Source organism: Schistocerca americana, chromosome 4 (assembly GCF_021461395.2).
Source record: "Schistocerca americana isolate TAMUIC-IGC-003095 chromosome 4, iqSchAmer2.1, whole genome shotgun sequence".
NCBI classification, from domain to species: Eukaryota; Metazoa; Arthropoda; class Insecta; order Orthoptera; family Acrididae; genus Schistocerca; species Schistocerca americana.
In genome coordinates, this window is record NC_060122.1 from 220,057,206 (window position 1) to 220,345,563 (window position 288,358).

Sequence of the window (288,358 nt, forward strand, 5' to 3'; positions counted from 1 at the left end):
TATCACCAGAAGACTAGATATTATTAATTCACTTAATCATAAATTTCAGGTGTGAAAGTCGATTTTATGTGAAAGTAGATTTTCAACTAGCATAGCAGTGAAAGCAAAAGGAAGGAAGTCAATAAATTTGGAGCATTACTTGCGCTGATACTGGCTATCAACTGGAAATAAAAAAAGGTGGAAAAACCAGCATCAGACATCTCATTGGCTCATTAGTTCTTGGCTACTTTAAAAATCAGCACAAAATTTGAATTTTTATTGTCTTTTAGAAAAAAGAAATGTTAATAGACCTTTCCCCTCATTACTTTTACCACTAGAGTTTACAAAGGTGCTAACTTTATTGGGTGTATTGGCTTATATTTGATGTCATTGAAGCATAATAGTCTCAGAAAAATCTACATCTACATCTAAGTGATTACTCTGCAATTCACAATAAAGTGCCTGGCAGAGGGTTCAATGAACAACCTTCAAGCTGTCTGTCTACCGTTCCACTCTCGAACGGCAGGCGGGAAAAACGAGCCTTAAATTTTTCTGTGCGAGCTCTGATTTCTCTTGTTTTGTCGTGATGATCATTTCTCCCTATGTAAATGGGTGCCAACAGAATGTTTTCGCAATCGGAAGAAAAAAACTGGTGATTGAAATTTCATGAGAAGATCCCGTGGCCTTTGTTTCAATGATTGACACTCCAATTTACATATCATGCCTGTGACACTATCTTCCCTATCTCGCGATAATATAAAGCTAGCTGCCCTTCTTTGTACTTTTTCGATGTCATCCGTCAGTCCCACCTGATGCGGATTCCACACCGCACAGCAATACTCCAGAATAGGGCGGACAAGCGTGGTGTAAGCAGTCTCTTTGGTAGACCTGTTGCATCTTCAAAGTGTTCTGCCAATGAATCGCAGTCTTTAATTTGCTGTACCCACAATATTATCTATGTGACCGTTCCAATTTACGTTATTTGTAATTGTAATCCCTAAGAATTTAGTTGAATTTACAGCCTTCGGCTTTGTGTGACTTATCGCATAATCGAAATTTAGCTGATTTCTTTTAGTACTCATGTGAATAATTTCACACTTCCTTATTCAGGGTCAATTGCCACTTTTCGCACCATACAATATCTCATCTAAATCATTTTTCAAGTCGTTTGGATCATCTGATGACTTTACAAGACGGTAAATGACAGCATCATCTGCTAACAATCTAAGACGGCTACTCAGATTGTCTACTATGTCGTTAATATAGATCACGAACAATAGAGGGCGTATAACACTTCCTTGGGGAACGCCGGATATTACTTCTGTTTTACTCGATGACTTTCCGTCTATTACTACGAACTGCGACCTTCCTGATAGGAAATCACGAATCCAGTCGCACAACTGGGGCGTTACCCCGTAGGCACGCAGTTTGGCTAGAAGACGCTTGTGAGGAACGGTGTCGAAAGCCGTCTGTAAATCTAAAAATATGGAATCAATTTGACATCCCCTGTCGATAGCACTTATTACTTCATGAGTATAAAGAGCTAGTTGTGTTTCACAAGAACAATATTTCCTGAAACCGTGCTGTCTATGTGTCAATAAATCGTTTTCTTCGAGGTACTTCATAATGGCCGAATACAGTATATTTTCCAAAACCCTACTGCAAATCGAAGTTAGTGATACAGGCCCGTAATTCAGCGGATTAATCCTATTTCCCTTTTTGGGTATTGGTGTGACTTGAGCAATTTTCCAGTCTTTAGGTACAGATCTTTCTGTGGGCGAGTGGTTGTATATAATTACCATAGACTTACTAAATAAAAATTAGACCGCGCATTGGCGCTAGTGTCGCGTTCCCACTTTGAACGTGACAGAAGCCGCCATTTGCAGGGAAACAGTGTGTAAACACGGTTCGTTCGTGTGCTGCTTTTAATTGTAACAGTAAGAATGGAAGCAAAGACGAAGACGGAAACAATGTTACATTTCAGAGGTCAGTCATTTCTGGTGGTTTGTTACTTTCTATTACTTGCATATAGTATTTTCATGGAGAAATAATACATCATGAGCGTTTGTTTTTGTTTAGGTTTCCCCTTAAAAATGATTTTCTAAATCTGAAATGGATAGTTACTACTCGGAGAGAGAACTTCCAACCGACAGCAAATCATTTGCTGTGCTCTCTTCATTTTGAAGAGAATTGTTACATGGAAAATTATGTAAATAGACGTCAACTGAAGGACGATGCAATACCGACAGTATTAGGATTTCCAACTCATTTGAAAAAGGTATAGTGTCTTGAAAATCGTGCAATATAGGCATAGGTTAAATATTGTGGAAATACTGTCAGTGTGTATAATTCTGAGCGTTCCTTTTCCAGGTTACCAAGGCAAGGGAACCGCCAAAGTCAAGAAATGTTGAGACAGCAGAAAACGTGTGTGTAGATGTGCACGTTTCTGGTTACACTGGGGACCACAATCATTCATTTCCATCAAGTCCAAGTAAGCTGAAGGAAAAGTTCGAAAAAATTGAAGAAAGGAAGGAAGCAAAAATTGTGCAATATAAGACTAAGTTAAATACAGTGAACAAAAAGTGCAAAACACATACGCAGAAGATTTGCAAATTAGCAAATATTTTAGAAGAACTAAAAGCTAAAAACTTAGTAAACGATAAAGTAATCTCGCTTATTAACGCTACTCACAGTGACATGTTATTGGAGATCCTAGATGGAAGCAAAAACAGATCACAGCAATATTCGGATAGGTTGAAAGCTTTTGCTATAACTTTAAATTTTTATTCACCTGCTGCTTACAGGTATGTTCACAGTACATTTGATTTATCCCTACCACATGCAAGTACTTTACGGAGATGGTACAATTGTGTTGAAGGTTTGGCGTTATAAAGGCAAGAGTTGCAAAATCGTCTTGTGAAGTGTTTTGTGCGTTAATGTTTGGTGAAATGTCAATGAAAAAGTGTGTTAAGTGGGATGGAAGTGAATTTGTAGGCTATGTTAATTTTGGGTGTGTGCCAACAACATCAGGACTACAGAGTGTTGAATGTAAAGAAGCATTAGTTCTTATGGCAGTAGGTGTCAACGATCATTGGAAGACCCCTATAGGATACTTCCTAACTGATGGTGTTTCTGCCTGGGAGAAGAAAACAATTATTGAAATGGGCATTAAAATGTTGTATGATGTAAATGTCAGTGTGTTAGCTGTTACTTGTGATGGACTTTCCACTAATATTGCAATGGCAAAGGAGTTAAGGGCAAATATTGCTGTTGAAGATATGAAACCCTATTTTTCTCATCCTGTTACAGGTAATACTGTATATATAATTTTAGATCCTTTCCATATGATAAAGTTAGTTAGAAATATGTTTGGTACATATAAGAATTTAGTTGATGGAAGTGGAAGGAAAGTCTCCTGGCACTATATAGAAAAGCTGCATTATACACAAGAAAGGGAGGGGCTTACTCTGGCTAATAAACTGAAATTATTGCACCTGAACTTTGGACAACAAAAAATGAAAGTGAAGTTAGCTGTCCAGGTATTAAGTGCTTCAGTTAGTTCTGCACTGCAATATTTGTGCTGCGATTTAAAATTAGAGGAATTTCAGGGATCTGAAGTAACAGCAGACTTTTATCTTATTTTTGATCAAATATTTGATATGTTCAATTCAAAACATCCTTTGGCTAAGGGATACAACGCACCAATGCGGGAGAGTAATAAGTCTGTTTGGGAGCCTTTCCTTGAGACAGTAGCTGGTTATTTGACATCCCTTAAAGATACAAATGGGAAGCTATTATGTAAAGGTAATAGGAAGACAGCTATACTTGGGATATTAGCACTGTGTGGAACTATTAAAGGCTTGTATAATGATGTAATCATGACAAAAAAGATGAACTACTTGCTGATGTACAAGTTTAGCCAGGATCATCTGGAAATGTATTTTTCTTCAGTTAGATCTAGGTTAGGATGGAATAACAATTCATCCTACCTGCAGTTCAGAGCAGCATATAGGATCTTCCTCCTTTCAAATGAGGTCAGACCTAAGGCAACTGCTAACTGTCAGGTTCAAGATGATACATGTCTTTTACCTTGGACTGGGAAAAATAAGCGTGTTTTGTATGACCCAGTTGAGTTTTGCAACAGCAGTAGGTATGACTGTACTGATGAAAGAAATGTGAAGTCTGTCTCTGACCATGATTAGGTGATACTGCCAAATAACATATTAATAGAGTACACTAGTAATGTTGTTGTGTATATTGCAGGTTTTGTTGTGAAACATATGGTAAAGAAATTGAATTGCAGTTCTTGGGTGCATAGTTTATTTAGTGTAGAAGCAGTTCAGTTCTCTGATTTATTAAGGAGGAAAAACAATGGTGGCTTGATTATGCCATCAGCAGGAGTAATTGTGGTTTGCAGAGAAGCTGAGAAAATAATACAGCTACAGGTTGCAAAATCAACTAATGTAATTCAGAAAAGCAATACACTCATTGAAATAATGTCACATGTTGTGCCAATAGTAATGCAGCAGGACTTATTTCCTGAACTGAAGGACCACCTGATGGAAAATTTTTTCCCAGAGAATCATTTGTACATTATTGTAAAATCAATTGTAAGGCAGTATGTTACTGTTCGTTGTCACCATATTACAAACACATGCAACGCAAAATTGCACAAAAAAGTTATTAGACAGACACTGACAAAATCAATTGTATTTCAAAATCAGTGATGGGTGAAATTTGACGTTTTTTAATTAAAAATCTAACTGTTTAAAATTGAAAATAGCGTTGTTGTATCATTTCAACTCTTGCCTTTTACCACATGTGTATGAATAATCCAGACAGTTGAAAATGTCTTTCTTATGTATGTGTACAAAATTTAATCCTGTGTACTTAATTATGCCAATTAATGTCTGTAGTGTGGTGGTCCTTCCTCACACCTCTTACCTCCTTCTACTGAACATTACATCTGTAGTATTACATGGGGTGTGGAATGAAGTTAGAGATGTACATGTCAGTCTAAGACAGTGAAAAGTCATTACATCATTGTACTCAAGTGCTAATTCTATAACCAAAACAATAAATTTAAGATTTACTGAATAGATTTCAAGGAGTAGCCACATAGATATTTCTTTGATTGTTTTGACCTCCATTACATGACATTTAACGTGCTCTGGTAAGTTACTGAAAACATGGATAGCTGACTCTTCTTAATACGTTTAAGTCTTTGCAGCGGCTCTTTTTGGTCCTAGTATTTTATTTCCATGCTTTCACCATTTATTTAAAGTGAGAAATGTTTATAATGATAAGGGGTATTAACGGATAGTTGTCAAAATACCAATGATAGGTTGTTACAGGATGTTCTTGAAGTGACGCTACATCTTGGTTGTGATAAACCAATACGTGATGCCTCTGAGTTATAGGTTAAATTGGAACGTAGCAATTTGTTTGCAAAGCCAATTAATGCAAATGTAAATGTAGGTGACAGCAGAGAGTTCTATAGCCTAACCTGATGTCTAAATTTACACCTTATACTGTATCTAATAAACTTTCTGCTACAAAAATTGCAAGCTACATAGGGAAAAAGTTCCAGATTAGATTACAGACAAAGGTATTTCGTTGCATGTCAAGGACTTATATTATATTTGCATATAAATTACTAAAAACACTAACAGGGTTAATGTACTAAGTTGAACTGAATGAAGAACTAGGCACATGATAGGTATTTAGATTTTTAATCAAATAATATTAAGTATGAACCAGAGGTAGGTTGAATAATTGCGTTTAGATACTTAACATGTGTTGTCAGGTGGTGATTATACTTCGTAAATGGTCAAATATTGGATCAAATGTTGCAAACTCAACCACTTTCAGAGGTGCTATCAGTGTTAAAAACTAATGTGCGAATGAAATTCCTACGGTATTTAAAGTGATATTGGTTATTACAATTATTCATACCAAAATTCAGGTCCGGACAATACTGTGCTAAACAAAAGTAAGCGTGCAAAATGTACACAGTAGTCGGCAAAAAGCAAACAGGACCTGACAGGAAAATTACGTGAATTAAATAATAATCGTACTATTTGCTACTTTAAAAGTTTCATGTAATTAGCCGACGGCTGTGGCCGAGCGGTTCTAGAGGCTTCAGTCTGGAACCGCACGACCGCTACGGTCGCAGGTTCGAATCCTGCCTCGAGCGTGGATGTGTGTGATGTCCTTAGGTTAGTTAGGTTTAAGTAGTTCTAAGTTCTAGGGGACTGATGACCTCAGATGTTAAGTTCCATAGTGCTCAGAGCCATTTGAACCATTTTTTTCTCATGTAATTATCTAATGCAAATAACTCGATGTAAACTCGCTCCACCTTGTCAGGAAAGAGGCTTACATTCTTAAATTTCGCGTCTCTATGCAGACGTATTTCGGAAATTAGGAAACTTCATTCATTTAAGTATACTATTAAAATAGACTCGAATACTCAGTATTTTTTGAACAAAAATTTGTTTAATTTGTGCTTAAATTTGATCTTATTGCGTCTCATATACTTCAAATCACAATCCCAGTACTAGGATTCATCCCTGCAAATGGCGGCGGTCAGCTGCTTCAATTGGGGGACAGTTGCCCCGCTTCTCCACTACGGCGTGGCAGCGGCTTGATAATTGCTAAATATGGATCTATTTTATCAGCATACTCTGAGAGGAACCTGACTGTTATACAATCTGAACCGGAGGCCTTGCCTTTATTTAGTGACTTAAGCTGCTTCGTTACGCCGAGGATATCTACTTCTACGTTTCTCATCTTGGCAGTAATTCTTGACTGGAATTCAAGAATATTTACTTCGTCTTCTTTGTTGAAGGAGTTTTAATAACTCTGCTTTAGTGGCACTGTCGTCAGTGACTTCATCGTTGTTAGGCGCGTAGTGAAGGTACTGATTGCGTCTTGCCACTGGTGTGCTTTATGTGCGACCAGAATCTCTTTGGATTTTCTGCCAGATTCCAAGACAGATTTTCGTTGTGGAAATTAAGAACATCCCGCATTGAAGTATAATCCATATTTCGAACTTCTGTAACGCTTTAGCAATCTTGGGAATTTTGCTTTATTTTAAATTTGACATGCTGTTTTCGCTGCTTCTGCAACAACGATCTGATCCGTTTTGTGTACCATGGGGGATCAGTACCATCACTTATTAATTTACGTGGTATATATCTCTCAGTTGCTGTCGATATTATCTCTTTGGAAAAAAAATGGTTCAAATGGCTCTGAGCACTATGGGACTCAACTGCTGTGGTCATCAGTCCCCTAGAACTTAGAACTACTTAAACCTAACTAACCTAAGGACATCACACACATCCATGCCCGAGGCAGGATTCGAACCTGCGACCGTAGCAGTCGCACGGTTCCGGACTGCGCGCCTAGAACCGCGAGACCACCGCGGCCGGCTATCTCTTTGAAAACATTCCACAAATTTTCTGCACTTACATGATCAGATCGGAAGGAGTGAAGACTGTCTCTTAAAAAGGAGTTAAGAGGAATTTTATCAGTTTTTTTAAATAGATAGATTCTTTTTGATGGTTTAGGTGTTACGGTATTCAGCCTAGCAGCGAATGCCTTGTGGTCGCTAATCCCTGTATTCGTCACAATACTCACTATTTGTCCAGGATTGTTTGTTGCTAAGAGGTCAAGTATGCTCTCACAACCATTTACTCTTCGAGTGGGCTCATGAACTAATTGTTCAAAATAATTTTCTGTGAAAGCATTCAGTATAATTTCGAGGGTAGATTGAAGTCACCACCGACTATAAATGTATGAGCGAGGTACTTATTTGAAATGAGACTCAAGTTTTCTTTGAACTGTTCAGCAACTATATCTTCTTAGTCAGGCGGTCGGTAGAACGATTCAATTAATAGTTTAGTCCGATTGTCAGGTATAACCTCTACCAATACTATTTCACACGAACTATCTGCTTCAATTTCGCTACAAGGCAAACTACCTCTGGCAGCAATAAATACTCCACCACCAACTGTATTTAATCTATCCTTTCTGAAGACTGTTAGATCGTTTAAAAAAATTTCGGCTGAACTTATTTCCGGCTTTAGACAGTTCTCTGTACCTACAAATATTTGAGCTTCAGTGATTTCTATTAGGGCTTGGAGCTCTGATTCTTTCCCATCACAGCTACGACAATTTACAACTACAATACCAATTGTTTCTATAACTACTTTACTGCATTTTACCTGCCCACTTACAGACCGACGCCCCTTCTGTGGTTCCCTGAGACCCTCTAACCTAAAAAACCGCCCAGCCCCTTCCACACAGCCCTCGATACCCGTGAAGCTGCCTCCTGTGTGTAGTGGACTACTCACCATTAAGCGCAACCCGGAAACCCACCACCCGATGGCGCAGCCTACACAATCACAGAACCGCCTGAGCTTCTGATTCAGACCCTCCACTCGGCTCTGCACAGTCGGTTCTATCGACGATGCTGCAGATGGTGAGTTCCACCTTAATGTCGGAAGCAAGACTGGTAGTGTTTACCGTTTCCGCTAGCCACCCGAAACCAGACAGAATCTGCTCCGATCCAAAGTGACTCTTGTCATTGGTACTGCCATGAGCCACCACCTGCAGTTGGCTGCACCCCACACTCTTCATGGTATCTGGAAGCATTCTTTCCACATCCAGAATGACACGCCTCCCCCCCCCCCCCCCCCCAGAATGCACACGGAGTGCACACTGGCTTCCATCCCTCCTTGGCAGCCATGTTCCTAAGAGGCCCCATTACGTGCCTAAAGTTGGAGCTCCCAACTACCAGAAAACCCACCCTCTTTGAATGTCCAGAACTTGCAGACTGAGAAGCTTCCTCTGGAACAGGGTGGATGACTGCATCCGGCTCAGTGACGTCGTCAGCCACAGATAACGCCCAAAACATGTTCGTCAAACGAACCGGGGAGGCCCTATGATCGGCCCCTCGGAAAGTTTTTCGCTGCCTGCCAGACCTCAGCGTAGGCAGTACCCGAGGTGGTCACAGCAGTGGACCGATTTGAGGACATGTGGGACGTGCTCAGTGTCCCTCACATCCCCACATTCGATGCCCCACAGTGACGCCCCTTGGCAGCAGCCTCAAGTTGTGTGGCGGAAGTCAAAGCAGCCTGGAGCTGTGAGCGGAGGGTCGCCAACTCAGCTGACATATGTACACAACAATCACAGTTCCTGTCCATTACTGCAATTATCAGCAGCAGGAAATCGAAGTACTCTCTCACTGTTGGTCTAACCGACACTGAGTTGTTCTAACCAAACAAACAAAAGCCTGTACGATACCAGGGTCGATAGCAATGGCGGTACTGTACATTGCACCGTTATCGAAATAAAAGGCTGTGCCTAGTAAGCACTCGAACACGCATGAAATTATAAAAATAAAATAGTAACTACCACGATAACTGAAAATAAGTCGCTCCTGTTTGAAGCTTGTAAAAATATGTAACAAGCGAACTGTGTACTCGCCTTATTAGTAGCAGGAACTAGCGGTGCGCTCTCGCTGACGGCCTAACTGACACTGAGCACTTATAACCATCCAAACAGAAGCCTGTACGATACAAGGGTCGATACAGTGGTCGATAGCAACGGCGGTACTGTGGACTACACTGTTATTCAAATAAAAGGTTGTGTCTAATAAGCACTCAAACACGCAAGAAATTACAAAAATAAATTAGTAACTTACCCGATAACTGAAAATAAGTCGCTCCTGTTTGTTGCTCGTAAAAAAAAGGAACAAGCGAATGGTGTACTCGTCTTATTAGCAGCAGGCACTAGCGGTGCTCTCTCGCTGACAGTCTAACTGGCACTGAGCTGTTGTAACCAACCAAACAATGGCGGCCTCATCAAGTATGACCCAGCCACTCTCTCATTAATGGTAGGAAATCCATACACATACTCAATATTCCACCAGCTTCATCAAGTGCAGAATGGTAATAACACTGGCATAAGTTAAACAAACCATAGAAGCTGGTGGTGTTTCAAGTTTGTAACCACCCTCAGTCAATTGTGATGACTTGGCAGATGAAGACAGTGAGGTCAATTGAAATATTTTAAATACCTTGTGCGAAATTTTAGCTCCAGTTGCTTTGAACTCTGGGTCTTATGTAGTGTGTCAAATCTGTTTAGTGCCTCAACAAATAAAGCATGTGTCCCTTTTAATGTAGGCTGTCAGTACGAGTTTCAGGAGCATTATCATTATAAGTTGCATTTTTTATATTTCCACACTTACATATCTGATCTATAGATTTTTTTAAATATCATTTTTCAAAAGGGTATATCTTTCACATGTGTGTGTTATTTTTTATAATTAAGTTTAGGATTCTAGTTTTCATTTATCTTTCATGCATGCTTAATGTGCTCTCCACTACATGCATGGCCAACATTCAGACAATAGTCAATCTAACATGTGATATTATCTGGTATTAATTCTAACATGTGCTATTCTCAGGTGTCTGCTCAGGTCCCATGTTAATTTCACCATGATATTGCAAGAAACACATTTGTTGCCATATTCTGGTGGTCTGTGATGACTGCTGCTCCACTCATGTCTGCTTCCTACATATGTTTGCCATTACTCCCATTACACCACCCCCTCCCCCATTATCACTCCACTGCCATCACTGCCTGTGCATCTGCTGCATTGGGGAGTAGGGGGTGGCAAAGTCCAGTTGCTCACTCCCACCACCAAACCAACACCACCCACCATGGAAGATGCACAGACAAATGACAGGAGTGGAGCAATGGAGGCTTAATAGCCATATTATGTAGGATGCAGACCCAAGTAGAGCAGCAATAATCAAGGATCACCTGAACATGGCAACAAGTCTGTCTGCCATAATATCATGGAGAACTTAGTATGTGACACAGGCAGACATCCAAGAATTGTGCAATAGTCATACTTGTTCCACAGTTTTGCAAGCACATCTGCAGTTTCTCCATTCACTGCTAGTACCCTGCAATGGTTTAGTTCACTCAAAGAGATGGTCATTCACAAAATCTCACAAAAAGCGACATGGGATCAGATGATCTTTTGCAATGCACATTGGGTAAGAACTAGCTGCATGAGAGTGAGTCCTACTAGCAACCATACAAACTGGCAACATACAACTGCCTCCAAGCCAAACTTTTAGTATTGATCCATAAGCTAGAATTTACCCCGAAATCTATTTTATTTCCTGTAGAAAGTCGGTCCTGTGAAGTCAGATGACTGTTTCTGAAACACACTGTGTTATCTGAGTTTTAAGTAGTTGACAAAAACGTTACTGACTTTTAGGAAAGCGGACTGTTGTGTAGTTCTGTAGATAAGGTCACAGTTCATGAAAGCAGAAAACATTTATCAGCTGATGCAGTGCAACCAGGATAATCAAATATAGTAGAATTCCTCATTATGATCATTATCTATTTCTTTTTTACATTTTGCTGCAGTTTTCAGCAAGTAATCAAAATTGCATCACCCTTAGAAATTAAGTTTGCATTTTATCCTGAAAGTGATGTTCTTCTCTGTCTACAAGGTAAGCACTGATCAGAGCAATCATCAGTTTTTCTGTGGCAAACATTCAAGAGATTTTTATGCATTTATCTAAGAACATATTTTAAAAATCCTTGAAACATTGAGTGTGGTGAATGTGTTCAATTTCTAGTGCCTAACAAAAATGAAAATTAAAATGACAGTAGTATAAAGGCAGTATCTCTGTTCATAAATAGTATAAAATGTTTTTGTAAAACATCTGGAGCAAATTAAAAATGTGTGAATACATATAGATAGATATCTCAATGGCAAAACATGTGTTGTCCACTCAGAAGTACTGATTTTAAATAAATGAAAGTACATATATAAAAAATGAGATCATTTTATTTAAATAAATTAATACCCAAACTGCTACAACACAGTTTTCAGGTCTGACAAGGATACATAACATTTCACTGCTGGCAAGGGCATTCATCAAAAGGTAGAACATATACACTGTTTACAGTTTAGCAACATGATAACAATACAAACAAATAGTTTTTTCTGTATATATTACAATAAATAGGAGAGTGGGCTGACAATAACACAGTGTGGAGAGATTGACAGCTAGGCTATCTCAGGCTCATTTTTGAAGTTAAGGGGCTACAATGTCAACAGCAGCACATGAAAAGTAATAAGTTTTTTATGTTTCTTCCTTGTAATTTGAATAATAACCTTTTCCAGTACTTCAGGGAGTTTCTGCTATTGAGAGTAGACATTGTGTTGCTAATACTGTTTAGATTTGCTGTACATTTTCTTTTGGGTTTCTTGGTTCATAGTGAGACATTGTCTTACAGAGAGCATATTAACCACCTACAAAAGGTAATGTTGACAGTGATATATAGCTAACTATATAGTTAGTGGTTACATTAAAAAGTCTTCTTTTTACATTTATTGGTGTAAGTGTAAAGACACAGTCCAATATGTCTTACATTTCTGAAGCCTTTTTGAGATTTGTGCATCAATAATAGCACTAATCTTTATTAATTACTTTTGCATATATTTTACAATAGAAAATCAGGTGTGTTATTCTCTTTAATTTTTACACAGTGACTTATAACTTTTCTTATAGTGAATATATTAAGGCTCCGTTCCATTCTTTTGGTACTTATCCACTCTGCCTACGTATTCATAATGTTCAGAAGCCTCTCTAACAGACTGTAGTAAATAGAGTCCTCGAACTTACAAGTGAGTGTAAATATCTAGAGCATCAACATGAGTATAAGGAAATCAAATGATGCTGAAATCAAGGATACAATATTTAGGCATTTCTGTGGTACAATGCTATAAACATTTAATCATGATGTTCAAAATGCATCTTTTCTCAGTTTATATGGAGTTATAGATCTGTTGCTGTTAACCAAATAAGGTGAACTGAATCATCTGAAATGAGGTTTCTCTGCTATGTAGGGGGATAGTCATTACCATAAAATGGATGGAGTACTCACATTAGACAGAAATTAAATGTGGAGTCATTTTCAGACGCTATAAAAAATAGGCAATGAAATGAGGGTATCACGTTCAGCTCATGGAAGACAGTAGACTCACTAAATTCGCTTTGCAATACAATCCCAGAGGAAAACAAAATATTAGCCATCCTTTAGAAAGTTTGCGCGAACAATTTTGAGGCAGAACAGGCTAATAAGTCCATCCTTTGACGTACATGAAACTATATAGGTGCTGAAACTTCCTGGCAGATTAAAACTGGACCTAGACTCGAGCTTTGGACCTTTTCCTTCCACGTGCTAGTTCTCTATGGGTGCTTTTCGTAGAATCTGTTTGGTTGTGGGACCTGGAAGCAGAATCTCTAGTGCTTTGTAACGATGGGGTACGAATATGGGTCACAGTTACGGCAGAGAGTCTCAAGTATTCAGAAAGAGATGTAAGCATCGCCCTTGTCGCATGTATAACTATTTCCTCAATATTCATTTTGCAAAGTACAGCACGAAAAAATGAAATACACCATTCACTAATCATTGGTCGCTGCTACTGGTCGAGTTCTGGTGCATATAATATTCTTTGACTGCTAAGGTTGACGTGTCAGCCAACAAAAACACTAGTGAACTGAGACTCCATAAAGTACTTCCCTGATTCAGAAGTAGGGAGTGGCTGTACGTAGGGATGTCAGAAAGTAACTTACACATGCCATCCTGCTCTAAGACCAATGCACTTGTACGAGGTGAGTTTAAAGTTTTAACTGTCACCTTGAAAAATTAAAATTACTTTATTAATTTTTTGTTTGCTTGTAGATACATGTGTGCAGTCCTGGTACACATCAAAAACCCCACGTCACAGAAGGGCAGCGTGACGCCAGAAGACGTAAAACTTAACGATACAGCCCACTGCTAACGTGGACTATAATGTCAGAAGAGAGTACATGTTCCCAGTTTCCTGCAGACGCAGTTCTACTGAGGTGTGGATAACAGGTCCATCACAGTGTGCGATTTGAATGGTGCGGCAACAAGAATCATACTCCAAAGATAAACTATGTGAACAAAATGTTTAAATTGCATATAGATTCAGAATGAAATTCTGGCGATATATGGACAAAATGCATTGTTGTGTCCAGCAGTAGTGAAATGGTGCCAACAACTTGACCAAGGCTGCACAGATGTGAGTGGTGGTGATTGGGAAGTCCAGATCTTGCACCATGTGATTTCCGTTTTGTCATACTTGTATCGTTGAGGAACTGAACGAGATTGATAGTCATTTACAGAGACTTGGTGACCATGACATATATATATATATATATATATATATATATATATATATATATATATATATATATGTGTGTGTGTGTGTGTGTGTGTGTGTGTGTGTGTGTGTGTGTGTGTGTGTGTGTATGTGTCATTTTGAAGTATAATGCACCATTCAGTAATAATTACTTGCCATAATAGTGTGTAATTCACTTTCCAGAGTCCACTCATATTAAGAAAAAGTGCTCGTATAATACTTGTACGAGGTGAGTTTAAAGTTTTAACTGTCACCTTGAAAAATTAAATTACTTTATTAATTTTTGTTTGCTTGTAGATACATGTCTGCAGTCCTGGTACACATCAAAAACCCCGCGTCACAGAAGGGCAGCGTGACGCCAGAAGACGTAAAACTTAATGATACAGCCCACTGCTAACGTGGACTATAATGGTGTACGATTTTCCAGTGACTGTGTTGTCAGAAGTACAATACTATATTCCTTCGGACATGCATGCGTGTCTGAAGGAACACGCACTGTGACGATTACAGCCGTTATGAAATACATGAAATATATCTGCAGTTGCGAATGTGGACAACCATCAGCTGTGTAATGGAATGACGATAATCAAAATATGTGTCGAATCCGGATTTCTTTCAACTGAAATGTGTCCCCTGTACTGGAATAAACATAATGGATGTTCTAGTGCAGGCTGTATATACACGACTGACGACATGAGAAAGTTTGAGACCGGTCGTGAATCGTATTCGGATAGCCTTATGGTAAGGTGGCCACTCGGGATAAGTGAGAAATACGGGTTCGAGTCCCCGTCCAGCACAAATTTCCATTGTTGTCATTCCATTATAAAGCTGATGGTTGTCCATATTCGCAACTGCGAACACATTTCATTTACAATGGTATAGTTCGTTATAGGCAGCAGGGGAAATGTTTCAGCTATGTCAGGCCAATCCTGGTGGAACTAGTCAATGCATTCTTCTCAGGCATGCTATTCTGACGCTAGGATTTCAGTCCGTACAACGACATGGACACGTACCTACAAATAAATAAATCAAATGTTTCATGTTTTTTTATGTTTCCGATGTGGTGATAAAAGCTTTATGACTGTAAAAGCTTTATGACTGTGGTAGTATGGACGTTAACTGTACGATGTTGTGCGACAAAGGAGCGTATACGACGGCTGCATACAGATGGAATGAATTCATTGGTATACTTCCATAACTAGACGGCTGTTGGCAACGAAACGACGAAGTGATCCAGCGAGGCCGGTACTGACCAGCAGTCGTGTCAGTAACGCTTCAGTATGTCGACGACACGGTCGTTGAGGAGCCTGCGCTGGTCCCTCGCGATGAGGAAGTCGATGTGGGTGAAGTTGTCGTAAGGCACGCGGAACATCCCGATGCGCCGCGGCAGCAGCTCGTAGAAGCGCTGCACCTCCTGCAGACAAGCACACAGGAGTGAGCATTTTACACTACCAACAAAGACCTGATCACTTAACGTCCAGAGACACACCAAGAAACGTCTACTGTACCGCTCACTGAATTCTTCTCACGTTTGTGGGCATGAACATCCATAGAAGTTTATCCTAGAAGGAGTAATTCTAAAACTGACATCTTTTACATTGCTCATCCGATGAACTCGAAGACATCATGTGTCAAGAACTATAGGGTGTTTATAAAGTCACGAATTATTTTCCAACTAACCACATTTTTATGGACTACAAACAACATGAACATACATTGATACACTACTGGCCATAAAAATTGCTACACCACGAAGATGACCTGCTACAGACGTGAAATTTAACCGACACGAAGAAGATGCTGTGATATGCAAAGGATTAGCTTTTCAGAGCATTCACACAAGGTTGGCACCTACAATGTGCTGACATGAGGAGAGCTTCCAACCGATTTCTCATACACAAACAGCAGTTGACCGGCGTTGCCTGGTGAAACATTGTTGTGACGCCTCGTGTAAGGAGGAGAAATGCGTACCATCACGTTCCCGACTTTGATAAACGTCGGTTTGTAGCCTATCGCGAATGCAATTTATCGTATCGCGACATTGCTGCTGGCGTTGGTCGAGATCCAATGACTGTTAGTAGAATGTGGAATCGGTGGGTTCAGGAGGGTAATACGGAACGCCGTACTGGATCCCAACGGCCTCGTATCACTAGCAGTCGAGATGACAGGCATCTTATCCGCATGGCTGTAACGGATCGTGCAGCCACGTCTCGATCCCTGAGTGAACGGATGGGGATGTTTGCAGAACAACAACCATCTACACGAACAGTTCGACGTTTGCAGCAGCGTGGACTATCAGCTCGGAGACCATGGCTGTGGTTACCCTTGACGCTGCATCACAGACAGGAGCGCCTGCGATGGTGCACTCGCCATGGTTACCCTTGACGCTGCATCACAGACAGGACCGCCTGCGATGGTGTACTCAACGACGAACCTGGGTGCACGAATGGCAAAACGTCATTTTTTCGGATGAATCCAGCTTCTGTTTACAGATCCTGATGGTCGCATCCGTGTTTGGCGACATCGCGGCGAACGCAAATTGGAAGCGTATATTCGTCATCGCCATACTGGCGTATCACCTGGCGTGATGGTATGGGGTGCCATTGGTTACACGTCTCGGTCACCTCTTGTTCACATTGACGGCACTTTGAACAGTGGACGTTACATTTCAGATGTGTTACGACCCGTGGCTCTACCCTTCATTCGATCTCTGCGAAACCCTACATTTCAGCAGGATAATGCTCGACCGCATGTTGCAGATCCTGTACGGGCCTTTCTGGATACAGAAAATGTTCGACTGCTGTACTGGTCAGCACATTTTCCACATCTCTCACCAATTGTAAACGTCTGGTCAATGGTCGCCGAGCAACTGGCTCATCACAATACGCCAGTCACTACTCTTGATGAACTGTGGTATCGTGTTAAAGCTGCATGGGCAACTGCGCCTGTACACGCCATCCAAGCTCTGTGTGACTCAATGCCCAGGCGTATCAAGGCCGTTATTACGGCCAGAGGTGGTTGTTCTGGGTACTGATTTCTCAGAATCTACGCACCCAAATTGTCTGAAAATGTAATCACATGTCAGCTCTAGTATAATATATTTGTCCAATGAATACCCGTTTATCATCTGCATTTCTTCTTGATGTAGTAATTTTAATGGCCAGTAGTGTATATTTTAAATACATATTTAGTGCATTTGAGTGAGATGACCCTGCAAGTTCCATCGCTCCTGTATATCTGGAAACATCCTTGCTAACATAGCTGGCGTTATTTGTTTCACAGATGCAAAATGTGATTTTCCAATTGTTGAAGATTATTGATTTTACGTTTACATCAATACTCCGCAAGCTAATTGACAGTGGGTGGCGGATGGTACTTCTGGTACATACATGTTTCGAGTAGCCATTCGCCCGTATGACGGTGTGTTGGGACTTTACTGTTGACCTAGCGTAATAAATAAACGTGGTTCAGCCGACCACGCATCACGTTTCCGTTGATCTACGGTCCAGTCTTGGTGCTTCAGAGCCCACTGCAATCGTAATTGTCGATGTTTAAGTCAGCACGGAAGATTTAGGGTCGCCGATTGTGAAGCCATATGTTCAACAATGTGCACTGGACGGTGTGCTCCGATGCTTATAACAGTTTCCACAACGTAACTTTGTCTCTAAACGTGGCAGAAAAACCAAAGAGATTCTGGTCGTATGTGAAGTATGTTAGCGGCAAGAAAATATCAATGCCTTCTCTACGCGATAGCTCTGGAGATACTATCGAAGACAGTGCTGCCAAAGCAGAGTTACTAAACACAGCCTTCCGAAATGCCTTCACAAAAGAAGACGAAGTAAACATTCCAGAATTCGAATTGAGAACAGCTGCCAACATGAGTAACGTAGAACGTCGAAGTAAATATCCTTGGAGTAGTGAAACAACTTAAATCACTTAATAAAAGCAAGTCATCTGGTCCAGACTGTATACCAGTTAGGTTCCTTTCGGAGTATGCTGATGCATTAGCTCCATCTTTAACAATCATATACAACCGTTCGCTCGACGAACCCAAAGACTGGAAAATTGCAGAGGTCACACCAATATTCAAGAAAGATAGCAGGAGTAATCCACTAAATTACAGGCCCATATCGTTAACGTCGATATGCAGCAGGATTTTAGAACATATGTTGTGATCGAACATTATGTATTATCTCGAAGAAAACTGTCTATTGACACACAGTAAACATGGGTTTCGAAAACATCGTTCCTTTGAAACACAACTAGCTCTTTATTCACATGAAGTATTGAGCGCTATTGACACGGGATTTCAGGTCGATTTCGTATTTCTGGATTTCAGGAAGGCTTTTGACACTGTACCACACAAGCGGCTTGTAGTGAAATTGAGTGCTTATGGAATATCGTCTCAGTTGTGTGACCGGATTTGTGATTTCCTGTCAGAGAGGTCACAGTTCGTAGTAATTGACGGAAAGTCATCGACTAAAACAGAAGTGATTTCTGGCGTTCCTCAAGGTAGTTTCATAGGCCCTTTGCTGATACTTATCTATATAAACGATTTGGAAGACAATCTGAGCAGCCGTGTTAGGTTGTTTGCAGATGACGCTGTCGTTTATCGACTAATAAAGTCATCAGAAGCTCAAAACAAATTTCAAAACGATTCAGAAAAGATATGTGCATGGTGCGAAAATTGGCCATTGACATGCACATGCATATGAGGAATTCGTTAAACTTCGGTTGCACGATAAATCAGTCTAATTTAAAAGACGTAAATTCAGCTACATACCTAGGTATTACAATTACGAACGACTTAAACTGGAAGGAACACATAGAAAATGCTTGGGGAAGGCTAACCAAAGAGTGCGTTTTATTCGCTGGACACTTAGGTAATGTAACAGATCTACTAAGGAGAGTGCCTACACTACGCTTGCTCGTCCTCTTTTAGAATACTGCTGCGCGGTGTGGGATCCTTACCAGATAGGACTGACGGAGTATATCGAAAAAGTTCAAAGAAAGGCAGCACGTTTTGTATTATCGCGAAATATGGGAGAGAGTGTCACAGAAATGATACAGGATTTGGGCTGGACATCATTAAAAGAAAGGCGTTTCTCGTTGCGACGGAATCTTCTCACGAAATTCCAATCACCAACTTTCTCCTCCGAATGCGAAAATATTTTGTTGACACCGACCTACATAGGGAGAAACGATCACCACGATAAAATAAGGGAAATCAGAGCTCTTACGGAAAGATATAGGCGTTCGTTCTTTCCGAGCGCTATACGCGATTGGAATAATAGATAATCTGCCAGGCATTTAAATGTGATTTGCAGAGAATCCATGTAGATGTAGATGTAGAGGTAGAAACACTTGTGCCTATTCCAGCATTGCAAGATTTCCTGCATCTCGCCGCCTATCCTCATTTACAGAGTGGGAAAGCCAACAACCTCAACGTTGCGTTATGACGGGCGGACGTCCAACAACTTGTGGCCAACTCGTGGTTTCACCCTCCTTCGACCATTTTCCGCTCACGCAAATAGTTGGCCAGCTTCACCTTTTCCGAGATGATTGCTGCAAGACGTTTGGCCATAAAATTTGACCTTTGTCAAAGTCGTGTTTGTCAGTGGATTTTCCCGTCTGAGATCCGTATCATCAGCAGAATAATTCCCCATTCATCTCTGCTCTGTTCCAATCTTTTCTTACCATGCCACGTGTTCGCTATACTACCTGGCGGCTTTCAGTGTTGTGGTAGTATTTTGGCTCATCGGTGTATTTCGGAAGTAAATTAATTTGATTTCTAAAAGATAAAGATGTTTCATTAACGTATGCTAAGTACATCTTTACGTTATTCTTATGGAAGTGATTTCCACCATTTTTGAGTTAATGATCTGATATTGCATCCTCATACGATTAAACCAAAGGCATCCAACAAGAAAAGGTAGAGGACATTCACAAAAAATACTTCGATTCATGTATCACTGAAAGTGAGTTAGATCGACAAAGATACAAAATAAAATCCGATAATTAATACTCTTGGAAGTGAAGAAAAGAGAAATAAACTTTAAAAGGCCATCTATACAGCTTAGATGCAATCTACAATTCATTGTTTGCATTGTTTGTTTCCAAAACTTCACATCGGATCACGCTAACGGATTTATTGGATTAATTTCATGCCTTCTATTTCTTAATTTTAAGTGGTACAACTAAAGTTGAATAAAATGTTATATAAAAGCTGTATTCTTGGGTTGTTTGCGTGAAGTGTGCAAGAAACCTTCCAAGACCACTTTCAAATTAGTCGTTGCTACTGTTTTTAGTAGCCTAGAGCTGAATAAAGATGGTTTTTGTCTCTCCAATCATTTTGAGAAGTTATTGTGCAACCCTCCCAAATAGGTTTAAAAATTCGTAACAGTGTGACTATATGTTCCGCTGTCTTGCACTTCAAAGAATTCCGGATTATACTAGCCCCTGGAGTGGACCATGAAATTTTACACTTCTCTTTTCTAGAGGAGGGACTACTTTTTTCCTTTCTCACTTTTTGATCCATAAATGAAACACAGATGAGTACAACTACAGCATTAACACTTGAGCGCTTAATGCACCAAATGTTATGTTGTTACTAAACCATCGTAAATTTTACTACTTCATATTTTATTCGAAGGAAGTCATAACGTCTGATTTATGCGCTAGTTAATGACAACTATAATGTCCCCAGTGGTGCGTCACATAAAAAATAAGTACAAAATTTCCGGTTTCACACCCTAAACAAACAATGCCCAGCTGGAGAGAACTTCGAATTAGTACCAGTGAGCCGTGTGCGGCTCGCTTTCATGCCGTTTGTTCTTTGGCATTTTGCCACATCGAGTGGCGTCTTGTTTCTTCCTTACTTACTGGCATAACGAAGTTGCTGGTTTCCCTCCTTGAGTGGCAGTAGCAGCGTTTATCGATACTAGTACTGTCGTCCTATCTGAGTGGTGGTGGTTTGTGTGGTGGTCAGTCAATTGGGATGGAGCAGCGAGGAAGTCTGCGCGCCGCGAAGCCAGGTTGGGACTGCTGGCAGCGTGCACGCGCTCTCGGATCATGAGGCGCTAGCTGCGAGAGCGACGAAGTTCGTTGCCCACCAAACCTGGATGCTGAAGCTGAGTGATCAGTTAACGTGTTCTGAAACCTCAACTGTTGTGACATCTCTGCATCATTTGCGTGTAGTTGCTCCCTAGGCTTTTTGGGCTAGCAGCAACGTATGATGTTTTGGAGTTGGTGAAATCTTGCTGTCGTCTTCCTATAATGCGATTAATTGTTAAATTGACTGTTACTTGCCAGTGAAGTGCACCAGCGGTATTTTCTGCCCTGTGGCCGTTAACGCCCCAGTTACATGCCCTGGTTGTTAGCATAGTTTTCCGGCAGTGTGCCTTTCCTCATCGTGTTGATGCTATCCGGCACAGCGTGTAGTTCGACAGCCTTTTAAGTTCTTTGGTTCATATTTTGCTTAGAGTGGTTATTGTTACCTTTGCTGTTTTTAGACGCCAATTTCTGAAAACGTAATGCTGTTCGTATCCCCGTTTGTGTGCCGTTGGTCGGACAGAAGGGAATTAGTTAAACTGTTGGTCGGTCCTTGGGCCGTCCCTAGTTTGGGTTGCCATCCGATTACTTAACTTCAGCTCTTGTCTGCCTGTCTCACCTCACCTTACCTTTGCGGTACCTTCTCAGGCCGAACCTTGGAACACTTCTGAGCACCACTTGATCTGTTGGATTTACATTGTGATTTTCATTTTAGTTTGAAGTATTGTGCGAGGTCTTCGGCTGTGTATTAATTCAGTTCCTTTTAAATTTTACGTAAAGGCCTTCAGTGATGTTAAATTAAAATTTTGAAGACTGAATTTATTCTTAAAAAAATTTCTTTAAAATTTTTTTCTATCTGAAATTATTTGTAATCCAGGCCCTAAGCTGTTGGTTGTTCGCTGTGTTATGTGTGGCTTCAGCCGAGGATTTACGTGAACTTCTTTTAATAAGGCCTTCAGCTGTTTGTATTCTTTAAAGGAAAACTTTTAACAAGAAGGAAGGGATTCATTTTAAATTGTTTGTCTGACTTGTTGTTCACGCCTTCTGCCGTTGTTTCAAATTTGTTTGTGGCCTTCAGCCGTGCAATAAGTTAATATTTCTTTAATTAGGCTTTTGGCTGTTGTGTTGTAAGTTAAAAAGAAATTTCTTGGTTAGAAAAATTGTTTATTAATGTATTTCAATTATAGTTGCCCTTCAGACGTGTGGGCCGGCCGTGGTGGCCAAGCGGTTCTAGGTGCTACAGTCTGGAACCGCGCTACCGCTACGGTCGCAGGTTCGAATCCTGCCTCGGGCATGGATGTGTGTGATGTCCTTAGGTTAGTTAGGTTTAAGTAGTTCTAAGTTCTAGGGGACTGATGACAGAAGTTAAGTCCCATAGTGCTCAGAGCCATCAGACGTGTGGTGTAGCCCTTCAGCCACTAATTGTTTTCAGTTGCATGTTTTTTTTTTAATTTTTACCTTCTATTTTTAATTGCTTTTGATTTCTAAGCCAGTCCTTCAGCCATTCTTGTCTTTGGTGTCGTTTTGGGCCGTCAGCCCAGAAAACATCTCAAGTTTTCTTTAACTAGGCCTTCAGCTGTATTGACTAGTTGTGATCTATTAAAGCAATGTGTAAATAAGTGGTTCTTGGTAAAATAAAGTTGTGTGTTTGATTGTGCAGCTCACAGTAAGTGTTTACGGCCCCATCCACAATAGTAACGTTATCCTGTGCGCTCTTTTAGTACCTATCAACCAGATTTCAACCAGCTGGGGTTTTGTAATCTTGTGTTAAATGGCAATGTGCTTCAGGGTCTACAAAAACCGATCTGCCGTGTGAGTTGCTGTTGTCTCTAAAGTGTGCAGCAGGGAGAAGTTCGGTGTGCAGACTGACCTTGACGGTGAGAGCGTAGTCGTTGTCGGCGTAAAAGACGGCTACGGGCATGGAGTCGTAGTGGCGTAGGTCGAAGCGGGGCGGCGTGCTCTGGTTGTAGAAGCGCACGTTGGCCTCTGGCCCGTGGTCGAACGCGCGGAATTCGTCTGCAAAGCGAAAGGCTGACTGCAGCTTCTGCATAAACCAGAGCCGAAGCACATAGAAGGGGGGCACAAGTAGGTGAAGGGAGTGGAACAGGGTTGTATTCAGCCTGTACATTGAGCAAACATTAAAGGAAATCAACAAATTAATGTGCAAGTAGAAGCTTCGGAATAAAATAGATAGGAAGTGCTGGGAAGTTAAGGCGAAATGGCTGCAAGAAAAATGTGAAGAAATCGAGAAAGAAGTAATTGTCGGAAGGCCTGCTAAGCACATAGAAAAGTAAAAACGACCTTCTGTGAAACGAAAAGCAAGGATGGTAACGTTAAGACTGCAATGTAAACTCCGCTGTTAAATGCAGAGGAGAGAGCGGGTAGCTGGGAAGAGAAAAAATTAGACCTCTGTGAGGGAAAGACTTGTCTGACGAAATGGTTCAAATGGCTCTGAGCACTATGGGACTTTTCTGAGATCATCAGTCCCCTAGAACTTAGAACTACTTAAACCTAAATAACCTAAGGACATCACACACATCCGTGTCCGAGGCAGGATTCGAACCTGCGACCGTAGCAGCAGCGCGGTTCCTGACTGAACCGCCTAGAACCGCTCGTCCACAGCGGCCGGCGCTCACATCATGCCGGTAACTGCCAAACGACGCCTCCTTATGCCGGAAGTCTTCGGCCTCCATTGCTGATGATTTCTTTCAGAATTTAAGAGATGGCGTGGTTTGAACCCCGTACGAGGACGTTTTGATTACTAATCAGAGTTTCTACCCCTAAACTACAGCTACCTTCGAGTGTCTTACAAACACAGAGATACAGACTAACTCTCTCCCTATACTGCCCTGCTGCAGAGAGACCCTACCTTCTCATGTGCCCCAGTTATAAAGGATGAAGTTTGGAGGAGGTGCCTGATCCTCCTTTGCCCATAGGGGTGGAAAGGAAAGATGGTTCAAATGGCTCTGAGCACTATGGGACTTAACTTCTGAGGTCATCCGTCCCCTAGAACTTACAGCTACTTAAACCTAACTAACCTAAGGACATCACACACATCCATGCCCGAGGCAGGATTCGAATCTGCGACCGTAGTGGTCGCATGGTTCCAGCCTGAAGCGTCTAGAACATACCTGATGGCGTGACAGAGAAGAAACAGCAGTCGGTATAAAAGAACTAGGGGATCCAGTAATAGAATCAGAATTTAAAAGAGCGTTGGAAGACTTACTATCAAATAAGGCAGAAGGGATAGGTAACATTCCATCGCAATTTCTAAAATCACCCGGGGAAATGGCAAGGCTGACACGTGCGAGAATTTTTGCACAATCAGTTTAAGAGCTCGTGCATCCAAGACACCGACAAGAATAATATAGAGAAGACCTGAAAGGAAAAATGAGGTTATGTTAGATGATGATCAGTTTGGGTTTAGGAAAGATAAAGGCACCAGAGAGGCAGTACTGACATTGCTGTTGATAATGGAAGCAATACTTAAGAAAAATGAAGAAACATTCACGAACCAGGTGTTTTATCTTCAGGCCGCGGCTGGCAGTGATTGAAGAAACTCTGACGACAAAACGGTATGTCACGTACATCGCAGGTCCTCATGCGTTGCCCCTCATGTGAAAGTATCGTGGTGCCGTATTTCAACAGGACAGTGCTCATTCACACATGGCACGCGTCTCTATGTATTGTCTGAATGATGATGGGGTATTCCCGTGGCCAGCAAGACTCCCACTTTTGTCGCCGACGGAACATGCGTGGGCCACTTCGGACGTCAACTCCGTATCAGTGCCAGTGTGCATAACATCGATGATTAGTGGCAATATTTGAGGGCCAGCTTCTCTAAGGAGAGGATACAGTGGGGCAGAGGGACTGCAACGTAATAGCAATTAGTGGTCCCATACTGCCAAGTTCTTTGAAAATCGGATTCGATTTCGTTATCAATGGAATAATGTCACATACCCTCTCAATCCGTTTCATTTCATTTTCTCCTCCCATTCAGGGTGCTTGGCGTTTTTGTCAGACATTGTAGTTTCACCATGAAACTGTTTACATTTTTAGTGTAAATAAACGATTCTATGGGGAGTGACAGGCAATACAATTTCCAGGGGAAGTAGTAAATTCCGTCAATTTAGACAGTCAGAATTGATACAGTTGGGCACCATCCTCCTAGGGAACAGCGCAATTAGGACTTGGCTTCGATGCCTACAACTAACTCTGTGGAGATAGGTTAGTATGCGAACTGGTTCTAACAAAGATCGACGATGACACCCAGTGGTAGATGTCGGAAAGCCTATTAATCAACAAAAGAGCGCACCTGGAAAACGTATGCTGAAACACAGCAATAAAAAGTTGCCACCACAATCTACAAGCCCACTCAGACTGATAATAGGACTGAGAATCAGGTTCTTTTACTGTTTTGTAGCTTCTACTTTAAGTTGTAGTACAGAGAATATTGAATATTGTAGTTAGTTACATGTTCCATAGATTACTCGAGTGTTTCTTTTATGGAAATAATTGATAAGTGCCACACACAAATCACAGGACTAACACGAGGTCAAATTCGTGATGTCTTTTCACAAATGATGCGGTTATCTCAAACGAAGTAGTGTCTGAAAAATGCCGCACAAATATTCAGTTTGAGCTTGATAAGATTTCAAAGTGATGTGAGGATTGCGAATTTACTGTAAATGTTCAGAAATGTAAAACTTCACACATCAAAAACGAAAACATGTAGTTCAAAAATGGTTCAAATGGCTCTGAGCATTACGGGACTTAACTGCTGAGGTCATCAGTCCCCTAGAACTTAGAACTACTTAAACCTAACTAACCTAAGGACATCACACACATCCATGCCCGAGGCAGGATTCGAACCTGCGACCGTAGCGCTCTTGCGGTTCCAGGCTGTAGCGCCTAAAACTGCTCGGCCACCTCGGCCGGCGTACGTGATTAGTTTTAACATTAATGAACATATTTTTTTAGTCCTAGCCATGCAACTGCACTTCAAAACTAGGATGTTTCATACCTAGTACCAGTCTGTAAATGAAAATTCGTCCATGAAATAGAAGGACTGTCGAGAAGAAATGATTTTAGGCTAGATTTAAAACTTGCTTCGCTATCTCTCACATATTTTATGGCATTGGACAAAGGTAGTAACGGTCATTTTTTTCTCTAATATTGTAGGCATGGACCTCACTATTTTTCTCAAATTGTGATGGATTATTTATGATGAATTTCATTACCGAATGTTGGTGCTGTGATGGTGCAGTTAAAACGCCTAATTCCTTGAAGAGATACCTGCATGAAGATGGTGGATGAACACCACATATTGCCGGCCGAAGTGGCCGAGCGGTTCTATGCGCTACAGTCTGGAACCGCGCGACCGCTACGGTCGCAGGTTCGAATCCTGCCTCGGGCGTGAATGTGTGTGATGTCCTTAGGTTAGTTAGGTTTAAGTAGTTCTAAGTTCTAGGGGACTGATGACCTCAGCAGTTAAGCCCATAATGCTCAGAGTGATTTGAACCATCTTTTTTTGAACACCACATATTACTCTCACTGCTCACTTTTGTGTAAACAATACTTTCCTCGTAAGTGATAAGGTACCCAACAAAATTATTCCATAAGTGAAAAATCTGAGGAGGGTAGATTCGTTTGTTTCCAAGACTAGTAATTATACGAAGAGAAAAGTAGCTGATCTAATTGTTTCATCAGCTCAAAAATATTTGTCTTTCATTTCAAGTTTTCATCAATATGTACACACAAACGGTAGGAGCGTTGTACCCAGTTTATTGATTCCTGCTCATATGCTACATCAACTGTTGGCATAACTATCTGGGTTGTCCAGAACTGAATCTAGTGTGTGTTCTCAAAATTAAGGGATAGTCGTTTTTCAGGGAGCTACTTAATAGTTCTTTAAAAACATAGTTAACTGTCTGTTCTGTTGCTTTTTCTCCAAAGGGATTTATTGTAACACTAGTATTATCTGCAAAAAGTACCAGTTCCGTGTGACGAATGTTAAGTGGAGGGTCGCTCAGACATATACACTGATGAGCCAAAACATTACGACCACCTACTTGAAAGCTTGTTTGTCCGTCTTTGGAGCGAAATACATCACTGGCTTTGCGTATCGGGGATCTGAGTGTATGTTTCTAGGTTTGTGGATGTATGTGGCATTAAATGTCTAAGCATAGGTCATGTAATTCGCGTAAGTAACGGGTTGCTGATTTGGGTACGCAGTGATGGCACCCGATAGCGACCCAGATGGGTTCCATACGATTTACATCAGGCGAATTTCGTCGCCGAGACATCAACCTGAGTTCACTGTAATGCGCCTCAAACCACTACAGCACGGTTCTGGCTCCGAGACACGGGCAGTTATACTGCTGAAAGATGGCATAACCGTCGGGGAAGCCATCAGGCATAAATGGATGCAGGTGATTCGCAGCTGTCAGCGTGTCTTCGACTATAATCACAGATCCCACGGAAGTGCAAGAGAATGTCTACTACAGCGTAATAGTGCTTCCACTAGCCTACGTCACTGGCGCGCTGCACGTTTCGAGCCGCCGTTCACCTCTATGACGGCGGTTTGTGCAGACAACCATACATGCAGTGTAGCAAAAATGTGATTCACCTGAAGAGCCAATACGTTTCCATTGATCGACGGCGCATCCCGATGGTCCCGTGCCCACAGCAATCGTAATTGACGATGTCGTTGGGGCCGGCCGAAGTGGCCGTGCGGTTAAAGGCGCTGCAGTCTGGCACCGCAAGACCGCTAAGGTCGCAGGTTCGAATCCTGCCTCGGGCATGGATGTTTGTGATGTCCTTAGGTTAGTTAGGTTTAACTAGTTCTAAGTTCTGGGGGACTAATGACCTCAGCAGTTGAGTCCCATAGTGCTCAGAGCCATTTGAACCATTTGATGTCGTTGGGCCAACATAGTGGTGATCTGCTGTGGAGCTCATGTTCAACAATGTTCAATGAACGGTGTCCTACGAAACACTTGTGCGTGCACCAGCATTGTGCTCTTTCGGGAGAGATGCCACAGATCACTATCTATCCTACTATACAGAGCAGACAAGCCTCCGAACCCCACGTTCTGTGAAGAATCGTGGACGTCCAACCATTTAGCACCTAGTGATAGTTTCACTGCCCTACCTCTTTACGAAGATGCTCACGACAGTAGCACGTGAACATTCGACCAGCTTCTCTGTTTTCAAGATACTCATTCACAGGCTCTGCATAATAATAATCTGGCATTTGTTAATGTCGCTTATCTCGAGGAATTTCCCCATTTGCAGCCATATCTTCGCTATGGTGATCCCCTGTATGCGTCTGCTCCACTTACATCGTTCTGTTACGGCATCCGACGTCGTGGTAGGCAATGGTCAATGTAGTGGTTCATCAGTGTATGTGAATAGCAGTGAGCCCAAAATTCAGTTCCCTTCGTGATTTCTCTCTAGATATAAAAAATTTTCTCCTCTTTCATGGCTTTCCAAGAAAAAACAAATTATTCTTTACAGTTCATACTTCTGCTTCCCTTTACGAACTGAAGATTTCTCGTTAAATAAAATGTCGTGTGACTAGGGTCTCCCGTTAGGTAGACCGTTCGCCGGGTGCAAGTCTTTCGATTTCATGCCACTTCGGCAACTTGCGCGTCGATGGGGGTGAAATGATGATGATTAGGACAGCACAACACCCAGTCCCTGAGCGGAGAAAATTTCCGATCCAGTCGGAATCGAACCCGGGCTCTCAGGTTTGACATTCTGTCAAGCTGACCACTCAGCTACCGGGGGCGGACATTTCTTGGTGAAGAGGATGCAGAATGTTGTAATTGAATGGGAAGCTGACAGATGTAGGAGTAACTTCAGGCCTGTCCCAGCGAAGTGTTACGGGATCCTTGATGTTTGTGTTACATATTAATAACTCGACGGACATTATCAGTAGTAATCTCATGCTTTCTGCAGATCACATAGCTATTTGCAATAAGGCAGTGTGTGAAAATAGCTGCACGAGGACAAAGTTAAATTTTGATGAGATTTCCAAATGGTGCAAATATTGACAGATATCTTTAAACGATCAGAAATTTAAAAAATGTGCAGTTAACAGAAAGCAAAATCGTAGTATCCTATAATCAAAATCTCAACGTATCGCAATTGGAACCAGTGGATTCATACTACCACTTGGGTGTAACAATTTGTAGGAATATGAAATGAAACCATTCAACAGATTCCATCATAGTAAATCGGATGGCAAACTTCGGTTCTTTGACATATTGGGAAAATGTATCCAAAGGAGATTACTTACAAAACTCTATTACGAGCCACCCTAGAGTATTGGAAATTTGTGACAAGTTCCTACGAGACCAAACTGCTGAGGTCATCGGTCCCTAGGCTTACACACTACTTAATCTAACTTAAACTAACTTACTCTAAGGACAAGACACACATACTCATGCCCGAGGGAGGACTCGAACCTCCGACTGTGGAAGCCGCGCGAACCGTGGCAAGGCGCCCTAGACCGCACGGCCCCTCGAGCATTGCTAAACTATGTGCGAGCCATACCAACTAGCTCCAACACAGTATGTGGAACGTGTACAAAGAAAGGCAGCGCGAATGCTCACATGTTTGAATCGTGGAAAGTGCCACGGAATGCTCAAAAATCTAAACTGGCAGACACTTGGAAATGAACACCAAGTACGCAGCAAGAGGTACCTTTAAAGTTCCAGAAATCATATTAAGTGAGGAATCTATAAACATACTACATTTTTCGCTTGCATAGGTAACGTTGGCTACCGCATACACAAAGATGTTCAAGCACTCAGTCTTCCTGAGAGCCATACACGAATGGTACTGGATGGAACTCTGATACACGCTACATTGAGAAGTACGCTCCCCTATGCACTTCCAAGTGGTTTGAAATTTTTTTTATGTAAATGCCGGTGTAAAGTATGAATCCACCGAAAAAGTCAGTAAGCAACTGTTTCTGTTTGATAACATGTATCTTGAATAAGTGGTGCAACATTTTATGTGCTGAAGATGATCGGTAACAACACGAAATCACTTCATGATTGTGTTGGCGCATTTCTTTTTTCTTGGGGGGGGGGGGGGGGCGTTGGTGAGGGGTGTGACAGCTATTGTATGAACTCTGCTTAGCAAGTACATAACTCACCGGCCTTGTGATTCTGCACGAAGTGGATGACAGTACGTGTCGACGTGCCCGACAAGATGTGCGTCAGTATGGACGGCAGTCGATCCTATAGGAACAGAGAAATTGTTAGGTAAAGCATAATACGAACTTCTTAACTATTCAACCATGTAACCCATTTAGTTTCCTTTTGAATACATTTCAGTCTTACACGTTGTACATGAACTGCAATTTGCCACAATTCTCTTCTACAAAACAGGGACAAACGCTTTTTAGCAATTAAATATAGCGCACTGTCCATGAAATAAGTAACACAAATATATCTGGAATAGCTTCAATGTGAAATGCTTTACAATACATTAAAATTTATGTTTTGTTATTCCAGAAACAACTGCACTTTTGTGATGACTGTACAGAATCAAGATATTAATATATGGAACGTACAGCATTCATAACAACTCACAATTGCGATATTATATTGGATGTCAAGAATAGCCCAAACTGAAACCAAATGTAACTTATTTCTGTCTTCACTCCAGTTAGTGAGAAGACTCTTTCTACGTTAGCATTGTGAACAGGACGGGAGAAGTAAACTTGGACTGTTTTAAGCAAGTCGGATCAGTGCTCCTTTGACACAAAGCTTTTAAATAAAGGTACTCACTTTTTGTAATCGATAATTATTAATCGTAGTTTGAACAGATCTGGCGGGCCTTTAAATTGTGTTTCCTTGAGTTCTATATAAAGGGATTGCTTTTTAAAATACTAGGACGTTTACCTAGCCGGACGAGATATTATTTAAACCATTTAAAAGTCAGGCAGAAATCCGGATTTCCGGGACGTATGGCCACCTTAATTGCAATAATTTAGCCTGTGTTGTAGAAACATCACTACCTACAGAAGCGATGTGGTATTTATATAAGAAAGGAGACAGAACATCCGAAAAAATTACAGAGGAATCTCACTTATTCCGGTAATTTATAAAATTATTGATAAAGCTTTGAAGAACCGACTTGAGCCGCAAGTGGACACTCAGACTGGTGAGTGTCAGATGGCGTTCAGAAAAGGGAGATCTTGTATTGAACAAATGTGGCACATTGAAACAATACTACACGTCAGACGATGCCGGAACAATTTAGTCACGTTTGTGGATTTCAAAAATGCTTACGATACTGCTGAGAGATAAAAGCTGTTCAATAGCCTAGAAGAATTAGAAGTTCCAAACAAAGACCAATGTCAACATCAAGGAAACCTTATCTGGAGGTACCTAAACAGTGAAATTCATTGGAGAAATCTCAGACTCATTCGAAATTCACACGTGAGTCTGATAGGGAGACGGCTTATCGCCTTGTTCAACATGGTACTGGAAAAATTTGAGAACAGAGAAAACTTGTCAAATGTATTCAGATAGGAAAAGCGAAAGGGGAAAGTCACGGTGAAATGCTTGACCTCTGCATATACCTGGCTATATTAATGAAGAACAAAGATGAAATCAAACTAGCAGTAGATAAACTACATAAGAATCTCCTGCAAATCTCCTGTAAAACCGTACTCCAAATTTCCTACCACCAAATCAGCCGGAAATCTCCGACTGAAAACACAGTCTGGAAAAACGTGACAGGTCACTCACTTCAGGTACTTAGGAGAAACGATCTAAGCCACGCGACTGAATAACATCCCCAAGACAAAAATAGCAGTCAAACCGCCAAAGGCGTATAAACTGATAGGATTCGCTACAACAAAAACCAACATCTTGTAATACTAAAGTACGAGACTGCAGCACAGCTGTTTTAAAACAGACTTCGCATGCAGGAGAAAGCACAGTAACTAGAGTGATGACAAAAATCCATGACACAGAGAAACAAAAATGCAAAATTCTTAGAAAAATCTACGGTGCTGTCCTCCGAGATTTAACTTAAGAATTCTGTGGACACAACATCACATAAGAATTTAGGAAAAGTCGCCTACAGTTTTACGGAGACCTAAGTAGGATGGATGAAAACGGACTTGCTAACAAGCTTTTGAACAACGTTAATGCAAGAAAATTAAAGACCAGTTGGATAAAGAAACACAACAAGACCTGCAACAACTGAAAATTTCGGAAGAAGAATCTGAGGACAGAAAACAGTTCAGAAGCAAAACAAAAAACGAGGAAGTAGAAAAAGGCTCAGCGAAAGAAACAGAAGACGAAAGGAAGGAAAAACGCGGTGAATTAATGAAGAGGTTTTGAGAAGAAAGAAAAAGAAATCAAGCTGTAATTGCTTCAAGTTCACATGCTCTCCTAAAGGGGAATAACCAAGATGTATGGGATACAGAAAATCAAATTGTGTCTTAGATCTTTCTATTGTTTTCTGGATTTGTCTACATATGATGTCAATTGATATATCTGCTAAATCTCCACGAAAGAGGGGGAATTCTGTAATCATACGATTCAAGGAACGCTGAATGTTTCTAAATAGTACAACGAGTAGTTATTGGTTCGCAGTCGTCTGAGATAGTTAGTAGGACGTGTAGCGTTGAAAATAGAGGAACTATGTTTCGAGTTGCTTTGAATACTTGAGCTGGAAGTTTAGACAGCTACGCACATGAGACTGGAACCGAAAACATCGTCTCTGGATAACCGAGAACGCGTATTAGTTGCTCCGTATAGCAACACTTTCCAAATGCGTAAAAATGCAAGATAATGTCTGAACAAAGAGAAATATCCAGATGTAATCCGATTATAACGTTAGTGCTAAGCTTCTACGGATTATCATGTCGTATAACCATCTGCGGGTAGTATTGGCAAAAGATGCGATACGTGAACTGGTAAAACAAATTTGTAGGTGAGGCTAAGGCTAATGGGAAACATAAATTTCTTCGAAAAGTTTTTGAAAACGATTCAGTTTTCAAACATGGCGTATTATCGCACAAATTGCTGATGTGACAAAGTGTTGATTAGCTATCCTGCGTTTGGAATCCTTATCACGAAGATATGATAGCATCAATCGAACGAATTCAGAGACGCTTTGCTAGAGTCACAGCAGGACAGTAGATCTTAGATGGAGGTGTAATGGAGAATTGCTCAACTAATTTAAATTGGAAATTATACAAGAAAACTGACGGTTTTCTAACTCTCTAGAGCAAATTTAAACAGACTGTGTAGCACCTGCATTGGCTCCATCGTATTCCTCGCTTTTGAGCTACGAGGATAACATGGAATACAGGCGCACGACGAGGAGTGTCGGCAGTCTGTTGCCGCTCACTATACACGCGAATGGAACAGGACAGTCATGTTAATGTTGGCGTGAAATGGCTAGCAAAATACGTATGTGGAGGTATATGTAAGCTCAGAACAGATAGTAAGAACAATTCGTTTTTAGGATTATATTTTTGAACATGGCCTCGCATGCACTACTGAAACGTGCACATGAAACAACGTTTCTGTACTTCGTCGAGCTTATAAGAAACACGAATTGTTCACTTAACAATAATAACAAGAAAGTCTTTGCTTCGATTATGGCGAAGAACATTCTGTTGACTACTAAATATCAACAATAACTATATTGATTCTTTTATGTTTGTGCATGTAAACTGTACGTGCATCAAAAGTAATTACTTTGGTTGCATAAAAGCGAAGAAGTTATGCGATCAACAAAGCTCTATTACATATAAGTGCAATTTACATTTTGTAAGGATATAAAATACACAACGGACTAACACTGAACAATGTGCGGTGCTAATTATGTACAGAAAAAACAAACAAAAAACAACGAGAAGTTGTTGGCACCCAGTTTCGCTCTCACACAGCGTTTATATTTCTTTCCCTAGCGATGCTACCTGTTCTAACGAATTTGTTTTGGTAGGGCGTAACTCTACTCATGATATATGCCTGAAAACCCCCAGAAATTTTGTCAGTGTAGTTCACGTCCATACTGAGTTACTTACTATTTGTGTGTGTAACTAAAGTGATAAACGAAGATGTGCCAAATAACATCTTCAGAAGCAGCGAAACAATGTTGTGCTTATTAGCGGAAAGTGAATACCATCACTTATAGAGAACTTAGATACTGAGGGCGGCGGTCACCTGATCCAGTTGCGGCAGGTCGTATCCCATGATGTAGGAGAAGAGAGCGACGCAATAGCTGTGCGTGGTGGCACGTGGCGAACAAAAAGACTCGAACAGGCGGGCCATGCTACGAGTGCGGGGCAGCAGTTCGAACTTGTTCACGCGCTCCATCGCCATCTGGAACAGACACGACACAGGATAGCACACTCGCTAATAGTACTCCAATTTCAAATGGACGAGCGAAATTTTGAGAAAAGGAAAAGTGAAGGAAGGAATGAAGTTCAGGGTTTAACGTCCCGCCAACAACGATGTCGTTACGTTCGGAATTCAGGCTTACATATGGAGGACTATATCGGCTGTGTCCTTCAGCAAACAGTCTTTAATCGGTTAATAGTGTACTTTCAGGTGTTTTGCCGAGATATGGTTCCCATTGAACCCCAAGGAGCACACCTTTAATCAATCACGAAGAGAACACCAGAGAGATCACAATCTTCAATTCATTAATGCAGGCCATGGAAAACCAAAATCTGGGTGGAAGACGGAGCTTCGAAGTCCACTACGCCCGTAAGGCAAGGAGTGGCTCACCAAAGTGTGATAGGGCCACTATAATTCTCTATACATATAAACTACCTGACGGATAGGATGAACAGCAACTTTTGAGTGTTAGCTGGTGACGCTGTAGTGTGAGAATAAGTGTCGTCGTTGAGAGACTGTAGGAGGATACATGATTTCTCTTTGCAATAAAGAATAGCAGCTTGCTCCAAATGTAGGAAAATGTAAGTTGATTCGGTTTGTTGGGAAAAACAGTCGTGCAGTGTTCCAATATAGGATAAGTGGCATGCTGCTTGAATATCTTGGCGCAACGTTGCAAAGCGATATGAAATGGGACGAGCACGTAAGGTCCGTTGTAGGGAAGGCGAATGCTCTACTTCAGTTTAATGGGAGAATTTTAGGAAGGTGGACACCGTCTGTCAAGGTTACCGCGTGCAGGACGCCTGTGCGATGCATTATGGAGTCCTGCTTGAGAGTTTGTGATCCCCACCAAGCCGGATTAAAGGAAACCATCGAAGAAATTCAGAGGTATGCTACTACATTTATTATTGGTAGATTCGATCAAAACACAAATAATACAGTCTTGACTGTTTCATTAAGTGATAATTTGCAGTAGATCGCTGTTTCATTTACAACCAAGTTATCTAAAATAATTATTGAGGAAACGCTCCGGAAACTAAAATGGGAATCCTTCCACAGAAGAAGGGAATCTTTTCGCGAAACACTATAGAGAAAATTTACAAAACCGGCATTTGGGTGTGACCGTACAATGATTTTGTTGCCGCTAACTAAATTAGGACTCATAAAGAGACTTTTTCAATTTTTTAAAATTTTTGAATCAACATTCTTCTGACTGGTTTGCAGTGGTCCAGCACGAGTTGCTCTCTTGTGCCAGACTCTTCATCTCAGAGTAGCACTTGCGCCATTTGGCCTCAATTATTTGCTGGATGTATTCCAATCTCTACCTGTAAAGTTCTAACCCTCAACAGTTCCCTCTAGTACCATACATGTTAATGCTTAATGTCTTAACAGATGTCCTATTACCCGGTCACTTCTTCTTGTCACTGTTTTCCACATATTCTTTCTCGCTGCACCTCATCATTCCTTACCTCGTCAGTCCACCTAAGTTTCAAGACTCGTCTGTAACACCACACCTCAAATGCGTCGATTTTCTCTTGTTCCGGTTGTCACAAAGTCCATGTTTCTCTACCACAAATGCTATGTTCGAAACCTACATTCTCAGAAATTTGTTCCTCAAATAAATTAAGGTCTATGTTTGATAACAGTAGACCTTTCTTGGCCACAATTGTCCCTTTTGCCGGTATTCATCTGCTTTTTATGCCCTCCTTACTCCACTCATCATAGATTGTATTGCTACCTAGGTAGCAGAACTAGTTAACTTTGTCTACTTCGTGATCCCTAATTCTGATGTTAAGTTTTTCGCCGTACTTATTTCTGCTAATTTTCATTACTTTTGTCTCTCTTAGCTTTCCTCACAATTCGATTCCTGTACTCACTAGACACTTCATTCTATTCAAGAGATCATGTAGTTCATTTTCACTTTCATTGAGGATAGTAATGTTATCAGTAAATATCATCATTGATGTCCTTTTACCTCCAATTGTAATCCCACTCTTGAACCTTTATTTCATTTCTCTTCACCGCTTCTTCGACGTACTGATTGAACAGTAGGGTCGAAAGACTACATTCCGGCCTTATACCCATTTTAAACACAGCACTTCATCCTTGTCTTTCAGTGCTGTTGCTCCCTATTCGTTCTTATACATATTGTATACTATCTGCCTTTACCTAAAGCTTACCCCATATTTCTCAGAATTTCGAGCATCTTGCACCGTTTGACATTTTCGAACGCTTCTTCCAGGTAGGCAAATCCTATGTACGTGTCCTGATTTTTCTTCAGTCTTGCTTCAATTATCAATCACAACTTCAGTACTGCCTTTCTAGTGCCTTTACCTTTCCTCAAGCCAAACTGATCGTCACCTAACACATCCTCAGTTTTCTTTCCCATTCTTCTGTGTATTATTCTTGTCAGCAACATGGATTCATGAGCTGTTAAACTGATTGTGCGATGATTCTCGCACTTGTCAGCTCTTCCAATCTTGAGAATTGTGTGAAAGATGTTTCTGCGTAAGTCTGATGGTATATCGCCAGAATCATAAATTCGACACACCTGCGTCAGTAATCGCGTTGTTACCACTCCCCCAACGATTTTAGAAATTTCGTTGGAATGTTATCTGCCCCTTTTGTCTTCTTTGATTTTAAGTCTTCCAAAGCTCTTCTAAATCCTGATTCTAATACTGAATCCCCTATCCCTCCACTGTCGACTCCCGTTTCTTCTTGCAACACGTTATCAGACATGTCCTCCGCCTCATAAAGGTCTTCAATGTAGTGTTTCCACCTGTCTGCTTTCTCTTTTGTATTTAACAGAGGAATTCTCATTTAACTCGTAATGTTACCGGCGTTATTTTTAATTTCATCAAAGGGTGTTTTGACTTTTCTGTATGCTGAGTCAGTCCTTCCGACAATCTTTTGTTTTTCGATTTCTTCACTTTTTTCAAGTAGCCATTTCGCCTTAGCTTCCCTGCACTTTCTGTTTATTTCATTTCTAAGTGACTTGTATTTCTGTATTTCTGAATTTCCCTGAGCTTTTATGTCCTTTCGCCGATCAACGGAAATATTACTTATGTTACCCATGGTTTACTCGCAGTTACCATCCTGGTACATACGTTTTTCTTCCCAACTTCTGTGATTGCCCTATCTTGAGATATCCATTCCTCTTCAACGCTATTTATTGATTATCACAGAATCTACAGCCTCAGAGAACTTCAAGTCTATCCCTTCATTCCTTAATACTTCCATATTCCACTTATTTTACATTGATTCTTCCTGACTAATCTCTTAAACTTCAGCCTACTCTTCATCATTGCTAAATTGTGATCTAATTCCGTATCTGCTCCTAGGTACGCCTTCCATTATGTGAGTTCGAACTCTCTGCTTGATCATGATGTAACCTAACTGAAATCTTTCTATATCTCCCGGCCTTTTCCAGGAATACCACCTAATCTAATGATTTTCTAGCATAATATTCGCTATTACCATCTAAAATTTATTGCAGAACTCAATTAGTCTTTCTCCTCTCTCATTCGTACCACCAGGTCCATATTTTCCCGTAACCCTATCTTCTGCTCCTTCCTGTACAACTGATCTCACCCCAATGACTATTACATATTAATTTATCTTTACATACTGAATTACTTGTTCAATATCCTCATTTTCTCTTCATCTTCTGCTTGCGACGTTGTCACTTATACATGAACTATTATTGTCAGTGATGGTTTGCTGTCGATTTTAATAAGAACCACTTCATCACTGAACTGTTAAGAGCAGCTCACTCTCTGCCCCAGCTGCCAATTCATAAGGAATTCCATTCCTGTTAAACCATTTTCACTGCTGTTGTTATTGCCCTGTATTCATCTGACCAAAAATCCTTTTTTTTCCATTTCACTTCTCTGACGCGCACTGTATGTAGATTGAGCCTTAGCATTTCTCTTTTCCGATTTTTTTAGGTTCGCTACCACGTTCAAATTGCTGTCATTGTACATCCCCATTTGTAGAACGTCATCTTTTCGTTTCTTATCCTGTCTTTTTCTCATGGTCGCCTCCATCTTAGCAGTCTCCTCCCAAAGGTCCAAATGGGAGTAGTATTTTAATGATAGTTCTGGACCAAAGAGGATATTGGATTAAAAATTCCAGGATGCAAACCAAGATTCTAATTTCGCAGAATCCACCAAACAAATACCATCTGCCTATACTGAAAAAACCAAATCGAATTTTCTCATTAAAAAATTTACAAATCTAATAAATTTAATTCTTTATAAATAAGAACCAAGAAACCTCATCTGCATATACTGAAAAAAATTCTAATTTTTTCATTTAAAAATTTACAAATCTGATACACTTTATTCTTTATAAATAAGAACCATCACACAAAATATGTGTAAGAAAATCACTTCACTTTACATTCAGCTACCCATTTTTGGCTACTTTTTATTTTTTCTATTTTTTTACTGTTTTTCTTCTAGCTGCTTTTACACAGATCTAGTAAATTTTTTCCTCTATAAATGGAAGCTGAAATCAAAATATGTGCTACAAACAAAAAAATATTCTGCAAGAGATTTTTATGGAAATAAAGTAAAACCAAGCAACAAGAGATTTGGTTTATGCTTACTTACAATACTAATCTTTTTATAAATATCTGCGATATTCTATACACAAAAAGAGAACATCAACTAGATGAATTTAAGCCAATTAAAGAACCATTTTTCGGTAGTATTATGATTGCAAAGATGACAGATTTTATAGATTGTAAAAAAGGAAGCATGTGGTGGCTTTAATAGTATTAAATGTCTAGATTTTCCAAATTTAATTTGGCAATACATAGTTATGCAAAAATTCCATAGTTATTAGATGCCAATATGCAAACAAATTATTAATAAGGACATAAGAATTATAAAACAAAAATATAAAGACCCTGTTGCTATTCCTTACAAAACAGAACTAACAGATGTTAAATTAAATACACTTTTAAGAGAATTACCAGAAATTATCGAAGAGCTTAGAAACGAACACTATTATTTATTGGATTGGTTATTAACTTTCAAAAAGAAAGAGAATATAAAAAGAATGTAATTCAATAGTAAACAATGTCATTCTGTTGGAAAAGACTGTTTAACTTGGATTAATTGTAATTCTAGAGTAAAAATACACACTAAATTTATTTGCCAATTATCGAGTCCTGGAGTTAACAAACAACTTACCAGTTATCGAGTCCTGGAGTTTACAAACAACTTGGTAACCATATTATAAATTTCTTAAATTGTCCAGACAGTAGGTTAAAGGAAACATTTGTTTCAAAAATAGGGAAAGAAAATGGAATTACAAGGCTAGAAGCAACAATCTATAACCATATTTACCCATATTTCCAAAAAGAACAAGAATTCGATCCATTAACAGATTGCCATTTAGAACTAATAACAAATAACTGCAAATATTTCGAGAAAGCTCCTTTTTATTCTCATTCAGTATCTAAAATGTGGTAAAAATTAACAGACACACTTCAAAATAGTTGTGGTCTTATTTACAATAAACTCTTGCAATATGTCTGTTGGAGTAGTAAAAATATGAAAAACTTAACAGTAATGCAAATAAAAACTGGAACAGATAACGAAAAAGAAAGAAAAATATTAGCTAAATTTGTTTGATCTGCTTTTGGTTTTAACTAGTTACCTATTACCTGTATAAAAAACTCTTCCAAAATTTCTGGTAATTCTATTAAATGTGCAGTTAATTTAATATCTCCTAATTCTGTTTTGTAAGAATTAGCAACAGCTTTTTATATTTTTGTTTTATAATTTGTATGTCCTTATTAATAATTTGTTTAGTACCTTTAATTGTTTGTGTATTGGAATCTAATAAATATGGAATTTTTGCTTTAACTACAGGTCTTCCCAAATTAAATTTAGAAAATCGAGATATTTAAATACTGTTAAAACCACCATGTATTTCCTTTTTTACAAGAAATTTTCCATTTTAAATCCCCCTTTACAATCCATAAAATCTGTTATCTTTATAATAATATCATCATCGCAAAATGGTTCTGTAATAGTCTTAAATTCTTTTGATTTATGATCTCCATTTGTGTAGATAATATTTCCAATATTTGTAACTAAATTATTATTATTCAAATTTTCTGTAAGTAACTGTAAGGCAAATCTCACATTGGTTTGTTTTACTTTATTTGCAACAGTTCTCTTACAGAATATTTTGTTTGTTTGTAGCACACAATTTAATTTCAGCTTCCATTTATAGAGGAAAAAATTTACTAGATCAATGTAAAAGTAGCTAGAATTTAAAAAGGAAAAAAGTAGAAAAAATAAAAAGTACCCGAAACTGGGTAGCTGAAAGTAAAGTGAAGTGATTTTCTTACCTATATGAGATTTAATGGATCTTATTGATAAAGAGTAAAATTTATTGGATTTGTAAATTTTTAAATTAGAAAATGAGAATTTGTTTTTTCAGTATAGGCAGATGAGGTTTGATGGATCCTACTTAAAAAGAATATAATTTATTGAGTTTGTAAATTTTCTAATGAGAAAATTCTAGTTTCGTTTTTTCAGTTTAGGCAGATGAGGTTTGGTTGGTGGATACTGTGAAATTAAAATCTTGGTTTGCATTCTGGAATTTTTAATCCAATATGCCCCTTGATCCAGAACTCTCGTCAATATACTACGAATGGGCGACTAGTTGTGAATTCTTTGGTAATAGGGAGATCATCATAACACTTTTTCAATTACAAGCCACATGTTCTGTGGACACACATCATGAGTCTTTAATGCAGCGGTTGACCATTGCTGATTCCTTAGCCTTTTAGGAGCAAGGTCATTGGGAGAATGAGGGTGATTTCTAATGCCAGAAGTCTTGCCTGCTGTTTCTGATTTTCTGTATCCGAAATGTAAGCACTGGCGGGTTTCTAACCTGGGACTGTGGATGTTTTGATTACTAGTCAAAGATGGGTAGCGTCATTTTTCTCGCCATTTGGCCTGCACAGACATCCCAGGACACCCCTTCAAGCTCATCGTTGAATACTTCACTCAGTTTTTGTACTACAGAGGGCTGCCAGCCTTCTGACCAAATACGCTGAGCCACCATACTAGCAGTGTAGGTCACAGGTGATCCACAAAAAATTAATATTGGGTTAATTGACTCTTCTTTGGCTCTTAATAGAATGTTCATACATTATGAATGAAAAAACGCATGGCTCTCATGTGATGATCAACAATATTTATTAAGAATTTTCTGCACCGTTGTCCATGGAAAATTGTGATCGATAAAACTATAGTAAAATTATTTCAATAAAAACGGTCCTGATCACATGTAACTTGTTTATTTGGTGATTGGTTTCGTTTTCTATTTAAGACCACCATCAGATCCTTTTTTTCTCTGTGAAAAAGAGTAATAAACATTATTGTAGGTCAAAGGACTTGAATACAGTACTAAGATTAAAATAATATTAATGTGCGACTGATATGCCCTTGGCGACAGCAGAAGACTACTACTGCCGACACCAAGGGTATATCAGTTACACATTAATATTATTGTAGTCTGGGTAATGTATTCAAGTACTTTGACCTCTAAGAATGTTTTACTCTTTTTTACCAAGAAAACTGGTCCGATGATGGTCTTATAAAACTGGATTTCATGGAATAATTTTATTACAGTATTTGTTATTTTAAAAACAGGTTTTCGTTTCGGCTTTTATACCACCATCAGGTCAAAGATAAATATGTGTGGCTGTAAGAGTTTTCTACTATTGAAGATTTTAAACTAGGTGAATGTAAGTAGTATTAGTTTTCAGAGATAATAGCTGCTAATATTTTATTTAGTGCTGAACTAGAGAAATTGTTTCACATGGTGACTAAAAGGTGTGTTAATTACAGACTTTGATGAGTCTTTGGTATGCTGTAGAGGGACGTGTCCTGAGTACCTGGCTAGTGGCTTTTCATGTGGAGCCCCATGGTTTCCGAGAAAATCTGTGTTGAAGTTTTATGTTTACCTCCTCTATCCGTAACGTTGGTTACATTTTGGCCGAGGGAGAGCAATGCAGAGGCTAAGGTTCATTGCTAACGTGCTGGCAATATGGATTCAAACTCGGCCCGTGTACTTTTTTCAATTTCATGCTACAGAATATATTAAATAATGTATATCACGCAAAATTATTCCAAAATAGTAATTTTCATATTAGTAATTCCATTAATAAATCAATGATTACAGAACACTTCTTCAAATCTCTATGTCATTTGTGGTTAGTAGTTAAAATTCAAAATATTTGGACAGTTTCAGAATGTTCCCAATGACGGAAGAAGTATTAGCAACTGCTGAAGAATTCCAGATGCTGGCAAAAGACTCATCCATAATTTTTCTCGACTATATAATTAATTCCGATCAAAGCAGCCGCCAATACTAAACGCTGGACAATAGATCCCTTGTGGAACGAGAAGTAGAAACCTATTTGAATGCGATTAATCATTCCTTCACAGCACATAGTACTAGAACTGCGTCAGGCAAGATAGTCCCCTAAGTTTTCTTGTGCATGCAAGAACCGTTCGGGATATTTCACAGGATTGTTCAAAGAGTGTCGATGAATTGAGTCATAAATTAAGAAAATGTAATTATGATGTGCACGAAGTCAGGAAAATTCACAAAAGTGCTGCAAGAATAGGTTTAAAAATTTGTCATTCTTCTGTACATGGGACAATGTCTTTACATTATTCATTCATGGGAAGATCAGACTGATCACATACTTTACGATCTACTCTTTGTAGGCAAAAGACAAGAATCCACCTGCACCATAAAAATTATCCCATCCAATAGTACTCCGCGTTGCCAACCTTGTGATGTTTATTTTTACAGGGAGGTTACAACTTTCAAAAATTAAATTCAAAAGGCTCCCGATATGTTAAAGACTGATAGAGAAATCACTTTAAGGGAAGATTCTGTAAAAATACAATCTTTATTCCTGCATGGATTTAGTGCACCTGCTTTTACAGAACTGATCAGATATACATGATTGGAATCGAAGCTGATCAAAGAAAGAATAAGCTTCTTGAATTTAAACGAACTGTCTTTTCCGGTATCGCTTCGAAAAAATCCGTGTGTCTGCAATGCACTAGTTATCATTAAATGCGCTTGGTGCTCCGCAGACTTGTGTTTCCGTGGTTTCTGCGACAAATACCATACGGAATTCTGTTGTAGCACAGCAAGCGATGAAAGTGTTTGCGAGTAAGACGATTCTGTAATCTACGTAACACACAGAATACACATTTGACAGGAGTGTGCTATAATGACTGATTTATTTTTTAGTTAAGTTACTAAAGCGTAAATGACTATTTCTGATTAATTTTGCACAGCGTATACTTTTATATGGTATTCTGTTTGGCTAAATTGGAAAAAGAGTACATGAGCGGAATTTGAATCCATTTCTCAAGTAAACTAGGACAGGTCGCTCTGCAAAGTCCTAACACTCACCTGACACTCATCCGTGTTTAAGAGGTCTGACGGTAGTCTTCTTGTCAATAAAAATCGATGTAAACCCATTTGTTTAAATAAAATAGTTGACGCATTTGTACTCTCAGAATGGTTGTAGTTTGTCACATAATTTATTATTTAAAGTATCACGTAGTTTATCTAAGTTAAACAGAATTATATCGCATTTTACTGAAATAATTTCTTCCATTTTAGTCCTAAATCAAACATTAACGAATGTAATGTTCGAAAACCAATTGAGATACTCTTTAAATGTACCTAGATCAAAATCATTGATTCGACAAAAATTCGAAGCCACGTGTCTTTTTCTTTGTACCTGACAATGGAGTAACAGTTTGTAAAATAATGAATATTGCATAATATTACAACATCATCATCAATGAACTGTGGATGAAGCCCGACCAACGGGGAATTACATGTACTGAGCGATAATAACACTGCACTGAGAATGGCTAGCATCTAGCAGAAATCTAGATCTGCACAATAAAATCTAAAAAGGACGACTGATGGCTGCAATCTACACTCCTGGAAATGGAAAAAAGAACACATTGACACCGGTGTGTCAGACCCACCATACTTGCTCCGGACACTGTGAGACGGCTGTACAAGCAATGATCACACGCACGGCACAGCGGACACACCAGGAACCGCGGTGTTGGCCGTCGAATGGCGCTAGCTGCGCAGCATTTGTGCACCGCCGCCGTCAGTGTCAGCCAGTTTGCCGTGGCATACGGAGCTCCATCGCAGTCTTTAACACTGGTAGCATGCCGCGACAGCGTGGACGTGAACCGTATGTGCAGTTGACGGACTTTGAGCGAGGGTGTATAGTGGGCATGCGGGAGGTCGGGTGGACGTACCGCCGAATTGCTCAACACGTGGGGCGTGAGGTCTCCACAGTACATCGATGTTGTCGCCAGTGGTCGGCGGAAGGTGCACGTGCCCGTCGACCTGGGACCGGACCGCAGCGACGCACGGATGCACGCCAAGACCGTAGGATCCTACGCAGTGCCGTAGGGGACCGCACCGCCACTTCCCAGCAAATTAGGGACACTGTTGCTCCTGGGGTATCGGCGAGGACCATTCGCAACCGTCTCCATGAAGCTGGGCTACGGTCCCGCACACCGTTAGGCCGTCTTCCGCTCACGCCCCAACATCGTGCAGCCCGCCTCCAGTGGTGTCGCGACAGGCGTGAATGGAGGGACGAATGGAGGCGTGTCGTCTTCAGCGATGAGAGTCGCTTCTGCCTTGGTGCCAATGATGGTCGTATGCGTGTTTGGCGCCGTGCAGGTGAGCGCCACAATCAGGACTGCATACGACCGAGGCACACAGGGCCAACACCCGGCATCATGGTGTGGGGAGCGATCTCCTACACTGGCCGTACACCACTGGTGATCGTCGAGGGGACACTGAATAGTGCGCGGTACATCCAAACCGTCATCGAACCCATCGTTCTACAATTCCTAGACCGGCAAGGGAACTTGCTGTTCCAACAGGACAATGCACGTCCGCATGTATCCCGTGCCACCCAACGTGCTCTAGAAGGTGTAAGTCAACTACCCTGGCCAGCAAGATCTCCGGATCTGTCCCCCATTGAGCATGTTTGGGACTGGATGAAGCGTCGTCTCACGCAGTCTGCACGTCCAGCACGAACGCTGGTCCAACTGAGGCGCCAGGTGGAAATGGCATGGCAAGCCGTTCCACAGGACTACATCCAGCATCTCTACGATCGTCTCCATGGGAGAATAGCAGCCTCCATTGCTGCGAAAGGTGGATATACACTGTACTAGTGCCGACATTGTGCATGCTCTGTTGCCTGTGTCTATGTGCCTGTGGTTCTGTCAGTGTGATCATGTGATGTGTCTGACCCCAGGAATGTGTCAATAAAGTTTCCCCTTCCTGGGACAATGAATTCACGGTGTTCTTATTTCAATTTCCAGGAGTGTATAATTTACAAATATTACAACTATATCATGTGGTTTTTCATTCATAAAAACTTATATAATTGAACACTGTTTTACTGAAGATAAGCTAAGATTGCTGTAATACACTACTGGCCATTAAAATTGCTACACCACGAAGATGACGTGCTACAGACGCGAAATTTAACCGAGAGCAAGAAGATGCTGTGATATGCAAATGATTAGCTTTTCAGAGAATTCACACAATGTTGGCGCCGCTGGCGACACCTACAACGTTCTGACATGAGGAAAGTTTCCAACCCATTCCTCATACACAAACATCAGTTGACCGGCGTTGCATGGTGAAACGTTGTTGTGATGCCTCGTATAAGGAGGAGAAATGCGTACCATCACGTTTCCGACTTTCATAAAGGTCGGCTTGTAGCCTACCGCGATTGCGGTTTATCGTATGGCGACATTGCTGCTAGCGTTGGTCGAGATCCAATGACTGTTACCAGAATATGGAATCGGTGGGTTCAAGAGCGTAACACGGAACGACTTGCTGGATCCCAACGGCCTCGTATCACTAACAGTCGAGATGACAGGTATCTTATCCGCATGGCTGTAACGGATCGTCTCGATGAGGACGTTTGCAAGGTAACAACCATTTGCACAAACAGTTCGACGACGTTTGCACCAGCATGAACTATCAGCTCAGAGACCATGGCTGCAGTTACCCTTGACGCTGCATCACAGACAGGAGCGCCTAAAATGGTGTACTCAACGACGAACCTGAGTGCATGAATGGCAAACTATTTTTTTCGGATGAATCCAGGTTCTGTTTACAGCATCATGATGGTCGCATTCGTGTTTGGTGACATCGCGGTGAACGCACATTGGAAGTGTGTATTCGTCATCGCCATACTGGTGTATCACCCGGCGTGATGGTATGGGGTGCCATTAGTTACTCGTCTCGGTCACCTCTTGTTCGCATTGACGGCGCTTTGAACAGTGGACGTTAAATTTAAGATGTGTTACGATCCATGGCTCCACTCTTCATTCGATCCCTGAGAAACCCTACCTTTCAGAAGGATAATGGACGACTGCATGTTACAGGTGCTGTACAGGTCTTTCTGGATACAGAAAATGTTCGGCTGCTGCCATGGCCAGCACATTCTCCAGATCTCCCACCAATTGAAAACGTTTGGTCAATGGTGGCCGGGCAACTGGCTCGTCTCAATACGCGTCACTACTCTTGATGAACTGTGGTATCGTGTTGCAGCTGCATGGGCAGAGATGGTTGCTCTGGTTACTGATTTCTCAAGATCTATGCACCCAAAATGCGTGAAAATGTAATCATATGTCAGTTCTAGTATAATATATTTGTCCAATGATTACTCGTTTATCATCTGCATTTCGTCTTGGTGTAGCAGTTTTAATGGACAGTAGTGTATAAGAACCAAAATACTTTCTAATACGCCAGTAGGTTCTCTCCCATAATGATTCTGTCAGAACGGAAAGCTACTTGATTTTGCCTCTGTACGTCAGGACAGCCTCAATCCATGTACAGAGAGAGGAATAAATTGTCGTGTTTGTTTGAGATTGCATCCAATATTTCTGAAACCCGAACTTGTTGATACACTGTGGTAGACGCTACTGCTCAGCGGAGATGGCAGGCTGCAGCTGCGACTCACCGCCACCTCCGGAAAGTACTCCAGCAGCAGGCGGCCGAAGGGTCGGCGCGGCGGAGCCAGGAAGACGGCGGGCGCCAGGCAGACCGCGGCGCGCACCGCCGCTGGGGAGTCCCCGCGGGCGAGACCGTGGCCCGGCGGGGAAGCCCCGCGGCTGTGGCCAGGGCCTGGCGGGGAAGCCCCGCGCGGGCCCGACATGAGCACGGAGAGCGCCGCCGCGCCCATCGAGTGCGCCACCACTAGCGGCGCGCTGGACCAGTGCGACAGGCGGCGCGCCGCGGCCAGCATAGCGGGCAGGTCGTGCTCGCCCATCTCCTGCCAGCTGCCAGCACAGGTGGCGGCACTTCAGCATTAAGATATCGTGGGTTCTTGTTTAGCGAGAACAGGCTGAAATCACTCAGGGGCAATCGAAAATAGAACTCTGCTTGGCTTAAGTGGGTTTATATCACTTCAGAAATTGTTCATCTAATGTTGCCATAGCTGGTTCCAAGTAAGTTGTTTTTCCTTTATTGGATTTCGATTCCCCCCAAAGGGGGCGGGCTGGCAGCAGCTTAGTACGCCGCTCTTCAGCCTACAGAATTGTTAAAACATAAGAAGATAAGAAACAATAAAAACAGGCAATAAAACGGTGACATAAAATGTAAAACGGCGGAAAATTGTGGGAAGTTAAAACGTAGAACTAATGGTGGGCGATGATAATAAAATACACAGGAAGCACACAGGGAAAATGGAGACAGACAATGAAAAAAAACGGCGACAGTCTAGATTTTGTTCATAAGAGATATAAAAAAATCACACACTGCGACAGCTTGATGTCCGTTCGCAACACTTCAGAAAAGACGCACAATACTTAACAAGCACTAGGAACTCTGCACTAAAAGGTTGACACGAAGATGATATACCACAGGCAAGGGTAGATGGGAGGGGGGACCTGGACAGATGAGGGGAAAGAAAAAGGGGGGAGGAGAGGAAAAACGAAAAGTGGGGGGGGGGGGGGGATGACGAAGGAAGAGGACTCAGAAGGCGGGAGCAGGGCAGATGTAAGAGGGACCGGGAAAGGCAAAGGAACGAAAATGATGCAAAGGGACTCGGGGTTGAGAAGGGAGGCAGAGAGAGGGTAGGTGGGGAAAAAGCAGCATGGAGGGGGGAAGGGAGGAGGGGAAGAGGGAGCCCAGGAAAAGGACAAAGGAAAGGGGGGGGGTGAGGATCAGAGTTGATAGGAGGGATAAATGGAGGGAGAGAGGGCATCATCTGGGAGGGGGAGTTGATGGAAGCCACCTTGCGAAAGGAGACGAAGGATGTGGAGATGGAGGGCAGGGGGGACACAACAGTGAAGGCGTGGCAGATGGTGGGGGTTGGAGAGGAGAGGAGCAACCAGGGGATGAGGGGCATCAAGGCAGTGGGAGATGTAGAGCATGTGGATATGTTCGAGGAGTAGGAGCAGATGGGGGAAAGGAATCAGGTCGTAGAGGATCCGCGTGGGGGACGGGAGGCGTATACGGAAGGCGAGGTGGAGTGCATGGCGCTCCAAGTAAGTCCTCGAACTTGTTTTTTTTTTTCTTAGTAGACACGATGATGTATGGTCTTGAAAATCGTCAGGAGGTGATTATGGTACACACGTATGTAGGGCATCTTCTTTCAAGTCTTGTCCGAAAGAGCAGGCACCACATATACAGGGTGAACATTAATGACTGACAAACTGCAAGGGCGGATTCCTGACTAGAAATGGAGGAAAAAGGTCCTGTAAACGTCCAGAAACGCATCATTGCCACGGTAGATGGCACTGACGAATGAAAGTTCCTCTGACCACGTGGCGTGTAAGTAGCCAACAGGTGACGATTATGAAGACTGATGATGCCAATTCCGGTAAAGGTTGCTTTGTTGGTAAAGACGTCTGATATCAGAAATCTCATAAATGTGATAGTCTGGTGCAAAAACCTTCCCATTGATAGAAACCCGCTGCTGACAGTCATTGCACTTGTTGCAGGTGATAGAGTTACTAGCGGTTGTCATGCAGGATGCACATAATCGTACTTTGGCTTACACCACGTTGGCAGGCCACTTGCCTGGAGCTTCTACTAGGGGTCATCTCAGTATCCTGTAGAACGCGGCCCTCCAGATCTGGTGTACGCACAGTCTGCCGCCTCCCTGGACGTTCATCTTTCTGAAAGGACCTATGATCACAAAAACGCCCTGAAGGGATTCGAAGTGTTATGTGATGTGGTTTGTATCTGTAAGGGTACTTGTTTTGGTGTAACTGTGCTGTCTCTCGACCGTACGCAAACACAATCTCCGCTTTTTCCCGACATGAATATCGGAATATTCTGCTAGTTACAGTACGCTGCGTCAATCACACAGCGTGCAACACAAGGAAAATGTGGCACGTGGTTGAGGAACTTTCATTCGTCAGCGCCATCTACCGTAACAACGATGCATTTCCGGACCCATGTTCACAGGACCTTTCTTCCTTCATTTGCAGTTTGTCTGTTTTATTGGTGTCCACCTTGTATATATAATTAAGACGAGACTGCCTATGATCTCTCAGTGCAGATGTACACCAGGCTCCAGTTCTTACCGAAATAGGTAGGAAGCGTGCTAGTTAGGTCGGCGGAGTTACAACAACCACTGTGTCCTGATGGCTGATGGTAGTCGGAGCAACTCCCTACTCAGCAGGAGACCCATATTCGAATCCCAGTCCAGCACAAACGTTCAAGTTTGTCCATTGATTTCAATCAATTCCCACTTACAGCCAACGTCTGTAATGCCTTAGTGTCTTGAGTATGGTAAATCTGAAGGTTACTTGGGAACACTAGGTACTTCATGAAGTCCTAGGATATGCTCTTACCTTCCTCCAATCTTTGGACTGCTTTACAGAGCTAGTTTTAGGAAGCCTAATTTAAGGTCTGGAGCACAGCATTTTATGGTAGTAAAACATGGGCTGTGGGAAAACCAGAATAGAAGAGAATCGAAGCACTTGAGATATTGTGCTACCGAATAATGTTGAAAATCAGATACACTGATAGAGTAAGGAATGAGAAAGTTCTGCGCAGAATCGGAGAGGAAAGGAATGTGTGGGAAAAACGGACAAGGAGAAGGCACAGGATGGTAGGACATCTGTTAAGACATCAGTGATTAACTTCCATGATACTACAGGGAGCTGTAGAGGGCAAAAACAGTAGAGGAAAACAGGGATTGGAATACATACAGCAGATAATTGAGGACGTAGGCTGCAAGTGCTACTCTGCGATGAAGAGGTTGCCACAGGAGAGGAACGTGGTGGGCCGTATCAAATCAGTCAGACGCCTGATGAAAAAAAAAAAAAAAAAAAAAAAAAAAAAAAAAAAGCAGCATGTGCTCCGACCCACGGCGCAAATCGGCGTGTTTCACATTAACCAACACTGGCAGATGAAAGAGGTGATGAGTGGCAGATAAAAGTCCTAGTGCCGGAGTGGCCGAGCGGTTCTATGTGCTACAGTCTGGAACCGCGCGACCGCTACAGTCGTAGGTTCGAATCCTGCCTCGGGCATGGATGTGTGTGATGTCCTTAGGTTAGTTAGGTTTAAGTGGTTCTGGGTTCTGGGGACTGATGACCTCAGCAGTTAAGTCCCATAGTGCTCAGAGCCATTTTTTGAAAAGTCCTAGTATTTACTTACGAACTGATCTCAGTATTTTCGGCTCCTCAGTCTGGCCCCTAACTTTTGAGCCATAATTTGGAGATCATCACTAATTTATGGGGATCATTGGGATAAAGACGACATAGTCCTTGCGAATTCCTGTTGGGGAAATTTAGGGGACCTTTATTCGATGAAGACAGTGTATTATGGTGCCATCAACAAGTACATTTATGTGACAAAAGCCTTGGGATACATCCCAATATCCTGCCGTGTTTCCTTTTGCTTGGAATAGTGCAACAGCTCGACGTGGCATGGATTCAACAAGTTGTTTGAAGGCTCCTTTACAAATATTGACCCATGCTGCCTCTATAGCCATACAAAACTGATAAAGTGTTAGTGGTGCAAGATTTTGTGCAAAAACTGACCTCTGGATTATGTCCCAATAATGTTCAGTGGGATTCATGTCGGTCAGTCTGGGTGGCCAGACCATTCACTCAAACTTCCCAGAATCTTCTTCAAACCAGCCGTAAACAATTGTTGCCCAGTAACATTACATCGATGTTCGGGAACATGAAATCCATGAATGGGTTCAAATGGTCTCGAAGTAGATGAACATAGCCATTTTCAGTCAAAGACCGGTTCAATAGGACCAGAGGACACAGTCCATTCCATAGAAACCTAGGCTACACCATTATGAAGCCACTGCCGGCTTGCACAGTTCCTTGTTGACAATTTGGGTCTACAGGTTCGTAGAGTCTGATCCACACTGGAATCTTACCGCCATCTCTTACCAACTGAAATCGGGACTCATCTGACCAGGCCACGGATTTCCGGTCGTCTAATGTTCAACTGATGTTGTCAAGAACCCAGTTGAGGTTTCACAGGCGATGTAGTGCTTTTAGCAAAGGCACTGGCGTCTGCCATTCACTGCCATTGCCCATTAACTCCAAATTTCGGTGCACTGTGCTAACGGATACGTCTCACATTGATTTCTGCGGTTATTTCACGCAGTTTTGGTTGTCTGTTGGCACTGACAACTCTACACAAACTCCGCTGCCCTCGGTCGTTAAGTGAAGGCCGTCGGCCACTGCATTGTCTGTGGTGAGAGGTAAAGGCTGAAATTTGGTATCCTCGGAGAGGTAAAGACCGAAATTTGGTATTCTCGGCGCACTCTTGATACTATGGATCTCGAATTTTTAAATTTCTTAACGAATTCCGAAATGGAATGCGTCTAGCTCCAACCATTATTCCGCGTTCAAAGTCTCTCAATTCCTGTTATGCCGCCATAACCTTTCCACATGTATCACCTGGTTGCTCTTCCAATGCACTGTTTATACCTTGAGCACGCGATACTACCGGCATCTGTACATTTGCATATCGCTACCCCATGACACTTAACAACAAATTTGAAGTGAAATTGTGTAAATTGCATTCTTTTGAGTTAGTTATGTTTATCTCAGTATAAAATCATATAAAATCATCATCTTCATAAATATTTAGCTTTATTTTTTTTTTAATATTTAGCCCCACTTTTTTGCATAAATAACTCAGTAACTAAATACGCATTCTGTTCCAAGATTCAGCATAACAAATTTTGAGGGATTAATTACTTGAATTATGCTATGTGCTATGCACTGAAAATTTTCAGTGCCATTCTGGAAGTACAAAAGTAAAATATTAAGAAAAAATGAAATAATATTACACGAATGAAAATACTTTGTAAGTCTACTATGTACCACAACTATGTAAAGCACAAAAGAAATATATAAATTAACTGGTCACAAATGTTCATAAAAGATTAAAAATGTTAAATGTCCATATGTATAATATATACAATTACATATTTTGTTCAGAGATAAATTCAGAAGATGACCTTATCCGCTTGGCTTGACGTTTATACACATACTCGGGAACATCCCTTATGACAGTCCAGCAGTAATCTGCTGAAATAGTAGGGCTCCACTTTCCGGCACACCTCTTCTCAAATGTGGCAATATCTTGATGAAATCGTTCCACATGTTCATCACTTACTGCACCACAATCTTTGGGGAAGAAGTCAAGAGGACTATGTAAGACATGCATTTTGAATGACATGTTGCAGCCAAGTTTTTCATAAGACGACAACATGTTATCTAGTCTCCTTGTAAATTATTGTTCGTTTGTTCCCTAAGAAATGTAAACAGACTGTCTTAAAACATTCCCATGCATGCTTCTCATCACCTTGTATGATTACATCAAAAGTATGGTCTCCAAAATGCTCTCGAATCTGTGGGCCTACAACGATGCCCTCCTTTACTTTGGCATCACTTAAGTAACGGAATTTTTGCCTTAAGTACTTAAAATTTGTCACCGTCTTTGTTCATTCGCTTAACAAAGTCTTTCATGACACCCAATTTGACGTGCACGGGCAAGAGCAGAATCTTTTTGGGATCTACTAGAGGTTTAATCTTAAAGTTCTTTATACCTGGTTGAAGAGATTTTCTGGTGGGCCACTCAGGTTTAATATAATGAGATGCACGAGCTAGGCTATCCCATTCACAGAGAAAGCAGCAATATTTAGTATACCCTAACTGCATACCTAATAGCTTTCAAGTCACCACAAATCTGCCATTGAGAGTCATTACACTTGATGCCTTCCAGTAAAATTTTCATGTTTTTGTTTGACTCTTTCATATGCACACTGTGCCCAATTTGAATAGAAGGAAACTCTTTACCAATACGTAAAAGCACTGCTCTTAAGCTCAATTTCGACGAATCTATAAAGAATCTCCACTCATCAGGGTTGTAATTAATTCTGAAAGCCTTTATTAGACCATTTATGTCTACATGTGGCTCAAGACTACCTTGCATGTAAAAAAAGGAGTGAAGCGCTGCTCTCTTCTGCGGTAGAATGAAACATTTACATTGCGTTCCAGAAAATTGCGTTGCTGCAATCTTGATGTTGAAATCTCAGCCTTAGCTTTAGAGAGATCCAAATCTCTAGTGAGATCACTTAATTCATTTTGAGACAATTTTTGTGGATCATCAGTTGATGATATATTTGGAATAATCTCTGGATCTTTTGATGTAAATGGTTCAGGACATTCAGAATGCCCATAAGAAGTAATCTCGTACTTTGTCGGTGGTTCACGTATTGGCAATCCTTCCCCATGTAGAACTGGACGTTGGCAGATGGAACGTTAGGATGGATCACTATCCGCTTTTTTTCCTTAGATATTCTCTTCTTGATGGGAGGAACCATACAGAAGTAGCAGTCACCGACATGGTTAGTTGATTCACACCAGATCATGGGCACTGGAAAGGACACTGAACGTTCTTTCCCAAGCATCCAATTCATGACGTTGCTGGCACAAATGTTGCAGATTATATGTGTAGCCCAGGGTTTATCCTGATCATCTATTTTGCACCCAAAATAACAACTGTAAGCCTTTTTAATCAATGAAGTTATCTGCTGTTTTTGTGAAGCAAATGTCACTTCTCCACACACATAGCAAAATGTGTCAGCACTGTTAACACAAAGTCGTGGCATTTTTGTTCACTTCAATAGCAGTCAACTTGAACAAGTGGTAGTTAATCTGGAAACAAATGTGCAAAAATTATTACATGCATTAATAAAGTCACTGATGTTGATGAGGAGGGAGACAAAAAGATCACTAAAATTTGTATCAAAATGTTTATATCCAAAATATTGCACACAAGTAAGACCAGGGACAATGATGCAATCCATTGTTACTAGTTATTATGACGTTGACAAATCATGATAATATTTTATTTTAAAGTTAACATAAAAATCCGTAGATAATTATCTCCAGTAATAAAACAGTGTAAAATGAGAACTAGAGCTAATGTTGAATTATCTTTGTGATATTCGCGATCAGCGCATTAGAACTGATAGGAATTGGCTACTTTCATTCGATTTACATTTTCATTATTGCACATTGTGATATTTGTCACCTCATTGTGTATCTCACGTTGCGGTGATGAGAAAGAGATAAGAGAAAATAGGGCTCCTATAGAGTCATGCAACTTTCACTCATTCAGTACAGGAACGTGATAGCACAGAAAAACGGTGCCACAGATACGACATACCCTCCACCACACACTACCTGGCAGAGTATATAAGAGGGTGTGCAAAGTGATGCCACCGAATTTTTTTATCCTCGTCTCAACACCAGTTATTACATGTCGTATGTCTTTGGAGCTTACGGGCGCTCAACGCCGGGACTACCAGCGCCATGTATATTATTCAGTCGATATCCCCGCTTCACTGGCGCAAGCTGCAGCCCCCTGCCGTGGAGAGTGCCGTGGCGCGCACAGCCACACAAACGCAAAGGTCGGCTACCGCGGCAGAGTTACGCGGCACCTGCAACTTAGTGCCGGCGCATTCCGCCAGCCGGCGCTAGAGGCATTCCCGCCAAACATTCAATCAGCCGCGAACTAAGCACGCTCACGAGCCTTTCTCCGGCGTGGATGGTCTCACTATGATATCACCATCCACCAGTCAGGAATCGCCAACAACCTCCAATCATCATTCCGGAATCAGCGGAGGAAGACTGGAGCCGCCGTGTTAAATAGCCGGAAGAAAGGGAAACAGGAGTCTTTCGACCCGCCGCGGATTGCCGCCCGGAAGATACTTCGACGCAGCCGGAACGTCCAGGTGCCACGTCTTCGCTACGCCGGCGATCGACCCCGGACTCTGCGCCCGTCTACTTCCTCGGCATCCGCCGGAAAGCGTCGAGAGCAAACCCGACAAAGGAACGAAAGTTCAGTTCAGTTGCTAATATTTCAATTCAATAAGGTGCCATATTCTTTGGATTGTTATAAAATTTTGGTAGGAGAAGAAGCCTTTTGTTTTCGAAGAAAGCTTATCTTTTTGTAAAATTAAGCAGTGGCCTTGCTCCACCAAATAAAACTTTTTGTTCGCACATGGGTGTCAATCTGTGGATATAACAGAGAGCTCCGAATTGCAGCATGCAACAAAGTGTTGTGTAACGTAACTGTATCGAAAATTGAGAGAGACGGCTCAGAAAACTGAAAGCTGGAATTCGAAGAGTTCGTGTCTACATACAGATCAACCACCCTCTCCTTCAGGATGACAATGCCAGACCACTCACGAGGGCTGCCACATCTGCAACAACCTGACGCCTTCGGTTTAATCTTCGTTGATCCTTTGTGGATCGTGGGACGACAGCTGGCATGATCTTCTTGATGCAATAATTTACCAACAGCCGTATGTATTGCAGAAATTTATTTTATTTTATGAACTTCTCTGTGCTACCAGTTTCGGCAATACCTTGATGCCATCTTCAGGCCGCACTCGTCGTAGTCGTAAAATCGCTATACACGGAAGAAGCCATACAACTGGTCCGTGAATCAATCGTCCTGCAACAGCTCTTGGTGGCCAGGCGACACAGACTGGTAGCACATAGAAGTTCATAAAATAAAATAAATTTCTACAATACATAAGGCTGTTGGTAAATTATTGCATCAAGACCTTCGGTTTACTGTCATCGATCATCCGATACAGTTTCTGCTCGGCCCCATTGGACTCTCATCTGTTTCCAAAACTTACAAAACATCTTCAAGGACTTCAGTTTGATAGTGATGAAGCGGTGCAAGGAGAGATGAGGTTGTGGCCCCGTCAATAAAGTCAAACATTATACATCGACGGTGTCAGCAACTGGACTCCCGTTGAGAGAAATGTATTTGTCAAATGGTTCAAATGGCTCTGAGCACTATGGGACTTAACATCTATGGTCATCAGTCCCCCAGAACTTAGAACTATTTAAACCTTACTAACCTAAGGACAGCACACAACACCCAGCCATCACGAGGCAGAGAAAATCCCTGACCCCGCCGGGAATCGAACCCGGTAATGTATTTGTCGCCAGGGTGATTATGTTGAGAAATAAATATGTAGACATGAAGAATAAATATGTAGAATGTTAATAAAGTTTGTTTTATTTAGAAAGGTTTAAGAATTTTCGTATAAAAAATTCAGCGTCACTACTTTTCAGCACGCCCTCGTTTATCTAAGCACGGAGTTTAAAGTACTTCATCAGGATCTCTGGGAGCATATGGCGTATAGATTAACTCCGGAATATGTCAGTATATGAAAATATCCTGGTAGTAAAGCGGTCGTGAATCGGGCCATATGTCATAAGATTTGTGCAGTCATCTGGTATGGTAAATGATAGTGTTCATTTTCCAGTTACTTCTTAGAAGTAAAACCCAGTTCTGCACAGACAACAACCAGATCTGGCTGTGTCCTCGGCGACATGTCTTCTAAGACACGCCACTATAGGATTAAGGTGACAGCGAAAATGACGGCAGAAGCCACAGTACAGTATATAACACAGGGACGCTAACATTGGGCACTCATGGGAATGTTGTCGCCACACAGTGACAATCCAGAAATTCGCAAATAATCCGGCAGTAGAGAATGTACGACACTGTGAACTTTTCCCCAAGTAGACTGAATAATCGGATTCCAGAACGAGGTCGTAGTTTACATGATACAGACATTTACACTACTGGCCATTAAAATTGCTACACCAACATGAAATGCAGATGATAAACGGGTATTCATTGGACAAATATATTATACTACAACGGACATGTGATTACATTTTCATGCCGGCCGAAGTGGCCGCGCGGTTCTGGCGCTGCAGTCTGGAACCGCGAGACCGCTACGGTCGCAGGTTCGAATCCTGCCTCTGGCATGGATGTGTGTGAAGTCCTTAGGTTAGTTAGGTTTAAGTACTTCTAAGTTCTAGGGGACTAATGACCTCAGCAGTTAGGTCCCATAGTGCTCAGAGCCATTTGAACCATTTTTTACATTTTCATGCAGTTTGGGTGCATAGATTCTGAGAAATCAGTACCCAGAACCACCTCTGGCCGTAATAATGGCCTTCATACGCCTGGGCATTGAGTCAAACAGAGCTTGAATGGCGTGTACTGGGACAGCTGCCCATGCAGCTTCAACACGATACCACAGTTCATCAAGAGTAGTAACTGAGGTATTGTGACGAGCCAGTTGTTCCGCCATCATTGACCAGACGTTTTCGGTTGGTGAGAGATCTGGAGAATGTGCTGACCAGGGCAGAAGTCGAACATTTTCTGTATCCAGAAAGGCCCGTACAGGACCTGCAACATGCGGTCGTGCATTATCCTGCTGAAATGTAGAGTTTCGCATGGATCGAATGGAGAGTAGAGCCACGGGTCGTAATACATCTGAAATGTAACGTCCACTGTTGAAAGTGCCGTTAATGCGAACAAGAGGTGACCGAGACGTGTAACCAATGGCACCCCATACCATCACGCTGGGTGGTACGTCAGTATGGCGATGACGAATACACGCTTCCGATGTGCGTTCACTGCGATGTCGCCAAGCACGGTTGAGACCATCATGATGCTGTAAACAGAACCTGCATTCACCCGAAAAAATGACGTTTTGCCACTCGTGCACCCGGGTTCGTCGTTCACCATCGTAGGCGCTCCTGTCTGTGATACAGCGTCAAGGGTAACCGCACCCATGGTCTCCGAGCTGATAGTCCATGCTGGTGCAAACATTGTCGAACTGTTCGTGCAGATGGTTGTTGTCTTGCAAACGTCCCCATGTGTTGACTCAGGGATCGAGACGTGGCAGCACGATCCGCTACAGCCATGCGGATAAGATGCCTTTCATCTCGACTGCTAGTGGTACGAAGCCGTTGGGATCCAGCACCGCGTTCCGTACTACCCTCCTGAACCCACCGATTCCATATTCTAACAGTCACTGGATCTCGACCACCTCGAGCAGCAACGTCGCGATACGATAAACCGCAATCGTGATAGGCTACAATCCGACCTTTATCAAAGTTGGAAACGTGATGGTACGCATTTCTCCTCCTTACACGAGGCATCACAACAACGTTTGACGAGGCAACGCCAGTCAACTGCTGTTTGTGTATGAGAAATCGGTTGGAAACTTTCCTCATGTCAGCACGTTGTAGGTGTCGCCACCGGCGCCAGTCTTGTGTGAATGCTCTGAAAAGTTAATCATTTGCATATCACAGCATCTTCTACCTGTCAGTTAAATTTCGCGTCTGTAGCAAGTCATCTTCGTGGTGTAGCAATTTTAATGGCCAGTAGTGCAGTTACAAAAAATACTTGTATAAGCCGACATGTCTCCTGCTAGCATACATTTCCAGTGTGTTGTGACACGATGTTTCTACACAGAGAAGTAGTCCACGTTCAAGGACTGCTTATTCGAACTCTCAAGCTTTCGTAAGGGAACACTTCCTGGAACTTCCAGCGTCTAAGTCCAACATTGACAGGCTGATACAGTCTGAGTAGTCCCATGCCATGTCCGGAGCTACGACGCAGACTTGCGAGCAGACGTCGTCAAGTTCCTCGGCGGTGACTCTCGCTGTAAGTACCGCCGCTGCCTCACCGACAACCTCCGCATGGACCGGCGGGGCTGGTTAAAATATCAGTCGTAATTGACTGTCGCCAGTCGCGATGAAGAGCTGCTCGCTAATTGGCTCCTCCGGCGAGATGATATCATCTGACGTTTGGCTGGCGCTTGAGAAGGGCTGGGTGAAAGGAGTTTCCCTCGCCTGGAATGCCCTCTGGACACGGCCGTCGATGACTGCCTTGCTGAATGGCCGCGCCTGCGAGCTAGGCTGCCGGTGGCACAGTAACGTACGGATGGATGTAGGCCGGCAGGCGTCGGGGAACGTGACGCCATGTAGTACCGTACCTATCCAAGCCGTATTTAGCACCTGACGCAGAAGCTACACAACTGAGTCTTAGAGCCTCGAAAAAGGTACAAAAATGGTTGACAGACACCGCTGTTTTCCTATCGCCATCTAATTGCTGGCTTGTATTAGCGATATCAACTACTCTGACCATTTTAAGAGGAATGAGATGATTCTCATCAGTGATATTTTCTGGCAAAGATTATAAATCACATCGTCTGGCAGTCTGTGCACCACGCTTTGATCCGCTATTATCTTTTCAGGTAACACAGTACTTTTGTGATGACAGTCAAACAATGTCATCATCCGTAAACTTATTGTAATTTACTTTATTTATTTTTTTTATTCATGGGTACACTATGGCATCACACTCTGTTACAAACTGCAAGGTTCCAAATTTTCGGTAAGTTACCTTCCTACATATCCATCCATACATATTATAAAGTCAACCGCGGCGTTTTTTTCTGTTTGATATGGGAAGGCTAACCTCCCGCATTCCCACTGTACGCCCTCGCTCAAAGTCCGTCAACTGCACATACGGTTCACGTCCACGCTGTCGCGGCATGCTACCAGTGTTAAAGACTGCGATGGAGCTCCGTATGCCACGGCAAACTGGCTGACACTGACGGCGGCGGTGCACAAATGCTGCGCAGCTAGCGCCATTCGACGGCCAACACCGCGGTTCCTGGTGTGTCCGCTGTGCCGTGCGTGTGATCATTGCTTGTACAGCCCTCTCGCAGTGTCCGGAGCAAGTATGGTGGGTCTGACACACCGGTGTCTATGTGTTCTTTTTTCCATTTCCAGGAGTGTATAAGTAAACCTGCGGTTACGCAAAACAGTACTATCATTCAACACGTTGAAAAAAGAAACACGGAGATCAATTTATGTATTATCATAATGAATGCCTCAGTAAAGGACGTCACATACGCTCTCTATGCGATGGTGTTCGACTTTTTGGCAACTAAGCACTGAAACATAATTTCACCATTGCTTATCAGACAAGGTGAGGAGGATTGTAATAGTTATTAGATTTTGGATGCGTGGCTGCATGGTAATTAGCACTCTTCCTTTACTAATCAGCGTAGTTTAACTGGAGAACCGAGTCTGTAAAAAATGCGGCATTGTCTAGAAGACGGGTTTCCAGACTTCGTCTCTGCACACCTCTGCACAATTTTAGAAATTTTGGGTGCCATTATAGCTTGTCATTTTTTTAACGGACCCGAAAAGAGGATGTGATGCTTTACTTCCTTTAAAATTCCAAAACTAGCCAAGTTTGAGGCTTTTGTCAATTTAGCATGAGTGCTAGTAAAATTTGCCATGTATTTCCAATCCGTTTTACGAAATGCAGATTTCCTTGGAAAAAAGTCAGTAGGCAGTAGGTTTATCAACTAAGTCAGAGTGCTTAGAACTTGGATGGCCTTTTAATAAGGCTTCATGCTTTGATTTCAAAGTGTTTCTAGGAGTACAACGCATTGGGGAATTGAGTTATCACTGGTTTCTTTACTGGCCTTTACTTAAAGTCATACTGTAAGGACCTTCCATCATACTCGCGGTTTTCTGTTTGTTTCGGTTTTTTAACTGCATCTTTGAAGGTAGAAGGAGTTCCCGTTCTAAACAGTAGCTTCACGATTAACTTAAAACAGAATCACTTATAAGTCATACAATCAAGTTGAACTTCGCATCAGAGTTATATTAATCAAGAATCAGGTCGTTGTAACACGCACACTTCGGTTCGAGACCCATCTTTTCTTCATTTCACGATGCCATTTAACGTAATGCCTAACAAAACAGCAGAAATGACAACAAACCATTCACTGCGTGACGAATTTTGCAGCGCTACACATTGGTACACCGCATACATAAGCAGCAGCTTCAAAGAGGCAGGAAAACTTTCGAATAATCATCGTCAAGACCCGACCAAAATATCGCCAACGATAAAACAATATTAATAATTCCCCGTGAAGGCAGAGGAGTGCTAAGCGAACATTCTGGGGTAAATCGATTTTCTTTAACAATACATATACTGAGCAATTCGAGCGAGTGTAAACGTCAGATGCAGACTTCTACTGGGAACCCCTGCTCTGCAAGATATGGGACACAGCCTACATAGAATAGCGCCGAATTGACTACTAGCCAGGCGCAATATACTTAAGGTTATAGACTCCAGAAAGGGCGCCTAGGAGAAGGATTATGTTACGCATCCGCCTTACGTCACACAAGTAGTTCTCAGATGGACAACCTGGATATAAGCAGACATACAGATACACTCAACGAGTGTCTCAGGACTCATCTACAGCTGCCACCAAGAAGAACCAACCTGGACATGATGTTAGCCTTCGTTCACTGGTTTTGGAGCTATAGTAACGTTCAACGACAGATCAGTACAAGTGAAGAGTGAACTATATTGCCACGCATAAGCTTTACGTTACTCTTAAGCATTGTGAAACATCTATATATAAACTGTTGTCATCTAGTGGCCATCTATTTTTGCCATAGTTTTTGGCTAATCTTGTTTGCTCCTGTGACACATATGTATAGCTTATGTCCGAAGAGCATTCGGTAAGTAATGCGAAACACTTTACTCAAAACAGACTGATTTTATTGAGAGTTCCAACACGCTACACTACTCCCAACTCTTTTGCTACAACATCCAATTTTTAACATAATATGCGTTCAATACGACGCCTTGCGCCTCGTTACTGTGAGGGCTGTGTGCCCACATGGTCGACGTCGGTGCCAGCGTCTTGCAGTACCAATAGCCACCTCACCATCCACGTACTGCTTCCCAAGGAGTGCGTCCTTCATTGGTCCAAACATATGGAAGTCGGAATGTGCGAGGTCGGGGATTAGGGCGGATGAGGAAGAACAGTTCAATGAAGGTTTGTGAGCACCTCACGAGAGCGCAAACTTGTTTGAGGCCTTGCGCTGTCCCGAAGAAGATCGTACGCATACTTGCGGCGACGAACACGCTGAACTCGTTTCTTTAATTTCCTGAGAGTAGCATAACGCACTTCAGATTTGATCGTTGCACCACGGAGCACATCAGCAGAATAAACCCTTCAGAGCTCCAGAAGACTGCCGCCATGATCTTGCCGGCTGAGGCTGTGCCGTTGAACTTTTTCTTCGGAGGAGAGTTGGTGTGGCGCAAGTTCTTAAGTTGCCGTTCGGTTTCCGGTTCGAAGTGATGAACCAATGTTTCATCTTCCGAGACGACGTTCGACAAAAAATTGTGCTGATCAGCCCTGTAACGTGGAAGCAATTCTGCACAGGTGGTCCTTCGTTGCTATTTATGGTATCTACATCTACATCTATACTCCGCAAGCCACCTGACGGTGTGTGGCGGAGGGTATCTTGAGTACCTCTATCGGTTCTCCCTTCTATTCCAATCTCGTATTGTTCGTGGAAAGAAGGATTGTCGGTAGGCCTCTGTGTGGGCTCTAATCTCTCTGATTTTATCCTCATGGTCTCTTCGCGAGATATACGTAGGAGGGAGCAATATACTGATTGACTCTTCGGTGAAGGTATGTTCTCGAAACATCGACAAAAGCCCGTACGGAGCTACTGAGCGTCTCTCCTGCAGAGTCTTCCACTGGAGTTTATCTATCATCTCCGTAACACTTTTGCGATAACTAAATGATCCTGTAACGAAGCGTGCTGCTCTCCGTTGGATCTTCTCTATCTCTTCTATCAACCCTACCTGGTACGTTTAATGTTTCTAAAATTTAGAGAACCTCTCTCACACCGGCCTGATTTAGCTTCACTGATCAGGATAGTAAAAACATGCGTATATTAAGGGAATTTTCATTGACAAAGCAGACTTATCACATTCACACAGTTCAATACTGTTCTGTCCTGATTAAATTAAGCTTAACTTAAATTCCATAAGGCAGTGAAGCAATTTCGAAGTCTCGGTGCGACCAAAATTGTCAGTCGATCTCCTGGAAACATTTGTAATAATTATTAACTTTCGGTGATCGCATGGGGAAGACCGGAGATCTGCTGGTAAGACCGTGTTAGCCTATTTATTTGAAGTAACTGGATATCTTGAACATTCAAAACGGCAGGTTCGTCCAGTGTAAATCAGACGTTCCCCACTGATCCCGTGCAACACAGCGTAGTAAGAAGACAATATATACCTCCTTCTTTTACGACTAATCGGCAAGAAGTTTTTATTCTTTTCATAAGAGAAAACATAGATAGCAGAGAAGCTATTCCATGGAGTAAATGGACGCTCCAGGGAATAATTGGGCTTGAAACTACACTCCTGGAAACGGAAAAAAGAACACATTGACACCGGTGTGTCAGCCCCACCATACTTGCTCCGGACACTGCGAGAGGGCTGTACAAGCAATGATCACACGCACGGCACAGCGGACACACCAGGAACCGCGGTGTTGGCCGTCGAATGGCGCTAGCTGCGCAGCATTTGTGCACCGCCGCCGTCAGTGTCAGCCAGTTTGCCGTGGCATACGGAGCTCCATCGCAGTCTTTAACACTGGTAGCATGCCGCGACAGCGTGGACGTGAACCGTATGTGCAGTTGACGGACTTTGAGCGAGGGCGTATAGTGGGCATGCGGGAGGCCGGGTGGACGTACCGCCGAATTGCTCAACACGTGGGGCGTGAGGTCTCCACAGTACATCGATGTTGTCGCCAGTGGTCGGCGGAAGGTGCACGTGCCCGTCGACCTGGGACCGGACCGCAGCGACGCACGGATGCACGCCAAGACCGTAGGATCCTACGCAGTGCCGTAGGGGACCGCACCGCCACTTCCCAGCAAATTAGGGACACTGTTGCTCCTGGGGTATCGGCGAGGACCATTCGCAACCGTCTCCATGAAGCTGGGCTACGGTCCCGCACACCGTTAGGCCGTCTTCCGCTCACGCCCCAACATCGTGCAGCCCGCCTCCAGTGGTGTCGCGACAGGCGTGAATGGAGGGACGAATGGAGACGTGTCGTCTTCAGCGATGAGAGTCGCTTCTGCCTTGGTGCCAATGATGGTCGTATGCGTGTTTGGCGCCGTGCAGGTGAGCGCCACAATCAGGACTGCATACGACCGAGGCACACAGGGAAAACACCCGGCATCATGGTGTGGGGAGCGATCTCCTACACTGGCCGCACACCACTGGTGATCGTCGAGGGGACACTGAATAGTGCACGGTACATCCAAACCGTTATCGAACCCATCGTTCTACCATTCCTAGACCGGCAAGGGAACTTGCTGTTCCAACAGGACAATGCACGTCCGCATGTATCCCGTGCCACCCAACGTGCTCTAGAAGGTGTAAGTCAACTACCCTGGCCAGCAAGATCTCCGGATCTGTCCCCCATTGAGCATGTTTGGGACTGGATGAAGCGTCGTCTCACGCGGTCTGCACGTCCAGCACGAACGCTGGTCCAACTGAGGCGCCAGGTGGAAATGGCATGGCAAGCCGTTCCACAGGACTACATCCAGCATCTCTACGATCGTCTCCATGGGAGAATAGCAGCCTGCATTGCTGCGAAAGGTGGATATACACTGTACTAGTGCCGACATTGTGCATGCTCTGTTGCCTGTGTCTATGTGCCTGTGGTTCTGTCAGTGTGATCATGTGATGTATCTGACCCCAGGAATGTGTCAATAAAGTTTCCCCTTCCTGGTACAATGAATTCACGGTGTTCTTATTTCAATTTCCAGGAGTGTACTTTGCATTGATAATCGGTAAGATAAGAAGAGATATTTCGAGATATGTACTGAGTTATATAATTTCTAAAATTTCTGAAAATATCGTGGAGAGACCGCTGCAAGAGACATTACATCCGGATCCCACACCGCTGAGCAGTATTCAAGCAGCGGGCGAACAAGCGTACTGTAACCTACTTCCTTTGTTTTCGGATTGCATTTCCTTAGGATTCTTCCAATGAATCTCAGTCTGGCATCTGCTTTACCGACGATTAATTTTATATGGTCATTCCATTTTATATCACTCCTAATGCATACTCCCAGATAATTTATGGCATTAACTGCTTCCAGTTGCAGACCTGCTATATTGTAGCTAAATGATAAGGGCTCTTACTTTCTATGTATTCGCAGCACATTACACTTGTCTACATTGTGATTCAATTGCCATTCCCTGCACCATGCGTCTATTCGCTGCAGATCTTCCTGCATTTCAGTACAATTTTCCATTGTTACAACCTCTCGATATACCACAGCATCATCCGCAAAAAGCCTCAGTGAACTTCCGATGTCATCCACAAGGTCATTTAGGTATATTGTGAATAGCAAGGGTCCTACGACACTCCCCTGCGGCACACCTGAAATCACTCTTACTTCGGATAGAGAATGACATGCTGCGTTCTGTTATCTAGGAACTCTTCAATCCAATCACACAATTGGTCTGATAGTCCATATGCTCTTACTTTGTTCATTAAACGACTGTGGGGAACTGTATCGAATGCCTTGCGGAAGTCAAGAAACGCGGCATCTACCTATGGCCCTCTGAGTCTCGTGGACGAATAGCGCGAGCTGGGTTTCACACGACCGTCTTTTTCGAAACCCATGCTGATTCCTACAGAGTAGATTTCTAGTCTCCAGAAAAGTCATTATACTCGAACATAATACGTGTTCCAAAATTCTACAACTAATCGACGTTAGAGATACAGGTCTATAGTTCTGCACATCTGTTCGACGTCCCTCCTTGAAAACGGGGACGACCTGCGCCCTTTTCCAATCCTTTGGAACGCTATGCTGTTCTAGAGACCTACGGTACACCGCTGCAAGAAGGGGGGCAACTTCCTTCGCGTACTCTGTGTAAAATCGAACTGGTATCCCATCAGGTCCAGCGGCCTTTCCTCTTTTGAGCGATTGTAATTGTTTCTCTATCCCTCTGTCGTCTATTTCGATATCTACCATTTTGTGATCTGTGCGACAATCTAGAGAAGGAACTACAGTGCAGTCTTCCTCTGTGAAACAGCTTTGGAAAAAGACATTTAGTATTTCGGCCTTTAGTCTGTCATCCTCTCTTTCAGTACCATTTTGGTCACAGAGTGTTTGGACATTTTGTTTTGATCCACCTACCGCTTTGACACAAAACCAAAAGTTCTTAGGATTTTCTGCCAAATCACTACATAGAGCCGGCCGCGGTGGTCTCGCGGTTCTAGGCGCGCAGTCCGGAACCGTGCGACTGCTACGGTCGCGGGTTCGAATCCTGCCTCGGGCATGGGTGTGTGTGATGTCCTTAGGTTAGTTAGGTTTAAGTAGTTCTAAGTTCTAGGGGACTGATGACCATAGCAGTTGAGTCCCATAGTGCTCAGAGCCATTTTGAGCCAGTACATAGAACTTTACTTTCGAATTCATTGAACGCCTCTCGCATAGCCCTCTTCACACTACTTTTCGCTTCGCGTAATTTTTGTTTGTCTGCAAGGCTTTGGCTATGTTTGCTGTGAAGTTCCCTTTGCTTCCGCAGTAGTCTTCTAACTCGGTTGTTGTACCACGGTCGTTCTTTTCCATCTCTTACGACCTTGCTTGGCACGTCCTCATCTAACGCATATTGTACGATGGTTTTCAACTTTGTCCACTGATCCTCAACACTATCTGTGCTTGAGACAAAACTTTTGTGTTGAGCCTTCAGGTACTCTGAAATCTGCTTTTTGTCACTTTTGCTAAACAGAAAAATCTTCCTACCTTTTTTAATATTTCTATTTACGGCTGAAATCATCGAAGCAGTAACGCTTTATGATCGCTGATTCCCTGTTCTGCGTTAACTGTTTCAAATAGTTCGGGTCTGTTTGTCACCAGAAGGTCTAATATGTTATCGCCACGAGTCGGTTCTCTGTTTAACTGCTCAAGGTAGTTTTCAGATAAATCACTTAAAAAAAATTTCACTGGATTCTTTGTCCCTGCCACCCGTTACGAACGTTTGAGTCTCCCAGTCTATAACTGGCAAATTAAAATCTCTACCCAGAACTATAACATGGTGGGGAAATCTACTCGAAATATTATCCAAATTATCCTTCAGGTGGTCAGCCACAACAGCTGCTGAGCCAGGGGGCCTATAGAGACATCCAATTACCATTTCTGAGCCTGCTTTAACCGTGATCTTCACCCAAATTATTTCACATTTCGGATCTGCGTCAATTTCCTTCGATACTATTGCACTTCTTATCGCTCTAAACACGCCTCCCCCTTAACTGTCCAGCCTGTCTCTGCGGTATACATTCCAATCTGAGTTTAGGATTTCATTACTGTTTACGTCTGGTTTCAGCCAACTTTCTGTCCCTAGTACTATATGGGCATTGTGACCGTTTATTAATGAGAGCAGTTCTGGGGCCTTTCTATAGATGCTCCTGCCGTTTACTATTAGCACATTTATATTGTTATTCCCTGTTGCATTTTGCCTACTCCTACCTTGCCGCGTCTCAGGAGGCGTCTTGTCGGGCCTAGGGAGGGAATCCTCTAACCTAAAAAAACCACATGTGCACTCCACACGTACTCCGCTACCCTTATAACCGCTTCCTGCGTGTAGTGCACGCCTGACCTATTCAGGGGGACCCTACAATTCTCCGCCCGATAGCGGAGGTCGAGAAATTTGCACCCCAGATCTCCGCAGAATCGTCTGAGCCTCTGGTTTAAGCCTTCTACTCGGCTCCAAACCAGAGAACCGCGATCGGTTCTTGGAAAGATAGTACAAATAGTTAGCTCAGATTCCACTCCGCGAGCGAGGCTTTCCGCCTTCACCAACTCCGCCAACCACCTGTACGAACTGAGGATGACCTCTGAACCCAGACGGCAGGAGTCATTGGTGCCGACATGAGCAATAGTTTGCAGTCGGGTGCACCCAGTGTTCTCCATCGCCGCAGGCAGGGCCTCCTCCACATCTCGGATGAGACCCCCCGGCAAGCAGACAGAGTGAACACTGGCCTTCTTCCCCGACCATTCCGCTATTTCCCTAACGTTGGAGCTCCCAATAACTAATAAACCCTTCCCCCCATGTGCCTGCTCGGACCTTGCTGAAGGAGCAACCACATGTCCACTCGCACGCAGAGCGGGCGATGCCACACGGCCAGCCTCCTTATTGACCCTCCGCCTCGTGCGCCGCGAACGCCGCTGAACCCGCCACTCCCCTTGGGGAGAGGGTGGCCCAACCACGTCCGGTACCCGCGAAGATGTCTCGACAGCAGGGACAGTGGGTGGAGCATGTAACACCTGGGGTGTACCATGCGACGCACCAGACTCGCCACTGCCGCTACACTCCGAGGCAGCAGCCTGTAGACGGCTGACCGCGGCCATCAACACGTTCAGCTGTTCGCGAACAGTGGCCAGCTCCTCCTGCGTCCGTACACAGCAGTCACACATCCTATCCATCCCAAGAAATCAATTTACTGTAGAGAGTTAATCAACTTTTAACTAGACTGCTAATTCACTACAGGCGGCTGATTGTTGACTAAACTGTGGTTACTAGACACTTCTTGTAGAAAACAATGAAAATAGCACTACCTGTCTCTGGACTGTATTGAAAACAAACACTAGCACTACTGGCACTATGGCTGACTAAAGGAACTCTCACTGACTGTATTAAAAACAAACACGAAATCTATGGAACACTATTACTAGCACTCGACTATTAAAGCTTCCTAAAAGCAAAAACACACGGAAGAAGACGTGACAAGTAAGAAAAATACAGTTAATACTTAAATTAACGTAGCTCGCTGCACAGCAGAAGTGACGCAGACGGCAGTTACGACGACGCGTGTTAGTCGGCGAGGAACCCAGCGTGGCCGGCTGCTGTGCTCGGGCGGTTCTAGGCGCTTCAGTTCGGAACCGCGCTGCTGCTACGGTCGCAGGTTCGAATCCTGCCTCGAGCATGGATGTTTGTGATGTCCTTACGTTAGTTAGGCTTAAGTAGATCTAAGTCTAGGGGACTGATGACCTCAGATGTTAAGTCCCATAGTGCTCAGAGCCATTTGATCTATTTTGAACCCAGTAGGCACACACATTTGAATACTGCATCTGGTGGACGAGTGTATCAGCACTACCAGTTGAGCAGAGAGGTGTCTGATTGTGACCCGTCGATCACCTCCAACGAGAGTGTCCGCACGTTCCAACATTGCAGGAGTCAGAGCTGTGTGCGACCGGCCGGCACGCGGGAAGTCGGACAGGTTTGCGCGACCTTGTTGCGATGTAGACAGACGCCTCGCCCAACGACTCAGCGTACTTTTGTTCACTGCCAAGCCTCCGTAGACGTTCTGCAAGCGCCTATGAATAGCTGCAACCCTCTGGTTTTCCGCCGAAAGAAACGCAATGCCAATTCTTTGCTTGGAATCCACCTACATTACAAATGCCACTGTGAGGGTTATCTATAAGACCGCGACCTATATGGGCTTCATGAAGATTGTAAGCGTATTGTCATGTCGCTGGCGTAGTTGTGGAGTATCTTTGCGGGCAGCCGCGTCTGTAGTGAGTCGAGTGCGGGACACGGTACTGTTATGTTGTGTAGTGTGTAGCCCTGCATGTGAGAGGCTGTTTTTAGTATTCAGGCTGAAGTGTTGCTACAAGTGCTCTTACACTAAAGTGATGAAATACGGAGTGATTCAGAGGAAAGTGCGTCAAGAAGTAATGAAAAAATGAGCATTGCTGTCGATAACGTATTTGTGTATCCTCTCGTTGCGTGTCGCACAGTATCGATCATCCGCGCCGTTTTCGGTCTGCCAGAATGAAATGATGTGAATCAGTAGAAATTAGTTACCATAAAAGTGTGCAGTCAAGTGGCAATGTCTTGTAGCGAGCGTGAGGACGTGCGTTCGATCATCGCGTTTCCGCATTATCAACAGCCAACTGCGCACGCTCGTACAATTGAGAACTGAGAACTGAAAAATTAACTTTACAAACAGTGTTATATCATTACTAGTGACAAGGAGGACTATTACCAGGTATCCGTATCTGTGACGAGCATAAGAACTTTCGTTCGATCATTCGGCTTCCGCATCATCAACAATCACCCGCGTCGTGTCGGTTACGTGTACGCTCGTCTAAATGATATTTTGTGGACTGTTAATCACCCATTAATTGGGATAACACTTCTGAATTGGAATGTAAACAGTGCAACCTGCGATTTTCCTTTAATCGTCTCAGAACATAGTTGTTCATACCAGACGTCGAACAGTGTTGTGTTTTAACGTTGAGTGGCTCCCCTTATTCGCTTGCATATTTCGATAAATAATTTCAGGCAAGCCAGCAGCAGTGTGGAGCAGAACAGTACGACCGCCGCGGGGTTATCAGTTACGTGGTGTGGACAGGGCGCACCGTCAAGAAAAGCAACGGTCACGAAACGAGAAGTCAGTTTAAAAGGTACCACCCCACCCATTCGTACTCCCGGGCGTGTTACAAGATGTAGTGGCTGAAGCGGAAATATTCCATTATTTCCCACATCAAATTCCGCATTCTGTCAACCGAAATTAAGAGAGATAAAAAATGTGTTGTTGTAGTTACTGAATGACCCTCGTAGGCAACAACAAAGCCATAACAGCAACCACTTTGGTGATAGGCGTTTCTCTTCCTGATACATTTATATGTTTGACGCTAAGGGCGTTGGATGAATAAAGCAAAAAACAATGAAACAATAAATGTGAGTTTGATGCGCTTATGGCCAGAACCCTTCGTAATAGGAACAGCAACAGCAACCATCACCACAACTACCTTGTCCAGCGCAAAAATTCGTGATTTCTGTATTACTTCAACACTCACTGCCTGACTGGTACTGACTTGAAGTTGTTTTCCACCACCATAAGTATCTGTTATGTTCGTATTCGAGACAGTGATCGTTACCTGAACCTCCAGAAGGCAGGATCGTTGGGAGACAGCGATTCGTGTCTTCTTGAATAGAAGTTCCCTCTGAAGTTTGCCATGAAGACGTCGAAGCCTTCGTCCGCCAGGAGGTAACCTGTGAAGCATAAACGACGGTATTTTATATTATATAACTAGCCAGTGGAATAAAAATTAAAATTACAGTACTGTGTTTGAATTATTCACTTTTTCGTATAATTGCAAGTACTTCTCCTACCTCCTCATTTTGACTCCTCACAGAAATACTTTTCCAATTGTATTTTGTAATGGTCTCAACATACTTTTGTTTTCCTATGAATTCTTGAAGACTGTAGGTGTAATAGACAACGAACCATTTGCAATAAATGGTGTTTTCAAATATTCTTTACCATGTTTCCGACGAATTTAAACTCGTCTTCCTCAGAAGGACAACAAACTTCACATTAGCAATTGGTCAGTAAAGCTTTTTCCACATGACAGGTGTCGGCAACGGTCTGTACGTCCATGCGTAAACGTTAAGACCCTAAAATCAAGGGCTTATCACATCAATAAAACCATGTTTTAAAATAACAGACCACGTTAATAGCTACGTGCCGACTAAGAGAGAGTGGAGAGCGTCGATACCAGGGAAACCTCAGTTTAACCTTTACATGTGGACATATAGACCGTTGCCGACACATGTCATGTGGAGATAGCTTCACTGATTGATTCTTTATCTCAAGTTTGTTATTCTTCTGGAGAAGACGGATTTAAATCCGTCGAAACGATGGTAAAGGCTATTTGAAAACCACCAATTATTGCAACTGGTTGATTGTCTACTACACCTGCTGCTCTGCAACCGTTGCCGTAGTGCACACATGTTTAAAATCTTGAAGACTTCCTAACGTTGTAGTCTGTGACTTTAGACGAGCCTTACATTTTACAGAAATTTGTGACGATATGAGTTCATCGCTTGCAATTTTTCTATGTTTGTAGTGAATCCTGCTCTCTTTTATTATCTGAAACAAATTCCAGTACTAACAGTGATTGTAAATGCGGATTACCATGCCTTGCATTACGTTTTACCCTGTGTTATAGCTTTATATCAGAGATGTGAAGCACCTGCTGCTGCTGATGTTTGGTGTTTTATAGCGGTAAACGACGTGCTCATCAGCGCCCTTGCTTGCAATAAAAGCAGATGAGGGTGGTGAAAAACTACGTAAATATAACAATAAAATTTAAATCCAAGTGGTATCCTCACACAAGTATTGATAAGACAACCCTTATAGGTACCAGGCAAAAGAAAGCTACAGCTTCAGTTTTTTTCAGCACCTTGCTCCTAGTTTACAGACATCACATATTTTACTGTACTAACATTCCTGAGAGGCTGGATATTTCGGAGGTGTGGTTTAGCCACAGCCTAGAGAATGGTTTCCAGAATGAATTTTTCTCCCAGCTGTGGAGTGTGCACTGTTTTGAAACTTCCTTATAGATTACCAGTGTATGCCGGAGCGGGACACAGGTAGTATATCGTGCCTGGATAACTCAGTATGTAAGAGCATTGCCATTGAAAGGCAATGTTCTGGGTTTAAGCTGCACGAAATTTCAAGAGGTACTGGATATAATAGGAAGAGAATAATTTTATACAACATGACTAAAGGAACGGATAGATGGATAGGTAAGATTCAGAGACATAAACGAATGCTAAATTCATTAATTCAGGCAAGTACAGGAGATAAAAATTGTCCAGGGAAACCAAGACTAGAATTCAGTGAGCAAGTTCTAATGGGTGTATGTCGCAATAGTTGCATAGAGATGAGGATACTGGTAACAATTAGTCAGCATGGTGGACGAAGAATGACATGTAATTCGAAGACTACACTGTGTCCGTCTTTCGAATGGACAGCAGTGGAGACTTTCAACATCACAGTTGGCATTTCATGTCGCCGGGCACAAGGTAACAGATGACGCTGAAAAAGCAGACGGTGTTACATGCTTGAACTGCTAATACGATGCTTGCGATGATCTCAGCGACGAGGGAAGAAATGTAGTGGGGATCCTGTGCGGTCAGTGTGCGTCGTCTCCCGTACTACACAGACGAAACATGCCATTCTGAGGCACACTTTCCCTGCTGTCGAAATGCGGGCCAAGGCACGATGCGGCGACTAGCGTATTTTCACGGAAACGACACTTTTCTTCCACTGTACTTCATACACAATTTTCCTCGCATAATATGGACGCTCCTAATAAATTATAACCGTTTAAGATGCAAAAGAGAATTTTTCAACATACGGTAGTACAACTGTGTGCTTAAAAATTCGATCGTTTAAATGTTCAGATGTTGTTCATGTTCTTGTTGTCGGCTTTAGAACAAGGCCACCTGACCACTGACGTGCATCCGATGACAGTTAACGCACTACAGTTGATCAAGTGACAAGGAAGCAATTACGTTTTCTTAACGAATAGCAATCCATCTTTGTGTCATTTGGAAGCTATAGAAAATGAGAGAGAAGTAAAATTATGCTCACTTGAAAGAGACTGGGAATGTGTTTGATGTCAACCTCAAAATTGGTACAAATTTATTTCACGATGCAAGTAATTTCAGTACAATTTTTCTTATGACGCAAAATGGAAGAATGCACAGAATGAATTCAGCAGGGCCACAAGCTATGCAGGGAAATAAGGGCCTTTGTTCTGGTGCAGCGAAAATGGGAGCGATTTTTATTATTCTCGTCACATTAGGTTAGAAAAATATCTACACAATTACGAAAAAAAAATCATTAACAGACATTGGAGAGAACTTTCACGCTCCACATCGTGATGCACGAACTACATCTTTCCTGGCTCAATCTACGGATATGTAACCCAGAAATAACTCCCGATTTACTACAGCAGAATGCTTCTCAAGTGTTGACGGCACCATTCTCCCTGCCAGAACAGTGCCCTGCTTAAGTTGCTGTGCCTTTTGTCAGATTCTGCACAGTGAAAGCAGAGTAACGATGTGCTCCTCAGATTGATATCGAAGGGCATTCTGTCATGTTCGTTCGTGACCAAGTGGAGAGCGCTTAAAACAAGAGAAACATCGCCTGAAATTAAGATATAACTCAAAAGCTCTAAGGTAACGCTTTTTGAATCTCTTCTTAAGAGGACCATGGAAAATTTGATTGCAATCTGTTTTACATTTTTTCTTTTTTTTAATAAATGTATGCAGATATTTTCTCCAAACAAGAAAAATTATAATGAAAACGAGTTGAAATTCATGTACAGTTTTGTAATACTTTTCATTTTGTAAGTAGGCTGTTTAGGTGTAAGTAGGCTGTTTAGGTTTTTATATTGGTAACGCCACGTAGCGCTCTGTATGAAAATCACTGGCTGTGCTGTGTGCAGTCTGTGGCTGGTTGGCATTGTCGTAATACTCGCTATAGTCGTGTTGGGCAGTTGGATGTGAACAGCGCGTAGCGTTGCGCAGTTGGAGGTGAGCCGCCAGCAGTGGTGGATGTAGGGAGTGAGATGGCGGAGTTTTGAGAGCGAATGATCTGTACGTGTGTCCATCAGAGACAGTAAATTTGTAAGACTGGATGTCATGAACTGATATATATATATATTATGACTTTTGAACACTATTAAGGTAAATACATTGTTTGTTCTCTATCAAAATCTTTCATTTGTTAACTATGCCTATTAGTAGTTAGTGACTTCAGTAGTTAGAATCTTTTATTTAGCTGGCAGTAGTGGCGCTCGCTGTATTGCAGTAGTTCGAGTGAGGTAAGTGATTCATGAAAGGTATAGGTTACTGTTAGTCAGGGCATTCTTTTGTAGGGATTATTGCAAGTCAGATTGCGTTGCGCTAAAAATATTGTGTGTCAGTTTATTGATGATCAGAATAAGTAAAGAGAGAAATGTCCGAGTGCGTTCAGTTTTGCTCAGCTTTTTGAAAATCAAATAACGTAATGGGTTTATCAGCACAATCATTCATAAATTTTTCTAAGGGTAGGTTTCAGTTTATACTAGGAGATTAGTAGGTATCGCTAAGGAAACAAAATGCCTGTTCCATACAAGCGACCGAATTCCTTAGGAAGGCAGTCATGACGTAAGCAATGGATGAGGCGGAGTACACATTTCATCCAAGGAAAGACTTAATATTCCGTGACAGTTTAATTTTGTGGCATCTGACTAAGGATAAATTAATAGTGCCTTTTGCTTTAGGTGCTGTCACATAGAAAATTATAGTATTTGACTAGCGTATGTAAAGGCTCTGATATTAAATTTGACCCTCTCTTTAACCAGATGTTGAATGGGTAAAGTCTGTAACTGAATTTTTTGTTGTTTTATTTGCATAAATATTGTAAGTAATTTTATCTTGTAACTATAAGTACTCAGAAATTATTTAATGAAATAAGATTTTATTTTCGTAATAAGAGGCGCACTTTGCTCATTAAACTGTTCCAATAAAGCTTAAGTATCTGATATGTTTGTTAATACTGAGTTTTCTGTGTAGCTGTAATTCTGTGGAAAGTGCGTGAAACTTTTGTTACCAAGCAAGAGGAATTAATTGCGACTACGATTTTGTTGTTATCTAGAAAGGAATTTTGAATATATTACTGTTCTACAAACAATGGAATTATATTTTAGGAGAATAGTTTTCGAATCTCCCATTTGCAAAGTGTTTCAGTTTTTAACCAACTGTTCTCTGCGCTCATGTGCAGAATTTAACTGTCGTAACTGGAAGTTGTGTAGTTGAAAAATGAAAGTATATTTTCCTGAGAAATCGATCTGAAAGCACTCGTGCAACGAGTGTCGCATAACCACATTGCACAAACATGGCTATGATCCAACAGTTTCCAATTACAAGATATAGTTTTTTTATTGTTACAATGACAGCGTAATATCCTTCCACAGTTTCATACAAATGTACCTGTTTGGTGTTTCTTGCCACAATAGGAAATTCGCACGCTTTCCTGATATGTGATTATTAATAGAAATGCCCGGTGACGACGGAGGGCAGGTCATTTGAATTTAATCGTACATTCCACGTCTGTGGCAGAAGAATTGTCTCGACTAAACCACCATTCTTCTCTAAATTGTGGCGGCTGGAGAGGAATAAACAAAAAATAAATAAAAATAGAAGCCACCTGCAATCAGACAAGGCATAAGGGATTTATAACACTCTTTCGGAATACCTCAAACCACTGGAAGAAGTGCCTAATTAGAGAGCAGAACCTATGAAAGTGGAGAAAGGCCACCGGACTTTAGGATGACTATTAATCACTCAAAAAACTAAAATCAAGACACTCCCATAGGAGCTCTCGACTTGGAAAAAGCGTTCGATAACTTAAAAAACCTTAAGACGTATGAAATCGTCAGAAAAATAGATTAAGTTATGGGGAAATATGGCTATTGTACAGTATGTACAGATTCAAGAGGGACCGATAAGAATGAAGAACAGAGAGAGAAATGCTAAGACAGAAGAGGCGTACGGAAAGCATGAAGACTTCCTCTTCTATTAAAAAATGCATATCGAACAAAAACTGAAGGAATTAAAAGAAACGTTAAGAATAGGGATAATAATTACAAATGAAAAGATATAAGCGATAAATTTCGCTAATGAGATTGCTGTACTCAGAGAAAATGAGGAAAAATTTCAAGACAAATTGACGAGCACAGAATTTTGTTTTGAGAACAGCCAGAGAAAGAGGAATATCTTGAGGAGTAGCTGAAATAAGATTAGCGATAAACATAACATCATAATTAATATCAAAAATTAATAATTACTTAGCAGACGAAATGAAGGATTGAGGAGAAAGAGGTTTGCACAGGATAGACACGACAAACACATTCACGCAAAATTGACGAAGCGAGGTGTACGCAAGCAGCAGACTAGCATAGACAACAGATCTGCGGTTGTATCAGAAATTGACCTGCGCTTAAAAAGAGTTCATGTCTGAGAAGAATCGAAATGTTTCAGGTGCAGCGTGGTTTGGACGTTTCTCCATTGTCATCGTTTTCCTTTCAGGTATTTGGCCTCTTGACGTGTTACGGTTTCGTCGAGAAGTTCTCCTGCCGTCTTTTCATTGGTCGACCCAGCGATCTTACACTTTCAGGGTGTTAGTGTAGCATGGGATTGGGGATTCTCCTTGATCTCATTCGTTATGGACCTTTTCTGCAGTTGTTTTGACAGCTTTGAATATGATGTGTGATAGGTTTCATTTGAAGTTCTTTTAACACATCTCCATTCCTTTTGTGATTACATTTGTCATAACCAGCTGTTCGTCTCAAGAATTTCCTTTCACAGGTTGATAGTCGTATCGCATCTGTTGCCTTTATTGTCCAGGACAATTCCATAGCAAAGCACTGGTGTTTTTCTGTACCAGGGAAGGTTTCGTTACATTATTAATGACTCCCACTGTTTTTGCATACCTAGCAGATTTTTCATCTAGTTCTGTTTCTTCCAGAAAGGATAGTTTATAGTTCAAATATGTGAATGTGACAACTCTTTGCCGCGAGGGATTAGCCGAGCGGGCTAGGGCGCTGCAGTCATGGACTGTGCGGCTGATCCGGGCGGAGGTTCGAGTCCTCCCTCGGGCATGGGTGTGTGTGTTTGTCCTTAGGATAATTTAGGTTAAGTAGTGTGTAAGCTTAGGGACCTTAGCGTAAGTCCTATAAGTCCCATAAGATTTCACACACATTTGAACATTTCTTTAACAACTCTTTCTAGAATTTTATTTTTCAAACAGTTCTTGCTTTGTACTGGGTAATTTCCGCAGACAGCCATAATTTTAGTCCTTTCGGTGTTAGTTTACATGCGGTATTTGTCAGAATAGTCTGTAAATCGTGTACAGAAAGCTGAAAGTCATCCTCTGAAGATGCTACGAGAACTAAATCATCTGCAAAAAGTAAAATATCTAGCTTTGTGTTTCCATTGATTTGAATGAAGTCATGTGGCATTTGTCTCCACTCTCGGATGATTTTATTCATGTAATTAATAGACAAGAGTGGTGAAAGGGTGCATCCTTGTCGTACTCCTTCATGTATTCTGCCTCGCTTTGGAAAGTTGACTGATAAGACACGAAATAGGCGTTTGTCGGCAGGAGCGGTAAGGAAAACTACGAATGGAAAACGCTATGGAGCAGTAGTGATAGGATGATGGGACATGAGTGAAGACATTGGGTAACAGCTTCCGCGATACTCCAGGGAGCCGTAGAGTGCAAATCTGGAAGAAGAAATTATTATGTATGCGACATAGGACATACTGGGTGTAACTATATTCCCTACACAGACTTTGAGGATTTGTAGTGGGGGCCAAGACAATTTAGTTTAACATTGGAACTCATGTCAGGAAATGTACATCTTCCCGCTACATGCAAATACCACAACAAAGGTTGCTCTCCGACGCCCATTCTTCGTCTGGGTCCACTCAGGGCTTGATATTATGACCACCAAAATTATCCAAGATATTGTACCTCCTTTTATAATCACCAGTCTTTGGTTCTCCAGCATCCGCCGCAGCAATAACCCGCGACTGTAGATCTTTCGCGGAAGCCACAGGCCTCTCGTAAACGCAGGATTTCATGTGAATCCAAAGGTAATAGTCTAGCTGAGGATATGTGCAGGTCAAACAATCGGGGCACCACGACCTGTCTACTGTTGCCAAAATCGTCCAGATTAAAACTGTGTGCCCGACCGAGACTCGAACTCGGAACCTTTGCCTTTCGCGGACAAGTGCTCTACCACCCGAGCTACCGAAGCACGACTCACGCCTGGTACTCACAGCTTTACTTCTGCCAGTATCTCGTCTCCTACCTTCCAAACTTTACAGAAGCTCTCCTAAGAAACTTGCAGAACTAGCACTCCTGAAAGAAAGGGCACACAGTATTAATCTGCCAGGAAGTTTCATATCAGCGCACACTCCGCTGCAGAGTGAAAATCTCATTCTGGAAACATCCCCCAGGCTGTGGCTAAGCCATGTCTCCGCAATATCCTTTCTTTCAGGAGTGCTAGTTCTGCAAGCTTCGCAGGAGAGCTTCTGTAAAGTTTGGAAGGTAGGAGACGAGATACTGGCAGAAGTAAAGCTGTGAGTACCACGCGTGAGTCGTGCTTCGGTAGCTCGGATGGTAGAGCACTTTTCCGCGAAAGGCAAAGGTTCCGAGTTCGAGTCTCGGTCGGGCACACAGTTTTAATCTGCCAGGAAGTTTCATATCAGCACACACTCCGCTGCAGAGTAAAATCTCATTCTGGAGTGCGAAGGTGTCTGGCGGTGTGGAAAACGCTCCGCATACAACTAACGAGCAGTAGTCCCACTGCACTGAGCTCCGGCGTACAAGTCCTCAACGTCTGTAAAGGGAATTTAGTTACTCCCTGTATGTCGTATGTCGGATACAAATTGCACTCTACGGCTCCCTGGAGTATCACGGAAGCTGTTCCCCCATGAAGGATGGCGTTGTGTGTGTGTGTGTGTGTGTGTGTGTGTGTGTGAGTGTGTGTGTGTGTGTGTGTGTGTGACGTGAGATGCAGAGACTGTCAGTCGCGGTGTGGCGGCAGTGACTGACCGAGCGCTTCGCCGCGTCCTGCGAGGATCCAGTTGTCGGAGGCGCCCAGAATGCCGTGCACTAGCAGCACGGGCCCGCGGCGCGCGCCGGCCGACGCCCTGGGCGGCAGGCGATGCAGCGCCAGCAGGTAGCCGTCCCTTGTGCGCACCGCGTGCTCCTCGCAGTGGTAGCCCGCCGTGGCCGCCAGCTCGCACTGCCAACACACCGCCGCGCCTCACTCCTCTGCCACACAACATCTGTGTTTATACATATGGTTTATTCCTTTATTGCACCGCATCACGGTAGCAAAGTCACGTCTTTACAATGCATGTAATTACATCACCAGATCTGTTTTAATCCACTAGACATGTTTTGCGAAAGCCTTTGACTGTGAAAACAATAGGTTTATTGTCGCGTCCCGGCACAGCCTCACTATACCACAATGAAATAAGTGCGACCTTGTAAGGTGTCAGGCAAGTCCAACACCTTCCATGAAAACCCTGACATGATAGCAAATCCGGCAGTATGTCACATAGCTCCGAATAAATCCTGACATTAAATTAACCAAAGTAATAGGATCAACGAGTGAGCTAATGGAATACCACAGACTAACACAAGAACGCCTAAATGCATGTCATACCTTCCCACCGTGGAACAGACGCAGTTCCGACGGGAGAAACGAGAACAGAAGCCGAGAGCAGAGTCATGTAGGCTAGAAGGCCCTGCGATAAGGGACGGACACCCACGTCGCCAGCCGACCGCCAAGACCACCCCCCAGCCATATTAACAGATAGAGCCCTCCAGAAGAACAGTATAGATCTTACGATAACACTAAAAGGGCCACACCAGCTGCAAGTTTTAGCGTGAGACTTTTTCGCGTTTCTGTTACGTAGCAAACAAAAACATTGCCCCACCAAGAAAAGTATAACGTTTCTCATTGGCTAGACAGAATTTTTGTAGGCGGAGCTTAAGGTTAACATTGAGACCCTGATTAGTCGGTTAAAAACACAGCCAGATAGCTTTTCTAAAACCGACTTCAGTAAATTGTAGTAAGGAGAAGTTAGAGAGAGTTGCTTCCGAGACGACGAGGTGTGTGGAGCTGCGCCGCCCGCCGCCCCCTGACGCTGAATAACCACCGACAAGGTAATGAACGTACGCGTTGTCACATAAGCGCTTAAAGCTTCACTCAGAACTGCAGAAGTCTCATCTGTTACATCCCCTTCTTACGTAATACTAGTGTCGATAGTCAATTAAATCTCATGGTATTCACATTTGCTACTTGAAGTTAACATCTGAAACGCGATGATTTTTCTGTTATATAATTATTGAACAGCCATATCAGCCACTGTAATTTACGACAAGTTAAATAAGCAATTCAAGATAATTGAGGGTCACTGTAGACCATTTTGATAGTTTTCTCTTTTATGGAACTTAACTTAAATCTAGATTATAGATGTGATATGGCATAGGTCATCCTTCGATCCATTGTACAACTTGGAAACACATTCAGGGAATATTCGTTCACATTTTTGTTGAACGTAGTTGGTTTTTATCATCCTGTATTAAAATATTTCCTTTCATCAGTAGTGCAATTTATAAGCAATGTTTTGTGAGTAGAATAAAATTTCCAATGGTAAACTTAATTGCTTTTCGACGTTATTTTACCAGCTAACTAAAAATAGGAAAGTCTTGAACCCCTTCCACTAAATTTAGTTAGTATTAAGATTATTTTACAGGGAGTGCAGTGGAACTGACGCTGAAAGCATTAAGTATTTGATTATATCATCGCTAGTCTCACTGAACTCTTCTGAACTCTACATGTCATGTGTGGTCTGGCGTCTCCTTACCAGCAACAGGCCCCAGGTTCAAACTAGTCAACTCCCTAAAAAACACGCTCAGAGCGTCGTTGCGCGAAAGTGGTAGGGAGGCACGACTTAGAACAGACTCCACGCAGAATGTTAGAACCTGCGTAGCGCAATCGGGACGTTAACAACAATGGGATAGTTATAAATTGCTGTCAACCTTTATATCGGAGCTGAGAGGGAGAGAATCTCCTTGGTTTGAAGCAAATAAGTTTCCAGAAAATAGGTTACAGAATTCAAAAATGGCTCTGAGCACTATGGGACTCAACTGCTGAGGTCATTAGTCCCCTAGAACTTAGAACTAGTTAAACCTAACTAACCTAAGGACATCACAAACATCCATGCCCGAGGCAGGATTCGAACCTGCGACCGTAGCGGTCTTGCGGTTCCAGACTGCAGCGCCTTTAACCGCACGGCCACTTCGGCCGGCCAGGTTACAGAATTGCAATAGGCAGAAAAGATTGGTTAGCTTCTATCAAGTTTAGTCTCACATATACTTACGTGAGGTGTTGGACCATAAACCCCTTAGTAAGATTCAGTCCATTTATTCGGACTTGCTACTTCAAAGCTAATTGCCGGTACATATACTGGGTGATCAAAAAGTCAGTATAAATTTGAAAACTTAATAAATCACGGAATAATGTAGATAGAGAGGTAAAAATTGACACACATGCTTGGAATGACGTGAGGTTTTATATGAACCAAAAGAAAGTACCGCAAAACGCGTGAAATATCTCTTAAGCGCGTCGTTCGGTTGATGATCGTGTGCTCAGCCGCCACTTTCGTCGTGCTTCGCCTCCCAGGTCCCCAGACCTCAGTCCGTGCGATTATTGGCTTTGGGGTTTCCTGAAGTCGCAAGTGTATCGTGATCGACCGACATCTCTAGGGATGCTGAAAGACAACATCCGACGCCAATGCTTCACCATAACTCCGGACATGCTTTACAGTGCTTTTCACAACATTATTCCTCGACTACAGCATTTGTTGAGGAATGATGGTGGGCATATTGAGCATTTCCTGTAAAGAACATCATCTTTGCTTTGTCTTACTTTGTTATGCTAAATGTTGCTATTCTGATCAGATGAAGCGCCATCTGTCGGACATTTTTTGAACTTTTGTATTTTTTTTTTTTTTTTTTTTTGTTCTAATAAAGCCCCATGTCATTCCAAGCATGTGTGTCAATTCGTACCTCTCTATCTACATTATTCCGTGATTTATTCAGTGCCGGCCGAAGTGGCCGTGCAGTTCTAGGCGCTGCAGTCTGGAACCGCGAGACCGCTACGGTCGCAGGTTCGAATCCTGCCTCGGGCATGGATGTGTGTGATGTCCTTAGGTTAGTTAGATTTAAGTAGTTCTAAGTTCTAGGGGACTAATGACCTCAGAAGTTGAGTCCCATAGTGCTCAGAGCCATTTGAACCATTTTGATTTATTCAGTTTTCAAATTTATACTGACTTTTTGAACACCCAGTAAGGAACAAGTACAAAGCAATCACTTGTTCTTGGTTAGCACTGAAATCTCTCTAAGTAATTGAGACAAAGACTGACAGCCTCTGTTCAACACTATTCCAATGAAACTCTAAAAATCCTACTTGACCTGCAGTTCCTGAGTGTCCACCAGAGTCTATCACCGCCTTCTCGTAGTTGAAGTCTTTATCATCTGTATCGGCTGCTATGGGCCTACTCGGCCCCGCTGGCGTCTCGCTGCAGAATCTCCAAACTACTGGCACTCGCTCTGAGTCTGCATCTGAATCTCTGCTTCTAGCTATTCCGCTGCCTGGCCTTTTATTTCATTTCTCATGTAGTTGGGTGCACACGAGTTAATTTGTTTCACACGACCCTTTCATTTCTAAGTGATCGGATTGCACAAGAATGCTTATGGTTCCACAAGACACTCTCGTTTCTAACTGGTCGGCTTGCGCAAGAATACCTTCAGTTCCACATGACACTTTCTTTTGTAGCCGCACACAACTTAATTTGGTTCCACACGAGTCTTTTCCGCGCGTGACCGACACTCTCTCTTGTTGTATTATCGCCCTGGTGTTTGCGTCTTCCATTGCGTAAGTTTGATTCATGCTGCTTCCTCTGGCAGGATGTCAAACACTAAGTTATTTGATCACCATGCCCCACTTGGCAGCCTCCGCCGTTTATCTTGTCCCTACGTCCTGGTGCACTATTTCTTAATGTCGGCTGGCTGTTTGCATATGGACCTCTTACTATGGTCACAAAAGCAAGAATAAAAATTAAAATTTCCTACAGTCACAACATTATTTATAAATAACTTTTCTGCTACTAGTCAAGATTCTCTTTCATTTATAAACAGCCGGAAATAAAATTTAGTACCCTTGGAAAGGCGACGTTGATTTTAATCCGATGACGGCATATGTCAGCTGTCGACGTTCCAAAGTCGTCCGTCGACAGTGGCATAGATACCAGAGCGTCACGTGTGTCTACCCTTTAATAGCTAATGCTCAGAGCTAGGAAGCTTAGTGTGGTGCAGTTGTGCAACGATGCTGGTATCAGTGGTCACGTGAACATTCTCACAACCGTAGACGAGATTCAGGACAGACATGGAGCAGAGAAACCCAGCCCAGACGTGTGAACACGAACTGTTGCGAGCAGGTGCTTCGCAGTGACACCACGGGCACCCGATCCTCTAGCCCGTCTTCCACTAACGCCACAACATCGACGTCCATGGATCGACTGCTGCCGTCAGCAGCAGTCGGCCGAGAAACAAGAAGCTGCAGGGAAGGAACCGATTTTGTGGCATTTCACGAGTTCCTCACCAGGAGCGAATTGTATAGTTTCATCTGTGTGCTTTAGTAATTTAGTTTCCTGAGTTTCTGCGTGTTAATTTAATATCTGATAGACACACTTCATGCATATTCGTTTGCTTCGGAAAGTAAACAGATTTTGCGACACATTACAAGTTCCTACTCAGCAGCAAATTATTTAGCCGCACCTGTGTGGTTTGGTAGTTCAGATTTTGAACTTCTGCGTATTAATCTAATTTATTGAACACAATTCTCGCATTTTCCTCCGTGTCTACAGCATAGTTCCGTAGTGCGTGTCGATCGTCCTTGTTTGTCTGTGTAGTGCTGTTTTCCACCAGCTTTAGTATGGATGAGGACTGTGCTGGCTGTGTGATGATGCGAGCCGAATTGATCACACTTCGCTCTCAGCTCCAGGCTGTGATAGCTTCGGTTACACAGCTTTAAGCTGCAGTGGATGAGCATCACTGTTGGGGACCGGCCATGCAGATCCAATGGACGTCCAGCATGTCTCAGTCAGCCGATTGGCCTGCACCAGTGACCAGTCCAGTTACTGCTCGCACTGAGGTTAACCACGCACCTGTGGTCCAGTGGAAGGTCGCCTTGTGGCGTGCCAGTCGGCGAAAGACTTCCCAGGGGGCCACACGTAAGCCACCCGTTAGTCTGACAAACAGGTTCCAGGTGCTGTCTGTGGCTGACACTGTCTCTCAACCAGATGCAGTCGCTTGTCCTGTCTCAGAGAGAACCTCTCAGCCAGCAAAATCCAGGCAATCACAGAGGGTGGGGTAAGTTGGAAGCTCCATTATTAGACATGTTATGGGGCCCCTTAGGGACATAGCTGCTAGGAAGGGGAAGATGGCCAATGTTTGTGTGCATGCTGGGTGGAGTCATTCCAGACGTGGAAAGGGTCCTTCCAGATGCCATGTAGATTCAAATGGTTCAAATGGCTCTGAGCACTATGGGACTTAACATCTGTGGTCATCAATCCCCTAGAACTTAGAACTACTTAAACCTAACTAACCTAAGGACATCACACACATCCATGTCCGAGGCAGGATTCGAACCTGCGACCGTAGCGGTCACGCGGTTCCAGACTGAAGCGCCTAGAACCGCACGGCCACAACGGCCGGCTGCCATGTAGAGAACAGCGTGCTGCCAACTACAAGTGGTGGCTCACGTCGGTTCCAATAATGTTTGTCGCTTTAGATCGAAAGAGATTATCTCTGGTTTCAAGCGGCTAACAGAAGTGGTAAAAGCTGCCAGTCTTGCTTGCGAGATGAAAGCAGAGCTCACCATTTGAAGCAGGACCGATTGTGGGCGTTTGGTACAGAGCCGAGTGGACGGTCAGAATGAGAGTCTCAGACGGTTCTGAGACCGTGTAGGCTGCAAATTCCTCGACCAGCGCCATAAGGTGGGGAGTTCACTAAATGCAGGAGGCGGCTACACGGGAATTGGGGGCTGTGTGGCGTGAAATGGGCGGGTTTTTAGGTTAGAGGGTCTCGGGGAAATACAAAAAGGCCTTCAGTCTCAAACGGTGCAGATCGAACATAGGAAGAACGTAGACACAGAAACCATAGATATAACAATTGTAAATTTTTCGTAGCTGTCTTGGAAGAGTACCAGAGCCCCAAGTGCTAATAGAAATCACTAATACTCAAATCGTTATAGGCACTGAAAGCTGGCTACAGCCGGAGATACGTTCAGTCGAAGCTTTTGCGAAGAACCTAACTGTGTTCCGAAAAGATAGGCTAAACAAAGTTGGCGGCGACGTGTTTGTTGCTGTTAGAAGTAGCTTATCTTGTAGCGAAATTGAAGAAGATAATTCCTGTGTGTTAGTGAAGGCAGAGGTAATTCTTGGCAATCGGAATAAAATAATAATTTGATCGTTTTACCGACAGATGATATAATTTCTGAAAGGTTTAAATAAAACTTGAGTTTAATTTCAAACACGTACCCGGCTCATACTAGACACACCAAAAAAAGTTTTCTATCAACCCGGTCCCCAAAATCCGAAAATAGACATTGACTGTGGATATTGTATCACAGACACAGTCCCTTTGACTGTTCAGAGGTGTCACTAAACCCACCCAAAGATGTAAACAACCATGTATGAGCAGCCGATCACTTCCAGTCATTCCACCAGGAATGAGGCACACGGCTCGTGTTGTCTGTAGTTCATCCATGCCTACACGGTCAATACCACGTTCTATCGCGTCCACATCGTTACTTTGTGCCAGGAAGCGCTCTCAGCAATGGAAGTGTCCAGGCGTCTTGGAGTGAACCAAATCGGTGTTGTTCGGATATGGAGGAGATACAGAGAGACAGAAATGGCTCTGAGCACTATGGGACTTAACATCTATGGTCATCAGTCCCCTAGAACTTAGAACTACTTAAACCTAACTAACCTAAGGACAGCACACAACACCCAGCCATCACGAGGCAGAGAAAATCCCCGACCCCGCCGGGAATCGAACCCGGGAACCCGGGCGTGGGAAGCGAGAACGCTACCGCACGACCACGAGATGCGGGCACAGAGAGACAGGAACTGTCAATGACATGCCTCCTTCAAACTGTCCAAGAGCTACTACTGCAATGGATGACCGCTACGTACGGATTATGGGTCGGAGGAACCCTGGCAGCAACACCACTATGTTGAATAATGCTTTTCGTGCAGCCACAGGATGTCGTGTTATGACTCAAACTTGCACAATAGGCTGCATGATGAGCAACTTCACTCCCGACGCCCATGGCGAGGTCAATCTTTGCAATCACGACACCATGCAGCGCGGTAGAATGGGCCCAACAACATGCCAAATGAACCGCTAAGGACTGGCATAACGCCGGCCGCGGTGGTCTAGCGGTTCTAGGCGCTCAGTCCGGAGTCGCGCGACTGCTACGGTCGCAGGTTCGAATTCTGCCTCGGGCATGCATGTGTGTGATGTCCTTAGGTTAGTTAGGTTTACGTAGTTCTACGTTCTAGGGGACTTATGACCTCAGCAGTTGAGTCCCATAGTGCTCAGAGCCATTTGAACCATTTTTGACTGGCATAACGTTCTCTTCACCGATGAGTGTCGCATATGCCTTTAACCAGAGAATCGTCAGAGACGTGCTTGGAGGCAACCCGGTCAGGCTGAACGCCTTAGACACACTATCCAGCGAGTGTGGCAAGGTGGAGGTTCCCTGCTGTTTTGGGGTGGCGTTATGTGGGGCCGACGTACGCCGCTGGTGGTCATGGAAGGCGCCGTAACGGCTGTATGATACGTGAATGCCATCCTCCGACCAATGGTGCAACCATATCGGCAGCATATTGATGAGGCATTCGTCTTCATGGACGACAATTCGCGACCCCATCGTGGACATCTTGTAAATTACTTCCTTCAGGATAATGACATCGCTCGACTAGAGTGGACAGCACGTTCTCTAGACATGAATCCTATCTAACATGCCTGAGATAGATTTAAAAGGGCTGTTTATGTACGTCGTGAGCCACCAACCACTCTGAGGGGTCTACCCCAAATCGCCGTTGAGGAGTGGGACAATGTGGACCGACAGTGCCTTGATGAACTTGTGGATAGTATGCCACGACAAATATAGGCAAGCATCAATTCAAAAGGACATGCTACTGGGTATTAGATGTATGGTGGTGCAACAGGCAATGTGTGGTTTTCATGAGCAGTAAAAGGGGCGGAAATGATGTTTATATTGATCTCTATTCCAATTTTCTGTTCATGTGCCAGAACTCTCGGAACGTTTTTGATGCATGTTTTATAGTTGGTGGTGACTTTAATTTACCTTCGAAGTGTTGGCGAAAATACATGTTTAAACCCGGAGCCGGCCGCGGTGGTCTCGCGGTTCTAGGCGCGCAGTCCGGAACCGCGCGACTGCTACGGTCGCAGGTTCGAATCCTGCCTCGGGCATGGATGTGTGTGATGTCCTTAGGTTAGTTAGGTTTAAGTATTTCTAAGTTCTAGGGGACTGATGACCACAGCTGTTAAGTCCCATAGTGCTCAGAGCCATTTGAACCATTTTTTAAACCCGGAAGTGCGCATCAAACATCATCCGACATTATGCTAAACGCATTCTCTGAAAATTATTTCGAGTGGTTAGTTCATAAGCTCACGTGGATAGTACATGTTTGTGAAAAAACACTTGACCTCTTAGCAAAAAATAATCCTGAGCTAGTAACAAGCATCAAAACGGATACATGGATTAGCGAACACAGTGTTGCCGCAGCGAGACTGAATATTCAAGCCCCCAAATCCTACAAAACTAAACGAAAAATATACGTATTAAAAAAAGCAAAAAAAAAAAACACTTGACGCCTTCTTGAGAGACAATCTCCACTCATTCCAAATTAACAATGTAAGTGTAGACCAGATGTGGCTTGAATCCAAAGAAATAGTATTGACAGCAATTAAGAGATTTATATCAAATAAATTAACAAACAACGGAGCTGGTCCCTCTTGGTATACAAAACGGGTCAGAACACTGTTGCAGAAACAACGAAAAAAGCATATCACCGGTTTGTTTTTTTTTTTTTTTTTTTTTTTTTTTTTTTTTTTTTTTTTTTTTTGCAGAAGGTAGAAATTTAGCGTGGACATCAAAGCGAGATGGTTATAATAGTTTCCACAAAGAAGCTTTATCTCGAAACCTGGCACAAAATCCAAAGAGATTCTGGTCGTCTGTAAACTATCCTAGCGGCAAGACACACTCAGTGCCATCTCTATGCGATTAGAATAGAAATACTATCGACGACAGTGATGCGAAAGCAGAGTTACTAAACACAGCCTTTCGAAATTTCTTTACATATACAACTGCTCGCTCGACGAAAGATCCGTACCCAAAGACTACAAAGTTGCACAGATCACACCAATGTACAAAAAAGGTAGTAGGAATAATCCACTAAGTTACAGGCCCATATTGTGTTCGAACAGTACGAATTACATCAAAGAGAACGGTCTATTGTCACAAAGTCAACATGGGTTTAGAAACATCGTTCCTTTGAAACTCAACTAGCTCTTTACACACATGAAATATTGTGTGCTATTGTCAAGGGAGTTCGTATTGATTCCGTATTTCTAGATTTCCAAAAGACCTTTTGACAGTGTACGACACAAGCAAAAATGGTTTAAATGTCTCTAAGCACTATGGGACTTAACATCTGAGGTCATCAGCCCTCTAGACGTAGAACTACTTAAATCTAACTAACCTTAGGACATCACACACATCCATGCCCGAGGCAGGATTCAAACCTGCGACCTGTGCAGCCGCGTGGTTCCGGACTGAAGCGCCTAGAACCGCTCGGCCACACGGCCGGCTACGACACAAGCGGCTTGTAGTGAAATTCCGTGCTTACGGAATATCGTTCTGTGAGTGGATTCGTGATTTCCTGTCAGAGAGGTCACAGTTCGTAGTAACTGGTGGAAAGTCATCGAGTAAAACAGAAGTGATTTCTGGCGTTCCCCAAGGTAGTGTTATAATCCCTCTGCTGTCCCTTATCCACATAAACAATTTAGGAGACAATCTAAGCAGCCATTTTAGTTTGATTTGCAGATGATCCCGTCATTTATCATGTAGTAAACTCATCAGAAGATCAAAACAAATTGCAAAACGATTTCGAAAAGATATCCGAATGGTGCGAAATTTGGCAGTTGGTCCTAAATAATGAAAAGTGTAAGGTCATCCACATGAGAGCTAAAACGAATCCGTTAAACTTCGGTTACACAATAAATTAGGCTAATTTAGAAGCCGTAAATTCAACTTAACATCTATAAATTACAATGATGAACAATCTAAATAGGAAAGAACACATAGAGAATGCTTTAGGGAAGGCAAACAAAGAGACTGCGTTTTATTGACGGAATACTTAGAAGATGCAACAGATGTACCAGACTACTTGGAGTACTGCTGCGCGGTCTACGATCCTTACCAGATAAGATTAACGGGGGAGAAAGTTCGACGAAGAGCAGCACGTTTTCTATTATCGTGAAATAGGGGAGACACTGTCACGGACGTGATACAGTATTTGGGATTGACACCATAAAACAGAAGCGTTTATCGTTGCGGCGAAATCTTCTCACGAAATCACAATCAGCAGCTTTCTCCTCCGGTGCCAAAATATTTTGTTCACGCCGACCTGCATAGGGAGAAATGGTCATCATAATAAAATAAGGGTAATCAGAGTACGCACGGAAGGATATATGTGTCCGTTTCCTCCGCTCGATGTTCGAGAGTGGAGTAACAGATAATTATTGCGAATTTGGTTCGATGAGGCCTCTGCCAGGCACTTAAGTGTGATTTGCAGAGTACTCATGTAGATTTAGATGTAGATGAAATGCGCGCCGTGGTTTTCAGCGATGAAAGCAGATTCTTCCCGTATGTAAGTGATGGTCGTTTGCACGTACAACGTTGATCTAGTGAGCACTGTCTCGTAGAGTGCCTTCGTCCAAGACACACTGGCCGCACCCCAGTCCTTACGATCGGGGATGCGATAAGCCAAAACTCTCTTTCACCTTTGGTGTTTCTGGAGGAGACGGAAACCAGCTTTCGGGACACGCAGAATGTTGTTAGACCCGTTCTTTTGCCGTTCTTGCAACAGGAGGGTGATGTGTTTTTCCAACAGGTTAACGCTCGCCCAACTCAACATGCTCTACAAGACGTGCAGCAACTTCCCTCGCCAGCACGATCTCCGTGATTGTCTCCAATGGAGCAAGTGTGAGGTATGGCGACAGGAGAAGTGACTCGTGCTACTCGTCAACAAACAACGCTTACAGAACTCTGTGACACTCTCTCCCCTGTTTCACGATAAACAAAACGAGCTGCTCTTCTTCGACCTTTTTCGATGTCCTAATGCGGATCACACACCGCACAGCAATATACCAGTAGAGGACGGACAAGCGTAGTGTAAGCAGTCTCTTTAGTTCACCTGGTAAATTTTCTAAGTGTTCTGCCAATAAGTCTCAGTCTTTGGTTCTCTATCCCCACTACATTATCGATGAGATCGCACCATTTTAAGTTATTCGTAATTGTAATCCCTAAGTATGTAGTTGAGTTTACAGCCTTTAGACTTGTGTGATTTATCGTGTAACAGAATTTTAGCGGATTCCTTATAGTACTCATGGGGATGACTTCACAGTTTTCATTATTTAGAGTAAATTGCCATTTTTTTTGCACCATGCAGATGTCTTGTCTAATTTTACAATTCGTATTGCATCATCTGATGACTCTACAAGACCATGAATAGCAGCATCGTCTGGATACAGTCCCCTAAATCATTATGTAGATCAGGAACAGCAAAGTGCATATAATGCTTCCTTGGGGAACGCCAGATATTACTTCTGTTTTACTTGATGACTTTCCGTCAGTTACCACGAACAGCGACCTTCCTGATAGGAAATCATGAATCTAGCCACACAACTGAGTCAATACTCCACAGGCATGCAATTTGATTAGAAGTCGCTTGTGAGGATCAATGTCAAAAGCCTTCTGGAAATCTAAAAATATGGGATCAATTTAACGTTGCCTGTCTATAGCACGATTATGTGGTGAAAATAAAGAGCTGAATCCATGTTGGCTACTTATCAATAAATATTTTCCTTCGAGGTGATTCATAATGTTCGACCGCAGTATATGTTCCAAAATCCTACTGTTAATCGATATTAGTGATACGAGTCTGTAGTTCAGCGTATTACTCCAATTTCCTTTCTTCGGTATTGGTATGACCTGTGCAACTTTCCAGTTTTTGTGTACGGGTGAACGATTGCATATGATTGCTAAGTGTGCAGCTGCTGCAAAACAATCAATCATGTAAAGAGGTTCAGTCAAACTGCCTGAACACCTGTTTTAAATTTATCCGACTTTAACAAAACGTACTGTGTGTACAGTTGTTGCCATTCGTTCTCAGAGTCATAGACATCTCATTCACACAGCTCGTTTACTAATGGCTGAAAATATTTATCTCCATGAGTCAAAACAGAAAACATAACTAGTACTCAGCGTTGGTCCCATCGTTCTTTAACGTTTGTCGGCGAATGACTTGCTTTTCATTAAGGAATATTTTATTGTAGTTGCATTGCTCCAAATTATAATGCAGCGGTAAACAGAGCGAAAATATACAGAATAAGGCGACAGCCAAGTCTTCAACTCAACCTAGTGAGACATAGTCCCAACTACGAAGTGTGTGAAACTGAGTTTCTTGTTTAGTTTAGGTGTTCCTCGATTTTATCTTGTCCACTCGCTGGTTCCCAACGAACATAGCACGAAATATTTAATTTGTTATGCGGTCATGAAAGTCTGTCTGGAACTGCGTAACAAGAGTCTTTGTGAGATGAGAATCTAAAATGTTTGATAGAGCTGTTCCCCTATTATGTAGGCTGTGTCAATGATTAGTATGCTCATCAGCGCGAATTTTGAGCAGTTCTTTCAACTCGCTGACAGCTCGTTTATGTAGGTAGAAACAAGAGTAGACTCGATATCAAACCTTATAGGACTGTCCATTTTATACCTCCCTATTCTTTGTTTTGTTACAGTAATCCAGTTAATAATTGAGACCTTCTGTTATGAAGGTAGGTTTGAACCACTCAAGAAGGTTGCTGTTAAAAGCATAACATCAATCCAAGTAGGGTATGTATCCGCTCATAGCGTGCAGTGGTGCCATTAGAGGCTGAAAGAAAATCTGCCCCAGAGAAAAAAAAAGCAATCTGTCTTCAGGCCACAAGTGGCCCATAGTGAAAATCCGAAGGTCGTATCATCCTCGGCTGAGGTTCTGGGTAGGAAGGGCGTGTGGTCAGCACACCACTCTCCGATCGTTGAGATGGTTTCCTAGGACCGGAGCCGCTATTATTCGATCGAGTAGCTCCTCAGTTGGCATTACGAAAAAATGGCAACAGCGCATGGTGGCTGGATGGTCACCCATCCAAGTGCCGGCCACGGCCAACAGCGCTTATCTTCGGTGATCTGATGGGAACCGGTGTATCTACTGCGACAAGGCCGCTGCCACCCAGAGAAGGGATTTAGCAATTTACTGCTATACTTAGCACTTGCGTATGCTGTTTTTATGCGTGCGTAATCTGTATTGCGAATAATTGGCAACGCAACATTAAATATTTTGTGAATTATGTACCGAGCGAAATTGCTCGGTGGGTGAGACACTGAATTCACATTTGGGAGGAGTACGGCTCAAATCCCCGCCAGGCCATCTCGATTTAGGTTTTCCTTGACATCCAAAAATCGTTTAAGACGAATACTGGGATGGTTCCTTTTGAAGGGCACAGTCTATTTCCTTCCCCAATTCGAGCTTGTGCTAATAACCTAGTCTTCAATGGGGCGTTAAAACCTAATCTTCTTGCATCCGTTCCGAGCACTGTCACCAATTGGACGCAGACGAGGAGCTGTTGAGTAAGTTTGCTACTAACAGACTTTGTGGTAGATTATACACTATCGGACATTAAAATTGCTACACCACGTAGGTGACGTGCTACAGACGCGAAATATAACCGACAGGCAGAAGATGCTGTGATATGCGAATGATTAGCTTTTCAGAGCATTCACACAAGTTTGGCGCCGGCGGCGGCACCTACAACGTGCTGACATGAGGAAATTTTCCAACCGATTTCTCAAACAGCAGTTGACCGACGTTGCCTGGTGAAACGTTATTGTGATGCATCGTGTAAGGAGGAGAAATACGTACCGTCACGTTTCCGACTTTGATAAAGGTCGGATTGTAGCCTATCGCTATTGCGGTTTATGGTATCGCGACATTACTGCTCGCTTTGGTCGAGATCCAATGACTGTTAGCAGAGTATGGAATCGGTGGGTTCAGGAGGGTAATACGGAACGCCATGCTGGAGCCCAACGGTCTCGTATCACTAGCAGTCGAGATGACAGGTTTCTTATCCGCATGGCTGTAACGGATCGTGTAGCAACATCTCGATCCCTGAGTCAATAGATGGGGACGCTAGCAAGACAACAACCATCTGCACGAACAGTTCGACGACGTTTGCAGCAGGATGGACTATCAACTCGGAGACCGTGGCTGTGGTTACCCTTGAAGCTCCGTCACAGACAGGAGCCGCTGCGATGGTGTACTCAACGACGATCCTGGGCGCACGAATGGCAAAACGTCAGTTTTTCGGATGAATCCAGGTTCTGTTACAGCATGATGAAGGTCGCATTTGTGTTTGGCGGCATCGCGGTGAACGCACATTGGAAGCGCGCATTCGTCATCGTCGTACTGGTGTATCACCCGGCGTGATGGTATGGGGTGCCACTGGTTACACGTCTCGGTCACCTCTTGTTCGCACTGACGGCACTTTGAACAGTGGACGTTACATTTCAGATGTGTTACGTCCCGTGGCTCTACCCTTCATTCGATCCCTGCGAAAACCTACATTTCAGCAGGATAATGCACGACCGCATGTTGCAGGTCCTGTACGGGCCTTTCTGGATACAGAAAATGTTCGACTGCTGCCCTGGCCAGCACATTATCCAGATCTCTCACCAATTGAAAACGTCTAGTCAATGGTGGCCGGGCAACTGGCTCGTCACAATACGCCAGTCACTACTCTTGATGAACTGTAGTATCGTGTTGAAGCTGCATGGGCAGCTGTACCTGTACACGCCATCCAAGCTCTGTCTGACTCAATGCCCAGGCGTATCAAGGCCGTTATTACGGCCAGATGTGGTTGCTCTGGGTACTGATTTCTTAGGATCTATGTACCTAAATTGCGTGAAAATGTAATCACATGTCAGTTCTAGTATAATATATTTGTCCAATGAATACCCGTTTATCAGCTGCATTTCTTCTTGGTGTAGCAGTTTTAATGGGCAGTAGTGTATTTTACAGCGAAGTACAGCTTTGCGGCTGTTCCGTGGCTCTCGCTACCACTGGCCGCCCGCTTGCAGCGTCCGCTGGAGCCTACGCAAGAGGAGCCCCCAGGTAAATTGGCAGCTGCGGTAAGAGTCTGGTGGAGGTCGCCGTCCGGCTGTAAGAGACACGAGGCGAGCGAGCCGGAGTAACAGGTGCAGTACCGGCGCTGCGGTCAAGGCCGGCCGCTTTGCTGAACATTCCGGCGGGCTGCTTTCTGCAAACCTCGGAGAAAACGACAAGGGCAGGCGGAGAAAACATTATGAGTTATGGAATGGTAAGAAAGTGGGTGAGAGCATTTAAAGATGACCGCACAAATGTGCTTGATGAACAACGGAGTGGGCGTCCTGCGGTCGTTAATGAAAGTTTGGTGCAGGAAGTGGACAGTAAGGTGAGAGAAAACAGACGCTTTACGATTTCCTCCTTGCGGGATGGCTTTCCTAATGTTTCTCGTAGTGTTTTCATGGCATTGTGACCGAGCACTTGAATTACCGAAAATTGAGCGCGCGTTGGGTATCGAATATGTTGACGGATGTGCACAAAACCTAACGTTTAGACCAGATTAGTCTGACATAAACAACTAAGAATTCAGGGGGAGGGGGTGAGCAGATCACTCTCTGCCCATAATTTTACGTACTGTATCTTCTATAATCAGGTATTAAATATCGTTAGAAGCTAACTTCGAGTTAAAATCTTTGGTTAGTGTTTTTATACGTCATCATTACATTTTCTGATACTTTGCAGCAAATCGTATGAAAAGATGCGTTTCGGAGAGATCTTTAATGCGGGTCTGGATGTACCAAGTTCTTTCACTTTCATCCTATGGCCGTGTTCCAAGTTTTTACCTATTAAATTGCACACTGAATTCATATTGCGCTTGTTTCACACTCGCGGTATGTCGCAGATATTCACCAGTAAGTAAAACTCACTAAAATCTTGCAAAATATACTCCGAAAAAGAAACTTGCTAATATCACACGGTATCAACAAATGCAGTCAGCATCAGCAAGCAAGGAAAGTAAAGTAACGGGACAAATTTCGCGCGCTTTGTCCTCTAACCACTTACGAAACTCTCGCTAGATGGCAGTACTGGTATGTTACTGTAGTGTAGTGCACTCTGGCGGGATATTTGCAAACTTATTCTAAATGTGGATAAAATAGCCAATGGCAGAAACAAAACAACTATGTAAAATATTATCAAAACAATAATACTAAACGTCGATTAATGACGCATCGAAGCGTAGTAGACAATGGGCAGAGACAGAGATTGGATAGCGAAGTTTCGGCCACTCTACATGTGGTGTCACCGCCAGACACCACACTTGCTAGGTGGTAGCCTTTAAATCGGCCGCGGTCCATTAGTATACGACGGACCCGCGTGTCGCCACCGTCAGTGATAGCAGACCGAGAGCCACCACACGGCAGGTCTAGAGAGACGTCCTGGCACTCGCCCCAGTTGTACAGCCGACTTTGCTAGGAAAGGTTCACTGAGAATTACGCTCTCAATTGCCGAGACGATAGTTAGCATAGCCTTCAGCTAAGTCAATTGCTACGACCTAGCAAGGCGCCGTCACCAAATTATATTGAGATGATAATACTGTATCAACAAAACCAATGTTCACCAATTGTGGATTAAAGTTAAGTATTCCAGCAGCTACGTACTTTTCTTTATAGCATTCATTACGTATCCTGTTTCAGACCTCACGCCAGCCTGCGTGAGTTTAAGCGCGTGCCTTTCGGTTACCCGTCACTGTGGACTGGCTGTCTTGTCAGTCCACTACACTACATTCCTTTATTACATAGATAGTGGAACCTGAAAAATGTGTGGTGGTTGGTATGACACCCTTAGGCTGCAAGCTCTGAGCCTTCGGGCCGCCCATAAGGAGCAGTACTATGTAGAAGCCACGCCCCCAAACCGCTACTACATGCAGCTTACGGACGTTCCAAGGTGCAGCCTAAAAAGTACTAACCGTTCGAAAAACATCTATCGATACAAACAGCTCCAAAAACGTTGACCGTCGTAATTTTAATCGGAATGGGAAATATGCAAAATTCGTCCTGATAATTTAAATTATGTAATACGTTCTTGCGAAATTTACTTTAACATACATTTTGGGGCGGCTCCGCCTCAGAGTCTTTAATTACGAGCCGCGCCTGGTTTAGACAGTGCATTGGCTTTCCTTGACCGGTACCACAACGACGGTGATGATTTCTTAAGCCAAATTGTTACGGGCGATGAAACATGGGTGGCCTATGTCACACCAGAATCAAAGCAACAGAACATGGAAGTTGAGCAAGGGCATCGTTTTGCTGGAAGACAATGCCCGTCCGCATGTGGAGAATCAGACCAAAGATCTCATCACATCTTTTCGATGGGAAACTTTTAGATCATCCTCCGTACAGCCCCAATCTTGCGCCAAGTGACTACTATTTGTTTCTGCACTTATAGAAACACCTGGCCGGTCAGCGTCCTCGAGACGATGACGCAGTCAAAACAGTGGTGATGCAGTGTTTAACAAGTCAAGCGGCAGACTTCTATGAGGAGGGTATTCAAAAACTGGTACAACGTTTGATAAGCGCCTCAATATTGACGGAAATTATGTAGAAAAGTATATTAAGGTAAAGGCTTTCATGTAAAAATAAAATTATTGAGATATCTTAGACGTCTTTTTTTAGTTTCAAAACGGTACTTAATTAAAAAACACGCCTCGTATTCTAGGCGCATCTGTCTCCTGAAAAACCGGTATCAACACATGGCTGTCGCACTCGAAGAGCCATCTGGCAAAATATTCATTTAGCCATGATCTGCACAATTTTGGTTCTTATCAGTAGTCAACCAGTATGATGGGGGGGGGGGGGGGCATTTCTTTTATTTTTATCCATCTAAGATGCTGGCAAGAACAGTATAATAAGGAATGTAAAAGAAAGTTGAGGATATCTTAGGAGACGATCAGTTTGGCTTTAGCAAAGGTGATCAAATGTATCCGGACACTCCCAAAAACATGCGTTTTTCATATTGGTGCTTCGTGCTGCCACCTGCTGTCAGGTACTCCACATCAGCGGCCTCAGTATTCATTAGACATCGTGAGAAAGGAGAATGGGGTACTCCACGAAACTCGCGGACTTCGAAAGTGGTCAGGTGATTGGGTGTCACTTGTGTCATACATCTGTACGCGAGATTTCCACACTCCTAAACATCCTTAGGTTCACTGTTGCCGATGTGATAGTGAAGTGGAAACGTCAAGGGACTCGTACAGCACAAAAGCGTACAGCCCGACCTCGTCTGTTGACTGACAGAGACCGCCGACAGTTGAAGAGGGCCGTAATGCGTAATAGGCAGACATCTACCCAGACCATCACACAGGAATTCCAAACTGCATCAGGATCCACTGCAAGTACTACGACAGTTAGGCGGGAGGTGAGAAAACTTGGATTCCATGATCGAGCGGCTACTCATAAACAACACATCACGGCCGTAAATGCCAAATGACGCCTCGCTTGATGTAAGGAACAGTGGAAAAACATAGTATGGAGTGACGAATCACGGTACACAATGTGGTGATCCGATGGCAGGGTGTGGGTATGGCGAATGCCCGGTGAACGTCATCTGCCAACGTGTGTAGTGCCAATAGTAAAATTCAGAGGCTACAGTGTTTTTGTGTAGTCGCGTTTTTCATGGAGGAGGCTTGCACCCCTTGTTGTTTCGTGTGGTACTATCACAGCATAGGCCTACACTGATGTTTTAAGCATCTTCTTGCTTCCCGCTGTTGAAGAGCAATTCGAGGACACTTGATTGTATCTTTCAACACGATCGAGCACCTGTTCATAATGCACGGCCTGTGGCGGAGTGGTTACACTACAATAACATCTCTGTAACGGACTGGCCTGCACAGTGTCCTCATCTGAAACCTATAGAACACCTTTGGAATGTTTTGTAACGCCGATTTCATGCCAGGCCTCACCGAACGACATCGATACCTCTCCTCAGTACAGCACTACGTGAAGAATGGTCTCCCATTCCCAAGAAACCTTCCAGCATCTGATTGAACGTATGCCTGCGAGAGTGGAAGCTGTCATCAAGGCTAAGGGTGGGCCAACATCATACTGAATTCCAGCATTACCGATGGGTGGCGCCACGAAGTCAAAAAAATGGCTCTGAGCACTATGGGACTTAACATCTATGGTCATCAGTCCCCTAGAACTCAGAACTACGTAAACCTAACTAACCTAAGGACATCACACAACACCCAGCCATCACGAGGCAGAGAAAATCCCTGACCCCGCCAGGAATCGAACCCGGGCGCGGGAAGCGAGAACGCTACCGCACGACCACGAGCTGCGGGCAGTTTAAGTCATTTTCAGCCGGGTGTCCTGATACTTTTGATCACATAGTGTAGTTTTGACGTTGTGCCTGATAATGTGAGCAAGACTGAAATAAAATCGAGACTCCTTTATAACAGAGAAACCTAGCACAGATGGTCACAGTACTGAAGTCGGCATGGCTCCACATCCCTGTTGGTACCTTTCAGAACCTCAGTGACTCTCTTGCAGTACGTCTCGAGAAAGTCAGATTGCGTTGCGCTAAAAATATTGTGTGTCAGTTTAGTGTTGATCAGAATAAGTAAAGAGAGTGATGTCTGAGTACGTTCAGTTTTGCTCAGCTGTTTGAAAATCAAATAACGTAGAGGTTTATCAGCACAGTAATTCAGTAATTTTTCTAAGGGGACGTTTCATATGTCGACCCTTAGCCGAGGATACCTCTCTGGAATCTTCTGATTTTTTCTTGTAGTTGTGTAATTAGTGTAGCTATTGCATATTGCTAGCGCGTAATTGTAGAGAGAATCTTCTTTGTAGTTGTAGTTTTTCATTGTTGTACAGTAAAACAGTTGTGGCATGCATGTAGATTTGCACCAGGTATTTCGCAGCTGCACTAGCAATTAACGAGATATTATTTTCAGTGCATGTTAATGTGTGTTTTTTTTTTATTTTGCTCTTCAAATTGTGCTTTTCTGTATTATCGTGTGAAATAGTGCGACAATAATGGAGTGTGAAAAACGTAACACTAGGCTACAAAGTAAATTGAGAAATGGCAGTGAAGACGAAAGCAGTGTGTTAGCGCCACCGAGTAATGAATTAACTAATGTTCAAAGTAGTAATTTGGTAATTGTGCATAGGGAAATGGAGCGAGCTGCAAGTATTGGTGTAGACAGTGCAACAATTAGTGAACAAGGAAGCATTATCGATCGATCGGTCGGCAACAGCTCGCCTCAGGAATCCGAAATGACAGGACACAATCTTGCAAATACTGTAGATTCAAGTTTTGCGTCCTCACCGTTTTCTCAAATAAGTCAAGATACATTTTCTGCTTTTCAAAACGCGAATATTGCCGGTTCAAATGCACTGCCGAATAGCACTGAGGAACATGTTTCAGACACCAGTGCATTGTTATTACAGTTAATGCAATAAATGGGACAAAGGCTACAAAAGTTAGACACAACGCTTGAACAAAATCAGAAACAAATGGGACAAAATCTTCAGAAGTTAGACACAATGGAACAACACCAGGGACAAACACAGCAACAGCTTCAAAAGTTAGACACCACGCTTGAACAAACACGTGAAGGTTTAACTGCTGAGTTACTTAAAATCGAATCGAAACGTCAAAAAATCAGTAATGACGTAAAAACACAAATTTGTGAGCATTTCCAACCTATTTTTTCGCGTCATGAAAATGTATTACAGAATCACGAAGCAGCCATAAAGGAACTGCAAACTATTGTTCATGAAAATCACAACACCTTGCAAGCTAAAATTGACTCAGTTGCATCTACCGATTTAGTTACGCAACTTGCAAAAACTCAGGAAAACTTATAGGACACAGTAGATACGATTTCGACACAAATGGACACTCTGAAACTTCGTTCAGAAAAACACACTGAAGAAATAAGTTCACTATCGGATCAGTTCACTAACTTATCTACAAAGGTGGATGATGATCTGAATGACACAAGACCTGTAGCCGTCACTGACACAGAAGAGTATGAACAAACTAAGAAATTCAAACAAAAATCTTCGTTACTCGAACTACTGCAATACAGCGAGCGTCAGTACTGCCAGATAAATAAAAGATTCTAACTACTGAAGGCATAGTTATCAAATGAAAGATTTTGATAAAGAACAAACTATGTATTTACCTTAATAGTGTTCAAAAGTCATATATATATATATATATATATATATATATATATATATATATATATATATCAGTTTATGGCATCCAGTCTTATAAATCAGGATCTGTAAGAAGAAATGGAGGGTGACACTTGCCAACCACTCGTGCTCGCGAAACGTCAGAAAAATCACCAGTCGAACGTCGGCCGAAGAACACAAGACAGAAGCCAACAGGCAGTTTGTCAACAAGTGGCCAAGGAAGCCTTAACAATTTTGTTTTTCTCCCGTAATGTTCAATCTGCACATCGAAGAAAGAATGACGGTAAGAAATGGTAGGCTCAAGAGCGCGGTATAGATTGAGAGTAAATCGAAGAAAGACAAAAGTAACAAGGAGTAGCAGAAATCAGATTATCTAAAGTGGGAACCGCGAAGTAGACGAAAGAGTTCTACTACCTAGGAAATAAAATAACCCATTACGGGCGAAGGAAGGACCTAACAAGCAGATTAGCACTGGCAAAGAAAGCGTTCCTGGCCTAAGGACGTCGGCCTTAATCTGAGGAATAAATTTCTGGGAATGTTTATTTGGAGCACATCGCTATATGGTAGTGACTCAAGGACAATGGGAGCCCGGAACAGAAGAGAATCGAAGCCTTTGAAAAGTGGTGTTACAGAAGATTTTTTTTTAAAACAAACGTGGAGCCCCTCGACGCCCACACAGGCATGATGGTCAACACAGTAGGTCTACTGCCATCTCTGCATAAGGGTTAGTATTCACTAAAGTGAGGTGTCGCAGGATATGGGTACTGCGATGTTTGCGTACGTCCGGTTAAGGTTAACCATTAATACGCGCTCATCTGGAGATAGATTGGGTCGAAATGGAACGAAGGGTAGCGGTTTGAAAGGTAGAGGAAAAAAATACCAAGGCAAGAGCCAAGGGAAAAAAACCTCTGCGATAGTTAGGTCGGGTGGTAAGAGCAGTAGCTGTTGTCTTGCTGCCTGCGATAGGTCGTTCAGGGATAGGCTTTGTTGGAAGCGTAGAGAAGAATGTTGAAAATTAGGTGGACTTATAAGGAATGAGAAAGTTCTGTACAGAATAGGCGAGAAAGGGTGTATATGGAAAACACTGACAAGAAGAAGGGATAGATTGATGAGAATGTGATAAGATCTGAGCGTAACTTCCATGGTACTAGAGGGAGCTATAGAGCATGCATCCTACAGGGGAAAAAGAAGACTGGGACACATTCAGCAAATAATTGAGGACGTAGGGTGAAGTGCTACTCTGAGATGAATTAGTGGCGGACGTAATTGAATCAGGAGACTGATGACTCTAACAATAAGATTAAAAAGCTATGGACTGTTTTACGGTCACATTCATGTAACATCTGGTATTGCCACATCGTTCAAAATGCATCTAATGTTTACATGTTATTCAGTATTCCACTACATTTAGTAAAATAAGGTTGTATAATCCTAAAACATAATTGGGGTTAAAGTCGAAGAATGAACTACAGACAATAGGCTTGGTGTTGTTAAGGTTTATGCTTGGTTTCAGTCGTGAGAATCAAATCCCAAAATTTGCCGACTTGTTTAATTTCTATGTTGTGAACTACCCCCTTCCGAATTATAAGAGCATGTTCCAGAACTTTCTCTTATAGACGTTCTTCACCAGCACGAATACCTGTCCTGAGACGTCGTGTAAGAAAGTGCTATATGATTTTTTCCACTATCATCGATGAGACCAACCTGTGAACCATTAACGAGGTTTCTATCCCAAGCACCAAAGGTATAAATCAGTAATTCAGATTTTAGAAATATTTGATTAGAATGAACATGGTCACGCTCACGCTATAATACATTCTGTTTAACATGACAGGCTGTTTACATTGGAAACTGTCCGAAAGATAATTAAACTGGTAAATAATCCCCAATATACGAAGGGAGGAAGCTGAAATTTTGTTTCTGTCTCAAAATTTTGTTGACAGCCAACGAGCACCTTTATTAAATTTCATAAAGCGATTATTAGTGAATCAGTCAACAGTTGCAGTAGGTAAATTTGGCGATTAGTTTCAAAACTTACAGGTTTGCAAAAAACTGCAAAACAATTTAGAAATGACATCTGTATGGTACTAAACTTGGCAATTGACCCAAAATAATGAAAAGTTTGAGGTCATTCAAATGAGTGCTAAATGGAATCCGCTAAACTACAGTTACACGATAAATCAATCAAATCTAAAGGCCGTAAATTCTACTAAATACCTAGGAACTACAATTACGAACAACTTAAACTGGAAAGAACACATAGACAATGTTGGGAAGACCAACCAAAACTGCGATTTATTGGCAAAATACTTAGAAGATGCAACAGATCTACTAAAGAGACTGCCCACACTACGCTTGTCCATCCTTTTTTTGGAGAAGTGCTGCCCGGTGTGGGACCTTGCCAGATAGGATTAACGGAGTACATTTAGAAAGTTCACAGAAGAGATTTACGTATTTTTTTAAAAAATCACGTACATGATACAAGATTTGAGGTAGACACCACTGAAACAAAAGCGTTGCTCCGGGATCCTCCCACGAAATTTCAATCACAAACTTTCTCTTCCGCATGCGAAAATATTTTTTTGACTCCGACCTACATAGGGAGAAACGATCATCATTATAAAATAAGTGAAATAAGAGCTCGTACAGAAATATATACGAGCGTTTTGAGACAGGAACTTCGTATGTGTACTCCTGTCTATAATTCTGTTGAAAAAATCTAACTCATAATTCCGCAGCTTTAAACATTAACAGCTCTTGCGTTCATCGTACGAATATTTACGCCCTTAGTTGGCTCAGCGTGTATAGTTCACGGTTGTCACGTACTGCCATATACAAGGCTGCCTAAATACAGATTTCGAAACAAAGCAATTACCGCAATCTGCCGTAACTAACAGGCTAGCCCTCCCGCGACATTAACTGGACGAGATAGGCCAGATTCGCTAGAGCAGGCTGCTGCTGCGGCCGCCCACATGCGGAGCTCCGTGTTTCAGAATGCAGCTGCGGGTACCAGCTTGGCCCGCTTCTTCGGGTCAATGCCGGACGTTGGCGCGTAACTTATCCTGTAACTGGACGTCAACGCTCGCAGCTCGCATGTAAACGTCTGCTGGCCGATATTACAAAACAAAGAAAAGAGGATAGAAACAGAAACAGTACTATTGCATTCCGAAGCAACCACTGCTAGACACATTCTACATTTGGTGACTTTTATAAGGCCGCTGGAAACTGTTAGGTAAGAACTTCGTTCTGAAACAATCGAATCACAGGTCTCGGGTCGTCCGTTGAACTTTATGCAGACGCATGTGTATTGCCGTTATGATAGGCGCCGCGTGGATTCGCACATCACTATTTGCAATACATACACTACTGGCCATTAAAATTGCTCCACCAAGAACAACTGCAGATGATAAACGGGTATCCATTGGACAAATACACTCCTGGAAATGGAAAAAAGAACACATTGACACCGGTGTGTCAGACCCACCATACTTGCTCCGGACACTGCGAGAGGGCTGTACAAGCAATGATCACACGCACGGCACAGCGGACACACCAGGAACCGCAGTGTTGGCCGTCGAATGGCGCTAGCTGCGCAGCATTTGTGCACCGCCGCCGTCAGTGTCAGCCAGTTTGCCGTGGCATACGGAGCTCCATCGCAGTCTTTAACACTGGTAGCATGCCACGACAGCGTGGACGTGAACCGTATGTGCAGTTGACGGACTTTGAGCGAGGGCGTATAGTGGGCATGCGGGAGGCCGGGTGGACGTACCGCCGAATTGCTCAACACGTGGGGCGTGAGGTCTCCACAGTACATCGATGTTGTCGCCAGTGGTCGGCGGAAGGTGCGCGTGCCCGTCGACCTGGGACCGGACCGCAGCGACGCACGGATGCACGCCAAGACCGTAGGATCCTACGCAGTGCCGTAGGGGACCGCACCGCCACTTCCCAGCAAATTAGGGACACTGTTGCTCCTGGGGTATCGGCGAGGACCATTCGCAACCGTCTCCATGAAGCTGGGCTACGGTCCCGCACACCGTTAGGCCGTCTTCCGCTCACGCCCCAACATCGTGCAGCCCGCCTCCAGTGGTGTCGCGACAGGCGTGAATGGAGGGACGAATGGAGACGTGTCGTCTTCAGCGATGAGAGTCGCTTCTGCCTTGGTGCCAATGATGGTCGTATGCGTGTTTGGCGCCGTGCAGGTGAGCGCCACAATCAGGACTGCATATGACCGAGGCACACAGGGCCAACACCCGGCATCATGGTGTGGGGAGCGATCTCCTACACTGGCCGTACACCACTGGTGATCGTCGAGGGGACACTGAATAGTGCACGGTACATCCAAACCGTCATCGAACCCATCGTTATACCATTCCTAGACCGGCAAGGGAACTTGCTGTTCCAACAGGACAATGCATGTATCCCGTGCCACCCAACGTGCTCTAGAAGGTGTAAGTCAACTACCCTGACCAGCAAGATCTCCGGATCTGTCCCCCATTGAGCATGTTTGGGACTGGATGAAGCGTCGTCTCACGCGGTCTGCACGTCCAGCACGAACGCTGGTCCAACTGAGGCGCCAGGTGGAAATGGCATGGCAAGCCGTTCCACAGGACTACATCCAGCATCTCTACGATCGTCTCCATGGGGAATAGCAGCCTGCATTGCTGCGAAAGGTGGATATACACTGTACTAGTGCCGACATTGTGCATGCTCTGTTGCCTGTGTCTATGTGCCTGTGGTTCTGTCAGTGTGATCATGTGATGTATCTGACCCCAGGAATGTGTCAATAAAGCTTCCCCTTCCTGGGACAATGAATTCACGGTGTTCTTATTTCAATTTCCAGGAGTGTATATTACACCAGAACTGACATTATATTTTCACGCAATTTGGGTGCATAGATCCTGAGAAATCAGTACCCGCCAGGGTAGCCGAGAGCACTAATGAGCTGCTTCCTGGACTCGGGTTGCCGCGCCGGCCCCGGATCGAATCCACCCAGCAGATTAACGACGAGGGTCGGTGTGAAGGCCAGCCTGGATGCGGTTTTTAGGCGGTTTTCCACGTCCTGCTGGTCCCCGCCCCGCTGGTTCCGCCTCAGTTACATGCGTCGCAGACATTTGAAACACGTTCGCACTATTTCACGATTTACGCTAGATGCAGACAGCTGGGGTACACTGAGTCCATCCCTGGGGGTACGGGGTAGCGGCAGAAAGAGCATCCGTCCACCCCTTAACATTAACCTTGCAAAACCCGTTCTAATCACGCCGACACTGCGATCGCTGCGGGACGATGGCGTAAGCAAAAGACAAAAAGAAAAGAAAGATCCTGAGAAATCAGTACCCAGAACAACCACATCTAGTCGTAATAACGGCCTTGATACGCCTGGGCATTGAGTCAAACAGAGCTTGGATGGCGTGTACAGGTACAGCTCCCCATGCAGCTTCAACACGATACCACAGTTCATCAAGAGTAGTGACTGGCGTATTGTGACAAGCCAGTTGCTCGGCCACCATTGACTAGACGTTTTCAATTGGTGAGAGATCTGGATAATGTGCTGGCCAGGGCAGCAGTCGAACATTTTCTGTATCCAGAAAGGCCCGTACAGGACCTGCAACATGCGGTCGTGCATTATCCTGCTGAAATGTAGGGTTTCGCAGGGATCGAATGGTGGGTAGAGCCACGGGTCGTAACACATCTGAAATGTAACGTCCACTGTTCAAAATACCGTCAATGCGAACAAGAAATGACCGAGACGTAACCATTAGCACCCCATACCATCACACCGGGTGATACGCCAGTATGGCGATGACGGATACACGCTTCAAATGTGCGTTCACCGCGATGTCGCCAAACACGGATACGACAATCATGATGCTGTAAACAAAACCTGGATTCATCCGAAAAAATTACGTTTTGCCATTTGTGCACCCAGGTACGTCGTTGAGTACACCATCGCAGGCGCTCCTGTCTGTGATGCAGCGTCAAGGGTAACCGCAGCCGTGGTCTTCGAGTTGATAGTCCATGCTGCTGCAAACGTCGTCGAAATGTTCGTGCAGATGATCGTTGTCTTGCAAATGTCCTCATCTGTTGACTCAGGGATCGAGACGTGGCTGCACGATCCGTTACAGCCATGCGGATAAGATGCCTGTCAACTCGACTGCTAGTGATACGAGGCCGTTGGGATCCAGCACGGCGCTCCGTATTATCCTCCTAAACTCACTGATTCCATATTCTGCTAACAGTCATTGGATCTCGACCAACGCGAGGAGCAATGTCGTGATACGATAAACCGCAGTCGCGATAGGCTACAATCAGACCTATATCTAAGTCGGAAACGTGATGGTACGCATTTCTCCCCCTTACACGAGGCATCACAACAACGTTTCACCAGACAACGTCGGTCAACTACTGTTTGTGTATGAGAAATCGGTTGGAAACTTTCCTCATGTCAGCACGTTGTAGGTGTCGCCACCGGCGCCAAGCTTGTGTGAATGCTCTGAAAAGCTAATCATTTGCATATCACAGCATCTCCTTCCTGTCGGTTAAATTTCGCGTCACGTACTATAGCAGTTATAAAGTGCTAACTAAAAAATAAAGAAAAACAACCGGATTAGACGAATTCTTGAGAAAAATTAGAAGCCGTGGGTGGTACTCTCGTAAGCTAAATAAACTAACATCGAGGAAGGGGGCAGGTAGAAAACAGATTTAAAATAACAATGGGCATAATAACACTACAGACAGGAACAATGTTCCAGCAAAGTTCAAGCTGTAAAATAAACATTGACGTAGCTTAAAATATAATACAAGTTGTCCATAAAAGGACGTAGGGCAATAGAGATAGAGGTATACATAACCGCAGGCTCTTAAGTAGAGTAAAAGAGGTTATTGCGTTACGTAATTGACAGGTTGCAAAACGACACTTGAACGTTGTTTAATACTGAACGCGTGATTAGATACATCGTACGAACATAATTAGTATAACAGCTATAAAAGTAGTCTTACAAAACAGCTGGATAACATTGGATTCATGAGAATATTGTAAACGGTGGATGTACAATGTTCAGTACTCTTTGCCTACAAGACATGCGTCAAACTATGTCTCACCAATCAGCGACAGATGCTCCTCTTACAAAATGTTTGTAATTTTTGCCATAGACAATGTTCTTACTGCTACCCAAATCCTCAGACCTCAATTACATACGGTACGAATATCTATTAAATGAGCATTCAGATGTTCAGAAGAGAATTTTTCTCAGCAGTGTTCACTATCTCAAACGATCCGAGACTTTCGTGAGACGTAATACTTGCCTGCAATCGCTTTGCAGATTTTGAATGATATTGCATTGTCAGTACAGTCAGGCCTCGTTCAAAAGTGCCGTGCATTTTGTACAAGCGTCTCTTGGGAATCTTAGCAATTTGAATTCGATATCTACAATCCAAGTGATGTAAGACTCTGAAGAAACAAACCAATTTTGAATGCCACAGGTCAGCTGTCATTACTTTTCTTATTTGTTATTTGCTACGGGGAAGTAAGGGACTGCCACATATATTTTCCAGGTTTTGTGCAGCGCTTGATCATACTGCAGAGTCTTTTAATACTGCCTGCTGCGCCGATGCTGCGAAATGGCTGTCTACACTGCAAAACACAGCTAAGGAGTCACTTTTTCGAAACTGTAATTATCTCCCGTTACGACGCGTAAGTTCGAAATTTAGCTGAAAGGTGACTGCAGCCGTCCGCCGTAGTAATGCCATAGCGTGGCGCCCAGCGACATCAGCCTCTGGCACGGCGGCGCTTCAGACAACAAGGTGTCGACACATACGACAAAAAGGCCAGAGCTCAGTTCATGTGAGTTGTAAGGTGGATTAATGAGGACAAGTTGACACCAAATTTCGTTACAATTCTACCCAACGCCACCGTGGAAGTGTCACTCGATGGGAAGGTCGGCTCACCCCTTGTTACCATCATTTCATAACTTCTTTTCATACCTCTGTGATGGAGATCAGAACCATATCGCCCAACGTTGAAATCACTCGGTCGTCTTATGGGTGGCCGTGAAAAGCATCTCAAACCTACCGCTGCTCAGGACCTGCATGAAAAAGCCTTATGGGGTGACACAAAATGCATCAATGAAATAACCACTTCTCTTGAGACGTTCGGTCCCACACATTTTAGGCTTGAAAACGACAGAACAATGTTGTCGGTAGCTTTTCTGCATCTACATCCATACTCCGCAAGCCACTTGACGGTGTGTGGCGGAGGGTACTTTGAGTACCTCTATCGGTTCTCCCTTCTATTCCATTCTCGTATTGTTCGTCGAAAGAAAGATTGTCGGTATGCCTCTGTGTGGTATCTAATCTCTCTGATTTTATCCTCATGGTCTCTTCGCGAGATATACGTAGGAGGGAGCAATGTACTGCTTGACTCCTCGGTGAAGGTATGTTCTCGAATCTTCCACTAAAGCCCGTATCGAGCTACTGAGCGTCTCTCCTGCAGAGTCTTCCACTGGAGTTTATCTATCATCTCCGTAACGCTTTCCCGATTACTAAATCATACTGTAACGAAGCGTGCTGCTCTCCGTTGGATCTTCTCTATCTCTTCTATCAACCCTATCTGGTACGGATCCCACACTGCTGAGCAGTATTCAAGCAGTGGGCGAACAAGTGTACTGTAACCTACTTCCTTTGTTTTCGGATTGCATTTCCTTAGGATTCTTCCAATGAAACTCAGTGTGGCATCTGCTTTACTGACGATCAACTTTATATCATCATTCCATTTTAAATCACACCTAATGCATACTCCCAGATAATTTATGGAATTAACTGCTTCCAGTTGCTGACCTGCTATATTGTAGCTAAATGATGAAGCATCTTTCTTTCTATGTATTCGCAGCACATTACACTTGTCTACATTGAGATTCAATTGCCATTCCCTGCGCCATGCTTTAATTCGCTGCAGATCCTCCTGCATTTCAGTACAATTTTCCATTGCTACAACCTCTCGATATACCACAGCATCATCCGCAAAAAGCCTCAGTGAACTTCCGATGTCATCCACAAGGTCATTTATGTATATTGTGAATAGCAAGGGTCCTACGACACTCCCCTGCGGCACACCTGAAATCACTCTTACTTCGGAAGACTTCTCTCCATTGAGAATGACATGCTGCGTTCTGTTATCTAGGAACTCTTCAATCCAATCACACAATTGGTCTGATAGTTTGTTCATTAAACGACTGTGGGGAACTGTATCGAACGCCTTGCGGAAGTCAAGAAACATGGATTCTACTTGGGAACCGGTGTCTGGGGCCCTCTGAGTCTCGTGGACAAATAGCGCGATCTGGGCTCCACACGATCGTCTTTTTCGTAGCCCGTGCTGATTCCTACAGAGAAGATTTCTAGTCTCCAGAAAAGTCATTATGCTCGAGCATAATACGTGTTCCAAAATTCTACAACTGATCGACATTAGAGATATAGGTCTATTGTTCTTCACATCTGTTCGACGTCCCTTCTTGAAAACGGGGATGACCTGTGCCCTTTTCCAATCCTTTGGAACTTTACGCTCTTCTAGAGACCTACAGTACACCGCTGCAAGAAGGGGGGCAAGTTCCTTCGCGTACTCTCTGGAAAATCAAACTGGTATACCATCAGGTCTAGCGGCCTTTCCTCTTTTGAACGATTTTAATTGTTTCTCTATTCTTCTGTCGTCTACTTCGATATCTACCATTTTGTGATCTGTGCGACAATCTAGAGAAGGAACTACAGTGCAGTCTTCCTCTGTGAAACAGCTTTGGAAAAAGACATTTAGTATTTCGGCCTTTAGTCTGTCATCCTCTGTTTCAGTACCATTTTGGTCACAGAGTGTCTGGACATTTTGTTTGAACGCTTCTGACAACCCTGACTTTACAACCATTCTCTAAGGAAATCGTGAGCCAGTAACTCCAATGAACTTGTTCATACACATTTGGAGTGCAGTGCAACCGCAATTTTCGCTTTGGTGTACAGAATAGAACCACCAGAGACCGGTCAAAACCATTCCACAAAATCTGAACTCAGTCTGAAGCTGCAACAGATGCTTATGCTTTTTCAGCCTCCAGTGATCAAGGGCATTGACACACATGTGAATAAAATGGCAAATGGTCCCTGTAAGACCGCCCAGTTCGGCAACACCCTTGGCGCCATCTGCCCACCTTTGTTGAACTCTTTAAAAATGTGCCTGTGCAAAGACAACTGTGACAGAGTACAATGCCCCTGGAGGCAGGCAACCCTTTCACACCCGTGTGATTCTACATGCTTGCTGTAGGTGCTCATGACACATAATGGGTTGTCTCTGAGTAGGTACATTTTTAAAGTGCTCAACAAAGGTGGGCAGGTAGCTCAGAGGGTGTTAACAAACAGGGTACTCTCAGAGGGGCAGTTTGCCATTTAATTCACATATCTGTCATTGTCGCACCATCTCATTATCACGCTACATCTGGACGCGAAACTGGAGAGCTGAAAAAGTATAAGCATTCAGATCACGTTCAAATTTTGTCCTGTAGTCTTGAGCGGTTCCTAGCGGTTCCACCCTGTACACTAGAGCAAAAATTGTAGCCGCATCACACTCCAAAGCGGTCAGATCACTTTCAAAGGGTATGCAGGTCGTGATGTTTGTAGAGAATGGTTGAATCATCCGAGGAGGGTGGGGGAATGTGTCAGCGAGGAAGAGTGTCAAGAATGTCGTCTGTTGCGTGAACTGTGTGGGAAACAACGCCAGAAGGAAAGGGGTAGTTTTACTGAAGACCTTTACGCCGTGCTCTAAGGCCTTTCCGTGTTGATTCTGAGTGTCAGTGGGTCTGAAATGTGTTCCTCGGGCACCTATAAGTAAACACGTGATTTCAACGCTAGGCATCGCGGTCCTGACTTGCATCGCGGGGGCTTCAAAAGAAAGAGTCTAATGAGGGTAAGAATTGGTACAAGGACCTTCACATAGCGTGACACGTCCACCGTGGCGTTGGGTAGAATTGTGGCGAGATCTGATACTAATACAATTTCAATATCTCGTTTATACCTCGCATTATCTTCTGAGTTCTGGCCATTGTTTCGTATCTGTGGACACATTACTGTCTGAAGCATTGCAGAGAGCAAGGGTGACGTCGCAGGGCACTACGCTTTTTCACAATTACAGAGGAAGTTTATAGGCATCTTTGAGCCAAAATTCAGACTTCTACCTCGCAATGTCATAGAAATAAGGGGTTTCGCAAAAGTGACCCTTTAGCTGTATTTCACAGTATAGTAAGCCAGTGTAAAAGGGTGCCCAAAATCATCGAATTTGAATAAGTAATTCATTATTGTTCATTATTTCTACCATTTTCAATCACTTTCTCTTTCTAATTGGCAGACCCGTAATAATACATTCTCTTCAAAAGTATTACTTGAGGGCATTTTATATACAAGTGTCCACCATATTAAGGAATAAAGGTTACAGGAAAAGGTAGTGAGACTAAAATATTATTCGAATTTAAGCAGTTTCCACGACATAACTTTGTAGTTTTGGTGTTGTTTTCAGGATGCACGAATGCTCAACGGTGAGGTTATTAGCGCCTCGTCAGAGGTAATCGTCGTCATGCGTGACTTGCTTTGTGGCTACTTTAAAGTCGGTACAATGGTTCGAAAATCCGTGTAACGCAGAGAAAATGATTCAGACCGTCACATCCACAATATGTGCAAAATAAATCTGCCCGGTAAATATTTACATTAAGACTGACGCTCTTAAGGAACACTGCAACAGATGCTTAAACAGCTACCATTAACACTGTTGCGCAAACTGAAAACACGTGTAGCAGCTCTGCCTGAGGGATAGAAGCAACACCATTTCCAGAGTCCTCTTTTTTCGCTCTTACAGTGTGTGAGGATTTTTTCAGTACACCTGACCCTTTAAGTTGCCCCATAGGTAAAAATCGCAAGGAGAGAGATCAGGCAGTCGGTGTGGCCACAGTGTTGCGCTCTCTCGCTGCTTGTGCTTTGCTCACTGGAAACCTCATGCATTCGTGACAAGACTGCCATGGAAGTGTATTCTATAGAAGTCCGCAGGCTTTCGTGGCCGTTGTCACTAAAGTTAAAATCTTCTGGGTTGTCAGGCCGCGTCATATTTCCTTCTAAAATAATCGACGTTTCGAGCCCTCTGCTGGGTTCTTCTTCAGGGTGTTTCGGTGTCCACTGTTGCTAGGACACTAAATAAGATCCCAGCAGAGGGATCGAAACGTCGATTGCTTCAGAAGGAAATGTGATGCGGCCTAATAACCCAGAAGATTTTAACTGAAGTGTATGCTGTTACCCCACCATGCTGAAAATATCCACACAGTTGTTTGTCTTCTGTGAGATGATCCACATGCGTATTAAACGGTTTATGGACACGTTGCTATTGTTGTTGTTGTCGTCGTCGTCTTCTTCTTCAGTTGGAAGAGTCGTTTTGTACAGCTCTCCATGCTAGACTTTCCTGAGCAGACCTCTTCATCTCTGCGTAACCACTCACATCCATTTCGAACTGCTTGCTGTTTCAACTCTTTATACCCACTCTATACCCCACTCCTTCGTTTACCAAACTGACGATTCCTTTATGTCTCATGGTGTGCCCTATCAGCTGATCCCGTCTGTTACTTGAGTTGAGCCATTCATTTCATTTTTCCTCCGCAGTTCGATTAAATACCTCCTTATCTATTATATTATTTGCTGTTCCCGTCTTTCTCATACAACGCCACATTACAAAATCTTGTACTCGCTTCTTGTCTGATCTCTTATCATCCACGTTTCACTTTTGCACAAGACTACTCTCCAGACAAATAACTTACCTTCAGAAAAGACTTCCTGAACCTTCGATGTATATTAGAAGTTAACAAATTTCTCTTTTTCAGATATGCATTTATTGCTATTGCCAGTCTGCATTTTGCATCTTCCCTGATTCGACCATCATCAGTTATTCTGCTGCCCAAACAGCAAAACTCGTGTACTATTTTTAATGTCTAATTTCCTAATCTAATTCCCTCGGTAATGCCGATTTAACTCGACTACATTCCATTACCCTTGTTCTACTTTTGTTTATATTCATCTCATCTCATAACCTTCTTTCAAGACACAGCTGCTGTTCCATTTGGCTTGTGGTCTCTGACAGAATTACAATTCATCTGTCAATCGCTAAGTTTTTATTTCTTCTACCTGAACTTTAATTCTTGTTTCGTATTTTTCCTCGCTTTCCATCAAAGCTTGATCAGTGTAAAGAGTGACAAAATCAAATGATCGGTTGGCACTGATAGCCGGGAGTCCCCACTTGACGAAGTCCTTCCAGTTGACGCTACATTGGGCGATTTCCGTGCCGATGATAATGAAACCACAACACATCACTCAGTCCCAAAGCGTAGAAAATCTCTGACCTGGTCGGGAATCGACCCGGGCCCGCTGCATGGCAATCAGACTCACTGTCTACTCAGCTAAGGGGGCTGACTACAGAGTGATTAACAAATGAAATAGGCTGCAGTTCTGTCGCATTCCATTCTCAACTATCCCTTCCGTTTCGTTTCCATCGACTCTTTACAACTGCATTCTGATTTCTGTACAAGTTGTAAATAACATTTTGCTCCCTGTATTTTATCTCTATTACCTTCAAAATTTGAAGCCCAGTAGACATTATACAAAAGCTTTTTCTAGCTCTAGAAATATGACTAGCAGAAAGGAAAGAAAATGAATCCGCTTGAAGAGCTAGAAATTTATATCCACAGCTCTAACCCACCAGACCTTGTACTGAACGAACAAGTGGAACTTGGAAACAAACCCTATCTTCACATATTTCATGAAATATTCAAAAACAGAAAATAATTATCCTCTGATATAATAACAAAGTAAAATTCTATGGGGATTCGATGTAGCAGTCATACAACAGTCCAAGGGTCATTATCATAATTTGTAATAGTCATACTGTAAACACAAACTGTAACTGGCATTCTATAATGTGTAGTAGCTTTCAAAAATTTCATATGTGTAACATTATTGTACCTCCTAGATCTAAGTTCTCTGACAACAGTGTGGCTCAAAACAGTTCTAGCTGTCATTTTTTAAATTTGTAATAGCTTTGAGTAATTTCATATATATAACAACATTGTACTTCCTAGATCTAAGTTTTCCGTCAAAAATGTGAATCAAAAAAATTTCATAATGTGTGTCAAGAAACGTCGCAGTCTACAATAGCTTTTTAAATTTCTATATATGCAACACCTTTGCACTTCCTGTGGCTAAGTTCTTTGACCAGAACCTACAAGTTTCTGTGTGAGCAACATCTTTACATCTGCTGCATCTAAGTTCTTTGACCACAGCCCACAGGTTTGTATGTAAACATAGTGTATTTCACGAGTGCACATCATAATAGTGTAATATGGAGCTATACTTGGTAAAACTGATATATGGACGTGAAAATGACCATAAGTGTGTAACTAAGTGGCAAAACTATCACCACAGCATAACTGTAATAATGGTGCTTCATCTTTATGTAAGTACAGATATATATTCGTCAAATCCTGCCTTACCACTTACAATTGTCCCACTTGTATCTGTGTAGCCACCAGCAAATAATTTTTTTGTATTTATACAGTGATCTCCAACAGTACAAACATGTACATGAATGTATAAACACCTGAAGATGGGTGCAAGCCCGAAACCGGTTGTGTGACGAATAAAAAACCTTTTATTGTGACTGGTAGCGGGTATTTTTCTACAACCCCATAAAGGAACAGTCACGGAGATCGACAGCATCCACTATGGATAAAATTCTTTATTTGTTTTGTTACTCACCGTTTATGTCCTCTTTATTTTGTAGTGAATCCTAACCTTCGGTTGGTAGGTAATCGAGTTTCTTCCGTCTCCATCTTTACACCATCTAGCGGTATATTTCCATACTTCCTGGCCAGCCGCGGTGGCCAAGCGGTTCTAGGCGCTTCAGTCCGGAACCGCGCGACTGCAGGTTCGAATCCTGCCTCGCCATTGATGTGTGTGATATCCTTAGGTTAGTTAGGTTTAATTATTTCTAAGTTCTAGGGGACTGATGACCTCAGATGTTAAGTCCCATAGTGCTCAGAGCCACTTGAACCAATTTCCATACTTCCTCTTGGACGCTTCTGAAGGGCCAGTTTCAATAACACTACGTCAGCTGGGCTGTTTGGTGGCCTGGCCTTCCTACTTCAGGTGCATCACGTCTCCTTCATGTGATTTTTGCAGTCATCAGTTGAGTTTTCATCACTGACGAATCTTCATATTTTCCTGTCCAAACGCAGGTTTATGCCGTATAGGTTTCTTCCGGGATGTTATATGAATTCCTTTTTGCTCCATACCCACTGCCCCGGTGCTCATGTACACTGCCTGCACTTACTACCCATTGGAATATCGAGTGCTTCATTTGGTAACTATTCAATTTAAGCGGTTCTGACAATTTTAACGCCATCAGAACGTTGGAAGACCGCGTATCTTTAACGACCGCAATGTTAAGTTAGTTATGTTTTCCTTCCCCTATCTTTCTGGTTTACCTTACATTTATACCATCATTATACTTCATAATCCTGATTTTATTTTCTATAGACGTTTACATCTGTGGATGGGATTAAATCACCGCAAAACCCTGTAATACAGGAAGTGTTAACAGCTAATGCGATACCATAGCTTTTTTAGAAAATTTTAATAGCTTTTTAATAAAAATTTTAAAATGTTCCTACCAACCATATTTAGGTTTTCTATGATTTCCTTAAATCGCTCCAGGCAAATGCCGGGATGGTTCCTTTGAAAGGTCAGGGCGAATTTCCTTCCCATCCTTTCCATCCTTCCTTTCCATCCGTAACAAAACAATCTGAATTTGTCCCTGTCTGTAACAGCCTCATTATCAAGAGGACGTTCAACTCTAATTTTCATTAGTTTCAAGCGAGTTGGTGGCATAAAGAGAAGCAAGTCCCAACCGTTAATACTTGGAAGGGAGTTCCAGGTGCGGCTGTATGCCTTACAACAAAGGGGAACATCCTCGAATCCTTGGTCTAAACTGGGTGAGCCAACTACTCAAAATGTAGCCGGTACAAGTGAAAATATTTTTATAGGTGGCACCTTAACATACACATAAAAAAGTTTTTCATCACCTCGGTTCCGAGATTTCTGGAACCTGTACAGAAAATAAAAATAGAGATCAACATAAACATCGTTACCGCTCTTATTATTGCTCATGAAAACCACACATTGCATGTTCTGCCACCATACAGCGAGACCTTCTGAGGTGGTAGTGCAGATTGCTGTACACACCGGTACCTCTAATGCCCAGTAGCACGTCCTCTTTCATTGATACTTGCCTGTATTCGTCGTGGGATACTATCCACAAGTTCATCAAGGCACTGTTGGTCCAGATTTCTTCCTCAACGGCGATTCTATATGTGGTGTCATGTAGTCCATAGACAGCACTTTTTAATCTATCCCAGGCATGTTCGACAGGGCTCATGTCTGGAGAACATGATGGCCAGTCAGTTGAGCGATGTCGTTATCCTGAAAGAAGTCATGCACAAGATGTGAACGATGGGGCGAATGGCTCGCCAATATGCTGCCGATATGGTTGCACTATCGGTCAGAGGATGGCATTCACGTATCGTTCAGCCGTAACGGCGCCTTCTGTGACCACCAGCGGCGTACGTCGGCCCCACATAATGCCACCCCAAAAACATCAGGGAACCTCCACCGCCGGCCGGAGTGGCCGTGCGGTTCTAGGCGCTACAGTCTGGAGCCGAGCGACTGATATGGTCGCAGGTTCGAATCCTGTCTCGGACATGGATGTGTGTGATGTCCATAGGTTAGTTAGGTTTAATTAGTTCTAAGTTCTAGGCGACCGATGACCTCAGAAGTCAAGTCGCATAGTGCTCAGAGCCATTTGAACGATTTTTTGAACCTCCACCTTGCTGCACTTGCTGGACGGTGTATCTAAGGCGTTCAGCCTGACCGGGTTACCTCCAAACACGTTTCCGACGATTGTCTGGTTGAAGGCATACGCAACATTCATCGTTGAAGAGAACGTGATGCCAATCCTGAGCGGTTCATTTGGCATGTTGTTGGGCCCATCTGTACCGCACTGCATGGTGTCGTCGTTGCAAAGATGGACCTCCCATGGCCGTCGGTTGTGAAGTTGCGCATTATGGAGCCTACTGCGCACAGTTTGAGTCATAGCATGAAAAGCATTATTCAACATGGTTGCTGTCAGGGTTCCTCCGAGTCATAATCCGTAGGTAGCGGTTATCCGCTGCAGTAGTAGCCCTTAGACGGCCTGAGCGAGGCATGTCATCGGCAGTTCCTGTCTCTCTGTACCTCCTCCATGTCCAAACAACATCGCTTTGGTTCACTCCGAGACGCCTGGACACTTCTCTTGTTGAGAGCCCTTCCTGGCACAAAGTAACAATGCGGACGCGATCGAAGCGCGGTATTTATCGGCTAGGCGTGGTTGAACTGCAGTGCAGACAACACGAGCCGTGTACCCCCTTCCTGGTGGAATGACTAGAAGTGATCGGCTGTCGGACCCTGTCAATCTAATAGGCTCTGCCCACGCATGTTTGTTTACGAGACGACGACGCCTCTTGGCTGACAACCCGTGAAGACTTCATATATGAAATTCGCCGAGATAGCCTGCACTCACAAATAATCTTTGGGCGGGTTTAGTGACATATCTGATCAGTCAAAGGGACTGTGTCTGTGATACAATATCCACAGTCAACGTCTGTCTTCAGGGGTTCTGGGAACCGGGGTAATGCAACTTTTTTTTTGTGTGTGTAACTGGGAGTGGTTACCATACAGGAAAGTTCTGTCCCATAGTGTACCATCCCGACATCTTTAACTGTCTGCCAAATATAATGTATCTCAACGTAGTGGTAATGTCGCTTGGCTCATATCCTCGCGCGTGTTTTTCGACTTGAAGCAACTTCAACGCCTTGCGCATTAGTGTCACTGCCTGTTTACACTCAGTTTCACAGCTGGGCTCACTCCCGACTGGAAAACGTTTGAAACTTTCTTACACAGAAAAATTTGAATTGGCCACTTGATATCGAAATGAGCATAATAATTTACAACAGTATACCTTTTTTGTTCATCTCACTAGAAGCACGTAGCTTTTACTCTTAAATAGTCATTGCATTACCAACGATTTTATATATTCTTCTTTCACTGCTTAATTTTAAACACGAGCTACTTAATGCATGCAACAGGGCGTAAAGATTAAAAATCCCACTAATGAGTACGGCACAAAGAGTGACGCCATGATAAATATCACGGATAGTTTATATGCTTTTACTTAATTCATCTTCTGACGACGACAAAACAGGCGACGTACACACATATAAAATCCAGTGTTATGCATCCTTGTACCAAACACGAACGTCACAAGAATAAATGAATACAGATCGTATCCCGTAAACAATCCGCATTCATTTATTTCCCGATTTGGGATGTAATTAGGAAGATGTTGTGCGACTTAGTTATTTGGAAACATGGTAAAACCTTTTACATCCTTCGTGGACGTTAAGTAGGTACCTGTTTGCTGGTACCCGTTTAATGAATAAAAGAATCAAGTTGGAACATTTGTGAAAGAAAAGGACATGGAGACGTTCTAGGGTCCCGGTGTTAATATCTGGTATTAAAGATTATTATTCGGACCTGAAAAAAGTAATAGAATGACTGACGCACATGATCGGGATGAATGCAGCTATCACGATAGAGATGCTCGTTTGGTGGAACTCACTTGTATTACCAGAAGGGGGTATGGAACATTAGTTTTGTTTGCATCTCCGTCTACGTGCGATCAGTCTCAAGTACAACACTTAACAAACACAAGGAAAATGCTGAACTTACTGGAGGTATTTGCAATTAACAAGCAGCTGAGATACAATTCTCACTGACGTTACGAGGTCAAACACAACTCTCCTCTTTTCTGATAAACATGACCAAAGTCTCGAAAGATCTCTCCACAATTTGCACACAATCTCGGTATCCTCATCCAATGTCTGTCTGCCTCTCTGTTTATATTTATATGTTTTTTCGTGAAAGTTCGGTTTTCAACGACATGCTATAGCCGACACATGGCTAATTTTTATTGACTTTTTAAACATCACTTATGCGGCAGTAAATAATTGCGACGTATTGATCAACCTCTGTACGCTTCACATTATTGCATTATAGGACTTTTGTACAGAACATCATAACTGAGACACACTTTCCGGCGACTGTGGTAACGTTTTCTGTGCTCACTTTTCACGCTTATGCTGTGAAGTAACTCTCGTACAAGCTGTGGCACTAACGATGCTTGCGATCGAAAAAGAAGTCTGAGCACACATTCAGTATAGCGCCGATACTCGCAAATTCGACATATGGATTTCATCAATGCATTATGATGAGTTTAATAGTTGTAGTCGATCCCAGGTCTCGGGTTCCAGAGCTCAAATAGTGGAGCTACTCATAGAGGTCCAGTAAGAGCTGTAATTATCGTATGGCAGTGCAACATGGTAGACATTCAAATGCGACAATGCGGAACCGATCTAAGCAGGAAAAAAAATAGTTCCAATTTTGGCCACCAGGTGCAAATCTGACGCTGTGAATGCAGGAAACACGAATGGAAATGTTTCCATATGAAATGGATTAGGGATGGGCAGAAAAGGTCAAACAAGTGAGAAAAGCATAATATTGATTATATTATTAACCGGCGTTTACACAATTTGTTCAATATGAGAGCTGGAGACGTCGAAGAGATGCTGCATAGAGCCAGATTTGGACCTCGCGGCCAAAATTGTAACTAATGTTTTTCCAGCGGTAATCGGTTCCTCGATAACACATTAGCACATCAACCAAGTTTCGCCGCTATACAATTATTATAGCTCACAGTGGACCTCACTTTAAATACAACCACCCGGTATGTGTAACGTAAATACTGCTAAACAAAAACGTTTTCCTAGCTCAAAATTTGTTTTGTCAACATTTGATAGAGGTCGTTTATGACTGGCATCAGACCCTGTACCCAAGCTGCTTCTGGATATAATTCACAAAAAATAGAGAGTACGGAACATTTTTTTTAACAGGAAGGATATTTACGTTTTACTACTACTTGACGAATCGCATGAAGCACGTGATGATCCACACATTGCAGAAATGAAATCTGTCGAAACACCAGCAGTTTCCGATAAGCAGTATAACATCCCAAATATAGAGCCCCTAATTACATCCCTTTTGACAGAAAAAGATATAAAAATTAGTTATCCTCACCCAGGTAGCTACTGGAAACAAAATATTGACACTATTAAAAGTTTGACCAACAGAAATACTAGGGAACTAACAACATCTATTCCACGGAAAAAAACTAAATGAAAGACTATCAGATGATGAATTAATCTACGAAGCATGAAATTCTAAATAAGGAATTCAAAATATATGCTTTACGAAGCTTAAAACCCACACGAGATAAAGTGATCAGAGATAACATTTATCCAAGAAAAGGCTTGTAGCCGCATCGAGCTGTAATTTCGCTGCGACTACAATGAAAAACTTCAATGTAGATGTTAATTCGCTCTCTTGTAGACGTCGCGATAGAAACATGCTTATTGACCGATATTAGATTGTTTCAGACCGATCTGGAATTTTAAAGTTTTTCAAGTATCGTCTTGACGTATTAGTCAAAGTTCTGAAGAAAGGTGATAGAACATTTACCGCTTAGCCAGACAACGGAACAGATATTATACGCAAGGGAAAAGTAACTCGTGTGATACTTAATCAATTCTGGGACTTAGTCGTCGTGATCTGTGATCGTCACGAACATTGAAGGACACAACCATGTACCAGACGCCGACATAAACTCTGCACATAGACTTGAGTAGGAAACATATACAAGCAATCATGAAGAAATCACAGGTGCGCCGTGTTGTCGGAAGCTGTAGTCAATGTCAGAATTGCTGATGTAAATAGTAGCTTCAGTTCCTTGAATGACAGATCGGTGTGCTTTCCACTGCAGTGGTTGTTGTTGTGGTCTTCAGTCCTGAGACTGGTTTGATTCAGCTCTCCATGATACTCTATCCTGTGCAAGCTTCTTCATCTCCCAGTACCTACTGCAGCCTACATCCTTCTGAACCTGCTTACTGTATTGATCTCTTGGTCTCCCTCGACGATTTTTACCCTCCACGCTGCCCTCCAGTACTAAATTGGTGATACCTTGATGCCTCAGAACATGTCCTACCAACTGATCCCTTCTTCTAGTCAAGTTGTGCCACAAATTCCTCTTCTCCCCAATTATATTCAATAACTCCTCATTAGTTATGTGATCTACCCATCTAATCTTCAGCATTCTTCTGTAGCACCACATTTCGAAAGCTTCTATTCTCTTCTTGTCTAAACTATTTGTCGTCCATGTTTCACTTCCATACATGGCTACACTCCATACAAATACTTTCAGAAACGACTTCCTGACACTTAAATCTATACTCGATGTTAACAAATTTCTCTTCTTCAGAAACGCTTTCCTTGCCATTGTCAATCTACATTTTATATCCTCTCTACTTCGACCATCATCACTTATTTTGCTCCCGAAATAGCAAAACTCATCTACTACTTTAAGTGTCTCATTTCCTAATTTAATTCCCTCGGCATCACCCGACTTAATTCGACTACATTCCATTACCCTCGTTTTGCTTTTGTTGATGTTCATCTTATATCCTCCTTTCAAGACACTATCCATTCCGTTCAACTGCTCTTCCAAGTCCTTTGCCGTCCCTGACAGAATTACAATGTCATCGGTGAACCTCAAAGTTTTTATTACTTCTCCATGGATTTTAATACCTACTCCGAACTTTTCTTTTGTTTCCTTTACTGCTTGCTCAATATACAGATTGAATAGCATCGGGGAGAGGCTACAACCTTGTCTCACTCCCTTCCCAACCACTGCTTCCCTTTCATGCCCCTCGACTCTTATAACTGCAGTGGTTAGATAATTCAAAAGTTCAATAAACTCAGTTATAACTTTAATACTTCGTGTCGTCTACATCATTTAATTGAACTTTATTATGTAACTGTGAATAATTATTTTCTTGGTAGATCGCCGAAGCTAAAGGTGACTGAGTGACATTATTAACAGGGAAGAGTAATTGAACATTGTATTGCGACGGTTTCTGTACGTTATTTAGAGAATGCATTATCTCTGGATTTACGACGTAGGGGTTGTTGAATTAGCAACGTAGCGACTCATGAACGACACTATAATCACAAATCAACATCCTCGCAAGACTATAATGTGGCATCGGCTTGAATGGAGAAACTTATAATTCGAGATATATTATCTACGTTTGAACATTCATTTGCAAACCGGGAATAAAAACTACTGTTATCAAATGGTTCAAATGGTTCTGAGCACTATGGGACTTAACTTCTGAGGTCATCAGTCCCCTAGAACTTAGAACTACTTAAACCTAACTAACCTAAGAACATCACACACATCCATGCCCGATGCAGGATTCGAACCTGCGACCGCAGCGGCCGCGCGGCTCCAGACTGTAGCGCCTAGAACAGCTCGGCCACTCTGGCCGGCTACTGTTATCAAGTTACGCGTAAGTTTATAAGCCCGTCACGAACACACGAAGGATATTTGGTTTATTGTTTCAAATAAAGGGAGTTGTTGCGGTACCGAGTGGTACAGTCCCTGTGTGTAGCACTAAATAATGCAGACATCCTTCAAACACCATTGCTTCAATTGTAAGCGAGGGTCGCTTATACATTTCGGTCTGCTGCTTCATCGATACGCGGATATCTCTGAAAGAGAGTTAGTATATGAAACTAACCAAACAAAGCGAGGAGTTTGTTTTAACAGTTAGAGATCGGAGTTGTCATGATCGACGGACGCCGACCTGTGTCAACCAAACTTGAACATCCAGCTAGAACCGCCTCCTCAACATGGGTCAAGAATCACTCCTCACCTCCATTGGTCTAATGCTGAAGGGCACAGAGATACCCTTGAATAGATTAACACCGGCATTAGAAGCAAGAAGCATTGGGGAAGGTAGCTTTGGGACAGAATGGAGAGGATGAAAAGTCGACACCGGCACACAGACTACTCGTCTCGAATAGCACCAACGGGGCCGAAGCGTTTAACGTCTGCATCCCACGGCCGGATCATCGTTAATAGTGTCATATGCGGTGTGAGGGGATTTTATATGGGATCAAACTGTGTCCTTGATGTGTCTGGCACCAGTGAACGGTGCAGGTGGCTACTGTCCGGCAATTTGCATCCGTATATTGGCCTACAGCACCACGAAAACAACCCGTACCTTCAGCAACACCTTACACTGTCCAACCGCTCATGAACTGTACGACAGTTATCTGATGAATACTCCAGGGACACGAGAGTACTTGTGATATGGTTTCATTACGTCATGGAGTCCATACCTCGATGTATCGTTGCTGTTATCAGGCCTAAAGGGGGTGCTCATGGTACTCCATTAGTATCCCTAAATCAGTTTCACCTTAGCCTCAAGTGTTTTACAAAGAAAGGTGGTCTATTACGATCACAACTGACGTTCTAGTAGGTTGACAAAGTTGGTTCAAAAACTGGTTCAAATGGCTCTGAGCACTATGGGATTTAACATCTATGGTAATCAGTCCCCTAGAACTTAGAACTACTTAAACCTAACTAACCTAAGGACATCACACAACACCCAGCCATCACGAGGCAGATAAAATCCCTGATCCCGCCGGGAATCGAACCCGGGAACTGGCAAAGTTGTTGTAAGGCACGTGAAGAAGAACCAAATACAAATATGCTGGCGGAAAAAGTCGCAACCCCAAAAAGCAGTTGTGCTACATAAACGAAAGTTGGTAGGCTTGTTTCTACTTCTGAAAGATTATGGTTCAAATGGCTCTGAGCACTACGGGACTTAACTTCTGAGGTCATCAGTCCCCTAGAACTTAGAACTACTTAAACCTAACTAACCTAAGGACATCACACACATCCATGCCCGAGGCAGGATTCGAACCTGCGACCGTAGCGGTCACGCGGTTCCAGACTGTAGCGCCTAGAACCGCTCTGCCACCCCGGCCGGCATGAAAGATTATGTCGGTTCCAATTTCGCGTCAGCCACACAAGAGTAACGCTAGTAGCGCCTCTATGAGAATGCAAATCAGGTTTGGTTTAAACACGCGCAGTAACGGTCGTGAGTGTTATTTGACTTTGAAATTGGGCTAGGAGAGTTGATGTTAGTCATGAATGCCCTTAGGCGACAAAGGTGCCATTATCAACACCTAACTGAGTTTGAACGACGTCGTGTGACAGAGCTACGAGAAGCTGGATGTTCCTTCTGCGATACTGCAGAAAGACTTGGCAGAAATTGAGACACTGTACATGACTGCTGGCAGCGGTGGTCACGAGAATGTACGGGTGCAAGAAGACCGTGTTCAGGACTTTCACGTGGGATTATCGAGAGGGACGACCAACGTGTTCAGCCGACGGCTCTGGCGCATCGTACTGCATTAGCAGAAGCTATAAGATCAGCAGTTGTCACCACAGTGACACAACGAACTGTTACAAATCGGTTACATCAAGGACAGCTCCGAGCCAGACGTGCTGTAGCGCTCATTCCACTGACCGCAAACCAACGCCAATTTCGACTTTAGTGGTGTCAAGCGACAGGTCGCTGGAGGGCATGGTTGAGGCCTGTTGTATTTTCTGAGTAAGGCTGGTTCTGCCTCTGTACCAGTGATGCCCATGTACTGGCTAGAAGGAGGCTAGCTGAGGGCCTGCAATAGAACTGTCTGCGTGCTAGACACGCTGGATCTACACCTGGGGTTATGGTCTGGGGTATGATTTCGTATGACAGCAGGAGCACTCTCGTGGTTATCCCAAGCACCCTGACTGTGAATTTGTGCGTTAATCTAGAGATTCGACCTTCCATTCATGAACAGCATTATAGGTGGTGCTTTCCAATAGGACAACGCTCACCCACATACCGCTCTTCTAACCCAAAACACTCTGTTGAGGATCGACGTGTTGCCTTGGCCTGCTCGATCACCAGATTTGTGTCCGATCGAGCGCTTATGGGACGTCGTCGGCCGACAACACCAGCGTTATCCACAAACTGCATTAACCGTCTTTGTATTAACCAACCAAGAGCAATAGGCAAGGCACTCCATCCGGCACCTGTGCACATCCGGCACATGCACGGTTGCGCGGTTGCATTCAATGTTCTGGCCGTTACACCGGTTATTAACGTACCAGCATTACATATTTGGAATGGCTTATATCGCGATAACATTAACCTGTGACTTCGCAATGTTAATCGCTTAAATATGTTACCTAAACAAATGTATGCACGAAATTTCATTGCTCTGCATTAATTACATTTTGGTGCGGCGATTTTTTTTTCCGTCAGTATACTTGCAGGGAGTGCCGAATAACTCAGCCTCACGGCCGCACGCCTAGGTCGAGGCTCTCGGAGACCTTCACGGGCAAGGCCGATGGCAACAAAAAATTCGAATTCACGTAAGACCTTGGCGAGTAAGGAGAGGAAGGTGGAGTCACGTGCTGCATTTGGAAGAGATCAAGTTAAATGTGCCCGTCTCCGACAGACGACCAAGTGAACAAGTTAAACGTGTCGCCATCCGAAGGACACTCGTACAAGGGAATGAAACGCTGTCAAACTGGTTAGCATTGGTATAACGGTGTTCAAACACCAGAGATTGCGGCTAACTCCAGGTTTGTTGGAGAAATTAATTCTGAAAGCTTTTCTCGACTTTATAACGATTCTGAAGGTGCGTTTAGATGTGCCATATTTTACTGCAATATTTGACTGCAATATTGCAGCAATGTGGCTGCAATATACGGCAATTACACAGCAACCATTTAAATATAAAACATCTATTGTATGAACTGTCAAAAGATTACAATAAATACTCACAGTATCATACGAAAATATTACGCCATACTGTATGGCTCTGAGCACGATGGGACTTAACTTCTGAGGTCATCGGTCCCCTAGAACTTAGAACTACTTAAACCTAACTAACCTAAGGACATCACACACATCCATGCCCGAGGCAGGATTCGAACCTGCGACCGTAGCGGTCACGCGGTTCCAGACTGAAGCGCCCAGAACCACACGGCCACACCGTCCGGCTGCATACAGCAATCAATTTTACGTAGGTTGTTCTGGTTATACAAGATGAAGAGGCTTGCATAGAATAGGCTAGCATGGACATCACTGCGGTTTTCGGGCTGAAGACCACAGCAAGCAATAAATGAAACTGAGTAAGTGGATTTTACGGGTGTATGGGAATTGGGGAGAGATGGCTGGAGTGTTAGGTTACGTTTTTGCGATAAGAGGAGAGTTACATTTTATCTATAGTGTTAGCTATTTATTAGTTTCACTTCATTCCTATACGTTCTGCTGCTTCCAGTTCTTTACTGAGTGTTGTATATGAGGTTAATCAAGTGGCTGTGGACAGCCCACAACACGTGGTCAGCAAATACATCACGCACTTCGTGTCCTACTTATGTGTACATATTTTGCATACGTTTTCGATAACATGTTTTGCAATTTCTCCCACATTGTGCGCCATTTTTCACTTGGAGTAGCTCATCATAACTGTAATTACGTGCCCGTGAAATTCATGATAGAAGCCGGTGTAGTGCTCGTGTCTGCGCCGTTTCAATAGATTTTTTTTTATCAAATAAATGTTTTTGATAATGATGTAGATATAAGTTGGTGGCGTACTACGGAAAGGGCCTTTACAATTCGCCTGCGATGCTCTTGAAATGCAATGGAACGAGAAGACGGTTTTAGTGCGGCCCGGGTTTCTCCGGTGAAACATTTTCCACGATCTGTTATTTAAATCGCACACTTCTTCAGACGTCATATGTCGGACAACAGCAGATCGTTGCCTTCCGAAGCCTTTCGCAACGGGGCTATTAAGTATGTCCCGCTCTTCTGTAAACGAGCCTCTAGTCTCAAAAGCGCGTGCGTTACTCGAACAGTTGAGAACGGACATTCGACTGTTTTATCGCACATATTAGTTGTTGAAACCTCATGCCTGTCCACTTTATGCAATAGCAAAGCGTCACAAAGCATCGTACATTCTTCTAGCAATAGTTGTTTCTTTTGTCAACTTATGTAACATCAAAACGCAGAAAGATCATTCGCGCCTTTAATTTAGCTCTGAAAACTGTATATTAAACGTATAATGTTCACAAGTTAACCTGCTTACTAGATCAGGAGTACATTCATACTGGTTTCAGGTTATGTGACGCAGTGGCTGTGGGAAGACTTAAAATGTATTGCTTCCAGAATGTTACATGCTGTATACAAGGGGATATATAGAACAATTAAATATGTATTCTATGAATAAATGTTCGTCAACTACGTGTATTACGAATCTTTTTTACTGTCATATATGTTTAGGAGTGAAAGCTCGATTTTCTGAGTTTTTAAGTTTCAGCTGAAGATTTTCGTTAGTACCTGGTGAAAGGCTCACACACGAGGAACGTTATGTAGTTAAATAATAGAAATGGTTCCTGGTGAACAATAAACTAGAACACTATCCGTAGGTTATAAAAATGTTCAAATGTGTGTGAAATCTTATGGGACTTAACTGCTAAGGTCATCAGTCCCTAAGCTTACACACTACGTAACCTAAATTATCCGAAGGACGAACACGCATACCCATGCCCGAGGGAGGACTCGAATCTCCGCCGGGATCAGCCGCACAGAGTTACAAATAGCTAGATTTTGCAATAATCTGCTTCCTCTTAGACTATGCCAAGACTCATCCATGTCACTAGAACTTCACAGTTCGCCACACGTAGGCGAACGTCACAGTTCGCCACATGTAGGCCAAAGAGACAGGAACATTGCGCTGAAATTTAGTAAATACATTTAATCTTCAGCAACGGATTAAAATATACGTAGTAGCCAGTTTGCTTGTAACTAGACACACTGCTGACATTTTAAAAAACCTACACAAGGATATTACATAACACTACACTGAGCTGACGAAAGTCACGGGACAGCGATATGCACATGGCGGTAGTACCCCGCAAACAAGGTATAAAAGGACAGTGAAATGCCGAACCTGTCATTTGTTCTCAGGTGATTCAAGTGACGGAAATTAACAGACTTCCAACGCGAAATTGTAGTTGGAGCTAGACGCATGGGACATTCCATTTCGTAAATCGTTAGGGAATTCAATATTCCGAGATCCACAGTGCCAAGAGTGTTCTGAGAATACCAAATTTCAAGCATAACCTCTCACCATGGACAACGCAGTGGCCGACGGGCTTCGCTTAGCGACCGCGAGCGGCGGAGTTTGCGTGGAGTTGTCAGTGCTAACAGACAAGCAACACTGCGTGAAAGAACCGCATAAGTCGATGAGGGACGTACGATGAACGTATCCGTTAGGACCTTGGGACTAAATTTGGCATTAATGGACTATGGCAGCAGAGGACTGACACGAGTGCCTTTGCTAACAGCATGACATTGCATGTAGCGCCTCTCCTGGGCCAGTGACCATATCGGTTGGATTCTAGACGACTGGAAAACCTTGGTGTGGTCAGATAAATGCTGATTTCAGTTGGTAAGAGCTGCTGATAGGGTTCGATTGAGGTACAGATCCCAAGAAGCCAAGGACCCAAATTGGCTATATTTAGCTGCTTGGAGACCATTTGTAGCCGCTCATGGACATCGTATACCCGAACAACGATGAAATTTTTATGGATGAAAATGCGCCATATCACCCGGCAAAAACGTTCTCGATTGGTTTGAAGAACATTGTGGACAATTCGAGTGAATGATTTGGTTATCCAGATGGCCCGACATGAACCCCACGGAACATTTATGGGACACGATCTAGAGAACAACTCGCGCACAAAATCCTGCACCGGCAACAATTTCGCAAGTATGCGCGACCATAGAGGCACATGACTCAATATTACTGCAGGGGACTTTCAACGATCGAAATGGTTCTAAGCACTATGGGACTTAACATCTGAGGTCATCAGTCCTCTAGACTTAGAGCTACTTAAACCTAACCAACCTAAGGACATCACACACATCCATGTCTGAGGCAGGATTCGAAACTGCGACAGTAGCAGCAGCGCGGTTCCGGACTGAAGCGCCTAGAACCGCTCGGCCACAGCGGCCGGCACTTTCAACGACTTGTTGAGTCCATGCCACGTAGAGTTGTTGCACTACGTCGGGAAAAAGGAGGTCCGACACGATATTAGGAGTATCCCATGACATTTGTCACCTCAGTGGAAATCCACCAGATCGGTCATTCAGGAACATCTAGAATTTTTTTCACAAAATTGTTCAATCACATCACATGCAGAATTAATAAAGAGAAAACTGTAGCTCTCAACAGTTCTAAGAATTTTTGGCTTAAAGAATTCTACCTACAGAAGGCTCTTCTTTCATACTTTTCTTAACTTACTTCCAAAAATCAAATTGCCATTTTTTGTAAACACTTTCATAAGAAACCTTCATTACGTCGTTTCTCTATGATTACTCATAGCTATAAGAAAATTTTGATAGCTTGTTCAGGAATCGTGTATCCAGAGTTAGCTATATCTTTATACAACTACTTTGAGTTAAATGTCTGAGACCTTAAAAAAACTGTGTGTCCAATGTTTTCATATATCTCACTATTGTCGCGAAAATGTCAAATAACATAATGAAATTTAATGGTGGTCTATCAGTGAAGCAGATTGTCACCAAATCCCGGTATTTTACAGCGTTGTAGTTTGACTTCCACTTGGACTCACGTGTTCTTGCTATTTATTTAACAATATAACCTCCCTCATGTATCAGTCATAACATGCCATGACGAAAAACTCGTAATGAAACTAGAATATTTATATAACTGACACAATCAGTTTTAGAACGTGTATTGGCCCGAGAGCTAAATTTGACAAGAACTACATAGAAAGTATTGTATCTTAATCGATCTTTTTGGGTAGCATATGTCACTGGTGCAAGCTACATATATATTTCTAAATCATTAATATGAATGTGAAAGTCACAGTTTCAATTTAACAATGTGAAAGTGTATCAATTTTATAATTGATTCCAGGGTATTCAACAAGTTGTTCAGAAGTAGTATTTTTATTACTAATAATACAGCAATAATGTTACGTTGACACTGAAAATTAAAACACTGAAGTAGGAAAAAACTAATTAAAAGTAGGAAGAAAATCGTGAGTGCAACAAAATACCAAACTACTGCTTCTCAAAGTGGAGAAACGGAAATAAACTTCAAAAAGACCACGGTATTTGCTTTCGAGACAATGCTCAATCTGTTATTTAGTCTTATAACAAACAGTCAGTGCTAAAATTATACAACAGTACTGTTGTGTGGGTGAACAATTTCAGCAACAAAAACTGACATGCGTCAACAAGTAAATCAGTGAATACGAAATATCATCAAAGTGAAGAAAAAATATTTAAATCTGTCGGTATAATGATGTACCAAAGAAAAGTATACTTTAGAACATAATTCCTATACACGCTCAATTTCCTCATTATATCTTCGCAGAAAGCTTCTAGGCAACATAATAAAAGCTAATACATTAACCAGAAAAAAGGCAAGTCACTATCCGTACCAAAAACTCCATTCGTTTCAACTAGTTTACCATTTTAAGCTCCGATTTCCGTTATATTAGCGTACAGTACGACTATAAGTAAATCACAACGGGAAACATTCCGAGGTTTAATATAATGCCTAGACCCCAGAAGGGGCAACTGCTCCTTCTTGCCAGCCTTGCGGACGTCTATGTCATTGTCGATATCGAGTACTGTGTTTATGTTTCTCCTCATACGCTACCAGTATTACTGTCAATATGATGACGTGCTGCCAGCATTTTGATGATGAAAAGTTCACTGAAGATCTTCCCTGCACCGAGACTATTTTGAGCCTTTGGATGGAAAACAGGAATAACTTTTACCGAAATCACCTCGGATTGTTACTTCTCTACTCTCCAATAATCTCTAGGCGGAGACAAGAGTACGTGCTGTTGCACAGCTTTGAAATATGGAAAGGTCTTTTCGCACAGTTCTTTCCTAAGCGTTACGCGTTTCAAAATGTCATTATCAGACTGAAGGTATAGAATAAAGCGTACAAGGAGATTAACGAATCCAGTATGCACGTAATAACATAATTATGTAACTTAGTAATCCATACAGAGAATTTTAAGTATAACATTGAACGTACATTTAAATCAAACTTTAGTAAAAAAAAAAAAAACCTCATCAAAGTGAGAACATGGGCTGAATATAATACAGACCTCATCTCATAAAGGCGTATTTGAAAGTGGCGTTATCTATTCGAACAGAAGCGGTGTCAAACTGACTGCAGCTATTGAGGTACCTAAGAAGTAAACAAAGGCTGGTAGGTGGCACTGTCATTGGCCACAGAAATGAAGAATAACTTTACAAAGAACTATACATTGCGATGAACTATACAACACCGTTAACAACTTGACAAAGAAACAATTATGCTACTTTTATGGAAGAGAAACTCAAATATTGACAGTAGGTGAAATTCACATAGCATGAAATATGCGTCGTTAGGTGGCATCGTGAACAACGTTACAGAGTTAGTCGTCGGTCAATTATCAAAACTGGTTGTTTCAATGTAAAGAAACAAAATGTAAGCTGTGAAAGGGAAAGGTTACAGTCATGATAAAATAAAATTTTATTCAAATATCACCGAATGTACTCATATTACAAAAGTAGAACACGTAATAAAAGACATGCAACATAATCATTTAGGTGATCCTAGATTAGTGGCAACAACTTGGAATAAAAGGAAACCGTTACTACAATTGAAAGGATTTTTGTTTTTTAAAAGAACTTCTACATCTACATCTACAAGAATACTCTGAAAACAACATTTTAGTGCCTGGCAGAGGGTTCACCGAACCACCTTCACAATAAGTCTCTGTTATTCCAATCTCGTACAGCGCTCGGAAAAAACGAACACGTATATCTTTCCATGCGAGCTCTGATTTCCCTTATTTTATTATGGTGGTCATTTCTCATGATATAGTATCCATTCTTCATGGTACAGTATTGGATTGTAACAACAGGCCAGCTTTTATCACTTTACAACCTTCATTAACATAAATGCTGCAAGAGTATGACCAACAGTAGTCATACTACAATAGTCAAACATACAATGGATTACATGCAAAATAACTTTTTAAGTAAGCCTAAATAAGTGGTAACAATTTGAAGTGAAATAATAGACAACGAAAGTATCAAATATATGTATATGAGATGAAATCCGTATTATATTCAGCCTATGTGCTCAGTTTCGTGAGCTTTTTACTAATTTTTGATACAAATGCAGGTGCGATATTAACTGAAAATTCTGGGTATGGATTACTAAGATGGCTACTTCCGTTATTTTGTACATATCGTTAACTTCACTATACACTTTATTCCACAGCTTCTGTCTGGTGATGATGATGATGTTTGGTTTGTGGGGCGCAGAACTGCGCCATCATCAGCGCCCGTGCAATGTCCCAATTTTTACATAGTCCAACTTTTTCACAACCCAATCTAGCCACTGTCACGAATGATGATGATGAAATGATGAGGACAACACAAACACCCAGTTCCTGGGCAGAGAAAATCCCCAACCCTGCCGGGAATCGAACCCGGGACCCTGTGACCCCGAGGCAGTAAAGCTAGCCACTACACCACGAGCTGCGGACCTTCCGTCCGGTGATGGAATTTTTAAACGCGTGAATTTCTAAAGAATTGTGCAGTTAAGATCTTTCCATATTTCAAAGTTGTGCCAAATCTGAATGGTCGTCTTTAGATTAGATTAGGTTAATTATTCATTCCATAGACCCATAAAAGAGGGAATCCTCCTGGGTGTGGATCATGTCAGATAAATACATTACAAAAATGTAATTAGAAAAACTTGAGTTTCATTAATTTTAGTGATCATCAGTCAATATGTACATGAATTAAATTTAAACTTCTAATATTTACAGGTTTAATACTTACATCTGCTTTCATTAAATCCATCATTCAGACATTTGCTAGTTTCTTGGCTATTACAACCAAGTATTGTCAAAAATTAAAGTAAATTAGTCATTTCGGTGATCCTCAGTTAAGAACAGTCAGATTATGTACAATATTTAAAATTAAACTTCCACTATTTACAGACTTAAGACCTACATCTGCTTTCCATACATCCATCATTCACCCAGCAGGTAGTTACTTGGCTGTTACAACCAAGTATTGTCAAAAATTGAAGTATAATAAATTTTCATTAAAATGGTCTACTGCACTTGTTGAGAAACTCACGGATGGAGTAGAAGGAGTTGGCCACCAAAAATTCTTTTAAATTATGTTTAAATTGTGCCTTGTCTGAAACTAAACTCTTAATGGTTGCTGGTAACTTATTGAAAATATGCGTTGCTGAATACTGGACTTCTTTCTGGGCAAGGGTAAGTGATTTTAAATCTTTATGTATAGTGTTCTTATTCCTAGTATTGATACTGTGTACTAAGGAGTTAGTTGGAAAAAGAGATATATTATTTACAACAAACTTCATTAAGGAATAAATATACTGAGAAGCTCTTGATAATATGCCCAATTCTTTGAATAGGTTTCGACATGATGTTCTTGGACTTACACTACGCATTTCTCTGATTATACACTTCTGTACTCTAAAAAATTTTTCTCTGTTTGTGCAGTTATCCGAAAATATGATATCATACAACATAATGGAGTGAAAATAAGCGAAATATGCCCGTTTTTTTATACTTATATCTCCTATATCTGATATCATTCGCATTGCAAACACAGACTTGTTTAGGCGCTTTAGCAGTTCGTTAGTATGTTGCTCCCAACTGAATTTATTATCAAGTTGTAATCCCAAGAATTTTACACTCTCAACTTCTCCTATTTCCATGTCATCATATTTTATACACACACCATAAGGAAAGCCCTTGGAAGTTCTGAACTGTATATAGTGGGTCTTTCCAAAGTTTAATGACAGTGAATCGGCTATGAACCACTTATTAATCTCAGTAAAATTTTGATTAGCTGCCCTTTCTAAATTTGTATTTGATTTACTATTTATTGCAATGTTTGTATCATCTGCAAATAAGACAAACTTGGCATCTGGTAATGCGACAGATGACAGGTCATTAATATACACAAGAAACAGTGGTGGACCTAGTATGGAACCTTGGGGAACACCTCATGTAATTTCTTCCCAGTCAGATGATGTATGATAGCCTACTGCTGAAGTGTTACGTAATGACACCCTTTGTTTTCTCTTAGTAAGAGATGACTGAAACCACTTTGCAGCACTACCAGTGACGCCATAATATTTTAATTTACGTAAAACAATGCTGTGATTCACACAGCCAAACACCTTTGACAAGTCACAGAATATGCCACTTGCCTCTAATTTGTTGTCCAATGAATTAAGGACATTTTCCCTGTAAGTGTAAATAGCTTTCTCAATAACAGAACCCTTAAGGAACCCAAACTGTGACTTTGACAGTATGTTATTTCCACTAAGGTGCTTAAGTAGGCGCTTTCCCTACAATGGATGTATTTCCCCATCAAGTAATGGAGTACGGAGTGTGGTGTGGCTCACCGTAGTCCTGAAGATGTCAGCGTCGTACGAGAAGACGTAGGCGCCAGCAGTCGCCGCCATCATGACCAACGACAACGCCGCGCCGGCGGTCGCACTGCGCGGGCTTTCCATTGCTACTCGCGCCGCGCCTTCCGGCGGCCCACACATATAGCGAGCTGTCTCGTGGTCCAGTAGCGACCTAGTGGGGGGGAGGGGGGGGGGAGGGCTGAAGGCCGTACGCAGCCGTGGCCCAGTACCTCGGCCCGCAAGGTCGCGAGCGACGACCCCGTCTGCTGGGAGGGCGTGGCGCCCCAACAGCGCCACCCGCTCCAGTTATGACACAGCACGTCGTTTATCCCTGGAGCTTGCTGCTGCTGGGGGAAGAGGAGCGGTTTAGCCGACCTCACACTGGACAAGTTAGCTGACGTCGACGTGGAGCTGTACGAGTTTTGTGACCTCACTGCCTGTCATTTCATACTGAGGAGCCATAGCCTAGCATAGAACACAAAATAAGGGCTGCAATATTTCGTCTTCGTGCTACAAAAGGAGGAACCAATACGAGGGTTGTCATATTATTGGATTTTAGTTACTTTGCATGTGAGATATTTGTCATTAAAGAAAAGAGCAGCCAACGAGCTGTAGTTCGTAAAGGTGCTAACCATCACAGCGCGAGAGTAAAGAGATGAAATATTTTTGTTTAATGTGCGCATATACCAAAACGCGCGTCCAGCGTACAAATACTCTAAATAAACACTTTGACCCGCTGGGCGCAGATATTTAAAATCATTGCCGCAGCGCTTGATAACAAGAAGCTGCGAAACAGAAGAAACAACAACCTATCTTTTGTTAAGAAATATTCTAGAGACTTCATTATCCCTTGTACTTTTGGTCGCCGACATGTTAAGACGTACTACATAGCATTGCTACATGTTGTATTTTTATTTTGTGTAAAAACTATGTGAAACGACGAACAAACATTTCTGTAACTCGCGTGTGGATACAATGCACTTACGCACACGCCAGGACATTTAATTTTAAGAAGGAACGGACTGACAAAGCAGAGATTATTGGACTGCGCCATTACAAAAGAAATATCAGATGTAAGTCATACATTTATTGTGTGTTTGTCAATGTGTAGAAGTTTAAAGCCAATTTATTCAAAATATTTTACGATGCAGTAATTTTCTTCTTATTCTTTTCTTTCACTAACCAAAAATGTTGTTCAAATTGTATATCAGCTTTGCTACAGGTTCGCAATTGATCGCGATGTCTCGATTGTATTTGGGAGACCACTAATGTGTTCACTTCCGATCTGTTAATCTTTCTCTTACGAAATTCCACTAATTTGCTTTCATTTCCATTTTTATATTCAAATAGGTCCCTTAGATATTTTCATCGAAGATTCTGATTGCGTGAAAGCAATCCGCCTCAAAAGGTCAATTATTCGCGTAATCAATCCGTACGTCTCCTGAACACAATCGAGAACCGACGCCTCGGTGATCAATTAATAATCTCTCTCTCTCTCTTTTAAAATCGTACTAAAAAACGGCTACACAGGATAGCCGTAAGTACGCAATCTAGCGTTAGGTTGCATTTTGTCAGTAAATATTACCAATCAACAGTTACAGCATCACTATTATTAATAAGCAAGTTCCTAACGCCACGGGATCAAAGAGAAATTCGGAGACTTCGTACTCGATTTTATCATTTTCAGCTAAATCCCATGTTTTCTGAGTTTTGTATTATAAATTAAGTTCTATGAATACATGCTGCTTCAAAGCACCAGCACATTGAGGTTTTTTGGAAAACCTGTCGTTATTGGTACAATCTTTTGTAACAAAGTGACAGGAAACGTCATGTTGCTGGTTAAAGAATTGTCGTATTTACTTATTTTAATATTATAATTTCTGTATTATGAAAGAGTGCCGTTTCAAGGCAACGGCACATTGAAAATTCATCAATTCATCAAAGACACCTTATTCTTGATTGGATTTATCGTAATTAAATATCACTTTATAATATATCACCGGTTAAAATTTTCAGATCATAATATAAAATACAATGTCATTTATTCTCAAATTTTGAGTAGCGTAATGATTAGATGAGATCAGTTACCAAGCTGTTTACATCTTGTTGCATCCAATTTCTTTTTTTTCTTTTTTATTTACCTCTCTCTCTCTATCTATCTATCTCTATCTCTCTCTCACACAGAAGCGAGTTTGTCCGCTTTTGAAACTTTCATAAGCAGATGTCCTTACTGACTGGCCATGGAATTTTCCTTTCTGTCTTAAAACACGTTCATACTGAAGTTCTTGTTTACATATACTACAGACATAAGTACTTGACTAGCATGTTGACGATGGAGGAAAATCGTGTTTTAATAGGGCTAATGTAGGAAATTTATGTGTTTCTATGTTCCTATACAACCTGCATGGCTTGTGAGCCAGTTACAGCCAATATCTGCCGCTGGAGAGCTAATGGCTGCAGTTCCAAATCACGTGTGTGTGTGACATGGTCGCTAGGTTCAGTTGAATTTGTCGTCCACGTACACATCAATGTCAGCTGCCTTGTCTTGTGTGAGGACAGCTTTACACTGGACTAATTTCATGCTACGACTTTCCTGCTCACTCTGAGGAGTCATAATTCAATACTACTGAACCATGCAGTGCCTTGATATGAACTTGGAAGTGTGGTATAATCTTTTTGTCTGTGTAGCTAAGTAACCACCTTCTTCTCATCCCACCAGGGGTCATGTGCCCTATCCACCCCGCCGACCTAACGATGTTCTGATGTTCTGAATGAGTTCTCTCTCAGTCGTTACCACTGATAACTGAAGGTTGGCCACCCAAGGTGAAGGACTGTTAGTCATGTGGCACCCAGATGCCATGAGCATTTGCATAAACTGACTTTGACTTTGAGCAGGTGTATGATTCCTCATTCTATCAAATCACATGCCCAAGTAGCTCTACATATATAGTTTAATGTTTACATAAGACAGAGGAAGATTGTTTGAACACTCATAAACAGGAAACAGTTGTCTCATTAAAGAGCCTTAGATCAGGAACAAATAGTGAAACATGAAATCAGGTAGAATGCAAATCTCAGCCGAGAAAGAATGCAGCAATGTATATAGCTCGGTTTTAAGTTCTGCTGCCTAAGACCAGTTCTATAAAAGAACATAAATAAAACTGAAACAACACTGTCCAGAGGGGTTGAACTAAAACAGCAAATAATAAAACTGAACTTACATAAATCCTGATTGCCAAATATATAAATTACAAACAGGATTCAAAGCCAAGATATAGGAACGAATCAACAAACCTGGAATTACTGTGGTATAAACAATTTTAGCGACATAAGTTGCCTAAGTTGAAGCCAGTAAAGTCTTTAAATAAAATCAAGGTTAACTCAAATCTAAAAACATACACACACGTAGTTTAAAGGAAACTATGGCACAATGGATGGCTCTGAATAACTGTTCACAGAGTCTACACACTGTGGTGCACATCAAATAAATCCTTCAAGTGCCGATAACTACAGCTCACTACTCCCACTTTGCCCATGAATTCTTTAGCCACAAATATAAAAAAAATGGCACAAATGGCTTTAAATACTATGGGACTTAACATCTGAAGTCATCAGTCCCCTAGGCATAGCACTACTGAAACCTAACTAACCTAAGGACATGCCCGAGTCAGGATTCAAACCTGCGACTGCAGCAGCAGCGCGATTCCAGGCTGAAGCGCCTAGAACCGCTTGGCCACAAAGGGCCGGCCCACAAATATCAGACGAAGCCACCAAGACCATTTTCCACCAAATCCGAGCCTATTGTGATCTGGTTTGTTTACAGGTATTAACTGATATGTTAGTCAAATGTTTATTCAGGCTTCATGTATAATTCTGGAACTGTCATTAATTAAAATGTTTTCTGTCTGTTCTAGAAGCACATCAATTCATAATGTGCTTTATCGAGTTTGCTAACCTTTCCCCGACAGCTGTGACAAAGTATGCATTCAACACAATATTGAACACATCTCCCCATCCCCCTCTCTGTATCCACCTTTTCCTCCCTCTGTCTGTCCACCTCAACTGCCTGCTCCCCAATCTCTCTGCCATCACTTTACACAATCCACCTGCCTCAGGCATGTCCCCCTCCTCCCCTCTCTCTGTCCATTTCCTCCTCCCCTTACTCTTCTTTTTCATCCCCTCCTCTATCCATCTAAATCAGTCCACAGCCATGTCCATTGGCATGTGTAGCCCCTGATGCACAATTCAATACAGCAAGCCACTGCTACTCCCACAATATGTCTGTCATGCAGGGCAGACTACCTTCAAGAGGGTTGAAAACCATTTATTTGCCCTTCATGTACAGGCTGCCATGCAAAACAGGTCGATAAAGGAGGCCAATACTACTCCAACAAAACACCCCTGTTATGCAGAGCAGCCTACATGTCATGGTCTGGAAAACCGTTTTTGCCCCTGACATGTAGGCCGCACCGCAAAGTACATTGACTTGGCAAGCCAATACCGTTTCTACACAACACACTTGTTGTGCATGGGAAAAACCCGTTTTCGCCCATATCTCTGCTCATATTGGAGTTGGGATGTTATAAACTCCAAATTGCTGATACTCGTGAAGCCTGGTGTTTCTGTGACAAATTTTGTTGAAATCGATTCGGTGGTTTATGAAGAGATCCCAGACATAAACACATACACTGCTTAACATTAAGATTAAAAAAAGAACAATGTGACATAGGTGACACTGAGACAAATAAGTTAATATAATACACATGTGGCAGCAAACGTTGGGAGGTAGTCCACAGGTGGGCCACAAATGTTGAACATGTGATGTCATCAGATGACATATCTCACTGCAGGTGCAGCTGTTGGGCTTGTTGATTCTATCCTCACTGGTAGGGGACAGTTCTACACATTGCTCCCCTGATCTTGTATTACTACTACCACGAGAACTACCGTATCACATGGGATAATACAAGAATGAAAAATAAGTACCCTAGGCTAAACAACTACTACACATGCAGCGAGGTAAGACATCTGATGAAAAGAAATGTTCAGCATTTGTCGTCCTCTTTTGAGGTATTTCTCGGTGTTTGCAGCTCCATGTGTATTATATTAAACTCCGCTGCAGAGTGAAAATCTCATTCGGGAAACATCCCCCAGGCTGTGGCTAAGCTATGTCTCCGCTATATCCTTTCTTTCAGGAGTGCTAGTCCTGCAAGGTTCGGAGGAGAGCTTCTGTAAAGTTTGGAAGGTAGGAGACGAGGTACTGGCGGAAGTAAAGGTGTGAGGAGGGGGCGTGAGTCATGCTTGGGTAGCTCAATTGGTAGAGCCCCCGAAAGGCAAAGGTCTGAAGTTCGAGTCTCGGTCCGGCACACAGTTATAATCTGCCAGGAATTTTCACATCGTCCAATGTTCATCTTTTCAGTGCTGCATTCGGCCATGACTTCATTTTTTTGGATGGAAATTGACAGGAGCTCTTGGAACGAGAAGATATTCGACGAATGAGCTAACCTGCATGTTTCTACGATTTACAAAATCCCATCGAGCACGTGTGGCGTGCTTTGGGGAGACGATTGTACCTCTTCCTCATGCATCACTGACCATCCCACAGTTATCAACCGTGCTGATGGAGGAACGGCACACACTACCACAAGAACTCTTTATCACGCATGTGGTCAGCACGGGAGCGTGTGGCACGACATGCAATGCCGTCCGTTGTGATCACACACCCTATTAAGACCATGTTCCACTTTTTATAATGTCCAGGGGACCACCATGAATCGCGCTGACATTAGTATAATTATTGTTTTTGACTAAGTCATTTCTGTTCGTCTCATAGCATACACCTTTCAGTTACCTTAACTTTTCCCGGCGAATCGAATGTTCAAATAACTTACGGGTTTGCTGCCGGGTGACGTCGTCGAACACCGCCGATATTTCGACGGAAGCACACCCTGCCATTCTCAAGGCACTGACTCCCTAGCGCATCCCAGGCATGCTCTACGGGAGTAAAACTCTTGAGAATGGCAGGGTGTGCTTCCGTCGAAATATCGGCGGTGTTCGACGACGTCACCCGGCAGCAAACCAGTAAGTTATTCGAACATCCTTTCAGTTACTTTCTGTACCACACTGTACCAGTTTCATAGAGCTGTGCTATTTGGCAGTGGCAAGTCATGCGAAAATTACTTTCGTCCGTAAGGTTTGCACACCAATGTATGTTAATGTGTACATATCACTTCAGTTGACAATTACTAATTCCCTTAAATTTTGCGTTTATTGCGCAGTGCGTAGAGTTACCATCTAAACTGTAGTTTAAAATTAGGGCAATAAACCGCTATTACACCGTGTTGTGTCTAATTCACGGTATAATCCTACAAAATGTCAACAGATGTTCGTGCAATCGTGTTCTGCACAGAAGATGGCATTCCGGTCAATGGACAACCACGTCAACGATCAAACGGGGTAATGTTGATCAGGTAGAAACACATCCTGAAAACCAGGGCGGGGCTGACCACGTGTGATATCAAAAGAGAGACCCGTTATTTGGCCGTAAGGGCACGATGGTACCGCCTTAGTACTGGCATCTGAGAAGGAAACGTCTAGAGAGGAGTCGTTAACACGCTACCTGGACGGTCGAACAATGGGACAATGTTCGTTTCGCAGATGAGTCCAGATTTGGGCTGGAGAGTGATCCTCGAGGCATTCGCGTCGGGATGGAACGTGGAACACGATTTCGGATTTCCAACATTGTGGAAAGAGACCTATACCGAGGAGGATCCCTAATGGTGTTGGCAGGTATTATGTTGACCACTTGAACATCTCTCCATGAAACTGTACGGGTGAATCGGCAAGATTTAACTGCTGTCAAGTATCATGGAGATAACTTCGTGCTGATTGATGATAATGCTCGACCTCATAGAGCATGCGTGATTGATGTTTTCTTGGAAACGGAAGATGTTGCACCCACGGAGTGGCATGCTCGCTCTCCCGATTTTACTCCTGTAGAGCGTGCCTGGAATGCGTTAGGGAGTCAGTTTTCATCATGTCAGCATCCACCAACCACTTTCCAAGACTTGCGAGCAGCTCTACACGAAGAGTGGGCGTTATTGACTCAACATGAAACTAATGACATCACTCCACTCACAGCATTTTTCCGTCGATGTCAGGTCTGTATTGCTGCCAAAGGTACTAACACACCATGCTGAGCACATAAACAGCTGTCGGAATGTGTGCACAAATCCGTTAAGTTGGAAAAAACAAAGAACATTTTCGTTCATGGTTATGCATGATGCAGTTGTTTACGTTCTGTGTTCTTTACAAAGGGCGTTCAAAAAGTTTTGCACAGATGTCTCTCTCTCTCTCTCTCTCTCTCTCTCTCTCTATATATATATATATATATATATATATATATATATATATATATATATATATATATATATGTGTGTGTGTGTGTGTGTGTGTGTGTTTGTGTGTGTGTTGCAGGAGAAGAATGAAATTTTTTGTGAACATACTTGGAACATCTAGCTATAAGTTGGTATATAATAGTATTTTCTTTTGAAACTTCCTGGCAGATTAAAACTGTGTGCCCGACCGAGACTCGAACTCGGGACCTTTGTCTTTCACGGGCAAGTGCTCACCAAATGAGCTACCGAAGCACGACTCACGCCCGGTACTCACAGCTTTACTTCTGCCAGTACCTCGTCTCCTACCTTCCAAACTTTACAGAAGGTCTCCTGCGAACCTTGCAGAACTAGCACTCCTGAAAGAAAGGATATTGCGCAGACATGGCTTAGCCACAGCCTGGGGGATGTTTCCAGAATGAGATTTTCACTCTGCAGCGGAGTGTGCGCTGATATGAAACTTCCTGGCAGATTAAAACTGTGTGCCCGACCGAGACTCGAACTCGGGACCTTTGCCTTTCGCGGGCAAGTGCTCACCAAGTGGTTGAGCACTTGCCCACGAAAGGCAAAGGTCCCGAGTTCGAGTCCCGGTCGGGCACACAGTTTTAATCTGCCAGGAAGTTTCATATCAGCGCACACTCCGCTGCAGAGTGAAAATCTCATTCTATTTTCTTTTATTTAGAGGTGAGGCATAATGGACCGTGAAGTAGATGTCAGGTTGCGACAACGGTCGCTGATGGAGTTCCTCTTCAAGATCGGCGATGACTCTGCCACATCGATTCACAGGAAGTTGCTCCCTGTTTATGGGAAGGGCACAGTGGATCGCAGCAGTATCCAGCGGTAGTTGCAAAGGTTTAAAGAAGGTGATTTCTCTCTACTGAACAATCCACGATGCGGTAGACCATCGACGACAGTGAGTGATGTGAATAAGGAGAGCATTGATCAAATCATCCAAAATGACAGTTGTGTGACGACACGATAGCTAGCTGAAATGACTCGTTTCCCATTAGGTAGTGTGGTATCACTGGTACAGTCTCCATGGTATAGAAAAATCTGTGCACGTTGGGCGCCTAGATTATCAACAATAGAAATGAAAACGATGAGGAAGAACGTGTGCGAGGGTCTCACGAAGATCTTTACTGAAGAGTGGAAACAGTGTTTTGACGGCGTCATTACCGAGGATGAAAAGTGGTTGTTTATGTCCGAACCTGAGAGCAAAACCCAATCCATGGTGTGGTTCAAATGGTTCTAATGGCTTTGAGCACTATGGGACTTAACATCTGAGGTCATCAGTCCCCTAGAACTTAGAACTACTTAAACCTAACTAACCTAAGGACATCACACACATCCATGCCCGAGGCAGGATTCGAACCTGCGACCGTAGCAGTCGCGCGGTTCCGAACTGAAGCGCCTAGAACCGCTTGGCCACCGCGGCCGGCCTCCATGGTGTGGCGTCACCCGGTCTCCCTCCAAGACTTTCACGAACAGCGGGCCAAAAGGTGATGGGCTCCTTATTCTGGGATCAGTGTGGTGTCATTTTCATTAACTTTTTGGAACCTGGCTCCACAATTAACCGGGACCGTTACTGTTTGTCATTGGACAAGCTGCGACGTGCCATCAAGAGCCACAGACCACAGCTTCAGAGTCAGCTAATCAGATACACCATGACAATGCCAAACCCCATACAGCCCTTATGACGCAGTAGAAAATCAGGAAAATGGTTTCGAAAATCGTTCCCCATCCTCCCTAGAGTCCGGACTTGGCTTCGTCTGATTTTTACCTCTTTGGTCGTCTGAAGCCCACATGCGCGGTAAAATTTTTGATAGAAAGACCTGCTTTTTGTGTCAAGCGATGGCGTAAAAGTCAGTCCTCAGATTTTTACCAATGTGCGTTTACATCAAGGAAAGAACGTTGGGCCAGATGCATCACAGCTGATGGAGGTTACATTGAGTAGGCTCAATGTATAGCTAAATGTTCCAAGTATGTTCACAAAAATTTCATTCTCCCCCTGCAAAGAATAAAAAAATAGAGACGACTATGCAAAACTTTTTGTACGCCCTTTGTACACTGTTTCTACTTTACTATCACCTGTTTACACCGTTTTGATCCAAAATAAACGCAAAATTTCCGTTTGTTGTTTTAATTTCGAACACCAGTGTACATATAACAGTGTCATTTACTCTGCAAGGTGAAGCAGGTGTTAATATGCTGCAGAAAAGTATTAAATACATTGATATACTATGTAGCTGTAGTTAGTGCATTTCTGGAAGAATACATTTACTGTATGTCACCACTGCGCACCAAACGTGTTTGTCAGATTTCAACATCATAATGTTTTGTAAAGTTCACAAATTACAATTTATTTCGCGCAGACTCCCGTGTGGAGGATGTAGGAATAAACATTCTGGCTTTGAGAAGAACTGAAAGAACTGAAAGCAAGTAAATCGCCAGGTCCAGATGGATCCAAATTCGGTTTTATAGAGAATACTCTTCGGCATTGGCCCATTACTTAGTTTGCCTCTATCGTGACTCTCTCTCTCAGCTATTGAGAAGAAAGCGCACACGACTCCCGTATGTAAGGAGGGTAAAAGAACGGACCTGAAATATACGGAAAAATATCCTTAACATCAGTCTGCTACAGAATTCTTAAGGATTCGTAAATTCTCGGGAATTTTAAAATTGTTTCTTTCATAATTTTTTGGTGGAATTTTCCCGTTTGTAATTAATATACTATTTTTTTTTTAATAAAAACGAAACGTAACTACACCTGGACTATCCTGCATTTGTATCCAAGCGAAGAGCTACCAGTCAGCCACTAAGTATCGTACGCCCCTGGAAAGAGTGCGCAAGAAATATCGAAATGGTAAACAAAAAAAATCTGATTTGCAGGGTGGACAGAACAGTCAAAATGTGCCGCAGCAGTCTCGGAGTCGATGTGGAGTGTTGTCAGCTGTGATTCAAGTGGACGGATTTGACATTAATTGTTAACTATCGTTGTGAGCGAAACGACCGTGACACTTTTTTCCAATGGAAATGTGAAACTGTGTCAGGTGCGCATGATATTTTGCATGCGGGTGATGCGCTGTCAGTTATGGAGCGTGTACATTCACACTGGAAGTAAGACAGCTCTAGAAACAGCATGTCTACACAGTGATTATAAAGGCACATTTGCATGCCGTGCGTGAGTTTCCTCGGAAACGCGAAATCTTAATTAAATAATTAATCTGTGACAAATAAATAAAGCCTATGGCACAGAACTGCAGCGCAGTGTCGCTGATAAAACAAAAACACAATTACGATACTCTTATGTTTGATTAAGAAGAAGGAGGTCGAGGAGAATAGCTGAGGAGCTGAGGCTGGAAGCACGTGAATTTTATTAACTGGCGCACCGCCATATTTTATGTTATATAAGAACACTGCGAGTTGCAATCTTACTAGGCACTCGATTCTGTAAGGAATTTATATTTATGAAAGTAAGTAGAATTATTTAACTGTAGGCTTATTCGTTGAATATATCTGATTTAACTAACTGTGTAAACTTTCTATGTCTAGTAGACAGTCACCTCTGTACGACGTATTGACATGGCTGGCAAATTATTCTAATATTGAGATTTAGATTTGAGTCCGCACCTACCGCAGCAGTCTTTGGATACGATTTAAATACGAAGTCCGATTATTTGAGTCTATTTCACGGTCAACTACGAATAACATTACATTTACGAAAAAGCTATTGTCAAGCGTCTGATACCGAATAATTAAACGTCCACGTTCCAGATAAGCAAATATTAATTACATCCAATCACTATCATACATAATTAATAATGTAATATTTTATTTTATTTCATTTATTTTATATTGGCGACTGCGTGTCGGACTTGTTATTTTGTCATTTGTTACACTGTTCTCTTTGTTTCACGTGAAAAATCAACTTTCTGGACCTGGACTTGAATATATGAGAAATAACAAAAGTCTGAAGATATTTTCCAATTCTAAAATTTTGCGGGAAGACGCAATGAAGCTTCCAGCAAAATAAGGTAAGACGCAACATTTGTGCATTGGCAGGCTTGACCAGACGCATAATTCAGTGTATTAGCTCTTCAGTAGATTCTGTAGTATTTCTTTCGCGTGTAGCAGTTTTCAGTGATAAATTTCATTCTCAGTACTTTTCCTTAAACAATAACTTCTGCAACAATACCAATACACGAGTGTACAATATGGCCGACTTCTGTACGATACGTCGTAACATGGACAGCAGCCATTAACAATAATCCCATATTCAGTTTACATTTTTAAATTAACAAACAGCCATTGTTGCTACGAGCGATTCATGCTCAACTGCATTTTATTTTAAAACCAGTGTCAAACATTATTTTCTTGAAACATATATCACGTGTGGCATGGTCATAACTAGAAAACAATACGCAAAGATGGAACAGCAAAGACATACTAGTCAGACGCAATCCGACTCGGACGAGAGACAAATGTTAGAAAATGACTTTACGACAGCAACCGGTAGTGACGATTCATCAAATATTGACGTAAGTGTTAACGGAAATTTTGACAATAGGCCGTCCACCACAAAAATTTCAAAGTCTCAGTCAGAGCCCATGTTAATACATGACGTCACGTCTAATGACGCGGCGGGGGCAGAGACCTTGCAAACAGTAAACATTGCCAACATGTTACAAATGCTAATGAAACAAAACGCAGAAAATATGGCAACCTTAAGGATGCAGAACGCGGAAAACATGGCAACCTTAAGGATGCAGAACGCGGAAAACATGGCAACCTTAAAGACACAAAATGAACAGTTAAAGACACAAAATGACGAAATTAAATCTGATCTCATAGCAATCAAGGCAAGTAATGAGACTTCATGTAAACGTGTGGAACTTATAGACGCCACACTGACCAAACAGATGACTGAACTCAGTACGAATTTTCCAAGCTTAATACGATACAAGAAAAGACTACAAATGACGTAGCACTTTTACAGACACAATTAAAAAACCTTAATGTCACGTGTGAAGCTCTTACTGAACAAATTCAAACATATCCTTCAGTACACGACAACCTTGAAAAACGAATTACAGACGTGCAGAATAAATTTGACGATGTTGAACACCTGACTGACATCTTACAATCTGATGCCACAGCTCATTTTCAAAATATTAATAAAGAATTTCATGATTGGGTAGAGAACAAAGACAAACATTTTGATAGATGCATACGTGAAAATTTACCAACAATTAAGCACGACTCCGTAGCGGAATACATCACTAATAACAAACAGGTGATTAGTGACGCAGTACAATCCGTCACTGCACCCATGAGACAATTCACCGATCAACCACAGTCTGAATGTAACGAAAATATCAGTCAAAATGTACAGTTCAGGAACCAATATACATTCGAGTATGACGCACACATACCGCACACGACAAACACACAAGAACAAAACACACCACGACTACAACACATACCACGACGTGCAACCACAAACACAAGCTATAATCATGGTAAACCACAGCAACATTATCGTAATTACTCGCCAGCTGAACATTGCAGTAATTACAGTGGAACAAATCCATATCATAATGCAAAGGAAGAAGAGAGCTTAATAAAACACAGGCAATTTCAGGCTTTTATCCCAGAAAAACGAACCATTCATCCGGTGATTTTTCTTAAATCTTTTAGTAACGCATTTCCACGCACTTGGAGTGACCGGAAAGAGATTTCATATATTGTCGGTTACATCCAAGGCGATGCAGCTGTTCAAATGGTTCAAATGGCTCTGAGCACTATGGGACTCAACTGCTGAGGTTATTAGTCCCCTAGAACTTAGAACTAGTTAAACCTAACTAACCTAAGGACATCACAAACATCCATGCCCGAGGCAGGATTCGAACCTGCGACCGTAGCGGTCTTGCGGTTCCAGACTGCAGCGCCTTTAACCGCACGGCCACTTCGGCCGGCCGATGCAGCTTTCTGGGCGTACAGTCAAGCTGACGTATGTACCACGTACAGTGAGTTTGAGCGTGCCTTTCTGAACAAATTATGGTCGCAATCCGTCCAGGAGCTACTCAGAAGACAAATTTTAGAACTTGAAACTTTTAACAGTAAAAATGGTAACTTACGCATATATTTTGAAAAATACTTGAACATGGGACATTTTTTGGACGAACCAGTCGCAACACGTGATATACTCCGTGCGTTGAAGGCCAAATTGCCTTTCAACATTAAAGAAAAACTCTTACATATTCCGGATGACGATCCAGATTATTTTTTAACAGCTTTAGATTCGGTTGACATGTTACTAGAAGATCAGCGCTTCGCGCGGCAAAACAGCAGCCACAATGTTTATACTGTGGTATCCAAAACATGCAGGCTTGCCAACTCAATTCTGGCGCGCCCACAGTTGGATACGCGGTACGGCAAAAACAGCAAACTCACATGCCGTCCCAATACGGAAATCAAAATCAATACGCGTATTCAAATACAAACAACAGTTACAACAGTAATAACACTCCAAGCGGCAATCCATACAAAAGGCACCGCGGTAATAACAACAACGGTACAACGGATACAAATGTAACAACAAAAACACAAACAGAAATAGAAATAATAATAACTACGAGCCAAGACAGCATCAATGCTGGACTCGTAGCGATCAATACTTTCATTCAAACACTGCTTTACCACAGCAGCCACCAGGACAAAATTGGAGCATACCTTACGTCCGACAGGTAAGTTATAATACGCAACAGCAACAACAACCGCAAAAGTTTGGAGATCACAACAGGCAATATCCGAATGTGAATATAATAGAAATGACACCTGATACACAACCTCAATCTGTGTCAGTACCTAATACAAATGCTAGTCCAACAAACTAGAAACAGTCACTTCTATGCCCCGGGTCGTGGCTGAAGAATTCTTGGGGGGCGACTTCAATGTTAATCAGTTATTTGACACCACAATTGAACAACAAAATATTGATATGCCTAATAATTCTAAACAAAAACTACCAGTTTTATTTATAAGATAGAACCACAATGACAATATATCAGATGAACTTTTGCAAGACAGTACACAATGTCGTTCAAACACAAATGAAATTGTTTTAGCACCTACTACTGGTGTAGTAGGTGGGATTCCAATTACTATTATCTTAGATACAGGTGCAGCTGTGAGCGTTTTGTCTTTTAATTTCTATAGAAAGATGTGTGAATTGGAGCCTGAGCCTGAGTTTCCCTCCCAAAACTGTAAAATAACTACTGCTCTAGGTAATAAGTCATGTAGGGTTACGAAGCAAGTTTTTGTAAACATTAAAATAGGTAATGGAACCGTACAATGGCCATTCCTGGTTGTACAAAACCTTGTGACAAATTGCATATTAGGAATAGATATTATGAGCGAGAAGGACTGCATTATAGACTTCTCCAATGGTAAATGTATTTTAAATGATAAAGGCAGTGTAATTATTATTGATTTGGACAGGAGAACTCCAAAGCATGACAAACACTGTACAGGATACAAGGTTCAGTTAGTACTTGACAATGACATTCAAGACATGCAAACACACTCATCTGACACTGAGCTAATGGACTTGAAAACATTGCTTGATCATAAGGTAAATGAAGCTACAGCTCGCAGTGTACATGAACGTATAAAACTACAGGAAGTGTTATCCAAATATTTACAAGTTTTTACCAAACGATTAGGTGTTATCAACACGTATGTGTACAAGATTGAAGTTAAGCCTCACAAGATCTTCTACCACAAAACATATAACGTACCTTTATCTCAACGACCTGCTGTGTGGCAAGAAGTAAAATTACAACATAGATAATAAGTAGTATAGAAGTTTTCATTTCAGCGGTTCCAGTGACGCAGTTGAAGACAGAAGAACTTTTCTTTCAACGCCGCGGCACCACCGAGAAGACTGAATATTAAAGTAAAATTTATGATTACGTAGCAGTGAATGATATATTAATTTTTCACGGAACATTTGTGACTGTAGGTACCACTGACTTGGTATGACACCTGACGAACCGACAGACGTCATCTGTGAAGCGATCTTTTACTTCGAGAAATAGATTAGACGCACATCTCTCAGCAAGATAAGCATCTACCAGTAGCCAAGGCCACACAGACACTATACATACACGCACAAAACGCGAGGAATCGAACAGTTTTCCGTCTCTTATTATTTTGAATATTTATTGAGTAGTGAAAACGCCTGGTCTTGCCTACTGATGTAATGAATGTTGTGTCTAACCTATCTTAATTTCAGATGACATCACAAAAAACATCGATAAAATCCCAGCAAAACCGTTAAAGAGAACGTAAATATCTGCAATTCATGTAATCAAATGTGACATAATGTAATAATTTATAGCTATGTAATGATGATGTAAACATGTTTATGTGTAACAGTATTATGTTTATGCTAAGAAAATATGTGACGTGTATATGTATGATTACTTATGCTTCTTTTTTAAAAAAAAAATATGTATAATGTAACTGTTACTATGTGAAAATTTGAACCATAACGAGTGTCAAAACGTGAAAAACTTAAAAAAAAAGAATTGCATAGTGAACGACTGTTCACGGACATTAACGTACATTACTAAGTCTGCAACTAGGCAGAAACCTATGTGAAAGAAACTGTTAATGACATTCATCATGCATCGTACCTTTGTAAACGCGATGAACGATTTCTTTGATAAGTAACTATGAACATTTAGGTGAGCTATATTTAGCAAAAAACTGAAAATGTGAAGTGCGTAATTTGTGCATCGTCTAGTGACATTACTACAGTATCTAACTTCAAGATGTTAACTGGATTAAATGGTCACAACGTGCCTGTCCAGAGAACAACACGACGAGTGGAAGAATTTTGGTTGGAACTTCAGGGAATGGAATGTTCTCGAAATGTGACGGACACACTTACCTGGACTGTCCAAGGATCGACGCCAGCTATGTGCCGTCCGAGGTTCTGCAACCAAGCTTCCACGGAATATCGAAAACGAACTGCATATGGACCAATTATTAGACGGGTCACGTCTGATCTGTAATAAACAATGCCTTTTGTCACAACGAACTGCATCACAACGACTATAATGGAAATAGGAAATGGACATGCTTATGTATCAATCAAGTTGTTATACAGCGACGTTACTGTGATCAAAAAACTTTACCACGACGACACTAACCTGTGAAAAATTATTGTGCAGCAGATGAATATAATCTGTAATAACGACACGATGTGTATAGGTCAACGCACCTGAAACAAAAAGACATTTTTCTTTGAAGCATTTCATTGCAATATTATGTAACTAAGAACATTCAACAATCTTAAGTTGTATTGTATTATAACAAATATTGTAATTTTAAAACTAAGTTACCTGTCATAAAATGTAATCTTCATATGTAACCTTGGTGGAATATTTTCTTTGTGCAACGACTAAGAAATGCGCGTGCACACGAACAATATGAACTGCAATACTGTGCCGCGTGATCTAAATTTACGATATAACGGCAGTGCCGGAGTCACACAGACGCTTCTGCACATGCGCGCACTCTATTTTGCCAACATAAGAACTTTTACGGCGCACGCGCGTCATTCAAATTTTGTATATAATATACAGTATAATGTAAGTCATGTAAATAGTTGTAGATAACTTAGATTTTCTTGTGCCTTTAGGTGAATTGCTCGCCTGCAGGTGTGTCCTTTCGCCTCGCAATTCAGGGGGCAATATAAAGGCACATTTGCATGCCGTGCGTGAGTTTCCTCGGAAACGCGAAATCTTAATTAAATAATTAATCTGTGACAAATAAATAAAGCCTATGGCACAGAACTGCAGCGCAGTGTCGCTGATAAAACAAAAACACAGTTACGATACTCTTATGTTTGATTAAGAAGAAGGAGGTCGAGGAGAATAGCTGAGGAGCTGAGGCTGGAAGCACGTGAATTTTATTAACTGGCGCACCGCCATATTTTATGTTATATAAGAACACTGCGAGTTGCAATCTTACTAGGCACTCGATTCTGTAAGGAATTTATATTTATGAAAGTAAGTAGAATTATTTAACTGTAGGCTTATTCGTTGAATATATCTGATTTAACTAACTGTGTAAACTTTCTATGTCTAGTAGACAGTCACCTCTGTACGACGTATTGACATGGCTGGCAAATTATTCTAATATTGAGATTTAGATTTGAGTCCGCACCTACCGCAGCAGTCTTTGGATACGATTTAAATACGAAGTCCGATTATTTGAGTCTTATTTCACGGTCAACTACGAATAACATTACATTTACGAAAAAGCCATTTTCAAGCGTCTGACACCGAATAATTAAACGTCCACGTTCCAGATAAGCAAATATTAATTACATCCAATCACTATCATACATAATTAATAATGTAATATTTTATTTTATTTTATTTATTTTATATGATGAACCAGTTACGACCAACAGATTGATAGCGTGCAGCTCCAGCTCTGTGTGACACAGATTTGACAAGTACACTACTGGCCACTAAAATTGCTACACCAAGAAGAAATGCAGACGATAAACGGGTATTCATTGGACAAATATAATACTAGAAATCACATGGGATTACATTTTCACGCAATTTGGGTGCATAGATCCTGAGAAATCACTACCCAGAACAACCACCTCTGGCCGTAATAACGGCCTTGATACGCCTGGGCATTGAGTCAAATAGAGCTTGGATGGCGTGTACAGGTACAGCTGCCCATGCAGCTTCAACACGATACCAAAGGTCATCAAGACTAGTGACTGGTGTATTGTGACGAGCCAGTTGCACGGCCACTATTGACCAGACGTTTTCAATTGGTGAGAGGTCTGGAGAATGTGCTGGCCAGGGCAGCAGTCGAACATTTTTTGTATCCAGAAAGGCTCGTACATAACCTGCAACATGCGGTCGTGCATTATCCTGCTGAAATGTAGGGTTCCGCAGGGATCGAATGAAGGGTAGAGCCTTGGGGTTCGTAACACATCTGAAATGTAACGTCCACTGTTCAAAGCGCCGTCAGTGCGAACAAGTGGTGACCGAGACGTGTAACCAATGGCACCCCATACAGAAAAAATGACGTTTTGCCATTTGCGCACCCAGGTTCGTCGCTGAGTACACCATCGCAGGCGCTCTTGTCTGTGATGCAGCATCAAAGGTAACCGCAGCCATGGTCTCCGAGCTGATAGTCCATGCTGCTGCAAACGTCGTCGAACTGTTCGTGCAGATGGTGGTTGTGTTGCAAACGTCCCCATCTGATGGCTCAGGGATCGAGACGTGTCTGCACGATTCGTTACAGCCATGCGGATAAGATGCCTGCCATCTCGACTGTTAGTGATACGAGGCCGTTGGGATCCAGCACGGCGTTCCGTAGTACCCGTCTGAACCCACCAATTCCATATTCTGCTAACAGTCATTAGATCTCGACCAATGCGAGCAGCAATGTCGCGATATGATAAACTGCAATCGCGATAGCCTACAATCCGACCTTTATCAAAGTCGGAAACGAGATGGTACGCTTTTCTCCTCCTTACACGAGACATCACAACAACGTTTCACCAAGCAACGCTGGTCAACTGCTGTTTGTGTATGAGAAATCGGTTGGAAACTTTCCTCATGTCAGCACGTTGTAGGTGTCGCCACGGGCGTCAACCTTCTGTGAATGCTCTGTAAAGGTAATCATTTGCATATCAGAGCATCTTCTTCCTGTCGGTTAAATTTCGCGTCAGTAGCAATTCATCTTCGTGGTGTAGCAATTTTAATGGCCAGTAGTGTACTTGGTTGGTATTCGGATGTATGTGGCACCAGACGTCTCCGCATAGGCCAGTAATTCGCGCAAGTCACGGGCACGTGGTTTGTGAGTGCGGAGCTGGTTATTAATAACTGCCAAAATGTCTTCAATCAGCTTTATATCAGGCGGACATAGCGGCCAAGACGTCAGCGTGAGATCACTATCTTCCTCCTGCATGATGGCATCGCCACCGAGGGATCCATTAAACATGCATGTGATCCGCAGTACTGTTCACGTAACTCACAGCTGTCGTGGTGTCTTCGATTCCATTCGAAAGAAGCCGTGGAGCCGTATGTCAAACAACGTGCCCCGAACACATTGCTTCGAAACACTTTTTCCTGTACCAGAAGTGTCCGTCCTACTATAATACTGCCTGCTCCGCCCTGCGGGTGTGGTGCGGTGTATGTTTTCAAGAGCCGTTGGCCTGGATGACGGCGTACCTGGACACGACTATCGACCTAACGCAACAAGAAACTTGATTCATCCGACCAGGAGACACCTTTCCAATGATCCACTGACCAATCTCGGTGATCCCGTGTCCACTGTCGTCGTAACTGACGATTTCGTTGGGTCTATACGGGAACATGGAGGGCTCTTCTGCTACGGAGTGCTGCACAATGCTATTCGAAACACTTGTACCTGTACCAGCTCTGTCATCAAATCTGCCACAGATCGACGTCTATCCTACCTTACAGAGCGGGCAAACCTCCACGCCGTAGGATGTAGCGTGGATCTCCAATGCCTCGGCATTTACTTGTGGTATTACTCTCCCTCGACCACTTTCCATTGATGCTCATTACAGCTGTGTCTGTGAACAGCCAACCAACGTCGATAACTCGGGTTGCATTTCCAAGGCTAGGTGTTGGACCACAGCAATGTACTCTTTGCCAAAGTCGCTTTGTCTGTGTATTTCCCCGTTTGCAGTACACATTGACGCTAAAATGACTACCCGTTACGTCTCTGCTCTGCTTATACACTTTCCTTATCATGTTACGTGGACGCCTCTCCACCAGGCTGCGGTGGGCACCGGCCATGATGTTTTGGCTCGTCAGTTTATAAACATATCGGGCTTTACCAGATTAACTTGAAAGAGTGCAGATATATAAAACTTTCAATACAATCCGACGTTGGCTCACTGTATTATACATTTATAGACGTGACTTAAGACTACTCTATAAAAAAATAACGCAGTACACTACTGGCCATTAAAGTTGCTACACCACGAAGATGACGTGAAATTTAACCGACAGGAAGAAGATGCTCTGATATGCAAAAGATTGGCTTTTCAGAGCTTTCACACAAGGTTGATGCTGGTGGCGACACCTACAACGTGCTGACATAAGAAAAGTTTCCAACCGATTTCTCATACACAAACAGCGGTTGTCCGGCGTTACCTGGTGAAACGTTGTTGTGATGCCTCGTGTAAGGAGGAGAAAAGCGTACCATCTCGTTTCCGACTTTGATAAAGGTCGGATTGTACCCTATCACGATTGCGGTTTATCGTATCGCGACATTGCTGCTAGCGTTGGTCGAGATCCAATGGCTGTTAGCAGAATATGTAATCGGTGGGTTCAGGAGGGTAATACGGAACGCCGTGCTGGATCGCAACGGCCTCGTATCACTAGCAGTCGAGATGACAGGCATCTTATCCGCATGGCTGTGACGGATCGTGCAGACACGTCTCGATCCCTGAGTCAACAGATGGGGACGTTTGCAATACAACAACCATCTGCACGAACAGTTCGACGACGTTTGCAGCAGCATGGACTATCAGCTCGGAGACAATGGCTGCGGTTACCTTTGCCGCTGCGTCACAGACAGGAGCGCCTGCGATGGTGTACTCAGCGACGAACCTGGGTGCACGAATGACAAAACGTCATTTTTTCGGATGAATCGAGGTTCTCTTTACAGCATCATGATGGTCGCATCCGTGTTTGGCGACATCGCGGTGAACGCACATTGGAAGCGTGTATTCGTCTTCACCATACTGGTATATCAGCCGGCGTGATGATATGGAGTGCTATTGGTTACACGTCTCGGTCACCTCTTGTTCACACAGACGGCACTGTGAACAGTGGACGTTACATTTCAGATGTGATACGACCCGTGACTCTACTCTTCATTCGATCCCTGCGAAACCCTACATTTCAGCAGGATAGTGCACGACCGCATGTTGCAGGTCCTGTACGGGCCTTTCTGGATGCAGAAAATGTTCGACTGCTGCCCTGGCCAGCACATTCACCAGATCTCTCACCAATTGGAAACGTCTGGTCAATAGTGGCCGAGCAATTGGCTCGTCACAGTACGCCAGTCACTACTCTTGGTGACCTGTGGTATCGTGTTGAAGCTGCATGGGCAGCTGTACCTGTACACGGGATCCAAGCTCTGTTTGACTCAATTCCCAGGAGTATCAAGGCCGTTATTACGGCCAGAGGTGGTTGTTCTGTGTACTGATTTCTCAGGATCTGTGCACCCAGATTGCGTGAAAATGTAATCACATGTCAGTTCTGGTATATTTGTCCAATTAATACACGTTTATCATCTGCATTTCTTCTTGGTGTAGCAATTTTAATGGGCAGTAGTGCACATTTAAATACCTGATTTCAGACTACCTCACAAAAAAACACTGCAAAATATTATATTTTAATAAGCCCTATCTTCGAATTAAAACATATTTTACTTTAGTTCGTTTATTCTTACTGTCAAGATCACTCGTCCTCTGGCAAAAATGACAGTTTTCTGGTTCTCAAAATCTGGCTTTAAAATCAGAGTTCTGCAAAACACAAAGAATTTGCTTTTCATGTTGACCCAAATGATGTGTTTCGACGCCTATGTGTCATCTCCTGTGGATTTAAACATTTTATACAAAGTCCGTAGTGGTTTTTCTATCTTAAGCCCAAAAACCATAAAAATACTTTTTATTTTATTTTGATTGCTCGCCTGAAATAACATTAATGTGAAAGTCGATATGAAGGACCTGCTTACACTTAGCTTTTTTGTGGTCTTAGGGCATATCATCCGCTGAGCAGTCAGGATAATCTGCTTAGAGAGTAATTAATTTCGAAAACGTTTTTCTGAGCATAACAGTATTGTATGTCTTGTACTTACTTGCTCCACCCTGTGTTGCATCATTCGTGTGTGTTGCAATTTGTAATTACCTACACACATTTTTTTACACATTTCACTCTACACTCTCTCGTGGTAACACACATTTTCATACATACAACGAGATTTATGAGTAAACTTCTGTCAATTTCTCACTGAGAGGTGCTACGTTATGGCAGCCGCCTGTCCACCTCCCTAGCTAACTGGTCAGCGCGGCAGAGTCCTTGCGAGCTGCCCGGGTTGCATTTCCGGCCGGCTCGGAGATTTTCTCCGCTCGGGGACGGTGTTTTGTGTTGTTTTTATCATCACTTCGTCTTCATCGATACGCAAGTCGTGGCGTCAGATGAAAAGGCTTGCATCTGCTGGCCGGACTCCCCGTAGGTGGAGCTTCCGGATTAGCAGCACGCACTATCTTTTTGTAACCGCCCACTTGTTGCTTGTTTTGTGTTTGTCCACTGCGACGCTGATTTTGCTTTTTTGGTGCAAGTTTTTGTGGTGCGTCTGCTAGGGCAGAAATTTATGATTTTTGTGTTTGTGTGTTTGCGTGCGTGAGTGCGCTCGCACGTGTGTGTTCAAAAATGGTTCAAATGGCTCTGAGCACTATGGGACTCAACTCCTGAGGTCATTAGTCCCCTAGAACTTAGAACTAGTTACACATAACTAACCTAAGGACATCACAAACATCCATGCCCGAGGCAGGATTCGAACCTGCGACACACATTTTCATACATACAACGAGATTTATGAGTCTTGCGGTTCCAGACTGCAGCGCCTTTAACCGCACGGCCACTTCGGCCGGCCCACGTTTGTGTGTGTGCGTGTGTATGTGTGTGTGTGTGTGAGAGAGAGAGAGAGAGAGAAAGGAATCGAGAAACAGGTGTTCTGCACAAACGAAAATGTGATATACTTGTTTGCTTTGAGGAAATGTCTTTCTGCAGTTCATTAGGAATTGCAAACGGTGTTTCGTTGCGCAGTGCTTTGTATTCACTCAAAACTCTCTTTCCTTGTGTTACTTTTTTTGGATGTGATAGTTCTCCCCTATTGTAAGCTTTTGCTAGCGGTGTTGCATTCTCTGAGCGTCTTCGGATCGGTTTCTACATTGTTTGGGTTGTAGGTTTCATCTGTGAGGTAATCTGCAGAAGCGAACTGTCAGTTTTAAAGGCTCTAAGGTTCTCAGTCCTTTTTTTTTTTTTTTTTTTTGTCAGTTTTCTGACTGGTTTGAAGCGGACCGCCGTGAATTTCTCTCCTGTGCCAACCTCTTCATTACAGAGTAGCACTTGCGACCAACGTCCTCAATTATTTGTTCATCGATTTCCAATATCTGTCTTCTTCTACTGTTTTTACCCTCTACAGCTCTCTCTAGTGCCATGGAAGTTATTCCGCGATGTCTTAACGAATGTTCTTCTTCTGATTGTTTTCCATGCATTCTTTTCCTCGCCGATTCTCCGGAGAAATTCCTCGTTCCTCATCAGTCCACCTAAACTCCTCTGTAGCACATCTCAAACGCTTCGATTCTCTTCTTTTCAGGTATTCCCACTACCACATAAACCTGAGCTCCAAACGTACGTTTCTTCCTCAAATTAAGGCCTGTGTTCGATATTTCGCTTTTCCAGGAATGTCGTTTTTGCCAGTGTTAGTCTGCTTCTTTTGTCCTTGCTTCGTCTGTCATGGGTTATTATTTTACTGCCTCGGCACCAAGTTTGATGTTCCCATTTCTGCTACTTCTCATTACTCTCGTCTTTTCTCGATTTGCTCTCAGTCCTTGTTCTGTATTCATTAGACTGTTAATTTCATTCAACAGGTCCTGTAATTCTTCATCAGTTTCACTGAGGGTGGCAATGTTGTCAGCGAAGCTCACCAGTGAGTTCCTTTCACCTTGAATTTTAATTCCACTGTTGATCCACTCCTTCATTTGTAATTGCGATTGTGCGATATTTCTCATACATGCAGAAGATGCCCTGACATATGTGCGTTCGTATGGCCGCCCGGATTTTTTCATCGCATTCACATGCAATCCAGCGTGAGACGAGGTAAAAGAGCTTCTATTCCCTGGTCAGCGTCCATCCGATCGACACGAATATTCAAGCAAAAACCCACTATATTGATGGACGTAATTGCGAAGCATCACAATTATGGTGAAACTCTCTGCTGGATGTGTGACACTGAACGGCAGAACAGAGGACTTCTACGTTCTCTTATTATCATATGGCTCAAAACGAAAATTGGACAGATCCAATGCTATTCGATACTGTGACGAAAAACATGATGTATGCACCATGCGGAGCAATAAACCCACAATTTCCTTGCATGGTAGGTAACAAAAATGGTTCAAATGACTCTGAGCACTATGGGACCTAACTTATAGGGTCATCAGTCCCTTAGAACTTAGAAGTACTTAAACCTAATTAACCTAAGGACATCACACACATCCATGCCTTAGGCCGGATTCGAATCTGCGACCGTAGCGGTCGCGCGGTTCCAGCCTGTAGCGCCTAGATCCGCTCGACCACCCCGGCCGGCGGTAGGTAACAAATGCACAAAAAATCCCAGAGTATTAGCTTATGAAACATGCACTGGGGATGACGGATGACCATTATGCAAAAGCCGAAAACCAGAAGATGGAGGTCAGACAACAATAATCAAAACGAAAAATGTTGATGTTAAAACAGACAACATAAATTGTGCCATATTCTCCTCCATAATCGAAAACGTTTAAAGCTCATATCAACGTCGAATATTGCCTTTCCATCAAACCGATCAAACACACATGCAAATAAGTCGACAAAGGCAACGATATAGCAGTCGTATCGATGGACCTCATCCGTGCAACGATTGAGAAAAACAGGTCGATGTATCCGCAGCAACAAGGCTGTTTGGCGTATTTTGAGTTTCCCAATTCACAGTTGACATCCCAATATTGTTCATCTTAGTGTTCATCTTGAAAATGGACAAAGAGTCTATTTCACGGCAAACATTACACAAAATGTTGTTGCTGAAGCAGCACGCACAACATTTACAGCATTTTTTGAGCCTCTGCTTAGACGTTATTGTACGCAGAAGTTCCATAGTACTGTACATGGAAAGCTACATTCAAGAAATCCCAACGACGTAAGCAAGGCACACGTGTTGAAGGCTACCAAAATCCGTATTCGTCTTACGCGTAGGTCCGCTTTATACATTACATCCAAATAATGCCGAATGTTATTATTTGATAAAGCTTTTGGTTCATGTCAAAGGACCTAGTTCATTTGCAAATTTGAGAACGATTGATTGGTGTAGAATTCCAGACGTACAGAAAAGCCTGCCAGAATCTTCATTTTCTTGAAAACGAACGGCACTGGGAAGCAAAATGGATGGACGCATGTGCTAGCTGTCATCCGTGACAAATTCGAACTTTATTCACTATCACAGACCCATGTTCGCCATGTAACAAGACAGATTTGCAGGAAATATTCATAGAGGAATTGAGTGAAGATATTTTGCACAGTGTTCGTACCGTTAGGAGCGATAATTCCATCGATTTTTCAGACAATATTTTCAGTCAAGCTCTGATCGGAAACGAGGACATGTGCATAACCATCAACAACAAAGAACTGATTTATCTTGCACTGCGCCAGAACGTTTAGTGAGAGAACAGCAGTACAATACAAATGATTTGCTTGTATTTGTTGAAGCAAACGATCAACTTTCGCTTGCGGAAGAAAAATTTTCCTACGATACAATTAAAAGTACCTTGTCGAGCGGCAGAGGTGGTCTGTTCTTCCTTGATCCGCCTGACGGCACTGGAGTTTACTACTGCCTCACATTCGATCTCAAAATGGAACTGCTTTTGCTCTTGCTTCATCAGGTATTGCGGCTACATTTTAGATGGTGGCGTTGCCATTGGATATGCACTTCTCGGAATCTCCAATATGCAACGTTTCAAAAGGATCATTGCAGAAGAATATGGCATGGCTAAAGTTATGAAAGGTTACAAGCTCGTTCGTTGTCTAGGACGAACGCACCACGGCTCATAAAAAAATCTCTTGAATCGCTTTATGGGACTCTTAAAGATTTACGATCAAATGCACAACCGTTCGGTGGCGCTTTCATACCTATTATCTGGTGACTTTAGAAAAACTCTTCCGGTGATACCTACATCAACACCAGCTGATGAGCTCAGTGCTTGCCTCAAACCATCGCATCTTTGGAGACATGAGCGAAAAAGTTACATTTAAGGCCGATATGCGCGTACATTTGCACCGCTATGAGTCGGCAGCCACATTTTCAAAACAGCTGTTGAACACTGGTGAAGGAAAAGTACCAGTCGATGCTATCACAAAATGTATTTAATTTCCATTGAAGTTTTGCGTTACTGTGCCATCCATCGAACAACTCATTCAGAAAGTTTTTCCGCAAATTGTCATGAAGTGCAAAAATTATAAATGGTTTTGCGAATGTACTTTCTTGGCAGCAAAAAACACCGGCGTCAATGTAATGAACGATGCCCTTTGAGAAAAAAACTGCAGGTGATTCTGTTACCTGCAAATCGATTGACGGCGTCGAATTTGTTAATTCTCCAATCGAGTTTTTAAATTTGTTGGAGCTTTCAGGTGTGCACCGCACAAATTGTCTCTCAGGGTCAGCGTGCTAATTACTCTCTTGTGGGTCATTAATCCACCTCGATTGTGTAGTGGAACGGGACTCGCCGTGAAGAAACTGATGCTGAATGTTATCGAGGCAACTATGCTTGATGGAAAGTCGAAAGGAGAAGATATGCTCATTCCACGCATTCCCATCATTTCCACCGACATGCCATCTGATTTCAAATGCCTGCATTCCTCATTCGACTTGCATTCTCGATAACCGTCAACAAGGCACAAGGTCAATCACTTCAGGTGTGTGAACTGAATCTACATAATCCATGTTCTTCACGTGGCCAGTTGTATATTGCATGCTCACGAGTAGGACTGCACACGGCACACATCAAGTCTATAGCCAAGTTCTTCCCAAACGTTGATAAGTGTGTCTTCAGTGAATGTAGCAAAAGCCGCTTCAACCAAGTTTCTTAATTCAGGGAGGTCTGCTGGTAGCGGAGGCACGTACACACGATCCTTGATGAAGCCCCAAAGGAAGAAATCGCATGGCGTTAGGTCGGATGAGCGTGGAGGCCATGCAAAGCCTGTCATTGGGCCCCTTGCGTTTGGGAAGAACTCGGCTGTAGACTTGATGTGTGCCGTGTGACAAATGGTGCTCACATTGAGCATTTATAAGGTTCTTGGTAAAACTGTTTGAGTTGATCTTTCATTTGACATATCATTTATAACTGTAAGTTTAATGTAATAAATATTATAAAGCGTTAAAACACCGATATTCATTTATAAGCACCCTGTATCTTGGTATCACACACGAGTAGGTGAGTACTGCGTATGTGTGTTTATAGCTTGCAAAATACCATGGATACCAAAACGCAGTGCAATCACCACAAGTGTCTAGCCCCACATGTGTGTGTGTGTGTGTGTGTGTGTGTGTGTGTGTGTGCGCGTGTGTGTGTCTATTTACACACACACACACACACACACACACACACACAGAATTAAGTAATTTCAGGCATAGAAATAACAATTTCAATTTTTCTACTTTGAGGTTAAGTGGTTGCAGATGACAAACTGTGGAACAAAACAGCTACTGTGGAAACACAACACCTCAGATAAACCACACCATTTGGTAAAATGGTACGAACTCATAATTTATGCTTTTTTTTCAAATATCTGTAATTACGATTTAAAAACTAACAGTTACATGTGTACAAACAGTAAAGAACAATCTCTATCTTTAACAGATGGGAAATAAAACCCCATTGAAGATGTTGCAACTGCAGTGAAACATTTTTGGGTTGAAAAACAAAATTGTATTTTGCCGAAGGCGGACCTTATCCAAAAACATACGTATTGTTAAAGCAAACACGGAAAAAAGAGGTTCAACCCCAAGATGATTGCATATTATATTCAAATAAACTGCCAACGGGGACATGCCAGTCATCTACATTACACAGCCTATTAGTAAAATACACCGACGAAAAAAATATCAACACCAAAAAATAATTAATGTAGAGTAATGAAATTTCGAGAATACAGTTGCCTGAGTAACCCATTCTAGTGATTAACAGTACAAGGTCATAGGTTAATGTAAGCGAGAGATAAGCCATATCAAACGTGAAATGCTGGTACATCACTAACCGGAGTAACTCCAGAATGTTGAATGTACGCACGGAAACGTGCATGCATTGTGTTGTACAGGTGCCGGATGTCAGTTTGTGGGATGGAGTTCCTTGCCTGTTACACTTTGTCGTTCAATGCAGGGACGTGTAATGCCGTTTGTGGATGATGCTTGAGTTGTCATCCAATGCTGTCCCATACGTGCTCGATTGGAGACAGATCGGGTGCTCGAGCAGTCCAAGACAATATGTTAACACTCTGTAGAACATGTTTGGTTACAACAGCGGTATGTGGGCGAGCGTTGTCCTCTTGGGAAACGACCCCTAGGATGCTGTTGATGAAAGGCGCCGGCCGCTGTGGCCGAGCGGTTCTAGGCGCTTCAGTCCGGAATCGCGCGACCGCTACGGTCGTAGGTTCGAGTCGTACGTCGGGCATGGATGTGTGTGATATCCTTAGTTCTAGGGGACTGATGACCTCAGATGTTAAGTCCCATAGTGCTCAGAGCCATTTTTTGTTAGATGTGCAGAGAAATTTATGATGCACTTAACACTTCGAAAGAAGTTACCTGCCACGAGAAACTAGTAACTTAGAAATCGCGCGAAGTGGGATACTTTTTCCCGAAAATACGGCAATGAAATAAATCAAATCTGTCGGGGTAAAAACAACTATATTGGTAACGCTGCTCACACTCGACTCTTCACTAGCAATGACTTTAACACTATTACGGACGTTACCCACTTCTCCATAGTTTTGCCAAACTCATTCAGGTTCAGATTATTCGTGTTTATGGGATCAATATTAACAATTGATCATCCACAGTTAAATACTTAATCTCAAACCAAAAACTTGATCATCAAGGCAAAGTAGAAAGTATACAAATATTTGGAGTTTATTCGCTGTTGCAGACATGGACGACTATCAGCTGTATAATGGAATGACGGCAATGAAAATTTGTGCCGCACCGGGACTCGAACCCGAATTTTCCGCTTATCTCGAGCGGTCCTTTCCGATTTATTTATTCATTTATTTTTGTTTTTGCATTCTGTTTGTCATTGTTCGTTGTATTTGGTCGTAGCGGACATCACAAGACGTCCGTTCAAGTTCGTTGTTGATCCCTACACTCAGTTTTTTTTAATTACTGAGACCAGCCAGTTCTTTGACCGAACACGCTGAACTACTGTACCGGCACCATTTGTCTACCCGAGCACGACGTATGGCCATACCAAAACTTCCATATGTACTCAACCGTGTGTCTACAAACTGTACTCTTCTATCCATTATGTGTATTCCCATACATAGGAAACGTTTTACTAGAAAGTCGGTTGATAGATGTCGGCGGATCAATGCGACACTGCAGTGTCTTTGTTATTCCGCACTACGATGCAAAGAATATTATACGAGGGTGAGTCAAATGAAAACCTTAAATATGTAATAACAAATCGAAATTTCGCGCCGTTATCCTATAAGTTGGTAAGCGTGCTACAAACAGCGTGCAGAATGGCCTGTAGGTGGCAGCATAGTGCAGGAGCACACATTCCGTCGCAGTATCAGCATAAAGATGACTTGCACCAGGGGAGAACTGCGTTCTGTTATTCGGTTTTTGTGTAGTGAAGTTGTGAAACCTATTGAAATTCATCGACGAATGAAGGTTCAGTACGGTGATGCACGTTTGCCACAGCAGCAAGTCTACAAATGGAGTAGGAAGTTCTCAAATGGTGTGACTTCAGTGGAAGATGCTCCTCGTCTAGGTTCGGCACAACGAGTTGTGACTCCACAGAACATTTCAGAAGTTGAAGCCATAGTGAAGGAAAACTGCTGAGTGACACTGAATGACATTGCAGCATGTTTACAGATTAGTCATGGGTCAGCACATACATTGCGTATGATGTGCTCCAGTTTCACGAAGTGTCTGCAGGATGGGTGCCACGGCAGCTGACTTCTGAAATGAGAGAACGACGTGTTGATGCTTATGAAGAACTTCTTCGGCGCTTTAAACGAGAAGGTGATGGCTTCCTTGCAAGAATCGTTACCGGGGACGAAACAAGGGTTCACTTCCACCAACCGAAAACGAAGAGAGCGAGCAAGGAATGGCGCCATTTCTCATCACCAAAACCCAATGAAGTTTCGAACAGAACCATCAGCAGGGAAGGTTATGCTGACTCTCTTTTGGGGCGAAAAAGGCGTCATTTTGGAGCATTACATGCCTAGAGGGACCACTGTCACCAGTGCATCATACACAGATCTCCTAAAAAATCACAGACTTGCATTTTGAGTGTCTTCCTCATCCACCATACTCACCAGACCTTGCCCCAAGTGATTTCCATATGTTTAGACCACTCGAAGACGCAATGGGGGGAAAGAAGTTCCGTTCTGATGAAGAGGTACGCCACGCGGTGCATGAGTGGTTGCGCGGTCTACCGAAAGAATTCTTTTCTAAAGGAAGTTACGCACTTTGTAAGCGCTGGAGGAATTGCATTGAGCGTGGGGGATATTATGTTGAAAAGTGATACAGCTTTGTACCACTTCTGCATAATAAATAAATATTTAAGGTTTTCATTCGGCTCACCCTCGTATGTACGATATGTCTCAGCTAATTAAAACCCAACACGAATTACTAGATTAATAAAAAATACCTGTAACTATCGTGTTGCACTATACGTAGGTGAGCAATTCGAACAGGTGTTGAAAGCAACTACGTGCTATCTGCAGTGGGACCTTCCAGGAGACCTGTAAGTTAATTACACTGTGAGACCACCCAAAGCAAATCAGTAGGCGAGTGAAGATCTCTGTCATTGATCAATGATAAATAGAAACAGACATTAGCTGTGACAGGACGTTACGGCCCGTCAGCACTGCAACGCCAGAATATAGCAGGGCATACACGAAGTACTTTAACGGCGCGGTGATAATAGCACTCAGGGACCGCTGGGTGAAAAGAAGCTGTGTACACAGCGAGTGATAATTATTTATGAGGTGTTGCCTTAACGTCCTCAAGAAACAAACTCAGCCATTAGCGAGGTACGAGTGCCGTAGGCATGGCAGTGGCCAAGCGACCGTAACCTTAGAAGGCCGTCAAAATAAACATACGGTCTAGAGACCTCGAAAGCCGCTGTACTGAGGATACGAATATCTTTCCAGTATTCGTACGATGCTGTTATAACGGGAGTTTCTGGCTGAAGTTGTTGATGGATGCTTATTGTATACTGTATTTCTCATAATTATGCTTATTACCGGCCCAAGAACGTCGACGATCAGTCTACAACCTAATGAATATACCAGTAATAGGATAGCCAGTGGGATAACTCTAAGAAACGAGGAAAATAAATACCGCTGGTTTATCACAGAAATCCTTTCAGCATTCTTCTTTATCTGCATCTACATCTACATGATTTCCCTGCAATTCACAATTAAATGTAGGTTTCCTACATTCCACTCTTGAACAGCGTGCGGGAAAAACAAACACTTTAGTCTTTCCATACGACTGGATGTCTCTTATTATGATGATCAGTATGTCTATCTAGGAGAGCGGCACGAAAATACACACATCAAAAAAAGTTTTGCATCACCACGGTTCCCAGAACTCCTGAAGATAGACGTTGACTGTGGATATTGTATCACAGACACAGTCAATTTGACTGTTCATAGATGTCACTGAACCCGCCCAAACATGGAAACAACCATGCATGAGCAGCGCCTATTAGACAGAGGGGTTCCGACAGACGATCAGTTCCAGTCATTTCACCAGGAAGGAGGTACACGGCTCGTGTTGTCTGTAGTTCAACCATACCTATACGGTCAATACCGCGGTTCGACAGCGTCCGCATTGTTACTTTGTGTCAGGAAGGGCTCTCAACAAGGGAAGTGTCCAGGCGTCTTGGAGTGAACCAAAGCGATGTTGTTCGGACATGGAGGAGATACAGAGAGACAGGAAATGTCGATGATATGCCTCGCTCACGCCGCCCAAGGACTACTACTGCAGTAAATGACTGCTACCTACGGATTATGGCTCGGAGAAACCCTGACAGCAATGCCACCATGTTCAATAACGCTTTCTTGCAGCCACAGGACGTCGTGTTACGACTCAAACTGTGCGCAATAGGCTGCATGATGGACAACTTTACTCCCGACTTCCATGGTGAGGTCCATCTTTGCAACCACGACATCATGCAGCCCGGTACAGGTGAGCCCAACAACATGCCGAATGCGCCGCTCTGGATTGGCAACACGTTCTCTTCACCGATGAGTGTCACATATGCCTTCAACCAGAGAATCGTCGGAAACGTGTTTGGAGGCAAACCGGTCAGGCTGAGCACCTTAGACACACTGTCCAGCGAGTGCAGCAGGGTGGAGGTTCTCTGCTGTTTTGGGCTGATGTTATGTAGGGCCGACGTACGCTGCTGGTGGTCATGGAAGGCGCAGTAACGTCTGTACGATACGTTAATGCCATCCTCCGACCGATAGTGCAACCATATCGGCAGCATACTGGCGAGGCATTCGTCTTCATGGACGACAATTCGCCCCCTCATCGTGCACATCTTGTGAATGACTCCATTCAGGATGACGGCATCGCTCAACTAGAGTGGCCAGCATATTCTCCAGACATGAACACTGTCGAACATGCCTGGGATAAATTGAAAAGGGCTGTTTATGGACGACGCGACCCACCAACCATTCTGAGGAATCTACGCCGAATCACCGTTGATGAGTGGGACAATCTGGACCAAAAGTGCCGTGATGAACTTGTGCACAGTAAGCACAGGCATGCATCAATGCAAGAGGACGTGCAACTGGGTATTAGAGGTACCGGTGTTTACAGTAATCTGGACCACCACCTCTGAAGGTCTCGCTGTGTGGTGGTACAACATGCAATGTTTGGTTTTTAGGAGCAATAAAAACGGCGGAACTACTTTACGTTGATCTCTATTCCTATTTTCTGTACAGATTCCGGAACTCCCGGAACCGAGGTGATGCAAAACTTTTTTTGGTGTGTGTATTTTCACACTCTGAGGAAAAGTTAATGATTGAATTTTCTAGAGAAGGGCTTGTCGCAGCCAGAAGCGCCTTTGTTTTAGCGACTGCCACGCCAATTCGTGTATCCGTGGCACTTTTTCCCGTATTCCGCGATGATACGCAACCATCTCTTCTTATTTGAACTTTTTCGATGTCCTCCTTCAATTCTATCTGATGTGGGTCCCACATCGCACAGCAATACTCCAAAGAGGGCGAACAAGCTTACAAGGGAACCTCCCCATCGCACCCCCCTCAGATTTAGTTGTAAGTTGGCACAATGGATAGGCCTTGAAAAACTGAACACAGATCGATCGAGAAAACAGGAAGAAGTTGTGTGGAACTATGAAAAAACTAAGCAAAATATACAAACTAAGTAGTCCATGTGCAAGATAAGCAACATCTAGGAGGCCCGGAGTTCAGGAGCTCCGTGGTCCCGTGGTTAGCGTGAGCTACTGCGGAACGAGAGGTGCTTGGTTCAAATCTTCCCTAGAGTGAAAATTTTACTTTCTTTATTTTTGCAAAGTTATGGTCTGTCCGTTCGTTCATTGACGTCTCTGTTCAGTGTAATAAGTTTAGTGTCTGTGTTTTGTGGCCGCACCGCAAAACCGTGCGATTAGTAGCCGAAAGGACGTGCCTGTCCAATGGAAACCGAAAACATTTGATTGCAAGGTCATAGGTCAACCGATTCCTCCACAGGAAAACACGTCTGATATATTCTATACGACACTGGTGACGGCATGTGCATCACATGACAGGAATATGTTGTCGACCCACCTAACTTGTACACTTGGTGAATGGGTAAAAAGATTCTTCTACCTTGCCCAATTTAGGTTTTCTTGTGGATGTGATAATCACTCCCAAAAAAGTGTGAAAACATAAGAGCAACAGTTTCACAGTCGCACAGTTTTGTCTGTGCTCTGTCAAAACATATGTTTTTAATGTTTTCAAATTTTTCCGTGTGTAGACCGTCAAATCCTGCATATGTCCAAGCAAATCTGAACATGTCCTGGAATTTTGGAGAGCGAAGTTGATTGTATGTGAGTGCCTGAACTTTGATAATTGTCTGAAAATAAAAAATTAAAATTTTCTCCCGACGGAAGGCTGGAACCAAGGACCTATCGTTCCGCAGCTGCACACGCTAACCACGGGACCACGGCGCTCGAGGGTTAACCGGTAACCTGGATGTTGCCTGTCTTACACATGGACTACTCAGTTTGTATATTTTGTTTATTTTTTCATAGTTCCACACAACTTCTTCCTGTTTTCTTGATTTATCTGTGTTCAGTTTTTCAAGGCCTATCCACTGTACCAACTTATAACTAATTCTGAGGGGGGTGCGATGGGGAGGTTCCCTTGTTAGTGTAACCAGTCTCTCTAACATACCTGTTACATTTTCTAAATTTTCTGTCAATAAATCGCAGTCTTTGGTTTGCTTTCCCCTCAATCTGAGTAATCGTTTCAATTTACGTTAATCCTCACTGTAATTCCTAAGTATTTAGATTGTGGTGTCACAGCCAGACACCACACTTGCTAGGTGGTAGCTTAAATCGGCCGCGGTCCATTTAGTACATGTCGGACCCGCGTGTCGCCACTGTGTGATCGCAGACCGAGCGCCACCACAAGGCAGGTCTCGAGATACGGACTAGCACTCGTCCAGTTGTACGACGACTTTGCTAGCGACTACACTGACGAAGCCTTTCTCTCATTTGCCGAGAGACAGTTAGAATAGCCTTCAGCTAAGTCCATGGCTACGACCTAGCAAGGCGCCATTAGCCTTACATAGTTTGATAGTTATCGTACGAAATGTCTCATCCAGAATGCTGTATTCACAACAAGGATAAATAAAAGTTAAGTATTCGAGGAGCTGCATACTTTTCTTATTAGAATTCAATACTTATCCTGTTCCAGAATTCACGCCCGTCTGCGTTAGATAGCGTGCATTTCGGCCTCCTCTATCTACAAGGTGTTGGCACATTCGCCAACACATCATAGATGAGTTTACAACATTTACAGTTAGGTAGTTTAACGTGTAACTGAAATTTAGCGTAATGTTTTTAGCGTTTTGTCATATGAATGACTTCACACTTTTCGTGATTTAGAGCCAATTACCACTTTTTGCACCATATATACACCTTTTCTAATTCTTTTTGCAGTTCGTTTTGACCATCTGCTGACTTTAAATGACGGTAAATGGCAGAATCATCTGCAAACAATCTAAGAGGATTGCCCAGACGGCATCCAAAATCATTTACGTCGATCAAGAACAGCAGAGGGCCTGTAATACTCTCTCGGAGAGTGCCAGATATTACTTCAGCTTTAGTCAATGACTTACCGTCAGTTTCTACAAACTGTGAGCTCAAATAGGCACATTCCATATAGAGGTTCAGCTATGCAAACCCTTTCGTAGCACTTAAGCTCTAAGGCTAAAGGTAAGTTTCATCCTAAGACACGTAGTTCCTCTAACTTCAGAAAACACAAACATTTTAAATATCGACGCAAATACCGTCAGCCAACAAAGAATCACGTCCACTGACACTGGTCAATATGCAAAGTAAGGATTTTGTGGTGTTTCTTGCCGCCGCGCGGGATTAGCCGAGCGGTCTCAGGCGCTGCAGTCATGGACTGTGCGGCTGGTCCCAGCGGAGGTCGAGTTCTCCCTCGGGCATGGGTGTGTGTGTTTGTCCTTACGATAATTTATGTTAAGTAGTGTGTAAGCTTAGGGACTGATTACCGTAGCAGTTAAGCCCCATAAGATTTCACACACATTTGAACATTTGTTTCTTGCCGCGCCAATTCGGACGAGTGCGTTTCAACAATCAGCCTGTCTGTATCAAAAATTGGTTCAAATGGCTCTAACCACTATGGGACTTAACATCTGAGGTCATCAGCCTCCTAGACTTACAACTACTTAAACCTAACTAATCTAAGGACACCACACACATCCATGCCCGAGGCAGGATTCGAACCTGCGATCGTAGCAGCAGCGCGGTTCCGGACTGAAGTGCCTAGAACCGCCCGGCCACATCGGCCGGCTGATAGTCAAGAAGAGCTGTCTTTCAGCTGACGTACTATATAAAGCCAGTTTTACTTTCCCTAACAATATCATGGTTCAAATTGCTCTGAGCAATATGGGACTTAACTTCTGAGGTCATTAGTCCCCTAGAACTTAGAACTACTTAAACCTAACTAAGAGCATCACACACATCCATGCCCTAGGCAGGATTCGAACCTCCGACCGTAGCGGTCGCGCGGTTCCAGGCTGTAGCGCCTAGAACCGCTAATAATATCATCCTCCCAAATATTTCCTACCTGGAAATCAGAATATCAGACTACTTTACGTCCGGAATTTTAACTCAACAGGATGTCACTATCAGAAAATCATACAGTAGGGCTGCATGTCATTAGGAAAGAGTAGTCCCACTGATGGCTTTAATCTGACAGGATAAACTGTAAAGGGAGTAGAATGCTGCAACTTTGTCACGTTTGCACTCGCTGACAATGTTGGGTTACAACTTTATACATGCATGCAATACCAGGACAGTATTAGATTACCGCAGTCACTATATGAGCTCCTACCTCGCAACTGAGCTCGCATTACTACTTATAATTCTGACAGACATCCGAAAATTAATATTTCATGCTAAAAAGTTTCCCGTTCGATTGTATTACCCAACAATGCTCAGAAATAGATTAGAAATGTCGTAGGTGGCGGCTTTCTATCCCGTTTTCTCCCAAACACCAGTAGGAAACTCAGGGCCATCTGCCAGCTGATGCGTTCACGTGACTTCGCCTGATGCTGACTAATTTCAAATAAACTCAAGGAATATTCATATATGAAAGCAATTGGTATGTAAATATCACTCACCTCATAGCATAAACACGCTAATTAAATTGTAGGTGATGGATTTTCTCACTTCACCTGAAAATATCTTCACAAACATCTCTTTATCCAACGACGGCGTCTGAGTTGCTGTCAAACATTGTCAAGGTGTACGCTTGCTAAGACATGTTAGTATTTTTTTCTGTCAACTGTTGCCATTTTTGCTCCTTGAAGTAATCGAATATGGTTTAAGAAATATTTCAGCAATTGTCAAAAATTATGCAAAAAATTTGTAATGGCAGCTTTCGATATATTGTATACCGACGTAATATGCTACTGTGTACTTTGAAATACCAGTAAGGCGCGGACATTGCATAAGGATGATTAGGACCACTGTTGCAACGTGGCAGTCGCTGTCTATCGAGTCACAAGCAGTATTCTAGACACCGTTAACGAGATATGGTGCTGTGCTCAGCAATCGATTATTTCTTGTAAGGATTGCGAATAACAGTCAGTAAACGAGTAATAGTTGAGAAATACATGCGGTAACGTTAACGTTTGTGTCGAAAAGGGTGATGAAAAGAATCATCGTGTATAACGAACCGATGGGTGATAATCGAACCTGAAATGTGCGACCATATTCTAAATCGCGATCAATTTTGCTGTAAATGATCGATCCCAATTCAAGATGAGCTGCAAGCTGGCGATCAAAAACTGGAGTATCACCTATTTTCATTCGTTCTCAACAGATAGGCATGTCGGTATTGTTCTGTCATCTGAGGAAATGTTGTTGGTTAGTTACGCGTTTGAATTATCCATTTATCCGAAACTGTTGGAAGGAATTGAGGCATTTATGGCGTGAAACCGTGAAACTAGAGCATGGGTAATTAAACTAATTGAGCCAGATTTACCTTATCTGGGATCTAAATTATGGAATCTTCACTCTTGCACCGCCATATTGAGAAATGATAAGCAAAAGTCCTGCTCTTTTTTTACAGAAAAGATGACTGCCTTAGTAAGTGAAAAGAAGCTCCGAAAAGTAATTTATCCGAACTCATAGAAAAATTATAGGAAGGGTATAATTTCAACAGATTCTGCAGCATCATTGGACACATCCAAGTTAGGTTTTGCTGTGCTTTCCAATTTCTTGCCAAATATACCAAGTAGGCTGGTAGTAAGTGAAGTTTCTATGGACCATGAAGTGCTTCTTCAAAGGAGGTAGATGAGAGTATGTACACATTGTAATAAACAACTCACTTAACATTGAAGACATAAATAAAATTTCTCATAAATATAGTTAGTTTTCCAATTTGTTCCTGCATTTACTCGCCGTCTTCGTCAGATCTGTCTGCCAGCTGACAGAAACAGCAAACACTTTTTTTTTCTTTTTTTTATGTCATCGATCATCTGATTAGTTTGATGCGGCCCGCAACGAATGCCTCCCCTATGCCATCCCTTTCATCTCGCATTACCAATTACAACCTATGTTTGCTGGAACTTTTTCAGTCTCTGACTTCGACTACAGTTTTTGCCATCCACAACTCCCTACAGTACCATGGAAGATATTCCCTGATGACTTAACAGAAGTCATATCATCCTTGTCCCTTCTTCTTTGCAGTATTTTCCCTATATTCCTTACCTCGCCAATAATACGGAGAACCACCTTATCTTATCAGTTCCTAATCTTATCAGTTCAGCCAATTTTCAACATTCATCTGCAGCATCACGTCTCAAACGCTTCAATTCCCTTCTTTTGCGGTTTTTACATAGTCCATGATTCACTACCATACAACGACGTGTTCCAAATGTATTTTCTCAGAAATTTCTTTCAGTTAAGTCCTATATTTGATACTAGCAGATCACTCTTTGTCAGGACTGCTACTTTTTTTCCAGTGCTAGTCTGCTTTTCATGTCCACCTTGCTTTGTCCGTCATGGATTGTTTTGCTTCTAAGGTAGCAGAATTCCTTATCTTCGTGTGCTTCGTGAGCGCCAATTTTGATGTTAAGCTTCTCACTATTTTCATCTCTGCTTCTTCTGATTCCTTTCGGATTTCTTCGGTTTACACTCAATTCATATTCTGTTTTCATTAGACTGTTCATTCCATTCAGTAGATTCTGTAACTCTTATTCACCTTCACTGAGGACAGCAACACCGTCAGCGAATCATATCACTGATATCCGTAAATCCTCTGTTTTAATCCCACCTTCGAACGTTTCTTTTATTACCGTCATTACTTCTTCTATGTATATATTGAAAATTAGGGGCAAAAGACTGCATCCCTATCCTACACCGTTTTTAATCCTAGCAGTTCGTTCTTAATCTTTTATTCTTATTGTTCTCCCTTGGTTCCAGTGCATATTGTATATTACCTGTCTTCCCCCATACCTTACTGCCCTTTTTCTCAGAATTTCGAATATATTGCACAACTTTACGTTGTCGAACGCTTTTTCCAGGTCTACAAATCCAATGAAAATATCTTGATTGTGTTTGTCTTGCTTCCATTACCAAGTGCAATGACAGAACTGCTTCTCTGGCGATCTTACCTTTCCATAATCGAAGCTCGTCGTCATCTAACACATCAACTGTTTTCTTTCTCAATGCGGCCTGATAGCGTCTAATGTGCTGTGCTTGTCTGCTCACCACCCTTCTTCCTCGGTGTACTCGCTGAATATATTGATATTTTTGTGAGGAATCCGTGTTCATACCATAGTCTGGCTCTGAAACCTATTATGTCCCGACTCCTCAGAGAACACCTTCAGGATGATAGTTTTGCTTCCTCAGTAGCAAGACTCCATTTAGCAAGAGCCTCTAGATATTTCACCCTTTGTCCTTTTCTTCTTGCGAAGTTGAACAGTCTTTTTACCTGGTTTCTTTGCAGTTCAAGATTATTTTTCCACCAAGACTCACGTCTTGGTGCTTGCACAGTTTTATAAGCATGAGGCTGTGATGGTAGATGGCATTCCATTTACTATTTCCTCTAAACCTAGTGGATTTCTTATCAAGGCTTGACTTAAGAGAAGTGAGATTTTAGGTCTTTCCTGTACGAGTCCTAACCTGTTCGTTCAAGGACTGCTACAGCCCATGGTCTGTTTAACACCCAATTCAACACGAAACACAATAAAGATGTAGTTAGATAAGGATGAGTTCATTTTATGCCAGTAATGGCCATAAGTACCAATTAAAATGGATCCAAAAGTTATGTCAGTTACTTCTCACCTTCTTCTGTTTTGAAGGTAGATTCCTTACCCCGCTTCAAGGTCTCTAGATTGCTCTCCGATAGCTGTTCAAGTAGTTACTCTCCTCTTTTATTGGTTTCGCTGCTTTCCCATTCCACGTTGAGGGCATTGGTATCACAGCCAATCAGCGGTTGTTGGCTCAGCTGCCTGCCTGTTTCCTCTTTCCTGGGAAGGAGGAGTATTATCCTCGTAAGGAAGGTAAGCTGAGGCTATAAATTCTCTCTTGCACTTTCCTCATGCGGTTTCATTCTTATGGTCAGTAAGTCCCTGAAAGAGAAGGTCACCATCGGCAATGGATGGAATTCCATACGCAACATAAATGCATGTTTTGATTTCAAACCAGATTATCTCCAGTTCCCCGGAGGTCCGATAAATAGAGTTCTTGCATTAAGACGAAGTCCACTTCCTGTCTTTCCAGAAGCAGCAGCTGCCCCCTAACTGTGCTACAGGTTTATCTGCGATACGTGATACCTTCTAACAATACCACCACTTGCAAAGTCGGTTAGAAATCAGATTAATAATGTTGCTCACGCAGCATATGTTCGCTTTATCGGGCAACTACAAAGTTATTGACGGTGGATGGTATCGTCAGAATGGAAATAATGAAGTCACTGAAAAAAAGTCATTAATTTTGGCACTTATATTGACTGGATTCCCACGTAGATTTCGTCCAAGTTGTTATGGCTCATCTTGTTGATTTTAGGGTGATTCCACTTTGACTGCTAGAAGGTCCAGATCTGTATTTTAGCAATATTTGAAGACCTAACAAATGCGTTTTTCAGGAAATTCTTAATGATCAAACAATCCAAGATCAGAACAATGGTATGGTAGAAATAATTTTTGACTTGGTGTTCACGATCCACATTTTTATTAAACTTCTTGTAAATTCACATATACTTCTTCGTAATTGTCACATCATCAAGAAAACAGTTTTGTATCAATCTTCATATATTTAATTTCCACTTTAACCAAACACAAGACTTGACTGTTATTTTACAAAGCGAAATAACAACTTAACTTCTGCAAAGTGAAACAAAGACTGCTCTGTGCGCATTCGCGCCAAAACGGTTACAAGCAAGTCAAAGATTATGACAGTCTCACAGAAATGAATACACATAAGAACCATATCACTGTAATATATCGATACATCGGAGTACCTATACATTAATAAAACCAAATGTGAATATTTTCACAAAAATATGTCTGTTACTTCACAGAAAAGTAGTACGATATTACTGGTATCGAGAACTGGGGTTGGAGAGCCGTAATGGTCACGTAAATAAAGAACCATTACAACGTCCAGCAGGTAGATTGTCGCAGTTGTCGCTTCTGATATCCTTGCTCACTCTGCCGGGAATCTGCATGAATCCCACGTAAAACTTTAGCTGCTGCTCTGGCATTACGCCGAACCTGTGTTACATGCTTTGCCATACTCAGTTAAAAATTCCTGGAGTGCGACGAATATGGCCAAATCTTTTTTGATACGCTCCCTCAGAATATCTACATTAGGTAAACGCGTTGAATACTTCAAGAATTTCACTGCCTTCATTAGTAAAAAATCTGTAGGATTCAAATCTGGCGATCGCGATCCCCCGCGAACAATCCATAGACCTGGAAACCGGTTATCGAGATAATCTCTAATGTTTACAGTAACGTGATATGGAACACTATCGTGCCTAAACCAAATCCGTTGCATGACGTGTAGAGGTACAGTGTCCAGTAAATGAAGGGCCTCATTTTTGACACGCCGAGGGTACGTTCGTCCATCAAGCTGTTGTGGCTAGTAGTAGGGATCAATGAGACGATCATGGATGATTCTGCCGCACATGTTAATGCTGAACTAAAGAGAATCAAACACGGCAAAAAAAAGCCAAGACCATCTGTAAATAAGAATTTACTTAAAAATGCACATTTAAGTTGCGTATCATAGCCTACGATAGCTACTAGAAATTTTTTTCGTAGTTCACAAAGCAAGGGAATTGAATTTTTGTATTGCTTCGGTTTTAGGAACACATCTTCACATTTATGACTCCCATTAAGGCATTCTTTTCTTTTCCTGCAAAGAATCTTGTGATATTTCTGGACTATCATTTACACTGGACTGAACACACAACTGCAGTTTGCGAGAGAGTGTCGGCCTTACTTCATTCACTGCATAAATGTAACAAAGGTTTTCCTTTCGAGCTGAAAATGAAGTTCGTAGACATACTAACATTCTCCATACTCGACTACGGGGATGCCATTCTCCAAGGAATATCGTATCAACGCTCACGCAGGCTGGAACTGGCGATGAATGAGTCTGCACGATCATTTGTGATGGACGCTTTTTCGGCCGTATCACACCAGCCTAAGAGCGATTATCATAGCCACGTGCCGTTAAGCACAGAGACTGCCGTACTCTATGTCCACTCTATCGTCTTCTCCATCATTGCACTCCCTCTTATATGTCTTCATCTCTTGCACTACTGTCTCAACAGTACAAGAGAAATACACGTTCACAAGGAAGCAAAGATCTCTCTGTACCAGAACACAGCACTACCATGTTTTCGAAATTTATTTCCTGTATCAAAAACCCTACTTGGTACAATCTACCACAAAAGAATTAAATTCCTTCTAAACTTCAAAAAGGCAGCTAATGGTTACGTTCTGTCACAACAGCCATCTCTGCTACGTTCTGTGCAGCTCATTTTCGTCAGTCCCCCTAATACAGAAGTTTTCGCTACCCCTTGTCGGCAGATTTCTTTGTTTGCATTCTATTATTTCCTAACAGCCACTGTCACTAGAAGTTCAATCTTCTCGTCTTCTGTTATCCGTTCCAGTCGCAGGTTCGAATCCGGCCGCGGGCATGGATGTGTGTGGTGTCCTTAGATTAGTTGGGTTTAATTAGTTCTAAGTTCTAGGCGACTGATGACCTCAGAAGTTAAGTCGCACAGTGCTCAGAGCCATTTGAACCAACCATTTTTTTCTGTTATCCATCCCGCTTCTGAATAACACTAAACGTGGCTTTAAATTTGCTAGACTAACCTATATCATTCTCAATAGTCTTTGCTGTTATTATTATCATTTTTATTAGTGTCATTTATTATTATTAGTTATTATTATTATTGTTGTTATTATTCGAAAGCTTTGTAATATCATTGGTATGTGTTGCTCCTCCTCAGATGTAAGAGAGGGCCTTAGGTTCATAACCTGGTCAGCTAAATAAGCAAAGATAAATAAATTTATGAACACCTTCTGTGTCTAAACTTGCCGTCTTTTACGGAAATGTGAAAATCAAGTTGTTCGATAAGTATAAATAGTAATCGATCGTATTGTAATAAAGAGAGACGTCAACCAATTATAATAAAAAACTGACGATCCTTTAATTCCAGTCTGAATTTGTTCTTATTCTCAAGTTAGCAAAAGTCTGCGTTCCTGCGATTCTGTCAGTGATGGAAAGTTTTGATATATTTCATTTAGATACAATGTGAATAGTCCGATGACACTCTCATGGGGTACGCCTACAGTTAGCTTACGTCTGAAGATATTTCCTGGTTAAAATGATGTTTAATAAACATCTAAGTTGCCGCCCGGAGTGGCCGAGCGGTTCTAGGCGCTACAGTCTGGAACCGCGCAACCGCTACGTTCGCAGCTTCGAATCCTGCCTCGGGCATGGATGTGTGTGATGTCCTTAGGTTAGTTAGGTTTACGTAGTTCTAAGTTCTAGGGGACTGATGACCTTAGAAGTTAAGTCCCATAGTGCTCAGAGCCATTTGAACCATCTGAACATCTAAGTTCGAAACCAGCATGTTAAGAATATCGTGCATTATGATGTGCGGTCCCCTACTTATTTTATTTTTCCAAACAGACATCTTTACACAAACGCCAGTACGATCACTAATCTTTGTGGCGTGACCTGCAGATAACGGCGATGCAGTCTTCTGCTGATCCCAGGGATCGGCGGTCACAACAATGCATAGACGCCTGATGTTGCGAGTGCCGTTGCTTAGCATTACTGTCGAGTTCGTATCGATACTTTCGTGTGTTGAATAGTTCTGTGCTGTGATTTAGTGAGGAAAAAGTCTATCAATCGTATTTGTACTGGTTATCCGTACAGTTTTGACACACCAGAAGATCAGGTGTTAAAGACTCTTACCTAGCTTGACAGCTTTGTAAAAAGCTACGCCGCATCTCTGTGCGAGGAGGGGACTACCGTATTGCTTACGAGGTATGGGTCTTAATTGATCTCGTAACGTGACATAATTATGTAATTACAATCTGCATAATGCAGATGCTATTATTTGACTTTAGACGTAAAGGAGAATTACTGTTAGAGTGATGCTACGTTGCAGAATGTCATGTGAGGTCGGGATACGTGGTTAGTTACAGGATTACCTCTGATAGACAAACGCGTAGCTTGCATTTACAGCCCTGGACTTACTATTAATTTGCACGTTATTTGAAAACTCAGCTCCTTATTGGGTATGTGAAGATGTGTATGCGTTGGTTTCGTGTAGCCTTAGATAAGTAGTTTCATGAAATAAAAAGGAGATTTGATCTGGCCCCTTTCAAACATATCGTCCTGGTATTTCATAATCGCTTAGCGATTGCATGGCGTTGCCTGGATATGTATTTATTCCCGTCTTACATTACTTGGCTCCTCCTTCACCCACCCCCCTCTCTCAGTAAACCTCCTCCACACCCCAATCTCTTTGGATCTCCACTTTCCCCTCCCTCTGTCCATCTTTCTCCTACCCTTCTCTCTATCCTTCTACTTCTCCCCCCATCTGGCCATTTACTCCTTCCCACTCTGTCCCCTCCCTCCATCCAGTTCCATCTCCTCCTCTACCTCTCTTTATCTGTCTTCTCTGGCCCCTCTCTCTGTATATCTCCTCCATACCCCACTCTCTTACCATCCCCTCCTGTCATTTCTGTGTCCATTTGCTCCTACCCCACACTCTGTTTATTTGTTTTCCCCTCTGTCCATCTGCTCCTCACCCTTCTGTCCATCTGGTCTTTGCACTCTGTTCATCTCATGCTCTCCCCTTTCAATTCCATCTCCACCTCCATCTCCTCCTCCCTCTCGCTGTCCATCTCTTCCTCCCTCCTCTCTCTATCTGTTCTCCTTTCTCCTCTTTTGTTTCTCTGTCCAACTCTCTGTCACCCTCCTCCACTTCTCTTTCGCTTTCTCTCATCCTCTCTCCCTGTCCATCACCTTCTCCCCCATTCTCTCTCCACACGATCAGCTCCATCCCAATAAGATGTTGGTGCTTCTTACACCACAGTATTTCTTTCCAGATCGTAACTAATGTGTGTACCAAATATGGGGCTTAGGATAGGCTTTTTACCCGTGTCTTCAAAAGAGAGTACTCGTGTGAAAAGTATTTAACATATACTCTTGTATATCGCAATTCACACGTATTTGTACACATATTTGAGCTTTAACTCTAGGAAATTTCGTAATCCACTTTCTTTTTCAGAAAGCTGAATGTCTATGGCGTCATACACTCCTGTAAATTGAAATAAGAACACCGTGAATTCATTGTCCCAGGAAGGGGAAACTTTCTTGAGACATTCCTGGGGTCAGATACATCACATGATCACACTGACAGAACCACAGGCAACAGAGCATGCACAATGTCGGCACTAGTACAGTGTATATCCACCTTTCGCAGCAATGCAGGCTGCTATTCTCTCATGGAGACGATCGTAGAGATGCTGGATGTAGTCCTGTGGAACGGCTTGCCATGCCATTTCCACCTGGCGCCTCAGTTGGACCAGCGTTCGTGCTGGACGTGCAGACCGCGTGAGACGACGCTTCATCCAGTCCCAAACATGCTCAATGGGGTACAGATCCGGAGATCTTGCTGGCCAGGGTAGTTGACTTACTCCTTCTAGAGCACGTTGGGTGGCACGGGATACATGCGGACGTGCATTGTCCTGTTGGAACAGCAAGTTCCCTTGCCGGTCTAGGGATGGTAGAACGATGGGTTCGATGACGGTTTGGATGTACCGTGCACTATTCAGTGTCCCCTCGACGATCACCAGTGGTCTACGGCCAGTGTAGGAGATCGCTCCCCACACCATGATGCCGGGTGTTGGCCCTGTGTGCCTCGGTCGTATGCAGTCCTGATTGTGGCGCTCACCTGCACGGCGCCAAACACGCATACGACCATCATTGGCACCAAAGCAGAAGCGACTCTCATCGCTGAAGACGACACGTCTCCATTCGTCCCTCCATTCACGCCTGTCGCGACACCACTGGAGGCGGGCTGCACGATGTTGGGGAGTGAGCGGAAGACGGCCTAGCGGTGTGCGGGACCGTAGCCCAGCTTCATGGAGACGGTTGCGAATGGTCCTCGCCGATACCCCAGGAGCAACAGTGTCCCTAATTTGCTGGGAAGTGGCGGTGCGGTCCCCTACGGCACTGCGTAGGATCCTACGGTCTTGGCGTGCATCCGTGCGTCGCTGCGGTCCGGTCCCAGGTCGACGGGCACGTGCACCTTCCGCCGACCCTGGCGACAACATCGATGTACTGTGGAGACCTCACGCCCCACGTGTTGAGCAATTCGGCGGTACGTCCACCCGGCCTCCCGCATGCCCACTATACGCCCTCGCTCAAAGTCCGTCAACTGCACATACGGTTCACGTCCACACGGTCGCGGCATGCTACCAGTGTTAAAGACTGCGATGGAGCTCCGTATGCCACGGCAAACTGGCTGACACTGACGGCGGCGGTGCACAAATGCTGCGCAGCTAGCGCCATTCGACGGCCAACGCCGCGGTTCCTGGTGTGTCCGCTGTGCCGTGCGTGTGATCATTGCTTGTACAGCCCTCTCGCAGTGTCCGGAGCAAGTATGGTGGGTCTGACACACCGGTGTCAATGTGTTCTTTTTTCCATTTCCAGGAGTGTATATCTAGTACTATGTGTTGTGCAATGGTTTTACTGTCCAGGTGCCTCCAGTGTTATTCGTGACTTCTGTCTGCGAAATGTATTGCGAATAAAGCTAGTAGTAAATAAGTAATTAATTTCAATGTCAAGCACGATGCTTCAGCTATTCACACATCTCAGCGTTTTTCTCCAAAACTATATACTGCACAATGTTACAATTTTGCTGATAAAGTCAGTGTTATATGTAAATACTGTCTCCACAATGTGTCGCCAATATAGTTAATACTAAAGAAGTAATAAATTAAAACGTTATACTTCATGCAGCAGTTTTACTACACGAACAACGAAAACGTAGTAAGCGATAAACTTTTTTTCGTTTCATATCTGTGTGGGACTTCTCAGCGAAGAAAGGTTTCGTAAAGGTTCGAAACTATGTGTAAAATTTGCTGCAAGTGAGTAGTGCCCTCATTATCTAGCACTGGATGACTGAAGTATGGATACTCGCGCGTCGTGGGCTACACTTCTACTTCACACCCACTCCTTTGATAGTAGGTGCTTCTTACGGCTAGAGTGATTCTCTCCAGACAGCAGCTTAGATGTGTACCGAGTTTGGTTGAAGTCTGTTCAGTTGTTTAGGAGGAGATGCGGAACACACGTACATACACACATATGGCTATACTTACACCCATTTTTGTAAGATCTATGAACTTTATTTACAGTATACCTGCTCTGTTTTAAATTGCATTTTATTGACTGTCTTTTGTGATCCTCCGTTTGCCAAAGTTTGTAGTATTTCAGATTGTTAAGTATTGAGCAATGTTTGTCGGTACAGCTTGATTTTAGAATTACACTATAGCCAAACTCGTCTCTATTTAATTCTAGGGCGCTGATGACATTGTAATGTAGCGCCATACTACCAAAATAAAGGTTATGATACGATGTCCGCGTAATCAAGATAGAGATTATAATGTCATACCTCCGGACTTATTCTGAAACGTAAATGATACAATAGCTTCCATTATAGATTTTGTACGTCGGAAAAAAAACAGCTACAGCAAAATTATCACGGATGGGAGAGAGAATTAACGGAGTATCAAAGAAAAACTTTCACAGTTATAGTGGAATATTCTATGCAGAATACGAACAAAAAAGATAAATCGAAGTGAGTAACGCAAAATAAGTTTTACTCTAAAGCGCAAGTCGAACAACGATACACAGTTACGAATACGAATGTTAATAGCAACGTTAAACTTCTACATTAAGCTAACTGGCGTCGTCTGATTTCTGTCTAAACCAGTAGGTGACAAGTGAAACGCACTTCCGTAACTACATTATTAACACTCCAGCTAACTTCAAAGAACCAGGTGCAGCAGTATCTGACATACTGTAAAGATTAAAACGAACCAGTTCAGACATCGGTGACAGTGCAAAAATGAAAAACGCTAAGGGCATTACAACTGAAATACGCATCGAAAATTGACGTCACAGCAGGCTTTACCACTACGGCACGATTCAAAACGGACTGCTAGTACTGCATATTCCCCTTGAGCCGTTTCACGTTGCCAGAATGGCCAACACCTGTTTCCCTCTTTGATTACTCATGGATGCGTTTTGTGATCATTACTTCGTCGTGATGCTGTGATTTTCAGCTGTCTAAAATCGGTGTTGCCAGCTGCACAGATCAGTATAGGGTAAATTTGGCGACAGGACAAAAGGGTTTACTGCTCTTCTCGAATAACCAAAGCGCAGTTGTACAGTATCGTTAACTAGGAAAACCATTTGTCGCTCAACGACAAGTTCAGTACATTTCATTCTTTTCACATTACATGTCATCTTCACATTGCTAAAATTAATTATTATGTATCTCGTGCAATTCTTTCACGCAGTTGAAGTTGTCAGTGTATCTGTAATTACGGTCGAATTTTCTTGTTACATGATTCAGACAGTAAAGAGGGGGGGGAGGGAGGGACACGCCTGGCATTGGTGTGCTGAGACCAACAGAGGCGTCGCCACTGATGTGTCACATGTACTGCGGAGGCATTCCCCTAGGAATTACCACACAGTTAACTTATCAGCAATTTCACACCACTGCCAGCAAGTTATCACAGACACTGATAATTTGAAGCAATTTTCAGTTGTTGCAGCCCTACAAATGTCCCGAGAGTGGAAACACATAGTCAAACACTCACACACACACACACACACACACACACACACACACACATACACACACACACACACACACATCCCATCTACATCTGCATCCACACACGCACGCCGCAACCCACCGTACGGTGCTTGGCGGAGAATACTGCCTACCACTACTAGTCATTTCGTTTCTTGTTCCACTCGAAAACAGAGTGAGGCAAAAATGTCTGCCTGTAATCCTCCGTACGAGTCTTAATTTTTCTCATATTATAATCGTGGTTCTTACTCGAAATGTATGTTGGCTTCAATAGAGTAGATCAGCAATCGACCTCCAATGACGCTTCTCGAAATTTCCACTGTGGTGGCTCACGAAAAGAGCGTCGTCTTCCTCCAGGAATTCCCTTTTGAGTTCACGTAGCGTCTCGATAATACTTGGGCTCTGATCAAACCTACCAGTAACAAATCTAGCAGCGCGCCCCTCAAATGCTTCGATGTCTCTCTTTAAGCCAAAGTGGTGCGGATCCCACACGCTCCAGCAACACTCAAGAGTCGTATTAAAATGATTCAAATGGCCATGTGCACTATGGGCCTTAACGTCTGAGATCATCAGTCTCCTAGACACAGAACTACTTAAACCTAACTAACCTAAGGGCATCACACACGTCCATGCCCGAGGCAGGTTTCGAACCTGCGACCATAGCGGTCGCGCGGTTCCAGACTGAAGCGCCTAGAACCGCTCGGCCACTGCTGTTCACCTTGCCGTCGGATCATTTAAGTATATAGAGGTGAAGATAGGTCCTATCACACTTCCCTGTGGCACTCCTTGACTCAGATGAACACTCGCCGGCGAGGACAACGACTTGGATTCTACACTGAAGCGCCAAAGAAACTGATATAGGCATGCGTATTCAAATACAGAGATGTATAATAAGGCGGTGCGGTCGGCACGACTATATAAGACAGCAAGAGTCTGGCACATGTGTTAGATCGGTTACTGCTGCTACAATGGAATGTTATAAAGATTTAAGTGAGTTTCAACATGGTCTTATAGCCAGTGCACGAGGGATGGGACACAGTACCTCCGAGGTAGCGCTGAAGTCGGGCTTTTCCCGTACAACCATTTCACGAGTGTACCGTCAAAATCAGGAATCCGATAAAACATCACATCTCTGATATTGTGGTGGCCGGAAAAAGACCCTGCAGGAACGGGACCAACAATGACTGAAGAGAATCGTTCAACGTGACAGAAGTGTAACCCTTCCGAAAAATTTCTGCAGATTGCTGAGCCATCAACAAATGTCAGCGTGCGAGCCATTCAACGAAACATCTTCGATATTGGCTTTCGGAGCCGAAGGCCCACTCGTGTACCCTTGATGACTGCACGACACAAAGTTTTACGCTTCGCCAGGCCCGTCAATACCGACATTGGACTGTTGATGACTGGAAACATGCTACCTGGTCGGAGGAGTCTCGTTTCAAATTGAATCGAGCAGATGGACGTGAAAGGGTATGGAGACAACCTCATGAATCCATGGACCAAGCATGTCAGCAGGGGACTGTTCAAGCTGTTGCAGGCTCTGTAATGTTGTGGGGCGTGTGCAGCTGGAATGATATGGGACCCCTGATACGTCTAGATGCGACTCTGATAGTTGACACGTACGTAAGCATCCTGTCTGATTACCTGCATCCATTCATGCCCGTTGTGCATTGAGACGGACGTGGACAATTCCAGCAGGACAATGCGACACCCCAAACGTCCAAAATTGATACAAAGTCGCTTCAAGAACTCTATTCTGAGTTTAAACACTTCCACTGGTCACCAAACTCCATAGACATGAACATTATTGAGCAAATCTAGCTTGCCTTGCAACGTGCTGTTCAGAAAATCTCCACCACAGCGTACTTGTACGGATTCATGGACAGGCCTGTAGGATTCGTGGTGTCAGTTGCCTCCATCACTACTTCAGACATTCGTCGAGTCCACGCCACGTCGTGTTGCAGCACTTCTGCGTGGTCGCGGGGGCCCTACACGATGTTAGGCAGGTGTACCGGTTTCTTTGGCTCTGCAGCGTATTACTAAACGAGTTGAGGAGTCACTCATATCTGCGAACCTAATCCTTATGCTCGGACCATCGGCAACAGTATGCAGTGGGGTACCGTGTCAAACGCTTTTCGGAAATCTAGGAAATATGGAATCTGGCTGTTGCCCTCTATCCATGGTAGGATATCATGTGAGAACAGGTCAAGCTGAGTTTCACGCGAGCCATACTTTTTAAATCCGTGCTGTTCTGTGACAGAATCTTTTCTGTGACAATGAAATTTACTATGTTCAAACTCAGAATGTGTTCAATAACTATGCAGCGAACTGAAGGTAATGATATTGATCTGTAATTGTGCGGAGCGGTTCTTTTACCTCTCTTATGTACAGTAGGGGAATTAGGCAACTGTGTTATTAGGATAACTGTTACGTTGATATACGCTTAGAGAGCCATAAAAGAACATATAACAAAAAGAAACGGAAGGGCTTCATCTCAAAAATTCAGAATCGGCGTCTAGATGGATGATTGTGTCAGTTTCAGAACGCTCAACGTCATAAATATCAGTGCTCTTGCAGAGAATGAACCAAAGTGTTAGTGAATACGCCCGCATCTCGTGGTCGTGCGGTAGCGTTCTCGCTTCCCACGCCCGGGTTCCCGGGTTCGATTCCCGGCGGGGTCAGGGATTTTCTCTGCCTCGTGATGGCTGGGTGTTGTGTGCTGTCCTTAGGTTAGTTAGGTTTAAGTAGTTCTAAGTTCTAGGGGACTTATGACCACAGCAGTTGAGTCCCATAGTGCTCAGAGCCATTTGAACCATTTTCATTAGTGAATACAAATATCGGTATATTAGAAGTGATAATGAAAACCACGCAATGGAATGTGTATATCTACATACATTTTCCTGATGTTTCCTTAAGCTTAGATGACACTATAATACAGTCTTGGTAACTAAAACGTGAATTAACCGAAAAATGCGTGTTAAATAAATCCTTGGTGCAAGTGACATAACTCTTCTTTAAAAATTTGACGGTATTTAATTGTTAAAACAGTATCGCATTGGAGACTGCTTTAGTAGTCCTATTTATAGTAAACGTATATAGAAAGGAACGGCTGAACAAGCATGAAAGTTTTCGCGAATGACTTTATTGAATGATTTTTTTTGCGATTTTTATGAAGGCCTAATTCAGCAATAGTGCTCCGAAACATTTATTTCAGCTTCTGTTATTCAAGTAATTAACCTCCTCCATAGTTGACTGTTCCCAACTTGTTTGCAGAATTTCGTCGTTGTCGTGCTTCCGTCACTGATAAGTGGCGTGAAGGTTGACAAAAATCGAATAGTGTACCAGAAACACACCTATGTTCAACAATAAAAAGACTAAAGCGTACTAGCATGTGGCTTACAATGACATAGAGACCTACACAAGAGCACAGGACATTCGTTTTTGTCTCAACATTTAGCCATAGAAAAGTTCTGCTTCTGATGGATAGCACACAATTTGATTGATGGTCACCAACAGTCTTAACTGGTGTAAAGATTTGGTCAAAAAATTGGACCGATGACATGCAGAATCTACATTCAACATGCTAACAAGAGACACAACTTAGATATACTCGCACGAACAGGAAACTAAGCAACAATCAACTGTTTGGAAGTGCCAAGGCGATCTGAAAACAACACTTCGAAGAACAAAGAAAATGAGGACATGTTTATATGCCTACATTGGAAATGTCGTGAGCACGGATATATAGGACCGAAACACAGATAATGCTGAATGGTGCACATCAATTTCTTTTCCTCAAGGAATTGGTACTATCAGGAGACTTTGTTTCCATGAGAAAGCTATGAGATGCATATCATCGAATTGATCGTCTACTGCTCGCATTCAGTTGATTTACAGCTTAATGACTTCTTTATGTCCAGTTAAAACAAACAAATCGTGGATCAACATCTATTTTCAACACTCCCAAGCACCTCATACATCGTCCCAAAAGCAAGCTTCTGAGGTTACAATATCAGAGCGGAAAAAATGTTTCTGCAGCTGGTTAGAACACATTTGATGTGTATGCGTTTTAAAGGCAGGTATTTTGAAGAATAGTGAAAAGGTCTACACCCAATTTTTTTCCTTTTAAAAAAAAAAAAACCTTGAAATGCAGCCCTTGTAGAAGGAGTAAACTATGTAATTCAGAAAAGCATGCGTCACCTTTGGCGACTTGAATGAGCATTATACACTAGGTGGATGAAACAGTATAAATTTGGTCATTTTCTCATTAAAATCTCAGTAGAGGAGCTTATTTTGTGTTATACGACAAAAGGTCTATAAGAACAGCTACTCCAAACCAATCAGATTCTACTATCGATATTTTCTTACGAGCACCTGATATGGCCGCGGACATCACTTTTAGTGTCTTTAAAGAAGGTGTGTGATCTGATCACGCACCAGTACTGATATCTATTGAAAGTAATTTTTTCATATAATATGTAGGGGACTTATGAAACATGATTGCAATGTATATACTAAAAAAAAGTTAAAGTCGACCCACATAAATTTACAGAAACCGAAGATGTCATGGTATACGGTAAAAGTAAACTTCATTAACAAGGCCACAGCCTAATCTATGCATCAAAATAAACCGTTAATCTCAGGAAAAATAAGAAAGCGAAAGTGTTTTGGTGCTTCAGAGACTGCGTATACCTTAAAAAAAACGAATTTAAGAACTAAACGGAAGGAAATAGAACATGGCTTTCTACACCATATAAAGCTGTTAGGAATACTAGACTATAAAACAAGAAAACTAGAAGAAAAGTAGAAGTAAGTAAGAAAGTGTTTTGGTGGGGGAGTGAAAAATGGTTCAAATGGCTCTGAGCATTATGCGACTTAACTTCTGAGGTCATCAGTCGCCTAGAACATATAACTAATTAAACCTAACTAACCTAAGGACATCACAACATCCATGGCCGAGGCAGGATTCGAACCTGCGACCGTAGAGGTCGCTCGGCTCCAGACTGTAGCGCCTAGCGCCTAGAACCGCGCGGCCACTCCGGCCGGCCGGGGATGGGGGTGGGGGGGGTGGGGGGGGGGGGGGGGGAGTGACTGCGTAGACCTTAAAGAAAGGAATTTAAGTGCTAAACGGTAGGAAATAGAACAAGACTCTCTCTACTATGTAAAGTTGCTAGGAATACTAGACTATAAAACAAGAAAACTAGAAGAATCGTAGCAGTACGTATATATGTGAAGCAAAAAGAATAATTGGAATTATGAAAGTAATGAAGCCACTGGATTCCCCACCTTGAGGACAAATGCGGAGATACTTAGTGAAATGATGCTAACTTTGCCATCCAGGAAGAACGAAAAGAAGAAAAAGAAGATGCATTTTTGGAGACATTCATTCGGATCTGGTTTAATAAATCGATGTCTTTAGGTGAGAGTCCCACCTGTACAATATTCGTCACTGAATGTAAGGACATAATTTTGATAGTGGAAGGCATTTTCTATCTAGTGCGATGACCAAAGTGTCGTTAACATTCCTCATCTGGAAATCGAATGTATTGTGGCCGTAAGGAAACCGAATTAGTCTCATATTATTGCGAAATCATACTGTTCAGTATCTCTCGCTCTTGTCGCTGCAGGTAAGCCAATGGAAACAACGGTCACAGACGTGGCTCGAAAATGATTCTAAGCTTCATAAGCCACAGTTCGATTTATTTATGGAGGAGCATAGCCACAGTGAATGCGCAGTTTAACTACAGGTATATTTAATTGGTTTACTAAAGATTTAGTTCACTAAATATTTAGTCAGCATCTCTATGAATGTGAATATTGCCCTGCACATGATAATGTTAACTGTGCATGCAGATAAGATGCAACAGTACGGGTTACCGACTAATTACGCCAAAGTAGTGATGGGACGACTGACCAAGAAAAACACCATCGTCAAAAACATCGATTATTTAACCATCACTCATCTGTTCCTCCCTCAGGTACATAAGTCTCTCAAATTTTTCGCGCCCACTCGATGTTCCCTCTTCTTGTTTTGCCTGCTATGCACTTACTTTGGTATTCTGTCATCTTGTATTCTTGTTACATACTCCTTCTGTATGATTGTGTGTAGTAAGGAGAAGGAGCACTGAGCAGAATTGTGATATCAAATTTATAAGCAAATTAACTAAATTGATCCATTAATCATCCTCAGGAAATCTAATAACCCCCCCCCCCCCTCCCACACCCTTCGGTGACATAATTTTTTTATTCAGTCGGCACATGGGTCCCTGACACCTCTCACACAGCCCTTCGCTGTCCCTCACCTACGCTATTGGCGGGAATTCCGAACTTTGGTGGGAATTTCTTTGTCTTGGGGTTGTGATAACGTCCAGCCCCACCACCAACGCCAGTATTGGCGGCAAAAAAAAATGGTGATGCCCTTTCTGGGACAGAAGCCCCCATACCTTCTGGACTGAGAATCAAAGGGCACCAGCCAACACATGGAAACTGTCTAGATGTGGGGGAGCAAGGTTAGGTTAATGTACTTCTATTTATTTTGTTTCGGAAACTTAAGATCGGTCCCAATTACATGTTTAATCATAAACATTGGTCATAATTACTCAACTATATGCATAAAGCTACACAAGGAGAGCCTAAAATCGCAATACACCTCAAAAAGTAATGCCAAACAACTGATGTTATTCTGCTGGGAAAAACTAGTGGTAAACGTACTCAAACTTTGCCTTTCACCTACAAGCCATCAAGAAGAAAGGCTGGAGAGGAAGGCATTGTCTTTATTTTTTCTGGCGGCAATCGCGAATTGTGTTCAACTGACGAGATGCTGGTGTTGGACAGTAAGGACTATAATAAATGTATTACCTGTAAGCATACAGATGAGGACTGTACCTATCGCTTTTTGACGTAAGAGCTCATTACAGATGCCTCCCAATGCATTTCTCGACAATCCCACCCCAGGTAACTGAAGCCTATACAAGCCATCACAAAAATGCTTCACTGTTCTAATTACACATTGACATTGTCGTGAAAAAAAAACAGTTCTCATAATCAATGGGTCATAATGCACACGTCTACTGGGGAAAATCGTCATCCCAAAAGATTACTGATGGGCAGCAGTTGAACGTGAGTCCTCTTCGATGTATGGCCAGGCACTAGCGAAATTATTGGCACTCCAAGTTTACCCCATCCCTCCCCTTCTATCCTTCCCTCCCTCCCTCCACCTATGGTGGGTACACAACTTTTTCAAACAGTTAACTTCTACCGTGCAGCTTTTCTACAGCCCACACCATCCGCACGAGGTCGCTGGCCACACCCGGTCTACCTTGAGGCGACGGTCCAAGTATCAACCCTTCGCCAACACAAAAGCCAACTAAACAATACAAGATAAATGAGGGGCACAACAAGCGCACCTTGTTTGTTCACCTAAAACGTAGTGGCTCCACTCCACCACACACGCTGCCCCCAGTCGGGGCGCAGCTGCATCGGCGACCTCACACGTACTGGACCATCCACACACCGCACCCGCAAGTGCCCGCTGTTCTGAATGTGAAAACGCTTCAGTGTAACGACTATATTTCAGAAAGGAAAATCGCGATGGTAAGAGATGTCTTCTTTCGACGTGTTGTGTACCTAGTCACGCGTAGTCAGCGTGTACACAACTTTCCCACTTGAGCCCACCCGGCAAAGCACAACAGCAAAGGCGCAGCGCTCGTCCGTCTCCGCACTACGAGATGGCGCTGCCATAGAGACAGACCAAATTCTGCTTCCGCCGATCCGCGTATTAATATGTAACGCAGCCAATAAGATTGCTGCTAAAGTGACATTTCTATCGTCTGACATATTGCTGACACTCGCCTACTTCGTTAGAGTGACAAGTCAAATAATCTGATGGTGTGTGTGCTGAAGGTCCTACATTACGCACACCACACGGCTAAAATTGGTGCAATCCATTTTCTTTGAGTTCGATGAGCAAAATCGGTATAGGTTATACATTCGATTGCAGGATACATTTCGTTTCCATTATTTTGTGACATCCAACGAAATGGTCAAAAACTACAGCACCCCCGTCGATTACAGATGACCAGACTGCAGAGTCCTATAAATGTCCACCTTGTGTAAAATCGGGAAAAAAACCTCCTCTATTTTGCTGCAAAGCTACCGATCACCGCAGAATGTCCCTGTTATTTCGAAACCGTTATTGGAGTAAAGAAAGAGCGAGAATTTAATCTCCTAAGAAAAGATCTCTATGTAAACCACTTTCTTTCAGCTTGATGGACAAACCGCACAACCTGAGTGGGTCTGTATCGTTCAGAAACGTGAAATAACATTATATAATACAGCCTTTCACGCCATTTGGTCACATATCGGAAACTACACAATCATTTTACATTCGACAACAAGAAGCAATAATTCAAGTTTTGTACACCATGGCAGGTCCCGTTCTACCAGTGCGATACTATAAACAGCTGACATTTACGAAGCAAATCGTGAAACCCTGTCTTCTAATAGAGCCTCCTATAACATTTTACTGCGTCTCTCTATTCCAATACATCGGAAGGAAATACTGTCTGCGTGCTTACATTTCACATTTTCACTCCATAGCTCGTGTCTACCAACCAGGCTGTAAAGTTTCTATCATACAGCAGAAACTTGTGTTTAGTTTAGTAAGCAGTTTGATCATCACAACCTGTTCCACGAAATCTACTCACATGTTCGGAATATACCATCATTTCTAGGTTCCACAATGAACTATGATTCAAGTGGTTTCTATTTTATAATGAGACGTTATGAAGTATACTGAAGAATAACAGCCGGCCGGTGTGGCCATGCGGTTCTAGGCGCTTCAGTCTGGAACCGCGTGACCGCTACGGTCGCAGGTTCGAATCCTGCCTCGGGCATGGATGTGTGTGATGTCCTTAGGTTAGTTAGGTTTTAAGTAGTTCTAAGTTCTAGGGGACTGATGACCACAGATGTTGAGTCCCATAGTGCTCAGAGCCATTTGAACCATTTTTTGAAGAATAACACTGGACTAGCGGTAACACTTATTTTTAAACTTGCAGTCATTACTAAAATATTATAAACTGTCATGATTGCACGTGAACAGGTACAGCAGTTTTCTGTTAGCTTTATGAGCAGAGTCGGTGTAGTTTTGAGAGAACTATCTGCATCCAAACTTTAACCTGTTATACCACTTCTTGTAATAGAACCTCATATAAGATTTTACCACGTCTCTTTCTACTGATATGTCGAAAAACAAATACCGTCTGCGTGATTAAATCGAGCGTATTGCATATAAACATATCACTGTAGATGAAGAAATAGAGAAAATATATGAAGATACTGGAAGGTTAATTCAGTACTTAAAGGGAGATGAAAACTTGAGCCTCTTAGGGGACACGAATGCAGTTGTAGGGGCAGTACAAGAAAAGGTTACAGGAGAATATGGGCTTGGGGCGAAGAATAAGAGGGAAGAAAGACTAATTGAGTTCTGTAATAAAGTTCAGCTACTAATAGCGGATACTCCGTTCAAGAATCACATGAGGAGGAGGTATACTTGGAAGAGGTCAGGTGATTTGGGAATATTTCAGTTAGATTACATCATGGTCAGATAGAGGTTGTGACCGCTCAATGTCATTCAGTACGATTACAACGACACCCCTCGATCGACGTTAGCACTCATGGTGTCACTCGCCTTCATACATGGTAGTGGAAGTTTGAAAATTCGTGACGCTAGCTCAATGGTCGTCAATTAATTTAAATGTTATTCCCGGCTGACTCTTAATTCAATTGCTGCCACGGGGGTGAGGAGAAAGAACACATCCTGGTGATACCAGCATTATGCGTATTTAGGTGTTCGATTAATCTGAATGGTTTGCAATGCTCCAGCGATTCTATTTGAGCTCTATGCTGATGTACCGACAAGGACCATTTTCGCAGATAAACATGCAAGTACGAAATGTATTTTCAGTTTCTCAATATAGTTTTTCGCACTCACACAGTTTACATCCGCTGTAAGAACAATGTCATGTATTTACATTTTTGGTGTCCCACAATATTGGTTGGCTAAATATTATGACGATACGTTGTATACAACTTCCACAGATATTGTTTATCATGTAGTCAAGACTTCGTAATGTAGCCAAAATCGTGCATAAAATTGAAATGTAGTTTGTTTATTAACACTTTTCTTTTCACTAACTAAATATGAAATATGAATCGGGATTGGAGGTGATGATCCTATCCTTCTTTTCAATATTAGAATGTTCGATATCGTGTTCTGAATAACGCATGTCATATAATGTCCAAAATGTCGGCACGACCTAGACTCTCAATTCGGCACTTAAATATCTATTCTTCGCTCTCGAAATGTTCGATGTGATTGTCTTTCACATTTAACAGTGTATGCACTGTTTTTAGTATTTTAAGTCCCCGTTAATTAATATCTCGTTGTTAATAAGCGAACTATTTTTATGCTGGCACGTTGTTTGTATCAGTTACCCCCGCAACAGTCCAAGGATAAGATTCTATTAATGTTCCGCGCACACGCGTTTCACAATTTTATAAAATACAAAGAATTACATAAACTATAGCTTTCCGTTGCGCACAACATTCGTGGGTTCCACAACCATAATAGTATCCCAAGAGTACTTTTCCTAGCTAACACAAAGTTCGAATTATGTTGTGACTTTTGAATTATGTTGTCGGAATCATTTTCACTTCCGCCGACGATAAACGTCTCTGATCACTTCGTCACACGTAATGTATTTTAAACGTGCTTGAAGAATCTTTAAATAATTTCCTTAACGAATTTCGCAGTCGCGTACCACTTTTTCATCGACTAGCCCGATCGCGATAACAGAAGGTAGAGAGCTCAATAATGTGTTACATGCTCTTTTATATGTCTTAATAAACAAACTCGCCCCTATATCTTTCTGTCCCGCTTGGTCTTTGCTTCTTTGCTTTTCATTACTTTTCATTATATTGCTTCTTAGTAGTACTGTGCAGTTATTAAAGTTTCGTGTTACTTTCCCCTTTTTAATTCTTCCACAATAAAGTCTATTTATCCCCAATTTTAATTAATATGATGCCAATTGACACACCTGCCCGCAAAGTATCGTTATAAGGTTCCGAAATCACGTACTGGATTTTACAAGGCCTATCGAGGAGCAGAAATAGACTCAGATCACAATCTAGCAGTGATGAAGAGTAGACTGGATTTTAAGAGTTTTATGAGGAAGAATCAGCATGCAAAGAAGTGGAATACGGAATCATAAGCAATAATGAGATACGTTTAAACTTCTCTAAGGCTATAGATACAGCAATAAGCAATACTCAGTAGGCAATGCAGTTGAAGAGAAATGGCAATCACAGAAGTTAGAAAGAAAAACATAGGTAAAAAGTCGACCGCTGCAAAGAAACCATGGGCAACAGAAGAATTGCTTCAGTTGATCGATGAGAGAAGAAAGTACAAAAATGTTCGGGGCAATTCAGGATTACACAAATACACGTCGCTGAGGAATGAAATAAATAGGAAATGCACAGAAGCTAAGACGAAATGACAGCATGAAAATTGCGAAGAAATCGAAAAAGAAATCATTGTTTGAGGGATTGACTCAGCAAATAGGAAAGCCAAAATAACCTTCAGAAAAATTAAAAGGAAGGGTGGTAACATTAAGAGAGCAATTGAAATTCCGCTGTTAAATATAGACGAGAGAGCAGATAGGAAAAAGGAGTACATTGTACGTCTATGACTGTCAAAATTTGTCTGATGTGATAGAAGAATAAAGAGGAGTCTATTTAGAATAGCTATGAGATCCATATTAGATTCAGAATTTAAGAGCAGTTTGGTGGATTTGAGTTCAAATAAGGCAGGAGGGATAGATAACATTCCATCAAAATTTCTAAAGTCATTGGGTGAAGTAACAACAAAACGAGTATAAACGTTGGCTTTTAGAATGTACGAGTCTCACAACAGCGATAGATACAGACCTCAGCTGTACGGCTACAGGTAACACACTTATTAATCTCCTCTCCGTCCAACACCAGCTTGTCGTCAGTTGAACAACATACCTGCCAAAGGAAATGAAGGTAGTACTTTCCACTCCAGCCCTCTTTCCGGCCAGCTTGTAGGTGAAGGGTAGTGTTTGAGAACGACTGCAACTAGTTTTGAGTGGTATTGTGAAACTTTTTCCCAGATGGATAGCACCAATTGTATGACATTGTCAATTTTCGTGCTGTATTGCGATTTTAGGCACACCTTGTGTAGCGCTACGCATATAGTTGTGCAATTATGGCTGATTTTTATGATTAATTATGTAATTAGGACCAATTGATACTTCGGTTCCCCAACCAAAATAAATAAAATCCAACCTTCCTCTCCCGCATCTGGACATGTTTCCATGTGTTGTGGGGTGGCTTTGGTCTTTCCATCCAAATGAACTCGGGCTATAGTCACAAAATGGGCACCGTCATTTTTTAATTTCCGCCATTTCTCGGGTGAGCGATGGCGTGGGACGTCATCACATACCTGGGAATAAAACTACCCACCAAATTTTAAAATTCCTGCCAAAATTCGAAATTCCCGCTAACACTGCTGGTAAGAGAGGGGAGGGGAGATGGGTAGGGGTGGACAGGGCGAAGGGGGTGGGGTCCCAAATGCCAACTGAGGAAAACAGATTATATCGTCCGAGGATGGGTGGGTGGGGATTGGTGGGGAGTGGGGGCAGAGGTGTGTATTTGATCAATTTCATTAATATACATATCGATTTGATATCAAAATTGCGCTCGGAGCCCCGTCTTCCTACTAGTAATTTGTATTTCACTGCATCCTAACTGAGATTAAGTATCTTCATCTTTCTTCCCGTAAAGTAACGTATAATCAGTTACTTCTTATAAAAATCTCTTATCTGCAGTATCTGAACATTTGATTTGCTCTTTAATAAGTAACCAATGTTCATATCCACAAAAGTACGTTGGTACTGCCATTTTTATACTGGCTGTTCCAGGAGGAATGGATCAGTATTTAGCTATATAGCGGGAACGATAATTCAAAACAAAATTTTCCAGTAAATGTGGGCTCCAAAATGTATACCTTAAGGATTACGAGCACTTGTTCAGTAGAAAAGGTGGGTTTCACGTTAACGAAGATGATCAAGTGTTCATAGCCTTTAAGCGAGGCACTTTAAAACACATGTTTACTCGACATTTTTTTTCTTGTTTTGGTCGATACAACCACCTCTCAAAATAGGGAAAGCAAAGAGCTTGCACTATAAGAGATTTGTTTCACAGTATCGAAGATGAAGTAGAGTCATACCTCTTAAGATACGCATTTTAGGGCCTATGTTTATTACACTTTTTTGCTTCGAATGATCGTTCCTATCATACCGGTGAATATTAACCGTTCCTCCTGAAACATCATAAACAACTTATGCACTGTGTCTCGAACGCACCTTATAGAATATCATTTGATGGTGCCACATACATACTGGAATTTTCATAGCTTTCTTCTCACGTCATTGGTTGTCATATAATTACTTTCATATGTGAGATAAAGGAATTTGTTAAATTGCTCTGTGTTTCCACACTAATGGTTATTTTGAATCGAAATCGATCACATACTCTAAATACCACTACTTTGGTTTCTGATGTTGAGATAATTAATTTGAATTCATTTGATACTTCGATAAGCATGTGCAGACCACTTTTTAAACTGGTCTTCCGTTCAGCTAAAATTACTTGCACGACTAAAAGGACCTCGCTGATTGAGGAGCAGTAATGAACTTAGTTTTGAAAACGTACCCAATTCACTAATTCTTTGTCCTGTGTAACACTAAACTTGGATCAAATGACTAAATTTCACTGTTGAACTAAATGAGCACTAAACATGCTTCGCAACACTGCTTATAGAGATCTTGCATACAGAATACTGCCCACTACAATGACCAAGTACGCTAGGAAAGCAGCAAATGGATCACTCAGACGGAATGTTTACAAAGAACGTAGTTGTGTCATAATTTTCACTATCACCAATACCATGGAGAATAAACCGTTAGGCAGCTAATAATTTGATCATTTTTGTAAATAAAAAAGTGTTTGTTTCGTAAACAACTCACCTTACCTTCGACATTCTACATCTAAATCTACAGGGATATTTTGCAAATCCTATTTAAGTGCCTGGCAGAGGGTTCATCGTACCACCTTCACAATTCTCTATTATTCCAGTCTCGTATAGTACGCGGAAAGAACTAAGACCTATATTTTTCCGTACGACCTCTGATTTCCCTTATTTTATCATGGTAAATGTTTCTCCCTATGTAGGTCGGAGCCAACATAATATTTTCGCATTCGGAGGGGAAAGTTGGTGATTGGAATTTCGTGAGAAGATTCGGTCGCATCGAAAAACGCCTTTCTTTTAATTATGTGCAGCCCAAATCCTGTATCATTTCTGTGACATTCTCTCACATATTTCGTGATAATGCAATAGGTGCTGCCCTACTTTGAGCTTTTTCGATGTACTACGTCAGTTCTGTCTGGTAAGGATCCCACACCGCGCAGCAGTATTCTAAAAGAGAACAGTCTCCTTAGTAGATCTGTTACCTTTTCTGAGTGACCTGCCAATAAAACGCAGTCTTTCATAGGTCTTTCCCACATTTTCTATGTGTTCCTTCCAATTTAAGTTGTTCGTAATTGTAATTCCTAGGTATTTAGTTGAATTTACAGCCTTTACATTTGACTGATTTATCGTGTAACCGAAGTTTAAAGAATTACTTTTAGCACTCACATGAATGACCGCACACTTTTCGTTATTTAGGGCGCACTGCCAATTCTCGCACCATTTAGATATGTTTTCTAAACCGTTTTGCAATTTGTTTTGATCTTGTGATGACTTTATTAGTCGATAAACGACAGCGTCATCTGCAAGCAACCTACGACGGCTGCTCAGATTGTCTCCCAAATCGTTTATATATATAAGGCACAGCAAAGAGCTTGTAACGCTACCTTGGGGAATGCCAGAAATGACTTGTGTTTTACTCGACGACTTTCCGTCAAGTACTACATTGTCTTTAGTGAGGGATAAACCCTTGGTTCAGCGATACTCCAGCTTTTACATCCCATCGGAAAAACAGATTCTGTCAAATCAATTCTAAGCACAGTTGTTGCGCTTTCGCCATTGTTATCGCTGATGTATGGAATGGTGCATTCCATGGCGAAAGAACACTTTTTTGCGTGCCAGCATTGGTCTTTTTTCAGCCTACGCAACTTTCAGACGATCCAACAATGAAGCACAATAGAGTCCATTTGTGGTTCTGCCTACTTCCAAGTAATTATGAGAATTATTTCTTGGGAATTTCAAAAAACCATGGCCATCACTTTACCAGCTGACAAAATGGCCCTTGCCTTCTTCGGTGAACTTTCACCAGCCTTTGACCATTGTTTTCGACTGCCGGGTTGACTCTGATGTGTAATCATGGATCCATACTTCATGAACAGTCACAAATCGGTGCAAAAGTCTTCCGGACTGAGATTAAACACCGCCGGACTTTGAATCAAATGTTGTGCTAGATGCGCTTTTGATAGACCCATTTCTCCACGTGATAAATTCTGCACTCGTCCATTTGAGATGGCTACAGTCTCAGCAGGCTCAAGAACTTTTACAAATGGTTCAAATGGCTCTGAGCACTATGCGACTTAACGTCTGAGGTCATCAGTCGCCTAGAACTTAAAACTACTTAAACCTAAGTAACCTAAGGACATCACACACATCCATGCTCCAGGCAGGATTCGAACCTGCGACCGTAGCGGTCGCTCGGCTCCATACTGTAGCGCCTAGAACCGCACGGCCATCAAGAACTTTTGTTTGGCGGTCTTCCATTGCCATACCATGGATTAGACCAGTAGTTTCCTTTGTGGTGACACTTCAGTTGGACAGCCGGAGCGTGCTTCGTATTCAGCGTTTGTTCGATCACGTTTAAATTCATTACACCAAAACTAAGTAGTTCTCGCTGATGGACCAGAATCCGTCTGAACTTCATCCAGTTCTGTTTTGATTTGTGCGGCAGTTCAACCGTTCAAAATGAAAATATTAAATAACACCACGAAACTCGGCTTCCTCCATTTTCAATCGCTGTCGACACATTGACCATTTCAGAAGGCTGTCAACAATGAACTGTACGCTGTACATTAATAAAATTCGTTATACTATTCATGGAGTAATCAAGCTTACCAACCTTGAAGTTGCAACAAAAATGTGCCATTTCTCCATGGAAATTCAGCAGATTTATCAAACCACCCTCGTAGATTATAGCCACTTGACGCTACTATGTCGGTTCATAAACTTGCAGGTAACTATTACAGCAGCTTACGCACGCTGAAAGTGTTCAGTAGACAAACTGGCGGCTTCCTCTGAACACTGTCTTACGCACTACTCAATACGAAGTGTGGAGTTACTGTCATTCAGTTCTAGAGAACATTTATGCTAGGTTTTAATTCCCTGCTGTCAAACCCCAAAGGCTTATTATTCTCTGGAAGTAGACAGAATTTTCCTTTCTTACTCTACCGTTAAGTGTCTATGAAATAAACTTAAACTTTTTCACATTAATTAGAAGTCGCGTACTAATTTTTCTTTTCATGAGCAGCTATTATCTACACTCATTACTTACACCGCCGATACATATCTTAACCTAGGCTTTCTTGTTGTGATCTGGTTTGATGCTCTTCTCTTTACTATTCCGTCATGTGCAAGCTTCTTCTCAGCATAACTACTGCAAACTGTAGGTAGTGACCTATAAACTTCCGTTTGAGGGCGTCACAGCAGCGTACATGCAACGTAGCGCGATTCCGATGCGGTTATATAAGCACCAACATTCAGACAAGGGATTAGTGTGGCATTTCTGTCAAGCTTTCGGTAAATCCGTAATCGTGAACTACGGCGACTTTATTCCCAAATGTATCACAACAGGACCAACATGCTGTTATTCTCTTCTTGGCTACCGAAGGACAAACGGAGAATGAAGAAAGTGTATTGCCGAAAACCACCGTTGTGGAAAGCTGCCCCAAGTTCCTTGCTGGTCACGATTCGACACAAGACGCCGATCGATCTGGGAGGTCAGCGTCATCCGTTACGGACAGCAACAACTGAGAGACACCCAGGCACCAGACGCATTGTGCTGGTCTCTCACCATATAATTATGACGGTGTCGGTCGTTTCAAAACGGCGTTGAAGGGTCGACGATTCCTGTTGGAAGACGATGTGAAGCAAGCAGTTACGGGATTCCCCACGAAGGAGGACACGCTGTTTTACCAAATGGCTTTCTTCAACTTGGTGCCTTGGTGGGATGATTGACTCAATGCTTACGGCGATTTTGCGTGATCGACATACCGATTCTGGACTGTACAGCCGTCGACCGGGAACTTTTTGGTCGCATTTAATACATCACTTCGAACCTGCTTACTCTAGTCAAGCCTTGTCTCCCTCTACAATTTCAACCCCCCCTCTCCCCCCCCCCCCCCCCAATATCTCTTCACTTCCCTCTATACCAAACGGACAACTCCTTCATATCTCAAGGTGTTTCCTTTAAACTATCGCTTTCGATCTCACAGAACGAAAAAAAAATTATTTCGATCCTCAGCAGTGTAGGAACAGCCTGATTCCATATTTGGTCATCATTTTTCGTGCCAAAAAGGCTTTTTGTTTTGCACAAAACGGAACTCGGTCTTCTGCAGTGTCGCTAGGCTGTAAATTAGTGACTGCAACTCAGCCTGACTCGACCTGCGAAATTTTGTTGGTAAAAGTTGATCCCAGTTCAAGGCGACATATTGTACGATCAGCGTTAGTAAAGCGCAGATATTCGCCATCACATTGATCCGAGTTCATTACTAGTGCTAATCATAGGTCGACTGCTTTACAAAATCCGGCAATAAAACTTACATGCGACGTAATACCTCAAGTTTCATATGTTTCGCAACGCTGTGGAGTGTGTTTCAGCAAAGGAAGAATAGGCACGAACTGCATGCAGTCGTTTGGACAACACTAGTGAATGTTAAATTTCCACACACATGACGGGCGGGATGTTGCCGCAACGTTTATTTACGTCGAAGTTACTGACAATTAAAGCGATATTTTTTCCTGCAGATGTTCCGGCGTCTTGTGAAGGTTTTCTGTTGTGGTGTTGGAGGAGAAGAACCTGAAGACGCAGTCCAGGTGGAGGTGAGTCATGTCCTATTACACTGCTCATATGAGGAGAAATAAAATAGTAAGGAGTGATAAATATCAATCCGATGTTTCGAGTCTCTTGAGTAATGCCTAAGGTATGACATCTACAGTCACTTAACGAACTGAAGTGCCGAAAAGTAAAGTAAGGCTTTACCTATGAATATCCAGACGACAAAACGCTGGGCCTGGAGACAGGAAATGATCGAGTTAGGCAACCAGTGGCAGTGTTGTAAGTTGGGCAGTGTCATTAGTGAAAGTTTCTTCCGGGTCTGCCGATCGTAGAGAGCGGTGTCGATTGTCAGATTGTTTTGCGGCTTGTCGGCTACTCCGCCTACTCGCCGACCTGGGGAAGTGTATAATAAGTGACTAGGATGCATCGCATGTCATCGTATTTTGAAGACTTCCTGCTGTTCTTGATTCTTATAAATAATGTACCATACCACTTACCAGTATTTTTAGCAGACGATATTAAAATTTCTTTTAAAGGACGCAACGAAACAGATATATAACAGAAGGTCTCAGTGACAAGAAAACATGAGATAATATGTTTTTGTGGCAACTGTACAAGATATGGCTGTATAACCACGCGACTGATGTTCTCACAGAGTAACTACACGTGCGCAAAAGGTGAACGACTAACAGCTGCGAAGCCTGAAGTATTCTCAGTCGAATGACGAAATCTCTGGTGTATGTAGACAGATCGGTGTGGCTGTCACATTCGTTTTTGCATCAATTGCTTTTATGTTTTGCCAGAAAACTGATAAGTGTACTAACTACTAAATGCAGTAAGTTTCACATGAAATTTGAAAGAACAGGTACTGAAATCAACATTTTCCTAAAGTATCTGTATGGTGAAGACTGTTTACCGCGTACGCGAATTTTTGAGTGGTTCAATATGACCGAAAATACTCACAACCGGGTGCCCTACAACATCAAAAACGGATAAAAATATCGAAAAAGTAAGTAATCTGATTCGATCTGAGAGTCGTTTGAGTATTCAATCGATTCTTGAAACTGTAGGTATTGAGAACGAATGAGTAAGGCAACTTTACATAACCACTTTAACATGAGAAAAGTGTGTGCGAAAATGGTGCCGAAAATACTCACGATCCATCAAAAAAAGCTCGCGGAACTGTTTGTACCGACGCTTTCAGTACCACTGGAAATGATCTTGATTTCTTGGAAAGAGTGATAACATGTGGTGAATCTTAGTTTTTCACCTACGCTCCATAAACAAAGCGCCAAATCATGCACTGGAAGGGCCCAACTTCACCAAGAGCGAAAAAAGTTCGAATGAGCAAATCAAGATTCAAAGCAAAGAAGGTTCTTATTTTCGGTATTCATGCAATATTTCCTTGCGAAAATATTAAAGCAACCCGAATTGTTGAAGAACAAGGCATCACGACGACATAGAGGCTCATACCGCATTTTCTTTTAAGAGGTTTCTAGCGAAGAACAGAATCCCAGTGATACACTACCCACCTTATTCGCCTTACATAGCACCCATGTGCCTATTATGTATTCCCCAAGGTTTGTTTTGGTTGGCAACAGGTTCAGTCTACAATTTAGATCTAAGGCCGCAGTCGCGATGATGACGGAGTAAGATGCATAAGAGGACGGACGTCAACTGACCGCCATCATGGTGCCTACGACCAGAACATTCTCGCCAGAACCGCTGTCGGAAATTATGTAGTGACTATATTCCTGCCAAGACTGCGTGCAACGTTATTAACAAACGACATCGTTCAGACTCAGTGAGCTGTTGATAACGGCATCTTTGTCACTTTCAAGGCATCCCTGATCAATTCACCACGTCCACTCTCATGACCCGTTATAGCGTTTATTTAAGGCAAAACTGATTTGCATCCTCATAGTAATGTCACTAGCTCCACTCTTAAGCGACTGGCGTGAAATTTGAATAGCCATCGTCTTTCAGATGTACAAACACGCCTACGACTTTTCCTTTATGTCCATAATTCCTTATAAAGGCAGTAATTTTTTCTTCTGTCAGTGTATGTACATCTCTCTCTCTCTCTCTCTCTCTCTCTCTCTCTGCGTGTATCTGCGAGCGTGTGCGTGCGCGGTCGGATGGGTGTATGTTGGTGACTGTAGTACGTATCATTCTGCTATATCAGAAAAATATAGTATTAAAACCTAAACTCACATTTAACGCATTGCTTGCAGATGTAACTATCTTGGGCACCAACTGATAAAATTGCCCTTGACAGCTTTTAAAGATGTTGAGAAAAACTGATTTCATATGTCAATAATTCAGCGAAGTTAATGTTGAAACTTACGTTATAGCGCAATAACTTTATGCACTCAGCTGTCTAGCAACTTATATCGCTACACCAGAATTAACAGTTACTTGCGACAGAGACAGGAAAAAGGTTAGACCATAGAAGCCGTTTGATCGAGGCGTAAGACGGAAAGGTGAAAAACAATTCTTTGGAAGTGACAGTCAGCCACATCATCACACAGATGACTAACATTAAATAGGGATGTATTCCGACGTTGTATGTGATTTTTTCCCTCATCACATTTCTTTTCCTTTTTTTTTTTTTTTAAGGGTAATAATAGTCTTTGTCGATTAACCACATTTTCCCACTATCCTACCAATAAATCCAAATGTGTCACCTGGTATTTCATACGACTGAACCTAGGTCGTTATCATACCATATGCTCACAAACTATTGCACCAAGGAGTTGCATGAGTTGACTCATTCAAGATATGACTTACTGGATTGCTGTCATAGGATACAACTTTTCAGTGATTTGTGACGTGTACAGTTTCATTTTTCTCTACGTTTAAAGTAACTTGCCAGTCAGTCTTTTACAGACGCTGTAAGTTTATCAACGTCTGACTAGCTATTTTTGCAACTTTTTCCAGGCTTTACTTCATTACAGATAACTGCACCATCTAGAATCTGTCTGGGGTGTTATTACTGTCAATTACCAGTCTGTAACTTTACAACACGAACTGCAAGGATCCCAACATTCTTCCAAGGGGCACACCCGTAGCTAGTTACACAACTATCGCTGAATCTCCATCCAAGATAACATGCTGCATCATCGCTATCTAGAAGTCCTCCTTTTCGCAAATTTAGGTTTGCACGCCGTATATTGTTTGATCTGTTTTGCTTGCTTGACGAATGTTTTTGATATGTCTAGAAACTTTTTCCTGCCAGATATTTGAAGTCATGTTTACACTCCACTGGGTTATTAACAGAAAGGAGAATTAGCAAAAATTAGATTACAAACAATTAATAATCCATGTAACTGTGCGTAGAATCATTTAACAAGTCATGAATTGTCAGAAATGCTGATGATTTCATATTATAATCAAGTGCTGTAAGTAATCGTTCTGTACATTTAATGCTATAGCAGTATGACTACCCAGAACATTACATATTTCTCGAGTACTATAAGTAACTATGTAAGCTGTTCTGTAATGTATGTGATGTATAGTTACTTTGGCGTATACTGATGGTTTCTTTCTGTTCATGCAGCGGGATGGATTAGCTGATTTACGCAGTTTGCGTTTGCGTCTGCGCGAATTCTTACACGGATTGTGGAACATGCGCAGTCTTCCTACAAGAGAACAACACCCTACTGGAGCTAAAGTGAGTTAAATTTTTAGTTTTTAATATTGTTTCTGTTCTCTTCTTTTCTTCCTTTATTACCCCTCTACTCCTAATTTGTACTCTCTCCCTCTCTTCCAACATTAACACTTCGTTTTGGCCTTCTTTTTCTCTACTGGTCTCTTAATTTTGATTCCTGTGCTTTAAGTACGTAATTGCAAGGTCTGGCTGTAATTCAACAACAATTGTATAATTAATTATTCCCCGACTTAGGCTGGTGTATTATAATGCAGTTAGTATCAAAAAGAAACTGCTTCACTTCTCTTTTATGAAATACACCATCTATCGAAAAAGGTCCAAGACTGATTTAATTTATGACATATAAGTGACGTCAACGCAGGAAGTACGGTGGCAACTTGAGCTAACGGCTGTAAACAACAAATGTCCGTTCGGCCAGTCTATTATGAGCACGCAGTGTTAATTAGTGAGTGTACCGCCATGGTGTGTCAGCACAGTTATGTCAGGCATCACAGTGGAGCAAAATCTGTAAACAAAATGTTTAAGTCGAAGGCATAGTGAATCAAGCGTTCAAGACATTCTCCGAAGACAACTAAGCGCGGACGTCTGTGACGACTTAAATGAAATGCAAAGCGAAGACCATTTTTCCTAGAAAATATCGTTAGGGGTGACGATTTTGGCGTTATCAATGCGAACCTACCACAGAAAGATAAATTGAGATATTCACATGTAATGTCAACGCTTTGTCGATTCAGGTTATCATGACATCCGAGTCGAACAAACGAGAACCCTCCTGACAGTTTCACATGGTTGTACAAAGGTTCAGTGCGTTGTACTTAACTAGAAGGAAACTATATGGAGGACTGTAAGCATGGGCCAAGAATATAAAAAAGCGGCAGCGGAGCGCGAAGAAGAATTTGACTTGGTCACGGCTTTTTACAACATAGGCAATAGAAGATAATATATAGGGAAGGATGCAGACCGCTCTGAATTGTGTGGTTAGAGATACATAGTATTGCGCCATATGTTAAAGAGTTTCGCCCCAGACAATTCGCGTATGCAGCGCGAGAAAAAAGAACCAATCAGTGCCTGAGTTCAATCTGTTTTTCGTCTCATGTTGTCTTCGTGGCCACTGTTAAAGAGTTACACAGGAGGCTGTCGTATATTCCTAGACTCATCACTGGATACTCGTTCATTAAAATTTGGAGGTAGATTTTCGCGGGGTGGTCGGCGTCCGTTGTCAGGAGTGAGCCAGTCCAGCTCTCCCCTGAGTCAAACAGACCTATGATGATTCGTCCTGCCGTCTTTGTATACCTGTAGTATGTCTTGTTAGATATAGACACACAGTCACAGTAATGTGACCACGGCCTGTGTTCGACGTGACGTCAACGTGCAATAACCGCTCACAGATAGCAGGTAACAGCACTAGCAGTGAAGGGTATATAAATCGTGTCGGGGGGACACGCAAAACAGTGCAGTCCTTCTACAAATGCAGAAACGGAGCTATTGAGCTGATGTCCAAAAGAGCATGATCTTTCGCTTTTGGGCCTAGATTATAAACTGTTCTTCAAACCGTGCGTGACAAAATCGCGCTATCCAAAACCGGCGAAGAGGCAACTGCGGTGAATCGTCATCCACAGATGAAAGTGGTGAACAGCTACTGCGGAGATGTGTACAAGCGAATAGACGAGCAACTGTTGAGCGACTGAGAGCCCAGATGAACCAAGCGGCTACCAACAGCGTTTCCTCAACGACCATTCACCGAACATTGCTGCGTAAAGGCTTCCGCAGAAGGCGCTTGGTTCATACACCCGAAATGATTGCTTTTCATCGTCGATAAAGGCTGAAATTTTGCACCCGAGTTCCGCAAATGGAAACCTAGTGAGTGGCGACAGGTGGCCTTTTTAGATGAATCATATTTTATACCCCATCGGACAGATCACTGTTGCCGTGTACGGGAGAGAACGTCTGAAAACAAGCACCATGACTGGGAGAGTGAACGTTATGGTCTCGGAAATGTTTTCGTGTCATTCCCTGGGTTATTTCCTTGTCCTGGAGGGCACAATGGACCAACTCGAGTTAGCTTCTATGCTTGGCGACCATATAACTCACTATATGCAGTTTGTTTTTCTTCGGCACGATAGCATCTACCAGCAGGACAATGTAATGAGTCACACAGCTCTCAGTGCACGCGGGTGGTTCGAGGAGCATCGGGCTGAGTTTACCGTACTCCCCTGGGCACCAAACTCCCGGATTTAAACCCAGTCGAGCATCTGTGGGACCACCTCGATCGCGCTGTTCGAGCCATAAATCCTCAACCGAGAAACCTATCACAATGGCCACGTCACTGCAGTCGTCATGACTCCATGTTCCTGTCGGTGCCTTCCACAGCCTCACTGACACTCTTCCTGCATGTCTCGCCCTGCAAAAGTTGTTTATCCAGGCTTTTGACAGGAGGGCACATTATTGTCACTGGACAGTGTATTTGGTACAGGCTACACCCACTTAGTCAGAATTGTAAGAAGAACCTCACGAGTGTCTCCTAGCAATCTACTTTGTAAACAGTTAGCACCCTCGAGTATCCAACCAATGACCTGTAGTCCTCAACCTGCTTTGCCTTCGACTGAATCTGTATGACCATTCAACTTTAAACCCATACAAGTGATGGTTAAACCTTTTGTATAATGTATTAACTTTATATATACAGTGATATGGTTTATTTCTGTTCATACAGTTACAATCTTAAGGACAGGGTACTCTTGTGTACAGCTCGTAATATGTTGACAGGTGGAACTGGACGAGCTGAGGAGGAACATATGGCTCTACAGCGTCACAGAGGAAGAAATACGTTACCATGAGACATGTTACTTGGAAGGGCGTGAAGTATTACAGGGACAGTGGCAGGATTACTATCTGCCTGTAATACAAGAGGAATATAGCGATTTTGAGTCTGATGATGAAACCCCACAGTTTGAATTCCGACGCTCATCACTATCAACTGCATATGTGTCAAAGGTGAGCTACATCTATATTTTATGCACCTTGTTTCTGGCTCCTGCAATAATTTCCTCGTTCTTGCCTATCCTCTGCTTGTTCCTTGCTCCCTTTTTCCCCATTACACCTTCCTTTTGTCCTTATTCTTCAACTCTTTTCTATTAACTTGTATTTCAGTGGGGTCGATACTTAAGTAATTGATTTTATTGCAAATCAGCAACAAACGAGTATGTGGTTTTTCCTCGATTGATGCATGTATTTACTGATGAAATACGTTGGAAGAAGAAAATACTTTGAGTCTGCTTTTATTCAACAATAGAATGTAATGAGTCGATTAGCAAAGCAGTTATAAAAGAATGGGAAATTTACCTTCGATATTACAATTCCACATTTGACAGATTCTTACCTTAGATGATATTTCCTGTTAAAGTGAAATGCTCTAAATAATCATTCTTCTCATCCAAAACTGTAACACTATAGTTATCAATTAAATATACTTCTGGCGTTCGGAATATAAGATATTTCTTGTCTAGTGTAAATAAATACGGAAACTGTTTCATGCTGTGCAGTTAGTTTGTACGTATAGTGATGATGTACTTCTACTTTTACAGTGGCAGTCAATGGCAGATCTGCGTTTGACTGTACGCGAAAAGATTCAAGGATTGTGGACTATGAGCAGTCTTCCTGAAAGAGAAGAAGGCGCTTCTGGAGCAGAGGTGAGTTACAACTGGATTTTTTCATCTTGTTTCTGCTGCCTCCTTTAATTCATTCCTTCTTGCTTTTTTCTACTTCTTCCTCACTTCCATTACTCCACCATTCACTCTTCTTTTTGTACTCCTTTTTTTCATTTTCGGTCTCTTAATTTTGATTTCTTTCTGTTCAGTACAACAGTACGGAAAGAGGTACATGATTAGATTGAAGTTCAACAAGAAACATGTTTGTAGTTATTGCTTTATTGAAGTAATTGCTTTACTTCTGCTTTTATGCAATAAAAATATCATATTATGACTTTATATCTGCTGCAGTTATCAGTGTGCATTTTGGAATATTACAATGTTACATCTGTCAGAGTGTTACTCTACCAGGTATAAACACTTAAATGCATTCCTCGTAGAGCATTGGCTGTCCAGCACATTCACAGATCGTCGACACTGTGCCACTTCGTCTGCTGTCAACTGAGATGCAAACATAGGGAGTGTCTTCTCAGACTTGTGGTTTGCTCTAGAGTCAAATATTCACAGAGCTGGCCACTTATTTGAGTAGACACTCCCTAATATTGTATCTCGGTTGATAGCAGACCAAGTGGCTCAGTATCGAATATCCTTGAATGTTAATGAAATTGTTGCATTAATATCTCTCAGCAGCGAGGCCGAGCTGTTTGAGGTTATCTGAGATTCTTAAAGGAGTCGTTTCAGCGTTTACGATCACTAACGCGCAAATAAAGTAACGAACATTTAGTGATGTTTCTTGCGAATCACTTCCCAGTACAGTTGTTAGGTGGTGCAATTCAGAACTTGTTAATTTGTCTTCAGGATGCCGACGCCGATGCTGCCTCGCTGTTGGACGTTGAGGTTGCCCACCCTGAGCTGCTCAGCTCCGGCGTTTGCCCGCCGACCCGTCGCCGTGTGTCTGGGAGCCGGCGTCTGCTTCGCCATCGTCGGCGCCGCGACAAGCGTAGACGGTTTGGCCGTCGGGACGCACGACCCAGAACGCGACGTCGCTGTAATCTGTGCCGTAGCGCTCAAATGTAATAAAATTTGGTTTTTCTATAACGTGTTGTTATTCTTTAGTACAGTGTGATGAAGATTTGAGAAAAGTCAGTGATGTAGGAAGGCACATAAGTGAGTCACTTTTCATTTTTTACAGTAGATGGTACTATTGAGAAGTGATGGCACTCGTGTATTACTAAAATTGTCTCACCAAGAAACTGAATGACATATGCTCTGTCTGTAAGCTAATGGCACACTCTCCTGTCCTGTGCAAAATATACCCTGGTTACACAAATACACACACTGTAAAAATCTACTACAGTAATCTCCCTTCTGGAACAGCATTTGAACTTACATTCCACACACTGAAAATTGCTCATGCAATACAGCGGGATACAGCGGGATATTTAATTATGTCGACTGGTAGCTGCATATGGATCATATATTTTACTCTCTGTACGACAGTAATCTTTGAAAATACGAAGGATATGACAGCAACAGGTGCGCTTAAAGCAGCGTCACACAACATGCGCTTCAAAAGTACATACGAAAAGTAAATAAATTGACTTGGTGAACATACATGAATTGCAATAACTCTGGTTCAAAATGGCTCTGAGCACTATGGGACTTGACATCTGTGGTCATCAGTCCCCTAGAACTTAGAACTACTTAAACCTAACTAACCTAAGGACATCACACACATCCATGCCCGAGGCAGGATTCGAACCTGCGACCGTAGCAGTCCCGCGGTTCCGGACTGAGCGCCTAGAACCGCTAGACCACCGCGGCCGGCTGCAATAACTCTGAATTGATAGTGTATATTAACGTCAAAGTAACAAATCGGGTATATAGACTACGTGCAAATAACAATTCAAATGAACATGAGTCGAATACCCAGAACCCACGAAAGAGCAAGCGTGCTATACATGTCTTACAGTAAGCCATTTGGATGAACTAAAATGCAGGAGAGAATGAGAAAACAGCGCATAATGGATAAAATCGAATAGCTACGGCACACTCCTGTAACTAACTTCCAAGTCACGAAAAATAAACTACTTCTGTGCCTCTGCAATGCCTCGCACCTAAATACCAGACCACGTTCACGAGTCACCAGCAGTTCAGCTTGCAAAATAAGTTTACGAATACGAATATCAAAGGACTGAAGTATATTAAACGCTGCCTACTGACAGCCACTGAAAATATTTGAAACGGTCTCACCAAAGGACTTAAATAGTGTCCAAGTATGGATCCAGTGCTGCTAAGTCTAGGGTAGCGTCCGAAGTTATATCCACCCAGAGTAGACCCTGGACGTATAGGGACTGATGGACACTCCTGCGAGAAATGAACACACAAAATAGCATAACTGAGCTTTGTCTATGTTACAGGATAATACTCCAACTGCACTGCAATCCATGCATAATGTCTCTTTTTGTGTTGGATCTGGCAGTTAGTATTATGTGGGATGACATTTAGAAGAAGTGAAATTTGTAGATACTTTGGCTGGGTTGGGACTGTTATCGCCTTGGATGGTAAGAATAGCCTCCCACACGTGGTAATGTAAGCAATTAAAGCAAAGTATTATAAGGGAAATATGAAAAAACTTGAATAAATTTCAAGTGTTCTGCAAGCTCACTCAATCTTTGGCGCATTGTATCCGCCATTTTAGGAGCAGATGGTTCTGTAATTCTGATCCTTGAGTTACTTCATAAAAAACTTGTAGCCTTCTAGGAAAGAGTTGAATACGTACACATACCTAGTGCTTATGCCACAATTTTCGACAAGTCCGTCTGTCCGAGAACATATAGCCATTGTCACTATTTCGTATCTGGATTTTACTAGGTATTACAAAATTTTCCGTTTTTGCCATATTTTTCCATTTTTTCGTTTTTCCATTTTTTTCGTATTTTCCACATTCTTTCCAATTTTTCCACATTTTCCTTACTCCGTATGTAAAAGTATAAATGTACGTACAAGATGGTTCAGGAAGAGTACCACAGAATTTGGGAACTGATTCTACATGTGAAAATAACCTTAAAAAGCCCAATGAACACGTCCCCGATATGGCTCGCCGCAGTGGCCAAGCGGTTCTAGGCGCTTCAGTCTGGAGCTGCGCGACCGCTACGGTCGCAGGTTCGAATCCTGCCGCGGGTGTGATGTCCTTAAGTTAGTTAGGTTTAAATAGTTCCAATTTCTAGGGGACTGATGAGTGAATGTGAAGACGAGTTGAACATTACTTACCGAAATGCTGTATAAGCGTTGCGGTGGGCAGACTAATGGTGGTACAGCTGACTGATCCATCTTACAAGACTTGTGGTGGATCTCCAACAGATGGCAGCACTGTGACTTCACATCAAGGCAGCAGCTGCTAGTATACAGTGTGCAATCAGGAGACGGTGTGAATATCACGTTTGAGTGTTGCTTAATTAGTAAGTCCATTGTGACTGTGAATTCCAAAATTCCGCAAACACTCATGCCCATGCAAAATACCCAGACATGTTGTTTGTGTATGGGTACTGTAACAGTAGTGCCTTTGAGACAGCATACCAGTGACATTTTCCTGATCAGCAAACACCCCACCACAGTATATTTCCCAGGGATTTTCAAACATTTTGTGAATCCAGAATACTACTCAGTGTACACATAACATCAGAACAAGAGTCTGTTCAGTCACATGAGGAAGGCAAGACATTACAGCAATGGTACAACAGTGTACCACCACCACTACCCAGTGCGTTAGCCATCAGCTCGACATTCCACAAATGCAAGTGTGAGGGCTTGTACTCACTCCGTATGCAGCCAGTGCAACATGTGTATCCAGGGGCACAGCAAGCAGACATCAATTTTGTGAATGGTTTGTTACACACAGAGAGATCATGTAATACATTTTTCTCATAGACAAGGCTACATTTGCACGTAGCAGTATGATGAACACCCGCAGTTCTCATAAACGGACGAAGGAGAACCCAAATGTTGCAGAAACAAGATTCCAAGTTAGGTTCACAGTGAACGTCTGGTGTGGTATGATTGATGACCTGGTGACAGAGCCTGTGTTCCTGCCAAATTGCAAGATAGCCGCAGCATATGCACATTTCGTAATAGATGACTTACCTGCAATTTTGGAAGACGTGACATTAGAGCAGCAACAGCAAATGTAACTCCAACGTGAGAGATCACCGATTCTCTGTCCCACTCAAGTACCCCAGCATCTGAATAACGAATCTCCTCAAAGGTGGATTGGCCATAGTGGACCCATTAACCAACCTGCCAGATCACCAAACCTTACCCCATTAGACTTCTGGGGGGGGATCAAAGGGGACGTGTATGCTATTAAGGTGCATAAAGGTGAAGAACTTGTTGCTGCCATCATCGACGCTGCTGCTCGCGCTAAAGCCCACCGAGATGTTGTTGGATATGTAAGACAACACAACCTCCAGCGCATTCACATACATGGTGTTATAAAAAGGTATGGCCAAACTTTGAGGAAACATTCCTCTCACACAAAGAAGAAAATATGTTATGTGGACATGTGCTGGAAACGCTTACTTTCCATGTTAGAGCTCATTTTATTACTTCTCTTCAAATCACATTAATCATGGAATGGAAACACACAGCAACAGAACGTACCAGCGTGACTTCAAACACTTTGTTACAGGAAATGTTCAAAATGTCCTCCGTTACCGAAGATACATGCATCCACCCTCCGTCGCATGGAATCCCTGATGCGCTGATGCAGCCCTGGAGAATGGCGTATTGTATCACAGCCGTCCACAATTCGAGCACGAAGAGTCTCTATATTTGGTACCAGGGTTGCGTAGACAATAGATTTCAAATGCCCCCATAAATGAAAGTCAAGAGGATTGAGGTCAGGAGAGCGTGGAGGCCTTGGAATTGGTCCGCCTCTACCAATCCATCGGTCACCAAATCTGTTGTTCAGAAGCGTACGAACACTTCGACTGAAATGTGCAGGAGCTCCATCGTGCATGAACCACATGTTGTATCGTACTTGTAAAGGCACATGTAGAGTATCCCGTATAAAATCATGATAACGTGCTCCACTGAGCACAGTACATACTGACGAAACTAAAATGAGCTCTAACATGGAAATTAAGCGTTTCCGGACACATGCCCACATAACACCTTTTCTTTATTTGTGTGTGAGGAAAGTTTGGCCGTACCTTTTTGTAACACCCTGTATATGCTGAGATGGTTGGGAGACTTCTTGAACGTCTCTTGTAATATGGATCAGACATCTCTCCCATCATTATTCTGTTCACCACAGCGCTAGATGGTATTTCAGTAAGTAATATCTACACTTGTCTTCATAATGATTCGTGGATGTGAGTATTCTTCAACCCACTCCAGTTTCTTAACGATCGAAGATTGGGCACAGGTTTATAGGAAGTTTTCGTTTTTTTTCCGCTTATAGAACCACCTCACAAATAATGTGACATTCCTCCCGAATCACCCAGTATATGCGCTTATTGATTATATTACCAGGTGAAGATTGCTATTTTTACCATCCAACTGTGATACAGAGACCCAATTCCCCATGCTATGTACAATCTATAAACTTCATCCAACTGCAAAGCCAGTGATGAAACACAAATACACATGTATGGAATGCAGTAGAGGTTGGTATGAAAGTATCTGTAGCTCGTTTACATTATTTTGTGTGTGTCTTGCCTCTATGGGATGTGGGAGATCGACTATTAGGAGTCGCTCAGGACAGACTTAAGAAGTCATCCAAATGTTGATCCACCACCATTACGTCTGGAGTATTGTTAGTGTTGTATCTATCGATGTTCAGTCCTTGGTATTGTTAGAAGGTTGATACACTAGCTTTAGACCTGGTATATTGTTTGACGTGGATCCACCAGTGTCATTTCTGGGATAGAGTCTGCAGGTGGATCCAGGCGCACTAAGTCTGTGGTTAGTATCAGCAAACCTGGTATATTGTTTGGCGTGTATCCACCAGTGTCTTTTCTGGGATAGAGTCTGCAGGTGGATCCAGGCGCACTAAGTCTGTGGTTAGTATCAGAATGTGGATCCACCCCACGTTAGGTCTTAGTTGGTACCTGAATGTGTGTTAAGTCCCCTGGGAAGTGTCTGGAACAGATCCACCACGTATGTTTATAATAGGATGAAGTCAAAACTCCACTTTTAGCACTGGCTTTAGCAGCTAGTATTATGTGGGTTGAAATTTGGAAGAAGTATAGTTTGTAGATAATGTGTTTCGGATGGGGCTCTGTATCACAGTTGGAGTATATACAGGGTAAAGAAGAAAATGCCACACTTGGCGATCTGCTTGTGATTCCTCAGCTGATTGCACCACAAAACTGTACATAGGAAAACCTAGCCCCAGCAATAGATTGAATAGGAATGTAGTCTAAAAGATGAGACTCTAGCAGTGCTGTAACTATATACTGACATAACTCAGGATTGTGCCAGAGTCATCCCATTAGATGAGGAAATGCATGTTTGTTCCTTTTCACTTAAAGCAACAAACTGTGTAAAATTAACACCTCCTATAAGCGGTATCTAGCGTATTCCTTTTCGTTATTATTGGGTTTCATAGATTTCTTGAAATTATTTCAACCAGTCGCCTTTTGTTGTGTTCATTGTGTAGATACTTGCATGAGATTCAGCTGTACCTTAGCACGTATACTTTCATTTCCATCTCTAATGACTCATCACATGGGGATGGGTTTCCTAACACGAAAGAGACAATCGAGTAAAAAAATAGGCCAAAAGGAATCGAACAGACAGTTCACGAAACTGTATAGATTAGCAATAGACAGATCTCACAAATATTAAACTCTATCATCCTCAAATAAGTGCGAATGCATGTATGTGCACTATGTAGGAATAAATCAGTAGCATCTTTTTCATAGACAGTGAGAAGTTACCACTAATCACTTAATACTAAAAGAAATAACGAATAACGTGATATCATTGATGCTGATAGAAACAATTAAAATTAAGAAACGTAAGATCTATATTTAAAAATTCATCTCAACTAGTGTATTTAATCCCTACATGCTGTTTGGCACCATAGCAACTACCAGCAGGAGGTCAATGCAAGGTGACACACAACTCGCAGTGTACAGGCGTGGTTCGAAGAGCACCACGACAAGTTTACCGTCTACCCTGGCCACCGAACTCCCCCGATTTAAACCCAGTCAAGATTGTGTAGCATCATCTTGATCGGGCTGTTCGCGCCATGGAACATCAACCGAGAAACCTAGCGCAGCTGGCCGCAGCATCCCACGAAGACATTGACCCAAGTTGTCAACAAGGCATTGTGAAAGCTGGTGATGGCTTCATAATGGTTCAGATTGTTTTTGCGTGGAATGGACTGGGTATTCCGGTCCAGTTGAGCCGATCATAGACTATAAATGTTTATGTTCGGCTACTTGGAGACAATTTGGAGCCATTCATGGACTTCATGTTCCGACGTAACGATGGAATATTGTCACCGGGCCTCGGTTGTTCGCGATTGGTTTGAAGAAAATTCTTGACAATTCGAGCTAATGGTCTGGCTATCCAGTGCGCCCGTCATGATACCCATTGAACATTTGTGGGATCTCAACGAAATCCAACACTTTCGTAATCAATGGACGACTATAGAGGTAGCATAGCTCAGCATTTCTGCAGTGGACTTCCATCACTGAGTCCATGTCACGTCGGGTTGTTGCACTACACCGATAAAATGGAGGTCCGACACGATATTAGAAAGCATCCCTTCACGTTTGTCGCCTCAGCGTACCGTGGACGTAAAATGCAGGCTGTCAGTAGCAGTAAAAGTGCTTTGTAAAAGAGAAATTTCTTAGCCTCGAATATAAATTTAATTGCTAAGTAGACTTTTATGGTGGCGTTTGTCTGGAGTGAGGCTTGTACGGGAGTTAGATGTGAGCGATACATAGTTCAGTCAAGAAGAGAATAGAAGCTTTCGAAAAGTACTGCTCCTGGAGTATAACGAAGATTAGCTCGATAGGTATGATAAGTAACGAAGAGGTACTCAATCGAATTGGAAAGGAAAGAAATTTATGCTACTAAATAGAAAGAAGTTTGATGTGACAGGTCCTTATACAATAGTGGACTGACTACGTGGTAATAAAGGGAAGTGAGGAGGGAGGGTAAAAATTTTAGGGAAAGACCATGTCCTGTCTACAGAAGGGAAGTTGAAATGGATGTAGGCTGTAGTAGTTGCGGAGAGCTGAAAATAACAGTGCACGATTGATAGTCATGGTTCAAATGGTTCAAAGGGCTCCAAGCAGTATGCGACTTAACATCTGAGGTCATCAGTCCCCTTGACTTACAACTACTTAAACCTAACTAACCTAAGGACAGCACACAAATCCATGCTCAAGGCAGGAATCGAACTTGCGACCGTAGCAGCAGCGCGGTTCCGGACTGATGCGCCTAGAACCGCTCGGCCACAGCGGCCGGCTGATAGTCAAGAAGAGCTGTCTTTCAGCTGAAGTACTATAGAATGCCAGCTTTGTTTTCCCTAATGATATCATCCCCCCAAATATTTCCTACCTGGAAATCAGAATATTAGACTACTTTACGTCCGGAATTTTAAGTCAGCAGGATGCCACTATCAGAAAATTATAGAGTAGGGCTGCATGTCACCAGGAGAGAGTAGGCTGACCGATGGCTTTAATCTGACAGGATGAACTGTAAAGGAAGTAGAATGCTGCAATTTTATCACGTTTGCACTCGCTGACAGTGTTGTGTTACAACTTAATACTTGCGTGTAATACCAGAACAGTATTAGATTACCGCAGTCACTATATGAGCTTCTACCTCGCAACTGAGCTCGCATTACTACTTAAAATTCTGACCGACATCCAGAAATTAATATATCATACTGAAAAGTTTCCCTTTCTATTGTATTACCTATCAATGTCCAGAAATAAATTAGAAATGTCACGGGTGGCGGCTTTCTATCCCGTTTTCTCGCAAACACCAGTAGGAAACTCAAGGCCATCTGCCAGCTGGCGTATTCACGTGACTTCGCCTGATGCTGACTAATTTCAAATAAACTCAAGGAATGTTCATATATGAAAGCAATTGGTATGTAAATATCACGCACGTCGTAGTATAAACACGCTAATTAAATTGTAGGCGATGGATTTTCTCACTTCAGCTGAAAATATCTTGCAAACCTCTCTCTATCCAACGACGGTGCCTCGATTTGTTGTCAAACAGTGTCAAGGCGTACGCTTGCTAAGACATGGTAGTATTTTTTTCTGTCAACTGTTGCCATTTTTGCTCCTTGAAGTAATCGAATATGATTTAAGAAGTATTTCAGCAGTTGTCAAAAATTATGAAAGAAATTTGTAGTGCAGCTTTCGCTATGTTGTATACAGAGTTCACGTACAGTTACTAACGTAATATAATACCGTATACTTTTAAATACCAGTAAGCCGCGGACATTGCACAGGGGTGATTAGGACCACTGTTGTAACTTGGCAGCGGCTGTCTATTGAGTCACAAGCTGTATTTTAGACGTCGTTTACGAAGTACCGTGCTGTGCCCAGCAATCATTTATTTCTAGTATGGACTGCGAATAACAGTCAGTAAAGGATTAATAGTTCCGAAATACATGCGGTAACGTTAATGTTTGTGCCGAAAGGTGTGATGAAAAGAATCATCGTGTATAACAAAGCGGGGGTTGGTAATCGAACCTGAAATGTGGGACCACGTTCTAAATCACGATCAGTTTTGCTGTAAATCAACCACCCAAATTCAAGATGAGCTGCAAGGTGGTGATCAAAAACTGGAGTATCACCTATTTTCATTCGTTCTCAACAGATAGGCATGCCGATACTGTTGTGTCATCTGAGGAAATGTTGTAGGTTAGCTACGCGTTTGAAATATCCATTTATCCGAAACCGTTGGAAGGAATTGAGGCACTTATGGCGTGAAAACGTGAAACTAGAGCATGGGTAATTAAACTGATTGAACCAGATTTACCTTATCTGGGATCTAAATTACGGAATCTTCACTCTTGCACCGCCATACTGAGAAATGATAAGCAAAAAGGCCTGCTCTGTGATTACAGAAAAGACGACTGCTCTAGTATCTGAAAAGAAGCTCCGAGAAGTAACTTATCCAAACTCATAGAAAAATTATAGAAATGGTTGGACTTCAACAGATTCTGCAGCATTATTGGACAAATCCAAGTTAGTGGTTGCTGTGCTTTCCAATTGCTTGCCAGATATACCAAGTAAACTGGTAGTAAGGGAAGTTCCTATAGACCATGAAGTGCTTCTTCGAAGGAGGAAGGTGGCAGTATGTACAATTTGAAACGAACAACATTGAAGACATAAAGAAAATTCCTCATAAATATAGTTAGTGTTGCAATTTGTTCCTGCATTTACTCGCCGTCTTCGTCAGATCTGTCTGAGAGCTGATAAAAACACCAAACTCTTCTTTATTTCTTTTTTGTCATCGATCATCTGACTGCTTTAATGCGGCCCGCAACGAATGCCTCCCCCATGCCATCCCCTTCATCTCGCAGTACCAATTACAACCTGTGTCCACAGCTGTTTGCTGGATCTTTTTCAGTCCCTGAGATCCACTACAGTTTTTGCCCTCCACAACTCCTTGTAGTACTATGGAAGTTATTCCCTGATGACTTAACAGGCGTCGTATCATCCATCTCCCATCTTCTTGTCAGTATTTTCCCTATATTCCTTACCTCGCCGATAGTGCGGAGAACCACCTTACCTTATCAGTTCCTAATCCTATCAGTTCAGCCAATTTTCAACATCCGTCTGCAGCATCACTTCTCAAACGCTTCAACTCTTCTCTTGCGGTTTTTACGTAGTCCATAAAATGACATGCTCCAAATGTATTTTCTCAGAAATTTCTTTCAGTTAAGTCATATATTTGATACTAGCAGATTACTCTTTGTCAGGACAGCCACTTTTTTGCCTGTGCTGGTCTGCTTTTCATGTCCTCCGTGCTTCGTCCGTCATGGGTTGTTTTGTTTCTAAGGTAGCAGACTTCCTTATCTTCCTCTGCTTCGTGATCACTAATTTTGATGTTAAGCTTCTCGCTATTTACATTTCTTCTTCTTCTGACTACTTTCGAATTTCTTCAGTTTACACTCAGTTCATATTCTGTTTTCATTAGACTGTTCATTCCGTTCAGTAGATTCTGTAACTCTCATTCACCTTCACTGAGGACAGCAACACCGTCAGCGAATCTTATCACTGATATCCGTTCATCCTCTGTTTTAATCCCACCTTAGAACGTTTCATTTATTACCGTCATTACTTCTTCGATGTATATATTGGAAAGTAGGAGCGAAAGACTGCATCCCTATCTTACACCGTTTTTAATCTGAGCAGTTCGCTCTTAGTCTTTTATTCTTATTGTTCTCCCTTGGTTCCAGTGCATATTGTATATTACCTGTCTCCCCAATAGTTTACTGCCCTTTCTCTCACATCTTCCACAATTTTACGTTGTCGGACGCTTTTTTCAGGTCGACAATTCCAATGAAAATATCTTGATTGTGCTTGTCTAGCTTCCATTAGCAAGTGCAATGATAGAACCGCTTCTCTTGTGCCCTTACCTTTCCATAATCGAAACTCGTCGTCATCTAACACATCAACTACTTTCTTTCTCACTGGGGCCTGATGGTATGACCGGATTGGTGGATTATCAGTTCTCCCTTTAGGTACCTGTAAACCGGTACCTTATGGGGACAGAATCTTGGTCTGTATCACTCATGTGCCAGATTGCACTGAGGGAATTGTGTCTCAGTGACCACATCCAGTGTCTAATGTGCTGTGCTTCTCTACTCACAACCCTTCTTCCTCGGTGTGCTCGCTCAATATATTGATATTTTTGTTAGGAATTTGTGAAGTTCACTCCATAGTCTGGCTCTGAAAGCTGTAAGTTCCATCTCCTCACAGAACACCTTCCGGGATGACAGTTTTGCTTCCTCTACAGCAAGATCCTCTAGATATTTCACTCTTTGTCCTTTTCTTTTTGCAAAGTTGAACAGTCTTCTTACCTGGTTTCTTTGCTGTTCAAGATTATTGTTCCACCAAGACTCTAGTCTTGGTGCTTGCGCAGTTTTATAAGCATGAGGCTATATGGCATTCCATTTACTATTTCCTCTCAACCTAGTGGATTTCTTATCAAGTCTTAACATAAGACAAGTGTGATTTTAGGTCTTTCCTGTACGAGTCACAGCCTGTTCGCGCAAGGACTGCTGCAGCCCATGGTCTGTTTAACGCCCAGTTCAACCCGAAACACAATAAAGATGTAGTCAGAGAATGATGAGTCTACCATTTTATGTCAGTATTGGCCATAAGTATCAATTAAAATAGATCCAAAAGGTAAGTCAGTTACTTCTCACCTTCTTCTGTTTTCGAGGTAGGTTCCTTACCCCACTTCAAACTCTCTACATTGCTCTCCGATAGCTATTCAAGTAGTTACTCTCCCGCTGGTGTCGCCGCTTTCCCATGCCACGTTGAGGGAATTGGTATCACAGCCAACCAGCGGTTGTTCGCTCAGCTACCTACCCGTTTCCCCTTTCCTGGTAAGGAGGAGTAGCATCCTCGTAAGGAAGGTAAGCTGAGGCTACAAATTCTCTTTTGCACCTTCCTCATGCGGTTTCATTCTGAGGGTCACTAAGTCCCTGGAAGAGAAGATCGCCATCGGCATGGATGGAATTCCATTCTCAACATAAATGCATGTGTTAGATTACAAACCAGATTATCTCCAGTTCCTCGGAGGCCTGATAAATAGAGTTCCACTTCCTGTCTTTCCAGAAGCAGCAGTTGCCCCCTAACTGTGCTACAGGTTCATCTGCGACACCTCCAGCAGGTAGATTGTCGCAGTTGTCGCTTCTGATATCCTTGACCACTCTGCCAGGAACCTGCATGAATCCCACGTAAAATTTGAATTCCTGCTCTGGCATTACCCTGAGCGTGTGTTACATGCTTTGCCATACTCAGCTGAAAATTCCTGAGGTGCCACGAATTTGGTCAAATCTGTTTTTGATATGCTTCCTCAGAATGTCGACATTATGTACATCAGTTGAATACATCAAGAATTCCACTGTCTTCATAAGTAAAAATCCTTAGGATTCAAATCTGGCGATCGCGCAGGCGATGCAATATATCCCCCGTGAACAATCCATACCCTTGGGAACTGGTTATCGAGATAATGTGAATGGAACACAATCGTGCCTAACCCACGTCCGTTGCTTGACGTGTAGAGGTACAGTGTCAAGTAATGAAACACCTCATTTTTGACACCCTGAGTGTACGTTCGTCCATCAAGCTGCTGTGGGTAGTAGTAGGGATCAATGAGATGATCATGAATGATTCCGCCGCACAAGTTAATGCTGAACTAAAGAGAATCAGACACAGGAAAAAACAACTGCCAAGACCATCTGTAAATAAGAATGTAGTTATAAATGCACATTTAAGTTTCGTAGCATAGCCTACGATCGCTACTGGGAATTCTTTTCGTAGCTCACAAAGCAAGGGTATTGAATTTTTGTAATGCTTCGAGTTTATTACTCCAATTAAGGAAGTCTTTTCATTTCCTGCAAAGAACATGGTGATATTTATGGACTATCATTTACACTGGACTAAAAACACAACTGCAGTTTGCAAGAGATTGTCGGCCTTACTTCACTCACTGCATAAATGTAACAAAGGTTTTCCTTTCGAGCTGAAAAGGAAGTTCGTAGACATACTAACATTCCATACTCGACTACGGGGATGCCATTCACCATGGAATATCGTATCAACACTCATGCAAGCTGGAACTGGCGATGAATGGCTGTGCACGATACATTTGTGATGGACGCTTTTTCGGCCGTATCACACCAGCCTAAGAACGATTATGATAGCCACGTGCCGTTAAGCACAGAGACTGCCGTACTCTATGTCCACTCAACCACCTTCTCCATCATTTCACTCCCATTTATTTGTCTTCATCTCTTGTAGTACTGTCTCAACAGTACGACAGAAATACACGTCCACAACGAAGCAAAGATCTCTCTGTACCAGCACATAGCACTGCCATGTTTTTACGAAATTTACTTCCTGTATCAGGAACCCTACTCGGTACAATCTTCCTCAAAAGAACTGAATTCCTTCTAAACTTAAAAAAACTAATGGTTACGTTCTATGACAACAGCCATCTCTGCTACGTTCTGTGCAGCTCATTCTCGTCAGTCCCCCTACCACAGAACTTTTCGCTATCTCTCGTCGGCGGAGTTCTTTGTTTGTTTTCTGTTATTTCCTGACAGCCACCGTCACTGGAAGTTCAATCTTCTCCTCTTCTGTTATCCATCCCGCTTCTGATAACACTAAACGTGGCTTCAAATGTGCTAGACTGATCTATATCATTCTCAATATTCTTTGCTGTTATTATTATGATTCTTATTAGTATCATTTATTATTATCAGTTATTATCATTATTGTTGTTATTATTCGAAAGCTTAGTAATATCATTGGTATGTGTTGCTCCTCCTCAAACGTAAGAGAGGGCCTTAAGTTCATAACCTGGTCAGCTAAATAAGCAAAGATAACAAATTTATGAACACCTTCTGTGTCTAAACTTGCCATCTTTCACGGAAATCTGAAAATCAAGTTGTTCGATAAGTATAAATAGTAATCGATCGTAATATAATAAAGAGAGACGTCAACGAATTATAAAAAAAACTGACGATCGTTTAATTACAGTCTGAATTTGATCTTATTCTCAAGTTAGCAAAAGTCTGCGCTCCTGCGATTCTGTCAGTGATGGAAAGTTTTGATATATTTCATTTAGATAGATTGTGAATAGTCCGATGACACTCTCATGGGGTACGCCTACAGTTATCTTACGTCTGAATATATTTCCTGGTTAAAATGATGTTTAATAAACATCTAAGTTGCCGGCCAGAGTGGCCGAGCGATTCTAGGCGCTACAGTCTGAAACCGCGCGACCGATACGTTCGCGGGTTCGAAACCTGCCTCGGGCATGGATGTGTGCGATGTCCTTAGGTTAATTTGGTTTACGTAGTTCTAAGTTCGAGGGGACTGATGACCTTAGAAGTTAGGCCCCATAGTGCTCAGAGCCATTTGTATCATTTAAACATATAAGTTCGAAACCAGCATGTTAAGAATATCGTGCATTATGATGTGCGGTCCCCTACTTATTTTTCCAAACAGGCATCTTTACACAAACGGCAGTACGATCACTAAACTTTGTGGCGTGACCTGCAGATAGCAGAGATGCCGTCTTCTATTGATCCCAGGCAACGGTCACAACAATGCATTGTCGCCTGAAGTTGCGTGTGCCGTTGCTTAGCATTACTGTCGAGTTCGTATCGATACTTTCGTGTGCTGAATAGTTCTGTGCTGTGATTTAGTGAGGAAAAAGTCTATCAATCGTATTTGTACTTGTTATCTGTACAGTTTCGACACACCAGAAGATCAGGTGTTAAAGACTCTTACCTAGCTTGGCAGCTTTGTAAAAAGCTAAGCCGCATCTTTGTGCGAGGCGAGGACTACCGTATAGCTGCACGAGGTATGGGCCTTATTTGATCTCGTAACGTGAGATAATTATGTAATTACAATCTGCGTAATGCAGATGCTATTATTTGACTTTAGACGCAAAGGAGAATTACTGTTAGATTGAAGCTACATTGCAGAATGAGACGTGAGGTCGGGATTCGTGGTTAGTAACAGGTTTACCTCTGACAGACAAACGCGTAGCTTGCAGTTACAGTGCTGGACTTACTGCTAACTTCCAAGTTATAAAAAACTCAGTTGCTTATTGGCTATGTGAAGATGTCTATGTGTTGGTATCGTGTAGCCTTAAATTAGATAGGTAGTTTCATGAAATAAAATGGAGATTTGATCTAGCCCCTTTCAAAGATATCGTCCTGGTATTTCATGATCGCTTAGCGAGTACATGGCGTTGCCTAGGTATGTATTTATTCCCGTCTTACATTAGTTGGCTCCTCCTTCTCTCCTCTCTCAATAAACCTCCTCCACACCCCAATCTCTTTGCATCTCTGCCTGCCCCTGCCTCTGTCCATCTTTCTCCTACCCCTCTCTCTGACTATCTGCTTCTCCCCCTCTGTCCATTTTCTCCTTCCCCCATCCAGTTCCATCTCCTTCCCCACCTCTCTTTGCTCATCTCCTCTTCCCCCTCTCTCTGTATATCTCCTCCACACCAGATTCTCTTTCCATCCCCTCCTGCCTTTTCTGTATCCATTTTCTCCTACCCCAACTCTATTTCTTTTTCCCCTACGTCCATCTGCTTCTCACCCTTCTGTCCATCTGTTCTTTCCACTCTGTTCATCTCCTGCTCTCCCCATTCAATTCCATCTCCTCCTACCCCTCTCTCTGTCCATCTCCTCCTCCCTCTCGCTGTCCATCTCTTCCTCTCTCCTCTCTCTGTCTGTCTATTCATCTTTCTCCTCTTTCGTTTCTCTGTCCAACTCTCTGTCCCCCTCCTTTACTTCCCTTTCTCTTTCTCTCATCCTCTTTCCCTGTCCATCTCCTTCTCACCCATTCTCTCTCCACACTATCAGCCCCACCCCAATAAGATGCTGGTGGTTCTTACACCCAAGTACTTCTTTTCAGACCGTAAATAATGTGTGTACCAAATATGGCTGAAATCGTTCCAGGTGCTTAGGATAGGCTTTTTACCCGTGTCTTTAAACGTGAGTACTCGTGTGAAATGTATTTAACATATACCCTTGTAAATCACAATTCACACTTATTTGTACACATATTTGAGCTTTGTCGCTAGGAAATTTCGTCCTGCACTTTCTTTTTCAGGAAGCTGAATGTCTATAGCGTCATATATCTAGTACTATGTGTTGTACAATGGTTTAATTGTCCAGGTGCATTCAGTGTTATTCGTGGCTTCTCCCTGCGAAATGTATTGCGAATAAAGTTAGTAGTAAATAAGTAATTAATTTCAGTATCCTGCATGATGCGTCAATTTTTCACACATCTCAGCGTTTTTCTCCTGAACTATATATTGCACAATGTTACAATTTTGCTGATAAAGTCAGTGTTATATGTAAATACTGCCTCCAAAGTGTGTCGCCAATATAGTTAATAGTAAATTAAAACGTTGTACTTCATGTAGCAGCTTTACTGCATGAACAACGAAAACGTAGTAAGGGATAAACTTTCTTTCCTTTCATCTCTTTGTGGGACTTCTCAGCGAGGTAAGTTTTCGTAAACGTTTAAAACTATGTGTAAGATTTCCTGTAAGTGAGTAGTGCCCTCATTCTCTAGTAGTGGATGACTGAAGTATGGGTAGTCGCGTGTCGTGGACTACACTTCTACTTCACCCCCACCCCTTTAATACTAGGTGGTTCTTACCGCTAGAGTGATTCTCTCCAGACAGCAACTGAGATGTGTACCGAGTTTGGTTGAAACCAGTCCAATTGTGTAGGAGGAGATGTAGAACGAACGTACATACATACATATGGCTATAGTTACATCCATTTTTGTAATATGTATGAATTTTATCTACAGTTAATCTGCTCTGTTTTAAATTGCATTTTATTGACTGTCTTCTATGATCCTCCGTTTGTCAAAATTTGTAGTATTTCAGATTGTTAAGTATTGAGCAGTGTTTTTCGGTACATCTAGATTTTAGAATTACACTATAGCCAAACTCGTCTCTATTTCATTCAAGGGCGCTGATGACATAGTACTTAAGCGCCATACTACCTAAATAATGGTTGTGATACGATCTGTCTAGTTTGACCCATGACGCAATGACTGATGCGACTATGCGTCAGTCCGCGTAATCAAGATGGAGAGTATAACGCCATATCTCTGAAGCACAAATGATACATTAGTTTTCATTACAGATTTTGGAAGTCGAAAAAAAACAGCTACAGCCAAATTATCACAGATGGGAGAGATAATTAATGGAGTATCAAAGAAAAAGTTTCACAGCTATAGTGGAACATTCTATGCAGAATACGAACAAAAAAAAAATCGAAGGGAGTAACACAAGTCGAGCAACGATACACAGTTACGAATACGAATGTTAATAGCAACATGACGTTAAACGTCTACAATAAACTAACTGGAGTCGTCTGGTTTCTTACCTTCTTAACCAGTAGCTGACAAGTTCAAATGGCTCAAATGGCTCTGAGCACTATGAGACCTAGCTGCGGATGTCATCAGTCCCCTAACTTCGAACGACTTAAACCTAACTAACCTAAGGACATCACAAACATCCACGCCCGAGGCAGGATTCGAACCTGCGACCGTAGCGGTCGCACAGTTCCAGGCTGAAGCGCCTAGAACCGCTCGGCCACAGTGACCGGCTGAGTGTTATATGTTCTCTATACCGTTCCCTTTACACGTGAGCTACACTTTCCCAGAATTCTCCCAATAAAACGAATTCGAACATTTGTCTTCCCCGACACCAACTAGATGTGCTTATTCCATTTCATATGGCTTTGCAACATTAAACATAGATAATTAATCGATGTGGCTGTATCAAATAGCACACTACTAACGGTGTAGTCGATCGTTACAGGATTGTTTTTCCTACTCTTCCTCATTAAATTACACTTTTCTACATTTATGGCAAACTGCCATTCATCATACCAACTAGAATTTCCGTCAAAGTCATCTTGTATCCTCTTACATTCACTCAACGACGACACGCGATTCTTTGCTCCACAGCGTCATCAGAAAACAGTCGTAAATGGCTGTTCACCTTGCCGTCAGATCTAAATTATCTGACGGCAAGGTGAAGTGTGACTATACAGAGAATGAGACCGGTCGTCTCACACTTCCCTCTGGCATTCCTGACGATGCCCTTGACTCAGATGAACACTCGCCGTCGAGGACAATGTACTGGATTCTATCCTGAAGCGCCAAAGGAACTGGTGTGGGCATGCGTATTCATATACAGGCAGAATACGGCGCTGCGCTCGGCAACGCCTATGTAACACAACAAGTGTCTGGCGCATTTGTTAGATCGGTTACTGCTGCTACAATGGCAGGTTATAAAGATTTAAGAGAGTTTGAACGTGGTCTTATAGTCGGCGCACAAGGAATGGGACACAGTACCTCCGAGGTTGCGATGAAGTGGGGATTTTCCCGTAAGACCATTTCACGAGTGTACCGTGAAAATCAGGAATCCCATTAAAACTCGAATATTGTTGTGGCTTGAGAACGACATTGCACGAACTGGACAAAAGACGACTGAAGAGAATAAATCAAGATGACAAGAGTGTTACCCTACCGGAAATTGATGCAGATTTCAATGCTGGGCCGTCAACAAGTGTAAGCGTGCGAGCTATTCAACGAAACTTAAACGCTATGAGCTTTCGGAGCCTACCCTTGATGACTGCACGACACAAAGCTATACGCCTCGCTTGGGCCCGTCAGTACCGACGATGAACTGTTGATGACTGGGAACATGTTGCCTGGTCGGACGAGTCTCATTTAAAATTGTATCGAGCGGATGGACGTCCGGGTATGGAGACAACCTCATGAATCCATGGACCAAGTATGTCAGCAGGGGACTGTTCAAGCTGTAGCAGGATCTGTAATGGTCTTGGGTGTGTGCAGCTGGAATGTTATGGGACCCCTGATACGTCTAGATGCGACTCTGACAGTTGACATGTACGTAAGTATCCTGTCTGATTGCCTGCATCCATTCATGCCCATTGTGCATTCAGACGGACTTGGACAATTCCAGCAGGACAATGCGACACCCCAAACGTCGAGAATACTACAAAGTGGCTCCAGGAGCACTCTTCTGAGTTTAAACATTCCGCTGGTCATCAAATTCCCCAGACATGAACATTATTGTGAATATCTGAGGTGCCTTGCAACGTACTGTTCAGAAGAGATCTCCACCCCATCGTACTCTTACGTATTTATAGACAGGCCTGTAGGATTCGTGGTGTCAGTTTCCTCCAGCACTACTTCAGACAATCGTCGAGTCCACGCCACGTAGCGTTGCGGCACTTCCGCGTGCTCGCAGGGGCCCTACACGATATTAGGCCGGTGTACCAGTTTCTTTGGCTCCTCAGTGTATTACTAAACGAGTTAAGGAGTCAATCATATCTCCGAACCTAATCGTTATGCTCGGTCCTTCGGTAACAGTCTGCAGTGGGGTACCGAGTCAAACGCTTTTCGGAAATCTATGAAATACGGAATCTGGCTGCTGCCCTCTATCCTTGGGACGTAGGCTGTAGGATTTCATGAGGGAACATAGCAGGCTGAGTTTCACGCTAGCATTACTTCTTAAATCAGTGCTGATCTGTGACAGATTCTTTTCTGTGACAAAAAAATGTACTATATCAAAACTCAGAATGTGTTCAATAATTAGGCTGCGAATTGAAGTTAATGACAATGGTCTGTAATTGTGCGGTTCGGTTCTTTCACCTTCTTATGTACACTAGGGGACTTAGACGGCTCTGTTATTAGGATAACTGTTACACTCATATGCGCTTAGAGAGACAGAAAAGAACGTGTAACGAAAAGAAACGGAAAGAGACAGAAAAGGACATGCAACGAAAAGAATCGGAAGGGCTTCATCTCAAAACTTCAGAATCGGCCTCTAGATGGATGATTGTGTCAGTTTCAGAACGCTCAACGTCATAAATATCAGCGCTGTTGCAGAGAATCAACCAAACTGATAGTGTATAGAAATATCAGTATATTAGAAGTGACAACGAAAAACCACGCAATGGAACGTGTATATCTACAAGCACGTTACTGACGTTTCCTTAAGCTTAGATGACACTACGATACAGTCTTGGCAAATAAAACGTGAAATAACGGAAAAATACTTGCTAAAGTAATTCCCTAGTGCAAGTGACGTAACTATTCTTTTAAAATTTGATGGTATTTTATTGTTAAAACAGTCTCACATTGGAAACTGCTTTAGTAGTCTATTTATAGTAAACGTATACAGAAACGGACGGCTGAACAAGCATAAAAGTTTTCTCGAATGACGTTATTGAATGATTTTTTTGCGATTTTAATGAAGACCTAATTCAGCAATAGTGCTCCGACAAATTTGTTTCAACTTCTGTTTTTCAAGTAATCAACCTCCTCCATAGGTGACTCTTCCCAACCGGTTTGCAGAATTTCGCCGTGGTCGCGCTTCCGTCAGCGATAAGTGGCGTGAAGGTTGACTAAAATCGGATAGCGTTCAAGAAACACATCTATGTTCAACATAAAAAGACTGAAGAGTACTAGTATGTGATTTATAATGTCATAGAGACCTACACAAGAGCACAGGACATTCGTTTTTGTCTCAACATTTATCTATAGAAAAGATCTGCTCCTGATGAATAGCATACAATCTGATCGAAGGTCATCAACAGTCTCAACTGGTGTAAAGAGTTGAACCGATGACATGCAGAATCCACGTTCAAGACGCTAACAAGAGGCAGAACTTGAATAAACTCGTACGAACAGGTAACTAAGCAAATATCAACTATTTGGGAGTGCCAAGATGAACTGAAACCAACACAAGTGGTTTGTTCGTGAAGGACTTCCAAGAACAAAGAGAATGAGGACACGTTTATTTGCCTACATTGGAAGTACGGCTACATAGGGCCGAAAAACATATAATGCTGAATGGTGCACATCAATTTGTTTGCCACAAGTAATCGATAATATCAGGAAACTTGGTTTCTTGGAGAAAGCCATGAGGTCCATATCATCGAATTGATCTTCCACTGCACGTATTCATTTGATTTACAGCCAAACGACTTCTTTTTGTCCACTTACAACAAACAAATCATGGATTGGCATCTATTTTCAACACCTCAAGAATCTGATACATCGTCCCAAAAGCAAGCTTTTGATGTTACAATATCAGAGCGGAAAAAATGTTTCGGCAGCTGGTTGGAAAGCATTGGAATGTGTATGCGTTTTAAAGGCAGGTATTTTGAGAAATAGTCAAAAGATCTGCACCTAACTTTTTTCCCTTTATTGTTTTTATAAAAACTTGAAATTCAGCCCTTGTAGAAGGAATTCTTCTACGTAATTCGGAAAAGCGTTCGTCATCTTTGGGGTCTTGATTGAGCATTTTACGCTATGTGGACGAAAGAATATAAATTTGCTCATTTTCTCATTGAAATCTCAGTGGAGGAACTTATTTTGTGTTATACGACGAAAGGTCTATAAGAACAGCTACTCCAAACCAAACAGATACTACTATCGACATTCTCTTACAAACACCTGATATGGCAGCGAACATTCCTTGGAGTGCCTTGGAGGAGGGTGTGTTATCTGACCACGCGCCAGTTCAAAAATGGTTCAAATGGCTCTGAGCACTATGGGACTTAACATCTGAGGTCATCAGTCCCCTAGAACTTAGAACCACTTAAACCTAACTAACCTAAGGACATCATACACATCCATGCACGAGGTAGGATTCGAAACTGCGACCGTAGCAGCAGCGCAGTTCCGTACTGAAGCGCCTAGAACTGCATGGCCACCGCCACACGCCAGTACTGATGTCTATTGGAAGCCATTTATTTTTCGTTTCATATATCGAGGGACTAATGAAAACTGATTGCAATGCATATACTAAAGAAAAGTTAAGGTCCATCCACATAAATTTAAAGAAAGCGAAGATGCCGCGGTATACGGTAAAACTAAACTTCGTTACCAAGCCGCAGCCTAATCTATTCATCAAAATAAACCGTTAATCTCAGGAAAAATAAAAAAAAGCGAAAGTGTTTTGGTGCGGCAACTGCTGCGTTGACACTAAAAAAAACGAATTTAAACGCCAAACAGTAGGAAATAGAACAAGACATTCTATACCATATAAAGCTGCTAGGAATGTTATACTATAATACAAGAAAACTGGAAGAAAAGTAGAAGTACGTATGTATGCGAAGCAAACCGAATAGCTGGAATTATGAAAGCAATGGAGCCACTGGATTCGCCACCTTGAGGACAAACGCGGAGATACTTAGTGAAATGTTGCTAACTTGTGCCATCCAGGAGGAACCAAAAGAAGAAGAAGAAGATGCGTTTTTGAAGACATTCATACGCATCTGGTTTAATAAATCGATGTCTTTAGGTGTGAGTCCCACCTGTGACCCAGATAATATTCGTTATTGAATTTTAGGAGATAATTCTGATGCAGGAAGGCTTTTCTACTTAGTGTGATAAGCAAAGTATCGTTAACGTTCCTCATCTGAAAATCGAATGCACTGCGGCCGTAAGGAAACCGAATAAGATTTATATGATTGTGAAATCACGCTTTTCAATATCTCTCGCTCTTGAAGCTAAAGTTAGCCAATGGAAACAAAGGTCAGTGACTTGACTCGAAAATAATTCTAAGCTTCCTAAGACACAGTTCTATTTATTTACGGAGGAGTATAGCCAGTGTGAATAAGCAGCTTAACTACAGATATATTTAAATTGTTTGCTGATGATTTAGTTCACTAAATATTTAGTCAGCATCTCTACGAATGCGGATATTGTCCTCCGCATGATAATGTTAACTGTGCATGTAGAAAAGATGCAGCACTACGGGTTACCAATTAATCACTGCAAAGTAGTGATGGGACGACTGACCAGGAGAAACACCATCGTCAACAACATCGAGGATTGAACCATCACTGATTTGATCTGCACTCAGGTACATTAGTCTCTCAATTTTTTTCCGGACCACCCGATGTTCCCTCGTCTTGTTTAGCCTGCTCTGCAGTTACTTTGTTATTCTGCCATCTTGTATTCTTGCTACATACTCCTTCTGTATGAATGTGTGTAGTAGGGAGATGAAGCAACGAGCGGAATTTTGACATCTAATTTATATGCAAATTACTTTAATTGATCTACACTCCTGGAAATGGAAAAAAGAACACATTGACACCGGTGTGTCAGACCCACCATACTTGCTCCGGACACTGCGAGAGGGCTGTACAAGCAATGATCACACGCACGGCACAGCGGACACACCAGGAACCGCGGTGTTGGCCGTCAAATGGCGCTAGCTGCGCAGCATTTGTGCACCGCCGCCGTCAGTGTCATCCAGTTTGCCGTGGCATACGGAGCTCCATCGCAGTCTTTAACACTGGTAGCATGCCGCGACAGCGTGGACGTGAACCGTGTGTGCAGTTGACGGACTTTGAGCGAGGACGTATAGTGGGCATGCGGGAGGCCGGGTGGACGTACCGCCGAATTGCTCAACACGTGGGGCGTGAGGTCTCCACAGTACATCGATGTTGTCGCCAGTGGTCGGCGGAAGGTGCACGTGCCCGTCGACCTGGGACCAGACCGCAGCGACGCACGGATGCACGCCAAGACCGTAGGATCCTACGCAGTGCCGTAGGGGACCGCACCGCCACTTCCCAGCAAATTAGGGACACTGTTGCTCCTGGGGTATCGGCGAGGACCATTCGCAACCGTCTCCATGAAGCTGGGCTACGGTCCCGCACACCGTTAGGCCGTCTTCCGCTCACGCCCCAACATCGTGCAGCCCGACTCCAGTGGTGTCGCGACAGGCGTGAATGGAGGGACGAATGGAGACGTGTTGTCTTCAGCGATGAGAGTCGCTTCTGCCTTGGTGCCAATGATGGTCGTATGCGTGTTTGGCGCCGTGCAGGTGAGGGCCACAATCAGGACTGCATACGACCGAGGCACACAGGGCCAACACCCGGCATCATGGTGTGGGGAGCGATCTCCTACACTGGCCGTACACCACTGGTGATCGTCGAGGGGACACTGAATAGTGCACGGTACATCCAAACCGTCATCGAACCCATCGTTCTACCATTCCTAGACCGGCAAGGGAACTTGCTGTTCCAACAGGACAATGCACGTCCGCATGTATCCCGTGCCACCCAACGTGCTCTAGAAGGTGTAAGTCAACTACCCTGGCCAGCAAGATCTCCGGATCTGTCCCCCATTGAGCATGTTTAGGACTGGATGAAGCGTCGTCTCACGCGGTCTGCACGTCCAGCACGAACGCTGGTCCAACTGAGGCGCCAGGTGGAAATGGCATGGCAAGCCGTTCCACAGGACTACATCCAGCATCTGTACGATCGTCTCCATGGGAGAATAGCAGCCTGCATTGCTGCGAAAGGTGGATATACACTGTACTAGTGCCGACATTGTGCATGCTCTGTTGCCTGTGTCTATGTGCCTGTGGTTCTGTCAGTGTGATCATGTGATGTATCTGACCCCAGGAATGTGTCAATAAAGTTTCCCCTTCCTGGGACAATGAATTCACGGTGTTCTTATTTCAATTTCCAGGAGTGTATTAGGTGTGACCAAATCCCACCAAACCTCTTTCACCGGGTGACATAATCTTTTTCCTCAGTCGGCACAGAGGTCCTCCCCCCCCCCCCCCCCCAAGCTCTTTCCATTCCACACCTACGCTGTGGGCGGGAATTTCGAAATTTTTTGGGAATTTCTTCGTCCTAGCCCCACCACCAACCCCGGTACTGGTGGCAAAAATAGTGGCGGCGCCCTTTCTGGGACATAAACCCTACACCTTCTGGAGGGAGAGCCCAAGGGCACCGCCAGCACATGGAAACCCTCCAGATCCGGGAGAGGAAGATTAGGTTAGTGCACTCTTATTTATTTTGATTGGGGAACTGAAGTAAAGATCGGTCCTAGTTACATATTTAATCACAATCATTCGTCATAATTACACAACTATACGTATAGCGCTACACAAGGAATGCCTGAAAATCGCAATACATTTCAAAAATTGACAATGCCATACAACTGGCAAATACTATGGTAGACATACTCAAACTTTGCCTTTCATCTGCAAGCTGCTGGGAAAAAAAGCTGGAGTGGAAGGCACTGTCTTTATTTTTTCTGGCGGGAAGCAGGTGTTGTGTTCAACAGACGAGATGTTGGTCTTGCAGAGAAAGAAGTTTAATAAGTGTATTAAATGCAAGCGTACAGCTGAGGTCTGTATCTATCGCTTTCTGACATAAGATATCACTACAGACACCTACCGATGCACTGTTCGACATTCCCACTGCAGGTAATCGAAGCCAATACACACTATCACAATTGATGGAAAATGCTTCACTGTTCATATTACACACTAAACTCAAAGCTAATGAAAGACGTATTCAGACTCTGCCGTTCACTCTGTAAGCTGCAGGGAAAAGAGGCTGAAGTGGAAGGTTTCTTGGCGCGTATTGTGTTCAACTGAGGAGATGCTAATATTGGACAGAAAGGAGTATAATAAACGTGTTACCTGTAATCAGTAAAGGAAACAAAAGAAAACTTCGGAGTAGGTATTAAAATCCATGTAGAAGAAATAAAAACATGGAGATTCGCCGATGACGTAATTCTGTCAGAGACAGCAAAGGACCTGGAAGAGCAGCCGAACGGAATTGACAGTGTCTTGAAAGGAGGATATAAGATGAACATAAACAAAAGCTAAACGAGAGTAATGGAATGTAGTCGAATTTAAGTCGGGTGATGCTGAGGGAATTAGATTAGGAAATGACACACTTAAAGTATTAAAGGAGTTTTGCTATTTGGGGAGCAAAATAACTGATGATGGTCGAAGTAGAGAGGATATAAAATGTAGGCTGGCAATGGCAAGAAAAGCGTTTCTGAAGAAGAGAAATTTGTTAACATTGAGTATAGATTTAAGTGTCAGGAAGTCGTTTCTAAAAGTATTTGTATGGAGTGTAGCCATGTATGGAAGTGAAACATGGACGATAAATAGTTTGGACAAGAAGAGAATAGCTTTCGAAATGTGGTGCTACAGAAGAATGCTGAAGAATGCTGAAGATTAGATGGGTGGATCACATAGCTAATGATGAAGTAATGAATAGAATTGGGGAGAAGAGGAGTTTGTGGCACAACTTGACTAAAAGAGGGGACCGGTTAGTAGGACATGTTCTGAGACACCAAGGGATCACAAATTTAGCATTGGAGGGCAGCGTGGAGGGCAAAAATCGTAGAGGGAGACCAATATATGAATACACTTAGCAGATTCAGAAGGATGTAGGTTGCAGTAAGTACTGGGAGATGAAGAGGCTTGCACAGGATATGGTAGCATGGAGAGCTGCATCAAACCAGTCTCAGGACTGAAGACGACAACAACAACAACCTGTAAGCATACAGCTGAGGACTATATCTATCGTTTTTTGACGTAAGAGTTCACTACAGATGCCTCACGATGCACTGCTCGACAGTCCCACCCCAGGTAACTGAAGCCTACATAAGCTATCACAAAAATGCTTCACTGTTCTCATTACACACCGACATTATCGTTAAAAAATCAGTTCTCATAATCAACAGGTCGTAATGCACAGATGTACTGGCGCAGATCGTCACCCCAAAATATTGCTGGTAGGCAGCTGTCGAACGTGCGTCTTCCTCGACGTATGGCAGGGCACTAGCGAAATTATAGGCACTCCTACCCCGCCTTATCGCCCCCCTCTCTCCCTCCCTCCCTCCCTCCACCTATGGTGGGAACACGGCCTTTTCAAATAGTCAACTTCTACCCTGCAAGTTTTCTGCAGCCTACCGCCAACTGCGCGCGTTCACTGGCCGCACCCGGTCTGCCTTGAGGCGACTGTCCAGGCATCAACCCTTCGCCAACACAAAAGGATGTAAAGCAAAATTAAACAATACAAGATACACGAGGGCCACACCAAGCGCACCTTGTTTGTTCGTCTAAAATGTCGTAGCACCACACCACCACCCACACCGCCCCTGGTCGGGGCGGAACTGCGTCGGCGACTTCAGACACACTTTACCATCCACACACCGCGTCCGCAAGTGCGCGCCATTCTGGATGTGAAAACACTTCACTGTAACAGTTGTATTTAACGCCGACGGATATCTTACAATCGAGCATCTTTTATATACGAAAATCGCCGATTGTAATAGATGCCTTTTTTCCACGAAAATAGGTGCAGTCCATTTTCTTTGACTCTGATGAGTAAAATCGGTATACGTTTTACATTCGACTGCAGGATACATCTCGTTTCCATTATTTTGTGACATCCAACGAAGTTAAAAAAAAAAACTACAGCACCGCCGTCGATGATTAAAGGTGGCCAGACTGCAGAATCCTATAAATATCCACTGTGTGTAAAATTGTGAAAAAACTTCCACTATTTTTCTGCGAAAACTACCGAAAACCGCAGGATGTCCCTGTTATTTCGAAACCGTCAGCGGAGTAAAGAAAAAGCGATAAATTAATCTCCAAAGAAAAAACATCTATGCTAACCAATTTCTTTCAGGTTGATCGACAAATTACACAACCTGAAACAGTCTCTAGCGTTCAGATCAGTGTCTGCAAAATGGCTCTGAGCGCTATGGGACTTAACATCTGAGGTCATCAGTCCCCTAGAACTTAGAAATACTTAAACCTAACTAACCTAAGGACATCACACAGATCCATGCCCGAGGCAGGATTCGAACCTGCGACCGTAGCGGTCACGCGGTTCCAGACTGTAGCGCCTAGAACCGTTCGGCCACTCCGGCCGTCTCAGTGCCTGCAAATACGCTGTCATGCAAGTGTGTATTACGAACATTTCACATACGTGAAACAGCATTACAGAATGTAGCCTTGTCGGAGAAAACAAAATCATTTTATGCACTCATCAAACTCCTCTCTGTCCAACACCAGCATCTCGTCTGTTGAACACCACTACTGCCAAAAGAAATGAAGGTAGTACTTTCCACTACAGTCCTCTTTCCCGCCAGCTTGTAGGTGAAGGGTAGTTCCCAGTGGTATTGTGAAATTTTTTCCCAGCAGGATAACATCAGTCGTATATAATTGTAAATTTTTGAGCTGTATTGCGATTTGAGGCACTCCTGTGTAGCGCTGTGCATATAGTTGTGTAATTATAACAAATCTTTATGGTTAATTATGTAATTAGGACCAACTTATACTTCAGTTTCCCAACTAAAATAAATAAAATTTAACCTTTCTCGCCCGCATCTGGACATGTCTCCATGTGTTGGGGGTGCTTTGATCTTTCTGTCCGAAAAGACTGGAGCTAGAGTCCGTGAATGGGCACTGTCATTTTTTATTTTCCGCCAATTCCCGGGACAGCCGTGGAGTGAGACGTCATCATAGCCCTGGGAGATAAAAATTTCCACCAAGATTCGAAATTTCCGCCAACATTGTAGGCGAGAGAGGACGAGAGGGAGGGGGAGATTGGGGTGGGCGAGGGGGTGGGGTCCCACATGCCAGCTGAGGGAAACAGGTTAAATCGTCCGGGGGTGGTCGGGTGGTGACTGGTGGGGGTGAGGCTAGAACGCATATCAATTTGATATCAAAACTGCGCTCAGAGCCCCATCTTCCTAATACTTGACTACATCCTAACTGAGATTAAGCATCTTCATCTCTCTTCCCGTCAAGTGACGTGTAATCAGTTACTTCTTATAGAAATCTCATGTCCGCAAAAGTATGTTGGTACTGCCATTTTTATACTGGCTGTTCCAGGAACAATGGTCAGTATTTAGCGGTATAACAGGAACGATCATTCAAAACAAACAAGTCCAGTAAACATGGCCTCTAAATGTATACCTTATGGGTACGAGCACTTGTTCAGTAGAGGAAATGGGTTTCACGTTAGCGAAGATGATCAAGTGGTCATAGCCTTTAAGGTAGGCACTTTAAAACCCATGTTTACTCTACTTTTTTTTCTTATTTTGGTCCGTACAATCATCTCTCAAAATAAGTAAAGGAAAGAGCTTGCATTAGAACAAATTTGTCCCACAATATCGAAGATGAAGTAGAATCATACCTCTTAAGATATGCATTTTACAGCCTATGTTTGCTTCGAATGATCGTTCCTGTCATAGCGCTGAATATTAATTGTTCCTCCTGAAACATCATTAACAGCTTATGCGCTGTGTCTCTAACACATTTCGTAGAACGTCAGTTAATTGTGCCGCATAGTTACTGGAATTTTCAAGCTTTCTGCTCACGTGATTGGTTTTCATATAATTACTCTCATATACGAGATAAACGAATTTTTTAAATTGCTATACGTTTCTGTATCAATGATTATTTTGAATCTAAATCAATCACACACTCTAAATGCCACTACTTTGGTTTCTGATGTGGAGATATTTACATGAAACTCAATTGATACTTCGATAAGCATGTGCAGATCACAGTGTAAGGCCGCGCGTGGTAGCCGCGCGTTCTGAGGCGTCTTGTCACTGTCCGTGCGGCTCCCCCCGTCGGAGGCTCGAGTCCTCCCTCGGGCATGAGTGTGTGTGTTGTCCATAGCGTAGGTTACTTTAAGTTACATTAAGTAGTGTGTAGGCTTAGTGACCGATGACCTAAGAAGTTTGGTCCCATAAGACCATACCACAAATTTCCAATTTTCACATTGTAAACTGGTTTTCCGTTCAGCTAAAATTACTTGGACGCCTAAAAGGACCTCGCTGATTGAAGAGCAATAATGAACTTAGTTTTTAAAACGTACCCATTTCACTAATTCTTTATGTTGTGTAACACTAAACTTGGATCAAATGACCAAATTTCACTGTTGAACTAAATGAACACTTAACACGCTTGGCAAAACTGCTTATAGGGATCTTGCATACAGAATACTGCCCACTACAGTGACCAGGTACGCTAGGAGAACAGCAAATGGATCATTCAGGCGGAATGTTTACAAAAAACGCGGTTGTGCCATAATTTTCATTACCACCAAAAACATGAAGAATAAATCGTTGTTGTTGTTGTTGTGGTCTTCAGTCCTGAGACTGGTTTGATGCAGCTCTCCATGCTACTCTATCCTGTGCAAGCTTCTTCATCTCCCGGTACCTACTGCAACCTACATCCTTCTGAATCTGCTTAGTGTATTCATCTCTTGGTCTCCCTCTACGATTTTTACCCTCCATGCTGCCCTCCAATGCTAAATTTGTGATCCCTTGATGCCTCAAAGCATGTCCTACCAACCGATCCCTTCTTCTAGTCAAGCTGTGCCACAAACTTCTCTTCTCCCCAATCCTATTCAATACCTCCTCATTAGTTACGTGATCTACCCACCTTATCTTCAGCATTCTTCTGTAGCGCCACATTTCGAAAGCTCCTATTCTCTTCTTGTCCAAACTAGTTATCGTCCATGTTTCACTTCCATACATGGCTACACTCCATACAAATACTTTCAGAAACGACTTCCTGATACTTAAATCTATACTCGATGTTAACAAATTTCTCTTCTTCAGAAACGATTTCCTTGCCATTGCCAGTCTACATTTTATATCCTCTCTACTTCGACCATCATCAATTATTTTACTCCCTAAATAGCAAAACTCCTTTACTACTTTAAGTGTCTCATTTCCTAATCTAATTCCCTCAGCATCACCCGATTTAATTTGACTACATTCCATTTACCTCGTTTTGCTTTTGTTGATGTCATCTTATATCCTCCTTTCAAGACACTGTCCATTCCGTTCAACTGCTCTTCCAAGTCCTTTGCTGTCTCTGACAGAATTACAATGTCATCGGCGAACCTCAAAGTTTTTACTTCTTCTCCATGAATTTTAATACCTACTCCGAATTTTTCTTTTGTTTCCTTTACTGCTTGCTCAATATAGAGATTGAATAACATCGGGGAGAGGCTACAACCCTGTCTCACTCCTTTCCCAACCACTGCTTCCCTTTCATGCCCCTCGACTCTTATAACTGCCATCTGATTTCTGTACAAATTGTAAATAGCCTTTCGCTCCCTGTATTTTATACCTGCCACCTTCAGAATTTGAAAGAGAGTATTCCAGTTAACATTGTCAAAAGCTTTCTCTAAGTCTACATATGCTAGAAACGTAGGTTTGCCTTTTCTTAATCTTTCTTCTAAGATAAGGCGTAAGGTTAGTATTGCCTCACGTGTTCCAACATTTCTACGGAATCCAAACTGATCTTCCCCGAGGTCCGCTTCTACCACTTTTTCCATTCGTCTGTAAAGAATTCGCGTTAATATGTTGCAGCTGTGACTTATTAAACTGATAGTTCGGTAATTTTCACATCTGTCAACACCTGATTTCTTTGGGATTGGAATTATTATATTCTTCTTGAAGTCTGAGGGTATTTCGCCTGTCTCATACATCTTGCTCACCAGATGGTAGAGTTTTGTCATGACTGTCTCTCCCAAGGCCGTCAGTAGTTCTAATGGAATGTTGTCTACTCCCGGGGCCTTGTTTCGACTCAGGTCTTTCAGTGTTCTGTCAAACTCTTCACGCAGTATCTTATCTCCCATTTCGTCTTCATCTACATCCTCTTCCATTTCCATAATATTGTCCTCAAGTACATCGCCCTTGTATAAACCCTCTATATACTCCTTCCACCTTTCTGACTTCCCTTCTTTGCTTAGAACTGGGTTGCCATCTGAGCTCTTGATATTCATACAAGTGGTTCTCTTCTCTCCAAAGGTCTTTTTAATTTTCCTGTAGGCAGTATCTATCTTACCCCTAGTGAGACAAGCCTCTACATCCTTACATTTGTCCTCTATCCATGTCTGCTTAGCCATTTTGCACTTCCTGTCGATCTCATTTTTGAGACATTTGTATTCCTTTTTGCCTGCTTCATTTACTGCATTATTATATTTTCTCCTTTCATCAATTAAATTCAATATTTCTTCTGTTACCCAAGGATTTCTATTAGCCCTCGCCTTTTTACCTACTTGATCGTCTGCTGCCTTCACTACTTCATCTCTCAGAGCTACCCATCCTTCTTCTACTGTATTTCTTTCCCCCATTCCTGTCAATTGTTCCCTTATGCTCTCCCTAAAACTCTCTACAACCCCTGGTTCTTTCAGTTTATCCAGGTCCCATCTCCTTAGATTCCCACTTTTTTGCAGTTTCTTCAGTTTCAATCTGCAGTTCATAACCAATAGATTGTGGTCAGAATCCACATCTGCCCCTGGAAATGTCTTACAATTTAAAACCTGGTTCCTAAATCTCTGTCTTACCATTATATAATCTATCTGATACCCTTTAGTATCTCCAGGATTCTTCCAGGTATACAACCTTCTTTCATGATTCTTGAACCAAGTGTTAGCTATGATTAAGTTATGCTCTGTGCAAAATTCTACAAGGCGGCTTCCTCTTTCATTTCTTCCCCCCAATCCATATTCACCTACTATGTTTCCTTCTCTCCCTTTTCCTACTGACGAATTCCAGTCACCCATGACTATTAAATTTTCGTCTCCCTTCACTACCTGAATAATTTCTTTTATCTCGTCATACATTTCATCTATTTCATCATCATCTGCAGAGCTAGTTGGCATATAAATTTGTACTACTGTAGTAGGCATGGTCTTTGTGTCTATCTTGGCCACAATAATGCGTTCACTATGCTGTTTGTAGTAGCTAACCCGCACTCCTATTTTTTTATTCATTATTAAACCTACGCCTGCATTACCCCTATTTGATTTTGTATTTATAACCCTGTACTCACCTGACCAAAAGTCTTGTTCCTCCTACCACCGAACTTCACTAATTCCCACTATATCTAACTTTAACCTATCCATTTCCCTTATAAAATTTTCTAACCTACCTGCCCGATTAAGGGATCTGACATTCCACGCTCCGATCCGTAGAACGCCAGTTTTCTTTCTCCTGATAACGACGTCCTCTTGAGTAGTCCCCGCCCGGAGATCCGAATGGGGGACTATTTTACCTCCGGAATATTTTACCCAAGAGGACGCCATCATCATTTAATCATACAGTAAAGCTGCATGTCCTCGGGAAAAATTACGGCTGTAGTTTCCCCTTGCTTTCAGCCGTTCGCAGTACTAGCACAGCAAGGCCGTTTTGAAATGTTACTAGGCCAGATCAGTCAATCATTCAGACTGTTGCCCCTGCAACTACTGAAAAGGCTGCTGCCCCTCTTCAGGAACCACATGTTTGTCTGGCCTCTCAACAGATACCCCTCCGTTGTGGTTGCACCTACGGTACGGCCATCTGTATCGCTGAGGCACGCAAGCCTCCCCACCAACGGCAATTCATGGTTCATGGGGGGAATAAATCGTTAGACAGCTAATAAGAGGGTGGTTTGATCAGTCTCTTAAAAAAAGTGTTTGTTTCGTAAACATCTTCGATATTGTCTTCAATCAGGGATAAACCCTTGGTTCAGCGATACTCCAACTTTTATACCCCATCGGAAAAATAGATTCTGTCACACTTTGGGTATGGAACCAATTCTAAGCCCAGTTTTTGCTGTTTCGCCACTATTATCGCTGATGTGTGGCGTGGTGCATTTCCCAGCTGAAAGAGCACTTTTTTGCGTGCCAGCCTTGGTCTTTTTACAGCCAACGCAAGTTTCAGACGATCCAACAATGAAGCACAATAGAGTCCAGTTGTGGTTCTGCCTATTTCCAAGTAATTATGAGAATTATTTCTTTGGAATTCCAAGAAACCGTTACCATCATCTTACCAGCTGACAAAATGGCCTTTGCCTTCTTCGATGCACTTTCACCAGCCTTTGTCCGTTGCTTTTATCTGCCGGTTTGAGTCTGCTGTGTAATTATGGATCCATGTTTCATGAAGAGTCACAAATCGGTGCAAAAGTCTTCCGAGCTGAGATTAAACAACATCAGATATTGAATGAAATGTTGTGCTGGATACGCTTTTCGTCGATCCATTTCTCCATGCGAGAAATTCTGCACTCGTCCATTTGAGGTGGCTGCAGTGTCAACAGGCTCAGGAACTTTTATTTGGCGGCCTTCCATTACCGTATCATGGATTAGGCCAGTAGTTTCCTTTGTGGTGACACTTCAGTCGGACGGCTGGACAATGCTTCGTATTCGGTGTATGTTGGACCACGTTCAAATTCATTAATCCAAAAGTAAATAGTCCAAACTGACCGAGCAAAGGCCGCCTGAACTTCATCCAGTTCTGTTTTGATGCTTCAATCCAACCCTTCAAAATGAGAATATTTAATAACAGCACGAAACTCGGTGTCCTCCATTTTCAATGGCTGCAGACACATTGAGCAATTCAGAAGGCTGTCAACGATGAACTGTACGCTGCACATTAATAAAATGTCTTATACTATCGTGGAGTAATCAAGTTTACCAACCATGAAGTTGCAGCGAAAGTCTGCAACTTCTTAGTGGAATTTACCAGACTTACCAACAACCATCGTGGATTATAGCTAATTGAAGTTACTATTTCGGTTTATCAACTCGCATGTAATTGTCACAGCAGTTTACGGACGACAAATGTGTTCAGTTGCCAAACTGACGGCTTTCTCTGAACATTGTCTTACTCGCTACTTAATACGAAGCATGTAATTACTGTCATTCAAGTCTAGAGAGCAGTTAGGTAATAGACGTTTGATCTTTATTCGCTGAGTTAAGTGTCTTTGAAATTACAAGTCGTCGTCTAATTTTTTCTTCGGGAGCAGTTATTATCTACACTTACTACTTACATCGTCGATAAATACCTTAATCTAGGCTTTGTTGTTGTTGTGATGTTGTTTAGTGCTCTTCTCTGCACTATTCCGTCATGTGCAAGTTTCTTCTCTGCATAACTACTGCAAACTGAAAGGGGTGATCTATAAACTTCCGTTTGAGGGCATTACAGCAGCGTACATGCAACGTACCGAAACTCCGATGCGGTAGACATCAATCGGGGAACGAAGAATTTGTATCGCTGAAAACCACCGTCATGGAATGGTGCGCCAAATTCTGTGCTAGTCAAGATCTGGGAGGTCAGCGCCATCCGTTACGGACAGCAACAACTAGGAAACACTCAGGCACCCGACACATTGTCCTGATCTCTCACCTCTTAATTACGACGATTTCGGTTGTTTCAAAAAGGCGCTGAAGGGTCGAATATTCCTGTTGGACGACGATATGTAGCAGGCAGTTACGGGCTTTTCCACGCAGCAGGGCACGGTGTCTTACCAAATGGCTGTCTTCAACCTGGTGCCTTGGTGGGATGATTGACTCAATGCTTACGGCGATTTTGCGTCATTGCCATACCGATTCTGGACTGTACAGTCTTCCAGCGGGAATTTTATGATTGCCTTTAATACATCAATCATCACTTCGAACCTGCTTACCCTAGTCTCCCTCTACAATTTTAACCCCCCCCCCCCCCCCTCCGCTCCCCTCCTCACTTCAGAATATACCAAACCGACTGTTCCTTCATCTCTCAAGGTGTTGTTCTCTAAACGATCGATCACAGATAGAAATAAATTATTTCCATTTTAAGCAGCGTAGGGACAGCCTGTTCCCACATTTAGTCACTATTTTTCGTGTCAACAAGGATATTTGTTTTGTACAAAACGAAACTCAGTCTTCTGCAGTGTCGTTAGGCTGTAAATTAGTGACTGCAACTGAGGCTGACTCGACCTGTGAAATTTTGTTCGTAAAAGTTGATCCCAGTTCAAGGCGACATATTGTACGATGAACGTTAGTAAAACGCAGATATCAAGATCGACTGCTTTACAAAATTCAGTCATAATGCTTACGTGTGACATAATACTTCAAGTTTCATATATTTCGTAACGCTGTTGAGTGTGTTTCAGCAAAGAAGGAAAATGCACGAACTACTTGCAGAAGTTAGGACAATACTAGTGAATGTTAAACGTTCCACACATATGACGTACGGGATACTGCCGTGGCGTTTATTTATGTCGAAGTTACTGACGGCGATTAAAGCGACTTTTTTTTTTGCAGATGTTCCGGCGTCTTGTGAAGGTTTTCTGTTGCGGTGTTGGAGGAGAAGAACCTGAAGAGGAGAGACAGGTGGAGGTGAGTCACGTCCTGTAACACTGCTCATGTGAGGAGAAGTAAAATAATAATGAACGATAGATATCAATTCGATGTTTCGAGTCTCTTGCGTAATGCCTAACGTATGGCATCTGAAGTCACTTAACGAACGGGAGTGTCGAAAAGTAAAGTAAGGCTTTACCTATGAATATCCAGAGGACGAAACGCTGGGCTTGGAGACAGGAAGTGATGGAGTTACGCACCAGTGGCAGTTTGTAAGACAGGCAATGTCAGTAGCGAATCTTTGTTCCTGGCCTGCCGATGGAAGGGAGCAGTGTCGATTGTCACATTGTTTTGCGGCTTGTCAGCTACTCCAAGAAAGTACTACAAGACCTGGGGAAGTGTATGATAAGCGACGAGGATGCATCGCATGTCATCGTATTTTGAAGACTTCCTGCTATTCTTGAACCTTATAAATAATTTACCATACCACTTACCAATGTTTTTAGCAGACGATATTAAAATTTTTATTAAAGGACACAGTGAAACAGATATATAACAGCAGGTCACAGTGACAAGAAAAGATGCGAGAATATGGTTTGGTGGCAACTGTGCAAGATATGGCTGTAAAATAACGGGAATGATATTCTCACAGAGTTGATACGCATGCGCCAAAAGTGAAAGGCCAACATCTGCAAAGCGTGAAGTCGAATGAGACATCTCTGGTATGTGTAGACAAAGCAGTTTGGCTGTAGCATTCGTTTCTGTAACAGTTGATTTTATGTTTTGCCGGACAACTGTTAAGTGTAATAACTACTAATTGTAGTACGTTTCACATGAAACTTGGAGGAACTGGTACTGAAACGAATATTTTACTAATATAAGTGTATGACGAAGACTGTTTATCACGTACGCGAATTTTTGAGTGGTTCAACACGGCCGAAAAGACTCACGCCCGGGGTTCCCTACAACATCAAAAACTGATGAAAATATGGAAAAAGTAAGTAATCTGATTCGATCTGAGAGTCATTTGAGTATTCAATCTATTGTTGAAACGGTAGATATTGAAAAGGAATGAGTAAGGCAACTTCAGATAACTACTTTAACATGAGAAAAGTGCGTGCGAAACTGGTGCCGAAAATACTCACGATCGATCAAAAAAAGTTCGCGGAACTGTTTGTACCGACGCTTTGAAAATAAACTGGAAATGATCCTGATTTCTTGGAAAGAGAAATACCATGTGATGAATCTTAGTTTTTCACTTACGCTCCAGAAAAAAAGCGACAAATTATGCACTGGAAGGGCCCAACTTCACCGAGAGCGAAAAAAGTTCGAATGAGTAAATCAAGATTCAGGCAAAAAAGGTTCTTATTTTCGATATTCATGCAATATTTCCTTGGGAAAATATTAAAGCAACCTGAATTGTTGAAGAACAAGGCACGCGTTCTGCATCACGACGACACAGAGGCTCATACCGTAGTTTCTTTTAAGAAGTTTCTAGCGAAGAAAAGAATCCCAGTGTTAGACTACCCATGTTATTCGCCTTACATAGCACCATGTAACTTTTATTTATTCCACAACGTTTGTTTTGGTTGGCAACCAGTTCAGCCTACAATTTAGATCATAAGGCCGTAGTCGCGGTGATGGCGGCTGGTGGTGGTGGACGGAGTAAGATGCATAAAAGGACGGACGTCAACTGACCGCCATCATGGTGCCTACGACAGAAACATTCTCGCCAGAACCGCTGCCGGAAATTATGTACAGTGGCTACATTTCTTCCAAGTCTGCGTCCAACGTTATTAACAAACGGCATCGTTCAAACTCAGCGAGCTGTTGATGACGGCGTCTTTGTCGCCTTAAATGCAACCTTGATTAACTTCAATTCACCACGTCCAATCTCATGACCGTTACAACAGTGTTTATTTAAGGCAAAACTGATCTGCATCCTCATAGTAACGCCACTGGCGTCACTCTTAAGCGACTATCGTGAAATTTGAATAGCCTTCGTCTTTCAAATGTACAAACACGCCTACCACAATTCCTTCTAGACGTAGTGATTTTTTTTCCATCAGTCTATATAAATCTCTCTTTCTCTCACTCTCTGCGTGTGTGTGTGTGTGTGTGTGTGAGAGAGAGAGAGAGAGAGAGAGAGAGAGAGAGAGAGAGTGCAGGCGCAAGGGCGTATGTTGGTGACTATAGTACATACCCAATGCGGAAAATATAGTATTTAAACCTAAACTCATATTCAACGCATTGCTTGCAGATGTCACTATTTTGGACACCAACTGATAAAACTGCCCTTGACAGCTTTTAAAGATGTTGAGAAAAACTGATTTCATATGTAAATAATCCAGCGAAGTTAATGTTGAAACTTATGTTACAGTTCAATAACGTTATGCACTCGGCTGTCTAGCGACTTATATAACGGTTACTTGCGACAGAGATAGGAAAAAAGTTAGAACCATAGGAGGCGTCTGATCGATCCGTAAGACGGGAATCGCACTTATGTGTGGATATTTCGTCGTAGTGGAAACAGTGTGGTGATGAGTGACGGAAAGGCGAAGAGCAATTCTTTGGAAGTGACAGTTAGCCACACCATCACACAGATGACTAACATTAAACAGGGATGTCTTACGACGTTGTATGTGGTGGTTTCTCATCGTAAGGATTCTTTTCTTTTTTGTAGTGATGACAATCTTCTTTGTAGATTGACTACATTTTCCCACTATCCTACCAATATATCCAAATGTGTCACCTGGTATTTCATACGACTGAACCTAGGTGGTTATCATACCATATGCTCACAAACTATTGTACCAAGATAGTGCATGAGTTGACTGATTCAAGATATGCCTTACGGGATTGCTGTCATAGGATACAACTTATCAGTGATTCATAATGTGTACAGTTATATTTTTCTGTACATTTAAAGTAACTTGCCAGTCTTTTCCAGACGCTGAAACCTTATCAACGTCTGACTAGCTATTTGTGCAACTTTTTCCAGACTTTACTTCATTGTAGGCAACTGCACCATCTAGAATCTGTGTGAGGTGCTATTACTGTCAACTACCAGATTGTCACTATACAACACGAACTCTAACTGTCCGAACACACTTTATAACTGCCCACGTCGTGTTGTGCCGACTCCACTGTAGCTTCAATGGATTTTTAAGTTTGTTTTATATGCCCGACTTATAATTTCACCACACTAGTCTCCAGGGTTGAGCAGTTATTGCCCGATGACGACAAGCAATACAGTTTGTTAAAGCGGAGTTCGCCGATATTAATTACGTTTTTAGATTTAATTTTATTACTCGTACAGAGACTCAACGTTCCTTTGTTTAACAGCGCGTCGTCAAAATAAGTATGAAATGCTAATGTCTTTGCAGCACATAATGTCGACTATTGAGTTAAAGTTCGTACCTATTTTGCCATTTTAGAGAAGAGAAACCTTAAGCGCTTCTGCTTCTATAGTCTCAGTATCAAATGTTCACTAATTTCAATTTAGTTCCTATCTCAGTTCAATATTTAACACAAATTATATATCAATGTCATTTCAGAGATATTACACTAACGGAATAACACGCAATTGCCATTTAACATCACTTTTATTAATAATCCTTTTTCTTATGACGTAAATGTTAATGAATGACCACTATCTAGGAGAAAAGTGGGATTGATCCTAATCATGAGATAATAGCTTTCAATGAGCCCGCAATCGTTAATTAAATAAAAAGTCACGTTCAAGAATAATATGGGAACAACTTTCGTTACGTCCGTTTTCACGTATCTGTCAAAACTAATCCTGTCACCCACAATTCAAATTAACACTGACGTTAACGAATCGTAACTAGTATGTCAAAATTTATTATAGTCTGACGTTAAACCCTTTTGTCGGAACATCGAATCGTAACTATTATGTCAAAATTTATTATAGTCCCCGAATTAATTCCTTTCAGATACGCGCACGACCGAACAGCAGAACGGAACACAAACGACTTGTTTTAACAACCGAACCACGCAATGACGTTACATTACGAATTTGTCCGCCCAATGAACATCTCTTTGACTTTATCTTCTCTACTCTGCTTAATTAAATTATTCCTAATTACAATTTATTCAGCTATTTAACGAAAACATCTAACAAAAAATAAAATAAATTTATCCCAACGCAAAAGATCCTCCACGGGGCATACCCATTGCTACTTCTACAACTATCGCTGAATCTCCATCCAAGATAATATGCTGCATCATCGCTATCTAGAAATCCTCCTTAAAACCGCAAATTTAACTTTGTACGCCGTATAACGTTTGATCTGTTTTGCTTGCTTGATGAATAATTTTGATATGTGTAGTGATTTTTTCTTGCCAGATATATGAAGTCATGTCGTTTACACTCCATTGTGTTATTAATAGAGAGAAGAATTAGGAAAATTGGATTTAAAAAACTGATAATGCATATAACTGTCTCTAGAATTATTTAACGACACTCATGAATTATCACAAATTCTGATGATTTCATATTATAATCAAGTGCCGTAGGTAATCGTTCTATACATTTAATGCTACAGTAATAAGATTGCCCAACACATTAAATATTTCTCGAATACTATAAGTAACCATGTAAGCTGTTATGTGATGTATAGTTACCTTGGCGTTTACTGATGGTTTCATTCTGTTCATTCAGCGGGATGGATTAGCTGATTTACGCAGTTTGCGTTTGCGTCTGCGCGAATTCTTACACGGATTGTGGAACATGCGCAGTCTTCCTGCAAGAGAAGAGCACCCCACTGGAGCTAAGGTGAGTTACATTTGTATTTTTTTAATATTGTTTCTGGTTCCTTTTTTTCTTCCTTTATTGTCCCTCCTCTCCTAATTTGTACTCTCTCCCTCTCTTCCAACATTACCACTTCGTTTTGTTCTTCTTTTCAGTACTGCTCTCTTAATTTTGATTCCTGTGGGTTCAGTATGTAATTGCAAGGTCTGACTGCAACTCAACAACAATTGTGTAATTAATTATTCCCCTACTTATGCTGGTGTGTAGTAATGCAGTTAGTATCAAAAAGAAATTGCTTCACTTCTACTTTTACTAAATACACCAACTATCCAGAAAGGGCCAAGACTGATTTCATTTCTGACATATAAGTGACGTCAGCGCAGGAACTACGGTGGCAGCTTGAGCTAACAGCTATAAACAACAAATGTCCGTTCAACCATTCAGTTACGAGAACGTAGTGTTAATTAGTGTGTGTACCGCCATAGTGTGTCAGTTTTGTCAGTCATAGAAGTGGAACAACATCTTCAAACAAAATGTTCAAGACGAAGGCATAAGGAACCAAGCGTTCCAGACATTCTCCGAAGACAATGAAGCGCGGGCGCCTGTGACGTCTTGAATGAAATACAAAACGGAGACAGTTTCTTTCTATAAAATATCGTCAAGGCTGACGAGACTTCGTGTTATCAATACGAACCTGCCACAAAAAGATAAACTGAGAAATTCACATGTAATGTCAACGTTTTTTCGACGCAAGTTATCATGAAATCCGAATCGAACAAACAAGAACCCTCCTGACAGTTTCACATGGTTGTACGAAGGTTCTGTGCGTTTTACTTAACTAGAAGGAAACTATATGGAGGACTGTAAGCATGGGCCAAGAATATAAAAAAAGGCGGCAGCATAGCGTGAAGAACAATTAGACCTGGTCACGGCTTTTTACAACATAGGCAGGAGAAGATAATACATAGAGAAGGATGCATACAGCTCTGAATTGTGTGGTTAGAGATACATAGTATTGCGCCATATGTTAGAGTTTCGCCCCAGACAATTCGCGTATGCAGTGCGAGAAAAAAGAACCATTCTGTGCCTGAGTTCAATCGGTTTTTATCCTCATGTTGTCTTCGTGGCAACTGTTAAAGAGATACATAGGAGGCTGTCGTATATTCCTAGACTCATCACTGAATATCTACATCTACATCCATACTGCACAAACCACCTGACGGTGTGTGGCGGAGGATAGAGTACCTCTATCGGTTCTCTCTTCTATTCCAGACTCGTATTGTTCGTGGACAGAAAGATTGTCGGTGTGCCTCTGTGTGGGCTCTAATCTCTCTTTTTTATCCCTATGAACTCTTCGCGAGATATACGTAGGAGGGAGTAATATACTGCTTGACTCCTCGGTGAAGGTATGTTTTCGAAACTTCAACAAAAGCCCGTACCGAGCTTCTGAGCGTCTCTCTTGCAGAGTCTTCCACTGGAGTTTATTTATCATCTGCGTAACACTTTCGCGATTACTAAATGATCCTGTAACGAAGCGCGCTGCTCGTTCATTAAAATTTGTAGGTACATTTTCGCAGGGTGATCGGTGTTCGTCTTCATAAGTGTGCCAGACCAGCTCTCCCTTGAGTCAAACAGACCTACGATGATTCGTTCTCCCGTCTTTGTATACCTGTGATATATCCTGTTAGTCGTACTCAGACAGTCACAGTAATGTGACCACCACCTATGTTCGACGTGACGTCAACGTACAATAACCACTCACAGACGGAAGGTGACAGCACTAGCAGTGAAGGGTATATAAAGCGTGTCGGGGGGAAACGCAAAACAGTGCAGTCCTTCTCCAAATGTGGAAACGGTGGGATTGATCTGATGTCAAAAAGAGCACGATCATTTGCTTTTGGGCCGAAGGTGGCAGCATTTCCGAAATGGCTAAGTCTGTAAACTGTTCTTGAGTTGCCGTGGTTAAAGTATACAGTGCAAGGCAAAATGAACTGCCAAAAACTGGCGCCAAGGCAACTGTGGTGTGCCATGAGCCATAGATGACAGGGATTAACGATGGATGTGGAGATGTGTACAAGCGAATAGACGTGCAAATTTTGATCAACTAAGTGTCCAGATGAACCAAGGGTCTACCAATAGTGGGTCCTCGACGATCATTGCTGCGTATGAGCCTCTAAGACGCCTTGTTAATGCACCCACGTTGATTGCTGTTCATCGACGACGAAGGTTGGAATTTCCACGCCCGTTCCGCAACTATACGACGACTGAGTGGCGACAGGTGGTCTTTTCAGATCAGTCACGTTCCGTATGTTAAATGGTTATCGGCGTAAGACTTCTGAAAGCAAACACCCTGCTACCATGAGGGAGAATTATGATCTGGGGAATGTTTTTTGTGGCGTTCCCTGGGTGATCTCGTCATTGCTGAAGGTTCAATGGATCAACACACGTATGCATCTACCCTTGGGGACCATATTAACCCCTACTTGCAGTTTGTATTTCATCGGCACGATGACATGTACCAGCAATATAATGGAAGGTGTCACACAGCACATAGTCTACGTGCGTGGTTCATAGAACACCAGAATGAGTTTACCATACTACCTTGACCACCAAACCCCCCGATTTAAGCCCAGTCGAGCATCTGTGCAACCACATCGATCGCACTGTTCGCGTCATGAATCCTCAAACGGCACATGGCTCCATGTCCCCGTCGGTGTCTTCCAGAGCCTCACTGACGCTCTTCCTGCATGTCTCGCCCTGCAAGAGTTGTTTATCCAGGCTTTTGACAGGAGGGCGCATTATTGTCACCGGACAGTGTATTTGGCACCAGTTCCACACACTTAATCACTATTGTAAGACGAACCTCATGAGTATCGCCTAGCAATCTACTTTGTAAACAGATTGTACTCTCCAGTATCCTACCAATGTTCTGTAGGTCCTCAACCTGCTTTGCCTTCGACTGAAACTATATCACTATTGAACTTTATCACCATAAAATCTTTCGTATAATATATTAACTTTATGTGTACAGTGATGTGGTTTATTTGTGTTCATTCATTTATCATCTTAAGGGGAAGGTATTCCTGTGTACAGCTCGTAATATGTTGACAGGTGGAACTGGATGAGCTGAAGAGGAACATATGGCTCTACAGTGTCACAGAGGAAGAAATACGTTACCATGAGACATGTTACTTGGAAGGGCGTGAAGTATTACAAGGACAGTGGCAGGATTACTATCTGCCTGTAATACAAGAGGAATATAGTGACTTTGAGTCTGATGATGAAACCCCACAGTTTGAATTCCCACGCTCATCACTGTCAACTGCATATGTGTCAAAGGTGAGTTACATCTATATTTTATGCACCTTGTTTCTGGCTCCTGCAATAATTTCCTCGTTCTTGCCTATCCTCTTCTTGTTCCTTGTCAACTTGTTTTCCCATTAACCCTTCCTTTTGTTATTATTCCTCAAATCTTTTCTATTCTCTTGTATTTTTATTCGGTCAATATTTACGTACGTGATTTTATTGCAAATCAGCAACAAACGAGTATGTAGTTATTCCTCGATTGATGCATTTATTTACTGATGAAATACGTGGAAAGAAGAAATTGCTTTGAGTATGCTTTTATTCAACAATAGAATGTAATGAGTCGATTAGCAAAGCAGTTATAAAAGAACGTGAATTTACTTTCGATATTACAGTGCCACATTTGTCAGCTTCCTACTTTAGATGATTTTTATGTGAAAGTGAAATGCTCTAAATATTTTCTCATCCAAATCTGTAACAGTAAAGTTATCAATTAAATATACTTCTTTTGTTAAGACTATAATATATTTCTTGTCTAGTGTAAATAAATACCGAAACTGTTTCATGCTGCGAAGTTAGTTTGTACGTATAGTGACGATTTATTCTTTTACAGTGGCAGTCAATGGCAGATCTGCGTTTGAGTGTACGCGAAAACATTCAAGGATTGTGGACTATGAGCAGTCTTCCTGTAAGAGAAGAAGACGCTTCTGGAGCAGAGGTGAGTTACATCTGCGTTTTTTGCATCTTGTTTCTGCTGCCTTCTTTAATTCATTCCTTCTTGTTCTTTTCTACTTCTTCCTCACTTCCATTTCTCCACCATTAACTCTTCTTTTTGTACTTCTTCTTTTTTCATTTTCGGTCTCTTAATTTTGATTTCTTTGTGTTCAGTACAACAGTACAGAAAGAGGTACATGATTAGACTGAAGTTCAACAATAAACACGTTTGTTGTTATTGCTTTATTGAAGTAAATGCCTTACTTATGCTTTTATGCAAGAACAATAGCATATTATGACTTTATATCTGGTGCAGTTATAAGTGTGCATTTTTGAAAGTTACAACGCTACATTTGTCCAAGTCTTACTCTACGAGCTATAAACACTGAAATGCATCCTCGTAAGGCATTGGCTGTCCAGTATATCCAAAGATCTTGGACACTGTGCCACTTCATCTGCTATCAACTGAGATGCAATCATAGGGAGTGTCTTATCAGACATGTGGTCTGGTATAGAGTCAAATATTCACAGAGCTGACCACATATTTGAGAAGACACTCCCTAAGTTTCCAACTCGGTTGATAGCAGACTAAGTGGCAGAGTATCGAATCTCCTTGAATGTTATTGAAATTGTTGCATAAATATCTCTCAGCAGCGAAGTCGAGCTGTCTGAGGCTCTCTGAGATTCTTAAAGAAGTAGTTTCAGCATCTACGATCACTAACGATCATAGAAAGTAACGGACATTTACTGACGTTTCTTACGAATCACTTCACAGTACAGCTGTTAGATGGTGCAATTCAGAACTTCTTACTCTGTCTTCAGGATACCGATGCCGCCTCCCTGTCTGACGTTGAGGCTGCCCACCCTGAGCTGCTCAGCGCCGGCGTTTGCCCGCCGACCCGTCGCCGTGTGTCTGACAGCCGGCGTCTGCTTCGCCATCGTCGGCGCCGCGACAAGCGTAGACGGTTTGGCCGACGGGACGCACGACCCAGAACGCGACGCCGCTGTAATCTGTACCGTAGCGTTCAAGTGTAATAAAATTTGTTTTTCCGATAACTTGTTGTTATTCTTTAGTACAGTATGATGAAGATTTGAGAAAAGTAAACACTACATCCCAGAACGGAGCTCTGATGTAGAAAAGCACATAAGTGAGTCACTTTTCATTTTTTACAGTAGATGGTACTATTGAGATGTGATAGTACTCGTGTATTACTGAAAATGTCTCACCAAGAATCTGAATGATGTAGTTCAATCATGAAATTTGCATGTAATATTTTAAAAGGTAAAGGCACACTGCCCTGTCCTGTTGAAGATATACTGTGGTTACACAAATATACACATTGGAAAAATTTACTACTGCAATTTGCCTTCTAGAACAGCAATTGAACTTACATTCCACAAACTGAAAATTGCTCATGCAATAGACCAGGATATTTATTATTAATTTATTATTAATGTCGACGGGTAGCTGCATATGGTTCATATATTTTACTCTCTCTACGACAGACAATCTTTGAAAATACGAAGGAGATGATAGAAACAGGTGTGCTTAATGCAGTGCCACACTAACTGCGCATCAAAACTATATACGAAAAATAAATAAATGACTTGGGACAACATATATGAATGGCAATAAATAGGTACTGATAGTTTACATTGACTTTAAAGCAACTAATTGGGAACATACACTGCATGGAAACCGCAGTTCACATGTATATGAATTTAATACCCAGAAAACATGAGGGTTTTCTGTACATACCTTACAGTAAGACATTTGAGTAATCTAAAACGCAGGAGAGAATAATAAAACAGCGCATAATGGATCAGATTGAGTAGCTGAGGTACACTCCTGTAACCAGCTTCCAACTCACGAATAATAAACTACTCCTTTGCCTCTCCAATGCCTCGCACCTAAATACCAGACCACGTTCACGAGTTACCAGCAATTTAGCTTGAAAAATAAGTTTACGAATACGAATATCAAAGGACTGAAGTATCTTAAACGTTGCCTACTAACAGCCACTGAAAATACCTGAAACGATCTCACCAAATGTCCGAAGTAGTGTCCAAATACGCATCCACTGCTGCTAAGTCCAGGGCAGCGTCCGACGTTGGATCCACCCAGAGTGGACCCTGGACTTATAGGGAGTGATGGACACTCCTGTGAGAAACGAACACACAGAATAGCATAACTGAGCTTTGTCTATATTTGTAAGCGGATAAAGTAAGCACACCAACTCCACTGCAATCCATAAACGTCTATCTCTTTTTGCGTTGACTTTGGCAGTTAGTATTATGTGGCATGACATTTAGAAGCAGTATGGTTTGTAGATACACAGTTGGGTGGTAAAAACAGCAACCCACACCTGGTGAAACAAGCAATTAAAGTAATTGTATTATAAGGGAAATATGAAAAAACTTGAAAACATCTCAAGTGTTCTGCGAGTTCACTCTGTCTTTGGCGCAGTCTCTCAGTCATTTCACGAGCAGATGGTGCTGTGATTCTGATCCTTCCTTTCCTTCATAAAAAAACTTGTGGCTTTCTAGGAAAGTGTCGAATACATCTTCATGAAAGTATACCTAGTGCTTATGCCACAAATTTCGACAACTCCGTCTGTCTGAGTACATATAGTCATTGTCACCATTTTCTATCTGGATTTTACTAGGTATTACAAAATTTTCTATTGTAGCCATATTTTTCCATTTTTTCGATTTTCCATGTATTTTTCGTATTTTCCACATTCTTTCCAACTTTTTCACATTTTCCTTACTCCGTATGTAAATGTATAAATGTACATACAGGATGATTCAGGAGGAATATCACATACTTTGGGAATTGATTCTACATGTCAAAGTAACCCGAAAAAGTTCAATGAACATCTTCCCGATTTATGATCGTAATGGAATTAGAGAGGGTTGAAGACTACACACATCCATGAGTAAATGTAAGTCAAGTTGAAGATTACTTACCGAAATGCTGTATAGGCGTTGTGGTGGACAGACTAATGGTGGGGCAGATGACTGATCCGTCTTACAAGAGGTGTGGTGGATCTCCAACAGACGGCAGCACTGTGACTTCACATCAAGGCAGCAGCTGCAAGTATACAGTGTGCAATTGTGGGTTGGATCAGTGCGCAGTCAGGAGGCCGCCTGCATATCACGCTTGGGTGTTGCTTAACGAGTAAGTCCATTGTGCCAGTGAATACCATAATTCGGCTTACACTTATGTCCATGAAAAATACCCAGACATGTTGTTTCTGTGTGGGTACTATAATGGTAGTGCCTCTGAGGCAGAATCCCAGAGACATTTCCCTGATCAACAAACACCCCATCGAAGTATATTTCCCAGGGATTTTCAAACATGTTGTGAATCAGGAATAATACCCAGTGTACACACAACATCGGAACAAGCATCTGTTCAGTCACATGAGGAAGGGAAGATATTACTGCAATGGTAGAACAGCCAACAACCACTACTACAAAGTGTATGAGCTGTCAGCTCGATATTCCACAAAAGCAAGACTATTGTAAGTTACATTCTGAGGGCTTGTACCCATTCTGTCTGAAGCCATTGCAACATCTGCATCCAGGGACACAGTAAGCAGACATCAATTTTGTGAATGGTTGGTTACACACAGAGAGATCAGGCAATACATTTTATTTATAGATAAGGCTACATTTACGTGCAGCGGTATGATGAACACCCTCAGTTAGCGTATATGGATGATGGAGAACCCACATGACATTTCAGAAACAAGATTCCAAGTTAGGTTCTAAGTGAACGTCTGGTGTAGTACGATTGATGACCTGATGATAGGACCGGTGTTTCTGCCAAACTGCTTGACAACTGCAGCACATACATATTTCTTAATAGAGGACCTACCTGCATTTTTGGAAGAAGTGGCATTAGAGCAACGATGGTAAATGTATGTTCAACACGAGAGATCACCAATTCACGGTACCACACAAGTGACCCAGTATTTGAATAACACATACCAATGCTTGATTGGCAATAGTGGATCCAACATAGTCTGACCTGTCACATGGATAAACAGAAGAACTTGTCGCTCACATCATCGATGTTGTTGCCTGCACTAAAGCCCACCATGATGATATTCGATACGCAACACAACACAATCTCCAGCGCATTCACGTGTGTAGTGAGATGGATGGGAGATGGGCCGAAATATCGTGGCAGAATGTCGACGGGATCCGGCTGCATACCCGGAAATTATTAGAAGATGGGAGACTTCTTGAACACCTCTTGTAAGATGGATCAGTCATCCGTCCCATCATCATTCTGCCCACCACAGCGCCTAGACAGCATTTCTGTAAGTAATATCTACAGTTGTCTCCATAATTATTCATGGATGTGAGTGTTCTTCAACCCGCTCCAGCTCCTTAATTATCGAAAATCGGACACAGCTTTATATTAATTTTTCCTCCAACTGCCAAAGCTGGTGATAAAACACAAACACGCACATACATGGATTGTAGTAGAAGTTATTATAAAATTACCTGTAGCTCATTTACGTTGAGTGTCTGTTTCTTGTATGAGGGGGGGAGGGGGGGTGGGAGGTGGGGGTCCACTGTTCGGAATGGGTCAGGACAGAGTTCAGAAGTCATCCAAAGGTGGATCCACCGCCATTACTTGTGGACTATTGCTTGGGTTGGATGTATCGATGTTCAGTTCTAGGTGTTGTTGACATCTGCTATTTATAAAACTATTAATCATTGAGTTTGGAAGGTATCACACCTACAATTTTAGCACTGAAATTTCGTTTGGCATTTCATTTACCTTTTGTTTAACTAACATAGATGGACACTTAAAAAATAAACATTTGTTTTTAAAAAGATATGAAATGTTAGGCAGGGAGCTATGTGGTAGGTGGAGGTTTGTGTGTGTGGGGGGGAGGGGGGGGTGCACTAGAAGGTAAGAGTGTTGAATAGGTGTGCCAATGTGGAAGCGAGAGAGAGATATAACGGATCTTTTACGTTGGAATAAATTTATTTTATTTTTTGTTAGATGTTTTCGCTAAATAGCTGAGTAAATTGTAATTATGAAATATTTAATCAAGCAGAGTAGAAAATATAAAGTCAAAGAGATGTTCATTGGGCGGACATTGTCGTAATGTAACGTCATTGCTTTGTTCGGTTGTTAAAACAAGTCGTTTGTGTTCCGTTCCGACAGATACGTGAAAACGGACGTAACGAAAGTTGTTCGCATATCATTCTTGAACGTGACTTTTATTTAATTAACGATTGCGGGCTCATTAAAAGCTATTATCTCGTGATTAGGATCAATCCCTCTTTCCTCCTAGATAGTGATCATTCATTAACATTTACTTCATAAGAAAAAAGATTATTAATGAAAGTGATGTTAAATGACAATTGCGTGTTATTCCGTTAGTGTAATATCTCTGAAATGACATTGATATATAATTTGTGTTAAATACTGAACTGAGATAGGAAGTAAATTGAAATTAGTGAATATTTGATACTGAGACTATAGAAGCAGAAGCGCTTAAGGTTTCTCTTCTCTAAAATGGCAAAATAGGTACGAACTTTAACTCAATAGTCGACATTATGTATTGCAAAGACATTAGCATTTCATACTTATTTTGACGACGCGCTGTTAAACAAAGGAACGTTGAGTCTCTGTACGAATAATAAAATTAAATCTAAAAACATAATTAATAACGGCGAACTCCGCTTTAACAAATTGTATTGCGTGTCGTCATCGGGCAACAACTGCTCAATCCTGGAGACTTGTGTGGTGAAATTAGAAGTCGGGCATATAAAACAAACTTAAAAATCCATTCAAGCTACAGTGGAGTCGGCACAACACGACATGGGCAGTTATAGAGAGAGGTTATTTTTTTTTTCTTTTTGTGAGTTATTTAGTTTTTTTAAGTTCAATGGTTCTTTAAAATTAAGGAAAATGGGTTATTTGCTAAGTCCGTTTGTTCATTTCTGTTGGTGTGAGATGATATATTGTCATGGGCGGAAATGTAATTCTTCCAGGTGGTCCATTTTTATTCCTTTGTCTGCACTGTGTGGGATATGGGCTTTTGTCTTGACGTTTGTAACTGAATTACTTTTGTGCTTTGTGGGCTTCAAAACTAGATGTTCTTAAATATTTAAACGTAGTGCACCTGTGTGTTCTTTGTTTCGAATTTCAAAGTTTAGTCCAGTTTGCCGTATGTAGTAGCAGGAGCAGCTATCGCAGGTTAATTTATACATACCAGATTTGTGAAAAAATGGCCTGCCTGTTTTAGTATCATGAAGTATTTTCTCTTGTGATTTGTTGGTTGTGAGGTAACTTATTTTGAAATGTTGATTAAACAGGTTTGCAAGTTGGTATGAGATGTTGGCGAGGAGATATTTTAGTTTCTTCTGTTATTGAGGGCTGCGTTATTGATGCTGTTAGGTTGCTTTTGTCAACTCTGAGTGGGTTATAGGCGTTGTTGTGGGCTATTGTTTTTAAGATGTTTAATTTTTTGGTTTTTATATGATGTTCAGCATGAACTTCGTTTCCACGGTTGAGTGCTGATCAGAAAAGGGCTAATTTGGTTGATTTTCGTGTCGTGAAGTGTTATTTATAATGACATCTGATGTGTAGGTTTTCTAGAAATTTGGAATTTATGATTATTCTTATGACAGGTTATGTGTACGTCAAGAAAATTAATTCCCTGTAGTGTTTGTTGCTCAACTGTAAATTGTATACTGGGATGTGTATTACTAAATATCTCAGGTAAGCCTTTTATTTCAGTGGTTGTCCCAATGTATAGCATCAAGCTGTCATCAAGATAACGTTTATAATAAATGATCCTGTGGTTTTCAGAATTATTTGCCTTAAAAAATTTGGATTCTACATCATTAATATAGATGTCAGCTAGTAGGCCAGCTAAGATACTGTTACCTTTATTTAAATATTAAGACGTAAGATAAACTTCTTACAGACGTAAATGACCACTCTGTTTCGTGGATGACACAAATAAAGCCAATAGAAAATAAGAGTGGACTTAGTAACATCATTTGTATCCAGTACGGTACAGTATGCACACCAGGTAATCTAGAGTAGATTGCACACTTTGCTGAGCACACTAATTCCATTCTGTCCGTCAACATCTAGGTTATCTTCACGCAGCCGCTACGTACATGTAAGAGAGTTCTCCACTTTAGAAAAGATGTTCAAAGTGATAACCTTGCATTTGCAAACACTTCGCCACTCGCTGGATCATACGTTGCTGGATCCTACCCAACACACTTGTGAATATTATTTTCATGTTTTCATGGAAGTGGAGGACTGGGTATTCATTGTCGACGCTGAATTGACTGATACGACAACAACCACAAAAATTAAAAATCCTTTAACACAGACCTAGTGGATTAATGTTCATACACAGATAAATATTATTCAGCCTGTTCTCTTTTAAATAACACGAGTATACCCCTTAAGGCCTCTGGTGTGCGATGCCAACAATTTAACATTACTATATGTTTATGTGTCACAGACATTAAGGGCAGCAGGAAACTTAAATACCAGGACTTAATTTTATCACTCAAACAAGTTTAATGACTGGAGAAACATTGCTAAATATTTTCATAAAACAATTCACCCCTATTTCACCTCCATAGGGACTGAATTTCCAAAAACACCAGAAAACGTATTTTTAAAATTGTAGCCGAGAAGTCAAATGCCAATTTTCATAGATGTAAATTGATAAATATTTTACTAGTTCTTTAATAAAAGTTTATTTTCAAAAAAGCTTTCACCCGCTGTTTCACCCCTGTAGAGGTTAAATATCCCAAAATGCTGAAACTCGTGTTGCTTTTTTTCCGGCTGAGATACTAAATACCAGCTTTCGTGCCGGCCGGAGTGGCCGAGCGGTTCTAGGCGCTACAGTCTGGAACCGCGCGACCCCTCCGGTCGCACGTTCCAATCCTGCCTCGGGCATGGATGTGTGTGATGTCCTTAGGTTAGTTAAGTTTAAGTAGTTATAAGTTATAGGGGACTGATGGCCTCATAAGTTAAGTCCCGTAGTGCTCAGAGCCATTTGAACCATTTGAACCATTTGAACCCTTCTAACAGCCGTGTACCGCAAGTATCTTGAGGAACGGACGGTTCCAAATGATTGGAAAAGAGCACAGGTAGTTCCAGTTTTCAAGAAGAATCGTCTATCAGATGCGCAAAACTATAGGCCTATATCTCTGACAGCGATCTGTTGTAGAATTTTAGAACATGTTTTTTGCTCGCGTATCATGTCATTTCTGGAACCCCAGAATCTACCCTGTAGGAATCAATATGGATTCCGGAAACAGCGATCGTGTGAGACCCAACTTGCTTTATTTGTTCATGAGACCCAGAAAATATTAGATATAGGCGGGTAGATGCCATTTTCCTTGACTTCCGGAAGGTGTTCGACACAGTTCCGCACTGTCGCCTGATAAACAAAGTAAGAGCCTACGGAATATCTGACAAGCTGTGTGGCTGGATTGAAGAGTTTTTAGCAAACAGAACACAGCATGTTGTTATCAATGGAGAGACGTCTACAGACGTTAAAGTAACCTCTGCCGTGCCACAGGGGAGTGTTATGGAACCATTGCTTTTCACAATATAAATAAATGACCTATTAGATAGTGTCGGAAGTTCCATGCGGCTTTTCGCGGATCATGCTGTAGTAGACAGAGAAGTTGCAGCATTAGAAAATTGCAGCGAAATGCAGAAAGATCTGCAGCGGATAGGCACTTGGTGCAGGGAGTGGCAACTGACCCTTAACATAGACAAATATACATAGAAAGAAGGCTCCTTCATTGTATGATTATATGATAGCGGAACAAACACTGGTAGCAGTTACTTCTGTAAAATATCTGGGAGTATGCGTACGGAACGATTTGAAGTGGAATGATCATATAAAATTAGTTGTTGGTAAGTCGGGTGCCAGGTTGAGATTCATTCGGAGAGTCCTTAGAATATGTAGTCCATCAACAAAGGAGGTGGATTACAAAACACTCGTTCGACCTATACTTGAGTATTGCTCATCAGTGTGAGATCCGTACCAGGTCGGGTTGACAGAGGAGATAGAGAAGATCCAAAGAAGAGCGGCGCGTTTCGTCACAGGGTTATTTGGTAAGCGTGATAGCGTTACGGAGATGTTTAGCAAGTTCAAGTGGCAGACTCTGTAAGAGAAGCGCTCTGCATCTCGGTGTAGCTTGCTGTCCAGGTTTCGAGAGGGTGCGTTACTGGATGAGGTATCGAATACATTGCTTCCCCCTACTTATACCTCCCGAGGAGATCACGAATGTAAAATTAGAGAGATCGAGCGCCCACGGAGGCTTTCCGGCAGTCATTCTTCCCGCGAACCATACGCGGCTGGAACAGGAAAGGGAGGTAATGACAGTGGCACGTAAAGTGCCCTCCGCCACACACCGTTGGGTGGCTTGCGGAGTATAAATGTAGATGTAGATATCGCAGGCCAGGCTAGCAATGTGCAGACTTTAACCAACCGCGTGGATAATGTGGAGATAGATGCACGGAAAAGCAAGCTCAAAAATTCGAAAAAGAATTTAATGAATGGCTAGAAGTAAAGGATCGCGAGATATCTGCAAAGAATGAAAGCGATGTAAAAACCGCTGTAGAACAAGCGACTGCGGCCGCGAGTGTAAACATTGACGCTATCGCTGCCGCACTACACGCTGAATTAACACAGATCAAATCCCGTGTGACAGCGGAGTTGCCGAATTGGCAACCGGAGGACGCGCGGAGACTGTCTGTGTTGGAAAGCAATGTAAGCAGAGGCGGATAGATAATGAATCCCACTCCGCGTGCTGATTACTATAATAACGCAGAAGGTATGCAGGGCGCGAGTGCGCAACCGCAACCTAATGTGAATTACGGGCACGAACAATATGCGATACCGTGCAGCGCACATCACGAAGTAGTGAATGCCACAGAAAGTAGCAATCAGACGTGCAAAAAGGAGGACAATGTGATAAAACACAGGACATTCCAACCCTTCAATAGCGAAAAACGAAATGTCCACCCTGTGGTATTCATTAAGAGCTTCAGGAATGTGTTTCCCATGACATGGAGGAAAGACAAAGGATACAGTTCCAGGTCTCCATTATTCGAGGTGACGCGGCACTGTTGGCCACCGACGTGTCCAAAAAATGTCTTACGATGCAACAGTTTGAAGGTGCGTTCTTGTAAAAATTCTGGTCCGATAGCGTCCAAGAAAGACTACGCAAGGAGTTATACAGTCCAGAAATATACAATCCTAAGGTATGAACGTTACGCGAATATTTTGAAAAGTATACAAACAAAACCAGCTACAGCCCATGTCCGATCGCGATATAATCAGGTTAATAAAAATGAAGTTGCCCAGTGAAATTAATAAATATTTCATCAATGTGCCGGAATATGATATACAACAATACCTGCAAACAGTGGATTCTGTTGACTTATTGATCGAAGACATGAAAACCGAAAACAAGTGGAACTATGCAGGCCGTAATCAACAAGAAGTAGATTACAATGGCTGCAACAGCAACGGTAGTAATTCAGTACCAAATGGTAACGGACATAGGAAAGAGCACTGGCAACAGAATCGAGGCACAAACAACGACAATGGTTATAACGGCAACGGTTATAATCGTCAAAATCGGAAGAGACGTCATGATGGACGCGTGACTAGTGGATATGATGGTAACGGCAATCCGCAATGGCGGAACAACCGGAACCAGTGGCGTGGTTGTAATGAATCGACTCCACAGTGGCAACAAAACAGAGCGCCACAACGGAACGCCAATCCAGGTCCATCAGAGAACATGTCAGGAAGTTTCAACCGACCACCGCAAAACCAGAGCCATGCACAGTATCAAAATACACCATCGGGGAGGCAGGGCGGCCAACCCAACAGTTGCAACAACAACAACCAGAACCACAATGTGAGATTAGTGGAAGTGAGAGACAACTGTCAACCCACTAATGCCCATCTGTTAAATTAAAAACAGCCACAATACGCTCTCCGTTATTGGCTGCATATTGGTGTAGCGAGGGCACGTTCACTGATGACAGCCATAAACTTTGTATGCTGAGATACAATGAGGGAATAAAAATAGAAAAGGAACTTGTAGACATACCGCAGAAATGTAACCGAACCGACAAAAGTGTTGTGCAGGCTATATTGCAAGCAGACATGTACGGAGCACCAACACAGATAATAGTCGATAACGGTGCGTCAACCAATGTCATGAGCGCAAATTTTTACAAGTACTTGAGTCAAAATAATAGAATACCAGTATTGCCAGTGAAGAATTGTCGTGTAACAGGTGCAATAGGTGCACAATCTCATATCATAAAGCACCAGGTGCAAGTCGAGTTTATGGTAGGAAATGAAGGTTCAAATGTGTCTGAACACAGTGGGACTTAACTTTTGAGGTCATCAGTCCCCTAGACTTATAACTACTTAAACCTAACTAGTCTAAGGACATCACACACATCCATGCCCGAGGCAGGATTCGAACCTGCGACCGTAGTAGCAGCGCGGTTCCGGACTGAAGAGCTTAGAACCGCTCGTCCACAGCGGCCGGCTAGAAAATGAAGCAAGAAAAGCTCGTTCCTAGTAGTTAAGGGATTAGGTGTTGCTTACATCCTGGGGATGGAATTTTTACGCCAGAGGGACGCAAAATTCGACTTCTTGTGCGGTGGAGTAAGCCATATGAATGAAGGTAGACGTGTAATTTTGCCATTGTTGAGGACACGGGAAGTGCACGGTAAATATTGCCGGAGATTTCAGTCTAGATTCGAAGGCATACAGGTAATCAATTTATGTTCTGACTTAAGTACAAGACAAGCATATTATAAAGGGTTCATTACTGAAGACATAGAGGAAAAAAGGAAACTGATAGCAATGAAGCACAACGAAACAAATCGACTCAGCTACTTACAGATTATGAGAATGTGTTTTCGGAAAAACCTGGTGTTATCGAAGGCTACACCTCTAACATCGAAGTGGCACCTCACGATACTTTCTGTCACGCAAACTACACCATCCCGTGGTCGAAGAAGGAGCCAGTTGCGAAGGAAATAAGAAAAATGCTTGATTGGGGGATAATTGAACCATCTCTATCTCCGTACAGCAGTCCGCTCGTGGCAGTAGCGAATGGGGAGGCAGTATACGTCGATATTAACAAAATAATTGTACCTGTCAGAACGCGACCAGAAAACCTGGACGAACAGATACAGAAGTTTTATGGGGTTAAATGTCTGACCTCTGTCAATATGCGTTCGTCGTATTGGTAAATCCCACTAACTAATCATCTAGAAAGTACACTACCTTTGTGTTTGCTGGCAGAAGTTACCAATTTAAAGTTTTACTATTTGGATTAAATGTTAGTGCAGGTGTCTTCATTGCAGCACTCGATACCGTATTGGGACCAGATTTGTTGGACCGAGTACGTTGTATGTCGATGACTTATTACTAGCTACTCCCGATTGGGAAAGCCACATGGACAAGCTGAGATGCGTACCAAAATGATTTTCTGAAGTGGGCGTAACTGCAAACCTCGCAAAATCCAAATTTGGCAGGGAAAGAATAAAATTTCTTGGTCATGTAATATCACCTACAGGTATTGTGCCCGATCCGAAGAAAATGGCAGCAGTTGAGAACTTCCCTCCTCCTAGAACCAAGAAACAGTTAAAAGCGTTTCTGGGTCTAGTGTCATTTTTCAGACGATTCATACCTGACCAGCCTTTAAATGATGATACACTGTTAAACTTGTTGAGAAAGAATACACCCTGGATATGGAATGAACCGTGCCAGCAGTCATTTGAGCAAATACGACAAGCCCTTTTAAATGCTAATCTACTGTCACATCCTGACATGTCAAAGGAATTTTGCCTTGCTATAGACGCTTCAACTGTCGGACTAGGCGCTTGTTTATTCCACATCGATGAGGAAGGTGTAAACAAGAAAGTAAGAATAATCGGTTTCGCAAGCCGAGTGTTGTCAAGTTGTGAACGATCATTTAGTCACAGAACTCGAAACACTAGCAGTAGTATGAGCCATGAAGAAGTTCAGATATTATGTGTACGGAAAAAATGTAAAAATTTTCTGTGATCATCAAGCCTTAAGTTTTTTGCTGACATGCAAGTTAATGCAAGACAGATTGACTAGGTGGGTGCTTGCTCTGCAGGAATATCAATTTTAAATAATTCATGTAAAAGGTTGTGACAATGCAGTACCTGATGCTTTGTCACGGTTGCCGCGAGTTCTGCCTGAGCTAACAACAATACTAGAACAGGCAACAGAGTACAAAATTTTAGTCATGAAAGACCTTACTTGTCACAAAAAGTTCCGGCAGGCGTGCAAGCAACTGCCTAGATCCCGCCTTGAGAAAAGTCAAACAATAACTCCTAGCTTCTGGTGGAAATCAGATAGGTAGCCGTTATTCTGTGCAAAATGGGGTATTATATTACCGGAAATATGTTAACAAGGACTGGTGGTGTATTTGTGTACCGAAAGTATGTATCAGTGATTTAATCTGGCACGTGCACCTTTCGTGGGGACACGTGGGCATTGAAAAATGTAGAGCTCTTCTTGCAAGACAATGTCATGTTAGGAATATGAAAAGAGTAATTCAGAATGTTGTTAGAATATGTGTAGTTTGTCAAAAGACGAAACATACAAATCTGCCCACTGTAAGTGAGTTGCATCTTGTTGTTCCTAACAAACCATTGCGACAAGTTTCTGTTGACATTCTAGGGCACTACCCACTGGCAAAGGTGGTGTGAAATATATATTTGCCGTATATGATGCGTTTTCCAAATTTCTAAAATTGTACCCTGTAAAAACTTCAACGGCCACACCCCTCATTCAGAAATTACGAACATATTATTTTGTTAATGTTGAAAAACCACAGATCATTGTATCCGATAATGCCACCTATTTTACTGGTCTCAAATGGAAAACATTTCTACGAGAATAAGATATTAAGCACATTTTTGTAGCTCGATTTCACCCTGAGAGCAGTCTTGTAGAGTGTACCTTTAAAGAATTGAACAGGTTCATGAGAACTTACATTCCGAATCGCCACACCAAGTGGGTAGAATACGTTTCGACTTTTGAGGGTCTCCACTATAGGTTGCCACATTCAGCCACCGGTTATACTCCATTAGAAGTAATGTTTGGAAAGAGTGAAACCGACGGCTGGCTGTCACCATTACCGACTGTACCACGACAAGTTGTACCTCACAAACAAATTATAGCTGAGACTTTAAATAATTTAACGAGGTGAGCGGAGCGCCGAAAGGAGAAGCATGATAAGAAGATAAAGAAGGTAACACTGTATCAATCAGGTGACTTGGTGCTAATCAGGACTCATCCCAAGTCATCTCTGTTAGCGAAAGAGAGTAAGAAATGGCAACCGGTGTATGCCGGGCCCTAGAAAATCGTGCATGTAGCTATTTGTTGGGTGACGTAAAATCTGAAGAGATCAAAGGACTCTATCCATATAAAGACTTAAAGAAGTTCGCTCAGTAGAGCATCTTTTACATATGTGAGTAGTAGGTTAAGTTTATAGTGTGTTTTTTTGTGTAATATGTAAAGACAATGAGGCACACAGGATTAGTGCGATTCAGTTTTGTAGATGTGAAGGAATAATAGTAATTTGAAAGCAATTGCCTTTTGAAAGAAAAATGAACGCAAGTTTAAGAATATTTTACAAATTTCATTTTTTAAAAATGCTTTAAAAATATTATTAAAAAAATTCAACAGCATGTAATAGCAAAAGAATTTTTCATTAGTGAGTCATGAATACTTTTGAGCTGTAGTGGTAATGAAACTTATGAAAGTCAATGCTATAGCACGTATGTTATTCCATGTATTTGTGTCTATGCCCATCCTGAAATATGATCAATCATAATTTAGTATAAAACGCAAGGTGTACATCACCCAGGTACTTCGTGTGTTGTGGACAAGGTACAAAGCTAATCAGTAAACGCGATTAACGCGAAGCACTTTTAAAATATAATGCCATCTGCTAAGGCAGAGATCTGCACGAATTTATCCTGTAAACAAAAGTCACAAATCTAACACTAATCTAGGAATTTGCACGCTACGCTTAGATTACAAAATGTGTAAAGTAATGCGAGAGGCAAAGTTTTTTAAAGTCGAGCCTGGCTGTGGAGGGCAAGTACGCAGTGAGTGGGCAGACATGACATGGGGACTTACCTCAGATGAGACGAAGGCAAGTACGACTCTGTAAGTGGAAAATGGAACGATGTAATTAGAGCGAGAGACTGGTAAAATCCAGCACAAGCCAAAATCCGGCTCAGACTAAATTAAATACATTAGTGTTTGTGAACTAATCGAAACAGTTACTTTAAGCAGTGTGAAAAACTGTGAAGGTGAAACTGTGATACGGACAATGAAGTGCTAGTACTGAACGTTCAACAGCGGTGAAGATGCCAAACGCCAGTATTACGCACGAAAAACTGTGAATTTGCTTATAAATGTGAACTGTTAACGTGAAGTGAACCCACAGTCAATATTTTTGAGACAGAATGCGAGATTGGAACGCGATGAGTGGACTGTTGGAAAACAGCGACCGCAGAAACTGCGAATGTTTGTGCTAAGCTCGTATTGGGACACTCACCCGTGCCTGCGAGTGCGGCGAAAACATAAATAATTTTATCAAAACAGAAACCGACGTGTAATGAAAACAGTGACGCATCAAAACTGCATTCACGGGAGAAGATCCATGTCATGTATTCTGCAAGACAATGCTGGCTTGACACTCGGAAACTGGCGAAAACGTAACAACAACTACCGCACTAATAAATGCTTCTTTCCCACTAGCGTAACCATCTGCAGCGGGTGGGAAATATTACGTTGTTTGCGTGTATGTTTCATGTACTACGTCGGAGATATGTAGCAGAGCTGACTCCTGCCAACAAGCGCGAGGGCGGATATCATCCCACTCCGCCACGCCCGGCCGAGGCAGAAACGCATCGCCGACGGTGCAGCCGATCAGCTGATTCTGACGTTCCACGACGGTGAGAGACACGCTGGCGTCGAGCGGACGTTGACCACTCCGCAGCCGCCGCGAATACCGAGCACCAAACACACCAACCATCGCCGTCGCGAGCTAAACGTCGCGGCGTAGATCATCAACGACACCGCATTCAATAACGACGATATATTAATTGTTATAATGACCTCATTTCTTTGCATAGTGCAACGAAATGTTGTTCATAACGTATGCACATCCTGTACTCCAATGACACCCCAAAAAGAATTAAGTGAGAGTAACCAAAGCGGTTAGTCCGTCGTTCCGCCAAGGTTTTCCCCAGGGTTTCCCTATGGCAGCGCCAAATGGGGAGCGAACAGTTGACACCCCTGGGACTTCAAGAATTACAAAATAAATGGCTCTGAGTACTATGGAACTTCACTTCTGAGATCATCAGTCCCCTAGAACTTAGGGCTACTTAAACCTAACTAACCTAAGGACATCACACACATCCATGCCCAAGGCAGGATGCGAACCTGCGACCGCAACGGTCGCGCGGTTCTAGACTGTAGCGCCTAGAACCGCTCGGCCACTCCGGCCGGTCAAGAACTACAGACTAACACGTAATTGTATACCTCTGAACACTGCATCAGCTGCAACCACAAAAAGAAGCAGCCAAAATGAATTTACCAATGTAACATGTTGTTACGGTGCTCGCTTATTTCCAAGTCCGTATCGATCTTAGTGCCGAGTTTTCACTCCGACGGCGCTTTGGCGTTAGGCGGTTGTTTCTGTGTGTGATCGCTGGCCGGAGCTTAGCTGGAGGCGTGTGAGAAGGAAAGAGGTGGCTGCCTTGGCGTGGAGACAGTTCGGCTCGGCTGGGGTTGTTTGCGTCTGGACGCCGAGTGGGGCCCGATGGGAAGACCGGACCGTGATTTTACGGTTAATAGTGTGGACAGCGGCGTGGTGTGCCGTTTAACTTGATTCGCAAGGGGAGCAAAATCTCGCCTGTTGTAGTTTGTCGAGCCTGAGTTTGAAATACCTTCTATGTGCGACGGGATGTCATTTCGTCCTCCTGTCTCTCCGTCGCTGGGATTGCTATCCTCGTTTACCGTCCCATGGATGTATATCGATGGGGTACGCTGCTCTCCGTACTCTACTAGACGCTGGTGATGGAAGTGCGTCGTTCAGCGTCACGTTAGTCTGGGTGCGTTATGTTTGATCTCCAAATGCATAGTCTTCGAGTGGCACTCCTTAGTTTGCTTTGCGCAGTTAGATTGGAGTTTATTTTGTCTTGTGGTGCTTCCGCTTTCCGTCAACAAAGGTTAAGCTTGATTCGGCACTCCGTACGACGCTTGGCACCTCAGCAGGCGGGTCGGAGCTACCTTCGCGACTAAACGGAAGCCTTTGGACTGAGAGGTCTTGTGTTTTGCATATTGTTCATAAATTGTTGTTTTGGTTCAAATGGCTCTGAGCACTATGGGACTCAACTGCTGAGATCATTAGTCCCCTAGAACTTAGAACTAGTTAAACCTAACTAACCTAAGGACATCACAAACATCCATGCCCGAGGCAGGATTCGAACCTGCGACCGTAGCGGTCTTGTGGTTCCAGACTGCAGCGCCTTTAACCGCACGGCCACTCGGCCGGCTAATTGTTGTTTTGGTATTAAGTTGGCTGAGTTTTCTTATGGATTTCTCGGGATTTGGTCCGTTGTCCGGCCCGGGCTAGGTCTCGTTATTTTAAAGGTCAGTCCTTGTTTTGGCTTAGTACAATTTTGGTTTACTGCCTCGTGGTTCTGGTAGTACGCCGGGTCGCTGTGGTTGTGTTGCATTTTGTATGGGGCTGTGTGCTCGGAGCCGTGGAGTACCATTTGTGTGAACTGCTTCACTGGGGAGTACTGATCGGGCCATTCTTGGTCCTCTGCTGCATGAAATGATTTTATTATTATTTTAAAGTATAATTATCACTTAAATGATTTAATTCTTGTTGCGTTAATTGCAACTTGGGTACTGAGAAATTTAGTAGTGTAATTACGGAAGATTTCATAGTGGCACATGCCCCTTTACCTGTTTCGCAATCTGTTAATTACCGAAAGACGGCTCTGAGCACTATGGGACTTAACAGCTGTGGTCATCAGTCCCCTAGAACTTAGAACTACTTAAACCTAACTAACCTAAGGACATCACACGCATCCATGCCCGAGGCAGGATTCGAACCTGCGACCGTAGCAGTCGCGCGGTTCCGGACTGCGCGCCTAGAACCGCGAGACCACCGCGGCCGGCAATTACCGAAAGACCTTAAGCTCATAGACATATGATGTGATTTTCTTAAATTATTGTATTTTTGTCGTGTTATTGTTTTTTTTTAATTTGCGGATCACTGGTGTACTGTTCCAAGTATTAAAATGTTTCAGGTAGCTATTACTTGGGTGGAACACGTGGAACCGCAACGGAGAGAGCAGTTGCGTGCCTTACGTGTCCGTTGTTGGCGCGGCCTGGTGGCCGTTGTTTGTTTTGGTGCACCTGAGTTAAGTATTGTGTTGCCTCCTCCCTTGCGGCCCCGTCGTGTTCTTCTCATAAACATTTCCTTCAAGGTATTTTAGTTAATTTTATGCTAGTATTATTTTAATTTCTTACATTGCTAAAATTGTGCGGCCTTCATTATGCACACTGTTTGTCGTAGCGGAGTTGATGTGCCATTGTAATTTCTTAAACTCCATTGTGTGTGCCCTTCGTGATACGTATTGTTTGTCACAATAGATTAGAGTATGGCAATTATAATGTGTCATAAATCATGATGTGCGTGTGTAATGGTGCAATAAATGGATGATTGTTATTTCTGTTTTTGGCGCCCTTCATGCCTCCTTTCTTGTCCCTATTGGTACGCTATCCTTGTACTTGTGTTGGTATCCCACATCACATGTCATAACATAACTGTCAAACTAATTGTATTCCATGTCCTTTTCTTTTGTACATACTATATTCGTAACCAATTGTGTACTATATTGTTATGTAAATAACTTCATCTGTATTACTTTGTGTGCAACAAACATTATTAAGTACAATGAATCAAACATACGATGTGACATATGTAGACTGTGAAAGAAAAAACTACGTGTGTGCGAAAACTGTGTACATGAAATAGGAAATATTTGTCAAAAACACGAGCATTTTTTATGACATAAATATTTCGGTGGGCAATATAGCGTCCCCAGTGAAATAAGACTTAAAAAACAGTACTTTTAAAGAAGAGGCATTTAAAATTTGAATAATAAGTGGACACTAGCCGCTCAGGCGAACATACATTTTTCTCCGTATTATACATTTTTCTCCGTATTGTACATTTTTCTCCGTATTAGTTTCGAGGGAAAAGAAATATAACAAAATGATCTAAAGGGACAAGATATACTCTTTTGTTAATTTTTTAGTCTTCACTTCTTCTCTTGTCTGGTTGCGCGTAGACGGACATCTTGCGAGTGCTGGCAAATGTAAGCATATTTGTACTAATTAAGCAGATAATATATTTATTTTATATTATTGTGCACTTTTAATTTGTAAGAGGTGATCCCGATTTCATGTCCACCTTCCTTGAATTAACCTGCATTCGAGTAATTTACAGTGCAACAATCGTAGCGGCCGATGCAGCCAACGACGCCATTACGTGGCGATAATAACGTATAAAAATTAGCGGAAGCGAAAACTCGCCCACTATTAACATATTATACATTTTTCTCCACAGCCGGCCGACGTTGCAGAAAATACGTAGCTTTAAGATTCTTATTTTCAGTACAACGGCCGAGAGCCAGAGCCAGGACTCCGACTACAATGCAATGGTTAACGGAGGTAAGAAGAAATACTCTCGCGACTGTGTGGGCCGCAGTTGTAACTAATAACTATAGATTATTTGCTTTAAAGTGAGCTGACTAGCCGAGGAAATTAATATGAAAAGTTTATTCCATTGTTCAACTTATATACACATGTTTTAAGATTCAGCGAGTTTAATTCCACTGAAGATTAATACTGTTAAAAAAGAGAACTTCACAAAAGCATTTAATTGTAAATCAAAATTGAATGAAATACATTTTGATTAAAGCCCATCACGTAAGTCAGCATCAATCAACATTACGCATCAATTTCTGCAGTAAATAATAAATTAAATTACGACGGCCGACGGACGCGAGAGAGGACAGGACGGTGGAGTTGAGGGAATGACCGGCTTGGCATGGTGTAGTGCTGTGTTCTTCATCCTTCTTGAATACGTGACACCCTTTTCAAGTAAAAATATTCTGGCGACCCCCAGAACCATAATTAAATTATGTCAGTGATTTCAAAGGCAACGTATTTAATTTTCTTTCTATTGATACTATACTGATCGAGAAATCAAGTACAGTGTTGAAAGAAGTCGCAGTGTTCTACGGGCAGATATGTAATTATGTTCTTTGCCGTGGTAGAGGCGTGGGGGTGAGAAGGGTTCAGCGAGGGTATAGTCCCGCGTTTTCGGTCACTGCAATCAGTTGTCCGAGTACGCCAGCAAGTACGGACGTGAATATTTTCTTCACGTTTCGCTCTGAGGGAGCATAAAACGGACAATTTTTTTAAGATTTTTTCAAAAATCGTTCTTGAATCTTCTTCATTTGGTTATCGATCGATTCCTGAAAACAGTTTTCCAGTTTTACGTTTATTTATCGTTTACACGGTGTATTTATTATAAAACAATCTACACTATACTCAGTTCAGAATTAATGTTAAACGAAGAATTAGGTAATTTTAATAAAAAATAAATTCCATTTTACAAAGACCTGTATTTTTGTTTTACAGAACCCCTAGCTTTGAGACATGTAGCAGGATGAGTATTTCATTTACTTTGAGTTCCAAAAGAAGACATTTCTTTTTAATTGCGACAATATGTTGTATATAATCTTACAAATGATGGTACTAGTTTTTTTTGTAAGATATTTTTCAACTCTCTTGTGAAGCGCTGTCCAAAAAAAAACGATTCACTTCACGGCAAACACCACAATTAACCACACGGAAGAAATGAGATACGAACCAGACGATCAGCAACGACGATTTTGTGGGAATCTTTATGAAGCCACAGAACCAGGAAAATAGAAACATCAACATGCAGTGTGTGAACTAGTCAGAGTTGAGTTCATTCTATTAGAGCTGAACTTATGAATTGGTCCATGCCAAATCTAGCAAATGAGCTAAATTTACTCTTTGAAGAAATCTGGTTCAAAAATGGTTCAAATGGCTCTGAGCACTATGGGACTTAACTTCGAAGGTCATCAGTCCCCTAGAACTTAGAACTACTTAAACCTAACTAACCTAAGGACATCACACACACATCCATGCCCGCGGCAGGATTCGAACCTGCGACCGGAGCGGTCGCGCGCTTCCAAACTGTAGCGCCTATAACCGCTCGGCCACCCTGGCCGGCCGAAGAAATCTGGAAAACAAAAGAAAATCCCAGAGGAATGGAAAGTTGGCTTGGCACATCCGCTCCACAAAAAGATAATAAACAGGATGTAAACAACTACAGAGGAATCTCTTTACTGCCAGTAGCGTATAAAGTATTTTCCAAGATTTTACTAAGCAGAATAGAGACATTAGACAGTCATTTAGGTGAATATCAAGATCATTTTAGGAAAAAAAGATCATGCTGAGAACAAATATTTAATCTCAAGCCAGTAATTCGGCACAGATAACTTAATTCAAAGGACATTGTAGTTAAGCTTGTGGATTTCAAAAAGGCTTTTGATTCTGCTGACAGAGAAACTATAGATTAAATAATTCGAGAATTTGACATAAAATATAAACTGGCAAACCTAATCCGTGAAACGGTTACAGATACAGTCTGTAACGTAAAATTTGTGGGAGAAATTTCATAGCCTTTCAAAATAAAAGTAGATGTATGAATTTTAATAACTTAACGCAGTGGCCCATAAACAAAATTACTGCTACACCAGAGAAGTCATCCGACTGTAGATATTTAGTGCTCCATATGCGAAGCTGGGGCAAGGTTATCAATTATATATAAAATTTATTGTGCATTGGGTTGCTCTTCTTAAATGTAGGGGAAACGATCCTGCACTACTTTATTCTTCCAGAAAGAAACAACATAAAAACAGAAGATATAAATAATAGAAAAGTTTTTCGGGAAAAAAGTCTTTTGGGAAAAAAGTGTTGAAAATGGAAGGATTCCAAGACAGAATAGCTAAAAAGACTGGTTCAGAATGGTCTGAAGACAGAAAGAAGAGCTGATGAAAGAATACTGGAAGAAAAGAATAAGAAATGAAGAACTGAAAATGGAACGCGATCTTCAGATGGTCTTTTTACAGTAAAAAAAGGGGTCTTTATAATCATATAAATTAGGTTAGCTCATTTTTAGAAACTTTTAGTACAAGGACTATTCAGAAATTAGGGAACGTTTTGGCATTTAAAAAAAACTAAGAACAAGAAATACATTTTATTATATACATCTGAAAGAGCGACTGATATAGTACTTTTCCACATAGTCGCCAAACACATTGAGGCACTTATCATAGCGGTGGACAAGCTTTGAAAGACCATCGTCGTAAAATTCTGCCGCCTGAGACTTCAGCCAGTGAGTCACGCCCACCTGGAGTTCCGCATCGTCATCAAAGTGCTGCGTTGCAAGCCAGGGAAAAAAGTGGATGTAGCTTGGTAGGGCTGTAGGGCAGATGAGGGAACATTTCCCATTTGAATGAATTAAGGAGTTCTTTAGTGCGGTTTGCCGTGTGACGTCGGGCACTGTCGTGCAAAAAAATTATAAAATAAAATTAAAATAAAAAAAATAAAATTCGGCGTCCGATTTCCTCGGCGTTTGTTTTGAACCGCTCTTTTAAGGCTGTGCAAAGTTTGACAGTACCGGGCAGAATTCATGGTTGCTCCACGTTCTAGAAAATCAATAAGCACACCTTCCCTATCCCAAAACACTGTCACCATCAGCTTCCTTGCTGACAAGGTTTGCAAACGTTTTCTCGGTTTTTGGGGGATCTTGTGTGCCCCTACTCCATAGACTGTAATTTTGTCTCGCAATTGACGTGTTTCACCCAAGTCTCGTCACAGGTTACGATTCGATTCAGTAATGAATCACTATGTTTGTGGTAGGCCTCCATAAATGTCAACGTTGTCCCCATTCGCTGTTCTTTATGGCGCTCTGTAAGCATTTTGGGCACCCATCGTGGCAAAATTTGTGGTTGCCTAGCTTCTAAGTGACAATTTCAAACAACAAAGTCCGTGAAACTTGTGGAAAAGAAAGCGAAAACTCCATTATTGTGAAGCGACGGTTTTCACGAATCGTATCATCAACTTCAGCGACAAGATCGTCAGTCACAATGCTCGGGCGTCCACTCTTCATTTCATCATGAACGTTGGTTCCGCCATTTTTAAACCAAGTACACCATTTCCGGACGGAACATCCACTCATTACGTTGTTTCCGTACACTTCGCACAGTTCAGGATAAATTTCTATAGGTTTCAGGTTTTTTGTCAACAAAAACCGTATCACAAACCACATCACAACTGGCTGGATTTTCGATTGCAGCGCACATTTCAAATTGGAATATCGAATAAACTAGACGCGCAGAGACGTTCCCGCTGCCGAGAAAGTACACGCGATCGGCGCGCTCCTATCGGCGTCAGACGGAAACGTTCCCTACTTTCTGAATAGCCCTCGTATTATCAGTTGCGGAATGGAGTACAGAGGAGAAGAGCATTGAATTGACGGAGACAGAAGCTTTCAGGAAAGAACGAAATATAAATAGAGAGTTCTGCAGACAAGGGTTAGGGAACAGTCCTATGGGAGGAGGACTGACGAGAATGAGCTGCACAGAATGTAGAAGAGATTGAGGCACTTATCATAGCGGTGGACAAGCTTTGAAAGACCATCGTCGTAAAATTCTGCCGCCTGAGACTTCAGCCAGTGAGTCACGCCCACCTGTCCTTTGAAGTCTAGAAGGAATTTAATTTCTCTGATATTTTGAGAAAATTGTTTCAAAGTCGGGTTTCTGATACAAAAAATGGTTTAGAAAAGATGGCAGTGCTATGTGATGGAATACAAAGTGGTCCATTGATCGTGACCGGGCCAAATATCTCACGAAATAAGCATCAAACGAAAAAACTACAAAGAACGAAACTTGTCTAGCTTAAAGGGGGAAACCAGATGGCGCTATGGTTGGCTCGCTAGATGGAGCTGCCATCTACATCTACATCCATACTCCGCAAGCCACCTGACGGTGTGTGGCGGAGGGTACCCTGAGTACCTCTATCGGTTCTCCCTTCTATTCCAGTCTCGTATTGCTCGTGGAAAGAAGGATTGTCGGTATGCTTCTGTGTGGGCTCTAATCTCTCTGATTTTATCCTCATGGTCTCTTCGCGAGATATACGTAGGAGGGAGCAATATACTGCTTGACTCTTCGGTGAAGGTATGTTCTCGAAACTTTAACAAAAGCCCTTACCGAGCTACTGAGCGTCTCTCCTGCAGAGTCTTCCACTGGAGTTTATCTATCATCTCCGTAACGCTTTCGCGATTACTAAATGATCCTGTAACGAAGCGCGTTGCTCTCCGTTGGATCTTCTCTATCTCTTCTATCAACCCTATCTGGTACGGATCCCACACTGCTGAGCAGTATTCAAGCAGTGGGCGAACAAGCGTACTGTAACCTACTTCCTTTGTTTTCGGATTGCCATAAGTCAAACGGATATCAACTGCGTTTTTTTTAAATAGGATGGCGCTGTAATAGTCACAAACATATCGCTCACAATTTTAGACGAACAGTTGGTACCAGGTAGCAACTAACATTCCCCATACTTGACTATGGTGACGCACTGGCGCAATGTTACGTGATACCACGTACTTATACGTTTGGCCCGGTCACTGTCAATGGACCACCGTGTATAGAGAATTTTTTACTGTGTACAAGTATTTCTGCTGTGCTGTTCAGTTCGTAATTGATGAAGAGAAATAAGAGGGAGTACAATGACTGAGGAGACGATAGAGCAAACAGTATGATGGTCTCCATGCTTATCGGCACGTAGCATTGATAATTATTCTTAGGCTGATGTTTTGTGGTCGAAACACCTTAAGTTACAAATTAATCGTGACAAAGATTCATCATCAGCTCCCGCCGGCATGACCTTTCGTATGAAGGCCCTGAAGAATGGCGTCACCATAGTCAAGTATGGGGAACGTTAGTTTCTCTACGACCTTATTTCTTAAGGTCGAAATGAAATACTTTCCCATATTCCTGTGGTGAGAGAAATGGCGGTGACACATACGAACAGATTACGGCTTCGTGTGCAGGCCAGTCTACATGGTAGTCCAGAATTATTCCCACGGTTTCTGACGAAGAAGAAAAGTGTCATAACTGTTGTCATAAATGTAGAAAAGTGTTTCTAACACCAGAATTACAAAAATTCAAAATCCTTGTTTAGCAAATTACGAAAAGAATTACCTGTAGCGATCCCGCGTTATCCAGCGCACCTGACAGATGGATTTTTACTTACATTCTTATCTACAGATGGTCTTGTCATTTGTTTCTAGTTGGTCTGATTCTCTTTACTTCAACTTTAACGTGTGCTGTGGTATCACTCATGATCATCTTATTGATCCCTGTTGCTGCGCACAGGGACTTGCCGGACAAGAATAACCTCGGTTTCTCAAAAATGAGATTCCTCATTAACTCGATACTGTACCTCTAGACGTCATCCAACGGAATTGGATTATGTACGTTAGTGCTCCATTTCACTTTACTCTAAAGTTTCGTCGGTATCTCGATAACTAGTTTCCAAATCTATGGATTGGTGTAACGCGATCCATTGCATCGCCTAACCGATCACTAGATTTGAATCCAATGGAGTTTCATCATTCCTTCATTTATTCAACTTCTGTACCTGATGTCGATATCTGTAAAAATACTACTCACTCCAGAAAATTTCAACAGAGTATGAAAAAGCATGTAATAATGCCACAGCAGGATCTAAAATTTTACTTACAAGGGAACCTCCCCATCGCACCCCCCTCAGATTTAGTTATGAGTTGGCACAGTGGATAGGCCTTGAAAAACTGAACACTGATCGATCGAGAAAACAGGAAGAAGTTGTATGGAACTATGAAAAAATTAGCAAAACATACAAACTGAGTAGTCCATGTGCAACATATGTAATATCAAGGACAGTGCGAGCTCAGGAGGGCCCTGGTCCCGTGGTTAGCGTAACGAGCTGCGGAAGGGAAGGTCCGTGATTCAAGTCTTACCACGAGTGAAAAATTTAACTTTTTGTTTTCAGTTTATGTGACAAACTCTTATGTTTTCATCACTTTTTTGGGAGTGATTATCACACCCACAAGAAAACCTAAATCGGGCAAGGTAGAAGAATCATTTTACCAATTCGCCAAGTGTACTAGTTAGGTGGGTCGACAACATATTCCTGTCATGTGACGCACATGATGTCACCAGTGTCGTATAGAATATATCAGACGTGTTTTCCTGTGGAGGAATCGGTTGACCTATAACCTTGCGATCAAATGTTTTCGGTTCCCATTGGAGAGGCACGTCCTTTCGTCAACTAATCGCACGGTTTTGCGGTACGGTCGCAAAATACAGACACTAAACTTATTACAGTGAACAGAGACGTCAATGAACGAACGGACAGACCATAACTTTGCCAAAATAAAGAAAGTAAAATTTTCAGTCGAGGGAAGATTTGAACCAAATACATCTCGTTTCGCAGCTGCTCACGCTATCCACGGGACTACCGCGCTCCTGAGCTCACGCTCTCCTTAATATTGCCTATCTTAAGCATGAACTACTCAGTTTGTATATTTTGTTTATTTTTTCATAGTTCCACAGAACTTCTTCCTGTTTTCTCGATTGATCTGTGTTCAGTTTTTCAAGGCCTATCCACTGTGCCAACTTATAACTAAATCTGAGGGGGGTGCGATGGGGATGTTCCCTTGTTAGGACTCACACATGTTACTGTCAGAGTTAAGTATATCAGGAGCGACAGTGGAGTCAACCTGGATGCTGGAAGTAAGGGGACGACAGCCGCCTTAAGCACCTGCCGGAAAAAGAAGGGAGGTGGAAGTTGCCCTGATCCAAGACTCCCATTTATCAGGCCTCCCAGAAATGGAGGTAATATGATTTACGTCAGTAATTTAAAAAGCTTCAGAGCACGTATGTATTTTAAAAGTGGAGTCTCATTACAGCCGATGGCGATCTGCTATTGCAGGAAGTTAGTGATCATCAAAATGAAACAGCGTGAGAAAGATGCAAGAGAGAATTTGTGTTGGCCCTGGAATATCTTTCGTACGAGGACAGTGCTCCTCATACTCATGAAGTGAGGGGACTGGCAGATAGTGCTTGTATCTGAAAGAACAGCTGCTGGTTGGCTGTGATGCCAATGCTCACGACCTAGTGTGGGGAAGCAGCGACGTCAGTAGGAGCAGAAAGTAACTGCTTGAGTAGTTACTGGAGTGTAATCTAGAGATATTGACTAGAGGTAAGGAATCTGCTTTGAAGATAAAAGAAGGGAAAAAGTAGTTGACATTACCCTCGTCTCAAAGGGTAGGTTCGTCAAATAATGCCACTTAGCGATGTAGCCGTTCTTATCTGACTAAGTGTACTTTATGTTTCGTATTGAAATTGGTGTGAAACAGACCATGAGCAATACGAATCGTAGGAAAACAGATTGGGACTCGTATTAGAAAGATTCAAACTCACAGTAATCTGTAGTTAAAATCTTGATAAGGAATCCCACAGATTTAGAAGAAATGTCAGATGAAGTGGCGTTTGCCATCATGGCCTCGTGATTGGGAAACTGTCCATTCATCTAGACGTGTCTCTTAGTAGAACAATCATCTTGAACTGCAAAGAAAGTAGGTAAAAGGACTGCACAAATTTGCAAGAAGGAAAGGAAAGACCTTGCCAAATATAATCTTGCTGCTGAACAAGCGAAACAATAATCGCGAAAGACATTCTGTGATGACGTGGAACGTGCAACTGTCAGAGTAACGCTATAGCATGCACTTCACAAAATCCTCGCAAGAATACCTGTAAATCCAGAAATCATACTAAAGAAGGAGGATCAAGAGTGTACAAGGACAGCACAATAGACGCTGGATGTGCCAATCAGGACTCAGTTGCCTCAGTGCTCTCTGGTAGATGAATAACACAGGCCAAGAGTCTTTAGAGATTGTTAACAGGAGAACTGTTAGCTGCCAAAGAACATATTGGCTTCAAGAAAACCCAGTGGGCGGTGGGCTTCTTTCGACTCTTCAGTCTTCACTAGGTCCAAATGGAATTCCTCTGCCTCTTCTGCAACAAGCAGGGCAGTGCAGGCTGTTTTCTTTCCAAGGACAGGGAGAACAGATCATACCAAGTCTTAAAGACATTAGAAATGTGCACGTTAGGGAAAGCAGGTAAACTGAGGTTCACTTCATGAAAGTCCACATGAATATCAGCCAGACAAGTCGTGTGAAACAGCACTACACCAACTTGTTGGGAAGTTAGACGAAGCTCTACACTTTCAGGAAACTGCTCTCTGCAAACTGAGCATGCTTTTAGCAATACAACCTTCGAATCTACGGTGGGAGCCTCAGAAGAGCATTGCATTAAGACTACTATATTTATTTGGACTAGGACCATGCTGAGAGTACGAAAGGTAGAAGCTCATCAGGTTATAAAATAAAATAATTAGTCAGTTAAAATGACTACCTTAAAATAGGAAAAAAAACCAATTATAGTCTGTCACGAAAGCTAAAATCCAGTTCTACAAATAGCATACCAGAACAAATGTCGACGTAAAATTTGCTGAAAAAGTAGTGAGCCAGTATACTATGCCAACATTTACCATAACATTTAGAGCACTGTATCTACCTATGTGCCCCCTTTTATGTCATTTAATTGTGCTTCGAAAGCAACATGATTGTCTTAGACAGTGACGGAGAGAAGTGTAGCCACTTCTCACAAATAAACGAAATTAATATTAATTTTCGATTGTAATTTTTTAAACTGTGTGTCTGTGTCCACTAGTTATTTTTGTACTGTGTCTGAAGAATTCGTCCTACAACGATTAAAAAGTAGGTGCATCATGTTTTGTTAAGTACTGCCAACGTAAATAATAACTTTCCTTTTCTTTTTAAAATTACAGATTAACTACTCAACCTGGATCGGACACGTGCTCTTATAGATGAAGGAAAGTACCGGTGGTTGAAAAATGCATGGCAGCTTACTACCGACTTTAAATTCCCACTGGTTGCCGAAGGCAATAACAGCAGCTCTTTCCAATTATGGTGATTAAAGATATATGAGTGGCTTGTAACAGTAAAATTGTCGGTGGCGGATTGTGCAATCTGTGCATAATTTTTGGACTGCCTGAAGGGGGAGAAGGATACACTGCACATTGCGTAAGAAGCGTCTTTTCTGTGAATATTGTTTCTCCACGAACACACAAATCTGCTGTCCAATATTCAGCGTAATCCCATATTCGGTCAGCCTGACAATTATCTAAGTCGGATGACGAATAGTCACTTGGCCAGGGTTGCATAAATTCAGCGCATATTATTTCCAGGCCTGGTACCCCCTTGATTGTCATCTTCCCGGCATACTTCGTAGGTATCATTAGTTTTAACTTTGGTAACTGGGTAGGGACCTAAATTTTTGACTTTCAACGTTAGTGATGTCCCAGTTTGTGTTCGTTTTATTGCTACCAGGTCACTAACTTCGCACGTTGAGGCTTTCTTCCCATGTCGGTTGATACTAGCACGATTTTCTTCTTACACTATACTAAAAAAATGGCTCTGAACACTATGGGACTTAACATCTGAGGTCATTTGTCCCCTAGAACTTAGAACTACTTAAACCTAACCAACCTAAGGACATCACACACATCCATGCCCGAGGCAGGATTCGAGCCTGTGACCGTAGCGGTCGCGTGGTTCCAGACTGAAGCGCCTAGAACCGCACGGTCACACTGGACGACTACATTTTACTGATCTGTAGCTTAGCATCTTCCTTCAGTTTACTGCGTCTCTCTTCAAATGAATTAATAATTTATTCTTCTAATAACTTTGTGATGTGAAGATCAGTCTGTGTACGTATCTTAACTTCTGCCAAAAGTTCAAATGCTGTTTCCAAATTCTTCTGTGGTATGTTGAATTCAAGGCACGTTGAACTGGTGATACCACCTTATACCATTTATTAGGACTATCAATATTAAGCTTAGCAATGATTTTGGCCAAAGTAGAATTGATCCTCTTAACCTGTCCGTTGGGTCTAGGGAGTGTGGATGGGAAAAACCGATAACGTTATTGTTAACCGGTATTTTCGGTGTTTGTTTGGTCTCGGTTATGTCCGGTGTTTTTCTATTTTTACAAATAACCGGGTAAAAAATAACGCAATATCAATTAGCCGCTGCATCAGTGATAAAATTCTTGGTTTCTAATAAACCTTTTTTAAAAAAAGTAATGTTTATTCGGATAATTTCCATTGCTTTGAAATATCGCATTATTATAGCGAATGGGAAAAGTCATAAGTGTTATTTTAATAAAAATGGCGACAAAATGAGCAACAAACACATGGCATAAGAACTGGTACACCATTGCTAAGACAGTGATGTACTTGCTGCCATGTTGCGTGGCCTATCAGATGGTGTACATGTAGTGTAAAAGACTTGTCCCATATGATATATATGGTAGTTTCTCGCTGTCATCGTTGGACATCAGTTGCGTTACAGACTGGCACTATCCCTAGCCTGGAATTCTTTTCAGAAATGCAGTAACAGTGAGGTACAATGCTCCATTTACTTTTCAGGATTAAGAGTGCGAGGAGCCACAGCGAGCTTGCGTCATTGCATGAGGAGAAATTAATTCGTAGTTTAAAATAAAAATAGAAAGTAGCGTATCTGCCGCCTGTATCTTCAT

The 288,358-nt window shown here is 42.4% G+C and overlaps 1 protein-coding gene across 1 annotated transcript; it reads right to left on the reverse strand.

The window, feature by feature from the left end:
- Nucleotides 1-14,361: 14,361 nt before the first annotated feature.
- LOC124613359 (lipase 3-like) lies at nt 14,362-136,886 on the reverse strand. Its single transcript, XM_047142057.1, has 8 exons — nt 136,767-136,886; nt 80,423-80,615; nt 71,901-72,015; nt 47,744-48,062; nt 34,495-34,653; nt 30,456-30,540; nt 23,163-23,308; nt 14,362-15,656 (listed from the first exon to the last, which is right to left on the reverse strand). Exons 1-8 carry the CDS (start codon nt 136,875-136,877, stop codon nt 15,507-15,509), a joined length of 1,278 nt encoding a protein of 425 aa, XP_046998013.1. The 5' UTR covers nt 136,878-136,886; the 3' UTR covers nt 14,362-15,506.
- Between the last annotated feature and the right edge of the window lie 151,472 nt (nt 136,887-288,358).

Coding starts and splice junctions, on each gene's coding strand:
- LOC124613359 (XM_047142057.1), bottom strand. CDS start 136,877: ATGGAAAGCCCGCGCAGTGCGACCGCCGGCGCGGCGTTGTCGTTGGTC. Junction 80,616..136,766: donor CTGACATCTTCAGGACTACG/GTGAGCCACACC, acceptor GTGTGTTGGCAG/TGCGAGCTGGCGGCCACGGC. Junction 23,309..30,455: donor CGTGCAGAATCACAAGGCCG/GTGAGTTATGTA, acceptor TTCGCTTTGCAG/ACGAATTCCGCGCGTTCGAC.